Below are 288,358 nucleotides of genomic sequence, written 5' to 3'. Positions count from 1 at the left end.
TTCTACCCCGAAGATAAAGAGGAGGAGGATGGACCGTGCCACCGAGAAGCCCGTAGAGCAGCCTCGACAGTGAATGACAAGGGCCATAATGAACAGCATGACCCCCCATTCACTTTGGAGGAGCTCCAAGAGGTAGTGGACGGGTTCAATCCCAGGAAGGCACCGGGCGCCGATGGCCTTACGGCCGACATCTGCTCGCAGGCCGTCGCTGTGGACCCCGGATTTTTCCTAGCACTGGCAAATAAATGCCTCGAGTTGGGGTATTTCCCGGTTCTCTGGAAGGAGGCCATGGTGGTAATCCTCAGAAAACCGGGAAAGACTGACTACACAACTCCCAAATCCTACAGGCCGATAGGACTTTTGCCGGTGCTGGGAAAAATCTTGGAGAAACTGCTTGTCCGGAGGCTGAAATGGCACCTCCATTCGCGCATTAGTACTCGCCAGTACGGTTTTATGCCACAGAGGAGCACCGAAGACGCCCTCTATGACCTGTTACACCAAATACGTACTCATATTAAAAATAAAAAAATAGTAACGTTGGTGTCCCTGGATATAGAGGGCGCCTTCGATAACGCATGGTGGCCGGCGGTGAAACTGCGGCTGGCTGAGGAAAATTGCCCGATAAACATCAGGAGGACCATAGACAGTTATCTGGACAGCAGGAAAGTGACGGTCAATTATGGCGGAAGTAGAGCGGAGCGGGCTACCACAAAAGGCTGTGTGCAGGGTTCCATAGGTGGTCCCCTGCTCTGGAACCTCTTGCTTAATCCATTGCTGGTGGGACTGGAGCGGAGGGGTGAGTACTGCCAGGCATTTGCGGATGATGTGGTCATGCTCTTCGTGGGGGAAACAGCGCTTGACATCGAGAGACGTGCCAATGCCGCTCTCGCCTATGTCAGGGAGTGGGGTGCCCGAAACAAGTTGAGGTTTGCGCCACAAAAGACGAACGCAATGGTCTTGACGCGCAAACTGAAACATGACACCCCGCGCCTGAGCATGGGGGGGATAGACATTGGCATGTCCAAAGAGGTCAAGCTCTTGGGGCTCTGGATAGACGCAGCCCTGACCTTCAACGCCCATGTAGCATATACATGCAACAAGGCGTTGGCGATATATGGGCAGCTGTCCAGGGCCGCAAGAGTGAGCTGGGGTCTCCACGAGGACATTATCAGGTCCATATATACGGCAGTCATCGTCCCGATCATAACGTATGCCGCGGCTGCGTGGGCGCCTGCCGTCAATAAGCTTGGAGTGCAGAAGAGACTCAACATAGTGCAGAGGGGATTCGCTCAGAGGATGACCAGGTCATACCGCACTGTATCCCTCAACGCCGCTCTGGTGCTGGCTGGTATCCTCCCCCTCGACCTCAAGGTGCGGGAAGCCGCAGCTTTGTACGAGGCGAGGAGGGGTATGCCGGTTCCGGGGTTGGGCGGCAGAGAGGTTGAGCAAAGGGCAAAGTTCGCCGTACAACCGCATCCAGCGGAAACTATAGCGGTGCAGTTCCAATGCCTGGAAAGCCGGGCTGACGTGGACGCAAACAGTTCGTGGGAGGTTTGCGTCTACACCGACGGCAGTAAGATCGAAGACAAGGTGGGAGCGGCCCTATCCATCTGGGTAGGAGGCGTAGAAGCCAAAACCAAAAAACTGTCTCTGCCGTCGTACAGCACGGTTTACCAGGCGGAATTGTACGCTTTATGCGAGGCGGCGAGGTTTGCCCACAATAGCAGCAGGAGCACCTTTGGCGTCTTCAGCGACTCCCGCTCTGCACTTGAAACGGTAGCCGACAGCGGTTCCGCTCACCCTCTGGCCTTGGAGACCCGATCGCATATTAAAAATAGCCGGAATCAGGGCAAGATTATAAACCTTTATTGGGTTAAGGCTCATGCCGGGCTCCAAGGCAACGAGCGGGCGGACCAATTGGCAAGAGAGGCTGCTCTGCACTCCAAGCGTAAGCCGGACTATGACTTGTGCCCCGTTTCATTCGTGAAGCGACAGATAAGAGATCAGTCGCTCCGGGAGTGGAACGGGAGATACGTCAACGGCGAGGCGGCGGCGACCACTAAGGTATTCCTGCCGGATGCCATAGCGGCATATAAGATCGTTAAGGATTTGGGACCAAAGGCAGTGCTCACACAAGTCCTGACCGGGCACGGTGGATTCTCCGAATACTTGTACAGGTACAAGTGTAAGGGGAGTCCATCGTGTATATGTGACAGCACAACCGAGGAGACCCTCCTACATGTCATCCTGTCGTGTCCCGTGTACGAAAAGAATAGGTTTGACCTTGAGCAGCAGCTGGGGTGTAAGCTGGCTAAGGAGAGTATTAAGGAGATAATGGCGGATCTAGAAAAAAGAAATGTATTTTTAAAATTTTGTATAGAGGTAGTGGAAAAAGTTATAAAAAGAAACAAAACGTAATTTGGAATATAAAATTTTTTTATAATAAACAAAGTAAATAAAAATATAAAAGTGATAACTTAAATCAAGAAAAAACAAAGACTCTGTCCCATGACCGAGGTAAATGGAGTAATACAAAAAAAAAAAAAAAAAAAAAAAAACCTAACCTAACCTAACCTAACCTAACCTAACCTAACCTAACCTAACCTAACCTAACCTAACCTAACCTAACCTAACCTAACCACACTGAAATGTGAAGGGGTATTCACGGACAGCGCCCAAAACACAGCCTCTGCGCTCCTAAATCACTTTTACCCGGACGACACCCCCGACAGCTCGAATGAACAGCGGGAGATGCGGACTGCGATGCACGACGCACCTGGCACGGAGGACGACCTACCGTTTACGGTAGCCGAGGTCCGAGAGTGTCTCTCCCTCATCAGTCCCAAAAAAGCCCCCGGAGCTGACCATCTAACATCTGACATCTGCAGCGCGGTATTCGAGGCTCAACCGGACTTCCTCACAGCTATATACAACAGATGCCTACAAACCGGCCATTTCCCGAAGATCTGGAAACAAGCAACTGTCAAAATTTTGCCAAAACCAGGAAAAACCGACATGAACTCTTTGAGTTCATATAGACCCATCGGCCTCATTTGCGTATTCGGCAAAATCCTCGAAAAGCTGATAGTTAAAAGAATAATGTTCAAAGCAGAAACTGAAAACACTCTAAGCTCTAGACAGTATGGTTTCAGAGAGCAAACTTCCACAACGGATGCACTTGAAAAGGCCATACAAGTCGTGAAAGCAGCGAAATCCAATGGTCGACAAGTGGTCGCGGTTTCCTTGGACATCAAGGCTGCATTCGACAACGCATGGTGGCCTGCCCTATTCGCACGCCTGAAACATATGAAATGCCCGGACAATATCTACCGTCTCATCCAGAATTATGTTTCGGACAGAACCGTAACGCTGGACTATGCCAATAGCACAGCATCAAAAACGACGTCAAAAGGCTGTGTCCAAGGCTCCGCCTGCGGTCCAGTGTTCTGGAACCTAATCCTGGACGAATTGCTCACCCTGCCTTTACCACAGGGCGCCCACATACAAGCCTTCGCAGACGACGTCCTGCTGATAGTGGAGGGCTCGAAACGGGAGGACGTAGAAGCCGTCACCTCCACCTGCCTGGACGCTGTCAGCTCTTGGGGTCAGCGCGTAAAGCTCACGTTCGGCCCGGACAAAACTCAATCCATCTCATTCACATCACAAACCAAATTAGCTACCCTCAAAATGAAGAACACCACAATCCCACAGACCGACCACATCAAAATCTTAGGAGTCATCATAGACTCAAAGCTCAATTTCATACAGCATGTCAAGTACGCCATCAACAAAGCAACCAAAATATTTAAAAACCTTTGCAAATTTGTCCGGCCGACTTGGGGTGTTCACCCTGAGAACGTCGACTGTATATACCGCCAAGTTATTGTCCCTATTATCACGTATGCAGCAGGCATCTGGGGCTCGGCCACTAGATTTTACTCAGTGCGCCAAGCCCTAAGATCCTTTCAAAGGAACTTCGCTATTAGGGCAATACGGGGCTTCCACACCATCTCGGCAGTCGCAGCGTTGGCGTTGGCTCAGTTCCCTCCCCTACACTTAATCATAAATGAGACTTTCGAGATTCATCATATCAAACAGACTGGCACATGCAATGAATTGCCTGATGACATCATATTATACCCAAAATCGAAAGTCAGAGATCTCCTACATCCGGCCAACCGAGTCACCATAAATTACAACGAAGCCACCACGCAAGAAGATACCACAGCTCTAATCAATCCAGATGCGCCCAATATTTTCACCGACGGAAGCAAGAAAGAAGACGGACAAGCGGGGGCTTCGTTCGTGGTAATGCTAGAAGGACAGCCTCCGATCATCAGGAAATTCAAGCTGAGCCGCACAGCTTCTGTCTTTATGTGCGAGCTTTTCGCCATAGCCGAAGCCCTCAGATGGCTCATCAATAGTGATTCCGTAGAAGCTGTTATATTTTCTGACTCCCAATCTTCCCTGAAAGCCATCCAAAACCGGAGTAATACAGACCTATTAGTGAATCAAATCCACCATATGTTATCCCACCTTTCATCCCGGCACACCAAAGTACAGTTCGTGTGGGCCAAGGCCCACGTTGGAATCGTAGGCAACGAACTAGCGGATGCTGCGGCAAAAGAAGCGGCTGAGAGGAAAACAGCAACTTTGCACAATTTCTTCCCGCTCTCCCACGCCAAAAGGCTGCTTCGGCAGCGCACCCTCGATGCCTGGCAGGAGGAATATGTGTCGGCGCCACAAGGGGCCACCACAAAATCTTTCTTCACATCTATATCCGAAATAGCTGAGTTCAGAAAATACATAAAAATCTCCTTCTCCATCACACAAATTTTATCAACAATGGGTATATAGATTGAAAAATAATATTGTGTATACAATAGTCATAAATAGCAATAAGATAATTAAGAAGCAGAATATTATAGCATTAAATACTGTATTAATATGCCATGTAAAATATTGTGTCCAAAAATAACTCTGTCATTAAGTCAAGTTTATATTTTTTTTTTCTTATATTATGTATACAAAATAATTTAACAAGGAACTAATAATGTACAATAAAATAGTTGTAAGAGCAATAAATGGGAAGCAAACTAGGATAGTAATAAGTTTAGCACTAGTTTGTCATATATAATAGTAAAAAAACATGTTTAGAAATGACTTTGTCAAACTCACAAAGTGGTACTTGCAATAAACTCCCCCTGGGTGCGGTGTAACAACCAGGGGAAAACTTAAAAAAAAAAAAAAAAAAAAAAAAAAACCTAACCTAACCTAACCTAACCTAACCTAACCTAACCTAACCTAACCTAACCTAACCTAACCTAACCTTTTTTTTTTTTTTTTTTTTTTTTTTTTAACGTGTGGAAAGACCTTCGTCTACCCGGCCGGCTACGGGAAGTCGGACGGGTTATGTGGGGCTTGAACCCACTAAAACCACACGGTGCCATCGCCTACCGCTTCGTTGCCAGGAGTGTGAGCTGCCCTCGCTCATACTCCTGACGCGGCGGCCGCTTCCACGGCGGCCTCGGCTCGGCCGCTCTCCACGGAGCGGCCAGCGGGGTGACCCGTCGGCCTTCAATTCTACCCGCTAGGGGAGGGCGCGCCTGGCACAAGCGCGCCTTCGACCCAGGGCCGTTTCGACAGGCAGCGGAATCCCGTTTCCGCCGCCCGACCGGCCCTTATTGTGGGGGCAGCAGGTGCAAGGCGTATGCCCGCCTCCTGCGCCCAGTGCGCCGGCGGCGTATGGGGAGGTCGGACGTGTCCTCTCTCACCCTTTCCGCCGCCTCTTTGCGGAGCATGACGCTCTCCGCAAAGGTCTGCACTGCTGTCCACGACCTCTCGCTGTCGACCATCTGTCTCACGACAGCCGGCAGAGAAAGGTCGTCCCCCACGACCGCGCGAAGCTCCGCGCGGTCTTGGTCCCAGGCTGGGCAAACCTCCAAGGTGTGCTGGGCGTCCTCGTCAGCACATCCGTCACAGTGGTGGCAGACAGCAGACGGCTCCCGACCGATCAGACACAGATACCCTCCGAAACAACCATGTCCGGAGAGCATCTGGGTCAGACGGTAAGTCAGGCTACCGTGCTGCCTCGCCAACCACTGTCCCAACACCGGACGGACCGCCTCGACGGTTCTACGCCCAGCAGTCGGCTGCTCCAGCCTTTGGGACCACTCTTCAATGGAGCGCTGACACAGCTCATTGCGGCGTCCTGCGATCTCCCTCGGTGCCAACCGGTGACCCTGGGCCACGGCCTCCTCGCGCCAGAAGAACAGCGACGCGAGGGTTTTCGCCTCTAGGTCCCAGGGAATGGAACCGGCCAGCACAGACGCTGCCTCAAAGGAGATCGTGCGATATCCCCTTGCGGCTCTCGTCGCCATCAGCCTCTGTGGCCTCCGCACGGAAGCGAGGTTTTGGCGAGAGAGCGCATCCGCCCATACGGGGGCCCCGTAAAGGGCTATTGATCGCACGACCCCCATGTACAAGCGCCTGCAGGACGCTTCTGGACCTCCCAGATTCGGCATGAGCCGAGTCAGCGCTCCGGCCGCCGTCGTCACGCGCGGCGCTAATTCCGCGAAGTGGGCGCCGAAGTTCCATCTGCCATCAAGAACGATGCCCAGGTAGCGCATCGATTGCTTGATGGCAATTGAAACACCTCCAACCGTCAGACTGGCGTCTGCAGGCGGCTTCCTCCGAGGGCCATGGAAGCACAGCGCCTCGGATTTGTGGAGAGCCACCTCCAGACCCAGTCGACGGATCCGGCGCACCACTTCAGCGACTCCCGCAGTGGCGAGCAATGACGCCTCCCTATATGTGGCGCCGCGGGCGGTCACGAGTGTGTCGTCCGCGTAGCAGACGACCTCCACCCAGGGCAGAGTGACCGTCCGCAGCACCCAATCGTAACCGATGTTCCACAGGAGCGGTCCTAAGACAGAACCCTGTGGAACACCGCGCGTCATTGAACTCTTCGTCCAACCGTTTCGGTCAGGGAAGATTATCCATCTCTCTGAGAGGTAGTCCTGGATGACCCGACGCAGGTAGGTCGGCACCCCATGGTATCGGAGTGCCTCCACAATGCAAGACCAGGGGAGGGAGTTAAAGGCGTTGGCGATGTCCAAAGACACCGCCACGACCACCTCACCCTGGGCAACCGCATCCTGCGCCAAGGACTTCACCCTCAGCACGGCGTGAATCGTCGACCGCCTCCGGCGGAACCCGTATTGGCGATCCGCCAGGTCCGGCCCGACTCTCTCCAGGTGCTCGACGAGGCGGTCAGCAACGACCCTTTCCAGCAATTTGCCGGCCTCATCGAGCACGACGAGGGGACGGAACCCGGTCGGAGAATCCGCCGGACGTCCCTCCTTCTGCAGTAGGACTAGTCGGCCCACTTTCCACGCCGCGGGAAACCTTCCCTGCTCGAAACAGGCTGTGAACAGCCCCCTCAGCCGTTCCCCCAGAACGTCCAGAGCGAGGACGAGGGCACGACCCGGAACTCCATCAGGACCCGGGGCGACGTTCTTCGCACGCAGCCGTGTAACGGCTGCAGCAAACTCATCCCGGGTCACCTCCGGGATCGCCTCCACGCCCTCGCTTCTTTCCGCCAGTGGCGGTGCCATACTGGGGGGCTGAAAGGCCGCTCCCTGCGGGAACAGAGCGGCCACCACCTCACCGAGGAACTGCGGATCCAAGGTCCGCGTCAGGGGGGCCGCATACGGCCGGAGCTTATTCCGGACCAGCCGATATGGGCGCCCCCAAGGATCGCGGTCCAAGGTACCCAGCAGCTCCTCGCGTGCTGCCTCCTTGGCGGATGCTATCGCGGTCCTCAGCGATCTCTTCGCCTCCACTAGTGTCGCGCACAAGGCGGCCTCTTCGGACTCGTCCCTGCGCCTTCTCCTCCGGTATCGGGCGTACTGGCGTCTAGCCCTGAAACAGGCTTCTCGCAGACGCGAGAGCTCGGGCGACCACCAGTACACCCACCTTCTGGGAGGACGAGTACTGGCCCGGGGCATCGAGGCGTCGCAGATTTCTGCTAACGCGCCCCGGAACCACTCGGTCTCGTCCTCTACCACCACATTCACCGGCGCACGGGACCAACCTTTTACAATGGCCGCCTCGCGGAGAAACTCCTTGTCGAGGCGCTTCAGCTGCCACCTCGGGCCAGCCTCGTTCGGAGTTCGGCTTGGGCCGCTCGGAGCGACCGAGGACGCGGAGAGATCAAACCGTATGTAACGGTGATCAGAGAGCGTCTCCACGTCCTCCAACACGCTCCAGCCCTCGACACGGCGCGCTAGGTCTGGGCTCGCGAACGTAACGTCCGGTCGCGAGCTACCGTTCCATCGCACGCACGTGGGTGTCGTCCCCCGATTCACTACCGCTAGCCCGTTAGTGATGAGCCACTCCTCGATGAGTGCACCCCGCGCATCTGTTGCGGGGGATCCCCATGCCGTTGATTTGGCATTGAGATCTCCAGCAACCAGCACGGGGAGAGGGTGACTCCTCAGGACCAGCGCCTCGACCTGGGTCAGGAATGACTCGAACTCGTTGAGCGGACGGTTGGGCGAGAAATAAACTCCAACCACAACCAAGTCACCCAGACGAGCCGAGACCACTCCATGACCTCGCACGACACATGTAGGAGGCGAAGAGCTCGCCGAAGACACGATCGCCACCGCACTGTCTTCGTCCCGCACCCAGTTATCCCGGGGCGGGACAAAGTACGGCTCAGAGACCACCGCCACGTCTATCAACCACTGCGCCATGCTCTGACACAACAGGTCCTGTGCACTAGTGCAGTGGTTGATATTCGCCTGGAGAACTTTGAGGGCCATAATTATTCAGAGGCCCCCGTTTCCATCGCCTCGGCGCTCTGAGCCGCACGAGCAGGCTGCGTCTGGGCCGTAGCCGCGGACGCACCCCGCTTCCCACCTCTCCTTTTTTTATTTTGGCGCGTGCTGGAGCACGCCTTGCTCCCCACGCGGTGCCCCGTCGGCTTGCCTGCCCCCGCGCACAAGATGCACTTGGGGGCGGCGTTGCACGCCGCGGCCTTGTGACCCGGCTCGCCGCACCTGTAGCACAGCAGGCTCCTGTCGGACTCGGCAGTGCACCGCTGCGAGACATGACCCGTCTCTAGGCAGCGGAAGCACTGCATGGGCCTAGCCGGCAGCAGTTTTACCTGCGCCGAAACCCATCCGACTAGGAGTCTGGTGCCGTTGGCGGTCAGCCGTTTGGCCGCCGCGATGGGACACCTTACCCAGGCCGTGCGAACGCCCGAGCGGTCCTCCCGAATGTCCCCGACTCGGATTTCCGATTCGGGGCATTGACCCGCACGAGCGATTGCGCTACACACCAAGGCTGGTGTGGCGGAGTCGCACAGCTCCAGCACGCGCATATCCACACTCTTTAGAGGCCTGGATACCTCTGCTACCTGAGGATCCAGGACCTCCTTCAATTTGGACGCCAGGAGGTTGGCCTTGTCGTCCTTTTCAGTGCCCGCTATCCCTAAGATGCGGGCACCGGTTGCCGCCTTTCTAAACTTGACCCCGGGTATACCCAGGGCGCCGAGGTCCACTTTACCCATGGCCAGATCCATGACCTGACCATAGGTCGCTCCACGCTTTTCCGCGTCCGGCCGCAGCCTGATCACAACAGCAGCCGACCGCGGTGGGCGGAGTTTGAGCGGTTGTGGACCCTTCTCTTTTTTGGCTGCAGCCTGGTTACCCCGGGGTGGGGCAGCGGCAGCGGCGGCCTTCCTCCTGGAGCCCTTCTCCGGCACCTTCTTCCAAGGTACTTCTGATGGCCCAGAAGCCGGTGGCGGAGCGGGTGGCCGTGACGCCGGCGCAGCCGTTACGGCTGCGTAGGATGGAGAGTTGGCCGACCTCGGTGACGACAGTGGTGGAGTCGCCAACGGTACCGGCTCAGGCGCCGTAGGGGCAGAGTTCCCTTTCTTGCCCTTTCCCTTCCTACCCCGTTTGCCTTTGCCCTTTCTGGGCTTAGGTTCAGGGGTCGGTAGGGGGGGCGCCTTCCGCCATACGGCAGTACGGCTTGCCGGAGCCGGCACCGGCACCTCCTCCACATCGGCGTCTGACTCCGAGATCATGTCGGCCACCGAGGCAGCCAACCTCTCATCCGTCGTCTGGTTTGCCGGCGTACGGCGTTTATCGGCCGCCAGTGCGGGCCGCATACGTTTCTCCGGCAGGAGACGGTCCTGGAGGCCCTCAAAACGGGCGTCCAGCACAGGACCCATTGTGGTGAGAATGAGGCGCTGCAGCACCTCAGTCTTCTCCTGCCGGAATTCCGCCCGACGCTCCCTTTCTACGGCGGCTCTGAGCTCCGCCATTTCCTTCTCAAGTGAGGAGATCTTATTTTCCATGCGCTCGCAGATTTCGCGCAGGCGCTCAGTCTCCTCACCTGTCGACCCGGAGCTCAGAGCCGACATGACCTTCTCTAGGGACGCTGCAGCGTCCTTCAGGCCCTTTTGAAACGTACCCTTGAGGTTCCCTGAATGGGCCGCAATTTCCCGAATAATTTTTATATTCGTTGCGGCCTGGTCCCCAAGGGTGCCCTTGTCTGCGGGCGATGTCGCCTGCAGCGTCTCCGCCTTTTTGGCCATCTCGGCCACGATCTTTTCGGCCTCGTCGCGCTTTGCCGCCACTAACTCCCGACGGGCGTCAGCGGACAAAGTCGACTTCGGCCGACCACCTTTTTTGGCCGCTTTCACGGCCTTCATAGTTGGCGCCTTGGGCGCTTTCGGTGCCGGCATTTCTGCACTGGCACAATCATCCCCCTCACGGCCCCTTTTTGGAGCCCGCTGCCGGGGTTGCTCCTCGAACAGACTCTCTACGCTCACCCATTCCGCATCGGAAAGTGAGCCAGCCTCTGGCTGCGGCGTCAGAATTAAGGGACTTACGTCCCTATGTCGGTTCTTGCCCCCCCCAGATACGGTGGGGCAGCCCGCGCCCGAGGACGCGGGGAGGGATTCTCCGACCGCGGAGCGGCCGGTACCCTCCTGGGGTAGTGTAGTCTTCAGAAGCGACATTTCATTTTTGTCCTTTTTTACTAGGGTTTGGTCCCTGAAAGTGATGTTGGGCGCTCGGGACGGGGTTCCCCCCCCGCCATTCATCCCCTAGGCACGCCCGACCGTGGGATTGGGGTTATTTTTTATTGAGGTTTTCTTCCTCGCGGCGCTGGCCATGACAGCACAGCACCCTCGGCCCCATCAGTTGGGGTAACGAGTTGCCCGACGCCGGCCGAAACCGGAACGCCGCGCGAAGAGTTGCGCCACATCCACTCTCGTCTGAAAGCAGACAAGAGGGAGCGGCGCCCGACACGCGAGGGTCTAAAAAATAGACCTCGCCCACCAAAACACACGCGAAGGCCCCACAGGGACCCCGCTTTTGCGGGACATTGGCCAACAACAAACAAGACCCCGTCAATCGGGGAGTTATTTGCTGTCACCCGGGGTGCACCGTCCCGTGTCCCTAACCTAACCTAACCTAACCTAACCTAACCTAACCTAACCTAACCTAACCTAACCTAACCTAACCTAACCTAACCTAACCTAACCTAACCTAACCTAACCTAACCTAACCTAACCTAACCCCGCGATTGTCCACGACAAGAAGGGAGTGGAGACAGGTGACGAGGTATTGGAGAGAATCAAGGAAATAGCTGGAGAAGGTGGAGACTGGATCCGAATAGAAAGGGTTAGAAAAACCAGAGACAGGAAAGTAATTTTAAGTTTTGAAACAAAGGAGGGTAGGGAAAAATTAAAAAATAGAATAAACAAAAAAGATACCCTACAAATTAAGGAAATGGAAAATAAAAACCCTCTCCTTATTTTTAAAAATGTGATAAAAATAAACACAAACAAAGAAATCATAGAAAAGCTGGTTACCCAAAATACAAAAATCACAAGAGACCTAAAAGAAGAAGACAAAAACATAGAAATTAAATTCAGAAAACGATCCAGGAACCCCTTGTTGGAGCACGTGGTGGCAAGCGTCCCCCCCAGGATGTGGCGAGCAGTGGTCGGGGCCGGCTCAGTGCGCATCGACATGCAGCGGATCCAGGCGGAAGACTACTCTCCCCTGGTCCAGTGTTCGATGTGCCTGGGCTACGGCCACGGCAGGCGCAACTGCAGGGAGGTGGCTGAACGGTGCAGCCATTGCGGTGGCGAGCACCGTAGGGAGGCGTGTCAGGGCTGGATGGCGGGAGCCGTCCCATCGTGCCTGAACTGCCGGGCAGACAGAAGCGCGGTGAGTTACGACCACAATGTTTTTAGTTCTGCCTGCCAGGTCAGGCAAAGGTGGGAGGCTCTCGCCAGATCCAGAATCGCGTACGCGTAAACGTGAGTCTTTTGTTTCCCGGGCGTGCCGCGGCACTCCAATTGTAATGTTTATGAATAGCATCAATAAGCAGCACAATAATGCTAGGCATGCTGCGACACGACTGTGGAGACAGGGATGGCGTTCAGGTTTCGCGTTAAGATTGCGCAAACATGGCTACGTTGCAGCGGATGATAATCATTCGCTGACGCGAAGGCAAATAAAGTTTGTTGTAATGCAATGCGATAAATCTTGTTTTAAAATGTATGACTTAGTGATATATGTTTAAGATAGTAGGTATTAAGTAAATAGGATAATAATATATACATGTTTTAAAGAAATAACTAAATAAGTAATATTAAGACTAATATTGAAATTTTATTATCTCACTTGACAAATTACTGTGATAACTTGGTATGCAACAATACTAGAAAAATAAATATAACAATAATTTTATTATGTGATTAGCCACATATTTTATACAACAAGATGACTAATTATAACTGTATAAACCTGTTAAACTATGATACAGTTAATCCATAACAATGGCAAATAGCAAATCGTGCTAGGTATTGATAACAAATTTGAAATTGATCAAAAACATATTATTGACCAGTATCTACAAGACAATATAAAACAATAGACAGATTAAATTGGTATATAAAAAGATGAAAGAGGGATAGAAAATCTTAAAGAATAATACATTAAATAGATTATAAGATTGTAAATTTTACTAGAAGCAAAATGTTAGAAATAAGACTAAGGAATATAACTGTACAATAAACATTGTGAGTGCCAGATTTTATGAAGCAGACTATAAGATAAGCACAATGTAATGTAAAATTTTCTTTTTAATATGTCATATATTTTGTTAAAAATACTGTCTAAAAATGGCTCTGTTAAACACGCAGAGAGATGTTGGCAATAAACTCCCCCTGGGTGTGGTGTAACACCAAGGGGAAAAATTTAAAAAAAAAAAAAAAAAAAAAACCTAACCTAACCTAACCTAACCTAACCTAACCTAACCTAACCTAACCTAACCTAACCTAACCTAACCTAACCTAACCTAACCTAACCCGTCTGCTTCGAGCGCTCGTCGAGTACAGACGTGCTCCGATGCGCTCCGAAAAATAAAATTGCAAAAAAAATTCTTTAATTGAGTATAAATTTATTTTGTTGAAAAATTAGTGGTTCTTAGTGAAGGTGATATTTGTGCAACACCTGGACCCCAACAATATCTAGAAGCTGGACCAGGATTGCCAAGATTTATCCGGATTGTAGTGATCATACAAGGAACACGTGGACTTCCCGGTACTGTGACCACGCCCAAGTCGGGCCTTTGCATCTTACATAAGAACCCCATGTCTGAGTGTTTAAAGAATTGACTCCCATTTTAAATTTACTTCTATTCAGTAAACTGAATATATACCCTCCCATATTTGCAACTTTTACAAACTTATATTTTAAACCATAACTAACCGGCGTTTTTTGCCTTCCTTAGGTAGCTCCCTCCTTTTTTAATTTTATATTGTACTCTACTCTTTTATTTTACCACTTTTACAATTTTACTTTTAAATCATGACGCACAACCAAACGCCAAAGTCAGTGACATTTAAAAAGACACTCACCTGCCAAGAGGCTTTCCAAATATCGCCTTCAGAATTTAATAGCCGAAATAACTCACCGTCGGACTCCCCCGTCGGGCCATCCTCGGAGGAAGAATTCGCCACCCCCAATACGCGGAGCAGGTACATTTATCATTACCCCAAGACGCCGCTCCTGAAGGAAGAGTATAGGCGTAAGATCCTGACGGATGAGGATAAAAACACATTGTGTGGCGCCATCAGGGACATCCTCGAGGAGGTTATGGCAGATGTCGAGTCTGCACTGCGGTTGAAGAGGACAACCAAGGACTCTGTCATAAAAAAGATTAAAGAGGCCGACAACCTGATTTGCGACCTGGCTGCTTGTCAGGAACTAAAGAATATGACACCAGGTCAACGACCCAGCGTAAGGACGCAGACCTCTCCCCCCCCTCAAGATCAAGAGAAAACAGAAGACTTAAGTAAGTGTTTGAAAATATTGGCTGACAAAATAGAAGAGAATTCTAAGGTTTTACAGGAGCTCCAAGGGTCGATTAACAAACGGACCGATACATGTACAAACATAAGTACGCAGCCTCTTACCTACTCCCAGGTTGTAGCTAATATGAAGGAACCACCCGTCACCTTACACTCCGTCATTGTCAATGACAAAGCAGGAGTGGAAACAGGTGACGAGGTGCTGGATCAAATAAGAGAAGCGACGAAGGACAGTGGGGAGTGGATAAGAATAGAAAGAATTAGAAAAACAAGAGATAGGAAAGTTATTATAAGTTGTAATACAGAAGAGGGTAGGGAGAAATTAAAAAGAAAAATAAACAACATACCCAAACTACAGGTGAGAAACATGGAAAACAAAAACCCCCTCCTTATTTTAAAGAATGTTTTAATGAAGAACAAAAATGAAGAAATTACCGAAAAACTAGTGCAACAAAATTGTAAGTTGATAAAAGATCTAAAGGAGGAGGATGGACAAATTATAATTAAATTTAGAAAAAAGGCTAGGAACCCCCTCTTGGAACACGTGATCATGAGTGTTCCTCCCAAAATGTGGAAAACGCTGGTCGGGGCCGGCTCAGTGCGCATCGACATGCAGCGGATCCAGGTGGAGGACTATTCTCCACTGGTCCAATGCTCGATGTGCCTGGGTTACGGCCACGGCAGACGCCAGTGTAAGCAGACAGCGGAAAGGTGCAGCCACTGTGGAGGAGAGCACAAAAGGTCGGTGTGTCAAGGCTGGATGGCGGGAGCCGTCCCATCGTGCCTGAACTGCCGGGCAGACAGAAGTGAGGTGAGTTACGACCACAACGCTTTTAGCTCTGCCTGTCAGGTCAGGCAAAGGTGGGAGGCTCTCGCCAGATCCAGGATTACATACGTGTAAACATGGGCTAGGGGCTTCTCCGGGCGTGCAGGGCACCCCGATTGCCGAGTTAATGTCAAGCCATTAAGCAAAGCAATGATGTTAGGCATGCTGCTGCACGTGCGTGGAGACCAATCTGAACCCAGTTTGCACCGGAAATTATACATGTGGCTCCGAATCAGCTAATAATAATTATTCGCTGGAACGAAGGCACGCCAAGTTGCTATGTAATATAAATTTTATGCTATATTAACTATATTAAAACTGACTTGACGACATTAGGTTATAAGTAGCAAAAGTATAAATAAGACAAAAATTTAAGTATGTTTTAATAATAACTTTATAACGTTAAAATAAGAATAATTTAATGTGAGGTACTTTATAAGAATGACAAATTTTAAAGATAAACAAATAGTGATAACCTTTGGTTATAAGATATTGACGACACCATACGGTAGATAATAAAGAGAATCGTGGCAATTAGCGAATCGCGCTATTTGACGCAAAGTAATATTTCGATTTTATTGGTTTAGTTGCCAGCACTTATTAGTACAAAAATAATAAATAATATTGTAAAGAATAATAGTATACAGGTATAAAATAAAAAGCCATAAAAATGTTGTATAATATAATAGCTACTAATTTAATAGTAATAATAATGTTAAAAATAGAATTGTGTTAAAAACATTATACTGAAAATAATAATAACAAACTCTAACAGATATTGTAAAAGAAGCAGACTATGACAGTGTAATGTAATGTAATAGTTTATCATATACAATGCAAATAAAAATGTATAAAAATGTCTCTGTAACCCACACAGAGAGAGATTGGCAATAAACTCCCCCTGGGTGTGGAGTAACACCTGGGGGAAAACTTAAAAAAAAAAAAAAAAAAAAACCTAACCTAACCTAACCTAACCTAACCTAACCTAACCTTTTTTTTTTTTTTTTTTTTTTTTTTTTTTTTTTTTTTTTTTTTTTTTTGTTACGAAGGGGAAATCCATTTACGGACGACCCCCCGGGTCTTCACCCGGGAGAGTGTGGGACTCCTGGCACCGATTGTGCCAGACTACCGCACTAAAACCCCTCCGGCGCTTCCTTCCTGCCATTTCGAAGGCATCATGGGATCGGCTATGCATTCTACCATGATGCCCTCTGGCTCCTCGGTGCGGCTTTACCAAGGATCTTGCTTTATTGGGCGACTAGTAAGTTGCTAGTCGCCCATTCTTTCCAGGACTAGGCGTCCTATTGGGGGAGTAGGCGAGCGCGGTAACGCGCTCGCCTTCTACCACCCCGTCCACGTCTATGTGAGGGCGCGTTTGGATCTTCCTCCCGCGCCCTCTCAGCAGCCTCCTTCTGCGAGATGACGGTCTCACAGAAGGAAGCAACCGCCACCCAGTTCCTCTCGCTGCATAACATCCTGTCAACGACGTTATGCAGCGAGAGGTCGCCATCCCCCAAAACCTCTACCAGCTCTTGCCGCTGCGCCGACCACCTTGAGCAGTCTGCCAGAGTGTGTTGGGCCGTGTCGTCCGGCTCTCCACACTCATGGCAGACCTCGCTGCCCTCTTTCCCAATACGGTACAGGTAATGACCGAAGCAGCCATGCCCGGTCATTACCTGTGCCAACCTGTATGACACCTGGCCGTGGCGTCGATCCAGCCATTTGTCCAGCGATGGAAGGAGTGCCCCGATGGTGCGAACTCCGAATTCGGAGTTTTCGAGGTCACTCCTCCATCGCTCCCGTAACCTAGCCACGACCAGGTCCCACGTCTCCCTGCCTCTGCCGTCCACTTCTCTTTCGGCGGCAGGCAGAGCCCGCCACCTTGCCCTCTCCTTGTAGGCCTCCATATGGGCCAGCGCGTCCAGTTCCCACGGTGGGGTGCCAGCTAAGGCGCAGGCTGCCGCCCACGCCACCGTTATGTAGGCCCTGCATATTCGGATGGCTACCACTCTTTGTGGCCGCCGAAGCAGGGCCTTGTTGGCAGCGGAGAGCCTATCCGCCCATATCGGTGCCCCGTACAGTGCCATGCTACGAGTGACATTCGCGTACAGGCGACGGCACGGGGCACCCGGCCCTCCTACGTTGGGCAGCAGTCGGCTGAGTGCTGACGCTGCACCAACGATTCGGGGAGCCATTCGCCTAAAGTGCTCCCCGAAGTCCCACCGTGGGTCCAGTATGATGCCGAGATATTTGATGTTCGGCATCATCCGGACTCTTTCTCCATCTACTGGAATGGACGCGCCAGCCGGAGGCCTCCAACCTCTTCCGCCGAAGGCAATGGCCTCAGTTTTGTTGAGGGCCACCCTCAGTCCCAGCAGCCTGATGCGGTAAACCATCAGGTCTGCCGCGACTGCCGCTCTGCGTAGGGTCCCCTCCAATTCTTCGCCCCAGACAGCGACCATCGTGTCATCCGCATAACAGATGACCGCCATCCGGGGCAAGAGGACCCCGCGGATGGCCCAGTCATAGCCGATGTTCCACAGCAGGGGTCCTAGCACCGACCCCTGGGGAACACCGCAGACCATTGCCCTCGACGTTATTATGCCATCCTTATTCTCGTAGAGCACTACCCTCGCCGTGAGGTAGTGCTCCACGATCCTCCGTAGATAAAGGGGCACCCCGTGGAACCGAAGTGCCTCCTTTATCACCTCAAAGGGGATGGAGCCGAAGGCGTTGGCGATGTCAAGGGACACAGCCACGGCCCCACCCCCCCTCTCAGTTGCCCTCTCCGAGAAGTCCCTCAGTGCCCCGATCGCGTCGATGGTAGACCGCCCAGTCCGGAACCCGAACTGGCGGTCCGAGATGTCCGGCCCCGTGTTTTCAAGATGCCGGATGATCCGGGACGCTATTACTCGTTCGAGCATCTTTCCGGATTCATCCAGCATTACAAGGGGCCTCCATCCGCTGGGGGAGTCCTCTGGCCGACCCTCTTTCCTCAGAAGGCAGAGCCGGCCTTCCTTCCATACCCCTGGGAACCGCCCTGTTTGGAGGCAATCTTCAAATAAGTCCCTCAGGCGATCCCCAAGGTGTATAAGCGCCACCGGTATGACTCGGCCCGGGACCCCATCAGGACCCGGCGCCTTTTTGCTTCGATGGAGTCGGTCTATGACCCGCTCCATCTCAGCGTCAGTGACCGGCGGCACTTCCGTCATATCGGAGGACTCCCGCTCCGGGGCAGCCATTCTCGGAGGGGCAAACACTGGGACCTCGGGGAAGAGTCCCTCCACCACGTTTCGGAGGAGCTCCGGTTCGAGAGAGGCCATCGGGGCGGCACACTGCATCTTGTTCCGTACAAGTTTATACGGCCGCCCCCAAGGGTCCCGGTCCAAGGCGGCCAAGAACTCTTTGTAGGATTCGTCCTTGGCCTTGGCAATCGCCTTGGACAGGGCCTCCTTAGCCTCTCTGAGTGCCGTGCGCAGGAGCTCCTCCTCACCCTCCACGGTCGTCCGTCGCCGCCTACACCGGGTGTATGCCCGGCGGGCACTATTGCTGGTGCGTCGGAGTACGGCGATCTCCTCCGACCACCAGTGTACCCGTTTTTTATTAGGCGGCGGACCCGATCTCCTCATGGAGGCGTCGCAGACTGCGACAAGCGACGCCCGAAAGCGGCAGGCCCTCTCCTCCACGTCGAGGGACCGGTCTGGCGATGGTGTTCGCCAACGTTCTATCATGGCCGCCTCTTCAGCTGAGTCAGCGTCGAGGCTGGCCAGGTTCCACTTGCGGAACCGGTCCCTTGGGAGATTGCGACCTTGACTGGGCGGCCGCACCGAAGCCGGTCTGGAGACCGACATCCGAACATATAAATGGTCGGAGAGGGTCTCCACATCCCCCAGGACACGCCAACCTGTGACACGTGCAGCGGCGGAAGGGGTAGCAAACGAAACGTCCACTATAGAGCCCCCATTCCACCGTACACAAGTGTTGGCAGTGCCCTGGTTTAGGACACACAGACCCGATGCCACCATCCAGTCGGAGAGGATCCTGCCGCGCAGGTCAGTGACGGGGGAACCCCATACCAAAGACTTGGCATTAAAGTCCCCCGCCACTATTACAGGCATGGGCGCCGCTCCCGCAATAATCCGCCCCACCTCCAAGAGGAGGGACTCAAACTCCCGTCGCGGTCTAGATGGGGCGAAGTACACAGCGACAAGAACCATGTCGCCCCATCTGGCCGCAACGTAGCCCCGGCCTGCACTCTGCTTGACCAGAGGAGGCCGGTCTCCCAACCGGGGTATGGTCACCGCGACCTCTCCCTCCGTGTCCCTTACCCACGTAGGGAGTGGGGGAACAAGGTACGGCTCAGACACAATGGCAGCACTAATGCCCCACTCCGCCAGGTGTTGCATCAAGAGGTCTTGCGCGCGGGCGGAGTGGTTGACGTTGCACTGCAGCAGCTCAAGTGCTTGGTGTTGGTGTCTGGGCATTAGTGCTCCATTGTGTTGCCTACGCTTTTCAGCCCAGTGGGCTCCAGTCGTCCCTTGGTGCGCGGGGGGTTACACGCCTTCCCTCCCATTGTGTGCTTCGCCGGGAGTTTGGCATGATGGCACACCGCGCACCAGGGCTCCTTCTCCACACATTGCTGTGTGAGGTGCCCCGTTTTCCCGCATCTATGGCAGAGTTCCGACCTGTCCACCGGTGATGGGCACAACGCCCTCGTATGGCCCAAACCCATGCACCTGAAACAGCGCATGGGCAGGGGTTCCAGGCCAGTGATTTTGGCAGACGACCAACCAATTAATATACGGCCGTCTGCCACGAGGGCGTTGGCCACAGCTACAGGGCAGGTCACGATGACAGCCCCGGTGAAGTCCGGTGTCATGCGGATCTGCCCCACCTTTACGTGATCCGGTGGACATTTGCCGGCCAGGGACACCTCATTCCGCAAGGTCTCCGGGGTGACTGATTCGTCAAACCCGGAGATTTTGATTTGGGCCGTTTTGTACGGCCTCGTGACCTCAGCCACATCCCCCACCAGTTCCCGGATTTTGTCAGCAAGGTTGTCAGCGACAACGCTGCTGTCGTTTCCGGGAATCTCGATAATTCTGGCGCCCGTCGCCGTACTCCTCACCGCCACGTGTTCAACACCCACTGTCGCCAGTTTTATCGTGGTGACCCTTCCCATCACAGTTTTGTAGTCGACTGTGGCACCCGACTTGAGAGTTACCACCACAGCCGTTGATTTGGGAAGGGCATACTGCCGCTTGACCGGTGCGGGGGCCGTGGGGCGAGGAGCCGCACTATCCACCTCAGGAGGGGAGGATTTTTTCCCCTTCCCCTTATTTTTCCCCTTTTTAACCACCTCCGTCCAAGAGGAGGAGGGGGTGGGTTCTTCCTGGGGTGGGGCGCCAGAAGCATCCTGTGAGGGAGGTTGCTGGGCCTTTGCCGCTGTGGCTTTTGGCGCTTTGGGCGCCGGGCCAGGTCTTGCCGGGGGCATCAGGGTGGAGCCTGCAGCTGCCCCCACATTTCCGGGCTGTATCGGTGCCTCGGCTTTTTTGGCATCTTGTGCCTTCCCTGCCTCCTTGTTGCGACGGTCAGCCGCAAGCGGTGGACGCAGCACCTCCTCAGGGGCAACAATGGCCCTCTTCTCTAGCTCCTTTATGCGGTCGTTCATCATTCCCCCCAGAGAGAGGAAAAGGTCCCTGGTGAGGGACTCTCCGAACGACCGCATGGAGCGGTCAACCTGGGCCATAATGTCGGCCGTCGAGGCCAATGGCTCCGTATTGGGGGCCTTCCTCTCGGAGAATGCGGTTCGGAGGGCTTTGGTTTCTTGCCTAAGCAGAGCTAGTTCCTCCCGCATCCTCTTGTTGTCCGCCGCCATTTTGCGGATGACCTCGGACTCCTCGCCTCGGTCCGCGATTTTGTCCGCCGCTTCGAGGATTTCGGCGCAGGCGGACTTCATTTTGGCCCAGGTCGTCCCCTTTAGGTTGCCGGACTTCTTGGCCTCCTCTAATACGGTCCGAGCCGCCTTGCGCACCACCTCCAGCTGACCGTCCACTATTGAGGCCTCATCGATGTTAACTTGGGGAGTATCCCTCAAGTAACCCGCCGCTTTGTCAGCCTCGTCCTCGAAGTCGGCAAATTCCGACGCCATCAGTGACAGTTTAGCCTTTGCCTGGCTTAGTCCCGCACTGGTCGCCTTTGCAGGCGCACGCCCTCTTTTTGACATGCTAGTTTTAGCACCCTTTTCGGGGAGCATGTCCACCTCAGCATTTTCGGCCCTTCTCTTCAGAGAAGTAGGGCCCGCCACCATCGTCACCTCAGGAAGTAGTTCCCCCTCCGAGTCGGAGCAGTCCGTGGCATACAGTGACCCTCCCAGGCTGCTGTACGCCGACTTAGAGCCCTCCTTGGCGCCTCGGGGGGTTACCGACCGCCCTCGGCTGCATCTGGCCGAATTTCGGCCCGACATGTTGGGATTTTTGACCCAATAACTTGGAAACTATTGTTCCCACAACCACACGAAATAAGGCAAAGGGGGGCGAAACTCACCCCCTTTCACCCTCAAGCACAAAAACTCACCTAACCCAAAGGGTTGGGGAGTAGAAACAAAAGGAACACCTGCAAAACTTATTTGGCGCAAGCGTCTCCTGTGAGAAAAATAATAGCAATCCTGTTTTTGCACTATAACTTTGGAACCAACGGTCCAATGGTTACAGTGCAAAGGAAAGCTATATAGTGCTCACGAAGACCCAAACGACACACAAGATTGCAGATGAGAAAGAAAGAAAAGAAAAAAGATATGAATTTTACAAATAAAATTAAAAACACAGATACACAAAATAAATTTAAAAGTGAAGAGCACGTTTAGCCCCGTAACTTTTGAACGGAGAGTCCAAAAATTACGCGGTAAACGGCAGTCCCTGAGGACAAGCGAAGCCCTTCACAAGAAAAAAGAAAAACAAAAGAAAAGAAAAGAAAAGAAAAGATATAAACGAAAAAGTAAATACACTGTCAGAAATAAATAGCAAACAAAAACTAAAAAACGTCAAAATCCAATCCAAAAAGCGAAAATCAAGAACCATATGTATGCCAAAAATTGTGTGAGAATTTATTTTATCCGAATTGCAAATTATCGCACAAGTCCGACCAAAGATAAACCTCAACCTAACCTAACCTAACCTAACCTAACCTAACCTAACCTAACCTAACCTAACCTAACCTTTTTTTTTTTTTTTTTTTTTAACGTGTGGAAAGACCTTCGTCTACCCGGCCGGCTACGGGAAGTCGGTCGGGTTATGTGGGGCTTGAACCCACTAAAACCACACGGTGCCATCGCCTACCGCTTCGTTGCCAGGAGTGTGAGCTGCCCTCGCTCATACTCCTGACGCGGCGGCCGCTTCCACGGCGGCCTCGGCTCGGCCGCTCTCCACTGAGCGGCCAGCGGGGTGACCCGTCGGCCTTCAATTCTACCCGCTAGAGGAGGGCGCGCCTGGCACAAGCGCGCCTTCGACCCAGGGCCGTTTCGCCAGGCAGCGGAATCCCGTTTCCGCCGCCCGACCGGCCCTTATTGTGGGGGCAGCAGGTGCAGGGCGTATGCCCGCCTCCTGCGCCCAGTGCGCCGGCGGCGTATGGGGAGGTCGGACGTGTCCTCTCTCACCCTTTCCGCCGCCTCTTTGCGGAGCATGACGCTCTCCGCAAAGGTCTGCACTGCTGTCCACGACCTCTCGCTGTCGACCATCTGTCTCACGACAGCCGGCAGAGAAAGGTCGTCCCCCACGACCGCGCGAAGCTCCGCACGGTCTTGGTCCCAGGCTGGGCAAACCTCCAAGGTGTGCTGGGCGTCCTCGTCAGCACATCCGTCACAGTGGTGGCAGACAGCAGACGGCTCCCGACCGATCAGACACAGATACCCTCCGAAACAACCATGTCCGGAGAGCATCTGGGTCAGACGGTAAGTCAGGCTACCGTGCTGCCTCGCCAACCACTGTCCCAACACCGGACGGACCGCCTCGACGGTTCTACGCCCAGCAGTCGGCTGCTCCAGCCTTTGGGACCACTCTTCAATGGAGCGCTGACACAGCTCATTGCGGCGTCCTGCGATCTCCCTCGGTGCTAACCGGTGACCCTGGGCCACGGCCTCCTCGCGCCAGAAGAACAGCGACGCGAGGGTTTTCGCCTCTAGGTCCCAGGGAATGGAACCGGCCAGCACAGACGCTGCCTCAAAGGAGATCGTGCGATATCCCCTTGCGGCTCTCGTCGCCATCAGCCTCTGTGGCCTCCGCAGGGAGGCGAGGTTTTGGCGAGAGAGCGCATCCGCCCATACGGGGGCCCCGTAAAGGGCTATTGATCGCACGACCCCCATGTACAAGCGCCTGCAGGACGCTTCTGGACCTCCCAGATTCGGCATGAGCCGAGTCAGCGCTCCGGCCGCCGTCGTCACGCGCGGCGCTAATTCCGCGAAGTGGGCGCCGAAGTTCCATCTGCCATCAAGAACGATGCCCAGGTAGCGCATCGATTGCTTGATGGCAATTGAAACACCTCCAACCGTCAGACTGGCGTCTGCAGGCGGCTTCCTCCGAGGGCCATGGAAGAACCTAACCTAACCTAACCTAACCTAACCTAACCTAACCTAACCTAACCTAACCTAACCTAACCTAACCTAACCTAACCTAACCTAACCTAACCTAACCGTCTGCTTCGAGCCGTCGTGGAGTGCAGACGTGCTCCGACGCGCTCCGTGAATAAAAATAGTGAAAAATTGCGAAAAATAAAAAATTGTGTAAATTAAGTTGAAAATTAGTGATCATAAGTGCTCAGTGTCACGGTATAAATACCTGGTTTCCAAGGACTACTCCAAGCTGGACAGGATTGTGAAGATTTTCCTGGATTTATCTAGATCCAGATCTGCAGGCCTTGCGTAAAGGCATAAGAACACGTGCAATCCTAGAATAAGAAACTGTAAATAATTTTCTTTTTATTATTTTAAAATCGTGACCTTAGTTTTTTCTTTTATCATATTTTTATGATATACATAATCTCTTTTACAACTTATACAAATTTACTTTTTAAAAAATCATGACTCTTAACCCAATACCAAAGACCGTGTCTTTTAAAAAGACACTTTCCTACCACGATGACAACATTCTTTCTCCCACTCAACTGCCGAGTGACTCCTCCCTCACAGACTCCCCTCCCAGTGTACCTGCAGCGGAATGGGCTACTCCCATAACCAGGAGTAAATTTATACAACATTTCCCAAAAACCCCGCTCCTAAGAGAGGAAAACAGGAGGAAGATTTTGACAGATGACGATCGGGATAAGTTGGGCGGCAACATCAGAAGCCTCCTGGAAGCTGCCATTAACGAGGTCGAAACGGCGCTTCGATTAAAGCGAACGACCAAAGACTCAGTTATCCAAAAGTTAAAAGTGGTGGACGACCTGGTGTGTGATCTGGCCATTTATCAGGAATTGAAAAACTTCACACCAGGTCAAAATCCATGCGTGAGAACGCAGACTTCCCCTGCTCCTGAGGAAGAAGTGAAAATCGGGGACATCAAGAACCATCTGAAGATGTTGACCGACCGGATGGAAGAGAACTCAAAGACCTTACGGGATCTCAAGGAGGCTTTCAACAGTCGGACCGAGTCAGGAGCAGACACAGGTACGCAGCCCCGAACGTATTCGCAGGTCGTCGCCAATGTGAAGGAACCATCCGTCACCTACCACTCCGTTATTGTCAACGACAAGGCAGGAGTGGAAACAGGTGACGAGGTGCTGGACCAAATTAGAGAAGTGGCGGGAGAGGGCGGGGACTGGGTTAGGATAGAGAAGATACGGAAAACAAGGGACAGGAAGCTCATTATAAGCTGTAGGACAAAGGAAGGAAGGGAGAAGCTCAAGAACAGGATAAATGGCCTAGAGAAGTTGCAGGCAAGAGACGTGCATAACAAGAACCCCCTTATTGTCTTGAAAAATGTTATCATGAAAAACAAAAACGAGGAAATAATCGATAAATTAGTGCAACAAAATAGCAAGATATTTGAGAACCTTAAGGAGGAAGACATGGCCATCGAATTTAAGTTCAGGAAGAAGGCTCGAAACCCGCTGTTGGAGCACATTGTCCTGAGCGTGCCTCCCAAAATGTGGAAGACCTTGGTCGTGGCCGGCTCAGCGCGCATCGACATGCAGCGGGTCCAGGCGGAGGACTATTCTCCGCTGGTCCAGTGCTCGATGTGCCTGGGCTACGGCCACGGCAGGAGGCATTGCAGGGAGACAACCGAGAGGTGCAGTCACTGCGGCGGGGAGCATCGGAGGTCGGAGTGTCAAGGCTGGATGGCGGGAGCCGTCCCATCGTGCCTGAACTGCCGGGCAGACCGAAGAGCGGTAAGTGACAATCACAACGCCTTCAGCTCCGCCTGTCAGGTCAGGCAAAGGTGGGAGGCTCTCGCCAGGTCCAGAATTGCATACGCGTGAGTCAGGGTCTCAGGTTTGCCGGGCGTGCCGCGGCACACCAATTGCTAGATTAATAATGTGCAAATTAATAGAGCAATTAAGATGGGCATGCTGCGACATGAGCGCGTAGGCCGTGGGACGTGACCCTACGCAAACAATGGTGCATAGGTCTCTGCATCAGCAAATAATCATTATTCGCTGACGCAAAGACACTCGAAGTGCAATTTTATGCAATAATTTTATCCGTTTACATAATATAAGGACTTTACGAGGCTGTTATAGTGGTTAAGTAGAAATAGGTATACATTTTAAAAATTGACTCGTATTCGTTTTATTTAGAAGTAAGGTAATATACAAAATAGTAATAAGTATTGACATAAATTGGATTTTAACAAAATGACGGTATTTAAATAAAAGAAATACCATCAACAACGTACTAAAATGCAAAGATAATTAAGTCTTGACAACAATATGATTTTAATAAAATGACGGTACATAAATAAAAGAAATACCTTTAACAAGGTATCTAGCAGGTATTAAATTGTACACTTAAAATTAGCAAATCATGCAAAATAAACAAATGAAGAAAAATTATAAAGGAATATCAATATGTGATTTATAAAATTTTAAGCAGTATCTAAATATATTAAGAAAAGAGCAAAGACGCGACATAAAATTTAGTGAGTTAGTTAATTACAAAAATGACCAAAGATAGAAATAAATTGTCTGGTAACCAAATGTTAGAAATAAATAGTATATAAAACTACGTTATGTTATGTATAAGACTTAGAACCCATCAATTGTATAAATATAAAGCAGACTAGGTGAGGTAATAGGTTAAGTCATAGTTTTTATCATACAGAATGTATATAATCATGTCTGAAAATGTCTTTGTCATACAACAAAGAGATATTGCAATAAACTCCCCCTGGGTGTGGAGTAACACTCAGGGGAAAACTAAAAAAAAAAAAAAAAAAAAAAAAAAAAAAAAAACCTAACCTAACCTAACCTAACCTAACCTTTTTTTTTTTTTTTTTTTTTTTTTTTTTTTGTTACGAAGGGGAAATCCATTTACGGACGACCCCCCGGGTCTTCACCCGGGAGAGTGTGGGACTCCTGGCACCGAGTGTGCCAGACTACCGCACTAAAACCCCTCCGGCGCTTCCTTCCTGCCATTTCGAAGGCATCATGGGATCGGCTATGCATTCTACCATGATGCCCTCTGGCTCCTCGGTGCGGCTTTACCGAGGATCTTGCTTTATTGGGCGACTAGTAAGTTGCTAGTCGCCCATTCTTTCCAGGACTAGGCGTCCTATTGGGGGAGTAGGCGAGCGCGGTAACGCGCTCGCCTTCTACCACCCCGTCCACGTCTATGTGAGGGCGCGTTTGGGTCTTCCTCCCGCGCCCTCTCAGCAGCCTCCTTCTGCGAGATGACGGTCTCACAGAAGGAAGCAACCGCCACCCAGTTCCTCTCGCTGCATAACATCCTGTCAACGACGTTATGCAGCGAGAGGTCGCCATCCCCCAAAATTTCCGCCAGCTCTTGCCGCTGCGCCGACCACCTTGAGCAGTCCGCCAGAGTGTGTTGGGCCGTGTCGTCCGGCTCTCCACACTCATGGCAGACCTCGCTGCCCTCTTTCCCAATACGGTACAGGTAATGACCGAAGCAGCCATGCCCGGTCATTACCTGTGCCAACCTGTACGACACCTGGCCGTGGCGTCGATCCAGCCATTTGTCCAGCGATGGAAGGAGTGCCCCGATGGTGCGAACTCCGAATTCGGAGTTTTCGAGGTCACTCCTCCATCGCTCCCGCAATCTAGCCACGACCAGGTCCCGCGTCTCCCTACCTCTGCCGTCCGCTTCTCGCGCGGCGGCAGGCAAGGCTCGCCACCTTGCCCTCTCCTTATAGGCCTCCATTTGGGCCAGCGCGTCCAGTTCCCACGGTGGGGTGCCAGCCAAGGCGCAGGCTGCCGCCCACGCCACCGTTATGTAGGCCCTGCATATTCGGATGGCTACCACTCTTTGTGGTCGCCGAAGCAGGGCCTTGTTGGCAGCGGAGAGCCTGTCCGCCCATATCGGTGCCCCGTACAGTGCCATGCTGCGAGTGACATTCGCATACAGGCGACGGCACGGGGCACCGGGCCCTCCTACGTTGGGCAGCAGTCGGCTGAGTGCTGACGCTGCACCAACTATTCGGGGAGCCATTCGTCTAAAGTGCTCCCCGAAGTCCCACCGTGAGTCCAGTATGATGCCGAGATATTTGATATTCGGCATCATCCGGACTCTTTCTCCATTCACCAATAAGGACGCGCCAGCCGGAGGCCTCCAGCCTCTTCCGCCGAAGGCAATGGCCTCAGTTTTGTTGAGGGCCACCCTCAGTCCCAGCAGCCTGATGCGGTAAACCATCAGGTCTGCCGCGACCGCCGCTCTGCGTAGGGTCCCCTCCAATTCTTCGCCCCAGACAGCGACCAACGTGTCATCCGCGTAGCAGATGACCGCCATCCGGGGCAAAAGGACCCCGCGGATGGCCCAGTCATAGCCGATGTTCCACAGCAGGGGTCCAAGCACCGACCCCTGGGGAACACCGCAGACCATTGCCCTCGACGTTATCCTGCCATCTTTGTTCTTGTAGAGCACTACCCTCGCCGTAAGGTAGTGCTCCACGATCCTCCGTAGATAAAGGGGCACCCCGTGGAACCGAAGTGCCTCCTTTATCACCTCAAAGGGGATGGAGCCGAAGGCGTTGGCGATGTCAAGGGACACAGCCACGGCCCCACCCCCCCTCTCAGTTGCCCTCTCCGAGAAATCCCTCAATGCCCCGATCGCGTCGATGGTAGACCGCCCAGTCCGAAACCCGAACTGGCGGTCCGAGATGTCCGGCCCCCTGTTTTCAAGATGCTGGATGATCCGGGACGCTATTACTCGTTCGAGCATCTTTCCGGATTCATCCAGCATTACAAGGGGCCTCCATCCGCTGGGGGAGTCCTCTGGCCGACCCTCTTTCCTCAGAAGGCAGAGCCGGCCTTCCTTCCATACCCCTGGGAACCGCCCTGTTTGGAGGCAATCTTCAAATAAGTCCCTCAGGCGATCCCCAAGGTGTATGAGCGCCACCGGTATGACTCGGCCCGGGACCCCATCAGGACCCGGCGCCTTTTTGCTTCGATGGAGTCGGTCTATGACTCGCTCCATCTCAGCGTCAGTGACCGGCGGCACTTCCGTCATATCGGAGGACTCCCGCTCCGGGGCAGCCATTCTCGGAGGGGCAAACTCAGGGACCTCGGGGAAGAGTCCCTCCACCACGTTTCGGAGGAGCTCCGGTTCGAGAGAGGCCATCGGGGCGGCACACTGCATCTTGTTCCGTACAAGTTTATACGGCCGCCCCCAAGGGTCCCGGTCCAAGGCGGCCAAGAACTCTTTGTAGGATTCGTCCTTGGCCTTGGCAATCGCCTTGGACAGGGCCTCCTTAGCCTCTCTGAGTGCCGTGCGCAGGAGCTCCTCCTCACCCTCCACGGTCGTCCGTCGCCGCCTACACCGGGTGTATGCCCGGCGGGCACTATTGCTGGTGCGTCGGAGTACGGCGATCTCCTCCGACCACCAGTGTACCCGTTTTTTATTAGGCGGCGGACCCGATCTCCTCATGGAGGCGTCGCAGACTGCGACAAGCGACGCCCGAAAGCGGCAGGCCCTCTCCTCCACGTCCAGGGACCGGTCTGGCGATGGTGTTCGCCAACGTTCTATCATGGCCGCCTCTTCAGCTGAGTCAGCGTCGAGGCTGGCCAGGCTCCACTTGCGGAACCGGTCCCTTGGGAGATTGCGACCTTGACTGGGCGGCCGCACCGAAGCCGGTCTGGAGACCGACATCCGAACATATAAATGGTCGGAGAGGGTCTCCACATCCCCCAGGACACGCCAACCTGTGACACGTGCAGCGGCGGAAGGGGTAGCGAACGAAACGTCCACTATAGAGCCCCCATTCCACCGTACACAAGTGTCAGCAGTGCCCTGGTTTAGGACGCACAGCCCCGATGCCACCACCCAGTCAGAGAGGATCCTGCCGCGCAGGTCAGTGACAGGGGAACCCCATACCGGAGACTTGGCATTGAAGTCCCCCGCCACCACCACAGGCGTGGGCGCCGCTCCCGCAACGATCCGCCCCACCTCTAAAAGGAGACACTCGAATTCCCGCCGCGGTCTAGATGGGGCGAAGTACACGGCGACAAGAATTATGTCGCCCCATCTAGCCGCGACGTAGCCCCGGCCTGCGCTCTGTTTTACCAGAGGAGGCCGGTCTCCCATCCGGGGGATGGTCATACCGACCTCTCCCTCCGTGTCCCCCACCCATGTAGGAAGCGGGGGAACAAAATACGGCTCACTCACAATGGCAGCACTAATGCCCCACTCCGCCAGGTGTTGCAGCAAGAGGTCTTGCGCGCGGGCGGAGTGGTTGACGTTGCACTGCAGCAGCTCAAGTGCTTGGTGTTGGTGTCTGGGCATTAGTGCTCCATTGTGTTGCCTACGCTTTTCAGCCCGGTGGGCTCCAGTCGTCCCTTGGTGCGCGGGGGGTTACACGCCTTCCCTCCCATTGTGTGCTTCGCCGGGAGTTTGGCGTGATGGCACACCGCGCACCAGGGCTCCTTCTCCACACATTGCTGTGTGAGGTGCCCCGTTTTCCCGCACCTGTGGCAGAGTTCCGACCTGTCCACCGGTGATGGGCACAACGCCCTCGTATGGCCCAAACCCATGCATCTGAAACAGCGCATGGGCAGGGGTTCCAGGCCAGTGATTTTGGCAGACGACCAACCGATCAATATACGGCCGTCTGCCACGAGGGCGTTGGCCACAGCTACAGGGCAGGTCACGATGACAGCCCCGGTGAAGTCCGGTGTCATACGGATCTGCCCCACCTTTACGTGTTCCGGTGGACATTTGCCGGCCAGGGACACCTCATTCCGCAAGGTCTCCGGGGTGACTGATTCGTCAAACCCGGAGATTTTGATTTGGGCCGTTTTGTACGGCCTCGTGACCTCGGCCACATCCCCCACCAGTTCCCGGATTTTGTCAGCAAGGTTGTCAGCGACAACGCTGCTGTCATTTCCGGGAATCTCAATAATTCTGGCGCCCGTCGCCGTACTCCTCACCGCCACGTGATCCACACCCACGGTCGCCAGCTTTATCGTGGTGACCCTTCCCATCACCGTTTTGTAATCCACTGTGGCACCCGACTTGAGTGTCACTACCACAGCCGTCGATTTGGGAAGGGCATACTGCCGCTTGACCGGTGCAGGGGCCGTGGGGCGAGGAGCCGCACTATTCACCTCAGGAGGGGAGGATTTTTTCCCCTTCCCCTTATTTTTCCCCTTTTTAACCACCTCCGTCCAAGAGGAGGAGGGGGTGGGTTCCTCCTGGGGTGGGGCGCCAGAAGCATTTTGTGAGGGAGCTTGTTGGGCCTTTGCCGCTGTGGCTTTAGGCGCTTTTGGCGCCGGGCCAGGTCTTGCCGGGGGCATCAGGGTGGAACCTGTTGTTGCCCCCACTTTTTCCGTTGGTATAGGGGCCTCAGCTTTTTCGGCACTCTTGGCCTTTTCAGCCTCCTTGTTGCGGCGGTCAGCCGCGAGCGGTGGGCGCAGCACCTCCTGAGGGGCAATAATAGCCCTCTTTTCGAGCTCCTTTATGCGGTCGTTCATCATTCCTCCCAGAGAGAGGAATAGGTCCCTAGTGAGGGACTCTCCGAACGACCGCATGGAGCGGTCAACCTGGGCCATAATGTCAGCCGTTGAGGCCAAGGGTTCCGTATTGGGGGCCTTCCTCTCAGAGAATGCGGTTCTGAGGGCTTTGGTCTCTTGCCTTAGCAGAGCTAGCTCCTCCCGCATCCTCTTGTTGTCCGCCGCCATTTTGCGGATGACCTCAGACTCCTCGCCTCGGTCCGCGATTTTGTCCGCCGCTTCGAGGATCTCGGCGCAGGCGGACTTCATTTTGGCCCAGGTCGTCCCCTTTAGGTTCCCGGACTTCTTGGCCTCCTCTAGTACTGTCCGGGCCGCCTTGCGCACCACCTCCAGCTGACCGTCCACTATTGAGGCCTCATCGGTGATTACTTGGGGAGTATCCCTCAAGTAACCCGCCGCTTTGTCAGCCTCATCCTCGAAGTCGGCAAATTCCGACGCCATCAGTGACAGTTTAGCCTTTGCCTGGCTCAGTCCTGCACTGGTCGCCTTTGCAGGCGCACGCCCTCTCTTTGATATGCCAGTTTTAGTACCCTTTTCGGGAAGCATATCCACCTCGGCATTTTCGGCCTTTCTCTTCAGAGAAGTAGAGCCTGCCACCATCGTTACTTCAGGAAGTAGTTCCCCCTCCGAGTCGGAGCAGTCCGTGGCATACAGTGACCCTCCCAGGCTGCTGTACGCCGACTTAGAGCCCTCCTTGGCGCCTCGGGGGGTTACCGACCGCCCTCGGCTGCATCTGGCCGAATTTCGGCCCGACATGTTGGGGTTTTTGACCCAATAACTTGGGAACTATTGTTCCCACGACCACACGAAATAAGGCAAAGGGGGGCGAAACTCACCCCCTTTCACCCTCAAGCACAAAAACTCACCTAACCCAAAGGGTTGGGGAGTAAAAACGAAAGGAACACCTGCAAAACTTATTTGGCGCAAGCGTCTCCTGTGAGAAAAATAATAGCAATCCTGTTTTTGCACTATAACTTTGGAACCAACGGTCCAATGGTTACAGTGCAAAGGAAAGCTATATAGTGCTCACGAAGACCCAAACGACACACAAGATTGCAGATGAGAAGGAAGGAAAAGAAAAAAGATATGAATTTTACAAATAAAATTAAAAACACAGATACGCAAAATAAATTTAAAAGTGAAGAGCACGTTTAGCCCCGTAACTTTTGAACGGAGAGTCCAAAAATTACGCGGTAAACGGCAGTCCCTGAGGACAAGCGAAGCCCTTCACAAGGAAAAAGAAAAACAAAAGAAAAGAAAAGAAAAGAAAAGATATAAACGAAAAAATAAATACACTGTCAAAAATAAATAGCAAACAAAAACTAAAAAACGTCAAAATCCAATCCAAAAAGCGAAAATCAAGAACCAAATGTATGCCAAAAATTGTGTGAGAATTTATTTTATCCGAATTGCAAATTATCGCACAAGTCCGACCAACCTAACCTAACCTAACCTTTTTTTTTTTTTTTTTTTTTTTTGTTACGAAGGGGAAATCCATTTACGGACGACCCCCCGGGTCTTCACCCGGGAGAGTGTGGGACTCCTGGCACCGAGTGTGCCAGACTACCGCACTAAAACCCCTCCGGCGCTTCCTTCCTGCCATTTCGAAGGCATCATGGGATCGGCTATGCATTCTACCATGATGCCCTCTGGCTCCTCGGTGCGGCTTTACCGAGGATCTTGCTTTATTGGGCGACTAGTAAGTTGCTAGTCGCCCATTCTTTCCAGGACTAGGCGTCCTATTGGGGGAGTAGGCGAGCGCGGTAACGCGCTCGCCTTCTACCACCCCGTCCACGTCTATGTGAGGGCGCGTTTGGGTCTTCCTCCCGCGCCCTCTCAGCTGCCTCCTTCTGCGAGATGACGGTCTCACAGAAGGAAGCAACCGCCACCCAGTTCCTCTCGCTGCATAACATCCTGTCAACGACGTTATGCAGCGAGAGGTCGCCATCCCCCAAAATTTCCGCCAGCTCTTGCCGCTGCGCCGACCACCTTGAGCAGTCTGCCAGAGTGTGTTGGGCCGTGTCGTCCGGCTCTCCACACTCATGGCAGACCTCGCTGCCCTCTTTCCCAATACGGTACAGGTAATGACCGAAGCAGCCATGCCCGGTCATTACCTGTGCCAACCTGTATGACACCTGGCCGTGGCGTCGATCCAGCCATTTGTCCAGCGATGGAAGGAGTGCCCCGATGGTGCGAACTCCGAATTCGGAGTTTTCGAGGTCACTCCTCCATCGCTCCCGTAATCTAGCCACGACCAGGTCCCGCGTCTCCCTACCTCTGCCGTCCGCTTCTCGCGCGGCGGCAGGCAAGGCTCGCCACCTTGCCCTCTCCTTATAGGCCTCCATTTGGGCCAGCGCGTCCAGTTCCCACGGTGGGGTGCCAGCCAAGGCGCAGGCTGCCGCCCACGCCACCGTTATGTAGGCCCTGCATATTCGGATGGCTACCACTCTTTGTGGCCGCCGAAGCAGGGCCTTGTTGGCAGCGGAGAGCCTGTCCGCCCATATCGGTGCCCCGTACAGTGCCATGCTGCGAGTGACATTCGCATACAGGCGACGGCACGGGGCACCGGGCCCTCCTACGTTGGGCAGCAGTCGGCTGAGTGCTGACGCTGCACCAACTATTCGGGGAGCCATTCGTCTAAAGTGCTCCCCGAAGTCCCACCGTGAGTCCAGTATGATGCCGAGATATTTGATATTCGGCATCATCCGGACTCTTTCTCCATTCACCAATAAGGACGCGCCAGCCGGAGGCCTCCAGCCTCTTCCGCCGAAGGCAATGGCCTCAGTTTTGTTGAGGGCCACCCTCAGTCCCAGCAGCCTGATGCGGTAAACCATCAGGTCTGCCGCGACCGCCGCTCTGCGTAGGGTCCCCTCCAATTCTTCGCCCCAGACAGCGACCAACGTGTCATCCGCGTAGCAGATGACCGCCATCCGGGGCAAAAGGACCCCGCGGATGGCCCAGTCATAGCCGATGTTCCACAGCAGGGGTCCAAGCACCGACCCCTGGGGAACACCGCAGACCATTGCCCTCGACGTTATCCTGCCATCTTTATTCTCGTAGAGCACTACCCTCGCCGTAAGGTAGTGCTCCACGATCCTCCGTAGATAAAGGGGCACCCCGTGGAACCGAAGTGCCTCCTTTATCACCTCAAAGGGGATGGAGCCGAAGGCGTTGGCGATGTCAAGGGACACAGCCACGGCCCCACCCCCCCTCTCAGTTGCCCTCTCCGAGAAGTCCCTCAGTGCCCCGATCGCGTCGATGGTAGACCGCCCAGTCCGGAATCCGAACTGGCGGTCCGAGATGTCCGGCCCCGTGTTTTCAAGATGCCGGATGATCCGGGACGCTATTACTCGTTCGAGCATCTTTCCGGATTCATCCAGCATTACAAGGGGCCTCCATCCGCTGGGGGAGTCCTCTGGCCGACCCTCTTTCCTCAGAAGGCAGAGCCGGCCTTCCTTCCATACCCCTGGGAACCGCCCTGTTTGAAGGCAATCTTCAAATAAGTCCCTCAGGCGATCCCCAAGGTGTATAAGCGCCACCGGTATGACTCGGCCCGGGACCCCATCAGGACCCGGCGCCTTTTTGCTTCGATGGAGTCGGTCTATGACCCGCTCCATCTCAGCGTCAGTGACCGGCGGCACTTCCGTCATATCGGAGGACTCCCGCTCCGGGGCAGCCATTCTCGGAGGGGCAAACTCTGGGACCTCGGGGAAGAGTCCCTCCACCACGTTTCGGAGGAGCTCCGGTTCGAGAGAGGCCATCGGGGCGGCACACTGCATCTTGTTCCGTACAAGTTTGTACGGCCGCCCCCAAGGGTCCCGGTCCAAGGCGGCCAAGAACTCTTTGTAGGATTCGTCCTTGGCCTTGGCAATCGCCTTGGACAGGGCCTCCTTAGCCTCTCTGAGTGCCGTGCGCAGGAGCTCCTCCTCACCCTCCACGGTCGTCCGTCGCCGCCTACACCGGGTGTATGCCCGGCGGGCACTATTGCTGGTGCGTCGGAGTACGGCGATCTCCTCCGACCACCAGTGTACCCGTTTTTTGTTAGGCGGCGGGCCCGATCTCCTCATAGAGGCGTCGCAGACCGCGACAAGCGACGCCCGAAAGCGGCAGGCCCTCTCCTCCACGTCGAGGGACCGGTCTGGCGATGGTGTTCGCCAACGTTCTATCATGGCCGCCTCTTCAGCTGAGTCAGCGTCGAGGCTGGCCAGGCTCCACTTGCGGAACCGGTCCCTTGGGAACCTAACCCAACCTAACCTAACCTAACCTAACCTAACCTAACCTAACCTAACCTAACCTTTTTTTTTTTTTTTTTTTTTTTTTTTTTTTTTTTTTTTTTTTTTTTTTTTTTTTTTTTTTTTTTTTTTTTACGAAGGGGAAATCCATTTACGGACGACCCCCCGGGTCTTCACCCGGGAGAGTGTGGGACTCCTGGCACCGAGTGTGCCAGACTACCGCACTAAAACCCCTCCGGCGCTTCCTTCCTGCCATTTCGAAGGCATCATGGGATCGGCTATGCATTCTACCATGATGCCCTCTGGCTCCTCGGTGCGGCTTTACCGAGGATCTTGCTTTATTGGGCGACTAGTAAGTTGCTAGTCGCCCATACTGCCCAGGATTAGTGGTCCTGTTGGGGGAGTAGGTGAGCACGGTAACGAGCTCGCCTTCTGCCACCCCGTCCACGTCTATGTGAGGGCGCGTTTGGATCTTCCTCCCGCGCCCTCTCAGCAGCCTCCTTCTGCGAGATGACGGTCTCACAGAAGGAAGCAACCGCCACCCAGTTCCTCTCGCTGCATAACATCCTGTCAACGACGTTATGCAGCGAAAGGTCGCCATCCCCCAAAACCTCCACCAGCTCTTGCCGCTGCGCCGACCACCTTGAGCAGTCTGCCAGAGTGTGTTGGGCCGTGTCGTCCGGCTCTCCACACTCATGGCAGACCTCGCTGCCCTCTTTCCCAATACGGTACAGGTAATGACCGAAGCAACCATGCCCGGTCATTACCTGTGCCAGCCTGTACGACACCTGGCCGTGGCGTCGATCCAGCCATTTGTCCAGCGATGGAAGGAGTGCCCCGATGGTGCGAACTCCGAATTCGGAGTTTTCGAGGTCACTCCTCCATCGCTCCCGTAACCTAGCCACGACCAGGTCCCACGTCTCCCTGCCTCTGCCGTCCACTTCTCTTTCGGCGGCAGGCAGAGCCCGCCACCTTGCCCTCTCCTTGTAGGCCTCCATGTGGGCCAGCGCGTCCAGTTCCCACGGTGGGGTGCCAGCTAAGGCGCAGGCTGCCGCCCACGCCACCGTTATGTAGGCCCTGCATATTCGGATGGCTACCACTCTTTGTGGCCGCCGAAGCAGGGCCTTGTTGGCAGCTGAGAGCCTATCCGCCCATATCGGTGCCCCGTACAGTGCCATGCTGCGAGTGACATTCGCGTACAGGCGACGGCACGGGGCACCCGGCCCTCCTACGTTGGGCAGCAGTCGGCTGAGTGCTGACGCTGCACCAACGATTCGGGGAGCCATTCGCCTAAAGTGCTCCCCGAAGTCCCACCGTGGGTCCAGTATGATGCCGAGATATTTGATGTTCGGCATCATCCGGACTCTTTCTCCATCTACAAGAATGGACGCGCCAGCCGGAGGCCTCCAACCTCTTCCGCCGAAGGCAATGGCCTCAGTTTTGTTGAGGGCCACCCTCAGTCCCAGCAGCCTGATGCGGTAAACCATCAGGTCTGCCGCGACTGCCGCTCTGCGTAGGGTCCCCTCCAATTCTTCGCCCCAGACAGCGACCAACGTGTCATCCGCGTAGCAGATGACCGCCATCCGGGGCAAAAGGACCCCGCGGATGGCCCAGTCATAGCCGATGTTCCACAGCAGGGGTCCAAGCACCGACCCCTGGGGAACACCGCAGACCATTGCCCTCGACGTTATCCTGCCATCTTTATTCTCGTAGAGCACTACCCTCGCCGTAAGGTAGTGCTCCACGATCCTCCGTAGATAAAGGGGCACCCCGTGGAACCGAAGTGCCTCCTTTATCACCTCAAAGGGGATGGAGCCGAAGGCGTTGGCGATGTCAAGGGACACAGCCACGGCCCCACCCCCCCTCTCAGTTGCCCTCTCCGAGAAATCCCTCAATGCCCCGATCGCGTCGATGGTAGACCGCCCAGTCCGGAACCCGAACTGGCGGTCCGAGATGTCCGGCCCCCTGTTTTCAAGATGCCGGATGATCCGGGATGCTATTACTCGTTCGAGCATCTTTCCGGATTCATCCAGCATTACAAGGGGCCTCCATCCACTGGGGGAGTCCTCTGGCCGACCCTCTTTCCTCAGAAGGCAGAGCCGGCCTTCCTTCCATACCCCTGGGAACCGCCCTGTTTGGAGACAATCTTCAAATAAGTCCCTCAGGCGATCCCCAAGGTGTATAAGCGCCACCGGTATGACTCGGCCCGGGACCCCATCAGGACCCGGCGCCTTTTTGCTTCGATGGAGTCGGTCTATGACCCGCTCCATCTCTGCGTCAGTGACCGGCGGCACTTCCATCATATCGGAGGACTCCCGCTCCGGGGCAGCCATTCTCGGAGGGGCAAACTCTGGGACCTCGGGGAAGAGTCCCTCCACCACGTTTCGGAGGAGCTCCGGTTCAAGAGAGGCCATCGGGGCGGCACACTGCATTTTGTTCCGTACAAGTTTGTACGGCCGCCCCCACGGGTCCCGGTCCAAGGCGGCCAAGAACTCTTTGTAGGATTCGTCCTTGGCCTTGGCAATCGCCTTGGACAGGGCCTCCTTAGCCTCTCTAAGTGCCGTGCGCAGGAGCTCCTCCTCACCCTCCACGGTCGTCCGTCGCCGCCTACACCGGGTGTATGCCCGGCGGGCACTATTGCTGGTGCGTCGGAGTACGGCGATCTCCTCCGACCACCAGTGCACCCGTTTTTTATTAGGCGGCGGACCCGATCTCCTCATAGAGGCGTCACAGACAGCGACAAGCGACGCCCGAAAGCGGCAGGCCCTCTCCTCCACGTCGAGGGACCGGTCTGGCGATTGTGTTCGCCAACGCTCAATCATGGCCGCCTCTTCAGCTGAGTCAGCGTCGAGGCTGGCCAGGCTCCACTTGCGGAACCGGTCCCTCGGGAGATTGCGATCTTGACTGGACGGCCGCACCGAAGCCGGTCTGGAGACCGACATCCGAACATATAAATGGTCGGAGAGGGTCTCCACATCCCCCAGGACACGCCAACCTGTGACACGTGCAGCGGCGGAAGGGGTAGCGAACGAAACGTCCACTATGGAGCCCCCATTCCACCGTACACAGGTGTTGGCAGTGCCCTGGTTTAGGACACACAGCCCCGATGCCACCATCCAGTCGGAGAGGATCCTGCCGCGCAGGTCAGTGACGGGGGAACCCCATACCAAAGACTTGGCATTAAAGTCCCCCGCCACTATTACAGGCATGGGCGCCGCTCCCGCAATAATCCGCCCCACCTCTAAGAGGAGGGACTCAAACTCCCGTCGCGGTCTAGATGGGGCGAAGTACACAGCGACAAGAACCATGTCGCCCCATCTAGCCGCAACGTAGCCCCGGCCTGCACTCTGCTTGACCAGAGGAGGCCGGTCTCCCAACCGGGGTATGGTCACCGCGACCTCTCCCTCCGTGTCCCTTACCCACGTAGGGAGTGGGGGAACAAAGTACGGCTCAGACACAATGGCAGCACTAATGCCCCACTCCGCCAGGTGTTGCAGCAAGAGATCTTGCGCGCGGGCGGAGTGGTTGATGTTGCACTGCAGCAGCTCAAGTGCTTGGTGCTGACGTCTGGGCATTAGTGCTCCATTGTGTTGCCTACTCTTTTTAGCCCGGTGGGCTCCAGTCGTCCCCTGGTGCGCGGGGGGTTACACGCCTTCCCTCCCATTGTGTGCTTCGCCGGGAGTTTGGCATGATGGCACACCGCGCACCAGGGCTCCTTCTCAACACATTGCTGTGTGAGGTGCCCCGTTTTCCCGCATCTGTGGCAAAGTTCCGACCTGTCCACCGGTGATGGGCACAGCGCCCTCGTATGGCCCAAACCCATGCACCTGAAACAGCGCATGGGCAGGGGTTCCAGGCCAGTGATTTTGGCAGACGACCAACCGATCAATATACGGCCGTCTGCCACGAGGGCGTTGGCCACGGCTACTGGGCAGGTCACGATGACAGCCCCGGTAAAGTCCCGTGTCATTCGGATCTGCCCCACCTTTACATGTTCCGGTGGACATTTGCCAGCCAGGGACACCTCATTCCGCAAGGTCTCCGGGGTGATTGATTCATCAAACCCGGAGATTTTAATTTGGGCCGTTTTGTACGGCCTCGTGACCTCGGCCACATCCCCCACCAGGTCCCGGATTTTGTCAGCAAGGTTGTCAGCGACAACGCTGCTGTCGTTTCCGGGAATCTCGATGATTCTGGCGCCCGTCGCCGTACTCCTCACCGCCACGTGATCCACACCCACGGTCGCCAGTTTTATAGTGGTGACCCTTCCCATCACCGTTTTGTAGTCGACTGTGGCACCCGACTTGAGAGTCACCACCACAGCCGTCGATTTGGGAAGGGCATACTGCCGCTTGACCGGTGCGGGGGCCGTAGGGCGAGGAGCCGCACCATCCACCTCAGGGGGGGAGGATTTTTTCCCCTTCCCCTTATTTTTCCCTTTTTTCACTACCTCCGTCCAAGAGGAGGAGGGGGAGGGTTCCTCCTGGGGTGGGGCGCCAGAAGCATCCTGTGAGGGAGCTTGCTGGGCCTTTGCCGTTGTGGCTTTAGGCGCTTTGGGCGCCGGGCCAGGTCTTGCCGGGGGCATCAGGGTGGAACCTGCAACTGCCCCCACATTTCCGGGTTGTATGGGTGCCTTAACTTTTTTGGCATCATGGGCCTTTCCAGCCTCCTTATTGCGACGGTCAGCCGCAAGTGGTGGACGCAGCACCTCCTGAGGGGCAACAATAGCCCTCTTTTCTAGCTCCTTTATGCGGTCATTCATCATTCCCCCCAGAGAGAGGAAAAGGTCCCTGGTGAGGGACTCTCCGAACGACCGCATGGAGCGGTCAACTTGGGCCATAATATCGGCCGTCGAGTCTAGGGTCTCCGCATTGGGGGCCTTCCTCTCCGAGAATGCGGTACGGAGGGCTTTGGTCTCCTGCCTGAGCAGCGCCAACTCCTCCCGCATTCTCTTGTTGTCGGCCGCCATTTTGCGGATGGCCTCTGCCTCTTCGCCTCGGTCCGAGATTTTATCCGCCGCTGCGAGGATCTCGGCACAGGCGGCCTTCATTTTCGCCCAAGTTGTCCCCTTGAGGTTGCCCGACTTCTTGGCCTCCTCAAGTACGGTTCGAGCCGCCTTGCGCACCACCTCCAGTTGACCGTCCACTATTGAGGCCTCACTGGTGTTCTCTTGGGGATCTTTTAAATAACCCGCCGCTCTGTCCGCCTCATCTTCGAATTCGGCGAATTCCGACGCCATTTGTGATAGCCTGGCCTTAGCCTGGCTCAGCCCCGCACTGGTCGCCTTTGCCGGCGCACGCCCTCTTTTGGGCTCGCTAAATTTTGCACCCTTTTCAGGGAGCGTGTCCTCCTCAATGTTTTCGGCCCTCCTCTTTGGTGGCGAAGTTTGTGTGCGCCGACCAGCGTGACGGCCCCTCGTGGCTGTGTTGATTTTGGGGCCTCGCGATCTTAGTGTAGGCCCCTCCAGCGCCTTCCGTTTGCGGGGAACACTGCCCCTGCCGTCCTTGAGGTCTTCCATCATTGTGGCTTCCGGAAGGCTGTCGTAGTCCTCGTCGGATGTCGGCGCGAGGATTAGCGACCCTCGGCTCGTCGACCGTGTCGACAATTGGGAGGGACTTGCGTCCCTCTGGCGGTAAGTGCCCCCCCCAGATACGGTGGGGCAGCCCACGCCCGAAGGCGTGGGGAGGGATTCTCCGACTCCTTGGGAGTCGGTACCCTCCTGGGGTATTGTAGTTTTCTTAGACGCCATTTTCATTGATTTCCTTTTTTAACAGGGTGAGGTCCCTGATCTCCTCCACCTCTTCAGTGGGCGCTTGGGACGGGACTCCCCCCCCGCCATTCATCCCATCGGCACGCCCGACCTTGGGATTAGGGTTATTTTTTATTGAGGTTTTCTTCCTCGCGACGAAACGTCCTCGGCCCCATCAATTTGGGGTAACGAGTTGCCCGGCGCCGAGCCGAAACCTGACGCCGCGCGAGTCACATCCACTCACTGTCTGAGGGCAGACAAGAGGGAGCGACTGGTAGGCGGACCTGGACGCAAAAGCGTCTGCCCAGAAGCCAGTTAGGCTATTCAACCCGTCCATGTGTCAGGACATTTGCCGATGGATAACAAAACCCCTAATAGCGGAGAGTTATTAACCATCGCCCAGGGTGCACCAGCCCAGTGACTTGTCAGCCCGCCGCTATCACCGGATCAAAGATCAAGCAACAGAAGCAAAGCTTTCAAGGTACTGAGCCAACGTGGAGGTTTCCTGACCGTAGCACCCCAACCTAACCTAACCTAACCTAACCTAACCTAACCTAACCTTTTTTTTTTTTTTTTTTTTTTAACGTGTGGAAAGACCTTCGTCTACCCGGCCGGCTACGGGAAGTCGGACGGGTTATGTGGGGCTTGAACCCACTAAAACCACACGGTGCCATCGCCTACCGCTTCGTTGCCAGGAGTGTGAGCTGCCCTCGCTCATACTCCTGACGCGGCGGCCGCTTCCACGGCGGCCTCGGCTCGGCCGCTCTCCACGGAGCGGCCAGCGGGGTGACCCGTCGGCCTTCAATTCTACCCGCTAGGGGAGGGCGCGCCTGGCACAAGCGCGCCTTCGACCCAGGGCCGTTTCGCCAGGCAGCGGAATCCCGTTTCCGCCGCCCGACCGGCCCTTATTGTGGGGGCAGCAGGTGCAAGGCGTATGCCCGCCTCCTGCGCCCAGTGCGCCGGCGGCGTATGGGGAGGTCGGACGTGTCCTCTCTCACCCTTTCCGCCGCCTCTTTGCGGAGCATGACGCTCTCCGCAAAGGTCTGCACTGCTGTCCACGACCTCTCGCTGTCGACCATCTGTCTCACGACAGCCGGCAGGGAAAGGTCGTCCCCCACGACCGCGCGAAGCTCCGCGCGGTCTTGGTCCCAGGCTGGGCAAACCTCCAAGGTGTGCTGGGCGTCCTCGTCAGCACATCCGTCACAGTGGTGGCAGATAGCAGACGGCTCCCGACCGATCAGACACAGATACCCTCCGAAACAACCATGTCCGGAGAGCATCTGGGTCAGACGGTAAGTCAGGCTACCGTGCTGCCTCGCCAACCACTGTCCCAACACCGGACGGACCGCCTCGACGGTTCTACGCCCAGCAGTCGGCTGCTCCAGCCTTTGGGACCACTCTTCAATGGAGCGCTGACACAGCTCATTGCGGCGTCCTGCGATCTCCCTCGGTGCCAACCGGTGACCCTGGGCCACGGCCTCCTCGCGCCAGAAGAACAGCGACGCGAGGGTTTTCGCCTCTAGGTCCCAGGGAATGGAACCGGCCAGCACAGACGCTGCCTCAAAGGAGATCGTGCGATATCCCCTTGCGGCTCTCGTCGCCATCAGCCTCTGTGGCCTCCGCAGGGAAGCGAGGTTTTGGCGAGAGAGCGCATCCGCCCATACGGGGGCCCCGTAAAGGGCTATCGATCGCACGACCCCCATGTACAAGCGCCTGCAGGACGCTTCTGGACCTCCCAGATTCGGCATGAGCCGAGTCAGCGCTCCGGCCGCCGTCGTCACGCGCGGCGCTAATTCCGCGAAGTGGGCGCCGAAGTTCCATCTGCCATCAAGAACGATGCCCAGGTAGCGCATCGATTGCTTGATGGCAATTGAAACACCTCCAACCGTCAGACTGGCGTCTGCAGGCGGCTTCCTCCGAGGGCCATGGAAGCACAGCGCCTCGGATTTGTGGAGAGCCACCTCCAGACCCAGTCGACGGATCCGGCGCACCACTTCAGCGACTCCCGCAGTGGCGAGCAATGACGCCTCCCTATATGTGGCGCCGCGGGCGGTCACGAGTGTGTCGTCCGCGTAGCAGACGACCTCCACCCAGGGCAGAGTGACCGTCCGCAGCACCCAATCGTAACCGATGTTCCACAGGAGCGGTCCTAAGACAGAACCCTGTGGAACACCGCGCGTCATTGAACTCTTCGTCCAACCGTTTCGGTCAGGGAAGATTATCCATCTCTCTGAGAGGTAGTCCTGGATGACCCGACGCAGGTAGGTCGGCACCCCATGGTATCGGAGTGCCTCCACAATGCAAGACCAGGGGAGGGAGTTAAAGGCGTTGGCGATGTCCAAAGACACCGCCACGACCACCTCACCCTGGGCAACCGCATCCTGCGCCAAGGACTTCACCCTCAGCACGGCGTGAATCGTCGACCGCCTCCGGCGGAACCCGTATTGGCGATCCGCCAGGTCCGGCCCGACTCTCTCCAGGTGCTCGACGAGGCGGTCAGCAACGACCCTTTCCAGCAATTTGCCGGCCTCATCGAGCACGACGAGGGGACGGAACCCGGTCGGAGAATCCGCCGGACGTCCCTCCTTCTGCAGTAGGACTAGTCGGCCCACTTTCCACGCCGCGGGAAACCTTCCCTGCTCGAAACAGGCTGTGAACAGCCCCCTCAGCCGTTCCCCCAGAACGTCCAGAGCGAGGACGAGGGCACGACCCGGAACTCCATCAGGACCCGGGGCGACGTTCTTCGCACGCAGCCGTGTAACGGCTGCAGCAAACTCATCCCGGGTCACCTCCGGGATCGCCTCCACGCCCTCGCTTCTTTCCGCCAGTGGCGGTGCCATACTGGGGGGCTGAAAGGCCGCTCCCTGCGGGAACAGAGCGGCCACCACCTCACCGAGGAACTGCGGATCCAAGGTCCGCGTCAGGGGGGCCGCATACGGCCGGAGCTTATTCCGGACCAGCCGATATGGGCGCCCCCAAGGATCGCGGTCCAAGGTACCCAGCAGCTCCTCGCGTGCTGCCTCCTTGGCGGATGCTATCGCGGTCCTCAGCGATCTCTTCGCCTCCACTAGTGTCGCGCACAAGGCGGCCTCTTCGGACTCGTCCCTGCGCCTTCTCCTCCGGTATCGGGCGTACTGGCGTCTAGCCCTGAAACAGGCTTCTCGCAGACGCGAGAGCTCGGGCGACCACCAGTACACCCACCTTCTGGGAGGACGAGTACTGGCCCGGGGCATCGAGGCGTCGCAGATTTCTGCTAACGCGCCCCGGAACCACTCGGTCTCGTCCTCTACCACCACATTCACCGGCGCACGGGACCAACCTTTTACAATGGCCGCCTCGCGGAGAAACTCCTTGTCGAGGCGCTTCAGCTGCCACCTCGGGCCAGCCTCGTTCGGAGTTCGGCTTGGGCCGCTCGGAGCGACCGAGGACGCGGAGAGATCAAACCGTATGTAACGGTGATCAGAGAGCGTCTCCACGTCCTCCAACACGCTCCAGCCCTCGACACGGCGCGCTAGGTCTGGGCTCGCGAACGTAACGTCCGGTCGCGAGCTACCGTTCCATCGCACGCACGTGGGTGCCGTCCCCCGATTCACTACCGCTAGCCCGTTAGTGATGAGCCACTCCTCGATGAGTGCACCCCGCGCATCTGTTGCGGGGGATCCCCATGCCGTTGATTTGGCATTGAGATCTCCAGCAACCAGCACGGGGAGAGGGTGACTCCTCAGGACCAGCGCCTCGACCTGGGTCAGGAATGACTCGAACTCGTTGAGCGGACGGTTGGGCGAGAAATAAACTCCAACCACAACCAAGTCACCCAGACGAGCCGAGACCACTCCATGACCTCGCACGACACATGTAGGAGGCGAAGAGCTCGCCGATGACACGATCGCCACCGCACTGTCTTCGTCCCGCACCCAGTTTTCCCGGGGCGGGACAAAGTACGGCTCAGAGACCACCGCCACGTCTATCAACCACTGCGCCATGCTCTGACACAACAGGTCCTGTGCACTAGTGCAGTGGTTGATATTCGCCTGGAGAACTTTGAGGGCCATAATTATTCAGAGGCCCCCGTTTCCATCGCCTCGGCGCTCTGAGCCGCACGAGCAGGCTGCGTCTGGGCCGTAGCCGCGGACGCACCCCGCTTCCCACCTCTCCTTTTTTTATTTTGGCGCGTGCTGGAGCACGCCTTGCTCCCCACGCGGTGCCCCGTCGGCTTGCCTGCCCCCGCGCACAAGATGCACTTGGGGGCGGCGTTGCACGCCGCGGCCTTGTGACCCGGCTCGCCGCACCTGTAGCACAGCAGGCTCCTGTCGGACTCGGCAGTGCACCGCTGCGAGACATGACCCGTCTCTAGGCAGCGGAAGCACTGCATGGGCCTAGCCGGCAGCAGTTTTACCTGCGCCGAAACCCATCCGACTAGGAGTCTGGTGCCGTTGGCGGTCAGCCGTTTGGCCGCTGCGATGGGACACCTTACCCAGGCCGTGCGAACGCCCGAGCGGTCCTCCCGAATGTCCCCGACTCGGATTTCCGATTCGGGGCATTGACCCGCACGAGCGATTGCGCTACACACCAAGGCTGGTGTGGCGGAGTCGCACAGCTCCAGCACGCGCATATCCACACTCTTTAGAGGCCTGGATACCTCTGCTACCTGAGGATCCAGGACCTCCTTCAATTTGGACGCCAGGAGGTTGGCCTTGTCGTCCTTTTCAGTGCCCGCTATCCCTAAGATGCGGGCACCGGTTGCCGCCTTTCTAAACTTGACCCCGGGTATACCCAGGGCGCCGAGGTCCACTTTACCCATGGCCAGATCCATGACCTGACCATAGGTCGCTCCACGCTTTTCCGCGTCCGGCCGCAGCCTGATCACAACAGCAGCCGACCGCGGTGGGCGGAGTTTGAGCGGTTGTGGACCCTTCTCTTTTTTGGCTGCAGCCTGGTTACCCCGGGGTGGGGCAGCGGCAGCGGCGGCCTTCCTCCTGGAGCCCTTCTCCGGCACCTTCTTCCAAGGTACTTCTGATGGCCCAGAAGCCGGTGGCGGAGCGGGTGGCCGTGACGCCGGCGCAGCCGTTACGGCTGCGTAGGATGGAGAGTTGGCCGACCTCGGTGACGACAGTGGTGGAGTCGCCAACGGTACCGGCTCAGGCGCCGTAGGGGCAGAGTTCCCTTTCTTGCCCTTTCCCTTCCTACCCCGTTTGCCTTTGCCCTTTCTGGGCTTAGGTTCAGGGGTCGGTAGGGGGGGCGCCTTCCGCCATACGGCAGTACGGCTTGCCGGAGCCGGCACCGGCACCTCCTCCACATCGGCGTCTGACTCCGAGATCATGTCGGCCACCGAGGCAGCCAACCTCTCATCCGTCGTCTGGTTTGCCGGCGTACGGCGTTTATCGGCCGCCAGTGCGGGCCGCATACGTTTCTCCGGCAGGAGACGGTCCTGGAGGCCCTCAAAACGGGCGTCCAGCACAGGACCCATTGTGGTGAGAATGAGGCGCTGCAGCACCTCAGTCTTCTCCTGCCGGAATTCCGCCCGACGCTCCCTTTCTACGGCGGCTCTGAGCTCCGCCATTTCCTTCTCAAGTGAGGAGATCTTATTTTCCATGCGCTCGCAGATTTCGCGCAGGCGCTCAGTCTCCTCACCTGTCGACCCGGAGCTCAGAGCCGACATGACCTTCTCTAGGGACGCTGCAGCGTCCTTCAGGCCCTTTTGAAACGTACCCTTGAGGTTCCCTGAATGGGCCGCAATTTCCCGAATAATTTTTATATTCGTTGCGGCCTGGTCCCCAAGGGTGCCCTTGTCTGCGGGCGATGTCGCCTGCAGCGTCTCCGCCTTTTTGGCCATCTCGGCCACGATCTTTTCGGCCTCGTCGCGCTTTGCCGCCACTAACTCCCGACGGGCGTCAGCGGACAAAGTCGACTTCGGCCGACCACCTTTTTTGGCCGCTTTCACGGCCTTCATAGTTGGCGCCTTGGGCGCTTTCGGTGCCGGCATTTCTGCACTGGCACAATCATCCCCCTCACGGCCCCTTTTTGGAGCCCGCTGCCGGGGTTGCTCCTCGAACAGACTCTCTACGCTCACCCATTCCGCATCGGAAAGTGAGCCAGCCTCTGGCTGCGGCGTCAGAATTAAGGGACTTACGTCCCTATGTCGGTTCTTGCCCCCCCCAGATACGGTGGGGCAGCCCGCGCCCGAGGACGCGGGGAGGGATTCTCCGACCGCGGAGCGGCCGGTACCCTCCTGGGGTAGTGTAGTCTTCAGAAGCGACATTTCATTTTTGTCCTTTTTTACTAGGGTTTGGTCCCTGAAAGTGATGTTGGGCGCTCGGGACGGGGTTCCCCCCCCGCCATTCATCCCCTAGGCACGCCCGACCGTGGGATTGGGGTTATTTTTTATTGAGGTTTTCTTCCTCGCGGCGCTGGCCATGACAGCACAGCACCCTCGGCCCCATCAGTTGGGGTAACGAGTTGCCCGACGCCGGCCGAAACCGGAACGCCGCGCGAAGAGTTGCGCCACATCCACTCTCGTCTGAAAGCAGACAAGAGGGAGCGGCGCCCGACACGCGAGGGTCTAAAAAATAGACCTCGCCCACCAAAACACACGCGAAGGCCCCACAGGGACCCCGCTTTTGCGGGACATTGGCCAACAACAAACAAGACCCCGTCAATCGGGGAGTTATTTGCTGTCACCCGGGGTGCACCGTCCCGTGTCCCTCGTCAGCCCACCGCTGTCACCGGATTCATTGGAATCAAGCAACAGAAGCAAGACCTTCAAGAGACAGGGCACTCGAGGAGGTTTCCCGCACTTAGCACCCCAACCTAACCTAACCTAACCTAACCTAACCTAACCTAACCTAACCTAACCTAACCTAACCCAGTTGCGCTCTGTCCGCTGTACCGAGCGCCACGAAATTGAACCGCTCCGCGCTTAAAAATCGTAAAAATATTAATTATCAGCAAAATAAAAAAGTGACATATATTATAAGTTTCGCGGTGAAAGTATCAAGTGAAAAGTGAAAAAATTTTTGAAATTGGACCAAAAACGGACGAGATATAGGAAAATAAACATACTCGCGAAACGCCCCCGCGGCTTTCGTCGCTAATAAGTTACGTTTTGTATCGGAAAATTTTCGGACTAACACTGTGGAAGTGTCAATAGTGACCGTGACTTTGTCCTGACAAAGTCCCAAAATCATAAGACCACGAACACCAACACAGTGGGACTTTTCGTTCGCACTCATTACGTTACGGCCTTTTCCCCAACCAATAACTTGGCAGCTGTGAATCAAAAAAGGTGAAACCACACACAAGAAAAAAATTGACAAGTGAAGAACCAGTGGAACATTCACCAGTGTCCAGCTGGAACGGGGTACCAGGCTACGGACTTGGAAAGGCGAAGAGAATCGGAAGTCTTCCCGAAACATACGTGAACGGGCGTTTTTCGGCGGATTGGTGAACTGCGGTGAAGGACTGCGATTGCCGACAGGTGAGGGACCTGTCCAGGGTGCTGCCTGCCGAAAATCACCGGAATCCGAAAGCGGGCTAGGCGTCCAGGGGGCTTAGACAAAGTAACATTTTGAAAACGATGACGAAGTTCGGCAATAAAAAAATGTATGGGATGACATAAGCCTTCGCTAAATCACGTGATCGATCGAGATCGATAACAAAATTGGTAGACAATGTTTACATTCATGTCGAAAACGAAACGAAATCGTCAATTAGCGAATTGTTTATTCGCCTATTTCAATACAAATGCGTAGCCAAGCGGCACTTTTGACGTTCGCTTTCTCTTCGGGAGCGATCGTTCGATTCGACATGTGTTCGCCATAATAACGAAAGCTTGGGGGCTGTCGATATCGCTACAAAATGGCCGAAAATTACAGTCAGCTGTGATTTGTGTACAAGGGCTACGTTGCGTTAATACAGTTTTATTTATATAAAAATGCATTCTTTACGTTTATTGTGGGCTGCACATAATGAGAATACCTGGGTGAGGCGTCAAAGGCGATTTTCATCAAGAAGACATATGGAAACGATTGAAGATATGCCGGAATTGTTGTTTATACAACATTTCAGGCTTGATAAAAAAACTTTTCGACGATTATGCGACGAACTAAAAAGATATACTGGATTGAAAGGATCCAATGAAATTTCCCTGGAAGTGAAGGTAAGAACTTTCATAAGGATTAACCTCATAGGGAAATAAGTATACTTATCTCTAAACTTAGAATACTTATAGAAATTTCTATAGTCTAATCCTATAAAGAAAACCACACGAGTATGCAGAGACATTACTGTTTTTCAGGTGCTGTGTACTCTAAGCTTTTTAGCCACAGGGTCATACCAGACAATTGTAGGTGTGGGACAATATTTGACCTAGGCCTACAGCCAGTATTTGTTATAATTATAATTATAATTGTTAACATTTCCAGATTCCATATAAGACATAATTTGCCTGGAATTATTGGGTGCATTAATTGTACCCATATAGCTATTGTAAGACCAGAGGAGGATGAATATTCATTTTTTAATAGAAAAGGATATCATTCATTAAATGTTCAAATGGTAAGAAACTAGACTTAATTTTTATTATCAAAACACCTAAATATACTACTCTTTATATGTTGTGCAATAAAGTGTTAATTCAATTCAAATGGCCTGAATATACACAGGTATATTTTGACAGCAAAGGTATCACATGTAAATAAATATATAGGGACAAATCACACAGATTGAGTATTATATAACTTTTTATCAATTGTTATATCCCCAAAACAAATTGTTTTGTATATTTTTTCCCCAGATATGCGATTTCGATTTAAAAATAGTTAATGTCAATTCAAAATTTGGTGGTGCTACACATGACTCCCACATATGGTCCGCTAGTCATGTAGAGACTTTCATGCGAGGGCTTCATGAAAGTGGTGAACATGTTTGGTTATTAGGTATGTAAGACATTTTTTCTTATATTTCATTGCAAACCATAATAGATAAAAAACTTATATGGAATAAACATATGTAAAGTATTTCATTTAAATAATACATCTACTTCTAAAAACTATTGGAAATCAACTAAATTAAATTAGTATTCATTGTTTGCCACCCAAGTATACATTATAGTTCTTCAATTTATTTTGAACTAGAGGCCGCCCGCGACTTCGTCCGCATGGAAACCCTATCAATCCCGCGGGAATTCTGGGATAAAAAGTAGCCTATGTGTTATTCTGGGTCTTCAGCTACCTACATACCAAATTTCATGGTAATCGGTTAAGTAGTTTTTGCGTGAAAGAGTAACAAACATCCATACAAACTTTCGCCTTTATAATAGTAGTAGGATAATAGTAGTAGGATAAAATATTTATTGAGTATGTAATTTCAGGGGATTCTGGATATCCACAGCGACCTTGGTTGATGACGCTTATACTAGATGCTGAACAAGGGTCCCAAGAAGAAATATATACCAGACGTCATGTGCAAGCCAGATCTCGCATAGAACGATGTTTTGGATTACTGAAGGCTCGTTGGAGGTGTATGCTTTGACACCGTGTTCTTCACTATCAGCCTTACGTGGCTAGCAGAATTATTAACGCATGTTGTGTATTGCATAATATTGCAATACATGCTAAACTACCTGCTCCAACAGATATGCCAGCTGAGGCTCTTGATGGTAGTGAAGATCAAAGTATACAGCATAACACCTCTACAACCAACACTAATCAAAACGAGTTAATTCGAGGAAGGGCTATGTTAAATTATTTAGTCAGTAGAATGCAGCATTCTACTGAATAGATAATTCTGTCTGTATATAATTTATAGTTTCATTTTATTTAAGCTTAAGTATATTTTTTTAAGTTATTATCAAATGAAAAAGAAAATAATAATAATAATATAACAATTTTAATAAGTATCCAGTCTTTTAACTTATCAATATACTTATCTACTTATTTTAATATTTAACCACACCACCACCATAGTCCACATATACTGGATCATCTTCTTGGGCAACAACTGCAGATGATTGAGAGGGTGCAGGTGCAGAAGATTGAGGTCTCTGAAAAAGTTATTATGGTGATATTTATTGAATATGTAGATACTTAATTAAATAGTATACTGTTTTATCTAATTATATATGTGTAATGGCTAAAATTTTTAATTTCTAATATTCAAGTACAATATTTATTCAACAAGATTTACCTAGTTAGTATTGATTTTTAGCTAATAATTTTGTTACATGAGGTACTGGAAAATAAGGTTAATACATACACTAAATCCAAGCTCTTGTATAGAGTCTTGTCCTTCCACTGCTGTTGGGCCGATAATAGCCAGAACCCTTTCCTCCAAATGCGACAAGGATTTCTGGCTAGCCGGTCCACCTCCAGTCCCTCTGGCATGTTGCCGCAAGGTCAGACCTTTTTTCTTAGTCTTGGATTTTAAATCGGCCCATACCTTTTTGGAATTATCAGTCATAAGTATGCATACAACCACATAAGTTGAAAATTGGTAACTCCACTGGACCAAAAAATTCCTAACATCCCTGTTACCTCTTCTTGCACATATGTGATAATAATATATGATATTCTAGGTGCTTGATTTGCACATCAAAGCAGATTGTAACTTGTGACTTTATCTATACCAGATCCACATCCAAATTGCTTGGCATGTAATATGTAGAAAAGATTATTAAATATAACTAAATATCTGAGTAATTTCCATAGAAAGAACTTATAATCACAAAGACTCTTCAAATACGGCTATTGGAATAGAATTGCTAGTCATTACTTACTTTTTTCCACTTGTCTGTTGTTTTGTTGACACCACCACCAACGGAATTTAATACGAGTATATTAGTAAGATCAGACCATAATTGGTCTGACCGTACTCAACCTTGTGCCCCTGCAACAGGCCTAGCCAGGTCCCCATGACTGTAACATAAGCAACGGTTCAATACACAAATGCTTCATTGTTATTATCGCGTCATTGTTTACATTAGCGATTGAAGTGGTACCAAAGTTTTGTACGATTGAATTTAAAAGAAATGGAAAATAACTTGGATTTACCTACCTTTCCATATACTCCAGTAGAGTTGAGAGTTGTTCGGGACTTGCCCTTACCCTAGAATCCATTCTTTAACACTAAAAATAAAAAAAATAACTATATTTATTTTGAACAGTTACAATCACAATGATTCTATTTAATTTTGAAGAAATCTACGTAAAAACTATGTAAAAACACTCTAATAATTTAACACTATCAAAGTTTTGCTATAAGATTATTAAAAAGCGTCAAGAATTAATAATATCAATTAAAAACGACTCACCACACTCACAGTAAACACTCACTTAAACTTTAGAATAATCCCGCTTTGTTTGTTCCAATTTGAAACTGACAGCTAAATTTTCGTTACCATAGCCAATATTCGTTTGTTTATCGAACGATCCGTTCGACACAACGATCGCGACAATTGCGTTACATTGGCTAGGAAATGTTTATCGTTATCTCTAAGACGAAAAAGAACTTCGACATCGTTTCGTTAAGAAGCGATACTACATTGTCTAAGCCTCCAGGACGGAAAATCCGGCTGGCCAATCAGCGGTTTTTCCCAGATTGCCGCTAAACTCCGGGGACCAACGTGACCGACCCACCGAAACCCGACGCCTTGGCTGAAAACAAGTCCATCGAGGCCCTGACCATCTTCCTGGGACAAGCCAACATCAGACAGTATCGAATTTTCTTCTGGAAATCGACATACTCCAACTTCGCGGAAGTAAATAGTAGATTAGAATAAAAAACTAATTGTTAAAAACATATGTCCCTGAGGGCTTGCTTACTCCCCTATCATATATAAAAAATCCAAACAGATTGGTGCAGTAAATCTTAAAATATAAAATAATTAAGCGGTTAGCTCCTAAAGCTAACCGCAAGTTACGTAAATAAAATTCAAAAATTGACTTTTTTAATTGAGACTTTTTCCAAATTTAAACTATTACACCATATCAAGGCATACATAAAAATAAGTACCAATCTGTTTCCAACCCCCAAAACCCCGTTTAAACCCCTATTTCAGGAATTTAAAAAATTAGAACAGAAAAGCTTATTATTTTGGAAACTATTAGCGTTAGCGTTGAACAAAATTAACAATCTTTATATTAACACCCCCCTAAATTAACGGGAATAAACAACCCCTCAAATCTTCCCTTATTGTGTAGAAACAGCGGATATTGCGGTCGGCAAAGTTGCAACTAAGGAAGAAACCGATCTGCACTAAATTAAATACGTATAAATATATATTAAAATTATCAAATATAGTAAGATCAGTAAAAAATCTAGGTTATTGCAAAGTATAACAACGGTAGAGTGTATAATATCTGATATATTTAAAAAATTGTCAAAGCAGAAAATAGGCCTAGACCGCATCAATAAGTTGGCAGTGGCGAGCGCTGTGCGGTCGGAGTGGGGAAGTGCCGGGCTATTACATATCGCGGTGCGTATCGCGGTGCGCATCGACCCAACTGGGAAGACCACACACACGCGAACGGCCCATATTAAACTGCAGCGAATCTTAGAAAAAATTTAACTAAACCACACAACAATACACATAACAATACACGTAATTCCAAGAGAACACAATTAAGTCTAAAAATAAATACACACATAAATAATTAAGCTCATAAAACCTTACATATATTGAAAAATAATAGTTACTTGGCTTCCCCCCTTTAAACTTATTAGTAAATGTTAAATTCTATCCATATTGATTATATAGACATTGAATATATATAAAATCATTCATATACATATATATAGTTACTCACACGCATTTATTGTTATTCTATTTATATCAAAAAATATATAAGCTAGGACAATATATATAAAAACAATCTGTTCACTCCAACATTCCGGTGCCTATCAAACAAATACTTAATAGGTCGAGTGCGGCCGTCGTCCGCTCGGAAAGTAGGTCACGAGCCTATTGTTCTCTCGGCTCGCCTTGGAATGTCAAGGTCGAGATTGTTGTGTTGTTGCGTGAGCTCGTTGCGGGTTAGACAGTGTCTAACAAGCTAAAATTAAACTTTGACTTTTTGCTTTTTATTGAGCGGAATATTGTTCAACATATAATCTTATATACTACAAAAATAGTTATAAAATTACAAGAAGTATATAGACATCAAAACTAGACGATTTAGTTAAAACATAGGACTGCTTTTTTACCTATTTGAATTGTTATAACTTGCAGCAGTACCTATTAGTTAAGTGTTTACATTAGAAATATAAAAGCTTGTAGTATTTTAGTATTTATTACACACCTACACATTGCAGCCCCCATATACAGGGCTGCAACTAGTATTGACGTTAACTGGCATCCATCAACTTTTATATTTACCTTCTATTCTCTCTCGGAGTTGTTTACGGTGCTGCTTCCTTGCGGGGTAGACAGAGCCTGGAAGCCGATTAAAGTTTTGTGTTGTCAATTTATGAATATTATTTAAATTTGTTTAATAGTGACATTAGTGACATTATTGTATTAAAACATACATATATATATATAGGAACAAGACGGCACCCTACTAAAGTGGTATAAAGACTTAGTAACCTAATATAAGGATAAATATAACTAAGATATATAAAGGTTGACTTAGAAAAAATTAGTTTTAAGTATTTACATTAAGATATTATTTTTATACAACTTATACAATATTACTGTGATTGTTTAGATTAAGAATAGACATATAGGTGCATTTACACACTTATAAATATAAAAGTAAAAGAAAATAAAAGAAAAGTAATAATAATAATAATAAGAACTAAAAAATAACTTAAGGGAAAAAGAAAAATCCTTTTCAAAAAAAAAAAAAAAAAAAAAAAAAAAAGTTAACAGACTAAAACAAAAGAGAAAACCGACAAGTACCTACAGTACTAAAGAATTGAGTAGCTTGTAAGTGACTTATTTATTTATAAGAATTAATCTGAATTATCAAAAAATTTTTAATTTTATTTATTGTTATATTTAATTACTGTTTAAAACTTATACAAACTTAATTTTAATTTTAACATTGACTTCCCCACTTTTACAATGTATTGCCCATACTCCCCCCCGAATGCGCCGAAGGTTCCAGCGAGGAAAAGCGCTGAGAACCTCGAGGCTATTATCGCAAGCGGTAGTCCACCAAGTAGTTCAGGTATCGCTAAACAACCAGCTCCGAAACCAAAAACCAAACCTATGGCACAAACCAAAACAGTAATTACACCAAAACCGGTACAGCAAACCGTGCCCAAAACAAAACTAGGAAGAGCAAACGCGATTAAGGACATGGCAATAGGCCTGCTGAACGAAACCAGGAATACAAGGTCGGACATAAAAGCTAACGTAAAAACAGCCCTGGAGGACTTATTCCAGATTATTCTGGAATACGAGGAAGTCCTAGCAGAGGGAAGGAGAGAAGACAAAGGTGGGGATAATAAAACTGAGAAAGAGGTCTACAGTGACAATGGAAACGAAATAATAAAACACTTAATAGAAAATAAACAAATAATAAAGGAAAACGGTATAAAATTACAAGAAATTACAGAACTAATCAATAAGCAAAAGGAAAATGAAAAATTTTTAGAAAAAATTCAGGAGAATATGGAGAAGCAAGAAGAGAATATATTAATAATAAAAGAAAATAGTAATATACTCCTGCAAAATAACAAATTAACATATGCCACTGTAGCCGCAGCAGGAGGGAACCACACAAGACCCGGAGTTCCGGAGCATCCTACGTTGCACTCCGTTGTGGTCGCGTCGACTGTGGAGGAGGAGACCGGGGATGAAGTGTTGGAGAAAGTAAGAAAGGCAGTCAATGCAAAAGAAGGCTGGATTACAATAGGAAAGGTTAGGAAGGCACGGGACAGGAAGGTGGTACTGGGCTGCGAAACAGAGCAGGACAGGGCAAGGCTCAAGGAAAGGTTGCAGGCGGCCGGAACTCACCTCGTTGTCGAGGAGGTGAGAAACAAGGACCCGCTTCTGGTTCTGAGGGGCGTTCTCAACGTAAACTCGGACGAGGATATTTTGGGGGCGTTCCGGAACCAGAACCGGGGTGTTTTTCAGGGCCTCGGCGAGGGGGAGGACCGGCTCACGGTGCGCTACCGTAGGAAGGTGAGAAACCCTCACTGCAGCAACGTGGTGCTCAGCGCGGCGCCCGTGGTGTGGCGGCGGGTCGTGGATGCGGGCCGCATTCGCATTGACCTCCAGACGGTGCGAGCCGAAGACCAGTCTCCACTGGTCCAGTGCACGCGCTGCCTGGGGTATGGACATGGTCGGCGACTCTGTAAGGAGCCTGTCGACCTGTGCTGTCACTGCGGGGGTCCGCATCTGGGAGCCGACTGCCCCGCCAGGGTTGCGGGTGACCCGCCGACTTGCAGGAACTGTAGGTTGGCCAAGGTCACTAGCGGGCAGCATGTTGCTTTCAGTGAGGCCTGCCCTGTCAGAAAAAGGTGGGAGGAATTAGCGAGAGCCACTGTGGCTTATTGCTAAGGGCAGCCCAGTACAGAAGCTATATAAAAGTGTCCAGGCAAACCTCCAGCGGAGTAAGCTAGCAACTAGCGAACTCCTGCTGGAGGCAGATAAGCAGAGGATGGCCTTCGCCATGGTCCAAGAGCCCTACACCGGGAACACGGGAAGAATGAAGGTTGAACCCGGAACTCGGGTGGTACAATGTGCTGCGGCCGGCCCACAGTCTGTGAACAAGGCCGCCATTGTACTGCTCGACGGGGGCATCGACATCACCCCGTTTCCGGCGCTCACGACCCCAAACTTCGCTGTTGCGAGGCTGAGGACGAGTGCGTGGGAGATTGGGGTGGTGTCGATGTACTTCGACGGGGACGGCCCCATCGACCCGTGTATCCGGTGGATGGAGCGGATCATGGCGGAGATTGGGACGGACATGGTCGTGATGGGGGGAGACGTCAACGCATGGAACCCGTGGTGGGGAAGTGTGCGAACGGATCACAGGGGGGAGGACTTGGCGGCGGCGCTAGGAGAGATGGACCTGCACATTCTCAACAGGGGGTCCGAGCCTACTTTCGACACGTACAGAGCTGGGAAACGCTTTCAGAGCTGCGTCGACATCACGGTGTGTACGGAGGGTATGCTCGGCCACGTCGACGGCTGGCGAGTGGACACGGGCATAACCAGCTCTGACCACAACGCTCTTCTATTCGAGGTAAATCTGGTGAAGGCGAGGGGGACGGACATCAAGCGCACGACTCGCAAATATAACACAAAAAAAGCTAATTGGGACCAATTTCGTGAGAAATTGGCCCAATTATGGTTGGAAAACAACATAAACCATTCGGAAATTGTCAAAATTAACAATACAACACATTTGGATTTAAAATTATCAAAATTGAACTGCACAATAGAGCGAGCGTGCGAGATGTCAATCCCCAAACTCGCCTCCACCGGAGGGCGACTGAAGATGCCTTGGTGGAATGATGAGCTGGCCGAAATGCGGAAAGCCGTGACCACTAAGAAGCATAGGGTGGCGAGCGCCGGGCCGACCCGCCGTGCATGGGTGGTCGAGCAGTATCTGAAAGCCAAAGAAGAGTACCGCCTGGCGTCGGAGCAGGCTCGAACCGCCAGTTGGAAGCGGTTCTGCGAGAAGCAGGACCGCGAGACGATGTGGGAGGGGATCTACAGGGTGATCGGCCGCACCGCAAGCAGGGAGGAGGACACACCTCTCGTGCAAAACGGGAGGGTCCTTAGCGGGGAAGAGTCGTCGGGTCTACTGGCTAAAACCTTTTTCCCAAAAGATGATCCGGGGGGAGACGACGCGGGGCATAAACTCACGAGAGAGAGCTCCAAAATTGTGAATGAGGGGAAGCAGGGTGAGACTTGCGACCCACCATTCACAATGGAGGAGCTGGAGAGCGCCGCGTCGAGCTTCAACCCGAAAAAGGCGCCGGGACCCGACGGCTTTACCGCCGATGTCTGTGGTGCGGCCATCGCGCTGGGCCCCGACATCTTCCTGGCGCTGTACAACAAGTGCTTGAAACTCGGGCACTTCCCCGCTGCGTGGAAGGAGGCGGTGGTCGCCGTCCTGCGAAAGCCGGGAAAGGATGACTACGCGAATCCAAAGTCTTACCGACCCATCGGATTATTACCGGTGCTCGGTAAGATTTTGGAGAAGATGCTGGTGGCGAGGATTCGCTGGCACGTCCTCCCCGGCATGAGCCGCCGTCAGTACGGCTTTATGCCGCAGCGCTGTACCGAGGACTCCCTCTATGTCCTGGTGGATCACATCAGGCAGAGGATTAAGGATAAAAAACTCGTCCTGATGGTATCCTTGGATATAGAGGGAGCCTTCGATAACGCGTGGTGGCCGGCCATTAAGTGCAGACTGGCGGAGACGCAGTGCCCTCCTAATCTACGCCGAATGGTTGATAGTTATTTGGGGGATAGGAGGGTTCGCGTTAGATATGCCGGAGCGGAGAGTGTCAGCGAAACCTCGAAGGGATGTGTCCAAGGGTCAATAGGGGGCCCGACCTTCTGGAATTTGCTTCTGGACCCGCTGCTCGTGGGGCTGGATGGCCGGGGCGACTACTGTCAAGCGTTCGCTGACGACGTGGTCCTCGTATTCTCCGGGGACACGGCCCAGGAAGTCCAGGGACGTGCCAATGGAGCCCTCGAATATGTTCGGAGGTGGGGAGTCGAAAATAAGTTGAGGTTTGCACCATTGAAAACAAAGGCAATGGTGCTGACCAATAAACTTAAATACGACACCCCAATTCTGAGCATGGGCGGGGTATCCATTGAAATGTCCCAGGAAATCAAAATCCTTGGCCTCACCTTGGACAGCAAGCTCACGTTTAACGCCCATGTGGCGAACATATGCCGAAAGGCGTTAAACTTATATAAGCAGCTGTCCAGGGCGGCCAGGATTGGCTGGGGCTTGAACTCGGAGGTGATAAGGACCATATACGTGGCGGTGGTCGAGCCGGTCATTATGTACGCATCTAGCGTGTGGGCAGCGGCCACGCACAAGCTGGGGGTGCAGAAGCAACTAAACGTGGTGCAGCGAGGCTTCGCACAGAAGATCGTCAGAGCGTATCGCACCGTCTCTCTGAACGCGGCGCTGCTACTCGCCGGACTGCTTCCCCTGGACATGAGGATCAGGGAGGCAGCCCTTCTTTACGAAGTGAAGAAGGGTATATCTCGGCGAGTGGTAGGAGACCGGGAGATAGAGAGGCCCGTCGATTTTCTGGAAGCGCCTCACCCGGCCGGAAGATTGGGACTCAAATTTTCGTGCCTGGAAGACCGTGCGCAGGTTGACGAGCAGCAGCACGCGCAGCTCCACATCTACACAGATGGGAGCAAGCACGATGGGAAAGTCGGCGCGGCGCTGACCGTATGGGAAGGCGCTGCGGAGACCAGTACCAAGAAACTGAAGCTCGACAACATGTGCACGGTGTATCAGGCCGAACTGTTGGCCCTTTCTGTGGCGACCGAGCGGGCCCTTCGGAGCTCAGCGCTTAGCTGCAATATATATTGTGACTCCAGGTCGGCTCTCGAAACTGTCTCTGACAGCAGTTCCCTGCACAACCTGGCGTTAACTGCGAGAGCCAACATAAAAGAGGCCATGATGTTGGGCAAAATAATAAACTTATTTTGGATTAAGGCTCACGCCGGGTTGGAGGGGAACGAAAGGGCTGACGACCTGGCCAAGAGCGCTGCGCTCGGCAGGGTTCGACCCCACTACGACAGATGTCCGGTCTCGTTCGTCAAGCGGCAGATCCGGATGGATACCATTGACGAATGGAACCGGCGCTACGTGGAGGGGGAAACGGCATCCACCACTAAGCTGTTCTTTCCCGACGCAGGAGAGGCGTACAAAACAATAAGGAAGATTGCGTTGACCCCCGTGCTTGTGCAGGTGTTCACGGGACACGGCGGGTTCTCGCAATATTTGAACAGGTTCAAATGCAAGGAGAGCCCTACCTGTGCCTGTGACCCTGCAAACGAGGAAAGTATCGACCATGTCCTTACCGAATGCGCTGTACATGACAAAGACAGGAATGACCTGGAGATTGAGATCGAAGAAAAAGTCACAAAAGAAAATCTGGCAATAATCATAAGAGACAAAAAAATAAGAGAAAAATTTTTAAACTACTGCACAAAATTGGCCTTAAGAACAATAAAAAGAAATAAGAAATAAAGAATTGAAAGTTAAAAAAAAAAAAAAAATAAAAGAATAGAATAATAAATGAAGAACAATAATTTTAAATACAAAATTTACAAAAATAATATTTAACACAACAATAATAATTAGGAATAAAAAATCAAGAAGAATAGATAGAAAAGACCCCTGTCCTCCCACGCAGGGTCCCTCCTGATGGAGTTTCCATGAGCAGGTGGTGTTTTAGCACGGTAAGAGTCCGGCACTACCTGGGTCCTCCTTCCCAGGCTGTCCATGATGGATTTCACCACCTGCTCATGTAAATAAAAAAAAAAAAAAAAAAAAAAAAAAAAAAAAAAAAAAAAAAACCTAACCTAACCTAACCTAACCTAACCTAACCTAACCGATCCCATCTTTAGTGTGTCCACCCCTGATTGTGATACCTTGATCTCTTCGTCTTGTTGCCGCCATCAGTTCTGCATACCAGCTTTCTCCATCCCGCCGAATTTTTCATACTATTTTGTCATTTTTCTTCTTTAACGGTTTTTCTTCCATCCAAATACTCATTTTTGTCCATAGACCAAATTTTTCTTCCGAACCTACCCCTAATTACTTCTGATTAGTGTTCCGGCTGCCTACCCCGTCATTTTAAGCCATTCCCGGACAAAATACGCGAAAAATTCGCCCCCCCGCCCACCCTAGTTTCATCAGCTAGGTAAATTCTGCTCGCCGACGTAAGTCGAAACCAAAAATCCACTTTTTTCCCTCGTATTTTTTCTTTCTTCCGATTAGTTCATAGTGTTCTTCTGGTCCCAAAAATAGTATTTCAATAGATAACACCCTCTTAGAAGCAATAGTTTAATTATATAGTTGGATTTTGATTGACATATTTTATTAAAGTTCAATAGTTTACTGACGAGACCATGGGGCTCACCCGGTCTCCGACTCGTAAGGAGGCGACCACTCGACCTCCTCCTGCACCCCCCAACCGCCCTTCGCGGTCTTCCTCACCAGTGGCAGGCAATTCCAGGGCCTCCCCAACTACGGCTAGCCCCCCCGAACGCACTCGACCGTACATAGCGCCCATAAGTGAGATGGATGAGGAGGATCTCTTAACTCCTAGTGTAGACCTCCAATTTTTTCCCGAATCAGACATGCCCCAACTTCGGTACATGTCTGACACCGAAACACCCGAAGTGAGCGACGCTACTGCCTCCTCACAAGCTCCCGCCAAAGTTGTGCCCGCTCGTAAAACTGCAACCAAGTCCAGCAAATCTTCTAGCGCAATGATTATTGAACTACCTGCCCGTTCTGAAGATGTGAAGAGTATCGACACCTTCATGGCGGTAGTTACAAAACTAACGTACACAATCAACAAAGCTGTTAACGAAGGAAAGAGCGTCACTGCTACCAACAAGCGGCTCATTGCGGCGGCGGCGCAGGAGATACAAAGATCTGCGCAGGCGTTGGTGAAGGTCAAGGAGACCGGGCCAACGGTCGCGATTGCGCCGACTCCTCCGACTCCGGAGATCCTCCCGGACCAGAGCACACTGCTCTCTATTATTCGGGAGAGTATCCGTGAGGAACTTAAGGCCATGACGCCGACGACGCCGGCGCCCTCTCCACCAGCGCCTGCAAAATCCTTCGCCGCGGCCGTGGCGACGCCCTCCCCCCCTAAGAGCATTCCTCCTCCCTCGCGCACCTTGCCCTCCATCATCATCAAAGCTAAGGAGACTAGCGATAAACAAAAACAGCAGCCAGTCGTACTTGACGAGTTCAAAAAGAACATCTCATTCCGGAGAACAACATTTGCTCCCTCGAAAGTAAAGCCCTTGCGTCAAAACATGCTCAAAGTAGAGTTCGATACCAATGAGCAGCGCGACCAAATCCTCCGAAAAGTGAACACCATCCCCGGCATTGCAGCTGAAGAGTCGAAGCTCCGTCGCCCTCTCATCATCTTGAAGGGGATTAGCAAAGAGGTCCAGAGGGAGGAACTGGTGGACATCATAAGCCACCAGAACCAAATCCCCAGCGAAGAAATCCGCCTTTGCTTCCTCTTGAACAATAGAAATGAGCGCTTTTACAACGCGGTGTTGGAGGTGGCCCCGGCGATCCGGCGCAGGCTGGTCGAAGGGGAGCGCGCGAACGTGGAGCACCAGCGGGTGCACGTGGCGGACTTCAGCCGCTTCGTGCAATGTTATAAGTGCCTACAGTTCGGGCACACTAATAACAAGTGCACCGCTGAGTCCCACCCGTGCGCCCACTGTGGCTCCACTGAGCACCAAATCAACTCGTGCCCCGTTCGCGCCGATCCGAATAAGACGTGCTGTTATAACTGCAAGTCAGTTCGTAGCGCCAACACTAGCCATTCAGCCACCGACAACAAAGCATGCCCGCGCATAGTCAATGCCATGAAAGCTCTTCAGGATAGCACTGACTATGGCTATTAGCAGCACGTTGGCCGCCCTTGAAGCAAAGATGCGCCTTAAGAAGAAGGAAGAGCCTTGTAATTTAAAATTGTAACTGTAATTCTAATTCTAGCGCCTTGTCGAAATGCGAAATCGACTCGCAAAATTCAATATTACATTTAATCATAACAGTCACAAATGCAAATCAAAAAAAGCAGATCTATGGCACCTCAACATAAAAACATCGCTCAAGATAAATAGCGACGGTGGGTATCTGTATCAAATAGCAGAGACCCACCAACGCTACACTTATCATACAACAATACAGCATACCCATTTAATAAAAATTAATTACCAAACAAATCACTTAGCATCTTAAAAAAAAAAAAAAAAAAAAAACCTAACCTAACCTAACCTAACCTAACCTAACCTAACCTAACCTAACCTAACCTAACCTAACCTAACCTAACCTAACCTAACCTAACCTAACCTAACCTAACCTAACCTAACCTAACCTAACCTAACCAGTCTGCTTCGAGCCGTCGTAGAGTGCAGACGTGCTCCGATGCGCTCCGCAAAATATTAAAAGCAAAAAATTTTTTAAGTGTGTACAAAGTTAGTGAAAGTGGAAATAAGTGCTCCCTTGTGTTCAGATCGTAATAAAAAATACCTGGACTCCATCTACGTCTACGGTTGGACGAGGATTGAGAGGATTTTGCTGGATTCGGCCACGAGTCTGTCTTCACTTCGAGATTGGGGGACGGCTCGGTGCCTGAAACTAACTACACACAAGACGGAACAACAAGACTAAGTGGATGTGCTTGGACGTTGTGACAAAGCCGCTCTGGCCCATAAAATAAGTGCAGTGCAATATTGGGAGACCCACTCTTAGGTATAAGTACACTATTTACCTCGTGTCTAGTCCATAGTTAAGATTTTAAGAAATTGACTGGCGTTTTGCCTCCTTCCATATTTTAGTTCCCTTAAATATACAGTATTGTATTTATTTCTGTCCTTTTTCTTTACAACTTATACAAATTTATATTTTAACCTTGACAATGATGATTCGCACACCAAAGTCTGTGTCATTTAAAGACACACCTACAGACCAAAATGCATTCCAAATATCACCCACCCAATTCAGTAGCCAGGGTGACTCCCCGTCGGACTCCCCCGTCAGATTGTCTTCAGAGGAGGAATGGGCGACCCCTAACAAGAGGAGCAGGTTCATTCAGTGCTTCCCAAAAACTCCCCTCCTAAAGGAAGAAAACAGACGTAAAATCCTGACGGACGACGATAGAATTGATCTATGTGTTAGCATTAGAAATCTCCTGGACGCAATTAACGAAGAGGTCGAGTCTGCACTGAGACTAAAAAGAATAACTAAAGACTCAGTCAAAAGCAAGATCAGACAGGTAGACGACCTCGTGTGCGACCTGGCTGCGTGCCAGGAGCCAAAGAACATGACGCCGGGACAACGACCGAGTATAAGAACCCAGACCTCCCCTATCCCACAGCATGAGACCCAATTCGGAGAACTTAAAACGTACCTAAAACCGCTGGTGGATAAACTAGAAGAAAACGCAAGAAGTATACGGGAGATGAAGGAAACAATGGACCGCCAGAATCAAGCTGATGGAAGAACATCCACAATAGCCTCACATACCCCGACATACGCACAGGCCGTGGCTACTTCTCAGGAAAAGCCCGTCACCCTCCATTCCGTTATTGTCGACGACAAGACAGGAATGGAAACGGGTGACGTGGTCATGGAGCGGATAAGGGAAGTGGCAGGAGAAGGCGGGGATTGGGTGAGGATAGAAAGGGTGAGAAAGACGCGGGATAGGAAATTAATAATAAGTTGCGAATCAAAAGAGGGTAGACAGAAATTAAAAACCAGAATAGAAAAAATAAAAAATTTGCGGGTAAAAGAAGTTGAGAATAAAAACCCCCTACTCATCCTCAAAAACATGTTAAAAAACACCAACGAACAAGTTATATCAAAATTAACGGGGCAAAATTGCAAATTACTTAAGGACTTCAAAGATGAGGAAAAAACTATCGAAGTGAAATTTAGAAAAAAGGCAAGAAACCCGCTGCTAGAACATACCGTAATTAGTGTCCCCCCCAAGCTGTGGCGCGCAGTGGTCGAGGCCGGCTCAGTGCGCATCGACATGCAGCGGATCCAGGCGGAGGATTACTCTCCGCTGGTCCAGTGTTCGATGTGCCTGGGCTACGGCCACGGCAGGCGCCACTGCAAAGAGAAGGTGGAGAGGTGCTGCCACTGTGGTGGCGAGCACCAGAGGGCTGTGTGCCAGGCCTGGATGGCGGGAGCCATCCCATCGTGCCTGAACTGCCGCGCGGACGGAAACGAGGTGAGTAATCACAACGCTTTTAGTTCCGCGTGTCAGGTCAGGCAAAGGTGGGAGGCTCTCGCCAGATCCAGGATAGCATATGTGTTCAATCTTATGAAACCTTAATTTTGTTTTTGGCCTAATTTTTATTTAAAAAAAAAAGAAAAAGAAATATTTGACAACCATCATTATACCATTGACATAAGTCTGTAATATCAATAAAAAATGCATCATCAAATACAATAATTGTTTCCTTTTTATATGTAATACAATATTATTTTAATGCAAAGAAAATCACAACAAATTATTGAATAGCCCCAAACCATGGCGATATTTGAAACGTCTTTGTGTTTTTTACAATCAGCCGATTGTACATGTTCCTTCTGAGCGGGATGCTTGGTTGGTACTGTGTATATGAGGTTCTCGTTTGCACCCACGGGCAGTAGTTTGCTGTCAAGGGCGAACACTGTGCGACTTTCACAAAGTTTCAGCAGGAAATGCTTAAGTGGTGTCCATGTGATTCAATCGAAGTTTATTATCGATTGCGTTGTGAAGAGAGCATTGTAAACAGTAAGCGCATACTCGCCCAGCAGTGGATGAGAAGTCAACAGTGAACGAGAAAGTAAGCGGATACACCTACTACGCATGTGCGAGTGTAAGTGACGTGCCGGACAATTGTGAGTACTTTTTCATTCGATTCAGTGGTAGCAAAATTGAACTTTAAAGACAAGAAGAAATTTACTTAGAAAATATTTGGAAATTAGTGTAGTACTGTATGGACTTAGAATAGTTTTAAGAAAAGTGTTCAGTCGAGGAATCTATGCCCAATTTCCTAGCGGTTTTATTGTGACAAGGTTCTAAACACTTGTAAAATTTTCATCTTTGATTTAGGACTTAGAAAATTTTTCGACTTTAAAAAAAAAAAAAAAAAATTTGGCTTCAATTTCAAACTATTGTAACTTAAACATAAACCATGAATGCTCTAATTAAGGTTCAGATTAACACTAACAAAACAATCGGTAGAGCTTTTAGTAATTTCAAAAAATCTCCTAAAGAGCGGTTGACTGAATCTTATATTGAAACAAGACTTGAAGCATTGGAGTCACAATGGTCTATGTTTTTGGATACTCACACCAAACTCATAGCTGAGTACGATAGTGAGGATTTAGAAAAAGCCAAATATGATGAATGTGCTGTTTATGAAGTCACAGAAGAATTGTATTTTGACTACAAAGCGGTACTGAAAGAAAAATTAAGTCAAATTAAACCTGTCATACCAACTACTTCTAATGTCTGCGAAAACGATTCTAAAATAAATTCATACAGTAGTGTGAAACTTCCAAAAATTACAATTCCCACATTTTACGGTAACTATGCTGAGTGGACAAGTTTTAGAGATTTGTTTATGTCTCTTGTGCATACTAATCGATCTTTAGACAATGTACAAAAATTACATTATTTAAAATCTTATTTGTCTGGTGAGGCTGAACAATTATTGCGACATGTGCCCATTACTAGTGATAATTATGTAGTTTGCTGGGATCAGTTAGAAAACAGATACAATAATAAACGCTTCATTGCAAACTCAGTCCTAAAACGATTTATGAGCCAAAGAAATGTTACAACTGAGTCTGCAAGTGCATTAAAAGAGTTATTAGATACCAGCAACGAATGTATGAATGCCCTCAAAAATCTAGGTTTACAAACTGATTCATGGGACATGATCGTAATTTACATATTGTGTTTGAAGTTAGATACTGAGTCTCGTAAATTGTGGGAATCGAAGTTAAGTGAATTGCAGGATAATTTACCAAGTTATAATCAATTCACAGAATTTCTACAGCAAAGGTTTAGGTCACTTGAATTTCTTGATAATAAGGTTTCAAAAAATGTTCCGAAAACTAAGGTATTACATGTTACAGAATCGAATAAATGTCCGTTTTGCTCCGAAAGCCATAAGTTGTTTAACTGTAAGAAATTCTCTAAGGAGGAGCCAGTAACACGTTGTAATTTCGTACAATCTCGGAAACTATGTTTCAATTGTTTTAATTCAAACCATGCGGTGTATTCGTGTCGTGTACCAACCAAGTGCAGAATCTGTCATAAGAAACATCACTCGCTTCTTCATTTGAATACTATTTTATCGCAAGCGAGTAATGTTCCTAGTTCGGTACCAACTGAAAATAATTCATCTGAAGTTATTGTTAAACAAGACGAATCGTGTAAGAATATTACTTCATGTCACATTAATATACAAAGCCATGTTTTGCTTGCAACGGCTTTGGTAGATGCTATATCGCAATCAGGCACACGCATAACTCTTCGGTCTCTTATTGACCAAGGATCACAAGCTTCGTTTTTGACGGAGTCCGCAGCTCAGCTTCTTGGGCTGCCGAAGAAACAATGCAAGAGTTATGTGTCGGGGTTGGGTGGTGATAAGGATCCATTGATGATGTCAAAATATATCGTATATTTTAAAATTCAATCCCTCATCAACCCAGACTTCGTTATTCAAGTTAGAGCTCACGTTATTAAAACTATCACCACATTGCTGCCTGACAAGGAAATTGCAGTGCAGAGGTGGTCAAACCTGCCCAAAATCAGGTTAGCAGATCCAACATTCAACTCTCCTAATAAAGTAGACATACTTCTAGGTGCGGAAGTGTATTGTCAAATAATAGAAGAAGGATTTATTAGGAGTGGTCCAGAAATGCCAATTGCCCAAAATACAAAGTTGGGGTGGATATTATCTGGTAGGGTATCTGTTGATGTAGAAGAATGTAATAAAAATTTTCATACCTTTGTCCAGTGCATGCATGCCGTAGAAGATAATAATCTGCTGCAGAAATTTTGGGAGCTGGAAGAAGAGCTCAAGTTATGTCAAGAAAAAAGATGGACAGAGGAAGAAGAGAAGTGTGAAAAGATATTTGCGAGTACTACAACAAGGGATTCCGAAGGTAGATACATTGTCAAACTTCCCTTCCGTAATGAAGATCCGCAATGTCAATATGGAGATACATTGGCGATTGCTACAAAACGATTTGAATATCTGGAAAAAAGATTAATTAGAAATCCTGAATTAAAAATACAGTATGCAAATGTAATAAATGAATATGTAGAATTAGGTCATATGGAGGTAATTCCTGAAAATGAAATTAAATCAACATTTGTATACTTACCTCATCATGCCGTAGTGAAAGAGGACAGAACAACAACTAAAGTTAGGGTTGTATTTGATGCTTCTTGTCCTGGAAAAAATGGAGTCTCCCTTAACAGTGAGTTAATGCTAGGTCCCAAATTGCAACTTGACTTACGTCATATTATTATGCGTTGGCGTGTTCATCCAATTTGTCTGTGTACTGACATTGTCAAAATGTACAGGCAAATTAAGGTGACTGATGAAGATACCTACTTTCAGTGCATAGTATGGCGTGACAATCCAAATGACAAGTTGAAGCATTTACGTAATTTAAGAGTAACGTTTGGTACTGCATCAGCTCCATATTTAGCTGTTAAGGCCCTGCAACAAAATGCAAAAGATGAGGCAGCTGATTTTCCTGTTGCATCACAGAAAATCTTGACGGACTTCTATATGGATGATTTCTTGTCGGGCTGTGAAAAAGTTGAAGACGGCAAGAAGTTATATCTGGAATCAAAGGAATTATTAAAAAGAGGAGGATTTGAGCTCCAGAAATGGACAAGCAATAGTGAAGATTTATTAAAAGCAATAAATGAAAAACAAGCGGAAGAGAAAGTAAGTTTGAAAATAGATAATGTTCTAAAAATATTAGGATTAACTTGGAACCAGAGTACGGATAATTTTGAATATTCTGTGAATCCTCTTCCCGCAGATAAACCTGTAACAAAACGAAAAGTTATATCAGAAATCGCGAAGTTATACGATCCATTGGGATGGCTGGCACCAGCTATTATAGTTGCTAAAATATTCATACAAAAGCTGTGGATATCAGGGATCGGCTGGGATGATATGCTACCTGAAAAGCTATTAAAGGATTGGTCCACTTACCGCAATGATCTTCTACTGCTTCGTGATATCACAATACCTAGATGGATAAATACTTATCGTAACAGTTGTATTCAGGAACTTCACGGGTTTTGTGATGCCTCCAATGATGCTTATGCTGCAGTTGTTTACATTCGTGTAATAGACAAAGATGGGAATAGTGCGGTTCATTTGATAACATCCAAAACAAAAGTGGCACCTATAAAACAGGTAAGAATTCCGCGACTAGAACTGTGTGGAGCAGTACTACTTTCTAAACTATTGCAAGAAGTGTCAGGAGTTTTGGACATAAGCAAAGAAAATATTTATGCATACACGGACTCTACAGTAGTTTTGGCGTGGTTGAGTTGTCATCCTGGAAAATGGAAAACATTTATAGCAAATCGCGTATCACATATCTTAACTAATATGGACAGAAATCAATGGACTCACGTTAGGTCTGAGGATAATCCAGCAGATGTCGCGTCACGAGGTATTAAACCTTCAAAGTTGAAGAATGCATCCATCTGGTTTACTGGTCCAAACTGGCTGAAAGAAAGGCAAATTAAAAAAGAAACAAATCGAATATATGAAACAGATTTAGAAAAGAAGGTTTGTCATGTTGGAGTATGTAATCAACAGATAAATGAGCAAAATAATAATGAAATAATTATCAAATTTTCATCACTACGTAAGCTAATAAGAGTTGTTAGTTATTGCAAAAGATTTAGAAAGGTTAAAATCGTTAAAGAAAATTGGCTTACCAGTGAAGAGCTAAGAGAGGCTTTAAATACATGCATTAAAATAGTACAAAAAGAAAGTTTTAATGAAGAATTAAGTGATGTAAATAAAAAAGGATATGTAAATAGAAAGAGTAAACTTACCTCGTTGAACCCGTTCCTCGATGATGCTGGAATACTTAGAGTTGGAGGACGTTTAGAGAGAGCAAACATAGATATGTCTGCAAAGCATCCTATTATCTTACCTGATAAATCACATTTTTCTTCATTAATTATTGCAGATGCTCATGAAAAAACAATGCACGGCGGACCTCAGCTCACACTTAATTATCTAAGGTCACGATATTGGATTCTGAATGCTAAAACGAATGTGAAGTTATATATCAGAAAATGTGTCACTTGTGTACGGTATGCAGTAAACACCAGAGATCAGCTAATGGGACAGCTACCTAATGCAAGAGTAGAATTTTCTAGGCCATTCTATCACACTGGAGTGGATTATGCTGGTCCTATAAACATGCGGGTGTCAAAAGGAAGAGGCACTAAGTCTTATAAAGGCTATATATGTCTGTTTGTATGCATGTCAACACGAGCTGTACATTTGGAAGCAGTAAGTGACATGACAACTAGTGCATTCTTAGCTGCTTTTCGACGCTTTGTAGCAAGACGTGGTCATTGTGCACATTTGCATAGTGACAATGGGACTAATTTCGTAGGAGCTGCAAAAGAATTAAAAACTTTATTTCATAATGAAAAATCCTATTTTGTAAAAGAAATAGCTGAATCTCTGGCCGTAGAAAATACGAGTTGGCACTTTATACCTCCTCATGCGCCTAATTTCGGTGGTTTGTGGGAGGCAGGCATAAAATCAACCAAGCATCACTTGAAAAGAGTGATTGGTGATGCTACACTAACGTATGAAGAACTGAGCACGGTTCTCACTCAAATTGAAGCGTGTCTCAATTCAAGGCCAATTTCACAATTGAGCACTAATCCACATGATCCGACTCCTTTAACACCTGGTCACTTTTTGATAGGAGAACCGTTAGTGCTTGTGCCTGATGTGAATTATGAAAACTCTAATGTCAGTAGTTTAAAGAGATGGCAGTTAACACAGAGGATGGTACAAGGATTTTGGAAAAGATGGTCGCAGGAATACCTGACGCAATTTCACAACCGGTATCGATGGTCATATCAAAAAGCTGAACCAAATGTAGGAGATATTGTTCTCGTTAAAGAAGATGGTTTGCCGCCCGGAAAATGGTTATTAGGTTTAATTTTACAAAAGTTTCCGGGATTGGATGGAATTACACGTGTGGTAAATATAAAATGTAAAGGCTCAATTATAAAAAGGCCTGTTAATAAACTCTGTGTTTTGCCTGTTTTAAAGTAAATGTTAGCATTTTGTTTTATTTGTTTATTCAAATACTGATTTAATTTTGAAATTTATGACGAGTCAGTGTCAAGCAATTTTTGTGTCATGAATTCAAGTTTAAGGAGATTATATGAATTTAATTATTTAAATTTTACTCACCATGAAATCAATTTCTTTTTACTTAAGTTATGTATACAGTCCACTTTATTTATCACCTTTATCTTCATGGTGGGCGGTTTCTGTTGTTGATTTTTTGTTATTAGATAATGGTGTTAATATGCACATACATAATGTTATGGACATTCTGTCCATGGTGGGCGGAATGTTCAATCTTATGAAACCTTAATTTTGTTTTTGGCCTAATTTTTATTTAAAAAAAAAAGAAAAAGAAATATTTGACAACCATCATTATACCATTGACATAAGTCTGTAATATCAATAAAAAATGCATCATCAAATACAATAATTGTTTCCTTTTTATATGTAATACAATATTATTTTAATGCAAAGAAAATCACAACAAATTATTGAATAGCCCCAAACCATGGCGATATTTGAAACGTCTTTGTGTTTTTTACAATCAGCCGATTGTACAATATGCGTAAGCATAAATTTTGCGGATCTTACCGGCGTGTCGTGGCTATTCCACATTGTTATATTGATGAAATGTGTCATTAATTAGAGCAATATTTTAGGCATGCTACGGCACGTTGGTGGATACCCATTGTTATGTTTGCGCAACAAACACATGGGTGGCTCCGCACCAACGGATAATAATTATCCGTTGGAGCGAAGACACACATGGTTTGTTTATATGTTCATATGCTTCTACTATGTTTTATCATTTTACAAGTGTAACAAGATTTTAACAAAATGACAAAAGAAAATAGATATAGATATATAAGGGACATGTTTGTGTATATGACAATTGACCTGGATGGGTAAATAGTTAAGAGTAAGGCAATAAAAAATTACTATGTATACAAACATTTAAATACGTAATTTAATGTAAGTTTTAATAACAAAACAGATTTATTTTAATTATGACTCGTATACAATACAATGTATAATTTATTTTAAACATAATGACAATTCATTTTTGATGTACCCTACAGTAAACTATTAACTATGTAGCAAATCAAGCGTATCATAGATAAAACAAGTAAATAATTATGATTCACAATTGACCAGTGTCAGCGTATGCTTCGTATTATAAGTATGTAATGCTTCGTATTATAAGTATGTAATAAGATAGACAATGTAAAAATTAAGAAATAAACAATCAAAAAACATAATAATGACAAGGAAACTTACAAAGTAATACTGCTCTGACCAATCCAACAAACAAGTTGTTGAATTAGTTAAAATAAGATAATGACAACATAAAAAAGGCAATAAGAATAAACTAGTTTTAAAATTAGATTAAAGATATTAGGTAAAATAAAAAGTTGCACGATAAAAAGTTATAATATAAAAAACTAACAAGCATAAAAGAAGCAGACTCTAAGAGTAGTATTAAGTTAAGTATAGTTTTTCATACATAATGTAAATAAAATTGTTAAGCAATGGCTCTGTTTACGATAGAGGATACTGGCAATAAACTCCCCCTGGGTGTGGTGTAACACCCGGGGGAAAACTAAAAAAAAAAAAAAAAAAACCTAACCTAACCCGCCGTTAACCTAACCCGCCGTTAACCTAACCCGCCGTTAACCTAACCCGCCGTTAACCTAACCCGCCGTTAACCTAACCCGCCGTTAACCTAACCCGCCGTTAACCTAACCCGCCGTTAACCTAACCCGCCGTTAACCTAACCCGCCGTTAACCTAACCCGCCGTTAACCTAACCCGCCGTTAACCTAACCCGCCGTTAACCTAACCCGCCGTTAACCTAACCCGCCGTTAACCTAACCCGCCGTTAACCTAACCCGCCGTTAACCTAACCCGCCGTTAACCTAACCCGCCGTTAACCTAACCCGCCGTTAACCTAACCCGCCGTTAACCTAACCCGCCGTTAACCTAACCCGCCGTTAACCTAACCCGCCGTTAACCTAACCCGCCGTTAACCTAACCCGCCGTTAACCTAACCCGCCGTTAACCTAACCCGCCGTTAACCTAACCCGCCGTTAACCTAACCCGCCGTTAACCTAACCCGCCGTTAACCTAACCCGCCGTTAACCTAACCCGCCGTTAACCTAACCCGCCGTTAACCTAACCCGCCGTTAACCTAACCCGCCGTTAACCTAACCCGCCGTTAACCTAACCCGCCGTTAACCTAACCCGCCGTTAACCTAACCCGCCGTTAACCTAACCCGCCGTTAACCTAACCCGCCGTTAACCTAACCCGCCGTTAACCTAACCCGCCGTTAACCTAACCCGCCGTTAACCTAACCCGCCGTTAACCTAACCCGCCGTTAACCTAACCCGCCGTTAACCTAACCCGCCGTTAACCTAACCCGCCGTTAACCTAACCCGCCGTTATTTCATATCATTAGATTCTATTGAACGTAAAACTACACCGCGTGTTACTTTGGTTACAGTGCCATCTAGTATCGAATGGTCGTAAACTTTTTTTCTATGTTTCATTAGTTTTGCCGATTTATTGCCTATAGTGTTTTCGTCCTCTGTGTTCTGGCTGGGTGCGCTATTTGCCTTTTCCTTTTATTAAATTTCAATATCGATGACTTACATAGTTAACAAAATATAATATTTGTAGTTGATAATAATATTTTTTATCATCGGACTAAAAAAGAGGCGTTGGTTTTAGTTTGCGTCGAACGCTCCTTTAGTTGTCATTTATACTTTCAATATTATAAGTAATTCTGTCTCCTAAAATTACTTAAACATTGAACTCTTGCATGTGATATATCTTCTCCGTGAGGAACTGGGAAATAAGTTGCGCAAAGTAAATGTGAGTCGTACGTAGTAAGGGGGTGAAGTACTCAAATTCAGTTCAGTTTTGGGTTCTTTACCTTTTGTCTCTTTCGCATTTCGAATAGTGCAACTTTCGTGTACAGTGTTCCTCGTAGGATAGCAACCTGTCACTATTTGCATTTCATTTCTTTCATTAAGCCAAACAGCTGAACGTTGCCTATTAGTCTGTTTAAGACTGTCGGCTCTGGCTACCCCGCAAGGGATTTAGATGATGATTATGTATTTGTATGTATGTATGATTTGCTAAATATGTTTATTCAATTTTTGAAGGGGTTTTCGGTTGCCTTCATAATCATAATCATTTATTCCTTGAATATGGTGAGGTAATCGAAATAAAAACGTGACAATCAAAAATTAACAATATTTTATTTACACGTAAAGTACAAATCTACACATTGTTCTAAATCATAAGTAATGCATCTGAATTACAATCATAAAAAATGAAATTTGGTCGCCCCATGCTCGAGGAGGACGATGACTTCGATACCATTTTACGTAAAGAGAATATACTATTTACAATTATTTTTAAATATGAAAAAAAGATTTGAAATATCAATTACTTTGGCTCAAAATTGTTTTTATGTTGGAAAAGACATTAGTAGAATAAAATGTAAACAGTAAATAAATAAGATAAAATTAGAGTAATATTATTAGAGCTTTTTCCTACTACTTTAAAATTATATTTACAAAAACTATATAAGTAGTAACTCTATCACGAACACACAACAAACAGACAGGCAGACTATATATTCGGCGGCAGGCTCGTATAGTGAAATAAATACCACATAATTACGTATCTGTTTTCTTTTAATCTAACAAATAATGTTTGTTTAAGGCTTTCTAATAACTCAAAAAAAAAAAAAGACAAATGCGAGTATTTTCCATTTCATAGAATGGCCGACCGAATTTCATCGCCTCTTGAATCATAATAACAAAGTTCGTAAATGTAAGTAATGGATAATGAAATGTATACGAATTTTATAGGATATAAAAATAAAGACAGAATTACAAAAAAGATATGAAATAAAAAAGATACATTAGTTGCATGTACCGACTTTGAACATTATACATCCTTGCACAGTATATACAAATGAATGATCGGAAACACTGCCTCCTTACAATCAATATCCCTGTACCGTCGCGGCGCGCCTGGATTACTAGGTACTTTTATTTGACATGTTTTAGTTTATCACGAGGGAAGAGACTGGAGGCGGTTGCTAGTCTATGGCTCGTTGGCTATTTTGTAACGTAATTCCTCTTTCTCGTAGCGGGCCTGGCTCGTTTCGATTCCGTCGTTTTAACCAAGCAAGGTATTATTGCTGGCGCGCAGTGCGAGGAAAAGTATTACACTTTGAATATAACCGACAATCAAAGTTAACTTAACTGTATTCATAATTTTGCTGTAAATTTTATTGAAATTTGTATGAAAAAAATAATATTGAAACCATATTAATGAGTCACGTAGCCAACATACATATATATATATAGTCACGCCTACATCCCTTGCGGGGTAGATAGAACCAACAGTTCTGAAATGACTGAATGACCACGTAGCCTAACTTAAGAATATTATTACATTATAATAAATTCATACCATTCTATATCCGGAATATTATACAGTCTTTTGGTACTTCTTATACTTACATACGAGAGGTGTGAATTATTTCATTAATGACGAAAATTAATCTTATGAAAATATTTTATCACTCTTTGCTGGTACTCTATGTACATGTTTTCTAAAATAAGCTATAAGTTTTCAATAAGATTGACATATTAAATTATGATAAACAAGTCATGGCTGGTAATTACAAAGATAGAACGAGGTACTCCTTCATTGAAAATATACGTCATATAAGTTATTATCATCGTAGAATAATGATAGATTTAAAAGAACCCGTTAAAATTAATGACTACAATAATAAACAACCCAATTAGTAGATATTATGCCTAATTTCAACAATAAGTTTTAGAACGCTAACGGGCAAGCTTAGAACTAAAACTAGTGATTTATAACTTGTCATCTATTTGTTTCAAGTTGTGCAACGCTTGGACTTCAGTAGCCGGCAGGAGTGACTCCAGCCGCTGGCTGAGGCCGCGCCCGCGTCACGCCGGCAGGTCGTTGTCGACGTCGAGCCGCCGCCGCACCCACGCCAGCACCGCCTCCTGCAACGCACGCGGTGTTATGGTAGCCCTGTGATACTTGTGTTGACATCTTGTCCACGCCCAGCGTTTTCTACTTCAGGGGAGACTTTGAGAGAGCAAATCAGATAACGGCGGGGTTGTGTGCGTTAACATATGAATACTTTGGTTCAGCTACGAAGTTGATTTGATAACAATCATTGTCGCGTCGGTAGAATGCTTCAAGTAAAACTCGATGTGGTAGGAAAGATAATTTATTTGAATCGTCACGATATATAAGTGTTTTACACAAGCGTAACCATAGCGCGATGTATTTTGCATACAACGCCATCTAGTAGGCGGCCAAGGAACTACATCACTGTATTGACTTAAAATTTCTTAACAATTTAGACATTCCGCCCACCAAAGGACCTCGTCCTTTAAAACACAACAGCTTTACTACTTACATTACAAGTACTTCAATAATACTACAATTTTATTTTATTTAGTTACACAAACTTTAAGTAATCCAGGCAAACAGTCAGTTTACAAATGAATTGGAAACAAACCAAAATAAAATAAGACATAAAATCCGCCCACCGTGATACCTTTGGCTTAAAAGTAGTGTGCGGTGCAAAAAATAAAAATAAACTACATATCTAACTAGCTCTGAACAATACATTTAGCAATATTTAGGATAGATCATCTGATTTAGGTAAGACGTACAGCTTATTATAAGGTCGCTTACAACAACCATTTACAGTCTTTAATGTCACGACTCTCGTAACATTATCCTTACCAGGATGCTTCTCTATGATTTTTCCTAGCAACCACTTTGCTGGGGGTAAATTATGGTCCTTAATTATCACAACATCATTTATTTCGGGTTCAGACCTTTTATTGACCCACTTGTACCGTTGATTTAAAGATACTAAATATTCATCAGACCACTTTCGCCAAAAATCATTGACCAATTTCTGGCCAAGTTTCCATCTTTGTAAACCCGAAATATTTGACTTTGTGTAATCTTCATCTGGTATCATAATTAAAGGTTCACCTACTAAAATGTGTCCTGGCGTAAGAGGTAAGGGGTCACTGGCATTGTCGCTTAAATAGGACAGAGGGCGCGAATTCAAGCACGCTTCAATTTGAGCGAGTATAGTTGACAGCTCTTCAAAAGTAGCTGTGGAGTTACCTAAAATTCTTTTTAAGTGTGCCTTCGCGGACCGCACGCCGGCTTCCCACAAGCCGCCAAAATTTGGGGCGTGAGGAGGGATAAAGTGCCAATTCGTTCCTTCCTCTGCTAAGAGTTGAGCAATATTTGTTGGGAGTTGTGAAATTGCCTTATTAAACATGGATCTTAATTCTTTATCGGCACCAATGAAATTAGTGCCGTTGTCACTGTAAAGTTCTTTGCAATGGCCTCTCCTCGATACGAAACGTCGAAATGCTGCTATAAAGCCTTGTGCCGTTAAATCGGATACTGCTTCCAGATGAATCGCCTTCGATGCCATGCAAATGAAAAGGCAAATATAGCCCTTGTAAGTTTTTGAGCCTCGTCCTGGTGAAAAGCGTATGTTAATATAGCCTGTAAAATCAACACCAGATACCTCAAAAGCTCTGGCTGGTTTGACTCTAATAGGAGGAAGTTGGCCCATCAAGGTATTATTATTTTGACGAGAATATCTTAAACACACTGTACAACTACGATAGCATTGTTTAGCCAAATCTCTAGCACGAATTATCCAGTATTTTGAGCGTAGAAAGTTTAACATAATCTGAGGTCCCCCATGAAGCGTTCTTATATGGGCGTCACGGACTATTAACTTAGTGAGATGACTCTCACTAGGCAATATTATAGGATGACGCTTGTCGTAACCAACAGATGCTTCATGAATTCGACCGCCTACTCTTAAGACCCTATTTCCATCGAAAATAGGGCAAAGAGTGTACAACGGACTTCTCTTTGCTACATTTCCCTGGGTATTTTTCGTGAGTTGCTTAATTTCGTCAGAAAAGTAAGCCTTTTGAGTCTCCTTTATACATATTTGCAGCACTTCATTCATTTCAGCAACCGTGATAAAAGTAGGTATGTTTTGCCTTTGATCTTTTGGCGTCTTCAACTTCAAAATTCTTCTACAGTAAGATAAAACTCGTAATGCTCTAGATAATGACGAAAACCGATTCCACTCAAACTCTTCATTAGGTTTAATGACTGTGTTAAATGACTTAGTTGGTTTCAACTCTTCTTCAGTATCAAAATCATCATTGGCTAATCCAACTGTGTATTGTGCTTGTTCTTCTAACCAATGTGGACCATGCCACCACAACTTACTATCTGCGAGATCTAAAATTCGTGTACCTCTGGATGCACAATCCGCTGGATTTTGATCAGTGCTGACGTGTCCCCATTGATCCCTTTCTAACATGGTCAGGATTTCTGAAACCCGATTACTAACAAATGTGTTCCATCTACTTGGCTCTCCTCGAAGCCATGCCAATACCACTGTGGAATCTGACCAGCAAAACAGACGAGTTTTGGGAACTGACATGATTTCTGCAACTTCGGTTATCAATTTGGCAGCCAACACCGCAGCACATAATTCCAATCGCGGGATTGAGATGAGCTTTTCAACTGGGGCAACTTTTGTCTTAGCTGTGATTAGATTCACGAAAATGTTTCCATCCTTGTCGACAGCTTTGATGTATACCACCGCAGCATAAGCTGCTTGTGATGCGTCAGCAAATGAATGTAGCTCTACATCTCCATCCTTGTTAGTATTTAACCACCTTGGAACTACGATACTTTTTATATTACAGAGATCATTTTTAAAGGCGTTCCATTCTGCTAGTAGATCTGATGGTAATGGTTCATCCCATGAAAGTCCCGACTTCCATAAACTCTGTATGTATATCTTTGCTTTGACAACAACGGGTGCTATCCATCCCATGGGATCATATAACCTTGCCACGTCTGACAAAACCCTTCTTTTAGTTACTGATTCTTCATCTGTGTTTGGCAAGTTTAGTGCGTATTCAAAGTTATCTGTAGATTTGTTCCATTGTATACCAAGAACCTTGACAGTCTCATTAATTTTGAAAGTGAAACCTTGACTTTTATCACGTATCTCTTCCTTGATATGGTTTATCAGTGATTTACTGTTGCTACACCATTTCTGCAATGAAAAACCACCTGCTTCCATCAATTTCGTCATTTCCTCGAATATCTCTACTGCTTCTTCCTCTCTTTGACAACCTGTAAGCATATCGTCCATATAGTAGTCATTAAGCGTAATTTCAGACGCTCTAGGGTAATTTGATCTCTCATCCTTCGCTAACTGTTGCAGGGTCTTTACCGCCAAATATGGCGCACAAGCAGTTCCAAACGTCAGCCGCAATAACCTGTAATGTTGTATCGGTTGATTAGGATCCGATCTCCAAAGGATTCTTTGAAAATCTGTATCCCTTTGATCTACACGGATTTGACGATACATCTGTGACAAATCTGCCACAATACATATGCGGTGACATCTCCATCTCATTAATATATGACGTAAGTCTTGTTGCAACTTGGGACCCACTAAGAGATTGTCGTTTAACGAGACATTATTGACTCCTTTACATGACGCGTCGAATACTGGCCTCATCTTACTCGTCTCTTTGTCTTCTCTGACTACCGCATGATGCGGCAGGTATACCACCAATTCATCATCGATCTGCCTTTTATCTGTGATATGCTCCATGTGGTTCTGTTCTAGATAATTTTCTATAGCCTTTTTGTAGCCTTCATAAAACGAAGGTTGTTTAACGAACTTTCTCTCTAAGAATTGAAATCTTCGTTGAGCTATAGTTTTGGTTTTACCATGTAGACATTCAGGGTTTGGACCTTTAAACGGTAATCTCACAATATAACGCCCATCATTGTCTCTCACGGTTGTCTCCTCATAGATTTGCTCACATCTAAGTTCCTCCCTTGTAAGTTTCTTACTAATGCCATCAGGCTCCCTTTCAATTTCCCAAAATTGCTTCAACAGTTGATCTGTATCCAATTGAATGTGTAAGCTAATCAATCTATTATTGACAAGATCTTCCTCCTTTTGTAATCTACCTGAAAAAACCCAACCAAATTGAGTATTTTGCGCAATCAAACAATTTTCTGTCGGATGTCTTAGAAGTCCTTCTCTCAAGATCTCACCATGTACATCAACTCCTAAAATCATGTCAATTCTACCTGGTGATCCATACTTTGGATCAGCTAGTGGCAAATTATCTATATCTGTCCAATTTGGGATTGAAAACTTAGCAGAAGGAAGGAATGAAGTTAACGTACTTAAAATAAAAGCTTTTACCTGCACAGAGAATTTTGGATCATGAAGTGACTCTAAACTTAACAAGACCATGCCTTTTGTTCTTGTTTGACCTTCCCCTACACCTGACACCAGACCACTAACCGGACTTCGTTTAAGGCCTAATGCTTGCACTGTCGCTTCAGTGATGAAGGAAGCTTCAGATCCTTGATCCACTAATACACGAATATTTTGGGAGTAGCCATTTGTTGATTTTGCTCTGACTATAGCAGTAGCCAGAAGCACTGTTTGTTGACTCTCTTTTGCAAAATGCGCTACCACTTTGGTCTCAGAACCGTTGATTGCTGGAACATCCTTTTGTTCGTCTAACTCAGATTTAGGTTCTTGAGATCTGTTCATATGCAACAACGTATGATGACGCCTACCACATCGTCGACAACACGTCGATTGATGACAGCTCCTTACTCCATGTGTTGGTGCTAAGCAATTATAGCACAATCTCTCCGATTGAACATATTGTGATCTCTCTTCAGGAGATTGTTGGGCAAATTGCTTGCATTGATATAAAAAATGCTGTCCTTTACACATTCTACACTCATTAGACGCACTCTTATTTTGTACTGCAGCATGAAATGATTTTTGTTTTGAAACTTGTGTAACGTTACCTTTTGTTGGGTTCGATTTGTGAACAACAGCCGACTTACTGACTTCTGTCATTTCCAATGTGCGAAATCGACTCTCTAGAAAACTGGTTAATTGTTGCCATGATGGTAAGTCATCCGATTCGCTTTTCCCGATATCCATCTCCCATAGTTTACGCGATTCTTGATCGAGCTTCGAGATCACTAGATAATTAACAATAGTATCCCAGTTCTCAGTATCAACTCCAATATTTTTTAAGGATTTCAAGCAACCATTAGTTGTGTCAAGAAGTTGCTTTACTCCTAAAGCAGATTCTGAACTTAATATTTTTTGACCAAACAAGCGTTTCATAATCTCATTACAATTATAGCGTTTATTGTTGTACCGATGAGACAGTTGTGCAAAAGCTTCCGCGTAGTTCGCATCTGTAGTAGCCAAATTTTTTAAGAGATTTGCTGGTTCACCTGTCAAGCTGCCCTTTAAATAGTGAAGTTTTTGAACCGCTGACAGACTTGCATTATTATGAATAACCGATGTAAACATGTCGTAGTAAGATTGCCACTCTTCATAATTTCCCGAAAATGTAGGTAGTTGAATGCGGGGCAATTTCACTTCACAGCTTGGCTTGGATGGTGACGATGAGCGGTTAGCTTGTTGTTTTGGCGAACGACTATTTAAATCCTCCTTCAGTTTTGATTTATACTCGGTGTAAGTATCTTCAACAACAGACATTTTATCATTAAGAAAATAATCATGTGTAGACTTGAGTTCAGTAGTAGCATCAGAGTATACATCCAGATGTTGTTCAAAATATTCCAGCCATAACTTTTCAAGGCTCTCCAGTCTTGATTCAATGTAACTCACAGTTAGTCTCTCTTTTGGTGATTTTCGATAGTTTGAATAAGATTTAAGCAGCCTCTCAAAACGTGCCTCTTGTCTGGCTAGTAACTTATCCATCTTGTTCATCAGCTGTAGTTAGCACTCAGAAAAAGGTTAATATACTTTGCAAGCACAAGCTACAAACAGGCAATTTAAATTATTAAGTCCCAGCATCAGCGCAAACGAAAAAACCAAGCGACGAATACAATGTTCAAAACACAAAAATTTTACAAGTCCAAGATGCCAACGATTTTCCTAAGTCCCAAAATCGCAAATATTTCTAAGTCGATAATGATCACAAAACGACTAAGTCCTGAGACACGTAATTTTTCTAAGTCAATATTTCACTCCAGAGACTATGTTTAAATTCAAACACTTGCGAATTTTCTAAGTCCGGCACAACACTTGTAATTTTTCATTCACTGATCACTGTTAGTTCACTTTACTCACAATTTTCTAAAGTCCTTTTCTTCCCGGGTTTCGGCACCAGATGTCGCGTCGGTAGAATGCTTCAAGTAAAACTCGATGTGGTAGGAAAGATAATTTATTTGAATCGTCACGATATATAAGTGTTTTACACAAGCGTAACCATAGCGCGATGTATTTTGCATACAACGCCATCTAGTAGGCGGCCAAGGAACTACATCACTGTATTGACTTAAAATTTCTTAACAATTTAGACAATCATTATAAATTTCACTATCAACTCATAGTGTTTCCAGTTACCTTTTTTAGGAGCTCGCTTTAATAATTTACAATAAATAATTTTTCATAAATTTTATAATATTACAGTAGTCTGATACTATTAAGGTGAAGAAGTTAGTTTTCCATAGATCTCTGTACATTATATAAGCTACAATCAACATGCATCATAATCTACGTTAATCTTACCAGATATTTGCGGTAATAACACCAAACACCACTACCAAGTTGAGAAGTAGAAGACGATGTAACAAAAGTAGAAAAATAAATATGATAGAAGGTGAGGCAAGAGTGAGACGGCAACACAGGAGAGACGACAGTGAGGCTAGGAAAGGAATCGCATCGGCGTCAGCGTCAGTCGTGGTGGCGCGAGTGGTGCGCGTTGTCGGTGTAGTCGTCGTAGTCGCGCGGCGGCTCCAGCTCGTCCTCGCGGTCGTACTCCTCCCCGCCCTCCCCGTCCCCCTCGGGCTCCTCCTCCTCCTCGTCCCCGTCCCCGCCCGCGCCCGTCTCCGACTCCCGTGGAGACACCACACCCAGCTCCTGTGCCCAGGCGTTAGCGGAAACCGGGTTAAGCTCAACAAACACAACAGCTATGATTATCTAATGTCAGTGTCACAAAACCCGTTGTTATTTTATCCATCTATAATAAGCATGCAATGTAGCGTATATTAAAAAAAAAGTGGAGTTGAGGGAGCTTTGCAAATTATTCAGTCGTGAATAATACGTTAAAAATCAATTGACTCTCGATCGTGCGCAACTGAGAATGGCGGAAGGGCCGGGGTGTACCTTGCTGGGCCGCCAGCCGCAGCCGGGCAGCGGCAGGCCGTCGGGCCCGAGCGGGCAGGGCGCGTCCAGCCCGGGCACGCCCTGCTCGCCCTTGTCGCCCTTGTCGCCCTTGCGGCCGCGCTTGCCCACCGGGCCCTGGAAGAATCACCCTTACAGTTCATATCAAATAAATTATTACGATCCCACCTACCGTTGCATGCGTGATGCATGAATTACAACTTATTAAAATATATACCTACATATTTATATTTCTGACATATGCAAATGTTAGTTTCTACTACATGCTGTTGCTGTATGGTATTCATGACGGGAAAGTTAGAATAATGCAAAAAGCAAAGTACAGGCGCGTCATCGTCTCCGGTCACTTACAGGCTCTCCTTTGTATCCTTTATCGCCCTTGGGGCCCTGGACAAGGAAATTATTACGAAATTTATATTCAAAATCAGATAAATAAAAAATGTACATGAGTAATATACCAACCTCTTGCCCGGGTATGCCGTCGGTTCCCTGTAACGGTGTAAAGGTTAGTTGTTAGTACAGTTATTGTTTAAGTACAAGCTGAGGACCGTGGCAGGCTCTATACTCACAGGCAATCCGGGGTCGCCTCGTTCCCCTTTCGAGCCCGGCTCTCCTTGCGCTCCCTGGCAAGCCAAGCCATTAATATACACACTTTAAATAAAATCGTTATTGATACGTACTCCGTTATAAATGGAATTTATAATGACAACTTCGAGGTTGCCTTGAATTTAATTCAATCCCTAATGATAACAATTTGATATTCAAGAAGTGTTAAAAAATTCTGCTATTAAATTCTTAATTTATTATACATATTTACATCTGTGAAAAATATATTATTCATGATATATGTAAATTAAACGACAAAATTGCTACCGCAATAGTACGTATAACCCTAAAATTAATTGTTATATATACTAAACGTCCCTTATCAAAAAAAAAGATCGTTTGAATTGAATGAGACTAGGAGAGGCCCTGGGTCCCGTGTAAGGCGGGGATCGTCTGCTCACCTTCATGCCGTCGAGTCCGGGCGGGCCCTGCGGAACAACAGACAAGTCAGCCGCGCCTCGCCCCGCGCCGCCGCGTGTCGCCGGCGGCGGGCGACACGCGGCGACACGCGGCGCGCGGCGGCCGGTCCATGCAGCGGCAGACAGTGGCGTGCGATGTGGCGCTCTCGGCTACTCTCACTGCATGCAGCGGTCTCTCGACAAGAAGGCTCATCCGCAGAACAAGGTTCACGAGGCTCGGGAAAGAAGATCAAGAGAAAGACGGGTTGCACTGCATGCAATTATTTATTTTCATCCAAAATAATTTATAAACAACAATATCTTACGCTCTCGACGTATAGTACAAATGACAACTTTTGTATCTCATAAAAATTAAGTTCTTAACGGTAAACTTATTAACTAAGTAAAGGGCAAAAAGCGCGCAATTATGATTGTGGGAACATGTAACTGTAATTTATTTAATTTACAAATAAAAACGGTAAGAAATATGAATTAAGGCAGCACACAAAGCTTATATGATTGCGAAATACTAAAATGAAAATAAAACCTTGGCATTCAAATATTTTTGGACAAAAGGATGGAACAAGTATAATTATATGTAGATAGAATGATTAAGGGACGTTGAGTAACTTATCTAGAAGTGCTTAACCTAATGTGACAATAGTATTTTGTACATTCTGTGATGTGGAGTCGATTGAGGCATTACGAGAATGGTGTGATACTAAATCACAATTTGATTAAATCTAATTATTTACTTTTTTATGTTTTTAGAAACTTTACACCTGTGTCGATTAATATATGAGGAAAGTATTTTGCAATTATCGTGATGCCTCAAAGGAATGCACTTTTGTTTCCCTCTCATCAATTACATTAGAGATAGATACGATAGTTATGACTACATAATAATAAGTATAGTACACCAAGAGAACGAACAATAAGAGAGTGATGAAAAGGTCAATACGCACAAGTCAACATTAAGGTAGGTACATTAAGTTATACGATGAGGCGGGCGCGACGCTCTGCCGCGCCCCCTCGGGACGGTCGCTCCGGGCACCGCGCGACGCGACGCGACACCTCGCAGCACGCGGCTACTCCGCGGGGTCGCGTCGCGTCGCGTCGCACACAGACACGAGGCGGCCGGCCGCGACGACCGGGCGACGCGCGGCCGACCGACTGCTGCCTGCGTCGGCTATACATTACGCTTACTATACTATACAGGAATAAGGGGAAAGTTAATATAATCACAATAATAATTACAAACAGGCAATTAGCGTAGAATGTAACAACGTGGACAATATTATACTTACAAATCGATACAATATGAAAGATATGATGAGACGTATTCGTTAATGACAAGAGTAATTTTACATCATAATTCTAGCATATCACATACGAGGACCTATACGAGGTGTATGATAATCATTTCATATGTTCATTCGTACCTACTGAGGTATCACTTATTTTACTTGGCACCCGAACTATACGCTGAACTTTAATTCGCCAAATATACAAATATTATCATATTCTTATTAAATTATTTAAAAATAGTCACTCTGGTGTTGGATTTATTTATTTTAATCTTTAAAGTACAAAATGTTTATGATACAGGGTCCGCAACCTTAACATTATCCAAGCTATTTTGTTTTCGTAACTTAGCATTATGATGCATTATTGTATGCAATGCAAGATAATTTCTTAATAATAGATTAGACGTTCTACAAATACTGGTATATTGTCTTTCTTTTTGACAAAAAGTAGACTCTCAGACGACATACCACGCGGGACACATAATGGCACAATTTTGTGTTTTACTTACGCCAAACCTCACTATGATTGCCTCAGCAACTGTCTTATCTTTGCGTTTCCTCAGTCTTCCCCATCGCCGTTATACTTTGGACCTGGGGCCCGCAAACATACATACATATAATTACGTCTATATCCCTTGAGGGGAAGACAGAGCCAACAGACTCGAAGAAAACTAATGGGCCATGTTCAGCTGTTTGGCTTATTGAGCTTCAAATAGTGACAGGATGCCAGCCCATCGACTAAAAGCAGAATTCCAAGTTTATAAGCGTATCTTTTAGTTGCCTTTTACGACATCCATGGGAAAGAGATGGAGTGGTCCTTTTTTAATGCCAGGAACCACACGGCAAATATTTTATTTATTTATATACCTTTTATACATTGTAAACATGTTATTTACTGGCAGTAGTACTAGTTGGGGTATTATTTAGAGTAGTGTGAGCGCGTTCCGATGGGCCCTGGTGAGCTTAACAAAACAACAAAATAATAAAACGATTTATCATACCAATTTATGGCTAAATTAATAAAAATATCATCTTTACATGATCTGTAACACTTAGCCTAGGTTTGGTAACGTCTCACTGTTAACTACGCAGTAGTAACAAACATTTACACCTAGCGAGTTACGTACAAACATTACAATCGCAGGGAGCGGCTCTGGCCAGGCGGCGACGGCGCGCGGCGAGCTCGCGCGCGCGTCACTACGTCAGCGCGAACTCCGGCGGCCAGCGGTTCTCCTGCGCGCACGCACACCCCCACCAGGGTTAGTATCTCAACACTACGACTACGACACTACAGCCTTGGTTTATACATATATTGGCATTTATAATTATATCAAGTATTATTTACAAGGCATTATATTTCACGCAATTCCATGCACTTGTTATTTACTGATCTGACTTTTTATACTTAATATGGGTAGAACTTAGTAGTATGTTCCAGGTATCTACTGTTCGTTATTTTGTTAGTAGTTTAAGATTTTAGTTTGATTAAGATATCAAAAGGCTCTGAGACAAACTTACTCGTGATCCGATTTCGCCCGGCCGGCCCTGTTCGCCCGGCAAGCCTACGGGACCCTGCGACCAAGCCAATCAAACAGGTTCACTATACAGAGTCATATCAACAATTAGTTACATTAGTAAGTAGTAAAGCATTTTTTTCTACTTACCGGAAGACCCATGGGTCCAGCGTCTCCCTTCTCCCCTCTTTCACCCTGAAAATAAATAATATAAATATAATTGTATTTAATGAAATCAGTTTGGTCCAAATAAAGAAAACATTCACAACTTTATCAGATGCCTCATAAAAGTCGTTATTTAATTTAGAGATATCAAATATCATGTAACTACATATTTGAAAGCCGAACAGCAAAATAGATGGAGTGGTGTTGGCTATATTTGGATATAGTTATATATTTTTTATTAGTTAAAAAATATGAAAGATACGTACCGCTTTCCCGCGCACCCCGGGCTCGCCCTTGTCGCCCTTGATGCCGGGCGGGCCCGCCACGCCCGGCGCGCCCGCCGGCCCCGGCGCGCCCGGCGGACCCATCATCTGCACACACCACAACACTGTTACTGTATGCGCTCTTAAACCATTCCGAGGTTCAGAAACTTGAGGCACCTTATTCAAGTTTTATCTTTACCTACTTTTATGTGGCATAGTAGGTTCCGGGTTTAAATCCTGGCCAGGGTATGATGAAGAACAATTTTTTTCTGATTGGCGTGGGCCTTGAAGTTTATTTATATAATTATTTATTATAAAATATAGTATCGTTGAGATAGCATTTCGTAACACAAGTCTCAATCAAAAATGTAATGAGAAATTGTATTTTGAATTCTGGTCTCAAAAGATCAACGAGAGATGCCATTTGAAATATTATAAACACGTAGAGCAGAGAATTATTACATTGTCTTCGTTGCAAGGAAGTATTTTTTCGCTATCCCTGACCATGGCTGAATATCTGCCAGAAAAAAATATCCCGTCTGATTGAATTTCGAGTGTCCGGCATTGGCTGATGAGCACTCTCAAACTCTCCACAACATACTTAGAGCGGTGCAGGTGTACGTGCTGGCTGCAACAGCTGCCGGGACAACCCAGTAGATTGGGAATTATCTGTTACAACAAGTGATTGTTGCGGTCTTACCTCACCTCAAAGCTTCCAACGTCTTGCTCAAAAAAAGATCCAAACAAGCCCCGTGTGGTAGCCGCTCATATTTTGAAAAAACTGATATACACCTAAAGCTTTTGACTAATTATTATTACGACGCGAAAAAAAAAAACTGTGAAGGAAATAAATTACTAACGAAGAACGAGACTTAACTAGATTTTTCGGTCTGCGCGAGTGTCCTCTAGTCATTTGATATGCTTGAAAGCTTTATTTCAATAATCTTTTCATTTTATTCATTATATTTTGGACTTTTTCATATTATTACTCTGCTCGTCTTGAGTATTGTTGCAGAGAAATTGCACACTGTGTTATCATAAAATATTTTTTTCTTTGAAAAAAGCTATTATTAATAAAAATTAATACCTAAACGTTACAGGAAGTTAGTTCGACGTTGTCTGAGCATGCAGTATCATGGAAGAAGGAGGCTGAAGTGAACTTACAATTTCGTGTCCGTACAGCTCGTACCCGGTGCCGTCTCCCTGCAAATTCAACAGTGGGCATAAAGATTAACAGTTCACTACACATATTGTTCAAAAGAAAACCATTTTACCGTGAGGTGACTGTGATCTAACAGTGAGCAGGACTTAACAGTAGCTCAGTAGATCACGCAGGTCGGAAGGGATTGTATTGTGGACTAGTGTGTTATTAAGTGTCTCATTAAGCCAGTCGGGACAAACGCCAGTAAACACTCTCCTGATAAAATTGGAAATCCGATTGAAGCGTTTAAGATTGTCTGATTGATGATAATAATGTTGGCAGTAGATAGTCACCTGTCTTCTCCTCAGCTTCCTGTACTTCTGGAACCGCCGCCGCCGCGCATGGAACAATACCACGATAAGTTACTACCACATTTTGTAAGGAATATTTATTTACTTTATTTTACATGGAAATTTATATAGATTTGATGGTCCTAAAATAATTTCTTATGAATTAATAAACAACGCATAATAAATAGATATAATTATTTTAGAGCACATCTGTATCTATTTTGAATAATCGTGTGCAGTAGGGCTCACCGAGTCCCCTTTGTCCCCCTTCTCCCCCTTGAGCCCCGGGTAGCCCGGCGGCCCCGGCAGCCCCGGCGCGCCCAGCATGCCCGGCGAGCCCATGTCTCCGTACTCGCCCTTAGATCCCTTTGGACCCATTTCACCCTGGAACGTATTAAAATTTAAATATTAAACGATTTATTTGTACTGAACTTGCTTGTATCATAAACACTGGACTCTGTACCGTATTTTAAATCTTGAGAGTCAATCTAATCTATTTGGAATGAAGGGGTAATTTTTAAACGATTAATAACTTTGACTTACGAATATCATTCTTTCGCAGTTGCACATTGCAAACATTTGTTTAGTAGTATTAAATTTTCATAAATGTACGATATTTTATGATAAGAAAATTCGCATAGACAATAGTATAGTAATCAAAACTGTACTGACCGGCTTCCCCGGTGGGCCCTGCAGCCCGGGCGTCCCCGGAGCCCCGTCCAACCCCGGGGGACCTCGCGGTCCTGCTTCTCCTAATTTGCCTGTAACATAACCAATTAATTGATAAATAAAATGAGCAAATAATTGTAATATAAATTAAAAACACTTTAAATACTAAAATCAATAATTACCTGGAAACGGTGCGTAGGCGCAGTCATGTTGAAGCTTATTTTATAAATTATGGCTGCTACTAATTAATATTATTAACAAAGCTCAGCGTGTAAAGCACTGCACCGGTAAATTATCATTTGTACCATCATCGTCTACAAGTAAAAAATAAATTAACCCGTGACGCGTCCGCATTTCCTAAAGTCTACACTCCGGTAACGTCCCGTACAATGAAAATTTTGCCGACTTTCCGCAGAAAAGTTAACTTTGTGCTTCAACCGTATAATTATATTCAATGAACTGTATACCTAAAAAAAGATAACGAAACGAGCATCAAGATAAAAGTAAAATTAAATACTAATAAATACCTCAAGTATCATCTGTAGCCCCGAACATTTTAAAGATGACATTTTTTTGGCCGCCATTTACACTTTACACGTTAATTGCACGAAATTCATTCCCATTTCATTAAAATATTTTCCAATAACACAAAGCTAAGTAAATTCCGCTACGAATGAGTATAATCACAACACTTGAACACAGACAATCACTCTTCAATTGTTTATTAATTATATACTATGCAAATGACACACGATAAACAATTGCCGTCGGACACTGTCAATTTCGACCGTTGGCGAAGAAGGGGTGCGGGCGGGGTGCGTAGCCACGAATCGAGCAACATACCGTTAGCAACAAAAATGTAATTCAATCGTAATGTGTCATTTTTACGCAAGTTTTTTGTGTGTATTTTTTTTAATAAAATCCATAACGTGTTTTAGTGAATGAATCGACCATATTTATTGCTAAGTATCGAATAATTTATGTGGGTCCATTCAGTATAAATGTTGTAATACACCAGAATTCGGGTGTCGTATTTTAACTCCTAAATCTAATTAAAATACCACACAATAAATTGACTATTAAAAACATATTCAGATAGCTTAACTAACGAATAAATAATATATATTTTTTACACTAGTATTCATAAAAAATTAAGGTCTCCTTGTTTTCCGTCTAGCCGAATAACGCTTCTCCGCGATAGATTTGTTTTATTTTTTGTTTGTAATGAATAAACCCAGAAACTACTGCACAGATTTTGATGAAATTGTCACAGAGACAAATTAAACCTTCAGGAGCTCCTTTTTTACCACGGGCGGAGCCGTGGGCTATAATAAAAAAAGAACAAATCACATAGATCGAACGTGAGTTTGAGATTTGTGTAGCGATAGGTAGGTACTACTTACATTTATATAACAACATCCTCTTGGATATTCTTATATTCCAGATCCATCCTACTAATATTATATTATAAATGCAACTTTGTAAGGATGGATGTTCGTTACTCTTTTACGTAAAATATACTGGATGGATTTTGATGAAATTTAATATATAGGTAGAATATTACCTGGAAATATAGGTTAATTTTTATCCCGAAATTCTCACGACCACGGACCAAAGCCCAGGAGCGCAGCTAGTAATAGATAATTTGTACTTTATCGCACCATTTTGCTATCACAGTTTGGTCTGATGGTAAGTCAGTCATCAGACTAGTCAGTAGAGAATGCCATATGGCATGAAGTCCACCTTTGTACATATTTTTTGTTAATTTGTGCAATAAAGTTTTAAATAAATAAATAAATCAGGGAGTAATGATAATTTCAATCATTTAATAATACACATTATAGCCATTCCACATTTTTTTTATGAAAAATACAGATCACTTGAGAACCCTGGTCAATGTCTAAGTGCAGAACCCTAAATTAAAATTTACAACTTCCGCCACATAAACGTAATCCTACCACTAAACACACACTCGATAAAATAATAAGACCTATTTTTAAAGTGGTTTAAATTTTATTTTAAGAAACATTTTGACTATAAACAAAGTGAAAATAATATTTTTTTTTTTTTTTTTTTTTTTTTTTTTTTTTTTTTTTTTTTTTTAATCTTTATTTAAATTAAGGACTTTTGTCTTAAAGACACGTCAGTCCCATTGTAACAAATCTTAAATTTAACACAAGGTGCTAATAGAATCGTAAATTACATTACATACCTACAGGTTTGATACTTGTGTGGATTATTATCAAAAGTCCAATAACCCACACAAGCACAAGGAAGCATCAGAAGCAGGTTTGCTCAGAATACATTGTATGCTACCTACATCAAGCCTATTAATCTTAAATTTATCCATAAAAATCTTCCTTGCAGTTTGGTTCTGTTCACATTCCATCAAGAGATGAAATATGTCCTCCACAATACCACAATTTTCACAATTAGGCGAGTTGGTTTTTTTAATTAAGTAAGTAAATTTTCTTGATGGGATATGACCAGATCTTACTCTAATTATTAATTTGACTATCCTTCTAGGTAAATTACTTTTTATGAACCATGGTATACGGGGAGGCTCACTCTGTATAGTTTTGTACCATATGCCTTTTGTTTTTGACCGTTCATTAAAGTGTTCTTTCCACCGATCCTGACACACTAATTTAAATTCTCCTAGATATTCCGAATAGCATGGATGGATATTATATTCTATTCCGTCTGAAAGAGCAGCATTTGCAAGTTTGTCTGCCTCCTCGTTACCACGTATTCCTATATGGGCAGGAACCCATTGCAATTTGACTTTTATATTCCGCGACCTAAATTGTAGAATCTGTGCAAGTACACGAAAGGCTGTCGAGACACCTCTGTTGCCAGAGGCGCATCGAGCCACATGTTGTATCGCGCTTTTACTATCTGAGCAAATAAGAATTTTATCCCAACTGTAGCTTTCCGCATAAGTGAGTGCATTAGAAATTGCAATGAGTTCAAGCGTCATTATACATATTCTATCTTTTACATTAACACTTCCACTGTTATTTAAGGACGGATCGTAATAAGCTGCTCCCTGTTTATCTTGTTTTTTTGAACCATCTGTAAATATCACATGCCAGTCATTGTATTTTATCTGCAGCTCACCAATGACACAACATCTCAGTGTATAGTCTAAATAGGAGCGTTTGGAACCCATAAGACAGTCCAATTCACTTATAGCAATATCCTTAATATCTATACAAGAAAGCCACGTGTCTGCTGAAAATATGTCCAGAACAGTGGAGGAGTACACATTAATATCTTTAGTCTTATTGTATACTTCGATTGTTAATGGTTTCTTTTTATTGAACCAATATCTAGTCAGACTACCAGCAACCAGTTGTTTCAATAACTCGATTGTGATATTATTTGTCCACGAACGAGCTTTTAATATATATTTATAGCACAGATATAATCTTCTAATAAATAAAGGCAGTATGCAGAGTTCAGCTTCCATTACATGGATCGGAGTAGTTCTAATAAAACCTCCTACAATTCGCAAAGCCTGATTTTGAATTTTGTCTAGTTTTGAAATATGCGATTTGGCACTATTATCGAAGAGAAAACTGCCGTAATCTATCCTACTTCTTATAAGTGATATATACAAACGACGCATATGTTGAATATGAACCCCCCAAGATGGCCCTGATAAAACTTTTATAATATTAAGGTATCTTGAGCAATTTTGCGCTATTTCACTAATGTGTCTACACCATGTGAGACTTCTGTCTAACCATAGACCTAAATATTTGACAGAATCTGAATAAACCAAAGCTGAGTCATCAATCTTCACAACAGGCAAAACTGTTCTCTTTCCTCGGCTAAAAAGACAGAGTTTAGTTTTTTTACTGGACAATTGTAAGCCTAATTCATCTAAGATTTTAATTATGCAGTTTATTGCAGTCTGAACATTTGATTCACTCAAATTAATGTTTTTATCCTTCGCATAGATTACAAAATCATCAGCATATTGTGCGATACATACTTTTTGTGCTTGAAGACGACAAATTTTGTAAGTAGCTATATTGAAGAGAAATGGTGAAATTGGATCTCCTTGAGCAAGTCCTGTATTAGCCCTTCTGCTGATTATTTTCTCCCCGTCTTCAGATCTCACCATTAAATATCTTTCGCTTAAGAATGACCAAAAATATTTACAGTACCTACTTCCAACCTGTAGTTCATCCAGAATACATAAAACCCTATCAACAGCCACATTATTGTAGGCATTTTCAATATCTAGGAAGCAAGCCAGTGTTGGTTCATTATCTGTAAAACCTATTTGTATATATGTAACCAAACGGGTCAAACAATCCATACATGACTGTGATTTCCTGAATCCCACGGTGTTCGGAGAGAATATTTCATTTTTTTCTACATACCACTCCAACCGACGCAGCATCATATTGTGGAAAACTTTGCAAATACATGACATCAAAGATATAGGTCTAAGTTTAGGGTCTGTAACTCCATGATCAGAAGCCTTTGGTATTGGTATGATTAAAATATTGCGCCATTGAACTGGAATTTTACCAGAGCGAAAGATTAGGTTGTATAACTTGAGCAAATATCTCTTAGCGTCTAGCGGTAAGTTGTATAACATACTATAAGTAATTTCATCGTCACCTGGCGCAGTATCCTTCTTCTTCAAACAGCACTCTAATTCTGCAATTGTAAAATCTGACTCAAGATTATCATTTCGAGATGTAAAGATTTGTGGTTCTTTTGTTACTGAGTCTGGCGTAAGAGATGATAATAGGCTCTCCTGCTTATCCAGTGGAACAAACTGTCTACTTCTTTTATCACCTTTCATCCATCTCATTCGTCGCCACATTTCAGATGCTGAAGTGTTTTCGTCAATTGAGTCACAGAAGTTATACCAGTGCGCCGTCTTAGCTTCCCTTATTAATTTGTAAGCTTCTTTCGTCTTTGATTCCAACAAAGTGAGATTGTACGGGGTAGGATTTCGCCGAAATGAACTAAGGGCCAATCTTCTCTCAGCCACCGCTTTTGACAAGGACTGGTTCCAATAACTCCGGGGTTTAAATTCAGACTCTGGATCCGCACAAATTTTAACCATCGGTATACTTGCATCCGCCGCTGTTTTAAGATGAGATATTAAAAAGTCATACATTTCCTGTATATGTGACTCATCCAATGAATTAAAGTTTTGAATGTTGTCCTGACTGAACGAATCCTCCATACTTTCGATAAAAACCGACCAATTAGTTTTCTTGTAATTACGTTTAGGTAACCTATTACCATGTTTGGGAATACTTGTACTTAATTTAATCATCAAATGATCACTGCCTAAATTTTCGTTAATAACATGCCAGTCAAAGGTTAATACAATGTCATTAGAAATAAATGATATGTCTGGTGATGTCTGTTGTAGGTTCCCATTAACTAATTTAACTCGAGTTTGTGAGCCATTGTTCAAAAAACTATAATCATTTTCCAAAGAAGAGTCTAAAAGTTGACTACCCCTAGAGTCTGATCTAGACGACCAGTTCCTAGAATGGCCATTAAAGTCACCACATATCAGCGTATTTTTTGGGAAAAGGGCGAAAAGTTCATCCCAGTCAGATGACTGTGTACAAGTTGATGATGGACAATACACTGAGATAATGTTTTTTACATACTGACAATTATATAGAAAAACGCCTATAATTTCTATGTCTGAGTTATGCAAGTGTAGCGTTTTAAGTTCACTTCTAATAGACTTATGTACTATTATTGCTACCCCACCATAGGAATCATTCCTATCTTTCCTGTATATATTATAATCTCTTATACGTACATTATCTTCTGAATTTAACCAAGTCTCACTTAATACAGCTACATGAATATTTTCCTTTAGGAGGAGTTCTTGAAAACTAACTAATTTTGGTTTTAAACTCTGCGCATTCCATTGCAAAATATTTATGCGAATATTATTTGTACTAGGTTTAACCATTACTAATGTTAAAGACTTCTAAAATTGTCTCTAAAATTTTTCTTCCCGAAAAGAAATCACTCACAAATACTTTCACTTCTTCAAAAATTGCCACAATCACTGCACTTATTTTCTTCTCAATAGAACTATTCATTGACCTCCATATATTAAATACATTGGCTAACAGTTTCTTCAAATCAAATCTTCTTTTTTTATGTTCTTCAATATCAGATGAACTGTGTTCCTCTTCTTCCATTGTATTTTCTCCGAGACTCTCAACTTGGTTTTCATTGATTTTATATTTCCTCGATTTCTTTGTTTTTGCCTTTTTCTGACTATTTTCTATGTTTCTATCTAGTTTGTTTCCCATATTTTCCTCTCTATGGATGTGTGCACGCGCCACAACTTGACTATATGTCGGCTGATAAGTAGCTTCAGTTAGATTGGATGTTATCTCTAATGGTTGAGTGGGTCTTAGCGAATTTTCTTTTTGACTATTATCCATGACTAACTCAAGAGCTATTTTATATGGAACATTATCTTTGCTCATAACAAGACGTATTTCTTTTTCTTTACGATAAATTGGGCAAGATCTATCTAAAACCAGATGTAGACCTTTGCAGTTAAGGCATTTGAAAGTTTTTAAGTCGCAATTATTGTGTTCTGTACTTCCACACTTTGGACATAATATTTTCTTAATCGGGCATACTTTGATCATATGACCAAATTTCCAGCACCCCGAGCATTGCGTTACAGGAAAAATATAATTTTCAACATTGAAATTGCAATCAAATGCGGTCACATATATGGGTAGTGATTTGCCTTCAAAACATATCCTGACACTTTCACTTTCTACCCATTTCCCGCTATAGTCTAAACGTTTAAGTCTTTTAACAGCTAATATTTTAATATCGCTTCGCAAAATTCCAAATATTTCTTCTTCTGAAAATTCTAAGTCTACACCCCTTATTATTCCATATACTATATTGGATTCTAAAGTTTTCCGACAATTATACTCGAGTTTTTTAAAATTTTCATTTTCGATCAACTTCGTAGCGTCTGTATCTTTCTCAAAGCAAATAAAAACTTTAAAAGGTGATTTATATTTTATCCGGTTGACATTACATATATTTTCATTACGTAATAATTTCGCTAAAGCCATTTGTTTTGGTAATTCTTTTTTGGAGGTTATACAAACTTCAAATTTCGTTATCTCGTCAGATCTAGTTAAATTTCCCCCTGCTATATTATTGGAAAAACTTCTCAGCAGACGTTTTTTCCTCCTACTGACTTCAACAAATCCTTCTTCACTATTTGTATCATCGTCACATTTTTTCCTTTTTTCTAACCTAATTTCATTTTTTTCCAACTCCGAAAATTTTTCTAATCTGCTGTCAAGAATTTGGTTCATTTGTATTTCGCACTCCTTTATTATGTCTGAATCACTTTTGTCACTCTCATCTACAGAATTATCATCGTCCATGATGAGGGTAGACCGAGAACAAAGTCAACGGCAATGCGAGCAAATTTGTCTAACTCAGTACGTGTGCGAACTTACCGACCGCTCACGCGACACTGAAAAAAATAATATTTAAAAGAAAAAATAATTAAACAAATTTGCAAAACTTTTTGCGAACGGTACTTTCTAACCGACTTCAATCGCCATCGCAATATTACAAGGTCAATGCCATGCAATGAACAATATGGACGATCGAAATCACATAATTACGAATTATTGTTTATATTATAACTAGTTCAACAGAATTAATTAAAAACCCAGAGAGCTGAGTAAATTTACGTTAAACTTTATATAGTTTATATGGTACTTAGTTTGATAGAATAAATATGAAAACGAATGAAAACATTGTCGATCGTAGTTCGATTTCAGTTCGTAAAAGTAATGTCGATTTCTCGACATTAAATCATAAATTTAGGCCAGAACAAATATTGTTAATAAATAGGTTATTTAATAAGCTGTAATTTGATATGTAATACATTAAACAAACACTTTCCTTCTAAAAGATTTTGACATAATTCCGTTAATAAATTTTACACACCGCTCAATAAAAATAATAATGGCGGAAGGCACTTGTCTTGTCGCGTACTTCACTCACGAATATGTTCTTATTTACAAAATTTTTGTTGATTGTCATTGGTTTAAAAAATAAAAAACGAAGGACAAAGACTTTCTGTTGGTTGTTACACAAGTTTTGGGCGGACCAATGATATTTAAATGATTGAAAAAAAATACCAAAGACAACAGACTGCGTTATTGCCTCGGTTAGGAACTAGGACGCTTCGTGCCGTTTTACGTTAGTGCCTCGGTTAGGAACTAGGACGCGTTATGGGTTAACTGAAACAAAGTAACATGCGATCATGCTCATGCCACTGGTGCTGAAGTGGTTGACAAATTCATATGAAAATGTGAGGTACGAGTATTTATGGGCAGATAAAAGGTATAAAGATTAATTCCCCAATGAAATTGATAGTAGAAACATAATAACAGACGTTCATTGACAAAGAATTCACGGTTCCAAAAAGATAGTTAACCGTGATAGTTAAGATCATAACTTCATAACATCAAGAGAGATCTGTATCTGAGTTGGAAGAGAAGGCGAGAGAACCATGCGCGGAGCATGAAGTGGGTAGCGCTGGTGCGCGGGTAGTTACCCGCTTGCCCCGCTTGCCGCGCGCGCCCTTGTCCCCGGGCGGGCCGGCGGGCCCCGCGCCGCCCGGCTCCCCGCGCTCCCCGCGCGCTCCCTCCGTGCCTTCAACATCCCTCAACATCAACTGAGTCCACTACACTTCTCATTATCTACGCTGCACTATTTGGGCGTTTGGATGAAAGTTTTTCTAATTCAGGGAAGGAGGATTTACGATTTTGTGTGCTTGTGAAAATGCGCTATTGTATTATTTAGATAAACTATTTAACCAGATAACTAAACATTAAGATAATTAAAAACGAAAATTTGTGTTCCACTGCGCTCAGTTAGTATTTAATTTATTTGGTGCAAGAGAAACTAATGATACTTCTAAAATATTAACTTGTTAAATATTAGTACCCAGTGAAAGCAAAACGAAAAATAATTAATTTGTGCTCGCATCTATGTCTTTGCTTATAATCAAAACATAATTTGATTGAAATAACTATGTATAATCTACTGTGAGTCATTTCATGCCACAAAATGAATGGGGTCTCTTACCAGGCGGTCCGGGCGGGCCCGGGGGGCCCTCGATGATGCCGGTCGGGAACGCGTCGCCCTTCAGCGTCGTCGTGAACCCACGCTCGCCTTTGTCGCCTTTTTCACCCTGGAAAATTATGTTACCAATGGTTATTTTCAAAGTTTAACACAAATATATCATCATCAGTTCATCTCGTGGGGGGCCTTCCTACGTGTCTCCACTTGAGGACTTTTTGCTGCCTGAGTGACGAGTGCATGTGAGTGAGTCTATTTAAGAGGCCCACAGTTAGAGACCACGTCTCGGCACCGAATATCAAAACTGGTCAAATATAGCAAACTAAAATATAAAATGTATTAATTACATTATATAATAAGTGTGACCTTAAATTTATTTTTATTTAGAATCTTAATTAGTAGTATTAGTTTGCATAGAACTATTATATAATATATTTATTTATTTTTATAATACGTTTTAGATGTATTAATATTAGTAAGTTCTCTTTGAGTTAATAAAATGAAATTCTAATATTACCTTATGTCCTGCGGGGCCGACCGGTCCAATAGGTCCGATGGGTCCGGCGGGGCCCATGGGTCCCGCTGCGCCAGCCGGGCCCGCCGGCCCCGGGGGCCCTGTGCGCCCGTCGTGCCCCGGCAAGCCCTCGGGGCCCTGGGGCCCAGCAGGCCCTGGTGGACCTGGTTCTCCAGGCTCTCCCTATAAATTATTGGGAAATGTGTTAACATTTAGTTTATCTTGGTCACCTCTGATAGAGTAGCATATGATACAAAATAGCAACGAGTTCAATACATAAAATTCTGTAACAATTTTTTTTTCAATTTTATATTTATGTAATGTGTTACTTTTTGAACGTTCGGTAAAAGGTTAAAAATCGAAACTTTACTAATGTGACTAATATAACATAACTGGAGATGAAAATACACTAGACAAGAAATAAACAATTCTAAAATTATATAATGTCGAATCATGCACGAACTACTTATAAAAATAAGCGTAAATTAAATGAAATCAAAATCTCCACAATATGAAATTATAAATAATTAAAAATACTAGTTTCTTATCACAGTTATCAAAAGTACCTACTAAACGTTAATAGCAAGTAATGGATGAACTTGTATCGTAGCCATAAATACAAAATTAACCCGGTAGCAGTCGTTTTGCTACGACTCTGCTACGACGTAGCACGTAGGTAAGTTATATCGTTTTCTTCATAGTCTAAGATCCGGCTGCAAAATCACTACGTTCATCGCGTAGTTAATCAAACTCACATTTTAACATACATTTATGAATAGGATAATACATAGATAATAGGGTGCCAGTCAATAAGTGGCCGCAAGTAATTTTAATTAAATTAATGTTAATTAATTTTCCAAAAAAAAATTCGTTCACTTGTTTTTTAAATAAAATATCATCCACATCATAGAAATGTATGTAAAGAATTCGAAAATCAATGGGTGCCGTTACACACTCGGCCGCAACTACTACGCAGCCAGGTGTAAACAGGTAATATTTTGGTCTATTTATACGTTCATGTCGTACACGCATGTTTTTTATATCAAATTAAAGCTAATTTTTTTTTTAATATGATGATATATCGCTGCCTGTGAATAAATGGCCGCAAATTAAGGTTGCTAGCTGTTAAAAACTCGAGGTATCCGAGATAAAGTGAAAGAGAGTTAGCGCGTAACGCCACTTCTTAGACAAGGATGGCGAGTACCAGCTGTGCGAGTATTTGAAGCCATTGCGCACGCGTCAATAGATTGGGTTCTCAGCCAGCGATGCAAACAGTAATACGAACGACTTTACATTTACTCCAAAATTATAATTAAGTAATTAATATTCTGCAAAAAAAAAAATGAAAATAAGAAAATATTTATTTCATAATAAAACATTGTTTATTGATCAAGTAAAAATGAAAAAAGCGTACTTATAAAGAATAGAATTTTGAGTATGTTTTATTTTTTTACTCTGGTACTCGCCATCCTTGTCTAACAAGTGGCGTTACGCGCTAACTCTCTTTCACTTTATCTCGGATACCTCGAGTTTTTAACAGCTAGCAACCCTAATTTGCGGCCATTTATTCACAGGCAGCGATATATCATCATATTAAAAAAAAATTAGCTTTAATTTGATATAAAAACATGCGTGTACGACATGAACGTATAAATAGACCAAAATATTACCTGTTTACACCTGGCTGCGTAGTAGTTGCGGCCGAGTGTGTAACGGCACCCATTGATTTTCGAATTCTTTACATACATTTCTATGATGTGGATGATATTTTATTTAAAAAACAAGTGAACGAAATTTTTTTTGGTTAACATTAATTTAATTAAAATTACTTGCGGCCACTTATTGACTGGCACCCTATTATCTATGTATTATCCTATTCATAAATGTATGTTAAAATGTGAGTTTGATTAACTACGCGATGAACGTAGTGATTTTGCAGCCGGATCTCGTACTATCATGTTAGCTTGTTAATTTTTATATTATTTGACATATAATTAGCTTATGTATTTATATTAGCTGTTTTTTCTTTAAAAAATAGGTAGATTCTTTTTTCAAAGAATAAAAAGCAAGTAAATGTATTCCTATGTTCATTTTATGCGATTATGACATGTTCAGCCTGATTTATATTTATCAGTTCCCAGGTGCACCCTCTGCCATCAAACTTGGACCCGGGGCCGTTTTCCTACTTTCATCATAATTATAAATATGAATAATTTTTTGGAGTTTAGCTCTAAACTGATAGTCTCTTACTTAGCGCAACATTTTTGTTGCTCTTGCGGTATATTGAACTTGAAGGATTTGTAATTCATATTGTGAAGGTAATGAATAGTGAAATAAATAAAGAATTCCCACCTTGAGCTGTATGATGGTGTGCGCGGAGACGTTGTGGCCGGCGGCCTGCAGCCCCTACACGCACACGCTACGTTACACACGCTACGTCACACACACACAAAGCGCTGTCACGACCACGAAGCATAAACTATAATTAGTGATTGTTTAATGAACAGTTTGTAAACGCATACAGTTTTGCAGATTTTAATGTCAGACTTTAAAGAAACTATTGGAAAGAGATTTTTTTATTGTGTCATATGCTGCGTCATCGTGATGTGCAAACAAAAAACAGTAAAAAATACTTGAAGCGAAATTCGGTACAGTGTACGTAAATAAGACATAATAGAATAGACACCTCACGAAGTTTTTCCTTATACTACTAAAATGCGTACTTTATAAGCAGTTCGAAAAACAAATTTATAAAAATGGATAAATCATTTCATTCAACCTGTACGCTTCAATAGAAATATGTACATGTATAATTGAGTGTCTATTCCATTTTGTTCATTAAAATAAAAAATCAATGTAACAACGCTAAAAAAGCCGGTCGCAGCCTAACTACAGACAACACAGAGGCGAGCTGCGGGCATACAACCTTCACGGCAATGATCTCCGCCGTCGTGTACGGACTCATTTTAAAGTTGTCTACGGATCGCTTCACTCCCTGCAATGCCCATAATGTACCTGTGTTACTATATACACGCGATGGTCGGGCGACATTCATTGGCAATCGGTCTTTGTGCGTCTTTAGCACATGAAATTATAATGAAGTATGAAACGAAACTTTCAAGGAAATAATTATTTCTCTTTAAAAACTGATACAACTCTCATCTTAACGTATTTTGGTTCTTAATCGCCAGAAACTCTTTTAGTGGGTAGTTTTATAGAAAAAAGTTAAACACTGGTTCACTTTTGATTCGTAATCAGAGTCTTTTGTCATTGACATTGACAGAAGTTACATAAAAATAATATAAAATAGCGATAGAGAGCGGGTCACGTACCTTGACGGCCGAGAAGACGTCGAAGCCGGGGCTGCCGTGCTCGCCCTTCTGCCCCTTGTCTCCCGGTCGGCCCTGAAGCACATTGTAACACTTGAGTCACTACCAATTACTTTTCGCATGTCGCTACAGGAATGCTAACTTGTTAACATTGACAGCTGCAGGTTGCAACAACTACATGAATATATTATATTTTGTTAACAATTGAGCGGCTATTGAGCTGGTCAGATCGTATAGGTGTGATCGCGAAGTCTATAATAGTTGAAGTGAAAGTAAGAGTGTAAGTATTGGTGATTACTTTCATAAAATAGTTAAATATCACAGATATTGAAGTTCATTTAAAAAAATAGAAAACTTACCGGATCACCTTTGGGTCCATCCAATCCGATAGGTCCCTGAAATTGTACAAGTTTCTTCATTAATGAACAGCTTATGTTTCATGGTAGAAATTTACAATGATTTAGTATAGTAAACATGCAGAAATATCGATTAGTTGACAGTTCAAGCAAGAATTAAGTCAGTAAAAAGAATTAAGGAAAGGAGTCGTGAAACTTCAATTTAGATTTTAGCAAGTAAAAGTAAGTTTATTTATGTAAGTATAACTATTACATATATGACCGTTTCGTTTTATCACTTTGAAGATCGAAAATTGCGAATAAATAAAAATCTAAAAATATGACTTGCTATAATTCATCAGTTATTTAACATCGAAATTAATTGACAAAGATCAATGAAACTCTCTTCGTAAGCTACACGAACAAAGCAGCCGAGTCTACACGGCTAGGTTTGCGGGCTAGCGCTACACGCACGCGCACACGCACACGCACGCGCACGCGCACACGCACACGCAAACGGACTACGAAGCTCCGTGGCACTTTCCGATAAATGTTACAAGTAGGTACTGTCCAAAGAAATAAACGTACGTATTTAATTTTAATTAATAAGTATCATAGCCAAAACAAACTGTAAGTCGATGGGGGCTATAAAAGTGATTTAGATAATAGTTCACTTTTTTAATTAGGCATCTATGATATTTTGTATACTAATGCAATTTAAAAAATAAATCACTACTACCTTTAGCAATGAAATATATTTTTTAATTTATGTAAAAAAAAGAAAGCGCCACGGATCTGTTAGTAACTACAGTAGTTGCGGCGGCCGGCGGCGCTTACCATGAAACCTCGCTCGCCCTTCTCGCCCTTGCTTCCCTGAAACGTGACACCGGTACAGAACGAGGAAGTAGACAGAGACACACGAGTGACAGACAAAGTTCACAGAAATAAGAGAACTCGTGCTAATGCAGAGTAAAATTGAAGATTAGTGACTTTATTAATGTACAGAATAGAACTGATAAATTAATTAAAAAATAAGTACCGGGAATCCGTTCTTGCCAGGCGCCCCCGTTAAGCCCTGCAAAGAAGCGAACAAATGAAGCCAGTGCAAGTAACTGCTGAACTAAAATGATACAAAGCAAGCTCGTGGTATGATATAACACTAGTAAGGTGTTAAACTCAGGAACGTAAGCACACGAAGCACTCCTTAGATTATCGACCTCAAGATAGCACGAACTTGAGATTATGACTGTAAATGTAGTTGACCTTATCGGAACGTTCGAATTTTTGGTATTTGTTAAACTTAGAACAATGGCTGATGTTTGCCAAACGACGTTGACTTGAGAATTAATGATTTTGCATGATGAGTTCATGTAAACGGTCGGGAGCAGATAATGTACCGCCGACCGCGATTGATAATTTTTGAGTTTCAAACATTTAAAAGGTAAACTTATGTATTTGGTCGAAAAGAAAACGTACATCGATTATAATTACAAGTCATGATAAAATGCTATCTGTAATGACTTCGAGGTTAATAATGTAAGGTGCAAACAGCGCTTGACAATACAAAGGCGATAACGTAACCGATGTTTAATGAATCTGGTCGCAATGGTTTGAGAGCCGCCCACTCACCGGCGGGCCGGGCTCCCCGGAGTCGCCTTTCTTGCCCTTCTTGCCGCGCTTGCCGGGCGGCCCGGCCGGACCTGCAACCACAAAACAAAAAGTATAAGTTTTTTTATAAGCACGAAATTACTAGTATATGGTTATACTTAGCTCAAAGTATATTCTAATCATAAGATGGGATTCGTGAAAGAACGTCGAGATGGATTAGTTGTCATGATGTCATGTGTCTCCTAAACTTTCGCGGGGCATAATTAATATTGTAAATAACACTACTAATAATGTTATACTATAACTTTTATCTACCGTTACTAATAACTCTAAGAAGTATATTATTTTCTTTACCCAACCATTCAGGCTATGGAAGGGCCTAGGGCTTATTTTGATGAGGTGACAAGAAGCTATTTGTGATCAATACAATAATAATTCACCACAAGCGTCGTTGTCTCTGCTACTAATGGTTGCTATCTTGAGGTCACATTTACCGTCCTTTTGCCGGATGGAGCCGCAGATTTCTAGACAATGAGCCAGTTTGCCGCGCACGGGCATCGGATAATGACCGGACAGCTGGCGAAAATCTCGTTACCAGTGCGAAAGCTGACTGGGTCCAATGGCTTATCTCCTGGATATAATAACTACAAGTTTTCACTCAAATCCTATAAGAAACATCTATTTATATATAAAATATTTTAAGTCATGTATTGTTATAGTACGAGTATATGTAGTATTTATAGATGAAATAGTTATTGTATTTCAGTAGCAAACAATAAATTAAAATTTATTAAAGTGTAAATCAGAATATGTACTATCAGACGGGACTAATGGTCCATCGAGTGTTCACGTGAGGCTGCTTCAGTTCGAAGTGAGGCTCGACCCGGCGCTGACATTAATGGGTGCTTTGCTTAATCATCATGGTAAATCTAATAACTTAGCAATGGGAAAACTCGTACCAAATTTAGTTTTAACTGTAGAATGATGGACTTAAATAATAGCTTTGTACTAAAGTATAAGCGTTACGAAAATGACCGCACTCGGCTGTGGTGGATTACAGCGCAGTTTATTACCGCCATTGTGAGCGACCCGTGAAATATGACTGACAACGTTATCTCGCGGGCTCGAAGAGGAATATTCGTGAAATTCAGCGCGACCTCCGACCTCCGACCTCCGACCTCCGACCTCCGCGACGCCGGGACGCCGAACGCTCGTCTTTTGGAATAAATGAAAACGCGGCAGCGCCGGGCGCCGCGGGCCGGCTTTGATCCCGCGCTATTCAATTACGCGTGTAAACAGTTTTTATCAATTGGCGCGGAACCCTTGTTTGGGAAGCGGCGTTTGTATTTATCTTTACTCCCTTTAAAAGGTGATCCAGACGTCTTTATTCCTCATTTTATTACAATTTCCGTGTCTTCCCTTATTTTATAATGAAAGGAACTCAGGCTTATGTTCTTTTGATAAAAATAGTAGTCTTATGCAACGAACTATTCATGGTGAATAAATAGGCGATGAAGGTGTAGAGTAAAATATGCCTATTACTTAGAAAAATACCTTAGCACATAGTCTTTGATCATATTTTTTTGCATATGGAAATAATTAAGTGTTGAGTAAAAAGTTGAGTAGGAATTTGTGACTTTATTTCCGAGTTCCTAACAAAATATCAGTGTTTAAAGCAAAGGACAGAGATTAATTAAGGGAATCCTTTTTGCCGCGGCGGGAGCGGCGGGAGGCTTCCTCGCGCGGCGCAAAAACGCGGGCCCTGTCGCCGCCGCAGAGCGCAGTCCGCAAAAACTACTCACACGGCCGCGTTGTCGCACGACCACGCGAAAGCGATGTCGCACGGTACACGACACGCCTACCGCCCTTGTAGGATCGTTAGTTTAAATTTATTCTTTGTTATTATCTTGAATTTTGTTTATTGTGTTTCGTATTCTAAGTGAAATTAGCAAGGTACAGACCATAATGTAGGAGGTCTTATCCTAATTTATTTATCTTTATATTGCCGTGACAGATACTGTGTTGGCGCTGGCGTGGAGATTGGTTTAAATATATAAAAAAAAACATTGAAATGCGTCATGATGAATTTATTTCAGATGCCTCATATTGTATTATCATTATGCACTTAGTCTTAACAGACAAGAAAGAATACTACCCAATTATAGAGCTCCTGCTCATGCTAAGGAATTACCTGGATTCCTCCAGAAGTGGGGAGCGGGGAGTGCGGGGTGGGGAGAGCCCAAATCGCAATTTTAATTAAATATCGAACATTCCAAATAGGCCCGACTCGCGGCTGTTGGTAGGAGGCTGTAGTCGGGAGAGCGACGCGGATCGAAACGGGCACTTTTCTGTTCGAAGTGTGTAACATATAGGTAGGTACTCAATACTTTTAATTAACGCATAGACACATAACAATTTCATCCCTTACGGAGTAAACGGATCTAAAAGTTTGTTAAGACAACGAAATTGATAGTGCACATTTAGCAGGATGCCTTAAAGATGGCAGTAAAATTCTGATTAATGTAAGTTTGCTAACTTTTAAGAAGAATCCAAAGTTTACTAGCCTCTCCTCCGATTTGGGGTACAATTTCTATAAAAATAAATATTTTGAGAACATACCTTGTAGGCCTGGCCTACCTAAAAATACCAGCGTTGAAGTATTAATTTGCTCCAATATTGAACTCGACGGCGCAGTTCCAATGAACGTAATTCATTGAATTAGTTCGCAGCCTCCGGCCGGTGATAGCGCAATTTTTCAAAATCGCAATTCGGGCATTCTTATTGCGCTCATTAGTTACCGACACCGGCTTGGCAAAACAAACGGCACTGACATAAACATACCCATCTATACTAATATTATAAAAAGCTGAGTTTGTTTGTTAGTTTGTTTGAACGCGCTAATCTCAAGAACTACTGGTTCGAATTCATAATTTCTTCTTGCGTTGAATAGGCCATTTATCGAGGAAGGCTTAAGGCTATATAACATTACGCTGTAACTTTAGGGAGCAAAGAAATAATGGAAAATGTGAAAAAAACGTGAAAAATTATTCATCCTTGAGGGCTTCAACATACATACATACATACATATAATCACGTCTATATCCCTTGCGGGGTAGACAGAGCCAACAGTCCTGAGCGGACTGATAGGCCACGTTCAGCTATTTGGCTTTAAGATAGAATTGAGATTCGAATAGTGACAAGTTGCTAGCCTATCGCCTAAAAAAAGAATCTCAAGTTTGTAAGCCTATCCCTTAGTCGCCTTTTACGACATCCATGGGAAAGAGATGGAGTGGTCCTATTCTTTTTTGTATTGGTGCCGGGAACCACACGGCTTCAATGATGCCCAAAATAACTATACCAGGCGGACAAAGTCGCAGGCACAGCTTGTTTTTTATATACATATCTTAATGATTTATTTCATTGGGATGTGGAATAAATATTTAAAATAAAAAAATACGAATTTCAATTCCATCATTTAGCAATACAGCTGTGACGTACAGTTTCAGTCTTTTCTGACTGTGCATTGGCTACGTTTTATTTTATTACGTCTACCCCGCAAGGGATGACGTGATATGAGTATGTATGTTAAAAAAATTACCAGATGTGGCAAAATAACCAAATTAGGCGGTTTGCATTTTTTTTAAATTTGTATTCAATTTTATTATTAAAATCTAAGCATTTAGTTCTAGTATATTTAAATACATCATGAACAGTCGTCAAACGTCATATATATCATTGAAAACTGCAAAACAATGTTAAAAACGACTAAACTATTACTACGACGTAAACATTTCCAAAATATGGATAATTACAAGAAAATGAAACTTAACAGATTTACGATCATCTTCATAAGAATTACGTAGGTTTGGTGAAAATGGGCGAATGAAATATGCTTTTGTAAGTGAAAAGCCGTTCCTTGGTCTCGCACCCGCAGCCGAGGTCGCGGTGTGTGAGCCACTCATCGGCACCGCATTACGCGGCCATTACCGCAGTCTCTGAATTTTCATAATCGAGTTAATTCTCGGCGCTGGCGGCGCTGCGTGAGGGCGCGATCGCGATCCGCGCGCGCCCTTATTGGCAAATTGAGTTAGCGTCGTTTAGCGACGTTTCACGCCAACTTTGTAGTAATCTTAAAGTTATCGAAGGGGCTAATAATTATAAAAAATAAAAATATTGTTCACTACTCTACGGTTTGTCTATTTAGCTTCTGGTTATTGCACTGAAAGTATAGGATTAATTTAAATTATTCCAAGGATAAATCATACGGATTAAACTAACAATGTGTTAACATGAAACAGGACTAAAAATATAATAAAATATCATTAATACAATACAAAAATTATCATTGATGGCATTGTACGCAGAGACATTGAACAAGACCAGCTGTGAATCGTCTTCGATAATTTAATCTTCGTATCATTAGCCGCCCGCAGCCGGCACTTTACTTTCAACTAATTATCGCGAGATGCTAATAACGCTATAAAATGTAACGCAATTACGATAAAAGCTCCAAATGTTCTTGTAATTTTGTGGCGGCTCAAATTACATGTAATTTACGTTTTTACGGCGCCTGAGACCGGTGGTGTTGTTATTAAACGTTTATTGAGATTCATAGTTTTAAAAACCACTAATTTGGGGAAATAATGGAGGGGCGGGTGCCCTATCATCACCACGGAGGTATGCGGCTACCAAACAGACACGTCTCAATAATAGAATGAAGAATGCGATTGAAATTTAAGTCCATTATTAATAAATAAGGACATTTACGAAATTTTTCATATTTGGCTATAAATATATACCAAAAAAGTAAATACAAATGTTTAGATACATGTTTTGTGCACAACGAGAAATGATTGAATTACTATTTTTTCGGTTGTGATTGTCCTATGTTCGGCGGATTTGTCTATATTAGTTTATCTTAATTAGCATAGTAATAAATTTTACGACAATTTGAACTAAAAGTGAACGCGGCCCACAGTTCAGAGGGCCTGCGTGCTCTCACCGCGTGTCGCGGGAGCAGAGAGCCCTCCGCTGGAGTTCCCCGGCGCGGGGTCGCGGTAAATTTGTTACGTCACCACTCGCGGGTAATTGCTGCCAACTTCACTTCAAAGCTGTTTTTAGAGTGACTTGTTATGAGGAAACACAAGGAAAACAGAGTCATTTTAAATAAGCTTTACGTGTTCAGCAACATTAGACTATAGTATAAGTTGAGGGTGATACCAATACCCGATACCAATCACGATTAATATTATGAATGCGAAAGTAAATTTATATGTTTGCTGGCTCTTTACCTGGTATCTTCAAAATCAATATTTTATTCAGAAAGTAGGCTTTTACAGGCACTTTTCCACGTTATTTCACAAAAGGTGTTTCCCGCAACTCCGTTTGCGTGTTATTGAAAATACAAAGATTAAGGTTATTAAATTTACTCAAAATATTCTATGTCACCATAACCATACCTACAAATTAAAAAGTACTTCTTCTATGTAATGAACTAAGTATATCGTTTCTGAGACGCTTCTAAATCTTATTTACTTGTTCGATGTATTGAAAAGAGAAGACTTTCCTTATCGATTGTAAGTCCGAATAGCCATATATCCTCAATAAGTCTCCTGCCTCTTTGTGATCCCCCTCCGCGACCTTACCATCGGCTTTGTCCGAAATAAGAGGATAGTGCTGCGCACTGCCGCACCCTCGCAATTCTCCTCCGTGAGTGATGTCGTACCGCGGTGGAAACCAGACCACGGCCGGGAAATAACTTACGTTTATTATTTCCGTTCAGAAAATGTCAGGGTTTAATCCGACTCAATTATACATATGTATATCTTTAGGCCACACTGGTGGTGTCTCGACCCGTGGTAACATTTAGCATTTCTACGCCCTGGGTTGCTTGCGCATTGTATTTTATTTTCACGATATAGAGCTTTCAACGTCAATTTTTGGTCCGAGATTCAGTCAAATCATATTGCTGGCAACACTATATTTATTTCAGAGAAATGTCCGCGCTTCCCCATGTCCAATAAAACATTTTTCAGAGTATTCTATATTTTACATAAATAGGGATTGTTAGCTCTGTCTGCTCCGCAAGGGATATAGACGTGATTATATGTATGTATCTCCAGGTTACGAGACTTGGACTTTAACCACTAAACTATAGAAGAATTTATAAAGGTTTCATTGTTAACTATCTCGCTATACCTGCGCCATCAGCGAGCGCGCGGCTCGGATCAGCCCATTAGTGGCGTCGGGAGATCGCATCCGACGGGCGGGCGGCGGGCGGAGATCGAGCCCATTGCCGATATGATGGCCGTTGAGGCGGGTTGGTACTTTATCGGCGATGCCAGTACCAACCAAGAGTTAAAACTACTAAGACAATCACACTAGCACAATTAAGGGTTGTCGAAAAAAATTTTGTGCACATATTATAATTTTAAGAACAGCGCTGGTTTTGTAAGCAGAATATGTCTTAATTCATGAGCCCGTCTATATTATCCCGACCGTCTTCTACGTTTGCATGCTTGAAATACTTGTAGTACACAATATTATGTTAACCAATATGTGTGTGAATTTTGTGCAAAGAAATGTTGAATAATAATGTAAACCCTAAAACACACATCAGCATTATAGGCGGAAAATGTGCTGACGCGCGGTTTCCCGCGTTTTGTTTCTATCCCCTCCCCTCCCCTCCCCTCCGCACGTCGCCGGTGACGCGAGACACGGCGTTGATGAGCTCGTCCCACACCTGCCCTCATTTGTCACGCGTCACGCCGCGGGACGACGCCCCACCTGATAAATTGTCATAGTTATTAAACTATGAATAGCTAAAAATATTATCGAAGGTGCTGGACCTTTTGCTCGTAACACAGAGACCGGTAGCGCGATACTGTATCTTTTCAAATAACATTCAATTCCCAGAAAAAAGAAAATTGTTTCATCGCCTTAATATTTTCACTGTCGGTAATTTGAATATTTACTTTTTAATTAACTAAAAATGTTTTTGATATTTTAACCACCGACCTTCGTGACATTAATCCCGGTAGCTGTTACTGTCACTCCCCTCAATTCGAGAGATGAACTCACTTTGTTTTCACCTCTGGTCCCGATCTGCTCCATTCATTTGCAGTTCATCATCGTGTGACATAAACATGACGATTTGTTACCTGTTTTTAAAATGTTTAAATTTGAATTGACACGTGGTTTTATTTAGGTGAATCAATCATCTACTTAACCAATGCACTGAAAATCCGGAGTATAGAATCTATATTTTACATTATTATTTACCTCGTAACCTAATTGTATCAGCAATAGACGAAGCGTTTTTATGCAATCGCAAAAGATAACTTATCATTACAACTAAACGTGATATTGTTTGGTTTGAAAAAGAATAAATGTATTTATAAGTTTCATAAGCAACATAACACAATAACGAACAGTATTTGAACATAGCTCCACAGTGTAGCTGGTGATAGACAACAATCAGAAACGGGTAAATTGTATAGGAAGGAGGCAGACCCGCATCAGCGATAGGATTGTAGATTCTAGCTCGAACGCTGAGTGGATGCGGGCCCTAACTTGTTTCAAGTTACGGAGATCGAGGAGATAGGCGTCAGTCGGGAGCACATCAATGTATCAGATAAACGGTATTAAAAACCAGTTTTATTGGTGAAATTACTTTCAACAATGGATCAGTCGGGCCCAACAATGAAATAAATAATAGTCTATCTTTTAATACGTATCTATTATGCTGTAATCGCTACACAAAGGTACATTTCTGAATACAGCTTTTCTTCTAACATGGAATAGAAAAGTAAATGCTTGAATCATAAGTTTTTTTAAATCTCCATCTATACTTTAGGTAGAAGTGACGCTTATCAACTGAGATGCCAATGAAAATAATATCTGAATTTGGCTTCAACAAGTTAAATGCAAAGAGATGTCGAAACCATTAAATCTAATCTGACAGCAATTGGACACACGACTGTTAGAGGATCACGAACAGATGACACGAGGTCGTTACCGACAGCCAGGACCACGACGTGTGGACCGCGGAAGCTGCTCGGGGAAGAGTTCCACAATCAAATGACAATGTTATTAGTAAAATTTATTAAATGTATTGCTCCAATAATTTTTCAAATATTTTCAATGATAGGCACGAGATTGCTTGTCGTGGTTTTTTTTTAACAGCATAAGTCCAGGTATAGAAGTTGGATTATTATTTAAGCTTGTCGATGGATGTTTAATTTTATCAAAAGATAATTTTGAGTTTGTTGAAATGATTTTTTAATTTATTGAATATCCAATACATGAACGATGACTTTTGATAAATAAAAGAGATCGTCTTATAATACAGATTGATAATAATAAGTGCATTACGACCTCCCTGACTCATACGAATTCGACATTATTACATACAATTCTTACTGTAAGCTTATTAATTTTAAGACCACCCCGTGTGCTTGAACCTCGCTATCGGTACGTAGAACCTGCCGCTGCTATCAGATGCATCGGGATCGAAATAATGATGGACAGACAACAATAGCATACGTTACGGCCGATCACCTCCAACATTCCTTTTTTAAGATGTCTCGGATATCGAATGAGACCATCTCGTTGCGTTATGAGGAATGTGGGAACGGGGCCTACTTTTTATTTTCGTCATTTGTTCTATGACAAATGCTCTGACACTCGCATCTGGTTCTCATTACTCGCCGTCTAAATATAAGGATGCGTAATTTGTAGTTCTGCTCCGGCGCGGGGTGGCGCGATGAGGGATGGCCGCCGTCGGAGCCGCTCGTGATGACACTGAATCAGTCGTATCCGGCAATAAGTTTCCGATTGCCACCCAGCAGCAAGAACACTATTTTGTGAAATATCTACTGAGTTTCATAGCATTGTAAGCTCAAATTTTTTGCGGCTAGAAAAAAAAACTAAACGGCATTGTGCATGTTATATACGTTTGTATAAATTGGGATTAATTCAAATGGATCGCGTGAAATAACGAAAGTCCCGGCGGCAGGCGGTGCATCGTTACCGGGTCGGTCGGCGCGTCACCCGCGCGGCGCGTGACGTCACACACGCCAATCAACTCGATGCTAACATCGACGAATTGAGGCGAAGTACTGTGACATCCTGTTTCCTACTCACATAGTGTTAGTATTGAATAAAGTTCAACTATTCTTAGGCATGATCATATTGGTTAAATTTTTACAAATATTGTAAAAACATTGTAAGGTATGTTTTGACCAAAGAATAGTATGGAAAACAATATAGTGGTGTCGTATCTAGAGGGAGTAAGTACACATATAATTTCGCCTGGAGTATGAATGCCAGTGTCAGTTAATATGAGTAAATAGTAAGTTAGTAATGTAACAAAATGAATATATGTATGCAACTCTTTAATCTACACTAATATTATAAAGAGGAAAACTTTGTTTGTTTGGTTGTAATGAATAGGCTCAAAAACTACTGGACCGATTTTAAAAATTCTTTCACCATTCGAAAGCTACATTATCCACGAGTAACATTGACTATATTTTATTTTGGAAAAAAATAGGGTTCCGTAATATATTTGGATTTTTCGGACACAAACTGAAAAAAATCAACCAAAAAGTTACTTATTTTGCGTACGCTGTCTAAACTACAAAAGATAGAACCATAAAATGTTTTAATTAATTGTAGATCTTATAAATATCTACAAAAAAGTCCGCGACACACTATACCTATCTAGTTCGAGTGAGGCACAACAACCACATTTATATTTAAAAATCTTGAATTATTTTTGGTCTACATTTCAACGCATTTTTTTACTCATGCTATTAATCCTTATCAAAATAAATAATTTCATCACTAAGTACAGTTTATGTAGATAACATTTGGTCTTTGAATGATTAAAATTGGACGTTTGGTTTTAAAGTTGTGGTGAAATTAAAATATTACGATTTCTGCTGCACGGCCCGGGACTGCAGGCAGAAGTGACACTTATGCCGGGAGCAAGACTTAGTTAGCCGCTTTGCGGGCGGTCCTTTAGTTAGTTCTAATAGAGATATATTAGTATCGGCTGTGCATCCGTGCGCAGCCGGGGCGGGTCGCTAGTTTATTATAAAAAGGTAAGCCATGCAAATGATATATGGCAAAACAAAATCACTGAACTACTACATCTAGATTGTACGTGAACCACTCGCTCGCGTGAAACAGCAGAGATCGAACCCACCGCGTCAGATTTATCGCGCGCCGCCGATAAATCTCACGCGCGGTGAGCCGTGCCGCGTGTCACACCCCTACCCAGTACCTACAAAGTACCGAGTGTATTTTTTATTGAGACTAACGTAGGTTATCCCGTCATGTAGCTGGCAAAGTTTAACAACTTTCATTTAACTGACGTCAATGTTGCTATATTACAACTAATCAAACGTTACTCTTAATATTAAATGACCATTACATAGGAATCATTATTTTATATTTTGTGATTAGAATATTTTGAATCAGTGCTTTCGAAATTAAGAGTTGTTAATAAATACCTACGTTTTTCATAAATTGTAGATAATCTTCATTCTTCTTGTCAAAAGAGTCGAGATAGCTATATTGTTGAAGTATTAATGGCAAAGAAACATGTAACGTTTATAGATCTTACTCATGTTTCACAAACACACATACATATCACGTCTTCATCCCTCATGGTATAGACACAAGCAAAATGAGAAAACTTCACGTTTAGCGGCTGATGTTTCAATTTTAACAGAATAAACAATTTTATTGACACATCGCTTACTGATGCGTCGTGGGCAACTCGCCAGGCGTGACGTCGGCGTACCTGCAACAAAGACACGTTTATAAATCTTTGAACCGAACAATAGGCGGGAAGCGAGCCGCCACGTGAGCGACGGTGCAAGAAGATGCAGCGATAACATTAGAGAAGTATCCAGTAAGGACAGGAGACAGTCTTGGGAACTGGTCAAAGTAGAAGAATCTAAATTCTGACATGGTGACTAATAATCATTTACAATTTTAATAGCTGGCAATAGAGATTTTAAAGATGCTTCTGATTCTAACGCATCTTCAGTTAAACCCTTCATGACACCTACAGTCAAACATCTTAAACACCAGTAGTTCATCAGTGATGGTGGTGGCAGACGGCAGTAGATAAGTCAAGGTTAGCTCTTCTCAAAAGTTTAAACAGCAGTACAAGCTTAGCGAACTATAAGACTTCGTTTAGTAGAATTAAAATTGGATATTTTTTAGACATTCCCAAACAACGCACAAAACAGCCGCCACATGCGATAGTCCGACGCGACTCATTTCTATGTAAATCTGTTGCGATATCGCGTTGCCTGTCGAGGCGCTATCGGCGGCGAGTATCGCCATCGACATGGGAGCCGCGCGGTGTGGGCGCCCAACAAATGATGTCTCTATTATTGTGCTGCATTTTTCATACTTCGGATAAAAATGCAGAACTGAAAAGATAGGTGCTAAGTTGAGTTATCTGTAATATTATCTAATTAAGTATCTACGAGTATTTATTTTAACTGAGAATAATATTTTGTTGCAGGTCTGATTGAAATCTATACATATAATAAAACAGTAAAAATATTTTGTCTGTACATTTAGTATTTTTGACTGAAATGGATTGAGAATTTTTTTTTACATTTTTGTCTGTCTGCCTGTATCTGACTGTATGATCAAGATTCAACTCGAAATTTACGCGGATGAAGTCGCGGGCAACAGCTAGACAGATATAAGAGAATAGAAAAGTTCCACTTAATGGCCCAATCTTTGTCAATTTACGTTTACGAATATACAGAATACTTATATAAAAAGATTGTTAATGGCGAGAGGTGAGATCAACCAACAAGTTTACACGAAGAGAGTGATGAACGTAGATAAAGAGTATTAATAATATATAGAGATTCGTGGCAAGTGGAAAGATATTCAGTCTCTACCTACCCCTGGAGAAGCTTGGTTTTAATACGTTTGTACACAAAGATAATGTGAATGTAAAACATAGACGTGCGTGGTGACGCGTCATAAAGGGTGACATCAGTCCCGTCCGCATCGGATAGTGCAGGTGATGGCGAGCCACAAACAAACAGACAGAGTTACGATCGCGGGTAGACGCGATTTATTGACTCCGACCTTTGCCTTTGGGAACCCTTTACCCCTCAGTTTCGCTTGTAGTTTGATTATTGTTTGTTTGAACAAGACACCATTAAAATGCAAATTTAGCTATTTTGCTTGCGACTTCATAAATGTTCACTGAAAAATCAGACCCCCTGTATTGCCCCTTAGAGGGGTGGGGGGAGTCATTTATGTATTCCAGTTCTTAAGTTGGCCCAAGCCTAACACATCTCAAAAAACCGCACTCCAATAGGACACATCTGTAAAAACCGCATTCTAAACGGAGCAATAGGTTTCGCGTTTTGTGAATACAGACAGACTGAAATTCTTTAAATCATATTTCTTCTCTTTCTTTTGTTGGTCTTGATCCTGCATGGCAAATTTATATCGCGAACGAGAACATCAGGAAACATACATTTTGTAGGCATGTTTTTATTTCATTAAATAAACATATCTGTTTTTCTAATTGTATTAATACTCCGCATTGTTGTGGTCCAGTGCGAGTCGCCAATCGCTCTCTATATTTTATCGCCGGCGTCACTCCACATGACAGGGGCGTACAAAGTCCTTCACTGGAGAGCATCACATTCCGATCACTCTCATCTAAATAAATACCTCTCTTCAATCACTGACATGGTGCTTGCTGGACTGATCTGACCCCAAAAATTATCAATTGTTATTGTAAAGCTGCCAGGGGATGTAAAAAACAGGAGAAAAAGAGACTATTTTTTCTCTCTCTGGTATGATAGGAATACCAAATATTACAAGTATTTACTAAAACTCTGCGGCAAACATTATCAGCAATAGCAATATGTTTCTATCGGAATCACAAATGATGACCAAACAAAAAAGATTTCATCTAGCAATACTTGAAAATCAATGTTTATTTTGGATAAATCGGATAGCGGGGGATTGACCGCGAGTTTATCATATCCATGTTGGAGAATCGGCGCGGATTTCACACACGCCAATATTATTATCCAGCTTTGATTTTATGTCGGGTTGCCGACCGCGTGCTTGGTTGAGCGCTTGGATTGCCCCGCCACACCGCAACTGGTTCAGTTCTATATTTCTAACTTATTTTACTTCATTTTACTATGAAATATGAAGGTTATCACTTCTTAGATACTTAATGAAATAATCTCATGCGGTTATTATTTCCAATTTCCAGTTACATAATTAACGAAGTAAGCAAACAGGCACAACCCCAAAACTAAGTATGCGTTGTTCAGATGACTGTTGTCTTCTAGCGACTGTCGATTGCGACATTTGAAGGCCGCTGAAGTCTCCACCAGCACCTCACGGCCCGCATACTAATAACTAAAACTCGCACTAAGTCTTGTTCAACACTCGTTAAGGACGTGCGTCAAACTCACAGGCAGTAGGGCAACCTGTTTATTTCGTACACGTGGAAAACTTTTTCTTGTAAGACATGGTCTTTTTCTTAATCTTCTTGTTAGTATTTGTTGTATTATTAATGGGATACCGCTATAATATCGATTTCTTAAATTAACCAATTGTACTTCATCGAAAAGACAGGAAACAAAAATTCATAAAGTGCTTTTAAATTACAACTGTCGATTGCGAATCTTCAAGTACCTTTAGTAATTACATTGTAATGTAATTAAACTGTACTTCGACATTACTAGTTGCAATCAACCCGGAAATGTCATGAAATGTTATAAAAACAACAAGATATGTGTACAGCCCGCATGCACCGGAATGCTACGCGCATGTGCTAGTGCTAGTGTCGTCGGCGCGGAGCCGGCAGGCAGTGCGCACTGCTAATGGCCGCTAGTTAGTTTCGTGTTACAAACTATTAATTTTCACTTAATTAATAAGTAACGAGGAAAAAAACTTAAAAGGTACATAAATATAATGATTAATACCTGATGTACCTATTATGTGTTTGTTTTCTTTGTAAAAGTTTCTATTTAAAAATGGTTTTCGTATTAAGTTAATAAAGTTTTAATAAACATTTCATCATAAGAATAATTAATTGATTCTAGTTATTTTAAATTTAAAAGAAATATCTAAGATTTTGGATTAGGCTACAGCATTCGGTATAGTATTAAAAGCTTTTTAGCCGCGATAAAATACCAGAATACGGAAAGCGTTTCTGCGATTTTTCCGCACAATAGCGGCGGGATCGAATTCACCTGTCAATGTCACGCTCCGAACCGAAAGAGCCGAGTTTGAGCTTTATCGCAATACCAATGAGTTGATTTTCATGTGTACCGCGGGCGCGTCGCGGTAAGTGTTAGCACTCTCGCGTCTGCATACATTTGCATCGCGGATTCAACTTAATTTAGGAGATTTGAGCCGAGGGTTGAGGTTTATGACGCTTTGTTCTGGAGATCTCCTCAGAGAAAGCGTTATTATGAGCAATTCTCTTTATGACGACGTGGCTTTGTTTAGATCTCTAGTCTCAACGTCGAAAGCTTTCGATGTAATAAGAGGTTATAAGTCCTGAAGCTTATCTATAAAGTCCTGAACAAAGAACTTGGACAGAATATTTTAGCAGAAATTATAACTAAGCTAAATTACCATTTCAAAGGAAGTCAAGTGGTCATAAAGCACGTAGTTTTGTCATATTTTATACGTACTTTACTACTAAAGTATTTATCAAAATGTAAGGTTTGAAGCTCTTTGGGTACCAATAGCAAACGGTATAGGAGTATTTGAGTACCCGTCTTATTAATTTCTTAAAAGTGATTGATGAACAAAAAAAAACCAATTGAATATTCGATACCTACTGTTTATTAGTGTAAAAACTAACGAACTCCAAAAACTGCGATCATAGAACAAATTTTGATATAAGAACTGTCATAGAATAGAAGAATAGAATAGATTTATTTTCAAAATTGGATACAATAAATAAATATAAATAAAATAATACAAGGTACCTATCACTTATTGACGTCACATCACTTAAATCTAATTATAACTAGGTACTACCGCTTCTACCGCTTCCATATTATTTTTATGTGGTGTCGCCATTTCGCAATAACGTTAACCTGGAATAGAATAGCGTAAAGAAGTAGAATCTCTACTGTGCATCGCACAAATAAAGAAAGCTTTAGTGAAATATCTTCTTTTTATACCTTTTCAATTTTCCAATAATTTTGTCCAACCGCACAATTTTTTACTGGCAATATGCTTCTGAGGGATTAGTGCGAGTTTGACTCGATCAAACGCGTCGAGCAAGTAAACGCGAATTTGTATGTGATTTCAATACATACAGATTCGCGAGGGGTTGCGTTTATTTGCAATCAGCTGCGGCACCCGCGGGGGACGCAGGTATTAGAATAGAATAGAATAGAATAGAATAGATTTATTTTCAAAATTGGATACAAGGTATCACTTATTGACGTCACATAACTTAAATCTAATTATAACTACTACCGCTTCCAAAGCGCATGTGTAGAAGAAGCGGCGGAACAAACTACACTGCAGCATTTTCATAGGACGTCAATTTACAAATATAGATCTCTTAAATCTAAATCGTGGACGAATGCACATTGTCTACATTAAAAAACATGTATGAATGTAGAACTGATTATGTCAATACGAATATTTCGTCAAATAAAATAATAATAAAATAAAATAAAATATGTACATACTGTACAAATTATGTCCAGATCATGTCAAAAATACACAAGCATTTAAGAGGCCATTATGTCCAGCTCGGGCCACACATGTTTATCATTAATATAATCATCCGTGCTGTAATAGGCTTTCCTACAAAGCTCAACTTTAATATACTGTTTGAATTTTCTATCATTCATTTCAAGAACACTTTTTGGTAATTTATTATAAAATCTTATACAATTAATAAGAAATGATTTCCCTACCTTAGCCAGCCGATGTGCTGGGATCGACAACTTGTAATTGTTCCGCAGTGATCTACTAGTACATTCACCTACTTTTTTGAAAGAGTCTAAGTTTTTCCTAACATGCATGATGTTATCGAATATGTATTGGGAGGCCAAAGTTAAAATATTTAGGTTTTTGAAAAAATCTCTAAGGGAATCTCTTTGTTTAAGACCGTAGATATATCGAATTGCCCTTTTTTGTAAAATGAAAATAGTTTGTATGTCTGCTGCTGATCCCCAAAGCAGTAGACCATATGACATTAAACTATGAAAATAACTAAAATATACTAGCTTAGCAGTTGCCACATCTGTCAAATGCCTAATACGACGAATAGCGTATGCTGCAGAACTAAGCCTTTTAGAAAGTTTTAAAATGTGAGCATGCCATTTCAAATTTGAATCTAATGTTATTCCTAAGAAAGTAGTACTATCAACAAAATCTAATCTTTTACTACTTATACTAATATCCACATTTGACTGCCGCACATTGGGAAGTGTAAACTTAATGCATTGGGTCTTATTTGCATTTAACAGTAAGTTATTGATTGTAAACCAGTTAGAGATGGCGGCTAAAGTGCTATTCACATCATCACAGATTTCGCTACGGCGGTTCATTTTAAAAATTAGTGACGTATCATCTGCAAACAACACGATGCCAGTCTGTTTCTCAATCATGCAAGGCAGGTCGTTGATATATATCAGAAAGAGAAAAGGTCCCAAAATGGAACCTTGCGGTACCCCAATTTTTACCGTCGCTCCTTTCGATTTTGTATTATTTAAATCTACCGTCTGTAATCTATCACTAAGATATGATTTAATTAGTTCAACGGCAGCAGTATCGAACCCGTAATGAGCGAGCTTGAGCAGAAGAGTTCTATGATCTACGCAATCAAATGCTTTGGTCAGATCGCAAAACACTCCGATGGCATCCTGTGAGTCTTCCCATGCATTGAGAATATGAGTGACAAGAGCCACACCTGCATCTGTTGTACATTTCCCCTCAGTAAAGCCGTATTGCTGACTATGAAATAATTTATTAGACTTAAAGTAACGCTGCATTTGATTAAGCATGATTCTCTCGAACACCTTGCTCAAAATTGGTAAAATTGAGATTGGTCTATAATTACCAGGATCTGATTTTTCACCTTTCTTGAATAATGGAATTAGTTTACTATACTTCATTAAATTTGGAAATATCCCTTGGTCAACACAATTATTGAATATATAAGCTAAGTCCCCAGCTATAATATTTATAATATGACATATCACAACAGCCGACATACCCCAATAATCCTCAGACTTTTTCAGATTAAGTTCTTTAAAGGTATTAATAATGTCAGTAGGGTCAATATTTAAGAATTTAAATTTGGAACTGCAAATGCTGACATTATTTTTAAGTAGAATTTCAGCTTCATTAGGGCATGAGTCAATATTAGAAGTTAATTCCAACGGTATATTTGTAAAAAAATGTTCAAATAAATTTACTATTTCTGTTGTAGAGGTAATTTTCCTATCATTAAATTTAATTTCATTAATATTTTCTTTAAAATTACTTCTACCAGTTTCCTTGTTTATAACACTCCAGGTTTCCTTTGTTTTGTTAGGAGCATTACTTATTTTGTTTTTAATGAACAAAGATTTTGCATGTAGACATACTTTTTTGAAAATTTTTGAATAATTCCTAACATGGTCTACGAAGCCGCTTTCAAATCGATACTGTTTTTGGGCATATAAATCGTACAAAGTCTTTCTACTTTTGTAGATGCCAACAGTAGCCCATTCATTGAATTTAAAGTTATTATTGCATTTCCGTTTCTTTTGTATAAATGTTTTAGAGTACGCGTCTGAAATGGTAGTAAATAACTTATTATAATGACCATTAGGATCGCTGCCCGTGTAAGTTACTGCGCAAATTTTATTTTCTAAAGAACTTGTAAATTTATTGATTTTATGGGCTGTGATAGGTCTGCACATAATTAATCCATCACGTGTACTACGTTTAGTGGAAAAGGTAACTAATTGACCGCAGTGATCAGAGGGTAATTTACTAAATACATTTTTATTATTTGGTTTTTGTTCACTAAAAACATTATCAATACATTTAGCAGATGTGGCAGTGAAGCGGGTTGGTTCCAAGAAGGCATTATCTAAGTTAAAACATTTAAATAGGTTAAGAAACTGTATTGTCACTGTGGAGCTAACTAATATGTCAATGTTAAAATCACCGCAAACAATTACTTTCTTATTACTTTTTGTCGCTACTATTAGAACTTCCTCCATTACATTCAGGAAATCCATAATACTACTGTTGGGTGGACTATAAATACAAATAACAATGTGTTCCTCAAGCTCGGCACAAGATACCTCAACACAGCGCTCAAGAGAAAGTCTGACTATGTCATGGCGCTCCTTACAGCGATGACCATTTTTAACATATATTACAGAACCGCCTCTGATTGCAGACCCTCTCCTGAAGCAGCTCACCGCATTAAAATTGTTAAGACTGGGCATCAGCTCACCCTCCAAGATCCAATGCTCAGTCAAACACACCATATTAACATCCATTTTTTCATTAAATAGATCAATAATAAGTTCTTTGCCAGGAAGGCCCTGTATATTTTGGTGTACAATTTTTAATTCATTTGTCCTTCCTTTTGTCCTGTGGTTTAGTTTAAACCACATGTAGCGTCCACAGAATCATCATTACAAAAATTTGATGATTCTGTCGATTTTGTCAGATTTTGTAAACAATGTAGTTTACCACAATGTAAACTCGTCCATTCTTTTATGTTATTTGCTATCAAAGTAGCAATTCTTTTTTTATAAAGTCGAGAAAGATAAATATTATCTTTAGTCAAAAAACAATTTTTTATGAACAAATTTGTATCAAAAAATACAAACTTGTCATGACGACATGACATATTATGAACAATATTGTTCATCAAATGAATAAATTTATTCTTCTTTGGCGTCTGACAACTTATATAGGGAAAAGCACAAAAAATTATTTTACCTACATTTAAATTATTCAGAGTTCCTAGACCCTGAATAAGGTCTTGTTTACTAATATTTAAACTGTTTCCAACCATTATAACAATTGTAGATGTGTTGCTCAATTGTGTGTTTTTTATACAATTAATAATTTGTGAGTAGTTGGAATTGGGTAGACAATAATTTATTATATTTGATAAATTCTCACTAAACAGTTTACCCATGTTGCGTCCTATGCTGTCTGAAAAAATGACTGTGTTCTGGGGGCTACACATATCAACACCGACACTCTCCGGCATACTATCAGACAAGCCCCCAAGACATGGGGAGGGAACTACGGTACTACTGATACTTGACCCGTTAAATATTCCACAGGTACATAAGTCTCCTGCGGATTTAATCATTTCCTCAATGTAATTAGCATCTTTAATTAATGATTCTGTAGCCATGACATGATCGGAGATTTGTCTGAGAGATTCAGTATTTTTTTCCAAAAGATTGGATACATTTTCCTCAAGCTGTGAGATTTGTTCCGTTAAGGTCTTGGTGTCAACACTATATAACTCCTGACTTTCCAGCAATTTACTTTCAGTTAATTCCAAACAAGAACACATATTTGTATATATTTTGATCCCAGATTTAATTATATGGGACTTTTTCTTATTAATGTTCATTTGGATTTTATTCTTTTTAATAATTTTATTTAATTTTCTGATTTTTCTGCATTTGTTGTGACTTAACCGAATAGCTGTAGACTGTTTATTAATTTCACATAGTGAGGTCTCACTTGTGAGATCAATTACTGAGTCTAAGAGAGGAGCGGAGGTAACTGAAATAATCTGGTCAAACATATTATTGACCTCTAAGGACTGCCGTGATTGTTCATAAAGCTCTATTCGTCTTCGTGCCTCTCCTAGCTCTTTTTCTAATTTAATATTATGTCTAAGGACATCTTCATAAGAATCACTACATTGCTGGAAATATCCTAACTCTAACTTAAGCTGGTTTAACCGCTCAACTAAGTCATCACATTGTAATTTACTTTCTGTTAAACTTAAATTTAATTTTGTGTTACGATCAAGTAAACATTGAAATTCCTGTTCGTTCTGTTCCCTTTCCAAAAGTAATCTTTCCTTTTCTTCTCTCTCCGTTTTGAGGTTGAGAAGTGCTGTCTTCAGCTTGAGTTCAACTTGGCGAACAGTTACAGCACGGCTTGAGGTAGACATATTTAACAAATGTGGGACTTATGTACAATACAGGGAACAGGACGAATATAGTTTTTGATTTAAAAGTGCTTGTTAAGTTTATAAACCAACTTACCTAACCTTTCAAGATCTACCTACTTAATAAACATTAATTATTAATTATGGCTACCGTCTGGATGTGTGGCAACAGAAGAGTCTATAAAGTATACCTGATGGTGTACACTACGATAAACGATAGGATTAACTACAAAAACAGGTGAACTAACCTTTGTTTACGTTATAAACCAGCAACTTCTTGACTACAACTTTCACCACAAATTACCCATACAAAACTATATATTTCTTAACAAAAAAACACTATAACACATTTATTATTATATTTTCTTATTTAACATTTAAATTATAGTAAGTTTTAGTGCTTTTAAACATTTATTTCATTAAATTTATTGCGGAGCTATAAAAATGACAAGTGAGCTCCAGTGTTGCCAGAGGCCAAAAAAAAAAAAAAAAAAAAAAAAAGAAAAAAAAAAAAAAAAAAAAAAAAAAAAAAAAAAAAAAAAAAAAAACTATTGTGCGGGGATCCCCCGATTCCTTGTGCCAGCATCTTTTGACGCCCCTGGCCAATTTCTCAGGAGTCGCCCTTCATCACATGACAAATACACACACGTGTGACCAATAATGAAAACATATTTTCGGACCCTCAAGTTCAAGAACGACAATGGCTTGAGGCTCAATGTGTAGCGCCGACGAAGCGTAGGAAAGCTGCGGTTTGTTAACGTCAACTTTATTTTACTTAACACCACAGTTTTGTTTGACCGTATTTATAAGTGTGACGGTGGTCAATCGTAGATGTAAAATGGTCTTGAATTCGTTGCCTCCACGAGTCAAAATCTTTTTTTTTTGTTTTCATATTACTTTTTTATTTTTATCTACAGCTTTATCGTCCTCATGAAAATCGTAAAGGAAAGCTTAAACAAGTTAAAACAGTTTCTCCATCGAGTGGGATGATGGCTGAACTGTTTATTATTCCGCAGAAGCCCAGCTCGCTCACTGCCCGCGGCCGCTGCGGGCGGAGTTCCCAAGCGCGTGCCTTCCGCTCTTCACACCTCTTAACCTTCTATTGTGCCACTTTTCAAACTCTTTCCAACTTTTATAACAGGACAATAAAAAGTACATACAATTTTGTATTGTACGTATATGCAAATTTTAATCGTGACTCTTGTAAATTGCATCAACTTTATAAAAGCTACAACATTTAATTATAATATGCCTGTTAGAACTTATATTCTTCAATAATAAAAAGCGATACGATTGGATATTACTAAGAGGCGAGACTATGTCTGCCGGATGCTGGTACTGCGGAGGTATGATGTAAGTGCTCGAAGCGCGGAGCCCCGCGGGGTCGTCCTCCGCCGACAAAGTTTCCGTAACGCGGTAAACTTTCCTCTCGTGATCAGGCGCAGACAGCCGCGAGACATCCACAAAAACAACCGACAAAAACTACGTCCACCGTCCTCAAGCGAAAGCTAGACAGCAACTTGCTGGGCTAATACAATTTTACAAGTACCATTAGGACGCAATGGAAAGATTTTCTTCAAAGATACCATCTATGTATTTCTCAACATTTAATCTTAAAAACTTAACTTGAACAAATATTCAGTTTAAAAATTTAAACTTGATAATTTTCATATTTGGGGACTACGAATCATGTAATAAAGTTATCTACAAAAAATTTAACAAAGAAACAGTCACAGTCGGATCAACAAATGGAAATTGCTCTCCAAAAGTTGTTGAAATAGAATGGAGATTGAAGAAAATTACGTAACATTAACATCGGTTCCGCCGGCAGGTGTCGCTGTCGAGGGCGCTGGGAGCGGTTCAATCGACGAACTTTTCAAATAACCGCCGCTTGTCTATTAGCGGGGAAACGTTTTGTTTGCAGACTGTGGCCGCGGATTCAGAGAGAGCGTGCAGCAGATGTGACAGTTATTTAATTGTTTCTATTCCATTCTGGTGGTGAGGGTTGATCACAAATAAAACCATTGTCACAAATTGAAGCCTCGGCCATAAACAGAACAGCGACGAGCTAATTTTCTCCTCTCTTCCTTCTATTAATTGTTCAAAATCTGGATCTAAAAGAGACATAGTCGTTTCGAGATAATTTTTTACAATAATGCAAACTTGCAACTTGACTATCCCCGACGACCCAAATGGCGAAAGATCAGTATAAAGTTAAGGATTATTCTTGACTCTCCTTAGTTTGTCGTTGCCGCGGGCGAAGGCAATTGATTCGATTCCCCCGGGGAGGGGGTGAGAGGCCACAGCGAACAAACTCAAAAATTTGCAACAAACTCGTGGCGGACTGCTTCATTGTGATCGTAGTTGATGCAATAACACTTTGACAGCCTGTTGTGTAAACTGAAAAAAGTACAGCAGTTGCTTATACTTGAATCAGTCACTTTCTCTTTACTCTGATTGGCGCGGTCGCCGCCTAACAAGCGGGTGTCGCAGTTAACACAATCTGCACGGCAGCGGCAGTGCTTATGAAGCACTCGTCAACTTTCATGAGATTACAACAGTTCAAGTGATATTTATACGAGGATAGCGGGGACTCGTCAATAAATAAACATTTCAAAATATTTATTGTTACATTTTGTCATTGAGCGATAGAAAGTGATACAATGATTTTTTTTTTTTGACTTGTTTACGTATTACATTATTTTGCAATGGTCTTCTACCGTTTTATTTATTTTTCTTGTAATGAACGTTGTGTCAGTAAACCGCCGACTGTTTGTTTGAGCCGCGCTGAAGCCGGGTCGGTCGCGGTATTATTTTATGCAAATTAGAGCGCGCCCTGAACTTCTCAATTTGTCCAAACAGATTGTTTTCGGCACAAAATTCTATTGAAATTTATCTGAGCGTCGCGGCGCGCACATAATGAAAGGGGCTTAATACGGTATCGGTAAACATTAGCATAAAGTATTCGCAAAAATTGCGTTCCGGGTCGCTGGTACCCGAGGAATCTTAATATTACCTCCCCCCCCCCCCCTCTGCGCCCTGCACGGCGATGTAGGCTCGATTTGTCTTACAAACTGCTTATATGATTTTGCTGTAGGAAGTACACAACAGGTTCCCTTCCAATTTGAAATCACAATGAAAAAGGATTCTCCCTTGAATAATATACCTATGTACATTTCGATCAAATCCTAATATTTATGCAAATTTATCAAATTACTAGGAATACACAAATGAACCTACAAAGTGTGAGTTCGTTGAAATATTGGTAGATTTAATTTATTCTTAAGTAGGATACAGCCATAAATCTGGACAAGTTACCTCGTTAAAATATGAGTAGCGTTAATTAGAAGAGATCAGAGACATTCAATAGAAGTTCCCGCGAGCGTTCCAAAGCGTTCCGTTCTAAATAAATTCAGCGGCGCGCGACGATTCCGCTCATTTACATCAAAATATGAAGCTAACGTTAATCCGAGTTAAGTTCCTTGTGGATACGTTTCCAAAGGGGCTGAAGTTTCCCCAGAACGGGGAGAACTCGCAACAAACAGGTCTATTAGCATATATTTACATTTTCTTAAACTGCGGAGACGCGCTGCTCTGTAAAGATGATTGCAGTAAGCTCTGCACGCGTTCCGATGTTATTTACGGCTGTTGCGGCATCCACGACAATCGGAATATTAAATAGGCCGTAAACGGCGGCCTCGCTCCTCGCTCCGTAAGTCCCGGTGATCCACGGGAACACTTTAATCCCAGCTCTTGCCAGTGGATCGCGCGCTCTCTTCCCTCGGTGCGGGGTTCAAACGACTTGATAATTTTCTACCCTAAAGTTATGTCGTATTTATTGCTCGAAAATTTACATATTTATGCTCATTGCCTGGAAGAAGATGAAAGTCTTGTCTTGGAAAAAGGGCTGTCTTGTTATTGGATTTATTACTATTTTTAAACATCTTTAAAATACATATTTACAAATGCTGAAGTTCTAGTGAATGCGTTCCTGTTAAATTAGGTAAGATGAACACTGGCCATTAACTATTTGTTGCACCGCCCAGTAAATCTCCGCTGAATGTCGCCTGCGATTCCCGGTAAAGCAAGCTATAATTAAGCCGCGATTGATTCGAACAAGCGACGGCCGTCGCAGGTAATTACTCGTGCGCCACATCTCCGGGCGCCGCAGATCGCAGCCGAATAAATCCGCAGTTCGTTAGCGAGCGCAATCCTTCGGGACGCAGCGCTAAATGCGAGCCAATTGAATGAAACTATTTTACACGAAACCGCTGCGATGCAACCAAATAAATTATGGTTTGAACGAATCGAGCAGTTACCCGGTGGGCACGCTGTCATGTCGTTTTAATTCCGCTTAGTGTAATTCAAAAATAAAAGGTCTGACTTCTCCATATTTTAGCCGACGCGAGCACACAAATCATTTGCGGGATGAGACAGTGATAATTAATGTCTGGTTACACAAACACAAATCAAGTTGAGCTAGAATCGTCGCAACGTGATCGCTATCTCGGCGGCGGCGACGCCTGCGGCATTTCATTATGGAATAACACGTTAGAGGAACTATAAGGCGGTGGCTACGGATATGATTTCTGGGGCTGTACACAGATCTACAAATTCATGTAATTAGCACTACGCTTACTCGTTACGTCAGATTCAAGGTCATTGAGAAATCTGTCTTAATGACTTATTAGAATAAATTAATGTCAGACAAAAATAATATATAACATATCAAATGAATATATTATTTTTTTCTTTTTATTGATTGAGAAACTGTAATTCCAGGCACATTCAGTGGAATATCCGTAAGCCGAAACTAATATTCATAGCCTTTGTGTAAGATTTAATTTACTTTAGGTACTGTGTTCATGTTACGTAGCTAGTTCTAAAAAGTTGCATTCTCTGCCTGTAAGTTACAGAACACGCGTACTAATCCTTTAAGCGAGCATAGGCTTGCTGCAATCTATATGTCGAAACAGAAACGATATTGATGACTGCCGAAAATTATATTTAAGGAATACCGGGGTAGGCGCGGCGACGGAAAGATAGCGGTGAAGGAGAGACATGGCGCGGCGCCAGCAGACGCGGGGCCACAGGGGCGCTCGCGAGGCACCGGTAACAACAATATCCGCCTCGGAATGTATGCTGCGTGCTCATGATTTATACAGTTTTGCCACCTCTTTAATAAATACGCGATGAGATCAATTATTTAATAAACGATTCTGTGATGGAGCAACAGATGAGTTCAAGTTTTTATTTTTAAAACATGAATTTTTAAAACACACAAATGAAGGAATGACATCTTTATAGGAAAATAATGTCACGTGTAAAGCTAGTTAGGCGTATTTTAATAGCTTTTTAAGTTATTTTACGTCTAAAACTCTAATGTATTAAGATACCATAAATATTTGAGCGCATGTTGAAGGTATTCGGCCGCTGCAAAACAGTGGAAATGCAGAATGCAGGTTATTTATCTCCGCGCCGAGCCGAAACGCGCCGCGCTGCGCTGCGGAAAAACTCGCAGTAATGCGGTATTAAAATATATAGTGGTCAGGATAAGCGCTCGGATTCCCGGTCGAGAAGAGGCGCGCGCAGATATTGCATTGAGGAATACGAGTAAGGTTATATAATAAAATAATTATGTCATTTACAATACTATTGCATGCTTCTAAAAGAGAGCAACAATTTTGGCTCAGATGCAAAAAAAATAACAACAACAATAGGGTTATTAATGGTGTCCATACGTTAAAAGTTTTGATAGAATCTACAGCCAATCGGTAAAAATATACAAATAATGGTTATTTTTGTTGCAACATAATTAAGAAAAATGATTATTGCAAAACTAACATTATAATGGAAACGAATACCGAGATACTGCGACTCGTCACCGCACTGGCTGCGGCACGTGTCTCATACAAGCGCCGCGTGGCGAGCTCTCTCAACAAGTTGCTTTCAGACGATTGCACGGCTGCATTTCCTCGGAGTTCTAACGTGGCGGAATTGAATTTATCGGAGAAGAATTTAAACTAACCGTCTAGTCGTTACACTCCATTTGAAACTCTTTTTCAGTCACGAATTTGATCGGCAAAGCCAGTAGAATGTGCAATGCAGAGTCTACTAAATTCTTTATCAACGTATCCGATTTATTTACCTTAAGTTTAAGAGCAAAACCATAGTAACGAAATTATCTTTCGTTCGTCTATAGTTGCCACTGTAATTGACAAATTCAAATACAACATCTGGAGACATATCCACCAAGAGGTTGCCTGCTGCCGCATGTTTGTATTTGCCTAGCCGTGAACTTGTATGCGGGTGTTTACTACTCACCTAAACAACAACGGTTAATAACAATACATTCACAAGCAATCAGCTAGGAAGGTATTTATCTTATTTATTAGCTAGTTATATGTGAGTCTGTGGTCCGCTACGACAACGATCGAGGCGAGTCCAATAACCTCTCACAATGCGTCGCCGACAAAAACTTTTTCAATTAAATGACCCTCCACTCCGCCCGACTCGGCCCAATCCACTTTTATTTCCCAAATTAAATTAGTTGTCTGTAACACCTACGTATTGAATCAAACTGTTTGATCTCCCAAACGATTAAACTTTTGCCTCACGGTGATAACTTTACTATTCACTACTGTTTCTCTTAAATGAAAACCAGGACTTTGTCATTTGCGGAAAGCAATTGGATTTTAAAGTTTCCAGGAGTAATACATCTTTGATGGTACATTGTATACTCATGTGAACTTAGAAACAAATACTGACACAAATCAAAGATCTTCGTCATTGAAATGCACGGCAGATGTTTGACTTAACATTTGTAGAACAAAGCCCGGGGTTGCCTCACCGCGCCGAACACAAGATAAAACAACTTTTCAATATAGCTTCATTTCTCTGCTATTACGATGATAATCGGTGTAATGCGTCAATTTGTATGCGCGTGTGATTACTTCTTTATAGATAAGGTCGCCCACACACCGCCGCCGCAGGTAACAGATATGATATATTATGATGAAGTACATGACACCAGTGTTTAGGGGAAAGTTTGATATTGCTCCTAAGGGAAGAATCCTATTGTCACTTACATTGACTTTCTAAATTATCTGACAACTATTTGTTGATATTTGGTAGCGTATATCTCTGAAATACTTTAAATAATTAAAATCATATCAATATAGTATTAAAATGCGTGTGGTTTAGACATATATGTATAGTTTCTGGCAGAATATAATATTAACTTTACATCTGCATATAAATAATGTAATAAATTATAAATATTTATCAGCTAATGATATTAGGCTGCCCTAAAGAGAGCTAATAACAATGTGTGATAAATATTTGCATTCTGATTTTAAGAAATTAAAAATTTGGACACACACATTTGGTAATACAGACAGGAATGCTACCACACAAAAGAGGGAACATTGCATGATTTAACATTGCCGCCAGTCGTTTCCATCGGCAGCGCTCAAAGTTCGTCCGTCACCCGTCACGTCGCATCACCGCACGATTATTATTCATTACGGTATAAACAGCCGGGCGTGCGGTTACCGAGACATCGCACTGACTGCGGTCGGCCCACGCCCGGGCGTTCAGCGCACACGGCCGCCACTCATACCACCTGATGACGTAGCGTGGGTTCTTACATGTGTCGGTGAACAACAGAAACACGCACAGAGGTATTATACTTTTAAAGATTATATATTTACATAAACACGCCTCTTTCTCGATATTCATTGATAGGCTTATTGAATGTTACAATACTAATGGAAGGTCTGAAGTGACATGAAGGTAGTTCGATTCTTAATTTTCTAAATGTTTTCTGTTTAGTCGCCTTGTAGCCTTAGATAAAATTAACTCAAACGAAAAAAATAAAGTTCTATTCTTTCACCAAGTTGATATTCGGATTTCAAGACTAACACAAAACAATTGATCACCAAAATTATTTCATTATGCTGATCACAATGTAGTAATATTTTATCCTACAGTCATTATGTGTGGAACACGCATTGCTTACTGATATTGTCGCTACTCCATCTTGTAGAAGCAGATTGAATATCGAGTTTAATCTATTCATGAGAAAGATAATGACGACGGGTTTACATTAGATTCTACTCAACTTCGGATGAATAGAAAATCATTGTTGTCTTCATTCAGATAAGTTTGATACGAGTTTAAGTTGAAATGTGATGCAGTAACTTCATATTCCTGATAGAATGAAATCGTCATCCAATCGAGAAACCAGTGAGCTCATCATTGTTTTTCCATTAAAACTTGAAATATTTGTACACTATTTTCGAACACATTTACCAACTATTTGAACAAATGATTTAATTGTTTTGATTGTTGTTTAGAAAATTGATTTACAAAACGACCAAAGCATTTTCCAGTAAAGGCATGTTACACATGGTGTTTGCATTGGCTGCAGTTCCCGACATTGGCGAGAATTAGTTGCGATTCAGTAATAGCAGTAGACCAAACAGTCTGAGCTAACAAGAAATGTATTTGGACGATGTTGTTAGTAGTTTCTATACAAAATTGAAAGAGAAGGTCATCTTGAGAATAATTTAATTAAAATTAAGCAATGCAAGATTCACACATGTAGATAAAACATGAGGTAACTGTTTTTGTCCAATTTAATAGATTCCATTCAGCAATATTCTCTTTTTTGTAGCTAAATGTATTTATATTTTGTTCCATTAAAAAAATATAGCAATCTGAATGATACTTTCAAGTGAGATTATTATAAATAAAAAGTATTAAACGTAAACAATGATGAACTTCAATAAAAATTATGTTAAAAGATGTAAGATTAGGTACGAGCCTCGCTAATATTTCTTTAAATCGTCAATAATGACCTTCTGTTGGTTCAATTTACCTCCTGTGGACTCTGCTCACGCTGCGTGATTGATGCGGATTTCGTTTTATTGCGCAGTCGCCGGATTTAGATCGCGACTTGAGTCTCGAACCAGGCTGCAGTGCATCAGGTCGTCTGAACGCTTTGTTGTTGTTCTAAATACTCACTTAAGACATGTCATTGTCTTGTTGCTACAGAGCTAGACAATGTGCTAAATTATTTTAATTATTTACCTAATTATCTACACAAGGATAGAAATAAAAACACAGATACAGAGTACAAAGATACAGCTTATTCTGTTCTGAACGAAAACTCATTGTAAGGTCCTGAGTGGAAAATGTTTTTCTTCATTGTGTCACACGAGTATTGCTTTTGTAATAGCATTTTTATATATATTAGTGATATTTATGATAATGAAGTACATATATGTATATATATGTACTTCATTATCATAAAAATCACATAATTACTTAACGTTATTGTACTCAACTGAAAAATTGTATGATATTGCAAACAGTGACATTCGTGGGTCTGATTGTGCAATGTAACAGTAATTCCCTGGAGTCCTCCCATCAATCGAGCGCTCCTCTCCGGGAGCCCACGCCTCACGACCACTTGAGTATTCGCAGTCTGTGGGAGGCGGCCCGCCAGATAGCGCACCAGCAGGCTCTCGTGGACCACACGCGAATATCAAAGTGATGCTTTGCAATCATTTGAATTTAAGTCATCATCAGACTATCGAAAAAATGCATGTCAGTGAAAATGTAAAAACAGAGAAGGTTCCACTATCAAACATTCAGCCACTTAAACTGTTAATCGAAGATGCAAAGTGAGAAAAAGAAAAAAAAAATAAGAGTCATGATTTTTTATCAAAATCTTGTATCATACCTCATTGTAATAGGTACATTTATTATTTTTGTATCCGTCCAGTTACATTGAGAGCGAAAATAGAAATGGATACAATGATATGATATCGATATCAACACGCAGCTACCCGATCCGCGAGAGTAATGTGATTTCATTCACGTAATAACCTTACTGTAACCAGTCGAGAATTTTCGCGTAGAAATATATAATACACGCTAGAGTTATTGAAATAATAGAATGGATTTAATTTATTTTTTGCATATGATACAGAAAATAGAATAATCACGTGTATTGTAAATGTTTAAAATAAACAAATTTGTGTTCGTCGTAAGTATTTCTTGAGCGTTGTATTCCAAAATTACGTCATTAATTTTTAATTTTTGCATTGATACACAAAGAAAACCTTGATGACAAAAGATATTCCATTACGAGTACAAATATCGCCGGATGTTTTAAGATTAATCGCATGTTAAAAAGAGAGAGTCAAAGGCGGTGCTGGTAAAATAACAATAAATTAAAAAAAAAAACAATAAAGCATTCCTAGCCACTTCCTAACAGTCCGCCGTTTCTAGAAGACCAGGTAACAGAAACCGTATTTCCGAAGCTCGAACTCCCCGATACATTACCGACTTTGAAAGATAATCCTCGCCACTTAAAGATAGCACATACTTACTACTGACTAATGTGTATTGTATTTCATTATTACTGTTAAGGCGGGGTTACACGTGCCCATATTCATTCATGTCATAATAAATGTCATCGAAAAGACTTCATACGTTTCTATGCTAAGCTAATAATAATCATACGTCAAGAGAATACAAGCTATCTGTATAAATTTAGTTAAGCCTCAAATATTACGACTCGATTTTGTTGAGATTTATGTCACAAGAAGTAAGAGTCGCGGGAAATGTTATACAAGAGTCATAAAATTGAACCCGTTCGTAAGGAATGTCTGCTATAATTAGTGAACCAACTATCGCAGAACCAGAGAGTCTGTTAAATAATTTCGACTGCGAACTGCACTCGACGTGAAGCACGACCGTTTTAATGTATGCTGGAAGTTTTAAAAGTTGTCATAAACAGAAATCTTTATTGCTCTGTTGCAAGTTCTGGCATAATTTCAGAAAGTTATTAGATTTACAAGTAAAATTTGTAATATTTCGCTTTACTTTTGATGGGATCCTTTATGAGTAGGACTGCAAAATTATTATAGACTTAACAATGTTCCGAAAACATTTCCTACGCTGTGTGTTCATTTTCAAACTTCGACACATTATCTAAGAGCAACCAGACGAGCCGGGGGTTGCGCATGATGCGGGTACATGTCGGCACATGTAGCTAGCGCTAATGATCCAGTAATCGCATCTGGCATGTCTGAGTTCTCGCTAACAGCGTTACGAGTTCGCAGGGTTAATGCAGCCAGACGTTCTCACCCCGATCACTTCAATACAGGTACTTTCATAGGTTGCTCCGAAAATTTCTTCTCATTTATACGAAAAATAGATAACTTACTTACAAAGTTAAGACCAGCAAAGATTTTTTAACTTCGAATTACCTGTAACAAAAATAGAGATGTAAATAAATAACCAAGAAATGTGAAAAACTTTATTCTCTTAATTTCTTTTTGTTAATATTATTCATATTTCCATCGTTGTCTATAATAATATCCAGTGTATCCCAGTATTGTTAAAATATGATTATTGAACTTTATGGTCCATTCAGAGAACTGGTAGTAATCTGTCGCTAAATCCAGGTATTTGCGAGTTCCTTGCACGTTACTTGTGACCCGTGACCCCAGATGAATATTCATGGAATAGAATGTAACGTCCCATACACTTGGCATTATTTATGTCGGGTCTAACTTAATCGAGCCGGGAATTCAGTAGAGGTTTTTATACAGTGAATAATCTGCAAACTATGTAACCAGGAGTAAGTGTCACGCGCCCCGTTCCGCAGCAAAGTGAAAGTGATTGATGAAGTGCGAGTGTGCGACGAGCCCGCCGCGAGTGACCGGCGTGATGTCTGCTTGGGGGCGAACTTACTTTTCGATAATTTCCGTAAAATGTTTTAGTACATTAGAATATTTCAATTAGAGTCGGTATTATAGTAATTACTTCCTCCGTGTTCCATCTCAGTTTGTATCCATAATGATCATGGCGGTTTTCCAGTTCTAACAGTTTTCTCTATAAAGTAGATGTTGGTATACCTAGGTTGATTCTTGGTATTTCTTCATCAATTTTCAGGTCGACTTTTAATAAATGGTGGTTCCATGCCGCATTTTTAAGCATGCGAACGCGATTTAGGTTTCAAATTTAACATGTTTTTTCAGAAATTCAGCTCTACCGATAGTCACTGTCGAGACTGCGACATAGATACTAAAAAGATATTCCAAAAAAATTCAATCACTCTCCGGGCGAGCGCGGGTGCGCCGGGCCAGGCGAGCACACCGACCAGGTGTCCGGCTCCGGGTAATGGTGACAAATTGAGCAGCCGACGGCGGACGGCGCTAATCCGTCGGCGGATTAGTGCCAGGCCAGGGCTGCAGACTTACTGCTTGTTTTTTGACATAGTACCTAAATAGGCAGACGGCCTATGTGTGTATGAATACAGGTTGAGAGGAAACTTTTTACACCTTTTTTAAAACATTATATTTTCAAGTAATAATTTTAGTTGAGCTCCTCTTGATCCTCATCATTTTTATTGCAATATTTGGCAAGGTGCATGCGTATTGGACTCATTTAATCAAACCATTACTAGGTTACTATAAAAATATATATGAGAATCTTAACATCGAGAAGTTATATAACTGCGAGATACAATCCTGATGATCATACGCCAATCGGTGACAAATGAAATCAGTTAATTAGTAACTGGCAGCCCTGGCAACCCTGGTTGTGGCTCCTGCAGGCCCCATGTGCGTCGTGTGCCCTGTGACACGCGACGCGGCGGACCACCACTCTCCGCGATGTAATCCCGCACCAAAACCTGTCCCCCCATGTTCCGTCGCACCCGACACCGGCAGGTATGTGCGTGCGTCGCCATTCATGACGCAAATGTCTGCACTTCAATTGACTATTAGTTCCATAATTAATGTTAGCAATGCTGTGGAGGCTGCAAAATATAGTCTTAACATTATAATAAAATATCCCGAACGTCAAATATCTCACAGATACCGGCATTGCGAGCAGGCGACATGGGTGGAAAGCTTTTAGCGTGCCTGTCACATTAATCATGTAATGACGTCGCAATTTCTCTTTATCGTATCGATTTTGTCACAAACGCAAAGCAACTAGAAAGATAGTGGATTTATGCAAATAGTCTATTCTACCAAACTTTCCTACAAAAGATAACTGGAGACAAAATGGAATGCGGTGGAAATGAGAGCGCTAAGGAGTATGACCGGTGTGAAACTGAGTGACCGGATAAGGAACAGCGTGATAAGGGAATGTGATGTGAAAGAGGATGTAGTTACAGGAATAGATTTTCGGTCATGTGGAGAGGATGAATAAAAGCAGGTTAACTAAGCAGATATACAAGGAGACTGTGGAGGGAAAGGTCGGAGTGGGAAGGCCAAGACGAACGTATCTTGATCAAATTAAGGACGTCTTGGCAAAGGGTCAGGTCAAGAGTACCCGAAATAGCCGAGCTTGTATAAAGAGTTGTGAATATGGATGAAGCGAAGATATGTATGTATGTGAGATCGTATGCAGAGATCGTGGCAAGTGGAAAGATGTAGTCTCGTGCGTGATTTTATGTAATGTAACTGGACAAAGTTAATACAAAAATGTTTATTATAGAATTTAAAGTTATTTCCAAGGGAGATAAAACGAGCAGATTCAAAAATTAACAACTGTGATTAAAATACAAGATAAACTTCAATGTCGAATTGAAGTCTTAATTGGAGTCACTACCGAACACAAACATTCTCAAGATTATGTATAAATTAATAAACAATAAGGATCGGGCTCATTTGTCATCACACTGTAACAATTAATTCAGAAACGGTGCTCATTCAACAAACAGTAAACTCGAGAGTATCGCATTTATCATAGCAGCCGTAACTCATAACAGTGGAAAAATAGGTAGTCGTCTCACGCTGTGAGCATGACCAACTCCTATGAACAATCACAATGGAGCTGTAAACGTAGTTGTGACCCTCATTATAAATACAGCCGTGACTGTAGACAGTGCAGCCGGGCTCGCGAATGGCCGCTCCGTAATAATACTCTAATATTGCAGCCTGGACCTCTAATGTAAAGACTAGATACAGTCATAAATGGATTTGAAGTGCTTATATTCATACACGCTTTATTTATTTGTATACATTAAGCGAGCATATATTGTAAGTGAAACTATGTGGTAAGAAAAGAAAAAGAACTTCCACTGTCAGAATAGTATAAACTTATGTCAACTGAAGTTTGCTGTAAGATCCGTCCAACTTTAGTCAGAAACAGCGTACTTGGCTATTAGTTTTTATATGTAAAAACTAAAAATGCATATTGCAAAAATGTATGTATGCAACCAGAAAAACCAACACAAAGGCAAGAATGTTTTTTGATCGTTGAAAATATCAAATTTATTAGACGAGTTTAAACGTTACTGCAGATAATGCATTCAATTAGCAAGACTTTTTACTATGAAAACGTTTTTAGAGGTCTATGTATGGATTCGGGGCTCTCGTCGCGGCAAACAACAGGGATTATAATGTAAATGTATGTAAATGAAGGGCAGTAAGCGGTGGACAATATTTCGCGACGCACGCTGAGCCAGAAAAATGGCCACCGCTCCGTCCCGCGCTCCCGCCTCCCGCGACAGATAACGACAGCTTATGTCGCGAAAACGTGAGGCTTTATGCTAAATTGTGGAAACATGACTTGTTTCAGAAATTTCGGGAGATTTGCGCCGCGACGCAGACGGAATATCGCGGTTCAGAGATGGTGCGCCGCTTGTTGCTAACGATGCATAATTACGAGCACTCAAAATTTTTACAATTGAACTTTTGACATTATGAGTGATATTCATTCAGAATTAAAATTTTGATTGTCTTGATTATGTATTTAGAACTAAAAAATGAAAAATCATATCATTAGGGACTCGAAAAAACAATGGTTGTAAAAATAAACCCTAGTGCTGGATCTTTAAAGTATAGCATAGTCGGGACGCAAATGCTTTGGACCACATCCAATCGACGCGTCGCGTTGCAGACTCAGTTATGTTAGATTTGCCGGATCCGGGGTTAAATCCGGTACCGTGCCATTTATAAGGACAATTTGCCGCTTCACTACCACCCCCTTCCCCTACCATTTTCATCCCCCGGCATTATTAAAATAAGATTATCTGTCCTCAGGAGTGCACCAAGGAGAGTACTCTTTCGGAAACACTCCGCATAATGCCGGAGGTATTGCAAAACGTTGTAAAATGGAAACAAAAACTTGTAAACGTCTTTGCGAAATTTGATTTGCAAATTTTTGGGGAGCGTAAAGTTTTAAACAAGATGTAGAAAGAACATGTTATTTAAAGGCATTGCATACTTTTACTTAAGTATATACTCAAGTATGGCTAAAATTATAATATAGATGTTAACATTTTTTTATTCTCTTAAGTTCAAAATATTAAGGCTATAGAATATTTCATGTAACAAAGTTCAATTCAGGGTTATGTTAGTCCAATATCAGGCAATGCCCTCTTTTATATATCTAAACTATGAGTGCTGGCCGTTTATTCTGGAAAAAACAAATGTAGCGTTCTATTATTTTTAGTATAACAAGAAAATAAAATCTTCTGATCGACCTATTGGGCACACCATCCGTCCATTTTCTTTTCAGAATGAATCGCATCTCCTCAAGACGGTCGTTGAGCTTGACAGTGACCGCGCTCGACGCAGCTTGGCGCGCAGCCAGACGCACGTGCTGTGGTATTGCGAGGAGTAGTGGTATCACTTACGTTTAACAAAGCAATGAAAACTTGCGTATAATCCTAAAATATAGAATCGTTCAGTAAGCATCTTGTAACACAAGTCTAGACAATATGTGTTATAAAAAAATTAGGTTACATTAAAAGGCAAGCACTAAGTAAAGTTTAAAATAGTTTTCTTCTTTTTCGTGACATCTACCAAAGACTTCACAAACAGTAAGAAAAGTGACCCGCAGCCTGCGAGAATATTAATTTCCACGAAGCGTTATCTTCGCCACCGTCGTTCGCATTCGGACCGCATTTGTGAAGTCACCCTTGAAATTGAGATCCTAAGAGCCTCTCATCTTAATTGTTGTTTACACTTTCTTACACATTGCTTAAGAAACCTGTTTCATCAAATAAATGATCAAGAGAAAATGGAGATACGTGTCTAATTAAAAATGACTTTCTGACAAAATCTTTATCGGTATGAGTCACAAGAAAACGCTTTCACCAAGTCTCGATTGATTCGTCAGCGCTGGAAAGGGTATTCAAGTCGGAGTATTTTCGTTACAAATAATTTGGGTCGACAAACTCGACAAGAAGACTAATGGATTGCATTCAGAGCGATTATATATCACCGCGTTCTAACGAATTCATCGCTCAAGCTCTTTTACTTATTTTGTGAAACCTTTACGACTATACTTAATCTCTAAACTTATGCAGACATGCTACTGTTTTATTATTACATTCTTGGAAAACATGTGGTCACTATCAATACACGCGAGATTATATATCGATATTAATATTATTATGAATATTAATTAAATTTATTATATTATTAAATTAATAATTTGTATAATGATACAACATTTGTAACCTCTTCTAGTAGAAAAAGATAATAATTTTATATTTTCCTTAAATAAAATTGTGATATTTTTATAACTACTAATTTTGGTAAACGCTGATAGTCCAAAGGTATAATTGGCCTCCCGGCCTATGAATAGGGACACCGGGGAGACAAAGAAAGGGGAGGAAAAGAAATGGAGTGGCCCTATTCTTTTTTCTATTAGTGCCGGGAACCACACGGCACACTGCAGTTAATAGAGTTGTAAAATCTGTGATCGTTGATACTGAAAGCATCATGTCTGCTCGGAGCTGTGTTCTCGGCCAGCTGAGCCACACGCCCGTCAAATATATTGGCCATCGCGCGTGACAGACGGACTCGGAGAATAATTGCAATAAATTATATGAGCAAAACAAAGGGTACGCCTTCTTTTACGATTGAATTTCTGAAAACATTCCTCATAAAGCCGGCGCCCGTTGTGTGCTGATGAATGACTTCGGTGCTGTCTGCGGAGATAAAACATAAGACAATGATCCTTTTAGTGTTATTACGGCGCGAAGGGCGCGCTGTAAATCAGCCCGTTGGAAACTTTGCAATAAAAATGCAACGAGAGCCCGTAGCATGTTGAAAATAATGCGATTAGGTGAATCTTTTCATCCTGATGCAACATTATATTCCATTTTGAAATAAATTTAGTTTGGTCAAGGATATTTCAGGATAAAAAATTTTACTCATAAAGATTGAAGTAGACCAAAACTTAGTCCAGACTTTCAAACTTCATAATACGAAACGACGTTTTTCTAAAATTCATGCGTACCTATTTCTAATTGCTTATAAACTTGCATAGAAGTTCGAAGTGGTTATCAATTTCAAGAAAAAGATATGCTGTAAACAGAAAGTTCTAAGTACATGGGAATAGGAAACCGAAGACAGCTTTCAATTTATTGACGGTAGCGATGAAATTAGTGAGTATGGGCGGAGGGCTGCTAACGCGCATCCCTCGATAGCGAAAGCCGGCGCCATGTTATTTAATGACGTTACGTGCATGGAAACACTGAAACTAAATTAAATGACATGTTAAATATTCACAGTCCAGTCTAGAAGCAGGAGGAGGGAGGGGGCGGACGTGCCCCGACTGGGAGCCGAGCGGCCCGAAATGAAGACGCGTTATTTACCCGAGTGACCCTATAAAAAGAAACGTTCTTCAGGATTGTGCGGCTGATCCTTGAATTTTAAACACGACGCTGCTCTTTTACTGATTTCGGAAATCTTTCCGGAGAATACTAATACGACGGAGTATAAACGTAGGGTCCTGCGGGTTTTTTGCGTTTTCCATGTGTGTCACTTTGGTGACCCTCGTCGCTCGGTCTTTTGTAGTAGTCACTTACCTACCTATATTAATCTTCTTACTTCTTGTTCATTGCCTTAGGCTCTTCGGCATGTATGTAAGTTTTGTTACCATGTGTTCTGTCTTCCACTGTAAAACTCCTTTCCTTAACATGCTCTCCGTTCCTTCCATTCGATGTTAAAAACTTTATCTACAACTATTACCTAATTCGGGAATTACAGATTACCAAAGGAGTCACTTTCGTTAATAATGTTACACATATAGGTAGCGCACCGTTCTACATAAATCAGATTTTCAATTACAATAAATTGTAGTCACTAACTTATAGATTTCGCCGTTTGCGTAATATTGAAAATTATACCCTCTCTATGGCAATAACGTAAAGTAATGTGGACGTTAACTGGCCGTAAATTAGTAGTAAAATCGATAGATATGGCGACAAACAGACAGCCCTGAATGTCATGAGTAACGGTAATGAGTCCAGTCGCGGGGAAGCGAAAGGGCCGCGTATGCTAATTATATTTTACGAGAGAGCATGTTGGACAATACCGCATAGGGGGTCCCTTAAAACTAGACAGTATTTCAAAAATAACAATTTAAACGATTCCCATAAAACGTGACATTGTTTACCTATAAAAGTTCATTTGTTCATAGATATGATTCGTCGTATGGGAAAATGTTGTTAAGTAACAAAATCTCACTGTAAACCAATGCCGTTTTGCAGATATATCTTTTTTAATTTCTCTATACATGTGCTCATATATATTGAAAAATTGTGTCGATTAGCAATTAGCAAGCCATTAAAATGCAAGAAAGCTGGCGACGGAACTGGCTGCGCGGGTGATAGGTTATCTGCGTTTTCATTCAAATCACCCATTGCTTTATCAATAAATCTTCGACTAAGTAAACATTTACACTGCGACTGTAATTATACTGGCTGAGTTACTGCCGTGCACTGGCAGCCCCGCTCCCGGCCACTGATCGCACATCGCTGACATAGCAAAGCTTGAGGAATCGCGCAAGAGGTTGAATGTTAGGCGTGACTGCATCATTATTAGCTCGCTTATTGGGTTCTTAATACTGAATTATTGGATACTAATGTATTAACATAATTTCTGTAAATTTAAATATATTTATTATTGTAACATATATATATACAGCTCCGACTAACGTATGCAAAATTTGCCGAAATATATAAATAATACAAGAAATGTAACTTTATCTTTATTATAAAAAAACATAACAGATGTAAAGCGAAAAAGAAAAAGATGCCCTTTTATGTACTACATACAGTTTGGCGAAAAAGTTCTGAATTTAGATATAGCTGAAAGATCAATTTATGCTCAACTGAAAACATTGAATACTAGAAGCATTTTTAATTGAGTAAAGGATCGATTTTGTACAACCAGTCACATTTGATTTTGAATATGTCTAAGACCAAGGAGCTATAACAACATTGAACAACAATATAGCTTGCATATCTGCACTACGTATTTATTAGAAATCGTGAGTCTGTTTTGTAATGGTTGGCATTCGACGTCCAGCGCTGTGTTAATTGCTTGGTTAATGGCTGTTATCGGCTCCCAGCAATAAGCATTAGCAAGCTAACTGCTGCTTTACCACGAAGCACATGTGCAAGATTGTACTATGACCTTTAGTTCAATATTTAATGCCTTCGTTGATTTAAATTGAAGCGAAAGTGAACCAAAGCATGCTATATTAAACGCTTCAGATTCTGCTTCGGTACAGTGAACTATAAATAAAAGTAAACCATTTCGATACCCGATGTTATATACAAATCTACGTATTTCATAGGAAAGTGGCCCTCTGCAGATCTTAATAGATGCCTACACATATTACAGCCGAAATTGCTCAACATAGTTGTTTTTAATCTGAATATGTTCGTTACTCGAAGAAGATTTCTGATAGAAGAAATATTTTTCTTAAAATTTGTTTTCAATATTATGTACGGTCGTATCACAGTGTAATATTTTACAGTACAGCTAAGCCTAATGGAGTTTCGTATAACTGTGAGTTCGTCTAGACTGCAATTGACCTATTAATCAAATTGTTTGCAGGTCGGGCGAAAGTGACTCTCAACAATTACAATGTAGTTGAATTACCAACAAGTACTAAACGGAATGGCAGGAATGTTAAAAAGAATGTGACTTGAAGGTACGTTTAGTAATATGTTCTGAATTTACAAAGATAGATGATAAAATTGGGTTAGATCATTATGATTATATAATTTTTTCACAAAGCCAATAGTCTGCATGATGAAATTAAAATTTCCTGACAGGTTGCTAGGCAAATCAGCTATCCCTGAATGCCTTCAAAACTAAATTAAAACTGTGGCTTATCGGAAAATCTTTTTATACTGTTGACGAATATTTCGATAAAAAATACATTTTGACAAGAACATTTAATATGACATAATTTTAATTCATAATCATTTAATTTAAATTGTCTGTATTTTTGCATGCCATGACTGGTTAAATGCGCGAAATATACATATATGCTTTGTAACAACTATAATTGTACCGCATTTATAGCAAATAAAGTATTTGTATTTATTTGTATTTGTAAAATATAACCTGAAATCGCCGAACTTACATGAACAGAGTTAAGAATGTGGATGAAACGAAAGATGTATGCAGAGATCGTGAAAGGGGAAAGATGTAATCTCATTCCCAAACCTTCAGGGAAGGAATCGTGATTTTATGTATGTATATATGTATGATAGCCTACCGCATTATTATATTTTGGGCAGTTATGAACCTCATTTTTTTGATTATATAGTAAATATACATAATAGTAAAATAAACTTTCATTTTATATTAGATTGCTTTCAGACTTCACATTGAGGAGCCTATTAAAAAAAACGACTATGTAGTTCTCAAGATTACCACATAGAGATCATCCATATAATACATGACCTTACAAGCATTCCGAGTTACACAACGCGGGGTGTCAGACACCAATAACACAATTAGTGCGAGTTAAATGCATTACCCGAACGCGACGCCGACTCTCGTCCCACCTGCCGCCCCGGACTTCATATTACTATCGTCTATGATTTGCATGGAAAATTATTTAATTTATAGGTAAGTTAAATCATTGAAGAAAAAACACTTAACATTATTACAACGACATTTCCCTCTACTTACCTTACTCTTATTTTAATATTTTTTGTAGGCATCTATTACGGATTTTGACTTGATTAATTTGTCTACTTACTTTTTCTACGGCCATTACGTTTTTTAGTGCGGACTCTACGATTATAGATGCTTCTTCTAAGAACATTTATTATCTGAATACATTATATATTTTATTGACTTTACAATCCTGGCGAAATGTCAGGTCAGGAACACTACTACATAACCAACGACACGAGAGATTGAATGAATGTTGATGACACGAAAAAGTGTGCGGAATTGGTAGCAAGTAGACAGACATGGTCTGGTCACCCCTCCGGGAAAGATGCGTCATATTATGTACGTACAACATTATATTCTACAACATATACTTCAAAATAACTGTATCTTTAGCGTAGCTAACCTCCGGTTCACCCGCTGTATTATTAAGTTGCCGTCGCCTCCCGCCGCGTGTATAATCCGCAAACGCTCATTTCAACATCGTTCAGGGATAGGGTCTCAGTATGAACCCATTCAAGCGGGAATGTGCTTAGAAGACACAACCTCAGTGTAAATAACGCACATGAAAGAGAAAATCTGAGCACGGAGCAAAACTAATCCCGCGGGTACAGGAGGCTCACACTTTATGATTAAGAATTTTGATATTTTCAATAGCAATATTAGTACACGTATCGTTAATACTACTTTGATGTTTCATATTTTAGTACTATCTTGATGTTTAACATAAATAAATACATACAATCATGTATCTTTCCCAAAGGGCAGACAGAGACTTCATCTTTGGACTTGCTCTGATTATATTCATACTCTACAAAGGTAGGGATCATTATCTGCACTTTTTTCTGAGTTTTAATTTTATTTTGATAATTGTATTAACTTACTTAGAGGAGGAAACTAATGAATATAGTTTTAATATCTACATTCTGCAGCTTACTGGGTACCGTAACGGGCGTTCTTCGAATTTAATAAAACTAAGCCATTTTGAAGCGGGAGCATCTCGCTTATGAGCGGGATGTGTCGGAATGCGAATTGCACCAATTATTATCGGCTAGCTTCCTCCGCCCACCTCCCGCTCTCTTGTATCACAACAGACTTCAACTACGATAAATGTACTTAAAACAGACAGATTGGTAGAAACCCTTAAATATTCGTTTCGTGATAAATGTTTAGCTATGCTAGCTAAAATCTATAATAAATTGCCAAATTATTATAAAATGTTAGATTTAAAAATGTTTAAACAAAAATTGTATACATTCCTTGCTGACAAATGTTACTATTGTATTAATGACTTTTTAAATGATACATTTTAATAGAATTGACATGTGTAAAAATATATTTTAGTTTGACTTTTTTAAAATTTTGATTAATGTAATGAATTATTATATTATATTTGTATGCTGTATTGCAACGGCAAAACATGGTGTTTCAAATTTTATTTAACATCAATTTTATGTACCCATGTTTTACAAATAAACGATTTCTTTTCTTTTCTTTTCTTTTCTTAGCTAGTCATATTACTTAGCTACTTTTTAATAACATTATTGATAATAATGATAACTTAAAATAATATGATATAAATTTGTCTAAATTTATTGAAAATAAACACCTTGTGGACTTTTCGATCATATAAGAAATAATACAATTTGGTATAATTCGACAGAAGCTGGTTATACTAATAAAAAAATTATAATATTTTATATAGAGTGCCATTAATGTAAAATTCATAAATTTATTTATCTCTGATTTTGTTCTCTGTCAATAAGGATCTTCAGAAGTTTATGACACAGGTAACTAAAAGTATTTAAAGTGTTTAGTCTGTTCTTTTAGTAGTCTATGCTAGACAATGCTCCAGCCGTAATAGAACCTAGAATTGTCTAATTGAGAGCGCAGACACCTAGGCAATCTAGGAAACCGTATTACACACTCCGTGAGACACGGCATCCATTGCTGCTTAGAGACGGGAGCTCACGAGACTGCGTGACGTGTGCCGGCATCGCACAGCGAAGTCGAGGTGCATTTGTGTTATAGGTACAGACGGGCGGTAATTGAAATAGCACGGTGAGCGGCGCAGGGCTGGCAGATTCTTACTCTTATTTTCTAAGGCCTACAGGGCACTAAATATTTTGGAAATGGTGTAGAATTTTGAACTGGTAAGAATTAAGAGCGTGAAAAGAAGAATTAAGAGAATGTTATAGATCCAAAATTAAGAAATATTCCAAGTTTTTACAACCAGGACTGCTGCACAAAGTTTAATTGGGAAATACTAAAGAGTTGTTAATTGATTAATGATTTGTAATAGTTTTCGCGAACCGCAAAATTTAAATTGTTGACATGATTCTTATTACATTTCAAATGACTTTGAGATGTAAGAAATTTACACATTCTTTGCTATAAAATAGCAACCCTGAACTAGCGCAGAATTCATTGGCGATGGTGTCAACGTCTCCGTAATCAGAGGGTGTTCCATTTAGCTCGAGATCACGCTCGGGTGTTGCTGGTTATACATCATTGATAACTATATTAGGTGTTCTAGATACTACTTAACTTGAATACTCGGCGGCATGCTCCCTTTTTTATTACAAAGTTCTTCGACAAACTTCGATTAAAAAGTTAAAAATCCTATTGTATTCTAAGCTTACCATCGCACCTTCTGTAGCTTGTAGCTTTATATTTAATAACTGTACTAGATGTATTAGACCACTCGACGGTAATAGGCTCAATCGTTGTAAAAATTCTTTGACTAAGATTCCTAAATTTTTTGTTTGCTTTCCTGTAAATTGTTTCATCTTGTTAATGAAATAATTTACAGGTCACTCTTAGACAATATCCACTTTATTTTTTCATGCTTTGTTAGATAACTGTGACTGATGTGAATTTCTTTTAATCCAGGAAGTGTTGCACGGTTTTCTCAAGAGCTTCCGTGTCATAATTCGTGCGGTTCCATGTCATGCATTATTTATGGCCGGGTCTAAACCGAATCGCCGGTTCAGATTTCCGCGCATGCAACTCTTCACTTAGCTCTAGGGTTGCTTGTATTACATTTTCACGTATATTCAGCTAATTTAATGGAATTTAAGTTACTATACGCTATTTTTTTGTAATAAATATATTTAATATGAGGACTGTTTTTCATTTTACTTCATCACAAAACATGTTAAAGAGAATGATAAGATAAATTATGTTTAGATGCTACAAACTTAATAGGATAAACACAATTGGTTTGGTTTCTTAAAATAACAATCAATGTTTAAAAATATATATATGTAAGAAAACTTAGATATATAATATTAAAAAAGATATTCTCAGCTTCTTTCTTGAACTTCTAATAGCATTACGATTAGTAAGTAGAAGACCTAACAACTCATTAATTTTGACAACCCTACCAAAACGTAAGGTCCCGTCATAAATTTTAAAAGGTTTATTTGTAAAACATCAAAAGTAAATTCTTTTAAACGATATAATAAAATAACCGCACTCGCATACACGACAAACATATTGAATGAAAAGCAGCGCTCAGTTTAAAGAGTCCCCGACATAATGAGCTGTTACATGGAAAACACCGTGTTAATCCGCGATTAAAATCAGATAAAGTGCAATTGCCAGTGAGTGTGATTGAGGATGCGAGGGCTGCGTTAATTGGAGGCATAATGGTGGACACCTCGGACGCCGGCCGCGGAGGACTCGAGGTAATCAAATACGAATTAGTAGTGCATCGTAGCCAGAGGGGAGAGACCGATGCACTATTATATTTCAACAAAGATCTTGTCATTTCTAGGTTTCACTTGCTGACCAGTGACAGTAGAAGCAGTTCTGGTACTATTAACAAAGTTATGATGGTCCCGCCTAAATTTTCTGAAAACAACGTTTTCTTAGTCACATTAGACTAGATTTGCCGGATTCATTGCTTCGTAAGAATTAACTAGTACCTAGTTAAAATTTAGTCTAACTCTATACCAAATTTTGTCTTGATTTGCAAAGAAGTTTTAAGGTAAATAATATTATATACAATCAACCTCTGCTCTCAAGGGATCTCAATGTAAGTAGTTGTAGCAAATTTTGAGAAGATCAATAGTTCAGCGAAGCTTAATTAACGTGCAACGAGGTTGAACATGACATGATTTGCAATTAGTCGAATATAGGCTTATCGTGAGGGCAATGTTGAAGACGTTTAAACATTTCCGAATAAATAACAGTATGAGTTTCAATCCCCATATTTTATATTCATGAAATCACGCCTTTTTTTCTAAGACCGTCACAGTCGTGTCTAACCAAATTTCGTGTTTAATCTAGTAATACAACAATACACATAGTAACAGCCTGTTAGCGTTACAGCATAACCCCTATAATTCAAAATCCTGCAAACGGGAATACAGCTGTATCCTAACGCTATCAACTGGGAGGTGGCGGCTATCCATAACTTGCCACGCGTCGTGCAACCGGTGGAAATTCAATTGTGCACGCAACGGCCACTACTGCCGGAGGCATGCAAACGTTTGTTAGTAATATAATGTATAATAAAGTCATTGCAACTATAAAGTGTCCATTTCATAGACTACTCTAGCGAATTGTATCTCATCAAAATATAAACTTCTCTGCAATTATTAATTTCACATTGACTTATAGCATCTATTTGATTGTGATGGGAGCATAGGTAAAAACCTTTGGGTATTTTTACAAGGCCTGCGTACACGTAATTTTAGAAGAATAATAATGAATAGTGAGAAATACCTATCACGATTTATCGACACAAGTTTGTAAATGTGATAAGATACAGACTATAATATTATACATAAGCTTGCCTTACTATTCCTAAAGTATGAGTCTAACATCCTGTCTGTTAAAGTTTTCTCCAAAACAAGGTAATATTTCTATATTTGTTATTTTAAAACAGTCAAAGAAGTAACACAAGATCAGAGATCAAACTCAGTACTAACCAGCTAAGTAGTAAAGTTTACAGCCGTCGTTAGCGAACCAGCTGTGGAGCAGACAGAACCTGCTGCAAGCGTGATAACGCTCGCTACAAATTAATTGGAGTTTATTAGAGCAAGCCCGGGAGCCGATAAACAGCTTTTAGCTTCATTCTATCTCTTTGAAGAAACGCCGCGGCTTGAGGTGAACTGAGATATGAATATTAAGTATCGGTATAACCAGTAGGAGAGCCGCCAAACTTGATTAATTAAATTTAATTCCACAACAATTTGACTATAAATATAATAAATGTTTTCATGTTTCTACACCTGTAAGGTCGATAGCGTTAATATTGAAAATTTCAACAACTTTGTTAAAATTGTCTCATTACGTATTTCCGTCAATAAACCAATGAATTTCCATGTGAGTAACGCGGACGGGGGGAGGGGGGAGGGGGTGCCCGTGTAATTGCCTCGTAAATCACGGAAAGTATTAAAATCGTCGCCGACCAAAATTGCTTCAGCCGCGTGTGGAGTGTCATTAATCGCAGAGATTAAATTTATAAGCGGTTACGAGGTGATAACGAGTCTGTCTGCGAATAGATCAACACGTCACTCTTATTTTGCGACTGAACATTATGTATTTCTTCTTTTTAAACATATTCTTGCGGTATGCTAAAACCTTTACGATCGTTATTGTAACGCCTATAACTTTCTTAGAGTTGACTCAATGTCATTATTGAAAGAATGATCAACGTTAATAGGTAATAACTGCATCTCTTCTTTCCCGTGGTGTTAATCACGATCAAATCCTCACCTGTCTGGAGAGGAGCCAGGGGAGTACCTTTGATCATGATTCTAAATTCGGTAAGTCAGGTTTTTACACGGTGCGACTCTCATCTAAACCGAGATACACAGAAGTCTAGTTGCTAAGTACTAGGTAAGTACTCAAAAAGTATTTTGTTTCATCTATTTTCATGCAAGTACGTCAGCCCGCGATATACCTCACTTCCCATGGAAATGTTAACCTTATCATAAAATAATAATTGAGTTTTATTTTATCGATTTATCGATAAATAGCTTACGAGCGCTCGACATACGCGTGTCATGCCTTCGGCGATACCTCGTGCACGAGTTGGCGATCTCTCACAGCGACTTGTTTCAGCCGCGAGTGGCCGAGGGTGTTCACTGTGGAGTGCGTCATTATAGAAACGAAATGCGTCCCTGATTGCCGGCTGTCCGACTGTTTACTTATTTACTGCTAAATTACAGTGTCCAGTCGGGTGATTGCAGTGTGCTGTGTTAAATTGTGTCTATGGCAAAATAGTGAAGTTTTTTAATTGCTTCAGCAAAATTATTTTCCTTTTTTGCTAGCCTGCTTGAAATTATTCCTAGAAATTAATAGACAAATTACAAAATTCTCAAAAATAAAATTAAAATAATTATATTCATCTAATTCGGCTGGTGAATTTAAACATAACTAGTTGCGACTAAAAGTTCTTATATAAACTTGCTTTCTCGAATTGACTAAAATATTTTTATCAGAAAACGAAGTGAACCAGCATATTAAATAGGAGGAGTATTTTCTTTGATTGTTCACCAAATTAAAAAATAAAATAAAAAAATAATCAACAAAACAAGAGGACATTTCCCTGTTTATCTACCCTTCGCAATCACAGATTTTGGGATTTAACGTCACTCGCCAGTGTTCCCCCCGCCCGCGGCGCTGCCTGTGGGTTGCTAGCTTGTTACATTGCTTTGATGTCTGTTTGTCTGTGCTGTCTGTCGGCTAGTCCGCAACCACTCCACGACACTGACATTGAAGCTCAAAGAGTTACGGGATGAGATTATGTAGGTGGTGCCCAAATACGCCAATATTTAGAAAACATCTATATATTGTAAAATTGGAAATCTTTATACCACACAAATTTAAAACCCCGCTATTCAAGTGTCTTGCCGTAGCTACGCTTAAAAAGCACATCAAAATCCATCAATAATATCGTTTCGTTAAATTCAAAACTCTTTCATTCAATAACCCAATAATGCATATTGATGTTTGAGTTTTCCACCCTCAAATTGATCTTTCAAAACTTTTAAAACACATTACTGATTTCTGTCAATAGGAAAAGCAATTACAACGTATAGGGCGAAATCGCATCAAGTCTCTTGCATAACAAAAGCTAAACTTGTGTGAAATAACCAAGGTGTGTGGGGTCACTGCTAATTGTACCGCTAATAGTGCGGAAGCGAGCCATCAGCGCGTAAGAATGTTTTACATCAGTCAAGCAGGGTCGGTCGGGGTAAATTCTTTAGTATGAACTTGACTTAACATTCAGTGTCTTATTCAACAAATTTGAAATTGTCATTACTTGGCGAATCTCCATGTATTGCAAACCATAAAGATTGTATAATTGATTAGAAATCTCAGTTTAAAAGTAGAGTATTGTGTCCCAATCAGTCTAGGAAATTGTGAAAGCTCCCTAATCCCGGTGATTGCACCGCCGCGCCCGGGACATGCAGTCGTTTGTAATTTGTCACGCGGAGACCCGTGATTACCCTTCAGCGACAAAGTCTCCTTGCTGCCTGACGAGTGATTCTGATACTGTTTATTGTACCCTACATTAAAATTTCTTTGACTTTTGTATCCATTTTTACCTAGGAGAGGACGCAGTTCGGTCAAACGCTAGGAAGACGATGATAATAACTAATATCTATTTTAAATAAATAATACATACATATGGTCACGTCTATATCCAGGTAGACAGAGCCAACAGTCTTGAAAAGACTGAATGGCCACGTTCAGCTATTTGGCTTAATGATAGAATTGAGATTCAAATAGTGACAGGTAAATAATAAATAAATAATATAATAACAATTCTAGAGGGTCAAGACATGTTTAAAAACTTCGTGCTCTTTTTCACCCTTTGTCTCCGCTAGTCCCTGATACATTCGTTTTGTTTTATCTCGCCCTACAGTCATCTGTTAGAGAGGATCCGCTATCTTTAGTACTCCAAAGATCACATCAGCAATTATACTCTTTCTGAATGGCTCACCCCTTATGAAACCGGACCCTCGGGTCACACCTCGAGTTATTAGGGCCGTAACTCACGCATAAATTATTGAGGTCATTAAAATTATATGTGCGGCGAGAGAGAATCCAAACGATCTCGGACGCCGCACTAATTTCATGAATTGCGGATCTCTTGCGGACTTGCTGCGGCTAACAAAGTAACTGCATTTGAATACGCACTGCAATTAATTCAATAGATTCCTTCTTTCAAAAATAAATGTGATAACAATTACTAGAAAAGTATGATTGAATATAACTTACAAATTGTGAAACAGGCGGAATATTTTATAGCTAATTAAAATAATCCAGCCCTAAATTTTCAGATATACCAAATTTGTTAAATTGTCTAACAATTACTGTAATATGTCTCTTGATGAAGGTGAATTAAAAGTAAATAATGGGGAAGCTTCTATTTTGGTGATATGACTTGTTTCATAACAAGAGAGGTAGTTAGTTAAATCTATGTAACCAGCAAGAGCTTTTTGTAATTGGAAAATTGTGAAATTAACTATACCACTACAAATTTGACCAATTACTGACGTAGCTATTTGGCTTGCATATTTAAATTAACCTAACGGCCAATAAGCGTATAATGAAGGGTAACAAATTGTTTTCGTTCTTGTTATAAATTCAATAAATCAACAAATAAATAATAATTTATTTTAAAGGTTTTTTTATCGATAAGTTGTAGGTAACTACGAGATATACATCTGCTTTCACTTTTATCTTTATGTTTCTAATACAAGTACAAACTCATGACATTAATTGAATTCAGCGAATTTCAAATGTACCAAATTAACTACATGCTTTGGTAGTTTCAGGTACTAATTCCCTTAATTAGTCGTATGAATAATTAATAGAATTGGACACGAGAGCTAATTCAGTAGTTAGTACTGGACCCGAATTAATTTTCTTTCAATCATTAAAATTCCTTATTCCAAATGAAACCGTTATGAATAAACAAGTTAATTTGTAAGATATTAAAATGACATGAAAGAAAAATAAGTCAATATCTTCAAACGTTATCACTTAGTTTTCTTTGAAATTGTTTTTTGTCTTAAAAAATTATCTGAATAATATAAATTACTAAAGTTAGCTTTGTAGTTAATGTAAGTTTTGTAGCTTTTGCACAAAAGCAACAAAAGGGAAAGGACGGATGGGTCATATTCTTTTCCCTCGAAAAACATGACTTGAATCATACTGAAACTAATATAGGTCACAAACATTTTATTCGGTGATAACTAATGTATCCTTTACGACATTCTCACTCCGCGCTGATGTATCGCGCGCGGCGGCGATTGCGCTCGGAGTGCGATTTTATTAAAAAGTAAATAGATTACCCCGCCCCCCGCCCCCCGCCCGCGAGATAAATCGCAACTACCCGCCGTCGTGTGCCGCTGCAGAATGTGTAGCGTAAAATGTGCAGCTAAAGTAATCCCTCCAAGTGAAATTGCTTAGCAGTAAGACGTATTATCAAAGACTTTATTCCCGTGCGGTTACACTATTAAATTAGCATAATAGAGACATTTGTATAAACATCACATTCCAGTACATGACAGATTTGGTATTAATCAGTCACAAAATTTGCCTCAGCATTTCTTTTAATAAAATCATACCAAAATAACATTTACTTAGAAAAACTGAATTTTATTTCGCAAATAACTCATTTAACTAATTATTCTAAACCATATCTGTATGAAGACAAACATTGGCACTAGAATAATATATCTAGGGCTCAATTTATTCTTATTAATTCTTATACCCTGTTTGCCCTGCTAAGTATTTTTTGTAGCAATTCTCGACGACCTACAACTATTTCTGCAAACGACCTACAACAATGATATATAACTGCAATAAAGCGCACTAAATTCCGCCTTAAGCGTCTCAAACACTCCAAGTTCTTGCGACTTGTGACAAATGAAAACAATTAGCGGCGTACGAGAGCGTCACGAGTCCAGTGTCCCTCCGACGTCATTTGTCTTCCCCCGCTCCTCTCCCCGCTCCTCACCCCGCTACCACTACCGCACTGTGTGGCGACGGCCACTGACCACAGCTGAGCAATCTTGAAGCAAACAGAAAAAGAATACATACTCTCATTAATTGTGGAGAACTGAGCTTACCTGGAGCAAAAAGAATGAAAAAATTAGTGATTTTGTGTAAAAATCTGCTACATTTACCAGGACAATAGGCAACGTTTTCGAAATTTAAATTTATAGGTTATTCTGGAATTTCAATTCAAAAAATATTCTATTGCAATATTATGCCTGCATCAAATTTCGTCTGCTATGATTGATAATCTCTTAGAGACTTTATATTCCATAGTCAACTTGTAATAATATTACTTATTGTTATCATCTCGGTAGTAACAACTCTGAAACTTATCTCAGTATTTTCTAAAACCAACAAGACTATCGCTTATGAATGCCGAGTCGCTGTTAACAAGAAGATGATAGGTACAATAAAATGAAACAAAGCAGACGAGCCTCGTACTAAGGGCAGCAAAGCTCGTCGGCATTTTACAGATCGGAACAAAGGCCAGCCGACAGGCGGTGATCTCGTTACACGTATCACAGTGCGCGAAATTGTTTAATCTCATCTGACACGACGCTTGGCTACCTCTACAACTTGACGCCTCTTTTCAGAAGTAAACACATTTGCCCTTTCATGGTTACCGCTAGAACGATACTTTGAGATTTATCTTGATTAATGTAACTTGATAAGTGAATATGTGTAATTATTCGTTAATCATTAGTTAAAAAACTACTTACTCGTATATAACACAAAAAATTAAGGTCAGAATCTTGAAACGAATTTGAAATTCTGACCTGGATGTACTAGTACCTACAGTTTCGAAAGAGTTTCAGTGCAAGTATAAGTACAAGTGTATTGATATATTGACGGCTTGAAGGATACCTTAGACCGAATGTACTTACAAGGAGTGGATAATTGAGGAGGTAATTTACCGCAAAGTGTAAAGTGTCCAAGATCGGGAGCATCTCGTAAAATACGTGGTGTACGAGGCTACAACCGCGATTCAAACTTGGCGGGTTGGCGCTCACTGCAACTTAGCAACTAACAAGAAAACCGGGAAAGTGGCCAACTTTTGCGACAACGAGCTTCATCAACAACTTGAACTCGGAAGTAGCTAGCTGATGAAATTATACTGTTTATGGTGCGGAACTTAAACGAAATTAAAACTTGTAGGATCATCTGCAAAGCCACAAGAATGCGAGCCATGTGACTCTGATACATTGAATAATTACATTATTGTTTATAATTTTGTTCAACAAGACACCAATCAAATAGCTTCCTACTTTTAAAAACTAATAAATATTTTAAATTCAGTGAAAACAAATGCAGACGTGGTAAAATTTAGTAAATTGTTCGTCCGAAAACGAATAAATATGAATGGAAAAAATTAATCCTTCTCGTTCATTGATCAGAAGTTTTCTCAATAAAGGCAACTTTGCATAACGCAATACAGTATAAAAAAATTTCACTCTTACAAGACTAGAATAATATTATTTATTCTACAGATAAATATATTATTTGTACGGGGATTATTGTCATCATGCTCATCACGTTCTCTCGGTGTAACTTTAAGTTACTTATATTGTAGATCGAACTTTTTGTTTCTAGAATATTATAGCATTATCTCGAGAAACCTAGGATAATCTCAATGTTTCGTTGCTCAGTCATATTATGCTACCTCAAAGGGCCCGGCCGAGAGACGGCGCGCTTTACAGCTTTCCGGCGCGGAATACATTTCAGCGACCATTAAACTTCACGGCATCGACTCCACGACAATAAAATCATTCGCGATAATTTATGGCTCTTCCCCGTCGTGCGCTCAACCCCTTGTAAACCAGACTTTTCTGTTACAGAGCGCATGTCACCGAATTTTTACGAACATTTTATGACATATCCCGTTTTACTTATAGCCAGATAATTAACGAAGTACCGACCTCAGGAGCAAGTGCTGAGAGAAGACAAAAGAGTATCTTAAATTAAAATTAATTCTTCACGAAGTCTCTATATTCATTTGTACTGCTTTCAAAATAACTTAAATATTTTATACAACGTTGGGTCGTGAACAAGAGTTTCTGGTCATAAAATGCTCAGTTCCTATTCAGGCTAATTTATGAAACAATTTAGAAGACGCTACCTTATGCTAGTTTGCAGTAAAACTGAAGGTTGGTAGTAAAAAATAAATGTTAAAATGCGGGTAACCCTATTTCTTCTCCTGCGTAACCATAGACAAGAACTAATTTTCCAGCTCGTCTGCTAAATGCAACGGAGATATTTTTAATGTCTGCCGGGATATGACCTCTTCTAATTGCAGTCCGCATTAAGAAGCCTTCCGCCGATGGAAAATATGCCGTCTTGCCTTGTTTTTAAGACAGATATTCTGTTGTTTGGTAAGAAACGTAGACCTAAAAGAAAATAAATACTAATATGATACTAATTGCAGAGTATTTTATCCATTACTCAGCTAAATTCAAATAAAATTCATTTCGAGAACAAGGCGGGCATCGTTAAAAGATTTAGTTTCTGCTGCTTTTCTAAACCTGATTGACTTTATTTAAATAGAATTGTCTTCAAAATCGGATAAAAGGTACCACTTCATATCAAAGATAGGTATCAAATTGTCGAAAAAACTCATTGAGGTATTTCAGGGCCAGCGGGCTGGAAATTATCTAGCTTAGAGAATCAGTATTCCTGCCAGTTTTCTGGGCACGCTCGCAGAGGTTTATGCTATGCAGAGACTGAACAACAAATTAATTTTAGTTTTTAATAATCAATTTTTTATAAGTAGTTTTATTACTCATAAGGTTAATAACAATTGTAGAATAAACGGTAATAATAAATGTATCACGCCTTCAAATGTCAATTATGTTTTTTTTCATTAGATATTCCCTAAAAGCCAAACTAAGCCAAAATTTTCGATTAATTGTTGAAAACATGCTCTGGAAAGTCTAGTATATTACAAGTCGATGCTAGAACGGACAGACACGAATTTTAATCTAGAGTTTTTGCCGGCGCAATTAGGGCTGTGACAAAGGCGACTGAGATGCGAAAGGATTAAATGTTGCCATTACGAGCGGCCGCCGAGACGCTTTGCGGCGCGACCGGCCTGGTTTCAACAACAGATTTTTGGTGCAAACTAAAAATTAAAGAATGTTTCTATTGTAAGGTATTAACTCTTGGTTAGGTCTTTAGAAAGTGGAGTAAGTATTGTTTACTTTAAAAAAAAAACTTGTCAAACGAGTAGTTACAATTTCAGGTGGGTATAAGTCACTGGTGTTTTAATTTTTACATCCAAACCAAGTTTATTATAAAAACATCCTTATGAAACAGTATTAATAACAACCAGAAAAACAATAAATACTTAAGAGATTACATATTGCTTTAAAATTTTGACCAAAATATATGTATTTGATTCCAGTTTATTGATATCATAAATATTTTATATTTATTATTACTTAAGAACCAGTGCGACATTAATTTCGTTATTTTTAAACTCATAAACTCTGATTTGATTAAAGTTATGACACGAGTGGCTTTGGAGAGATTACTCATAACATTTATCACGTCAACTGCAGTCTTATGGGATTAGTGATGTGACAAAGTAGCCGCTCGATCATCTGTTATAAAAATATCGATAAAAATCATCTTGTGCTATCGACTTTACCATCTCAAAATATGGTACTCTATTAAAAACATTCCTACATTATTTTACTATAAAAAACTTTTAAAAACGTTAACATTATTTTTATCACCCATTGTATCGTATGACCTTTCATTTTCTAAGAATTAGAAAAAAAATACCATAATAATTATAAAACTTGGAAGACCTGCTTATTTATTACTTATCATGGAAATTTATTTGTTCCAAAAAATAAACTTAATATCATTTGAAATTAATAAAAAATAAATATCAATGCTTACTTTATATCGATCATAGCGGAACAACCCTAATTCTGTTCATAAAAAACGTGATAATTTAAAATTGTTTAGTTCTGCAGTGTATCATTATGAGATCCCCGTCACAACAGGCGTAAATTCGTCGAGGATAAAAATATGAGGGGCTAACAAGCTAGCTAGCTAATGTGCCGCGGCCCCGCTCGCGACGTAATCCCACGATTAGCGTTATTTATCGCCGGAGCTAGTTAGTTGTGTTTGTCTCGAGACACATTTTACTCAATTAGGGGGAGGTTATTACGAATTGAGTCTGTGTCGAAGTAAATGATTTAGTTAAAGCTTTATTATAAGTAAAAAATATAGTCTAAAAAAATACAAAACAAGGGTTCTAAGATTACGAAAGTCAATCTACTGGATTTTATTGCCATCTTAACAACTACTGGAAATTCCTGTAAACAGAAATCTACAAATTACAGAATATTACATTAATTAAATTTAAATTCAGTTCGCTCACATTTTCTTAAATCAACATTTTTCATAACATATTGTTAGTACAATGCATACAGCAGAGTTGCCATTTACTTATTATTAGATTATGTCAAATATCTGATTCTAACCATATTTTGTATCAAACAGAACTTAAGTTAGCGAGCGGCTTTTTCTTTGTCCACGACATCATTTAATGGAGTCTATCGGGGGACGGCGAGGCACCCGCGTATTTATAACCCTTGTGAAAGCAAATCGCTTGTATTTTATGGCTAATGGAATAAACTTTAACTATTGCTGCTTTATTGTCGGAGTCAAAGTACTTGAGCGTTTTGATGCGGGCCGTAAGGCATCGCGTTAAATTACGAGAAACTTTTGACGCTGTTTGTTTTTTAATTGAATAAAGTAACAGATTATTTGACAATTTATTAAAATCAAATTATTACGCTTATCACGACATTAGAAACAGCTAGAATCTATATTATTTCCAAAGAGCAATTGTAGAAGAAACGGCAGAACGAACTACACTGCAATGTTTTCATCAAAAACATCACAAATATAGGTACCTAGCTCATAAATTTTAACCGTGATAAAATGTACATTGGCCCGAGTATAAAAAGAGACGTGAAAATCTTCCTCCCTTCGACCGTATTAAATATTCATATTTATTTTTAATATTGTCAATAGTTAGTGCAATAGTTTGCGGTTTCAAGACCTTTGCTCAGTACTCTCTCCCTCGCACAGCCGACGTCCCCCGTGTTGGTCATATCACCGCCACCGAGCCACGGCCAATGCCGAGGAGCCGGGGCTAATCGCCGCGCTCTTCAAAAATTTATTGCATAATAATATGACATGCTTATAGAGCAGAGTAGATGTGTACAGGGAGACTACGAGCGGTAGTTGGAGCTTTTAGAAGCTTACAACTATGAAAATCCAATGTAGGTACATATAGTCGTATAATCGCTAATGGGATAGACCATGTTTTACGTAGATTAATGGTCTTGTCGTGAGTTTCTCTGCTTTGCTATAATATTTCTTAAAATATATACGAGTTTTTATAATAATATATACTTCTTTCATAATTTTTGAGGTATTCCATATTTTTTAGAACTAACGGAAGGTTTGTACTTTACTTTTAACAAAATATAGGAAACTTGTCGTTTTTTTGGAAAACAGCTTGATCTCTGTATTTAATCGAATCAGTGTTGAAATTTGACAGATTTATTGCTTAACTTCAGAATTAATAATGATAGGCACTACAGCACAACATGTCGGCCGGCCGGCCTCATGCCAGCTTATGCCCGCGACTCTTACCGCTGTCTCCTTTTTCTCCAGTTATTTAAATGGTCTATTACTCTTGTTAAATGCGACAATTTATTTGAGTACTGTTTAGGAAGCTTTATGAGTATTGAATAAATTATTGTTGAATTGCCATCATTTATATCAGTTAAAATTTTATTTATTCTGACAGAATATGAATTAACTTTAAATAAACAGATTTAAGAAAAAATCCTTTAACCTCATATCGAAAAAACTTTTGAAAAGGTGGAGGTTTATGACAATAAAGAAAAACATTGCGATAATGTGATCGCTATCGCTAATGTGACAGATATATTGAAAGTATTTCGCAGCTACATACTTAATTAACTTGAAAATGATTGAACCTTGAAAGAATATTGTTTTACGACGATACGTGAATCTTTTGTTATTTAATCAATGTATTTACTAACAAAAGGAAGTACAAGAGACTTAATAAGATAAGGCATTGCCGTCAACGTCGTTCTCCATCAAGGCAAGGTAAAGACGTTGTAATGAATACAATCGCGCCGCTCATCCCCACCCCGCCCCTCCACCGCGTCTGCAGTTAATTGTTGAAGCGCCACTTTATAATAAGCCGCGGCAGACAAAAGACGCGTCTTCCGCGCGATTATGACACTTACTGATAGACTTTTGGCATAAGTGGGGAGCGAAAATGTTTAAATCTTCATCAATAATAACATTTTTTAAGCTACTTAAATAGTTTTGTGAATAAAATGTATTTGGTAATGAATAACATGCTTATTCCGAACCTCTATAGTAAATCGGTTTTAACATTGAAGTAGTATTTCTTTAAAGTTTATTAAAGAAATACTACTTAGTTTGTTTAAGTTACATTTTTAAAGTTAATGATATCAAATCTAAAACAATAAAGTAATATTTTTATTTTTATCTATTGTATAGCATCAATCCATATCCCTTACAAAGTTTCCAATACATAGACACGTCCAAAGACCGAGTACATATTTCATCGACCATGCCCGCTAGCTTGTATTACTTAAGCCACTCACCAACTCTGGCTCGCGTTACGTCGCCTTCCATTGTAGACTCACGTCGGTTTTGCGAGGATTTAATTATTAAATTATTTACTGTACTTTCTCACAATACTCGCGACGAAACTCCTTAACTTCGCAATTATCCCGAATATCGTGCCATTACGCGGATTTCCCGCAATCCCGCTGATTTCAAGTAATCCTGCGCGTCGCATCACATGCGTGGGAGCCCGACAAAGCGCTTGAACATTTGAGACACCTTATTATGAGTCGCGAATTCTAATAATTAAACAATAAACAGTTATGGCTTGGAGTAGGGTAGATATAGAACTAATCGTTCCGAATAATTTGTCAAAAATAAGAGCTAGATATTATTGAAAATGTGATGTACTTAATATGAACTTATTGTAAGTTTTCAATGTAGGTGTAATAGTAGGCAATCTAATGAGATCATAAAATAACTTGATTAAGTGACAGGTGTACAGTTACGATGCTATGAATTCAAAGTAAAAAACAAAACGAGGTAAGAAAGAATTTTGGTACTTTACTTTTTGGTACCCTTTATTTATATATATTATACATGTATTCTATTTATTTTTCCATTCAAATTTATTCCAGTCTAATAATACAAAAGCATTTTAGCTATTTTGGAAATCAAATTCAAATAATGTATGTTAAGAAACAACGTTACTCAGAAATGTGTGAGTAAAGTATAAAAAATGTGTGTATATAAATAATGCTAATTATTTAATTCAATCTTATTTTAAGGTTGAATAAACATAAAATAAAAGTCAACATTAGGGAAGATTTCTTAACTCAACTAATGAAAGGGTTAAAACTCATATTTCTAAAGTAAGTAAGTAACTTTAGAAACACAAGTTTGTATGCTGACCTTTTAGCGGTATTTTGAAAATCAAATCTTTTGGGAGTGAGTCCCGACGTACACAAATCTTACCCTTAAACATAAGCCTACCATTATTTCTCTGCCGCCGGCTGTGATAAGGTGTTATCAAAAGTAAGCCTGGATATTATTACCAAGTAAAAATATGCCTACATAAAATATTTTTGAGATAGCAATAATATTCCTGGTGAATTTCTAATTTGATTGTGTTCACGTTAAACCTTAAGGAACATTAAAATTCATGTTAATTATTAATAATTTAGATCATCTTAGTTACCGTTTGCTCTATTGCCAGTATTTTTTTAAAATTTAATAAAGATGAAACGCGTATAAGTAAGTGGATTTTTGAGACGAAAAAGAGAACCAATAATAAATATTCGATGCGTCTTCTAATTTAAACTGAGTACCGCATTCCACCAGTATTGAAAACCGACGACATATCGCCGACATCTCCGCGAAATCGTTCACCCCGCCCTCGCCATAAAAAGTTATATTTATTCGGAGCGTGTAGACAATCAGGCGAGGAAGCAATGCCAATAGTCCAGGAATTATGGGGGGGCTCGTGATTCCACACTTTATTTACACATTTGTATTCCCGGGGCGTCGCTGTCGCCGGAATCGTTCGGGTTTTCAAAAGTCTTTCATCTGAGGTAACTGCGGAGGATGATCTTAATGCAATAGATAATGCGCAGTTAAATGAGATGAGCGTCAATAAAACAAAACAGTCTTTGTTGCTAATACAAAAATGAATTAACGTCAAACAAAATTAATAATAGAATATATTATATTACTGGTGAAAATATGTCAACATATTGAAAAGTACAGAAAGATCATTACCATAACAAGTCTTAAAATCTACTTATTTTTTCTGAAAATAAGTCCTGAAAAGGAAAAGAAATCTGTGACATTTGATATTAAATCACATATCAGCATCCACCTCGCCTCGCACGGTGTTTGCTCCCGAGGCACGTAAGCCGATTAACATCAATATCGAATATTCTCGAATAACGATCTCTGCTTACATTCACTTCATCTACATGTCTTTGCTGACTCGATATTTGAAGAGATACATAAGTGACTTCTTTTTTATTCCGCAAAGAAAATATATTTTCGCAGGGTTAAGCGCTTTCGTACTCACATGTTGAGATTGTTAAACAGTATTTTTTCAATATATCACTGGTAGGCAAAATTTTGTCCTAAATAAATTGAAAAATTAAAATATTTGAAAATATTTTTATCATTCGACGATCTTGCCATAAATTTCAGCCATATGGTTTCGTGTTTCAAATTTAAAGCGAGTTTGAATTATTGTTTTATTCCTTTTCTTAATAATTTCATCTAGAGATACTCGTATATAAAATCACGGTCCAATTTTGTCTCATTCATAAAATAATGAACAAATTTTAAAGTAATATCAATATGTTTTACATGTTGATATTACTTTACGTAGAACCAGCGCTACGTCAAACACGTATTATAACATACCATAACATATAATCACGTCTTTATTCCCTGCGTGGTAGACAGAGCCAACAGTCATAAAAAGGCTGAACAAGTTGAGCTGTTCAGATTAATTTGATTATAGTCTCAGTAGAGTAACATGGATTCTTACTATGGTACTAGATGGACAGAGCTTGAATGTTGCTACACAATCATGCCAAATACATTCCGTGTGAGGTGCTAGTGCAGCAGAAAACGAGATTACCATCTTTTCAAAACACATTGTTTTCAGATTCTCATTGGAATTGAAAGGAAAACCTTGTAACCTTGTTACAAAATCATAAAATGGCAAAAGGTGAATTTATCTTCAGATAGTTCAAACCTGACAATCCCTTCCGGGTTAGGGTCGATTTCAACATAATGAAAAAGGAAAACAGATTCTGTGACTTCAAAAATTGTAAAGTAAATTGAGTATACCTATGTTGCTAAGTAGTAAGTAACAAGAAATAAATTTATCGTCACGGTTTCCTCCGAATTCTTCCGAATCGTTATCACTCAAAATGATACATTTCCTAGAGCATTGGGTGCGCATCTAAAAAACGTTTTTGGCAACTCACCCGAGCGTTGGACCCAAATTGATACATCGGTAACAAAAGTTTGATTCGCGTCGCTCGCCGGGTGATGGACGACGTAGGTGCGACCACGCGACACTCAGTATCAAACGTAGACCAAGCCAGAGGTCAATATATTTTTTTTAAAGAAATGGTGTCGAACCAGTAAACTTTATTTTCGTGAACTAAATTGTATACGTTTTAATGTCTTTCTCGCTACAGGCTTTGTAACATATACTTTAACAGCAGATCAGCAGCAACAAAAAGTCAAGAAAAGGCAAAACCATACTGATAATAATTTGTGAAGTTTACTTATCATACAATTTCTATAAAGCTTGGACTCTGTAGAGTTCACATTATCTTTCTTAGCGGTGAGAAAGCAATGTCGTCGATAGGTGTCACGTCATAGGTCTCGTACCTGTGATGTGACACCTGTCGCTTTATAATTTAAGAAAAGATGGTCAAGGTATTTTATAAAATTAGTCGGACGGCAACAAAAAGCTTGTTTATTTTGCTCTTCTAAATGTGTCATTGAACCGCCTATGAGACTTGAAATTATGGAAGGTAAATTATTATGCTTTTTACTAACAACAACGAATTTTAAAATAATTACAATATACGATCAAGCTTTTTTTTTTAGTATGAATCAAGTTTGCGCCACATGGAAAACAGTGAAGAGATTTATGTGGAATCCGAATAGTTTGCCGACTGGATTCCAATTATACGCCGGTAATATTCGGGCGGTTGTAAAACTTTATCTGGCCGATTTGTCAACGCTCGCGGACAAATATTTCAGTTTTTATCTCCCGCGTTATTTATTGGCTATGATAAATGTTTAATACGAAACCGCGGATTATTTCCTCAGTCTTTATGTGGGACTATAAAAGAAAATAGGGCGGATTCACAGCTGCCAGTCGGCTCCGTTGTGGTGACACTGTTATGAAACAGAGGATGTTATGTCGCTTCGATATTCCTGGAATGCACTGCATGCACAAGTCTAATTAATTCCTGTGAAATTAGCTTTATTTATTATCAGGCTGTTCTTACAAACTCGTATTTAATAAGTTCTTTTCCTACATGTCTCGTGACCGGCTGAATAACTTGTATGATGCTTTTTAAGACCCGCTCAGAGTCGACTTTCTAAGAAAATATAATACTATTTAATAGATATAACAGTGTAACATATAAAGCACTACCATTAACTGAAATAGGTGAGAGAGCGACGATATACGACAAAGTTTCAGGCGCTGTAATCCGCAATATTACGGGACCGGCTCTATTGAGGCTGAGATTTTGTTCCTTGTAGCGGTCATTGAGATTGCGTAAGACGACGTTAGCCGTCTGAATGTGGTAGGTGAGAAACAAAACTAATCAACAGAATGACAGCTTTTTGTAGTTTAAGCACGTAAAGGAGTTAATACACAAAATAGCGGAATAGCATAGAAAAAGACCCTTTCCTAGTTTAGGAAAGGGTCTTAAGGGTCAATACACTAGGTATGACTTGCTTCCATTTCTGTTAGTTGATATAGAAATAGATTGGTTTTCAAAATTGGATACAAAACATCGCTTATTGACGTCAACATCACTTAAGTCTAATTATATCTACTACCACTTCCGAAGCGCGCGTGTAGATGAAGTCGATATCACTTAACTAGATTAGACTTTGACTTGATTTAACTTGTAAAAATTTATTACATTAATGTTCACAAGTTTTTAAGTTATTTACAGAAATCACAGCCTGTTGGCCCGGGGAAGTAACTCTTATTAATCTGCGGGTCGTAAATCACCGGCGACGAGGCAGCGGCCGCGCTATCAGCCGGCGATCGCTCCAATTCCACAGCGAGCACACGCAAGGACGTGGGCTAGAACTGTCACAGGATGTTTGGAACTCATAAACAATAACCTGGTATTGCTGAGAAGGTAAGTGCTTACTGAGTGTCCAGTTTAATTGACTTCAGTTGCTCTGGTTTAAAAACCATCTTGTTGTCATTATATAATGTTTACTAGGAATAAACTGATTTGGTTTATTAAAAATAACTAACATTGGTAGTACGAATGACATAGCATTGCAGCATCCGAGTCGATCGCTTAATTGAGAGGACTGAGAGCCGAGGGCTGCGCCGAGACGTGATCGGAAAGCGGATCGAGCTCGCGTCAATCAATATCGGTCGCTTCCCGATGCTGACGGGCGACGGATGTGGGGCAAGCCCTTCGGTGTCTTAACTGACTCCTGAGATACACAACAAAATAGTTTCTACTTTACAAAGATCAGTGTTGCTTTTGCAGATACTATTCTTAGTGTCAGCGTCATAATCATAATACGATATTTATAAATTTATACAGCTATATCCATCAAATAAACATTTTATTTGTAAAATCAACATAACTATAGTAATTTCATACTGCAGCAATACTAAGACTAGCCATAAATCCTACGATTCATGAATGAATGTTCTGGACAGTTGACTGAGTTCACCGTAATTCAAGATAGCGGCACACATCTGCAATTCAGAATTGCATATCAGTGCTCCCGCGGCGGTGACAGCTATCGCCCATCAATTCTACAAGCGAATTCGAATTCCACGCAAGTGGCTTACTAGAAATTAATAATGCCTGCGTTACACGAAGACATTGTGTAAAATATTCCACATGACCACCCCGACCTCCGCTTAACTGTTAAGAAATTTGAACAATATCTCTTAAAAACATGAGCGTCAGCTTGAACTGTGTAATAAATTGATTGAGAAAATAACTAGTTAAAGGTAAACTCTCCGATGACGTAAAAATAACGTAGAAGAGAAAAGATGATACAAGGAATAAAACAGGCAGCTGTGACTTGAAGTAGCTAGTATAATTAGATTCTATCAAGATCATGTCTAAAACAAATAGCAACCAATGACAATGTGACCAAGTATACATAGCATACGATCTCTGCAGCGATGAATCAGTGGCCGTCGCATCGCACCGAGATCGCCGTAGCTGATGACCGGAAGCGTGGCTGTGGTCTAGGTCAGAAACGCGGGCGGAGTATAAATGTACACTAAAATGATAATATACAGAAGTAACTTGTCTTGATGTAATGCCAACTTTATCTGCAATCGTCAGTTGGGTTTTTATAGCACAACAAAGGTTTTGGTCAGAAACTTTCACATGCAGTTAATATGATACTTAGAAAAAGAAGATTTAATAGGGAATTAAAACACAACCTGATTAAGACAAAGATTATGCGATGGGGTTAGATCTAACCGAACGTACAATGTACATTCAGATAAAAGGGTAGGAAGAGTACCGACTAGTTTGCGTCAAAAGATTGATGGAATAAGATGAAGCAAAAGATGTACGTAAGATTCGTGGCAAGTGAAATGATGTTCATAATCAAAACAAAGAGAACTTGGGAAAATTTGGGATATCTGTCATACTAGAAAATACTTATCTTTTTACAAACAATTTGATTGTATTTGTATGTTTGTTAATAAAGAGTAGATATGCTTTCCAAAGTTACCAAATCCTGCGATGTGGTGAACGTATTGGAGAAGATGCAATCGAGACAAATGGCAGGAGAAGAATGATACCGTATCTTCTTTATGGTTCATAGATAGGTGCCAATTTTTATACCTCCGAGACTTGCTCAGAATCCGCTGTTCCCAGCTCCCGTAACGTTGCCGGCGGCCGTAACTCGTGGCTCGCGTATCTGCGGCGTGAAATATAGCACGCGGCTAATTACGGAGCTATCGCGATGGGAGGGTGATTAAGGGATCTAGATAGCGGGAAGCTAATAATTTCCTCCAGGAGCTACATGCTCGCGAAATTTAATTTTCGTTTAGCTTCTAGTACTTCTCCCAAAATAATTGTATTCTTTGTGTAGCATTCAGTTTATTTTTGGGCGAAGTAACATTCTTCTTCATTTAGTGTATCGATTGGCTAATTCATTTTACTGGATTATCTTTCTATAGTTAGGTAATTGATTTTACTAAATTGTTTTAGGGCTCGCTCATATTAAATTTATTACTCCACGTTACCATGTATTTTTGCTTCTAAAACGGGCCAGATTTCAAATCTAGTTTTGAATCAACTGAAGTGAAGATGACATAAAGTTACAATTAATATCTTCATATAAATAAATGAGACAAGACTATTGTATAATCAAAGTTTTTCTCCATTCTCGTGCCCTAAGGAAGTTTCGTAGGTATTGCCGAGTATATTAATTAGGAGCGAAGTCGTTCACCGCCGCGCCCGCCCCGTACAATTTGTTCTTTCGGCTATTTGATTTGCGACGCACTCGTTTCATTATCCGGGGCCGTGGGGAAATGTTCCGGGACTAATTCAGAACTGTTATTATATTGCTGTAACGAAATTGTGAGACAATTTCGTACTATATAAATGAAGATGGCAAAAATAAACTTCAGTATATATTAGTACGCAAAATAATAAACAAGTATGTGTTGTCTATATTTATTCTAAAGCAATTTTTACAAATGCTTTTAGTATCAACTTTGGTAATTTCGTCTTTACTTTATTTTATAAAAAAGATGAAATAAACACTAAAAATAATATAAGTATAAAAGTATAGGTGAATCAATATTTTCTTTGAGAAACACGATAATCCAGCCAAATATGGCAAAGATCGTAAAAACGGCGACAGACAGACGTTAGACCACCACAACATAAAATATTGAGAATAAACAAATAGAACTCTTTATGTCATAAAATAAATATTTAACGTCTCGAGGTAAACATTAAAGTTGATTATCAGTCTCTCAGAAATAAAAATTTGCAATTTGTACATATAATAAAGATGCAGGATGTTGCGCACAGCCTTCTATATTGTACTCTCATAAAACATCAGGGCAATCAGCAAACCAATTCCCCCTGGATAATAACATCACACGCTGGTTTCATAATATGTTCAAAGGAGTCTACTACTATACATTTTAAAATCACTCGAAGGATAAAATGCTATACGAATAAATAAGAAGTGATTATTTGAAAGAGTAAAATTAAGAACAACGATTCATCTAACAGATAAATATATAATCTTAAGAAAACTCGAATCTCTGGAATTCTTTAAAGATAGAAAACTCTTAGTCGACTTCTGTACTCTCTTCGTTTTGAGAGGGCTCGGAGTCTGGTTAAAGAATATGAGATCAAACCATAAAGCCGGGTTTGGTTACAAAATGTTTAACGAGCGCAACGGCGGATGGTGGAGGTGGTTTAAAATTTTATGTCTTTGGAAATCGGATTGCGGATGCAGACATATTTTTATGAACAAAGTAAACTGTGGCTATAAACCATTGTCATTCACAAATGGTAGGTAGTGGCAGTTCGTGATAGTTGACTCATTATCTTTAGACCTTGCATTGTACCTTCTAATGTAGAATTTTGATTTTGATATCAACCATAAACAAATATGAGACATTTATAGTCAGGATTTTATACGACTCCAATCAGGCATCCCCAACCTTTGCAGGGGATTCTAACCGATATTGGATCATTATTGTTTGTATATTCACTGCAGTTTTAACCATGATAATACGTCATGGTTAAAACTGCAGTAGGTACATGAATGTGCCTTTTTCCTTAGTCACTTTTTACACCTTAGACATCTATAGGGAAGAGATGAAGCGGTTCTTTTCTAAAGAGTCGAGAACCACACTGTACATAATAAAATTTATAAATTATACCTTATATTTTATGAGTAATGAATATTATCCATTATTCACCACCGCATTTTTAAAATTGCAACGTATTATATGAAAATGTATCTACAAAATTTAGCGATCAGCTGTTTTCCCAGCTGCGCGTTTCTCGGGAATATTACTTGACTTTCCGACCTAAACCAACAGAGCTTTAACCCCGTAATCAGTTTGAACACCGGAACTATTTTACCAAAACATACTAAATGTGTTACTCGATTGAACAAAATTTACACTCCCAGTTTCCTCTACGAACAATATGTAATTTTCAAGTTCCTGTTTACTAATCGACAATGTTCTGGTAAAATAATGGCTGCGTTTATACTTATTCTTGAATATCTTATTCAATCTTAATAAGGTGTTTTTAGGATATGTTAATTTCGTCAACTTCATTAATAATTTTTATCCTACTTGTTGCTATTTACTCAGTTAACCAAATTCATTGTTGTATGTATCATTGTGTGAAAACCCTCTAAAAATATTTAAATCAAGGGCCTATAATGAAAACATCTAAATGCAAAGCCAATACCTCTAAAAGCTGCTAAGTAATCGGAAAGTGAGCTTGCTGAGCATGTAATACTTTGTATTATACACAAAGGCTGTTTGCATGTTTGTCTGTTTGCCCGGAGCTCGCAAACAGGCAAAGTGGCTGCAACCAAGCCAGCGGTATGTGCTTCGCTAATTGAATCGTCGGACAAATATTTGGTAGCTGTCTCGTCTGAATCGTATAATGTTGCCAGCGAATCTGCTAAGTGCTTGGAAGTATTCCCTAATTGATTTGTTAATTTGATAGTGGTTACACAGCGAGCAATATTTTTTACCGGCTAAAAAGTTAGGCCACGTCATGTTGGTGACTCAAATTTAAAAGTAATTTAAGATTTGCAAACAAAGTGGAGAAGAAAGTCAGAGTTATATAATTGGTAGTTTATTTGTTGTCCTCATCATGGTTCATCTATTTCAGACACATTCTGAATAAAAGTTCCTACCCGTAGAATTTGCGATAAAAAACTATGTATTCGGACATAGCTCTGGGAAAATTCTACAGCTTATTATACAACAGTGCTGTCTACTGTCACACATGGAGAGAAAAAAGTGAAAAGATGTTCGTACCACGGCGAGGCGACGTTTCGCCATATAACGGTCGTGTATGACCGACCAGTGCAATAAATAACTCATTCCGTCTGACCGTCAATCAAGTGAGAAATTTGCTCTTGAATAATTCAATTAGGACATTGCTCCGTCTTTTGCTGTATTTTGAGAAACATTACTGTGCTGCACAAAATGATAGTGTTATCCTTTCATATAAAACAAAAACACTTAAGTCGATATACTCCGAAACAACACCTACAACTCCATCTCTTTCCCATCGATGTCGTTAAGGCGACTAAGAGGTAGGTTTAAAACTTGGGATTCTTCTTTTAGGCGATGGGCTTGCATCCTATCAGTATTTGAAGCTCAATTCTATAATTAAGCCAGCGGCTGAGCGTGGCCTGCTGGTCTTTTCTAGATTGTTGGCTCTGTCTAACCCGCAAGGGATATGTGTGTGCGAGTAATACTAAAATCCTTGTTAAATACATCGATCTGTTCAACTCGTGAACAAATATATTCTCATCCTATAAACAAACAATTCCCGATTTGACACCACAAAAATAAAAATAGCTGATATTGTTAAACACTTCTCAGAGCAGATCGTCGACCCAATGACACCCGATATAGAAACAACATCGAGGGAAACGGAGCTCAATCAATGTTTTTGAGGAAATGAAAAACATTGTGACTCATGGGGAGTTGCTATAGGGAATGCGTCACGGGGGTGACTATGTTATTCGTTTTTCTAGTCGTGAAAAATGATATGATCTTGATATTTTGGGTCATTTTAAAGTGAACTTTAAGTCAATTCACATGTTGTGACGAAAGCAATACATAAAATTGATTTTTATTAAAATAAAGAAGAAAAATATAACAGCTGTGTTGTGTGGGGCTATTGTCACCAAGTGAATAGACGAACTTAATGTCATTTACTTCAAAGATAGAGATTGGTTTGGGAACGCAACGTTAACGAAATATAAATATTAAATAACGTCACACGCCGACATTTCTTTTCTCGAGTTGACAGGCAGCTACAATACTAAGGTATTTGTGACATAAAACAGTAACAGTGTCCAGATGTAAGTCGTTTGTCGCCTTGCGTCAACGCTCACGACATTTGTCATGCGTGCATTGCTTGTAACTTTGTAAGTTATGTTCTAAATGTTTGAAGTTACTATCTAGGATAACATGCTTTTCAATAATACAAGTAGTGTGTCTTTGTGTGTTTTTGTATATCATAAAAATATCGTCAATGTAGAACGTAACAGATGCAATAATTGTAAAAGTTTATTATGGGACCTGTTGTCTTTTCGCGTCGTAACGTCGCGGTTTTTGTGGTTGTTGCAAATCGTGGTCACTCAATTCGTAACGAGCTTAGGAAACATACACACACAAAATTACGCCCGGAGGGGTAGGCAGAGATATATGCATACTTCTTTCGCTTCATCCACATTCATAACTCTCTTCATGCAAGCTCGGAGATTTCGGGCACTCTAGACCTGAGCTTTTGCCGTCAGCTTAAAAAGTTGTATTGATATCACAAAACTTATCCTCAAGCATACAATGTTATTTTCATACAAAATCTACCTTACTTTAGTTCCTCAAGTCGCCTCTGGGGAAATCTATATGCCTCTAATGTTGCAAAACACGTTACACTAGTACTATATGGGGTACTGGGAAATTTATTCAGTAACTTGTTACTTTTATTACAAACAATGCTCCTTTATTACGTATTGATATTGATTAAAAATCTGGAGTTTCTTTTACATACATAATTTATGTGCTCAACAATCGCGTTTGCTAATCATCATTTTATTATAAAATACATAAATTAATTAAAACATGATTAACAACATGTTAACAAAAATGAAATAAATATATACGGCACAAATAACACAGATTAAGTTAGTATCGAGGAAAGTTCGAAACTTGTGTCACGAGATACTGACTCAACGATTACTATATTTTGATTATATTTATAACAAATACTTATATAGATTGACATCCAAGACCCAGGATAATAAGAGAAAGTTCGTTTCTCATCATGCCCCGGCCGGGATATAAGCCCGGGACCTCCGGTGTCACAGAAAAGTGTACTATCGCTGCGCCACAGAGGCTGTCAAACTATTATTTTTATAGTTTGTTCTTCAAGACTATTCTTAGATGGTTCTCAACAAAATCTGTTGGATGGTTTCGACTATGTTTTGATAAAATCCAATATGTGATGTGATTAAACTTTCGAAATATATATGACATTGATGAAATAATACAAAATATAGAGTAACAGTGAATAAACAAAAACAAAGACAGTTCCTTCTGAATGGTAAACGCTGAGACAGTGAAACAGCGTAATTTATAACAATTACAGAAGTCACTCGCGTCGACAACTAAATATAGTGGACGGATGCTAATAACTCACTCTCAATCGAGTTTCACGCTCCATACAACTACCAATTTGTTTATCAACATGCCCCGCCTCTTTCCACTGGGAGGCAAAAATTGTTAGGCATCCCACAGACTTTGTAATGGGTCAGAATAATAGGTATATGAACGAAGCTGCAGTCGAAAATGATTTGGGATTTCTTGAATAATTGACGACTTTGTTTTTAAATGATGAGCAAAAGTTAGCGGACATCCTTAATCACTGTGCATTTTCAATTGAATGCTCTCACATTATCAGACCATTTTATCTACGAATTTATTTTTTAAGGCCTATTCAAGTCAAAAACGCATAATTTTTGTGGTTCCCCATCTTTTTATCTCTCTTTTCATCATTTTCGGGTTTTCTTTGTGTTTCGAATAGTCGTCAGTTAGTTATAGAACCATTATTGTTTGTTGTTAGGTCGCGCGATCCGACACATAGTTGCCGCGTCTGAGGGCAGCCTTAGCAAACATCCGTACGTCTCAATCCTGTGTGTTTGTCTGCACCCTGTGTTTACGTCTGCTGGTATTAGCCGGCAGTAATAATCAGTCCGGTGGGAGTAATTACGGCGCGAGAGATGCGGTGTGAAAGTCTTTGGCCTTTCACCTCGGCCTCGGCGTTTTGATCCACTAATATATGCGATGTCAATAGCAATAATATAATAAACAATATGTTTTTCTCCTCACGCACGACAAAGCATTTGAGCAAATTATTTTACATTTCTTCAGAAAAAAACATCTAGAGAATCCCGAAAGAAATAACAGTTGTTTTGAATCAAGTTTAAACTTGGAACCGCAAAGTTTAAGTCGTATTGCAATTCCGTTAGTAGATATAAAGATATGAACTTTACTCGCTGCATTCCAACACGAGTAACAACAGGAATACATCATTCTAGCCAGGGAAAGCAATATGTTATTAAATTATTATAGAATGGGATGCCGGCCCGCCCCGCGCCGCGCCGTCTATTCTACCTGGATTATAATAGTTCCTGTGCTTCCTGGACTCTCGTGGTAGGATCCTGTGAGAAACATTAAATTTAATAGCACTTGAGATAAGCGAAGGGTGTGCCGGAATAATTTATAATAACGTAGCTGCAAATGATTTTGTTCATTGCATTGCATATATTATGTTGTCTAAAATTTTTAGTACTTTCTAAGAAATCCGAAATATAATTGAAAACTATGTTTTCACATTTAAAAACATAGTAAGTTATGGTAATTTCCAATGTTAAAAGCAAAAAATACTTGTAAAATTTATTATTCTTATAATGAAATTTACAAGTTATACTTTTCGCGTGTGAGATGACGATGATACCTAGTATGAGTTAATTTACTAAAGAGAAAACCAATAAAGAAACTTTCCTATCAGCAACTCCGCAAATCTAGCGCTAAGCCGAAACGTTAGCAGGTGATCAGCATTTGTTTTTCCGAGCGCCGCCTGCGCTGGCGTCGCGCCAGCACCAGCGTGGGCTCAGTGGGATCGCGAGCCAACTGCTTATTGCAGTTTTTTTGGGGTATTGCTAAGTGCAGAGCCTTGCAGAAAGACAACTCAATTAGATGGAAAAGTTATGTTTTCATATTTTCCGAAATGTTTGCACTTTCTCGAGGAAAATACAGCTTTGTTAAGTCAACATTTTAGATGAACCGATAAATATTATTTTCAATAACTCACAAATTTAATGTCGGGCTTAACCGTGTGCAGTAATAGAAACTCCATTTGACAGCAAAATTAGTTGTTTACCTGTAAAAGGAAAAAAATATATTAATAAATTATCGATTAATTAATAAGCTATTTTAATTAATCGATATTGAATCTTAACAATATGTTTTTTAATAAATAAACTAACTGCGTGGAATAATAGTCAAGAATAAATAAAATACAATTGAGAACTCCTTAGAATCCTTTGTTTTTGTATATATCAACAAAAATATGGTATTCTGCAAACAGCCAGTAAGACAGCAATCACAATCCGTACAAAACACCATTTAAAACTTGAGATTAGGGCCGATCCCAGTTCAGGGAAACGCGATCTTTTGTAGAAGATACGTTTTCTAAATTGCCAAATATATTACAATCAAATGTATTTATAGCTTATGTAGAACTACAAGCATTGAAAATAATGTAAACTTTATTTTGAACAATTTCTGGAATACTACCCTCATAACAAAGATTTACAAAATCTTTAAAACAATGAAAAATTAAAACAAGTTCTCTAGAATATCTTAACAAATAGAAATCATATGAACTTTATAACATGTGCACATAACACGTCACAAAAGTCTTATAAATATATAAAAGTCATAACGACTGCATATTCCGAAAACGTTTCACTTTTAGCCCTGCATTACCGCCCCTCTTCCGAGGGTCCCTAATCAGGTTAACTACTAGTTACGGACAGACGAACGTGCATTCACTCTCTATGCGTTGCTAAATCGTCCTATTCATTTTTGTAATGATGTGGAGTTGAGGACTATTAGGGGGTGATTTATTTGCAATGAAATATTAAGGTAACGGTTTAGAAGATTCCTAACAAGTTCTTCATGATTGATGGATTTATATATTATCATATACAAACGATTATTTTGATTTTTAAAGTTCAGAACTCAATTCAGCAGCCAGTAATATCAAGTTATCTAAAACACCAAAAAGTTTTATACTCATTTCATAACATGTTCACTTAACATAACAAAAAGTATTGTCATAGTTTCAACTTAATATGTTCCTTAAGTTTCAAAGAGAACAAGAAGAGATTCAGTCGTAGATTATTAAAGCTTTTTTTGTAAAAGCTATGTGCCTTTATTAATAAAATCGGGACCATAACTCTTACATGTCTTCTTCATGGATCAAGAGTCTCTCAATTGCCGACCTCTGCAATATCGGTGAAGTACTCGAAACAATATTTCATCCCTTGGAGAGGCTCCTCTCTCTTCGGTTATTGTGCAGATTACCCGGCCCCGGGGGATCCCCGGGCGCCCGGGGAATACTAACGCGACCGTTAGGGAATGCTGTCGTCCACGCTTGGAGGCAGGATCAACACTGCAAGAACTTATCAGAGTCGAAAGGTAGAACATTAGTGCCTATAAGTTATTTATGAACAGGAACAGCCAATTCAATATTTTTTTTATATCATTAAAATTTGAATGAAATCCGTAATGTCTTTTTATTACTTTTGCAGTGTCCGAAATTGACATATTGATTATTTACGGAATATACTCTTTTCATGCGTATATCAGCAAAATTCATTTTCTTCTCTTTATATTTAATTGTAACTGAAATCCTTTGAATCCGAAAACTTTGTTCTTATTTTTTATTACTAGTCGAATTCAACATGTTTACTTAATTAAATTAAGATTATTCATGTTCATAGTTTGCGTAATTCCTCAACATATTTCATTCGAATTTAAGCTGCATCATCTGGATTTGAATTTGCATCACAATGCTCGTTGCATTTTAGTCACGAATAGTCACAAGCATACTATTCGTCATCCCGTCGACGACGCGGTGGGTAGGGGGTTGAGGAAATTGCATTATACCGAGTGTGTAATACTCTACAGTCATTTGTCATTTTTCCACTTCTTACTTTCCATACCTATTCAAATGTTCTGATCTAAGGGAGAAAATTAATGTCTGATCCAAGAAAAACACTTCTTTTGTATTTTAAAAACGTTAATAATCAATTCCAATGTCTTGTAAATAGCTTGTTTGGCTTACTGCTAATTTGATAAAAATTGAAACGAAATATATTTTCTGCTAAAAACAATTTTACAATATAATAGAGGTTGACTCAAAAGACTAAATCTGATCATTATTAGAAGTTTCTTAATCGAGAAAATTATCTGGAGATTATGCATGTTTGTCAGAATAACTACCTCGTAATCAAAGCTGCCCACTGCTGCAAGATATCTTTTATGAAATACGGGTACTGCTTGGCGATAAGACTGTTTTACGCCCCCGGCTTCGGCCGCCAATCATATATCAAGTAGATAATGGACATCTAAAAAGCTTTTAAAAGGTTTAATAAGTATTTGTAACATTTAATTTTGTTATAAGTCTTAGAGTTGAACTGAGCACGTATTTATGCCTATAAATATATACAACTTTACAAAAAGTTACAAATTCTTAAAACACGTATGTTTACTGCCTGCAATTGTTTGTTCTGATGCTAAAGGTGGACGTCGAATCTTCTGACTATTCGCTGTCTACTCCATATGAAATAAAAATGAGGTTTATGTGCGTATGTGTGTATTCATTTACATATTATATGATATAAAATTAACATTTTTTTTTTTCTTTTAACGAAACCTAAGACACAAAGACATAATAATAATTCTTTTTCTAATACTCATGTACAACGATGAATGTATTCGTAGTCAAATGTTGATTTTGATTGTTGCCAACATTTGTACGTTTATCATTACAATTTCAATGCCACTTAACCACGACACAACACTAGTCATCACATTACTTTATGTTACATTGAATTAATGAAACAGCTCGCAATCCCAAAGCCTGTTTAATGCGAGCGAGTGTGAACCCGCGGGTGTAATCCGTTCCGTCGCATTATGAAATGGTCCGATTGACCGGCTGTCGCTTCAACAAGTTCAATGTAGACCTCTCACGCTGGTAGAACTGTCACGGCAAGATGTTTCTGTCAAATGTTTCTTTACACACCACCAAGTTAAATGGTGTTTCATGATATAATTTTATAGGTAACTTCTAAAAACGAAAGCTTTTAAGGCCCTTCTCTTAATAAGCTTTTACAATTTGTGCGGAAAGTGAAGCAGCAGCAGTTAAATTATAACAAAATCTGCTTCGTGCAATATAAATTTATGTGACTTTTCTTAATTTTTGGATTTTCATCTCTCTCATTTTTGTGTACTCCCGTTGCTTCCGATGCTGTGCTTCGGGGCCTGGTGTCTATTTTACAATATTTATTTATATTATTGGCTCAAATATCTTCTTTTTAGATGTCAATACTGTTATTTTAGTTAAATCTATTTTATTTTTAAAAATACTTGTTTGATTTTAAAAATATTTTGCGTCGCCAAGTCCACATCATTCATTAGTAAGTCTATATTCGCAGTAGGCTGTTAATCTGTTTGTGTCGCGTTACAGCGGTAATCCGCGATCAGTGCAATGCGGCGGCCGCAGGTTATGGTAAACGTTTTGCAATTATTATTCCAATCGTGGCATCAGTTCCATTTCATTATTTTACAAAAACATCTCCAGAGTTGACGTTTAGACCATATGATATTAACTGGTTGATTGGTTATCGTAATACTTGGATGTTCGTTATTTAAAATTGCACTGCCCCCAATGAAACTCAAACCCGTCTTCTCTCAATTTTATTATAGAACTGATACTTTTAAATATTATTAGATTTGAAGTTAGGGCGATTTTCTTGATTTATGTCGCTAGCTTTATTGAAATCTTCAGGTACTATGATTTTCTAATATATTTTCAGCTTTAAAATGTTTTATAGGTAGGCATAAAATAAAGGGTTTTTTTTTCTAAAATTCGCATAGGACTAAATCTCCGAGGCGCAGCAAATTAAAAATAGTTCCGTCCCAGTTTGCGACTTTAATAAACTTTTTGATTTAGGTAGGTAACTTAGGTAGGTAGTGCAATTAAAGAAGAGTCAATGAAACTTCCATTAACATCGAATTTAGAAGTGACTCAAGACATGATTATTTGACTTGAAATGTTCATGAAAGTAGAAACCACTTCTATACAGAGTTACGACGCGGCGGAACAATTCAGGACATTAAGTTTCCATTTCAAAACACTCTGAAACAGAGACGGAAGGGTTTCGCATCGGTCTCATTTAAATGGACACTTACAGTTAATGAGAATGGAATTAATACGACTTTGAGTCCAGGAAAATGGGAGAAAGGGTTGCTGGAACATTGCTAGCAAGAATTGGTGAATGCATAGACGAATAAAATATCTATTTCAAACAAAAATCTGGCGATAATCCCGGTTACATCTAAACCGTTTTGTAAAGGAACCCGGGGCGCGCCTTTTGACTTTGATTCTTGATTGGGTAAGTCAGGTTTTTACACGAAACGATTCCCGTCTGATCTTCCCAAAAAAGTTAGTCTGTATATCCTTAGTCGCCTTTTACGACATCCATGGAAAAGACGACAAACTTAAGAATATTTTTACAATGTCTTCGACTCTCTCCATAAAACCAAACGAGACACAATAAAGGGAGCTCGGCGGACGAAAGCTGAAACAATTAAGGCTGGAACAACAAAAAGGCGGTCAATAATGTGAGATGTACTAATACCCATTTATTACGAGGATCAAGCGAGATAAGTCACAATATTGACGATACAGAAGTTAAACTAATGTTTACATGATTTTCGCGGATATTGAAATTTTTCACTAACAGTGTTATGATCACGCAGTTTTCCCGAAGAGGTAGGTAAAAACTATATCTTTCCACTTGACACAATCCTTGCATATTTTTTTGCTGCAACTTTTAACGTAGGCATGACGGATAAGGCGCTTTTGACTCGACCAGTCTTCAAATCCCCTCAGATAGTTCAACAGTCTAGGCTTTTCGCTTCCAACTTTCCCAATTACACAAGAATTGTGTTTCTGTTAAATTAACTTCATTATCTGATTTCTTTTGACAGACATCTACTTTTCTGTGTTCTCCTTATTTTTTGTTTTGTGGACAAAGTATTATGGAGGCAGACTATAGTCGGAGAGGCAGACCCTTAATTGACATATAATAAAAGCCAGGCTAACTCTGGGTTGGGATGCCGTAATGGAGTAATAGGCTACGGGAATATTATTTATTAGATTTTCAGTCACTGGGGATAGTCTTTTGTTTTTATATGTGAAATTATTTTTTTGGAAATAATATAGATCACGCAGTTTTCAGAAAAAGTCGTTACGAATGTTACATTTTAGTCATAATTTTAACATTAATATTTCCAACATCCTATTTGTCTAATCGTGTACCTAGTGTGGGTGTCGTTATATAATTCAGAACTGATACAGTTTCCTCGTCGATATAAAATAATTAATTTTTATTCATCCCCCGCGATTTTTTTTTATTTTGTTTCAACGAGACGCCCACGTTGCCCTGGATATGTATGTTAAAATATATAAAAGAGCAATAGCTCTAGGCCAAATCACCAGGATTGCTCACGAAATGAACCGGAACACTCCAAACGTTCCGCAGACAACACATGCGAGGATCATTTAATGAGAGAACAAAGCGACGGCAACAGATTGTAAACAGCTACGCCGGCATTTTCTTTTCATTACGCCACGGCCGGCGGCGTTGCGGATAAACGCGGCATTAAATAAACCGACAGCGAGGTGGAACTGAGTTGTGGGCTTGCATGCTGGATGAGACGTGGTTTGAACACACTTTCTTTAATACAAGCACGTCTCTTTACTGTAAGGGTAGAAACAGCTCTGCGCTAGCGGCGTTGCCGCTAATTACTTTTGCTTAAAAGTTTAATAAGCAATAGAGAAAGTTTACAATTAATAATATTGTTATAAAGATCTTTGTCTCTCTCTTTTTCTCTCAATGTCGTATTTTTAAGAATGTGAATACCTGTGCTTTATTAATAATATATTTGATTTATTATGTGTTGATCCGATAAATTTATTGCAATTAAATTAATAAATATATAACAACAAAGTATCGTAGTAGATAATTTATTATAATGCTGTCTAGCAAACATTTGTATTAAATGTCAGTGACCGCCAATGAAATGAGACGCTCGAAAGAGAAGGCTCTTAACTAGGATCAGGCGTCGGGTTACAATGGCGGCTTAACTGCAGTCACACTATACGGTTATTGTCAGATTTCTTTCATATCGCAAGGCTAACGGAGACGTTACAAGTATTCATTCGTACTTTGCCTTAAGCCGGGATTGTGGTGAAGTAACATCTGCCAGACAGGGCCACTAAAATTGGTTTTTATATGTTTCCTTTTTCATTATTTTGTAGAATCATTTTCTTTTTAATAGAAAATACAAAATGTTGTTTTAAAAAGAATGGAATATTGACCGCAAAAAAATAAATTACTACTTGCGGATATATTAGGAATTAGGTACATCCAAAACTTGCAAGGAGTTTTAGGGCACAGTAAACAGCCAACCGTAAAAAATGGCAAACGTTTACACATTACCCTGCAGAATTATCCTCATGTATACTGCATCCAGTGACTCAAACTCTATCAGCTAAAACCATCACGTTTTCCTCCAAAATATGTGATAGCGAATGCTAAAATTCCTCACATTTCCGAGTTCCGACAAACAAACCACGCGTGTCTGCGGAGGCAGCCAGGAGTCTATCGGAATAAACTGCATTACTTGAATGCAGTTCTACTGAACTTTCTTCACTTAGTTCTTTACTTCACACAAAAAATTTATTCAACCTTATTTTAATTTTTGCTAAATGTTACAAAAGTCTAGTCATTAATGTTTACTTAAAATATATTTTTTTCAGGAATTAATTTACTATTTGTTTTATACATGGTGTATACAAAGTGCCGTGTGGTTCCTGGCACCAGTGCAAAAAAATAGAACCACTCCATTTCACATAGATGTCGTAAAAGGCGACTCGAAGGCGAAGAAATAGGCTTATAAACTTGGGATTATTTTTAAGGTGATGGGCTAGCAACCTGTCACTATTTGAATCTCAATTCTTTCATTAAGCCAAATAGCTGAACGTGGCTTATCAGTCTTTTCAAGACTGTTGGCTCTGTTTACCCCACAAGGGATATAGACGTGACCGTGTATGTATGTATACAATGTCTTCTACACAAGGTATAAATAAAACTTCATGTTATTATGAGTGTATACTTTAAATTCCTCCCAATGAGTGTACAGTATTCAGTCTATTAAAATGAATCCTTACCAAGTGAATCTCACTGATTTCCACAAATTCAACAAATCTTAAGGCACACGTTACAAACAAAAAAGAAATTAAATTATTGAGTTTGGGAGCTGCGTGAGAATTGAAAAGCATTAGATAAGGAAGAAGTTTGGGCAAGTCCGCAGATTAATGAGCAAAAGTTAGCGTCATGTACTCCATAATGAGCCCGCCCCTCGGAGACTCAGGGTTAAGCCTCTTGCGAGAGGATTAGCTGATACTATGTTCCAGACTGTTCCAATGGAGGCAGATTCGAAACCAGTCCAATACTGGCTTGTGTGTGAATGACATAAGAATTTACCTTTACTATTAAATTCACGCTTAAAAATATCTAGGAAATGTTTAATAATAATGATAACGGTGATTTGACATTGAAATTTATTAGTTTTGTTATAGACCTCTACCAAATTGCTGAGTATTGGTAAAAGTTTATGGTTCAGTTGTGCAGGAACCTAAATTTACTTTAAAATTACTTTTTGCTATTACTTGTCTCAATGTGAAAGGTTTAGATTCGTTTTATTTTATTTAACTGATACATAACTAAAGATGTAGAGTCAAAACTGATAAGTTTCAGGTCCTATCATGGCTACTCGTTTCACTTTCAGCAATCACCTGGTTTACATAGCAGCTCATGTAAATGATAGACAACCACCCTTAAAATGTTTGGAGTCAGTTATTTAGTCGTATTTAGTCAGAATACTCAAGTTCAGATGACGATTAGTTTTAAAGCTCCTAGGATTTCTAGGCATGAGCTATATTTTCATCTGTGAATTGTGATTTATCATATTAAAGTGCTATATTAGCATGCACTTCTCACAGTTCTCGAATAATAACCAATCTTGTTCCTTTCTTAGGTTGGTACTTTACAAATTTCGGTAAATAATCAATGTACTGTAAAAGCTGACTTCGATGAAAGGGCATCTAAGCCTCCATTGTTTAGCCCCAGCTGTTTGCTCCTAAGTGGGAACTATGTAAATTCGTTAAGTAATCCTTCAAGACTGAAGCCTTGAGTATCGTCACGCTAGCCTTTATCAGCCTTCACAAAGGCCAGCCGTCGGAAGCCAAACTTCTGAGTCCGCCGATATTGGTAAATTTGCATAAGGCGAAGCGTATTTGACGAGCGAAGAAAGGGTAGCGCCGAAATGGAAATAAGTTTTAGCGCTGTTCTTTGAATATCAATGGTAAATTAGTTTTTTTATAAATAAATATTTATAAATACTTTAATTAGATAAATAAAAGCTTTTTCATCGCAAATGAGTTTTCCTTATTATGTCAATAATAATTACAAACGAATGAAAATAGTAAAACTAAACGTGAAGAAAATTTTATCACCAGAAAACCAATAATAAAAGAAAAAGAAAGACGTTTTCAAAAACGACTTTATTAAACCTTATATCTTCACTATAATAGAGAAGGATAATAAGGGATATAGTTGTCTCATATTTCCGGAGCTCATATCTCATATCCTCCGAGAGCTTGCGTCGCCATACAGCACCCAACAAAAGGGCCGTCGGGTCGGATTACTCTGCCTTAGCACCGAATGGTCCGCAATATGTTTACCCTCCCCCCACCTCTGCTAAAACCCCAAATTGTCTGAGTCTTGAGCCGTAATTGAATTTATAATGGGTTAGTTTAAGAGGTATTTAGTGTTTAGTTGATAACGACAAATGCCGGGTCATAAACTTTGGTAATTCGATTCATGGCGCTTAGAAACATTTGAATAACAAAGCCGCGTTTATAGTAAAAAAACACGAGTAAGCGTTGGAGATAATTCCCAATTTAAATTAACTATAAACAGTCCGGAGCTCATATTTCATATCCCATGGAATCACTCGGATCTTCGTTCTAGGTGTTTATGCACCTTGGGATGTGGGTTCGAGGGGTACAACATCAGCAAAAAGCGAAAACGAGGAGTTCTGGAATAGTGTAAGAGAAGTATTGAAAGTTACCAAGCCAAATGAGAAGATTATTATGTTAGGTGATTTTAATGGATGGGTGGGTGTAAAGCGTGATGGATATGAAAAGGTGCTTGGTGCGTTTGGTGACGAAAAGGTGAATGATAATGGAAGAAGTGTATTAGAAATTTGTCTAGAGTGGGATCTTTTTGTGTCGAACTCAATGTTTCAACATAAAGAGATCCACACCTACACAAGAGTGGAAGGTATTTTAAAAAGTATGATAGACTTTGTGATTGTAGATGAAAGATTGAAGAACAAAGTGCTGGATACCCGTGCATATCGCGGTGCTGGCATTGAATCGGACCATTTACTGGTGATATCCCGGATAAGGGGTATCTTCAATCGCTGGCGGCACAGGGTAAGGGAGCAAACCAGCGCTTTGGAAAGAGTAAAAGTAGAAAATTTGCAAGATATGGATGTAGGTAAGAAGTATATTAATAGACTGAAGGATGAATTTGAAGATTTAGATGAAATGAGCGATATTGAAGATGGATGGAAGGAATTTAAAGAAAGAATTGTGAAAGTAGCTGTTGAAGTGTGTGGTGTAAGTAGAAGAAGGAAAGGAAAAAATCACAAAAATGCGTGGATGAGTAAAGATGTGCAAGAACTTGTGCGATTAAAGAAGAAAGCATGGCTGGATTTGTTAGCAGCAAAAGCTAACTTAAGAATGCAAGATGTTATAGATGAAGATGTGAATGAAGCACGTAAGGAATATAAGAAAATGAAAGATTTGGTTAAGAAAGCTGTGATTAGAAAGAAAGAAGAGTATAAAGAGGATTTTGATAAAAGGCTATCAGAAGACTTTCAGTCAAATCTGAAAGTATTCTGGAAATCCGTAAGGTCAGCCCGAGGAAATACTATAACCAGAGCTGACTAGGATCAGATGCCTGGATGGTAGCGTTGTGAAAGGAGAAGAATGTGTACTAAAGATATGGAAGGACTATTTTGAAAGCTTATTTGAAAAAAAGGAAGGAAATAAGAAAGATTTCTGCTATAGCGAAGAAAAAGAGAATGAGATGGAAGGCGAAATTGAAATGTTCGAAATTGTGGAAGCACTTAAGAGTATGAAAGCGGGAAAGGCTGCTGGGTGTGATAGAGTGTCGGTCGAGATGCTTAAAGCAGGAAAAGGCGTAGTAGCTAGTCAGTTGTACTGCCTTTTCAATTTGTGTTGGAGAAGCGGCCGAGTACCAAAAGATTGGTGTAAGGCTGTTATCGTGCCACTTTACAAAGGAAAAGGGTCACAGCTGGACTGCAAAAATTATCGTGGTATAAGCCTGCTTAGCGTCGTCGGCAAATTGTATGCTAAGGTATTGATTAATAGAGTCAGGAATGAAACTGATGACAAAATATGGGATGCTCAAGCGGGATTTCGAAAGGGAATGGGATGTACTGATCAGGTCTTTTCCTTGCGGTGCATAGCCGAAAAGTTTTTGGCCAAGAGTCAAAAAGTCTATTGCACATTCGTAGATCTGGAAAAGGCCTATGACAGAGTTGAGAGGAATGAATTGTGGTCAGCACTTTCTATGCATGGGGTGAGCAGTCTCTTAATACGAGCACTGAAATCCTTATATGAGGATTCGAGTGCTTGTGTCAGGATAAACGGAGCGCACACTGAGTGGTTTAAGATTGAGAAAGGCGTTAGGCAAGGATGTGTTGCGTCACCGTGGCTGTTCAACCTATTTATGGATAGCTGTTTGACAGATTTGAAAGAGTCTAAAAGTGGATTAAGGATGAATGAGTTACTCGTCAAATGTCTGCTCTATGCCGACGATCAGGTTATACTGGCGTCATCAGCGGAGGAGTTACAGGAGATGGTAAACTGTATGCATGAAGCTTTAAAAGAGAAAGGAATGAAAGTGAACGTAAGTAAAACTAAAACACTGGTTTTTGAAATGGAGAAAGAAATGACAGCATGTAATATTTTGATTGGAGGAGAAAAAGTGGAGCAAGTGAAAGAGTTTGTATATCTAGGATCAAAGTTTACATCAGATGGCAAGTATGATAGTGATATTGAAAGGAGAGTGAACGCGGGGAACATGGTGAATGGAGCTTTGCATGCCTTTATGAGCAGTCAGAAACTATCCAAAAAGGCTCGACTGGCTGTGCACAGGGGCGTGTTGGTCCCGACATTAATGTATGGGAGTGAAAGTTGGGTATGGCAAAAGAAGCATGAAAGCAGAATAAATGCAGTGGAAATGAGAGCGTTAAGGAGTATGATGGGTGTGAAATTGAGTGACAGGATAAGGAACAGCGTGATAAGGGAATGTTGTGATGTGAAAGAAGATGTAGTTACAGGAATAGAAAAGGGTATGTTAAGATGGTTCGGTCATGTGGAGAGGATGAATGAAAGCAGGTTGACTAAGCAGATATACAAGGAGAGTGTGGAGGGAAAGGTCGGAGTGGGAAGACCTAGACGAACGTATCTTGATCAAATTAAGGACGTCCTGGTAAAGGGTCAGGTCAAAAGTACCCGAAACCGCCGAGCTTGTATGAAGAGAGTTATGAATGTGGACGAAGCGAAAGAAGTATGCAGAGATCGTGGCAAGTGGAAAGAGGTAGTCTCTGCCTACCCCTCCGGGAAAGAGGCGTGATTTTATGTATGTATGTATGTATGTATAAACAGTCCAAATAAAGTTAACCGGATGGAAAGGAAAAGATCGTTATTCTATAGTCTGCATATTTCAAACTGGTATAAAAGCAGTATTAAATTCGATATTTTATACTGCGATACCTTGAGAATTCAAAAATTGCCAAAAAAATGTGTTGATATAGAGATAAAAATATATTGTTGTCACCACTTGCACAAAGAAAGATAAATAATGTACGATAGCTCTTGTAATACTGTAGTACCTGAAGAAAAGGTAGTTGTCAGTTTTGCAGCTAGTAAGTTATTTAGTTGCGAAGAAGATACTAGTCTGTTCATTGTTAATGAAGTAAGAAATGTGAGATAATACTGGCTCCCCCGTCCACCTGAGACAATTAAAACCTTAGATAATGCGATTAATTATGTTACAGAGGTGGCAATAAAACTTATACCTATTAGGGAATCGCATACGACTTTCAAAGAGGAAAACACCAATAAAGAATTTAGTGCAATGAATTCTTTTTTAATACCTATGCCAATTGTAATCCTTCATTCTACAATCTGTAATAGTAAATTTAGTAAATTTTGTAATAGTAAATGATACGCAAGTTTAATATCCGTCTATATGTTCAACAAACCTGACATCTGGATATCATGACATTAACGAGTTAAGCAGGCCCCGTAATGGATTGACCGGCGCGAGAGTGACGTCACCGACAGAGTGACGTCACACATGTCGCGAGATCGCTCCAATCAGAATAATGGCGATGCAGTAATACAATTATTAGTATATTTATTCGTCGCATTTAATGTGCTTTGTAATTGAACCTGTGCCAAGTATATTATATTTTTTTTATACCGCTGTTTAATGCATGTCGTTACACTACGGAATCTTTTATATATATGTATGTATATTAAAATATAAAACAGAGTTTAGTATATCTTTATTCCAGTAGCTACATTTGTTAAGCTAGCCATTTTGTCCTATTTTACACGACCGAATATAATGTCTTACATTAGTAAAGGATTTTTCTTATGCTTCCTGCTTCCTGTCACTATTTGGATCTGAAATCCATCAGGCCTTCAGGGGCCTATCAGTCATTTCAGAACTGTAAACGTGATAATGTGTATGTAAGGTAACATTACTGTTAATTGATTTTCTTCAACCACAGAAAAAACAGTGTCGACAATCAGATCGCATCTATTCTCAAGTATAATTGAAGTTAGCGTGCGTCGTTTTAAAACTCATTCTCCTTTTCTCGCGTGCGTCCAATTTGCAGTATATTATAGCCGCAGGCTCGTTGTGAGGCAGAAAGTATTTTACACAGTGTTAACTGAAATAGCTCGCAGTTAAAAATAAACAATGGGAACTATTTTATCGTAAACTTATGTGCTTAGCCTTTTGTTAAGGAATGGTAATTTTGCATTCGCAGCATGTCTGGATAAATCCTTGTCCTGAGATTTTGTTAAGATCAAAACATTTCGAAATGTAATGGAGCAAAGAACATGTCGTATAAAGGCAATTGAATTTTTTAAAAATCAGATTTTGCATGTAGAGGACTGATATACGTAAAACTCCCTTGTTTGATGGTATCCTCGTCAATAAATTTTGTTAGTATACGTAATTTCGAAATTATCTAAACTGAAAATAAAACTGCATTTACATACAATACAATTAAGGCAGACAAAAACTTTTAGTTAAAATTACCAATTAAGGTGATATTACCAAGTAGGTACGAACGATCTCCGGCGGTCAAGCTGAATCGGGCTTAGGACTTTAGAGCCACAAAGCAAGGGCAGGGCCAGTTATAGGGTAAGTTTTCGGTTAATTCGTGGAACAATGTTTTATGTTATGAATAATCCCATTTTCGTTGTAAAATAATTCGTCGTGTTTCTTACCGGCTGTATTGCTATATATGGATACGATCGTCTACTGAGCCAAACGCTTCATCATCATTTTCATCCTCAGATATTTTGAGGCCCAATCATTTTTGGCTTGGAAATATTTTTTATAAAAAGGATAATTTGCGGAAAAGAATGACGACGAAAGTACCGGATGAGCAAGACAAGTTGACGTAGACTATTGAACTTATTATAATTAATATTTATTTGAATATCTCAGAAACATATAATTTTTTAAAATCGTTTCATGAAAGCTAAAAATAACTTGATAAGGTTTACGCAGTCGACGAGATCTCCCTAGACGGCTCAAACTCCGAAGGCTGAATAATTTATTGCTCTTAACGAGGATTAAATACGTCGGGAAATATCCGCGCTGAATGAAGCTGTTTTTGCGATAGACGTGGCCCGGGTAGTCAAGGTCGGTTTGAAAATGTTTCATTTAGCATTAGACATTTATGTGTTACAATGTTACCCGAAACACAACACAATGGTGCAGTGCAGCGTGCCACCGTCCGCTAGTAGCTACTCGTCGACCGTTGGGACCGGGACCAGCTGAACTGCACCGGCTAATTACACTAAACATGTTAAAGACCAAATTTGAAATTTGACTAAGGACCATTTATCAGAGAATCGCAAAGTTTAAATTATAGCGGAAGTACTTGTAGAAGACTGCGTAGATCTAGGTCCAAAAGCAGTAATCAGTAATTTTCAAGGTTGAAACCCAAGGCGCCACAGACGGCTTGGCGCTGCTGACGACGGGAGAAATTAATGAGGCGCGCTCCGATTTCGTCGGTTGATGTCGATCCTTCATCGTAAGTTTATTTTCTGAAGATCTCTATTGAATTGGATCTAATATGTGACGTTTTGTTTAAATAAGAACTAATTAGGGCTTAGAATACTGTCTGAGAATGTCCAGAAAACGTAACTATAAAAATCTATTTTAAGTGAAGAATATGGAGTTATAGACATACTTTTGTTCAAAGCAATTTTTATACCAAACTTTATTACGATAACTTTTGGACATTTTTTCGTACAAATAAAAATATTTTCTTTTCTCTGTATATGTTTAGTTTTGGCACCATGCGGAAATATCGTCCTAGGTGTCGCGGGCGGAATTCCGTCGCAGTATCGAGTTTCGGGGCCTGACGCGTTCGGAAATCGGGGAATCGTCGGGAATATGCCATCTAGAGTACATTTTTGTCTACTTTGAAGTAACGTTCTAGGATATTTTTTCAAAGAAATATATATGATCTCATACTGAAAAGTAATTATCATTTTGTCTCTTTCTGATAACTGCGGTAGTACCTGGTAACAGCTAGAATGAGAAGTTTGTGTTGATTTTATAATTATATTCCATTGAAAATTATTTTTATTCTAACAATCATACGAGTATTCTTAACTCATTAAAGGTTCTCCTTTAGATTGTCGAATAAAATATTTAATTTTAATCAAACTTAAAGTCTGTGTCACAAATGGCTTAAACCAAACCATTTCAATTCCAGCAAACGATAGATTTTATCAATCATAACATTGGAAAAGTACTCCTTCATTTTGTATTGAGAGGTTATTCTCGTTTGTGGGATTACGCTGAAAGAAGCGAACTGCGAGAGCTGGCGTTATAGGCTCAGTTGCTTATTTTAATGCTTTGTTGTTAAAATTAGCAGACAATTATATCGACCAAGCCATATTTTTAAAGTAGTTACTAGAATCATTTAAAATCTTTAATCAAGTAAATGGGGCGTTAGGTATAGATGATATTCTAAAATATTTCAATTTTATGGGAACAATCTTCAAAGTGAAGAACCAGTTCTATACAAAATGTTTGATTGTTGAAATATTTAATGATGAACGAAAGAATGCGAGTTTATTTGACTCCTTTGGTATTTTAGAATACAAATGAGGTGACGGTTTATACAAAATGCACCATGAAAGTGGACACAAGTGTCAAATTCCTCTTCTCTTATTGTCTAGTCGCCATTTGAATTTGAGTTGAAAGATACAGTAAGAATAGAGGAGATTATTTTAGAGAGTATTTAAAAGGTAGTAAGTAAAATAAAAAAAAATTGCGATGAGAAGTGATGATGTAAATCACAATTCTCTGAATACTCAGGTTTTCTTAAGATGGTTTTGCTCACCGTACAATAAGATGGTCAACATTTTTACAGAAAATTATCTATCAATCGTCAATATCAATCAGTACCTTCCTTATTCTCTTATCAAAACAATTACATTCCCCATTTTAATATCTTCCAACTTTTTATATTTGCTACAACTGCATTCAAAGTGTAAACTCCACTTGCCTCACACTCAACCTCCCATGCCACTCAGAGCATTGAACGACATGTGTAGCGTGTAGTGTCATGTGTCGACAGATTGTAAAGCGACACGTGCTTTTGTTTACGTTTTGTTTACCTTATGTTTCCCGCCCGAAATGTCTTTGTGAGTGTAAACAATACCGGAATTTTGTTACCTTCCCAAACTATTGTGTAGGTGTAAATATTTAGTGTTAAAAAACAGGCGTGAATTATTTTAAAACGTGGATCATATTTCTATGGAACATTAGAGCAGGAACTCACCGATGTTCTTATGGTAGAAGGAAAAGAAGATTCTTTTTCTTCCTCTTGACGTCAGTCCTGATTACATCCTCACTTCTTTGCTGATGAGCCCGAGGTGCTGCTTGTGACCATGACCCTGGATCTTTATGGTAACCACGGTGAGGAAACCTGCATATCCAAAACTGGATATGTCACTATGGTTCAATATGGGTTAAGTCAGACGGACTCTGCCCGTGAAGCCCAAATTCCCACGCGTTTTAGGCTCCTCTCCAGAGAGGTGATGATGCAATCAAGACTTACTATTTACTAAGAGAGTAGCCGCTTAGTTGTGATGCACAGTAGTTACCTGAAACAATGACAAAAGAATATTGAGTTGCTTAGTTTAAAACATATCTTAGATATATTAGACACATAAATCAAATTGGTTATTTGTATACATGTAATACGATTATTTATAAAAAGAAAAATTGTAATTTCTACAGTTTTATGTCAGACAAAAATATATTTTTTTACACAGTCAAAAATCAAGTCAACAGTAGTAATGTGGTCATGGAATTGTCTATATTAACGTTTAGTGAAAATAATGATAACTGAGTTTTGTGCTTTCACATCCCAAAAAGCTAGATAGACCTCCTTACATGAATTGTTGAATTCTTAAAAAAAATATTCCAATAAAATCAGCTTGTAAATAACACTAAAACATAACAAAGTATGCCACAGCAATAATTTGGAATACCAGAATATCTTATAACAATAAACACGCGACGATGCAAAAATCCTGTGGCATCCAATCCGCGTATCGATAAGCCACTCACAAAATGTGAAAGGAACGCTAAACATGGATATTTGGACAGCCCTAAACCGATTGCCCATTCGCTTTTACGAGCCGCCAACCCTGTTTGCGTATCATGCGTGCCCGGCCCTATATCTATCAGGATTTAAACAAATACGGTGCATGAATAGAACTGTAAAAAAACGGACAAAAAAGTATATTGAAAATATGTAAATCGAAATCTAGCAACACACAATTTTAGCAAAATGTAACACAATATAGGACGGACAGACGCAGACCATAAGAGGTAATCATCAATTTTCAACAAAGAGGACGATTAAGTCAGAATGAATATAGAAAAGGCGCAGATTCTTATATTTAAATTTAGTTTAGTTATTGCGTTTGTGTCTATAGTGCTAGGATAAAATGGCCAGCAAAAAGGCACAATTTTCCAACAACATTTTACAACATTGTCTGGTCTATCGTTTTTATAACTCTGTATCCGAATGGAGCTCGGAAAATTGCTGACTTAAATCGGCAGCCAAATAAAAGATACGTTATTTAGCCGGAAAAATAGATTCGGTTTTATTTAATTTGCGCTTAAACGGCCCGATTCTGGATTTAACCGGTTTTAACCGGCTTGTTCGTAGTTTCCGACTCCTAAATAAACTCGCAAATGTACAGAACAAACTGTGTCGGTTATTGCTTTGCGGAATTTACGGAGTTTGGGAAATTAATTTAAACAAAAATTACGGCTTCGCATATTTCTGACCTTGAAAGTTTATTCTACTTTTTTATATAAACTAACTCACCAGAAACAATACTTTAATAAGAAAGGTATTAAGCATAAAATAAAACATCTCATTATTAATAGGCTATTCCTCTACACCCCATTTTCTTAAAGCAATAGTTATATAAATAAATTTGAGTGAAAATGCAATCATATAATTGAAACTTTCATGAAACCCATGCCCATTATTCAAACTAAAATAATTTCTGCACCTTGTTCAAAAGCAAAGCGCTTTAAATTTATGACAGTAAATATTTATTTGCAAATTGGATTTTCCATACACAATTTTATCGATAACCATGGATGATGTTTAGTGGTTTTAAAATTGGAACGTTGCATTTTTTATGAATAAAACTGCCAGTGCCTATAGAATCTCATTTTTATGTGGCCATAAACATTTTAGGTGGAAGCCGGTCGTTCACTGACGTGTTTTAATATTCGCGGAGATTGCTTCGTAAGTGATCTTGTAATATGAGAAGGTGGCGCAGCCTGCTATCTGCATAATGTGTAAGACATTGCAGTTTGTCGCTTGTTATTTATCACTCTTCAGGCCAAAAATAGTAGGATAGTTTAAAGGTGGAATATCTGACCAAATAGATGTTTTTAAGTTTAATATTTGAAGTCTAATCAAATAGTTACCGGATGTACTCGTAATAAGAATCATCATCATATTAAGATGTAACGCCGCTTTTTAAAATAAATTAGGCTGCACTTTCCTCTTTTCAATTTAACAAAAATAAAAAACTTATTTTATCTATAGTAATGCGAAACTTGGTAAACACCAAGTTATTCTAGAACTTCTTTATTATTTTTAACTCATGATTTAAGAACGAAGAAAGCTAAGGGCCGGTATTGGTATACCGACTGCACTATTCGTAGCCTGTGAAATATAGACAATCAAAGCTGTACAAGCGGTTGCCGCATCTTGATTCCCGCCGTGTCACACCATGTGCGTCTTCCGTACATTTCCCTCAGGACGCCTTATAAAGCATCCTTTACCTTGTAAGGGACATAGCAGGTGTTTATCTCGAATCTGATTGAAAAATTTCCGCGTTGTAAATTTTTCAATCAGTTTGGGTTTTTTTATGAAACTTATTTGCGCTAAATGTGTAGACAAGATATTTTCGTTAGTAATGTCTTTTTATGAGTTTCTCAAGTGAAATTGTATCTACATAATAGCCCAAATCAATTTATGAGTAATTTAGACTACGACATTTGCTTAGAATTTAACCTGTATAGCATAAATCCATTTAAAATAGTATTATGCATTTTTAGTAATTGCAGTTCATACGCATTCCGAGTTATACGAAACGGCGACACCACGACATATGTTAAATAATTCAAATTAGGTGCCCAAATCTTAGAAACATTTTAAAATCACACCTTTAAATAAATCTGTCATGAGTAAAACCGTCCACGCAAAGTAGACGGCCGATGATGACAGCTGTTTGGGTCGCGACCCGCCGCGCTGTCACGCTGTCACGCTAATTTAAGAGGCGACGTGACGCGTGACGTCTGACGCGAGCCGATGGCGTGTCAGTGTCAATGCGAGTGGACTTTTTGAACCTCTGATCGCAGCGTAGACTGGTATTGTTTTGTTGGACTCGGATTGATCAAAATGTTGTTTTGTATTATATGTTTTAGTTTCTTATTCACACTGTAAAACTAGTATTAATTCATTTGTTCTCGTGAAGAAGATTATTTATTAATGTTTCTTTTATTTTTGATGTGCAATTTCTGTAGCCATATTGAAATTTTACTCAAAGTTGACTAACAAAATAATAATACACTGATCGTGAAATTGGAACATTTTCTCCAATAAAACTGCGCAACAATATTCATTTCTCTTTGCTAAGCAAACAAAACTGTGTGTCATGTATTCCAATTTTAGTTTAAATTGCATTGTGTTGCCAACAAGCGGAGAGGTTGCAAGTTTCGATATTGTGGTCCCGAGGACAAAATCTTGTACAGATTTAGTTTAAAATATTGTATATTGTATTACGAATGTTTTTGTTATACTAGAATTGGAGTGAGAGGAGTGAAGTCCAAATCAATTAAGAACTGAAATTTCAAATACCAAAAATGAAAATAAAATATAATTAAAACTAAGTGCTCATGGACAAATGAAATCAGAATAATGTATGCCCACAATTTTCTGCGTAATTATAAAGCTGTCAAATCTCGCTTGCGACATCACGTTCACTTGTACTACTAGTTCTATAGTCATAAATTGTTCTGAATTCCATGGCATGTAACCAACAGAAAGATAATTGGTTAAAAAAAAAACGGACGCTGTCTTTTTCCAGCCAGACTTCACAAAACCGTAGCGACTTATAGTTAGTCAGTGCAAATACAGAGTAGTACAATTCTACTAGTGGCACCCCACTTCAGTTAGTTACACGGTCGAACGCTCCCGCCGGCAGGATAGACATCGTAAATATCTTTTGTAAGTAGCTGGCACAAAAATAAAGTTATAAATAAAGATTTAAAAATGTCGTTATTTATATTCTTTAATTAAAATCAAAAACGCGTAAAGGGATTGATGAATATGGATAAAGCGAAGGAAATGTGCAGAAATCGTAGCACTACTACAGCTACTGGTGTTTCCATTGCAGAACTAAGGTAGTATTGTAGAGGTAGGCGAAACTATTTTACGTTACATTGTTATATACTCAATTTCAAATCTCACCGAAGCTTTACTCATATAGGTGTAGCTATAGTAATATTTTTACGCTTCCTTTCATCCCATGTATTTTTTTTCCTTTTTTGAATTTCAATAAATCAGCAGTCAGAAGTGAAATGTGGTCTAAAATTAGCCCCATCCCGGTCGCCCCGCGCGGCAGTCACTCCGCGCAATCTGTCAGCTGTTAAAACGGCCGTGTGCGTCAACGCGGCGGCGCGGCGTGCGGCAGGGCTACCAGTTACTACACCTAGTAAGAATACTTATATATTGGTAGAATATTATAATGCCCAACAGTTTTTCGTCAAATGCCAAACATAATTTTGATTTGCTTTAAATTGCATTTTCTTCCAGTCATGCCGACACTGAAATGCCACCTGTACGTAACGGGTGGTGCGGTGTCAGTTAAAAGAGGAACTTTTTTTAGTCGCTCGTGTGACTAAAGGTGACTCGGTGAATAAAGTCCGATCAACTTAATTAGGTTCTCCCCGTAGCTTCGTCTGCAAACTAACTTAATCTAATCTTAATCCCGATCCCATGAGAATTTTTTGTGAAAAATAGCTGAACTTTGACATCGGATGATTAATATTATGCAAACAAAATTTCATGACAATTAGTCCAGAGGTTTAGCCGTAAAAAGAAAAACACAGACAGAGATTTTTGCATTTGTAACGTATAGATTCTCAAAATAAAAAGATACTTGGGCTACAATTAATCGCGGATTCAACATATCGACGGCAATTTTAACCGTCATAAAACTATTCTATTATATTCTAATTTATAAATAAATAAATTCAATAAGACTATCGTAAAGTCGGCAACCCTGTATCCCTAAGGACGTGCTATCTGTCCGCGCCCGGGATTATCCGATGCTGTCTGGAGAGCGTTTTTTGCAGGTGAGTCCCGCTGCCAGGGGTGATAATGTTCCGGGAAAAATAGGATAATTCCACAATGACTTTGTTTATTTTTTTTTACGGGCGGATTTCGAAACTTTAATTGTACTAGCATTTTTCAATTGCATTGTAAAAAATGAAAAAAATAATAGTGGGTAATAGCCCTGTTAATGTGTGAAGAATTCTGGTGCATTTTCAGGTTATTTTTAATTTTTTACATATTTTGTAGGCCATCCCTGGGCTTTGCCTTTATAATGAGATTCTGAGAATTTGGTTATATGTATAAAGACACTTTTTTTTTTACATTTTACTGCTAAAAAATAATCAGCTTTCCATTTATACACAACGAGTAGATAGTAATTAGTTGAAAAAAGAAAAAAAAAACTGAAATCTCTGTCACATCAGCGGCAAGGTGTCACAAATAGCTGGAACTGCACACGTGGCGTCAAAAGCTTTTAAAGCCATTGATCTTCCTTTCACGTCTAAAAATAACGCACTTGATCCTTATCTCTCTACATTTAAGTACACGCTTAATATTGAGGTGTGATGTTGAAGTCTAAAAATAGAACATAAAACCTTTTAGTGATAGATTTATGGTCCATCCCCACACATTAGGGTTTGTGTCCGGGACGTGTGACGTCCGGAGACTAAAACAAATCTTATCATTCATTCATTCATTCAAATACTCACGTCTACTTATATCCCTTGCAGGGTAGACAGAGCCAGCAGTCTTGAAAGACTTACAGGCGTTCAGCTGTTAGGCTAAGTGATAGAATTGAGATTCAAACAGTGACAGGTTGTTAGCCCATCGCCTATAAGAAGAATCCCAAGTTATAAGCCTATCCCTCAGTCGCCTTTTACGACATCCACGAAAAAGAAACGGAGTGGACCTGTTCTTTTTAATGTTGGTGCCAAGAACCACACGGCACAAATGTCATTGCACACATTATCTATGGTTTTGATCAAACACGCCCGTCCCCGCGCCGGCAACTGAGCTTAACAGTCTTCTTCTCCTGGCGTAAAACCCGTTAAAGTTACTCGCCCGTTAACCATGATCCTAAACTGGGAAAGTCAGGTTTTTACACGAAGCGCCTCCTGTCTGACCTCACGCAACCTTTGCAGGGAAACCTGATCATAACTGGATCATGTTAAAAAACTGCACTCAATGAATGTGCATATTCCTTTAGTTGCCTTTTAGGACAGTCATGGGAAAGAGATACATTCTTCATTCTACAACTTGGGGATTTTCAAGGCATTATTAGAGCTTGCATGCACCACCTGACATATACGTGGGGATAGGAGAGTGTAATATTTTTAGTAGTGAAACGTGAGAAGGTAACACAAAGCGTGCTATTTGATGGCATAGGTGCATTATGCGATGAATAGCTAATAATGGTGTTTGTGAAGTGTCAAGTTGCTGGGGCGTTGAAAGCAGGGTGGGAATGCTATTGTTATTTTCTGAAATTGTGTACTATCAGATCCAAGTTTTGAAAGGATCTGTTTGGCAAGAATTAAGTAGGATTTAAAAGCAATGAATGGATAGTATTGCGATAAATTATGTTGAATTTATCCCAACTGTAATCTGAGGAATAAGTGATGCTGTTCAAATAATGCCATCTTAATACCGTTAACACAAATATATTACGTTACATTGTAATTATTATTTTATAAAGGTGTGAATATCAAACTTCGTGAAAGAAAATTTATGTTTAATTTTAAAAGAAAATATTAAAAGAATTATCGTAATAGTACCTAATACACTTTTGTACAATGTATTAAATTCATAAAATTTCTAAAATGGAACGAAAGACCCTTTTATGATTATTCGAATCTCATATTAAAATTCACATATTTTCAGTCGCGGGCGTCATCGATATTTTTCCAACGAGTATTAGCATACGCGGCTGAATGACACATTTTACGATGCACGTAACATGCATTCGAATAGCATTCAATAATAAGCAGCCTGTGAGTGAGAGAGTGTGATACGATTTTGTGTCGGCGCATGCAGATGGACTTGTTATTAAATAAATTATTACTGAAATAATTAGGGAAAAGATTTAGATTTCCTTCGAATAAATCGGGGACTTTCTTATGTCAGGTTAATTCTTAAATATGTTATTTCTGTATTTTATATCCTAAACCGACGGAATTACGGAATTATTATTATTATAAGTAATGAATATGGACATAATTAGATACATAGGTACGAGTATGCAGAGATCACGGCAAGTGAAGCAAAATAAAAAAGGATAAATTTATTTAAGAGCTGACATTAGTTTTGAACCGATTTTATTAGCAAACACACATTGAATCCTAAGGTAAGGTCCTATAGGGTTTGCAATAACCGATATATTTATAAAACTGCCTGTATAAACGTGCATGATATTACATCGAAAAATTAAACTAGAAAATTTAAAGACAAATTTACAAACGAAACCATTAAAATACCGACCATTAACATAGTACATTTTCGTGATAATAAAAAGCGCATACATTATCAAGCGTTTCTAAAAGCTTGACAAATAAACGGATACACTCGTGCTTTTATTTAGCAGCCGCTTCTGTCCGTGCTCGAATCTACATAAAGACTGGTTGGCGGGCGTTTAAAAATATTTATTCGCAGTTGGCCAGCGCGTCCTCCGCATTGCGGGCCGCGGCGGGGATGATACGAGCAGTCTGCTCCTCCGACCTTGCACCAGACTGTATGGAGGAAATATTGTATAGAGTCTAAGCTATGTACTGCAGATATTTTTGTGTAGCAAAAGCTGAACTTTAAGTGTGTTATAACTGGATTTTATGAGCAAGGTAAGCTAAATGTAGTTTTTCAGTCTTGACAAGACTGTTAAGTCTGTCTACCCCGTAAGGGATAAAGAGTAATACATATTCTATATGTTTAGATTTTTTATGAGTGAGTTGGAAATAACTTTGTGTGATGATTACTGAAACTGCAGTAGTAACAAAATTAAGACATTTTTAGACATTGACATAAGGATTTCGAAAACTCGGGGATTGATCATATAAGTAAGAATCAGATCGATCCATTTTTTGTCTTCAAAATAACTTATATATTGTACTCTTTGTCATGCATTTCCTCTGCCAAAAAGGCGGCCTTTGCACACATCGGCCGGTCGCAAGGGAAAGGGGAATAAAGGCTGAAACGTTCTCGTGTTATCGCGAGACAAGCGGCTCCCGCGCCGGCTGATTGCCGAGCTCGGGATTCCTCAGCGGATACACTTTATTGTACAAATTCAAGGCGACTTTGTTGCAAGAGACTGGATGATGATATTTTGTCTTTTGGATAAAAGAACGAAAGCCGTGTGGTTCCTGGATAATATAAGACCAATTTCTATAAATGAAAATATCTATGAATGCAAAATTTAATATAAATCGATTCAGTGAATTGTGTTCAAATGGTTTAAGAGAAAAAAAAACAAACTTTCAAAGGTTTAACGTTTGTCTGATGTTAATTTTATTTAAAGTTATCCATTTACACAGTACATTTGGAATTGAATAACTAACCGCAACCTGCTTCGGCATGAAAAATTATTACATGCGCTTAAATAAATTCTTCTAAAAACATAGTCATTATTCTCACAACATTCTTGCTATTTACTCGCTCCCAGGTAAATCAAAGCTGAATTACACGCCTGGCGGGCTAGAGGGTGCGTTTGCGCAATTCTCCACGGTACTACCATAATAGTCGATAATGCGTCGTCATTCCCTTGTCGTGCGGGAAATGACGCGCCGGCCACCGTGAAACAACCTGAGGAATCTGGAAATTAATAGATTTACATACTTACAAGATTTACGTCGCGACATAAAAGGCCTGATTGGATGAGGCTTGGGAGTCTTAAGTGGCTATTAAAATCTGTATCAATTTGCACAAATTAACTTTATGGGTGTGAGATTAAAAATCAATTTGAATTAAAAACTCATATATATAATCATATACGTTCGCTTAATTTTTAAGATTTAAAGTATTTAAGAAGCCAGCTAGGCTTTTATTGCATATTTATAGGTCCTTAGTCCAGATGAAGCTATCATATTACAATAACATACAACTGGCACGCAAGAATTTAAGAAAAGTAGACTAGAGAAGTACTACCATTCGATCGTATTTATATTACGATATATTATATTTGCACCGAACTTAGATTTAATAGTGTGGTTCAAAAATAAAAACGAAGAGCTATGTAATTTGATCCTAAAACTTAAGTCTCAATGAATTTTAAAGGAGTCGACTACCTATCGAAACTTATCGAAAGTCCCGGCTTTGAATAAGGGCTAAAAGAATAACAGTTATCCAAAACTATGTAGGTATGTGAGGAAAAGGGCGCTTGTGGTGCGGCAAATAAATGTCAATCAGGGCCCGTGACGTCACGGGTTCTAATGAAACTCTTGTTAATTGGTAAGTATTGTTCGTTTCGTTTGCTTAAATTAATTGTAGTCAATGTGATATACAGAATTTTAAGTTACTATTGTGGGCCAGCCCACTAACTGCAGTGCAGCAGGATGACTTCGAGTAGAGAAAAATGGGGAACATCGTGTGGAGTGTTCCATCCGCCCCCTCCACTTCCACGACTGTACGACGACCACGACCACTCTATTAAGGGTGTGTTGATGAAGAAGAAGAATTATGACAGAAATCTGTTGATTATTCTGTTAAATTTCGGACGAAAGCAAATATTTATTGTAAGAATTATTACCGGTTTCTGCAAAGTTCAATGTTATTTGTCCTATAAAAACTCATTTTCAAATTACGTGATTGGCACATAAGTAACATAAAATTGGCGTTCCCACATTGGTTATCACTGTGTACTTAAAAAAAGGTCATTCAGTCTTGTGGTTGAAATAAAGGTAGTTATCCATAGCAAAGATATATAAGATAGTTTTATAATTTAGATCGCATTGATTCTCTACGGAATCATTATCAAACAATAAGTTAAAGTTGCCAAAAAGTTTTCAACTATGCATACATAACGTCTTTATCCTTAACACAGTCGAAAGAGCCAAAAGTCTTGAAAAGAGTTTTAGAAGACTAGATTTAACTAAAAAGTAACAGGTAAGCAACCTGTTACCCGACTAAAACAGAATTTCAAGTTAAGTAGCTTTTCCTTTACATAGTTTTTCAAACATGGCGTAGCGTTGATATCATACAGAGCTATGGAATCATACCTCACGTCTCCTGAATGTTTGATGTGCGTAACAGCGTGATTATACGCGGCTGCCTTGTATGCACCCTTTGCATCGACGGTTTCAAATTACATGCTAGTTGCATAAACTATGACGAAGACTGAACGCCGTTTCTTGACTAAAAATAAACAGAGTATATTTAACCAATTTAAAATTGTATTGGTAACTTTATTCATTTGCTAAAAATTTCTTGTGAGTAATTGGTTGAATTGTAAGGTGATCTTATATTGCAAACGTGGCGTCTGTCTTTCTAATTATATAATTATTCATTTTTATTTCACTCTTAGTTCCCAGCACCAATACAAAAAAGAATAGGATCACTCCATCTCTTTCCCATGGATTTCGTAAAAGGCGACTATTGAATAGGCTTACAAACTTGGGATTTTTTTTAGGTGTTGGGTTAGCAACCTGTCACTATTTAAATCTCAATTCTATCATTAAGCCAAATAGCTGAACGTGGCCATTCAGTCTTTTCAAGGCTGTCGGCTCTGTATACCCCGCAAGGGATATAGACGTGACCATATGTATGCATGTATGTAATAATCTTACCATTAAAAGATTAAGTCAACGGTTTGTACATCCGAAGCCCTGCATCATCTTCCTTCTCCTATCAATCTTTTCTGGTCTAAGTCCCTATGGCGTCCTCTCTGGAGAGAAGCCCGAGATCTGCCGGCTATGATATATATATTATCTTAATCCAGATCTAAATCTATAATCCAGGTTGGATTGGGAAACTGCGGTTTTTCACGAAAACCTGACCCCCGCATCATCCTTTTTTATATTCAGGTCCCTAACTTTTTCTAATTCAGATTACGATCATTATAAATTTGGCTTTATATAGAAACCTATTTTGAACCGGAAATAAAGTAGTTAGTAGCTAGTAATCTAGTATCGTCAGCAAGTTGATGGGAAAACTGCGTGCGTGACGTCATCACAGAGTATAAATAGGCTTCTGGCAATCGATACTAAGGAGTTGACTGAAGGAATATTGATCTTTCTATTTTTACTGAGAATCACGAAAACGGTAAGAACATTAAACATAAAAATACTGCAAAACATACAATGAAAAAAATTGTTGACTTTTACTTAACAATTATACAAACATGCATATAATCACGCCTTTATTCCTTGCGAGATAGACAGAGCCAACAGTCTCGAGAAAACCAAAGGCCACATTCAGCTATTTGCCTTAATGATAGAATTGAGCTTCAAAAATGACAGGTTGCTACCCTATTGCCTAAAAGAGGAATTCCAAGTTTATTAGCCTATCCCTTTGTTGCCTTTTACGATTATTTACGGGAAAGAAATGAGGTGGTCCTATTCTTTTTTTTTATTGGTCGATAAGCACACGACACTCTTCAAAACAAATATCAGTGTAATAAAGTTGATCATTCTGAAATAGTAGCAAGATATTAAATGAACTGAAATAGGTAAGTACTTAACAATTTTATCAAAATTAAATCATCTGTTTTATACTTATCGCGTCACAAACATTCGCTGTGATTTTACTTCATTCAAACATAGCAAACCTAAATTAAGAATTCTCCAGCATTCGAATGCCATCTGCGGACAATTCCCGTAGGAACCGTCCACTTTGTCCCGATTTACTGAAACAATTGGCATAAGTAGAATCAACGCCAATCCCGCGCCGTCTCCTTGTCGACCCCGGTCGCCGGTTTCCACTCCGAAGACCTCTATTGCAGACTAGATAAAAGACCTTTGATGTGTCTGAATTGGTTCTATCAGAAACAATTGCTTTTATAGTTTAATTCTTTAAAAATTCCATTCAGTGGTTGCATTTTCAGTTGTTTCAAGAGTGTAATTGATAAGTACTCGTATAGAAGTTTTATTTTTATTTGTTTGAAGAAATAGATAGATAAAATACTCTTTATCTATACATACCTACATATAATAAAATAGTAAAAATATTTTGTCTGTACATTTAGTATTTTTCACTGAAATGGATAGAAGGACACTTAGAATGAATAACAGAAAGCAAAAATATTTTTTTTAATTTCTTGTCTGTCTGTATGTCTGTCTGTATGTATGATCACGATTATCTCCGAAAGTACTGAACCGATTTACTTCAAACTTTCACCAATTGCTTTGTTTTAACTCAGATAAACATTTAAAGTTTGTTTCATAAAAATCCGTTTACTAAAAAAAAGTTATCGACATTTAAATGAACTCAAGGCATGAGTTTGCCTGCAAATAAGTTACGAAATTTAAAATTCAAAATCTTTTATCATTATACGACAGCATTATACCTATAACACATAAATATAAGTGAAAGGCGACTACGGGATAGGCTTACAAATTGGGGTTCTTTTTTAGGCGATGGGCGAGCAACCTATCACTATTTTAATCTCAATTCTATCATTAAGCCAAATAGCTGAACGTGGCCATTCAGTCTTTTCAAGCCCGTTGGTTGTCTGAAATGCTGCAGTGCAGTTTTTTACCGCTTCTTCTGCACTGACGCCTTGGAAGCGGCAGTAAACTTAGTTTTAAGTAATTTATTTGACGTAACCAATGTTGTGAAACCAAAAGTTTTGACAATTATTAAGCGATATGAAGTATAGTAATATTAAATAAAAATATTTAAATTTTTGAATTAACCTTTTTAATTCCACATCTATTTATACCAATGATAAGAGCTTCTAATTGAATACCAGTTTGCACTAGATGAATGTGCACCTAGTCTTATAGTCGTCTTTTACGACATCCATGGGAAAGAGATGGAGTGGTCCTATTCTAAATTGGAGGGCACTGTTATCATTTATGGCAACTATTACGAATATTAAAAAAAAAAATCTGTTTTCTATATTCTATTTTTGTCAATGTAAGTCTATGGTCACATTTGGCGTCGCTGCGCCCCGACATATCCCGCGGGACTTTCCTCCCTTCGGCCGGTCGTGACCAAAATTTAACAACTTCATATTTTGACTCCGCATCGCTGTATAGTGGATGTACATTCAGTGGAAAAAGTGTTATGGAAGTTTAGACCACTTTAGACTATAACTTGCTTGTGGAACTGTCAGATTTATAAGTTTGACTGTCATAGATATCATGATATTTGAGAACTACATCATCAAGACTGTCAGCTCTGTCTACCCCGCAAGGGTGATGTATGTACATCACCGGGTGACTTAATTCCTTACGGTGTGAATAGGGCCAACAACAAAACAAACGATTCGGGTGGTTAATAAAGGCATTGAAATTTACACTAAGCTCATTAGATTATAATACATAATGCAAGTGTCATAAGAACGAATAAGACAAAACAATTTATTTACCATCATAATAAAGAATATCTTACTGCAAAGAGCCAGAAGATTTTTCCAGAATTTTATATTGAAAGACAGAAATAAAGAGCAAATAGTGATGGAGACTGCAGATCACGCGATGCTTCACAAGTGACCAATAAAACAGCGGATCGATCGCGGAAGTTTTATTTTTATTACCACCATTATCTCAAGAACACATCAGCATTGCAGTATCCGAAGACAATAGTCGAGGAAAATGTATCCCTGATGGACTTTCCCGCCGCACTGTACGGCGAGTAACGGCAATTCGGTGTGTTATAAAAACTTTTTCTTTGTTTCATTCCGAGCGCCCGTCTGGACTCCAAATCGTTTTCCGATAGTATTTGTATGTGATAACACATCCCGCTTCTGTCTTATTGACGATCCTATATCGCTTTCCAGTGTACGATTTGAATTATGATTTTCTAATGCATACGACGATTTGCCCCTCGCTCGTAAACTTGAAGGGGTTCCCTTCATGTGCATTTTAAAATTCCGTAGCTATTATGAACGTTGACTGACTGTTAAGAAATTAGTCTGTCCATCAGACGAGTATTTTTAGACGCGTGTTAGTGGCTAATATAATATTAACGTTGAATTTCTTGAAAATGAAATTCTTTGTTTAATCGGGCTGTTTTCAAGTGATTTATGTTCACGAAAGTCGTTTATTCGTCAAGATTCTGTGGTTTGGAATGTTTGAGTTCTAGGGATTGGTTAATGTCACGTGATCGGGTTTCGTTAAGGTAATACTGAAAATTCCGACGCTAGAGGCGCCACGCGATGCTTGCAGTTTTGACATTAATGGCTTTGAAAAATTGATAGCTGGTGTTAGTGTTACGCCGATTTTATTCTCTTCTGATCGTAGAAACAATAAATGTCCAGAAAACGTTGTTTATAGTTTGCTATTTATGTTTCTGTTATAAACTTGGGATAAGACAGCGCAAATATAACTGTATCTCGTGATTTTCCATCTACTTACTTGATATAAATTATGTTCTATTGTAAAGTGATCTTTATTATTTTTAAAGATAGAAATTTTTTTTATGCATTATAAAAATAAAACATGCATAACAGCACAAAAGAGAATGATGGTACAAAGACGGACTTTGCTAAAGAAATCTCTTTCAGTCAAAGCTAAGTCAGTGGGTGAAAAGAAACCCAACAAAAGATTGGCGAACTATGATCATGGGTACGTAAATTTTTGTAGCGTTTCTTACTATGTTTAAAATCATACTTCTGAAACGATTTCTGAAGTGTTAAATAGTGGAAAAAGCTAATGACATGATATCACTTACAATCATCGAAATCGGAATGCGACAAACTCATTCTGATTTCGAAGCTTGATATTGAACGTGCACGTAGGTGGATAATCCGAAGATTTTAGCACATATAAATTTGTACGCGCTTTGAGTAGGCGCTATCCAAATTCATGATTGACATTTACGAGATTGGCCGTAAACATAAGTTTACGTGTGTTCAACTGAAACTGTCACCTGACTCTGTGTACCGTTGTTCGAGTTTTATTACGAATATTTGATTTTTAGTGACTAATGGCTCCGTTGTTCTAATGCAAATATAATTTGGCCATCAAGCATTTTTATTTTCAAACATGTGCTACAAATTAAAGAATGAATGTTCTCTTCTAGGGTATGACATTGTGATGTTATATTTTTAAATCTGTCTAAAGGCAGTAAGTATATTTTGAAACACCATCCTCTGTGCGCGATCCAATCTTGATTGACAAAATTGCAACCAAATTGATGGCTTATAGACAGAAGAACATAAAACTGATGCTTTCTAAGCCATTCGATCAGTGCTGTCCTCTGTCGAATTCCCTCATTAAATCCCATAAAACGTGTGTCATTAGCAGTTGGCGGGCGGCCAGCTCTCCACACTCCTGGCAATTACTTCAGAACACTCCGTGACATTCGGTAATTGTGGGACGGGACCGCTGGTTTTAAAGCGGTTTGGGATTCGGAAGCGCGTCGTAAAAACCGGAGATGTACTGTGGAAAACTTGGCACCGCAATTAGGTACGCTTTTATGTACGGGGAATATTTCGGTTATTTGGGAGTTCAATTTTGAAGGTTCATTAGGCAAGGGCCTACTTTGCAAAAAAAATTGGTAGATATGTATATCATTGTTATAAGAATGATTAACTCTTTTTCAGAAGGTTTACCAGTTGCAGTTCAACTGGTTTTGTATTTTGATCATCTTTATATACAATACTATTATTGTTTAACTCTTAATGCCTCTCCCAAACAATAGTTTAGGTATATTACGAGTACTATTGTATTATTTGCTTCTGTCTACACATTTTTCACCAATGATGCTTTTAGTATTTACAAAAATTTAAGCAAGCACAAGAAATCCCAGCCTGATGACGATCTATCTTCGGAAGCAGGACAGATAATTAACGTACAAAAATCAGATCAGGGCCCGGCTCCGTCCCACGACGCGGCGCGATCGATCGCGATTCCCACGGGACGAGCAGGGAGAGATCGAGTAGATGTAGTGTTAGCTGGTAGATGAGAGATAAGGGCCGGACGATGTTAATTGAGATATTTCAGAAGTGGTACGTATGAAATGAGAGATTTGATAATTTTCCTGTCAGTTGTAGAGCTTTCTCTTAACCTCATTAACTTCGTCTACTCTAGTATTTAAATCTGAATCAACTTTTAGTTTAACCTAAACTTTAAAATAAACATTTTTATGTAGTAGCTTTTACTCGTATGATTGAATCTGTGTAATAAATTCCAGTAAAATTAATTTGCCAGTATAATTTGCGATACTCTATATAGCTAAAATTCATTGAGATTCTATAGTCTTCATATCGACATTTACCTTTTCCCGATTGTTTTGTTTTCTCTGTAAGTATGTGTGAAATTTTATCCTTACCTCTTATTCTTATAAGTAATTTAATCATTTATTTTCAATTACAATATATTACCCTTTCTTAGGTTGTAACCAACCTAGACGGTTATCATAACAAAGACCAAATAAAATATATTTTCATGAAATTGCTATCTTGGGACTGCGTAAAACATCCTTCATATGATGTCACTGCGTATTAAAGTTAATACGATATTTTTGTGTCGCAAGAGGGGTCAATTTACAAATATACATAGAGAGTAAAGAAATACAGTAAATACATCTTCTGTACGAAAAGTGCCGAAGTGCTTCTAAAATTAATGTTGTCTTTAATTATCTGCAATGTAAACAAGATTATATCAAAGTCATAGATGCGTTTAATATTTATATAACGCATCTATAACTTTGATTAGTCTAACTGAGCATTGCCTTTGGAATAGACGACTGTAGTCCCTATTATAAGACTTTAATTATTATATTATTATCTTCCTGGCGTTACTCCTGCTTGTATCCTGTCAGCGTGCGCATAAAACTATGAACCTGAAATGGGTAAATTGTGCTTTTAGAAGAAGCAACTCCCGTCTGGCCTCCACAACCTTTGAAGGAGACCCGTAGCAGATCGTGGTGACGCTACTAAAGCTTTATTTCTCTACGAAACTGTTCCATTCCTCTATGTAAATGTAACTCGCAAGTAAATCATTCACGGCGCGTGGCCACATCACAATGTAATAACTGTTATAACGTAAGAATATCTTTTATATCGTTGTAATAACTTCCATAATGATGCCATTACGCTCGTAGACATTATTCAAACTACGCGGAGGTCGTAAACGGTACGTGTATTGTATGGCTGAGTCTTGTGGAAACCAGATTTTAAAAGTTTAAGTAAGTTGATAATCACTGGAATTTCAACTTTTACTCATTGGCTTTCAGATTTTGCTTGTTGATCTATAAAATTAGTAGAAAACGCTCTTGGTTTCGCCTGTGTCATTTTTGCCTTCGATTGGATTCCTAAGAGCCATCGTAGTATTTCTATTTACATATTTGAAGAACTTCGGTAGCAAAGTCTAAAGCAAAGCTAGTTTTCATCTAATAAATTCCAACAAAAAGAACGTAATTACACACTTCGTTAACTCAATCATAATTTTAATTAAATACGACTGGTGTTTAAAAAATCCCGGGCAATAACTCCGGGCGCCAGGTCCCGGTCGTAAAGCTCATTGCCGTCTTATCGACGATTCCACCACTATATGACATTTAACACTACCATAACTCTGGATTGAATGCAGCAGTAAAAATTTGTTGTGTTCCGTCTTGGTCTGACAGTTTGGAGCGTTTTACGCTTTACCAATTTTTTGGGTTTGTTGGTTGGTTTGTTCTTGAAAGCGTAATAAACATCCATATTTTTTTTTTAAGATTCTTTCATAAAATACATTGATATTATTTCCCAAATTGATAAAAAAAATAAGCTACATTAATAAAAGACATTAAAATATCAGCAAAAATATAGCAAGAGTCCACGATATTTTATATATATTCATATTACACGCAAACTTTCGTTTTAAAAAAAATAACATTAATAAGTATTAAAATTTACTAAGCTAATGTTTACTGTTAAAAAGGGTAAAAATAAAATTTGTTATTGTTACAACAGCGAGCAAGAAATATAATTTAAATACAATTATAGTATGTTTCTCAGATATTAAATTGCAATTTTCTAATGAATATCTTCTGGACTAGAATATTATATATAATCAGCTGCAATTAAAAAATATATTGGGACAACTCAGCAGACGCAAAAGGAGCATACTACTCTGATTAACCAAATGTACAGTTACTTGTCCGTCTCGATATCTGTTTCATTCGTTATTTCACGAACTATCTTTATTATGGAGCCCATGTAGATATTTAATAGATCATAAATGTTTGGAATCGTGTAGTTATTAGGAGAAAGTAAAAAGTAATTCCAGGCGACTTGATACATGGACAGTCCCCATGGGAACTTTACTTGTCAACTGTCAATCTCAATGGTGTGTGCAACACTTTTTTCTAATATTAACAAAAGTGGAAATTTTATAAATTTTATACCAGCAACTGTTAGATAGGTACTTAGTAAATGAGTGAATGCTTTATTGTTCATTAAAAAAGTACATTACAAATATAATACAGTAGTATAGTATAGGCTTATCCCTAAGATCGCATACAAAATTGAGGCAAGGGTGAACAACAGTTCATTTACAAGGTATGATGTACTTATTGACTTTAAAATAATGCTTCGGCATATAGTGTCATAACATTTAACGTCATGCTACAAAAATATATTGCTGTATCCTCCTAAGAGTATTAGATAACAAAGCGCTAAATTGCCTTCTCCGGTATAACGAACCCTCATGAAATTATAAGACTCCAGAGAATAAAAGTTTATTCGCTGTAAAGCACGCCACTCGATAAACTCCAGGAATTATAAACCCCTACCACAACCCTTTAAAATTTCACTCGTAAACGTCTGCAGTCATGATTGACGACCTATAAATACGTGATGGTAAGAGCCGGTCTTGTGGAATGTGTAGGTACGCGTATTATGATAACATTTTGTTTATTTGTGAGGCTAAATTATTATTTTAATATAGACTTCTTATAGCCATTTCTTTCAATGTTGTATTCCATAAATGAGAAATGATGTTTAATTTTTCATTGACAACGTGTCCAGATATTTCTAAGGCCTTAGTATTTAAAGCAACAGTAATACAGTGCGAGCGACGGCAGAGGCAAATTTTCAATGGACGTCCGCAAATATTGACTTACACGCTACTGACGCTACGCCGAACCTTTATCGTTGTCAATGTTTAAAATTTAAATTATTTTTTATCAAAACAGCTTGAAAATGTCAAACAATTTTATGATCGTAAAAATGTAACTACGCGATGTAAGGCTAAGGCTTATCAAAATTAATAAAGATTTTTGAAGTTTGAAGATTTAAAAATGTGGCCGTAATTTTATCGTACAGCCGTTGACAAATAAACCTGAAGACTCTTGGTACACTATAATGGTATTGGCATATTATATGGACAGGGTGTCAAGTTTATCTGCGCCTAACTGTACACGCGGCTTATATCCGCGTGAACACACAGCAGTAAATTACCGCGTGATCGCGTGCGGTCGTAATTCAATTATTTGGCACATGCTGTAAACATCGCTTGTAAACCAATAGTCCAATTCTCGCGATAACAGTTTGTTTGGAAAATACATGGATGATCAACATAAATGTGTCCGCCTGTGAGACACAAGGGTACAGGTTAGAATCCCGGCCAAGAAATGAAAAAAATAAAACAATATTTTCCTACAAACTGGGTGTGAAACGAAATATCTATCAGACGAATATCGAAACATTGATCTTAAAATATATGTCTTATTGGTTTGGCTCTGTCTATCCCGTACATACCTGTATATGTTCGCTCTTTCGTTCACTACTTCCAATGAATATTAAAGCTTTAAATTTCAAATCTCCAAAAATAAAATGTATGAAATAAAAATACCAATAAACCTACCATTGTTTTAGAGTCAAACTAAAACAAATACAACACTATCCTCCAAATCCGACACATTGAGTACAAAATAACACGTCAACACGTTTCACAAACGCAATAAGATGCCCCGAAACAACCTTCTAACTTATTCATGCACCAGACCCGCGCCAGATTTCTGCAACTCTGATCCCTAACCCCTGGTAATAAGGGTGTTTGTGAACCGTTATTTAGCACCTGGGTTCACGGATGGTTATCACGAGGTAAGAGTGTTGCTGAACAGTGTGTCTGGTTCCGTAGTGGATGGGAATTGCTTTCGCTATCGACGTTATTGTCGGAAATCTTAGAACAGAAATGATAACAGTATATTAAAAGGTCCATAAAACTTTTTGGCATTAAGATGAAATTCTTTGTAGTTCAGTATAATTATTCCTAGTATTGTCATGGTTATACCGTTCATGACCACGATCCTAGGTTGAAAAAACCAGGTTTTTACACAAAGCGACTCCCATCAGAGTTATGCAATATTTCCGCTTATTAGCAAGTACTTAAATATAAATTAAAATAAAACATTAAAAACACAGTGCTTGTATTGAGGTTTAAAGATTGTTTTGGTTTAAAAAAATTTAAACTGAGCAAAGCAAGCCCGTTTTGGGATTCATCCAGTTGCTGCCAGCTGCAATGTACAATCGTTAAAACTTTGCTTCTATATAAAGGCTCTTTTCTTATCTAGTAGAAAAAAGTTACTACTGGGGTTTTCTCATTTTTATTAATACTTATATCTTCATCATTTGTTGAATATTTAAAGTTTTATAAGTTTTTCAACCAGTTTGTAGCAATTTGAGTTTGTACATTCTGGTCATTCCACAAAGAAAACAGCGGAGTGCGTATTTTCCCGATTCTTACAGAACCCTAAATATGCGAAGGATTCCTGTTCTAATGCAGTCAGGATAGGGGAACATGTGCGCTGAGCTCACGATAAAAATGCTACGTGACCGATGCCTGATTTGAATAACTTCTGATTTACAAGATTTTATAACGTTATGCACATAACTTATGTGGCCACGGGAATCAAGAAAAAATTAGATGTTGATTTAACAAACAAAATTCCTGATTCCAAATCAAATAAAAGATTTGTGACTAAATTGGTCGAAATAGCAATTTTATTAAAACAAATGGAATTTCTGGAAATAGAGAAGCCAGCGTTACTCCCACAATAAAACTAACAACTGCTGCGACAAACATAGTAATTGGTTGAGTTGATTATAAGTAACATACGAAAAAAAAAACAATAATTTAAATAGATTTCTAATGTTCCTGATTGTCATCTGTCAAAATAAATATACTGTAGATATAACGAAATACCTGCTGTAACAAATAGATTTGATCAAAGAAAAAACGTTTCTCGATACAAAATTTAAATTATTCTAAATCTTCAAAATACTTTAGCGCTAAGAAACTATTTTACCGTGTACTCTTTACAAAACATCGATAGGCTTTTAAATAAACAACACTACATCGTCTTAACACAATAAGTAACTCTAGATTCTTTCGACAAAGGTGTAATTAACTGGCTCTTAAAAATAGCCAGTGAAGCGATGTCCATGCGTAGGCGCAGCGTGGGATGCGTTTGTCGGCCGTCTAGGATCATAAGGATATGTTCAGTTGTTAAATCTGTAGAAAAAGTATATCATTTTAAGAAGAACGCGCAGTTTTAGTAGAATGACAGTTCGATACTGAAAATTCTCAAATAATAGAACCTTTTTGGAAAGTTATGAAAAGCCTAATATTTTTTCTTTTGAGACATTTAGTCCTGGCCAAGGAGCGAGTACCTCTGTCCTGGCTGTTATCACTAAGCTGTTGGTTTGTTTGTTTATAATATCTTTATTGCATAGAAATATACACAGTAACAATAAAATAGTACATAGTTATAAAAGAAACAAATAACTTGCAATGGCGGACTTATCCCATGAAGGGATCTCTTCCAGTGTAGCAATCATAATGCCAAATCAGATACATTTTAGTTGGCTTGATAATGTGACACCAAAGTTGGCCACTTTTACTTTATAGTTAAAAATGCAATGATTTCATTTGTTTGTTGTGTAAACAATTCTTGCGTTAATATTAAGGTAAATATTTTTTGTGTCCTACTGAATGAGTTTAAAGAGGTGTAATACTAGCAGGTGTTGAAATAATGAGGTCAACCTATTAATTTCAGCTCTTTATAGTTAAAATCATATGAGGCCAGTCTTAAAATTCTGAATACGCGCTCTGCAAGTATTACACTCAGGTTAATCCTATTTCACGGTATTTATATTATTGTGAACTATCTTTATTGCGGCGATAGAGTTGACTTTATTGATACGATCACTCGGAGTTCAGTCTGATCAAATTGAATTGAATTGGCTATTGCAATATTTGGGCTACAAATATTATCACTATCACACATTAAAAGTATTGATAAAAATGATGTGTTTTATCTTACGTGTTAAACAAAGCTTGATACGGATAAGTCAGATTCGGAGCTGGTAAAAGATTGTCACCTGATGCGCTAAAAAAAGGATTTCAAGCTCATAAGCTTTTTTCCTTAACTTTTACAATTTGCACGGAAAAAGAAGCAAGTGGCACGTACTGTGTTTTCTGCGCTCTCAGTCTAATATAGTAGTTAATAACTATAATCGTGATTTCAGACTTTTGAACTGAATTAAATTTCGTTTCTATAAAAAGCAATAGCTTTGTAATTTGATTTGTAAATGTCCTACAAAAAATGTCAACAGTTTATATTTCACTTTTAGAAGTTGTTGATGAAAGCATCAAGAGACTATATTGCGAATAAAATATTGCCAAAAAGGTCGGGAAAAGGGTCACAAAAATAAACCGGACGAAATATTATTTCACGAGCGCAAATGTTTGTCTAACCTGCCGACTCACATCTGACAACAACAAAAGGTGACTGAGTGATCATAAAAAATATCTGCGAAGGACCATTGTTTTTATTTGAGGTAAACCCTTTTTGGTTACTTTTTTCTTGAATTTTTATTTTCATGAGTTTAAATACAGCAGAATTAATTTGTGTAGCCATTTGAAGTTTTCGTTTTTTTTGCCGTCTCTGTTCCTAATTCATATTTGTATTGCAGGTATCATAAAGTTAATTAAATTAGACAAAAACACATGATCGATTGACTGAAAATCACCCAAAAGGAAAACTCCCAAGGTTATTTCACTTTACAACATCGTAAACCGCAACACCAACTTAAGTTAAAATTCTACTTCACGTTATGTCGCCCATCTGCCAAAGCAATTCCATCTTTATTGCAGTACATTAAGGTTCATGGCGTGATAGAGCCTTCGTCACGCGACGTCGTTCCGTTTATACTGCGGCGATTCATCTTCTTCATTTGGTAACATTTTCTTTGAGTGTTTGCGGAGCTCTCCTGCATAGTATCTAGTAGTCACAGTATGTAACGTACAAAAAAAAATATATGAAAAGAACGCAAAATTGTATTCAAGTAACATTCTCAGTGACGCTTCTAAATTGTGCATGTAAGTATAATATCTGTAATCACTTGGTTCTTTGAATCGTGCATGTAAAAAAAAATTACTTTGTTACAAACACTAAATAAATGAATTTGACTTTAATGAAACCGTTACATGAACTTCATATTAAAAGCACATTACGAGTAATACGTAACACGGGAGACAAATAAAAAAAAATTAACAAGAAATATTTTTATCGTAGATACAGGTCATCATAAATACAAAAAACTATGTTACAAAGCAAGTTAATTACAGTTCTTTTTTGTTCTTACATACATACATAATAACCACGTCTTTATATCCGACGGGGTAGACACTCGTATAATCAACAGTTTTTAAATGTCTGAAAGGTCACTTTAGCTGTATGGCTTAAGAATCGAATTAAAAAATTAATTCGATTCATTCTTCCGATTCTTCCGATCTTCTTTCTTTCGATTTGACTAAAATTTGGACAAAATTTAGATTTCTATTAAAATACAATATAGCAGTTAACGTACTATCAATTATCATATACTACATCCGCAGTTGTGCCACAGTATTGTATAGAGAAGTGTGGAGCATTACGAGCTAGGTAAACTTTGAGTTGTCTGCAAACAACTCGCGGCCGGGCGCTCGTGTCCACTTCATATTCATGGCGGGAAATGAAATGACTGTCACTTTGTGCAGTGGCGGACAAACAGATGTTACTTTACGCTTTTTGTGTGTGAGGTCCTTCCATACTGAATAAAATGTTGATTAATGATAAAACAATTGAGAAATTACATTAAATTAATAGATTTTTATTTTTTTCAGAAAGCATAGTGTATTTACCATTCTTCTGATATATTCCTTTTTTAAAGCTACGCTATCAAAGTTGTGTTTTGATATGTGGCAACCTGCAGTTAAAAATATGAAGTAGTCTTATAACTTAACAGAAACTTTTAACTTAAAAATCATAAAAAATTGCGAAAAAGTAGAAAATACATACATATCAATGTCTATATCCCTTGCGGGGTAGACAGAGCCAACCGTCCTGAAAAGTAGACAGTAACTAGTAAAACATTTATAAAATGATCTATATACTTCTTATACTATTCCAATACCTAACAGGGCTTTCATCACTACATTAAATTAAAATAGACATGAACAACTCCATACAGAGCTCGAGGTTTACAAGCTAAACAATAATGTCTCAATCCAAGGAGCTTGCATAAACAGAGCTTTCAAAACAACCGGGTCAATGTGTGCCATACTCGGCGGCTTTCAATTAAGTTCCACGCAAGCAATGGCCGTAAACGGACTCTCCCAGAGGAGCTTTTGAGCTTTTGTAATAACACTTTAGGTACTAGTGCGTTCTAACTAAACTTGTTGGTTTCGTCCACGAGACATAAAATGGAATGAGTGTTTATGGTCGTCATCAAACTTTAATAGTTTTTATTTATGTTCTGCTCATTTATTTGATGACCTTTTGGCAACATTCTTGCCTCGGAACCAAATGTCCCCGATTTGATGCTTGTTCCGGTCAAAATTGAATATTATTTTTAAAGAGCGGTTTTCGATTGTTATTTTTAAGTTTGTTATCCATAACATAAGTCTCAGTCAATGATTTCCCCATAAAATATTTTTATACACAAGCTGTTTAGACTTCTGTTTTCAACTATTTATTTTCATAAGAACAAAAAATGGGTTACCGCAGCTAATATACACGATTAACTTACGCACGCAACGCAATAGCTACATATTAAATTTTTATTATGTTTCTTCAGTTATATTTCTGAAGGTCTAATTGAAATTTGACGCACATTTTATAAGATACTAGACGTATTACAACCAAAGACATAAAAAGTTATAAATTCCGTAAAATATGCGAGCAAAAACTAGATGTTAGTGAAATGGAAAAAGTTTTAACACGGACGGTAAGTCTCAAGATGACTTGAAAGCCAAGTGGCTAGACAAGACGAGAGTGGATGTTTGTCAAACACGCAGACAAACTGCACAACAAACACGACGGTGGAGACTCGATGTTGGTACGGAGAATAGCAACATAAACATTTGTTTTATGGTAAATCGTAGACTTAAAATGGTAAGGGATTAGAAATAGCAATAAACAATTATGTAAATTTTTTCATAATTTTGTTTCAACCCGTGTACTTACTGAACTTTGAATAAAAGTGAATTTTTTTGATCAATGTGTAATCATTTAGATTAGAGCTACAACGTTTCCTTTTTTCTAATGTATTTGTGTTCGAGGTTGAAGCCTTTTAGTTTGAGCTTATTGTAATTTATTGTAAAAACAGGTTGCAGCCTGAGGCTCTCTCCCGTAGGAATTTCGTGATAAAAACGTACCTGACATGTTATTTCAGGTTATATTTTACGAGTGTACTAAATTCCATCAGATGTGGCAGTAATTTTTGCGTGAAAGAGTAACAGACACACACACATACTTGAAAACTTTCGCGTTTTAATATATTATTAGGAAATTGTAAGGATATTTTGCTCTTTTAAACTTTGTTATCAAAATATAACGTAATATAGTCTCACATTACAACCAAACAATACAATGTTAGCCCGATTCATAATATTGTCGCTGTCGCCCCTAGAGCACTCCAAATTACTTCAACCACAACCGGCATCTCTAAAGCAGTGAGGATGAAATAGTTCTGTTTATTATGCAATGCCGTACTAGACAATACAATACCCTTGCACGCTCTATAGTTGCAGCAAGCTTACCTGAAAACAAAAGAAAAACGGATATTTAGAATACAAATCGAGTCCAAAATTTTTAATAAATAGTTATAAAACAACTTAGAACATCTTCTTGAATAAAGGATGAATGCAGGAATCGTGGAAAGTCTCTGCATAGCCCTGTGGTAAATTGGCGTTTTAATATGTACATATACTTACTACCCATCTTGAGAGTTAATGTTCAAATTACGTAATTAATATAAATTACAAAAACTATACCCGGCAGAAGCAACACAATAACGACAACAACAAAATCTTTTTCGCTCACACAAAAACTGAAATTGAAACAAGAGTCCGCGAGTAATTTACTTAGCCAAAGTACTAGGACAACATAGACGGTAGAAAGTTTATCTCTCGAGCTGTAGACAGTGGCGCGGCGGGCGGCGGGAAGCGGAACTTTTCTAAATGAATGAGATCACAGAGTACACTCCGTCAAGTGTCAGGTGTCGCGCGACAGTCGACGTGGAGTGTAGAATCTTGTGGAGGAGGTGGTATTTGGCGTTGGTGATGTAGAGTAGATTGTTGTTTACAAATTCATAACGGCTCCCCTTTAAAATGTAATGCAATTCTAAATTTTGAGCTTTAGTAGTACTAACGTAGTACACTATCATTCTTGTACATAGTAAGGATAATGTCGGCCAATATTTATTTACCTGCAAACCTGCTCTCCAAATTGACTTATCTTTATTTCAAACTTTACTGGTATAATAACGGTTAACATTAGTGAGATCACTGTCTAGTAATAAAGCCGTATTTTAACTTCATAATTTTTATACAAATTTTTATTGTAATTTTGTATGTAGTCTATACTGAGACTGTAGTATAATCATAAATTTCCTTAAAATTTTTAAATATTTTTTTTTTTTTAATTTTAGTACAAATGTTAAACGAAACTACTATTAAAACTATCTTCTCCATGTTTTTCAAGAGCCTTGTCGTCCTCATATCTAAGACGTTGAATAATTCACACGGACTTATCAGGAGAGTGACAGTCACTCTCTCGCCAATACCTACCGAATCGAATCAAGAATGGTCCGAATTAGGAGTGGAAAGATTTTTCAAGTTCTGGAGCAAAAAAATTTTTGCTTCAAACAATATGTGTTTAGTTTTTATCTGTTACACACGGATTCATAGATGATTGTTATAATAAGCTGATGGACCTTTTATATAACATATAATTTAGTTAATACCTAAGTCCGTTTCTTTTTAGAATATTCAGACCATTTCATTTTAGATTTTCAAAACCAAATTATTTAAAAATGTATTAAACAGCCTTCATATTGATTTTTAGCTTAGCAAATACAAGCATATAACAGGGAGCTAAAATAACTAAAGATATCTAAGTTATTTCAATAGAACTTATAATAAATTTTTCTTGTCAACAATTCTAACTCATTGCGCCACATTTGTAGTCTGGTAGACACAGCCCTAAAAGTTGACAGAACCAGTTAAAGCTATTAAACGCAGCTCGCACGCCTATCGCCGGATACCACGGATTTATGAATCACTCGCTCCTGAGATAATTTGTATCGGTCGCAATGAATTACATTGATACCATTTGTAAATGGAGTCTTAACTATATGAGGCACATGTTTATATTGTCAGTAAATAATTTATTTGACGTTCAAATGATAAAGTAAGCGTTTTTAATATAAGTACGCATGTCTGAAATAAGAAAGGATCTTACAATACTTTAGTATGTCGATTGGAATAAAGTCCATTTGGTAAGCACATAGGTAGACAAAAACACATGCAGATTCATCAAACTATTAATTATACTTAGTCAGGTCAGGAGTTAAACAGAATTTCTCAATTTTGAATTGAGACGAGCCAATTTTTTCACTTCACATAACACATATCAATTCAGCGAAATTGAGACTGACATTTGCGTTAAGGGATTTCGGGGAACCAAAATATTCCAAATTCAAAATTTGTGTGTCGTGTTCGTCATTGATAGACAGACATCAATTGATGGTGAGTGAACGAGACAAAAAGTCGTGTTGACTCTCACTGGTTGCTTCGAAGCAAACATTCGACAATCAATTTAGCCACAGTGCTGGCTTCATATTGCATGCATAGAAAAATCGATGTGATGCATTTTGTGTGTATGTGTATGTCTTTGAACTGGTAATTTTTTTTTTTTCACAAAATTTTCTCTAACATTTTTAAATTATGTTCTCAATTTGAAGCATCTGAAATAAGTATCCTAATTTTATAACATGAAATTGATCTGAAATGTAGAAATTATATTATTTGTTTTTGTAATTTTCTGAACAAAACTTGTAATTTTACTTCTAATACATATTAAAAGAACCGTGTGGTTCCCGGCACCAATAGAAAAAAGAATAGGACCACTCCATCTCTTTCCCATGGATGTAGTAAAAGGCGACTAAGGGGCAGGCTTATAAAACTTGCGATTCTTCTTTTAGGCGATGGGCTAGCAACTTGTCACTATTTGAATCTCAATTATATCTTAAAGCCAAACAGCTGAACGTGGCCTATTAGTCTTTACAAGACTGTTGGCTCTGTCTACCCTGCAAGGGATATATACGTGATTATATGTATGTATTAAAAGAACTGAAAAGACTACCTTTTCAGTTGTGTTTCGTAGTGTTCACGTGGATTTTAAAAATAAACAATACTAAACGCAGGTAGAGTTGTTGGTAAAAATATAATTTTAAGTTACAAAAGAAGGAAATTTACCTAAGTAACATTTCTAAGAAATGCGAGAGCCATTACATTCGTTCAATTTCGGAAAATGTATTAAAAAGGAATGCGAGGAACTAACAAGACGAATCGTGCCTTCCTAAAGCTGCGTCTATACTGGGCGATATCCCGATATAAATTAAATAAATACAAATGGTAGGTTTTAAGAGTTAATTCTCTAATCTTATTGAGGATCATCATCATTCAAGCAGTATAGTTTTATAATGTAGAATAGTGTCCCTACGCTACGTAAGCTAAGGGTTGGCCATTCTGAGACCTTTTTACCTCAGCTATTGTGCACTCTGCGTACTATTTCAGTTAGTATTTCGCCCGCCGTTGCAATCGATCTCGGTCACTAATTCCGATACACCAAACCGATCACCACTTTATTGCGTCTTTGCAACAAATCGAAAGGCTAAATAAGCTTATTAAAGAAAACATACGCAGCTGGGAAACCTACTTTAATATTTTCTTCGTTTTCAGACTACCATGAAAGTCCCCAAGTGACGTAGGAATTATTCATGCGGCAGGGACGCTATCCATCTCGCTGGCGGCTCCGGCGGAATGATTTATCAATCAGCGTTTGTCAATCTGCGGCGAGGCTCTAATCTTTAAAGAGGATTGATTGAAACTTTATGACAATGAACTGGAGTACATTTATAGCGCTAACGCCATTTTGAAATTAAGAAGTATTGATTATGGAATTTTGTTTAATTTTAACTAGCTTTCAGCGGTGCCAAGGAAATTATTTATAATTTGGCAAGAACAAATAATTTATTGTGTCTAAATTTATTATTTTCATTTTATGTTTACACGAGAGGAAATAACATTACCACTATTATTTGGCATGCTTTAAAATAATTTAATATTACATGTTTTTACACTTGCAATTTTAATTGATAAACTCAAACCTGAATGAAAACGTTTTTCTTCAATCAATTCAAAGTGAAACTTAAGATATTTAAATGAATTAAACACTCGAGACATTAATGTAAATCTTCCTCGATACAAAAAGCTCTCTAAGTGACGTCGAGATTGTAAAAACTGAGAGACGCGAGGAGGACTGTTTATATTGTCGTCAAGTTTTTATTGAAATCAGGCTTGTCTCGAGACGTTGACTGAATAAAATAAATAACAGAGTGGATTTACAGGATGATCCCGGGTGATTGATGTGCCGTGCCGAGGCGGCAGTGTGCGCGCGCCCTTACACACACGGCTCGCGTTTTAGACGACTCTTTTTATAATGAAATCACAATATTTGCCCCGTGAAATTGATGCTCGTATTTGGTCTTGTAATTGTATGGAATATTCTGTGTCCTCGTTTTGGAAGAAATGTCGCATGAATTCGGTTGTATCTGCGACTGACGTAGATTCTGTGATTTTTGACGAAGGTTCGAAATTCGGACGCTGGCGGAATATCTAAATCAATCAAAGAGTTAGTCAGAGTAAGATTTCTGTAGTTTGATAATGTGAAAGAACAAACGATTTGTTAGAAAAACCGATTATTAATCTATTCATCAAGTAGGAAACATTTTTGTAAGTGAAATATATATAATTTTTTCACTACAATCAATACTACCCAGACTAAGAAAGCAAAAAGGTGGTATACAATGCCCCCATTTATGTGTACATAAACCCTTAAAAGAATTGAATTAAAATGGCGACGAAGTAGTAGTATAAATTAAGAACATCCTTGCAAAAGGTGAGGTCAAGAGTAACTAAAACCGTCGAGCTTGCGTGAAGACTTTATGGGGATGAAGCGATAGTCTCTGCCTTCTCTGGTAAAATTGCGTGATTTTATGTAGTCACAGTATCTAGTAGTAACTCAGCTCAAATATGTTTGATTTTATTCCCTTGCTGTTTCTAAACCTCACAACAGTCAAGTTATCTGGGCGAAGAAAGTCGATCGAAGCCAATCAAGTAATTGAGAGAGCTCGTCTAATAACCCGCTAATTGCCGGCGGGTGACGGTCGGCGACCGGGTGACGGCCGCCATTAGGGATATGGGCCCATTTGTAGCATGTCACGCAAGGATTAGATACTATTTTTTACTCAAATGTCAAAGTATTAAATGAGGAAATATTTTGCTGTTTGAAACTCGAGGCCAAGTGTCAAATGAGAGACTTTCCATCGTTGGAATCGGAAGGCTTAGACGGACATACCTTAATTTAATGGCGGACGGCGAAAAGTCAGGTGCAGAGTACCTACCCTAAACCGATGAGCTTGCATGAAGAAAGTTATTAATATGGATCGTGCAAAAAAGGATATCAGGATTGAGGCAAGTGAAAAGAGAAAAAGTATGAGGCTAAAATCAGGGAATCCTATGGTCAAAGTGAGAAATAGTGTAATTAGGCTGTGATATATCCCTTCACTATAGAATCTGCTTGCTGTTTGAATGCAACTATCCCTTCAAATATACAAACAGAGGTCAAGTGTACCTTCTCCCGATTATACTGACTTTACTATTCTGCAGTTTTACGTAACATCATTTATTCCACGCTTAGTTAAGGTCACAGCTTGTTAAGGCTAATTGCTCTTGACACTGCATCCACTTTACAACATGTCACCGTGTTACATGCGTTTCTAATAGCCTTAGAGCATGTTTCATATTTTCAACTTTATGCCACTGGTTTGGAGTCTATAATTCCTTAAAATATTGTATACGTGTGGCGGATCTAGTAGTCATACAGTCCATAATGGATTTCATACTTCAAAGTATAGAGTTAACACTCTATCATACAGATTGTAACCAATTCGCAAAATCTTATAGTGGTTAAGTTGTACCACGATGCGTCATGAAAAATTAGTCTCATATACGTTCCGGCTCTTTAGAATAGGACCAATCGTTTTCTTCATATGAATGTCCTAAAAAGCGTCTAGTAAAAGATATATTTATCTATTGCAGCTTTTATCATGATCCAATTTGGGTAAGGTGCCTGCAAAGGTTGCGGAGGTCAGATAGGAGTCACTTTGTGTAAAAACCTGACTTATGCATTCCAAGATCATTGTCAAAAAATGTACCCTGGGTCCCTCAGAGAGGCGAGGATGTACTAATTGCTTAGTTGACTCGCCTTTTCAACTCGCCCAATGTGGACTTCCCGGGTCAACTCTCCGGAATGCAGTAATTAGAGAAGCAATAGATGCAATAATTGCTGTAATGAAGGAGCCTTTCATTGCGCTCTGAATGGCAGTAAATTGGTGATGAAGATATTAGACTAATTAATGAGATAAGATGCACTGTAGTTTGGATTGGGCGAAGGGTAATTGTGAATAATTATCTCGATAAACAAATATTAATATTTGTGCTGGTCTCGCTAAGTAAAAATATAATTCAACAGCTGACACTGTAAATTCCACAGGTATATTTTTAAATATGGCGTAATAATCCAAACTTATTACCCCATTGACAACTAATATATACATATAGTACGGAAAACGGAACTGAACATAGGAAACTAACACTATTTCTGCATCTCAGCCATCCAGCTAATGCGGGCTTCGATTTTTTACGACTGTTGTAAGGTATAATAATAATTAGAACCTCTGATTCCAAACACAATTCAAAGCTAGTTTTAATAATCATGCCTCTATCAAAAAATGAATAAAAATCTTAAGGTCAACCACACACATTGGGCACATTTCAATAAATAATATCCCATATTTCGTGGCTATTGTGACTATGGCAACATTACGAGCCCGCACAGCGCCCCCGCGGCTCGACCACCGGCCACGTTGGGCTCGAGACTGCCACAGCATTTTCCAAAACTGCTGACAAGACCCATACTCATATTATATCTACTGTTTCAAATTATTTTATACACACTACAAATATTTCTTAGGTAGTTATAATAAAACGCTTCCAAATGGCAAGTGTAAATTTAAACTATCAGCGTTTTCATCAACGAAAATTTGCAAATAAAGATCACAAGATGTCAGGTTTAGTAGATGAATTTAGATTTAGTGATTGATAAGAATAAAGTGTTCAAAAAACCACGTACATGTAAAACTAGTTAATGAAGATTATATCAATATGTAATATCATACTGAAATCTGCATTGTTGTAGAAACTCAATATTATAAGAAACTTGGTTAGTTTCCAATTAACTTAAAAAAAGTAAATGGTTACAAAAATTTTAAGTAAACAATTTTAAAATCTAACTTGATGGCCAATTACAAACAAGACTTTGACCTCTGAACCTTCATAGAAAACAAAGTTAAAGAGGCAAATGAGCTTCAATGAAGACAAGAAACGTTTTGATGCGAACAAACAGCTGAGAGCTTCGGAAAGCTGCTTTGGGAGCTTCCGAAAAGACGTAAAGTAAAAATATCCTATTCAAAGTAAAGGTGCCATGTAAATTTCTTTATAAAAGTTAATACATTTCTGTACGTGAGTGAGATAATTTTCAGATAATGAAATACTGTTGACAATATCTTTTGGTATTTTTATAATAATAAGTAAAAACCAAAGAGGAAAATCCGATGTGTTTTTTATTGTGAAGTATCAGTAGACTAGGTTCGTAATAAAAAATTTAAAAAATTAGTTTACACTTAAGAACCTTTTCCCATTTGAATCTCAATTTTATTATAAAGTAGTATGTTGAGAAGAAAAGACGCTTTTTCAGTTGGGAATTTCATAAAACAATACTTAAAAATAAGACCTGTAATTTGAAGACTCTGAAACGGGAATATTTTAGAAAAGATAAAGACTAGACAAATAGAGAACAAAAAAGAAGGAAGATAACAACAAACGCCTATAATTATTATTTATAATCCTTGTCGTATTCGCCTTAACTTCATTCGCACATTCAAATCGCGATAACATTGTTTTGGAAACGCGTTCTCGCCGCGGGACGCCACGTCCTAGCAAAAAGCGGACGTATCTTCATACTCCACTGACATGTTAATCCTAGACAGTACATTATTAACTTTGACGTGAGAACGAATATTTTGTTTGCATTATCTTTAGTTTTTGCACATAAAAAAAACATACCTTTTTAATGAAGTAAAGAATTATTTGAAGTTGAAACCTGTCAGATTTAGATGCCGAAATAAAATTAACCCCAGGTAAATAAATAAAACTTGATTAGCGTATTGTAAATAATAGTTCTCGAAACAGCAATGCAGCAGTAGAAGTATCATGGGAATATAAATATGAATAAAATCGGAATTCTTATTGAAGATAACGACGACGTGATTATTATTTTACTACCCTTTGCGCACTCCTCTAATAAGAAAGATATACATATTTTTTTAAAAGAAAGAAAGACTATTCTAAATAGCTTTAATCTAGTGTTAGTATTTACAGATCAGTGACCCCATACAAGGTGATTTATGTGATTTTTTGTCACCAGTTCCGGGAGTCAATACAGTTTTTATTAGCTCCGGCCGCGAGGGTGCGCCATTGTGTTTGTCTGTACACTTTTTGTATCTATCCGTCATCTTTCCACACAATGCAGTTATTTATTTATTCGTGGAGTGTTTGAGTGAGAAATATTTGTGACACGATCCTTAATCGATTGGGTTTTGTTAATCGATGTTGATGTGGGTTTGGCGACACTAGACCTTTGTAGCATCCATTTTGCGGTCGAATTCAATATTATTTACTTATTTGTTTAATCTTTGTCGAATAGATTTCAAGGGGTTTGTAAAGTACAAAAAATCTGGACCACTGAATGAAAATGATAGGATCAAATAAAAATCTTAATTTTCATGAAATAAAGGTGACAAATACCTACGTTATGTTAAATAGTGCTTTGTTGATCAAGAGACTTTTCGCTTCAAATATTATCTTCGAAAAAACAGAATTTCTATTTGTAATTTTCAATTTTTTAAAACAAGTTAGCTCTGTCACAAAACGTGTACTTCACTATTTTTGTCAAATTAAAAATCTTTGTGAGAGAAACCAACACGTGCAACTTTATTATAACCCCGTGAACTCTCAACCCAACAAATTGTAAAGACAATGGTAATTGCGCATAAATCACAAGGAGGATAATTTGAGACTCAGATGTAATAAATCCACTTCAATCGTGAAGCTGAAACACAAAATTACATGATGCAGGTCAATTGTCGCCCACACGGGTTGCAGGTAAAGTTTATCAAGTCTCAATTTTCAAGATAACCTCCATTTGATTGACATCGCAGACGATTTATTGTACTACATTACACTTATCTATAGGCTTTTCTTTATATAAATATTTAATTCATTCCAATTGTCTAGCTTCCATCTAGTCTGGTAGCGAATAAAAAACGTAGTTAGTGCCCGGTATTTCTCTTCTCGTGCTCATTGTACAATCGATCAATCAACACTTTTAATTAATGGACTTTTTCATTATTCAGCAATACAGCTCGTTGGCTCTGTCAAACCCGTAAGAAATAAAGACTTGATAATATGGTCAACATATATAAATTCAACTTGTAATATTTGTTTCTGAACTCTCAAGTCACAAAGCACAGCAGTAATTTGTTTTATTTGTAAATTAAACATTATATTAGTTAATTAATTTGACTCATTTTGTAATTTCGTACGTATGTCTTTAAAAATCCCTAATATTGATAACAAATACTGAAATAAATCGTATAATTGAGTAACATGTGACCCTAACGAAGGTATTACAAGAAAAAAACAATGAGATATGTCGTGGTGTGTGGATGGTCCGACAAAAACCAAAAGATTTGTTACAAAACTTTGTTTTTATTTTCCGTTTCTCCGCTCCGATCGTTGTCTTCATAAAGTTTTTGTTTTCTTGATTTATTGTTTCCTTTTATTTTGACGTTTTGTTTGTAAACATCTTGATAAAGAATATGTTCATATTATTTGAGTAGGTAGTTAAGTAGTCATAAGGTCTTAATAGTCAAATGAATATCGAATGATTTTTAATTTTAAATATTCTGATTAACGAACCATGCCAAAACTTTGTATACATTTGTCTTTTGCAATGATTTGTCACTTATATTTAGTAAAATTTAATAAACCAGTAGAAATTGAGCCTTGATGTACCAAATAACTTTGTATAATGGTACACATTGCGACTTCATTCGGGCATTGGGCCAACTGTCGATCAGACGCATTCCAGACGAGCAGACCGGGTCGTCCGACCGACCGACGCGTCTTGCAGGATTATGTGCCTTGTGATTTATACGCCCAAAATTTGTTTTATTTCTACTACTGGTGGCTCCTCAGCTCTCCTGAAGAAGAGGACTGTCCCCGTAGCAAAAACTAGTATCGCGTTTCGCTTTTTATTATGACGTGAAACGTAGACCATATTGTTATTTATTTTAAACCTTACACATATTTAGGCGTGATTTTACATACAGATCCCTGAATGTACAGATTTACATATCATGCGAAATAAAAATCAAGCCTCTTTCTAAGAGAGGTAATCTAATTAAATTTTATCTTGCCACGATCCTTGCATACTTCTTTTGTTTCATGAGTTCGTGTCGGATTAGCCTTTCGAATACCATAAAAAATTTAATTGTTTTCATTGGCACCTAATATAGATATGCTTACAAGGTTTTCAATAAGACAAATTTTGCCTTTTATATTAGTATGCAACTAGCATTGACATTTCCGGTAATACAATAAATTAGTGTTAGAAGTTTTTCACATCACTAGGGCTTACAATTAAGGTTCTTTTTTAACAATCTTAATCAAAATTAATCCAAAGAGAATTTTTCATAACAGTGCTAGCCATACAACTTACTCATATGCTTCGAAACTGTAATAGGCTACAATAAGAATCTTATAGAAGAGAATTTAATATCTCGCTCGCTAAACACAATAATTAAACGGGTCATAAATATTCATGCGGCGAGTCAAAGTCGGGAACTATTAACATTTTCATTATCCGAGAGATGCGGGAGCTGGTAAGAATTTGATGCAATATGGATCAAGGTGAATATTGCATTCAGAGTTACTAGTATTTTCCTAATTGGGGTGGAAAGGCTAGACGAAAGTATCTTGATCGTATTAAGGACATCCTGGCAAAGAGTCAGGTCAAGAGTACCCGAAACCGCCGAGCTTGCATGAAGAGAGTTACGAATGTGGATGAAGCGAAGGAAGTATGCAGAGATCGTGGCAACGAAAGATGAAGTCTCTGCCTACCCCACCGGGAAAAAGGCGTCATTTTATGTATGCATGTATGTAAACTAATTTTCTAACATATACCTAGTACTGTCAAGTATTGTGAACGTTGCAAGAGGAAGGTCAACAAATTTAATGAAAGTCGAGAAAATCCTGAGAATGGTCAGATCAATAGATGAAGTCCATGCGTATCCGTCCGAGAGAGATATAAATAAATAAATAAATAAATATATACGGGACAAATTACACAGATTGAGTTAGCCTCGAAGTAAGTTCGAGACTTGTGTTACGAGATACTAACTCAACGATACCTACTATATTTTATAATAAATACTTATATAGATAAACATCCAAGACCCAGGCCAATCAGAAAAAGTTCGTTTCTCATCATGCCCTGGCCGGGATTCGAACCCGGGACCTCCTGTGCCACAGACAAGCGTTCTACCGCTGCGCCACAGAGGCCGTAAGAGATGTATTAAATGTACTATTGTCAGAAACAAGAAGATGGCAACTAATTTGTAAACATTCCTGGCCACGAACGTACCTTACACAAACATAAAAGCCATATCGGATTGAATCGTAACATGTACATTAGTCCTCGCCTGAAGGGCTATTGTACCGTTCCTACATATCATTCAAGAAGTCAATATAGCATTCCTCTTAACGGGTCAGGGGAGATTAATACCCTCATATATTAGGAGCTTGGAGACCAGGCGAGCCATTATGTTCTTGAATAACGAGTTCTAAGATTCAATGCGTAGTAGCGAATTGGAATTTCTGATGTTCAATATGATTTTGGTGAATATTTCTCAATATTCCAAAATTTCTAAGTCGACAGCGTTGTGATAAAAAAAGCCACACCTTTTCAATCACGTAAATTTTAGCAATTTAATCCTACATAATAAGCCTATGAGTAGATTGGTCAAACGGATTGTATTATTCTTTTTTTATCTTTTTGTTTCGTTCTGTTTTCAAAGAGATGCAATTAAGTTCTTCTTATGTACAATCTTATACATAATTGTTTTTCCGATTATGTTACATTACTCTGTTTTCCTTTGGTGTCTGTCCACTCTTGAGAGGAAGCCGGGATCTTCCATTACCACTATCTCATATGTCTAAGTTAGAATTTCACGGAATGTCTCCTATTTTACTTTCATCACCCTGTTTAGATTGGAACCTAATTTGGGTCACATTGTCTGGTTATCTGTCTCATTAGCCTGCAAATGATAGATCTCTTCACAATGTTTTCCAGCATCATAAGCTTAGATTCTGTGCCAAATTAATACTATCAACTTCTGTTTGATGTCAGCGGCGACAGTTCGTCTCGGGTTATAAACTGCGCAAATGTGATGTGATGATATTCCACAGAACTATATTGGTATTTGTCGCGCGCTGTGGCTACCAGCCAAGCGCCACACAGGCTGTCTACACATGAGCGACTTTATTTATATAGTTTACTTCTCAGTTAAGCGGCGTGAAAGTTTAATTAAAATGTTTCTTTTTAAGCATTTATCTGTGGTCGTTGCCTTAGTAAGTTTTTCGAAAAGGGCCCATTAATTATTCTCTAGTTTTTCTTAATACATAATAAAGATAATTTATTAATTTAGAAGACGAGTCTGAAGGACACGTTATATTGTAAGTACATGATTTTTGTAATAAATATTATCATTATCTTCCTTGTTTTCAGTTGCACTTTTGCCTTTTCTATTACTTAACTCACTTAAATATAAATCAAAATTATATATTCCACAAACGGCCAATGAATTTTGTGCTATTAATATTTGAATATTTGAAATTGGAACGGTCGGGAACAAAGCAGGAGCGTCGAGGCGTGTGTCCGGTCCACTGGCGGGGCGCCAACTGCGGGCACGCGTCAAACGACACATGCCGGCGATTCGGGAATTACGAGCGAAAATGGCGGTGAATAAACTTTATTTCCCTATTGGTGCATTTCTAAAACTGAGATGCCTAAAAACCATATTAACTGAAATGTTTTAAATCGGTGCCGTGTGGTTCGGTGCCGTGTGGTTCCCGGCTGTGCCGTGTGGTTCCCGGCACCAATTCAAAAAAGAATAGGACCACTCCATCTCTTTCCCATGGATGTCGTAAAAGGCGACTAAGGGATAGGCTTACAAACTCGAGATTCTTTTTTAGGCGATAGGCTAGCAACTTGTCACTATTCGAATCTCAATTCTATCTTAAAGCCAAATAGCTGAACGTGGCCTATCAGTCCGCTCAGGACTGTTGGCTCTGTCTACCCCGCAAGGGATATAGACGTGATTATATGTATGTATGTATGTTTTAAATCGTTAGTATAATTTTGGTTATAGTATCAACCTCAATACTATCAATAAGCAATACCGCTGAACGTGGCCTTTTAGTTTTTTCAAGACTGTTGGCTCTGTATACCCCGCAGGGTGGGTATATAGACGTGACTTTATGTATGTATGTACAATTTGATTACGATTTACACGGTGATAATTAACAATTACTCATAATATTAACTATATGAGTATTACAACATGTTACTAAAAGTTATACAAATTACATTAAAAACTGACTGATAGGTAATTTGTCTATCGACTTTAATACAGCCGACCCTGAACGAAATGCGTTTTGAATTGAAATTTTTTGTATAGAGAACCTGATATTGCAGACATTTCGCTCTGGAATCCCAATGAGAGCGGGGCGACTTAACGGATACACTGAGTAAAATAAAATGCATAAAAAGCAAAATAAACGCGATTTCATTTTCAGTCGACAGAGTGCGGTTGCCCTTACACCATCCTCGTTACGATCACATAAGAGAGGATTTCCGACAGCGCCACCGCTATGGCGGCCATTTTTATTTTATCCCCTTTATCGTCGCAAGCGCGACGCGATTAAGCGTGTGAAATGGTCGCGCGATCGCAATACTTTTGCGTTTGGAACGAAAGCGCGCAATATCGGGATGGTTTCATAACTTTTAATGCACTGCACATATTATTCTTTTACACCGTTCGAATGCAAAGTTATGCTGTGTAGTTCTCAGCTATAGAACTTTATAATAAGTTATTCTGTTTCTTTCCTGTAGTTGTCGTTAAAGTAAAGTGAGCACTCTCACTAAATGTTACAATTTTGATTCAAACGGCAATGGAATCGAAATTTTTCAGTTTGACGACCCACCAAAGATTGGCGATTGCATATGATGATTCAAACTATGTTGTTCTGGTAAATGGATTACCGACGATGAATGGGAGTTACTTTGTTTTATTAAGAATTCAGACTTACCTATATTTCTTATGCAATTTCTGGATCGGAATCATATGCTGACTCCAGGCTAAGTTCCCAGAGGGGATAAAATGGCAGGTAAATGATGAAGCTTAAAAAAATCTATCAATCCACTCACAATTTCAGTTAATTAGAATGGTATTTATTTTTATAAGCCACATTAATCTCAAAGAGTTTCAATCTGTATATATTCCGTTAAATCATAAAAGCCGCCAACAAACAATTAACCGGCGGGTTTAAATGTCACCCTTGACAATGACACTCCTACTCGACAGCTGAACTTTTAATTAAGTCGCTTCACATTTACGACCAAATCTGAAGGCGCAATAAAACTTGAGATAAATGTACAAAAGCGATCACAGTTTCTTGTTTTATTTTAAATCTTTCAGTAATGTTTTCAACATTTCAAATGTCTATTTTAAAATGTATCTTTTCAACATCCCACTTGTCGTCTTGGTTTGTCTTAATCCAATCAAGATACAGACTTACTTTAATTTCATGAATGGTTTAGTTGAAATGATCTTTGATTGAATGAATTTCATTTAGAAGAAAGTGATCATAAAAGCCTTGCTATAAACAACGTAGCTTTCTATTCGATCCGTGAATTCCTATGGTCCTATATACATATGTTTTCCTGCTAATGTTCCTATTTTACAGTTGATAAAATGTAATCAATAGAAGAATATAAAAGCATGGTCATCAGTCTCATCTTCTTCTTTGCCTTTACCTTATTCCACTTTTTACGTGGGGTTTTCATACTACGTTGATTGTTTTTAATTGGTTCTTTCACTTCATGATGTCATATTTCCATTGCCTTTTCTACTTATTGGTATATATTCCTTTGCGCTCAGTCCAGTTAGTTTCCTCTTCGTTTGTTCGTTTTTCTCGTCATTTTTTGTCTTTCTAGATCATGACCTTGTCATCAGAGGAATCTTACCCAGCTTGGATCACCGTGACTGAAATAGGTACACAATCAGTATTCAAGCAATTTTACCTGTCCACTTTACAATCACTGGCATAATAAGCGTGCATAATATTGAACTAACACACCCCAAATAAGGCATACTGTTTGTATTTATTTTGTAAGAACACACTTATTAGAATATTGGTTACATACAATATTTTGTGACTTTATGGGTATAACCTTTGACAAAAGAATACTTCCGAAAACGCATTTCAGTGCTATTATTACCAGTCTAGACTCTTGACGAGAAATGCAGGCAGATGGCAGCACTTGCGATGGCAGTAACGAAGTTATCACACCTCTCTTTGTCGCTGTAAGCCTTTGCTGAGCTAATGGCATTTGGTAGCGATGGGAATTCCAGTAGCTTCATGACTTTTCAAAGGTCATTCGTGTTTAAACATTGTGATCGGGAAATGATACAAAATAGCATAATGTACAGGTTCTTCGCTAACTTTGAAATGTTAAGAAATTTCTTCAGTAAATCATTGATCTTTTCGAAAGTTTTGATGAAGATAATAGTGTTTTATTTATTATCTCTTTCCCAAAAGGGTAGGCATAGACTATATCTTTCCACTTACTCAGGATACCTGCATAGTTCTTTCTTTTCATCTGCATTTATTGCTCTTATGTTTGTTATTATATATTTTTTTGCACAATACGATAATTTATTTGCAGAAATATCATTCACTTATAACCTAACAAAACTAACTTACTAAATAATACTTTAAATGCATACAGATCTCTTTAAATCCTTAACTTTAATAATGATATTTGAAGATTAAATTCGTTATTCTAATTAAAATAGTCTTTGTTTGAGACAACACACACGTATCGCTAATTTGTCAAGCGCGTGCGAGCAGTTTCTGCGCAAATTGGATAAGTGAAAATGGCGGACACGCTCATTTATATTCCGCATTGAACATAGAACTAAATGCAACTTCAGACTACTACAAGTAGATTTGTAAATTATAATTACCTTAATGATATTTGAAATAAGCGAGCTAAACTTAATAATTGAAATGATAATCAAGTTGAAATTTTTGGTAAGTGGTTGTTTGTTGAAGTAAGTCAGGCAACTAGTTTTTTGCATTAATCCAGATTTCACAAACCTTAAAGTATAATGACATTACGATTTGAAGTAAAAAACGTGATAAATTCAGGTAATTCATTTGATGAATAGTCCCTTCTTATAACAAATATCAAACATTCACAAAAATTATGGAATTGATTCAAACAAAATATAGTATATCAACAGTAATCCTATCCTTAAAATCCGACAAATCAACTAATAACAGCCTATTCAAATTATAGTTCTATAGTAAAGACATTTATTTCCTTGATCAAAATGAAATATTCCAGAGCAACAAAACATTAAGTATGAAACTAGATCAAAATGTAACCAATAATTTGATAGAGAGACAGACGGCGATTTCTACTTGAATTAATTACAGACAACGTAATTAAGTCATTGGACCTTTAACATACATACATACATACATAAAATCACGCCTCTTTCCCGGAGGGGTAGGCAGAGACTACCTCTTTCCACTTGCCACGATCTCTGCATACTTCTTTCGCTTCGTCCACATTCATAACTCTCTTCATACAAGCTCGGCGGTTTCGGGTACTTTTGACCTGACCCTTTACCAGGACCTTTAACTCGGTGATAAATAATATCCGACTAAATAGAAGTGGGTGTTTTCTGCCTGATTGGATCATATTTAATACCGACTTCTTACATTTAATAACTTTATAGACTGTAATGTTTGATGGGCGGGGCGGTCGTGTGTATCAACAGGATTGGCCATAGCTATTAAAATGTAACACATTTTATTTGATAAAAAAGATAATTTAATAAACACTCTTCGTGATAAAATCAAACATACTTACATTATACGATGAGAACGAAGAGCTCGAAGCTAGATAATGTTATTACCTGGAAATAAAAACAATTCTTTATTAGAATTTGATCAGTATTATTTATATGTAATAACTATTTTATCAGTTAACTGCACTCGATAAGGTTTATAATAGTGGTTTCGTCATTGTTTCACCAATACATTAGAAAATTACAAATTTCTAAGAAAATAGAATGCCTCCCAACGCTCACTTGCAACTTGCATATATTAAACTTGATGTATCATCATGATAAAACATTGTTTCAGATAAATTACTGAGTAAAGTCTATGCTCCCAGTTATTACAGCTATATTGCGTCCCCCAGGCATTGTAATCCATCAGGTAGGTTCCCAGATAAACATAGATTTAGACTTGCTATTATTATAGTTCTACATTCATTCATGTTTTTTAATGTAGACAATGTGCATTCGTCCATGATTTAGATTTAGGAGATCTATATTTGTATATTTGCTGTGTGGTTCCCGGCACCAATACGAAAAAGATAGGACCACTCCATCTCTTTCCCATGGATGTCGTAAAAGGCGACTAAGGGATAGGCTTACAAACTTGGGATTCTTTTTTAGGCGACAGGCTAGCAACCTGTCACTATTTGAATCTCAATTCTATCATTAAGCCATATAGCTGAACGTGGCCTTTCAGTCTTTTCAAGACTGTTGGCTCTGTCTACCCCGTAAGGGATATAGACGTGATGATATGTATGTATGTATATTTGTATATTGACGTCCGGTGAAAATGCTGCAGTGTGGTTTGTTCCGCCGCTTCTTCTACACATGCGCTTTGGAAGCGGTAGTAGTTATAATTAGATTTAAGTGATTTGACGTCAATAAGTGATACCTTGTATCCTCTTTTGAAAATAAATTATTAAATTAGTAACAGGGGTTCGTTTTTACGTTTAAGCGGAGCCCTAATAACAGCAAGTGTAATTGTTTATCCGTGCTTCACGCTTAATATACTTGACCGCTTGTACAGGAAAGTTTAATGACCATGTATACGCGATGAAATTACTCTCTATTCAATTGTTTCCGAGATTTTGTAGTCGATGTCATTGTAAACAATATCAACATCTTTTAAGTAACATTAATATACTTATTTAAAAAAAATGAAATTTTATACAGAGTTTAGGTTGGCATGTCATGCTAAAGGTGATTCGTACAAGAATAACTGTTTCATCTATCTTGATAAATGTCTATGCGAAATACCCATGCTCTGCAGATTGATCTTGACTAGACGCAGTGTAAACATACCTTACCATCTAGCATTCGTCCAGTGTAAATACACCTTAATAACAGGAATCAATTCAGAACTGCATTTAGTGTCGCAATTTGGAATTTACTTCAAGTTCATTTAATTTTTTTTTGTGTACTGCTTGAGCATGGGATGCGTCTTTTAGCGCGACCATGAACCTGGAATATCAGGTCAAGTTTTATACGAAGTAACTCCCCTTGGATTTCTGAAAGGGAACCTGCCCCTTATTATATCAATGTCGGGAACCACACGGCAATACAAATTTTTGGTCTATACATACATAGAAGATTTTATTTATGTATGTTTTATACTTGTTCCATCCACAAAAATCCTCTATATTTTCATTTTCAGCTACAATATCTTGCTATAGTCTGCTATTATGATAAGACAGTAGTTGTTCCTGCAAACAAGCGTTCTCGAGCGATAACAGCTGTTTTGTTGTTGTTGTAAACTTGGGAAAAACAGGTGGCACAGCATTCCACGCTGGAGAGAATATCAAATCAGTGTTGATCATTAAAATATTTGGTAAGATGTTACTTTAACTCCATTTTTTCCGGTTAAAAGAATAATTTTAGAAATTAATTACAAATTTTGTGCAGTTTGGTTCTCATGCACTTAAAAATAGGATCACTCCATCTTTTTACCATGGATGACGTAAAAGACGACTAAGACATACGTTAATAGTTCTGATTCATCTTATAGGTGATGAGCTAGCAACCAGTCACTATTTGAGTCTCAATTCCATCTTTGTTCCTTCCAGCAAAGGCGGGGAGGGCCTCTGGTTCTACATAAAGCACTTGTACTGCCTATCTGCAATCAGGATCGGCTGTTTCTTCATATAATACACCATCCTCACAGATCCCACTCGCTGTCCACAATTTCAAAAACATACATCATGTCTTTTTCCCGAAGAATTAAGCAGAAACCACATCTTTCTACTTACCACGATCCCTGCGTATTTCGCAAGTTATCGGGGTTTTCCCGATTTTACCAATACTTTACTCTGGGCTATCTCCTTTTAAACTTCCTGTTCAAAATTTGATAAAAAATAACCATTGCCTTAAAGCATTAAATCTCAAATTACACTTCCCGGCAAAACCATGCGATTTCGGGAACGAACCCGTCAAACTTCACCCTTCCAGTGCAGGTGGACGGAAATTACGGAGCCCTTATCATATCGCCGAATTACTGCTTCCGCCGGAAACAGTCGGAGGGGCACTGTCCGCCCCGCTATTAATTGGGAAGGTAGTAAATATGAACTGATAGTGATCGGGTTAATTATATCAAAGGGTTTTTTTTTCATTTCCAAATTTTTGGTCATTTGGTTTGCCTTATATCTTGATTTATAATAATCTTTGCATTAATTATTTGAATTCTGCTAAAACATCACAACTAAGGTCTAATTTATTTTCTCATACGACAAATAAATAAAACTTCATTCAAATTTATCTGCTGTTAATCTCTGAAGGCGGAACAAACAAAGACAATGAATACTGCATGTTTAAACATATAGATTTTTTGCTTCACATCTGGTTATCAACTGATAAAATCGTAAACTTAACAATATAATTTCATATTCAAATAAATCATTGAATATTAATAGCAGAAATCCATCAATAGTTGCCAGGTGGTAATCATATCTGATCGTATCGGGCGACCGGTCACGCAACAGCTCGCGCAACTCAGCATATCGGCTTGCCTCAGAGCATACAGGATGTTTTCAATACGACTCACATTTTTCATGAATCTGTTCTAAACTGCTGAACAGAATCTGTAATGAAAATTATTTTTTGCCATTCTACCTCTATAGAGATTGAGTGATCAGTTTACCACTATGTATGGTAAATTTGAATATTGTGTTATTGTTCGATCTTGTATAGAGTACTTAACACATTATACAATTAAGAGTTTAAATGGAAATTTAACATAACGCTTAATTAGTTAATCAGGATCAAGGAGTATAATTAAGGGTTCCTCACAGATAAAGGAAGCCTCAGCGCTGACGACGTTATCAGGTCGACGTGGACCCGAAAGGTCCAAGGTTGAAATCCTCAATGAAGGTCACAATCAAGGCCACACATGACACATCGAAAAATGGAATCCCTGACGAATGTACCTTGATCCTGGCAAAAGGTCAGGCCAAGGATTCCCTAACCCGACTAGCTTGCATGAAAAATAATAAATTTGGATGAAACAAAAGAAGTAAGTATTCGTGAAAAGTTAGAAGATGAAGTCCCCAAGAATGACCTGTCATGTCAAGTATGTTAATGTTGTAATTTAAAAACGAATAATTAATGTTGCTTTTTCTAAACAACACTACACTTTTACGAGTTGTATCGATATAGTTTGACAGTTGACGATTAAGAGTTATGCTATACGGAATGTCAGTTTTTGTTTGTTTCGTTAAAATGACGATTGAATACTGAATTTGTCAGCGAATTTAATATTGATTGAGTTACGTAACCGCTATATTACATGATGTGTGAACCACAAAACAATTGTCTGTCTGTCTGTACGCGCGCCGCGGGTCATTGCACAAAGCCGCCGCAGCTGCAGCCTCGTCTTACATTTGCATCATAAAAACACCGTGTTGTTGAGTAAGTGTGCATAGAGTGCGCGATAGCTGACGAAATTACAAATGAATGAACGAAAGTCAAAATTACATAATTTTTGTTACGGTTTTAGTAAATTTCGTATAAAAAATAAATCATTTGTGCCATGTGGTTCCCGGCACCATTACAAAAAGAATAGGACCACTCCATCTCTTTCCCATGGATGTCGTAAAAGGCGACTAAGGGATAGGCTTATAAACTTGGGATTCCTCTTTTAGGCGATGGGCTAGCAACCTGTCACTATTTGAATCTCAATTCTATCATTCAGCCAAATAGCTGAACGTGGCCATTCAGTCTTTTCAAGACTGTCGGCTCTGTCTACCCCGCAAGGGATATAGACGTGACCATATGTATGTAAATAAATCATTTAAAGAAAAGTTTTCAACTGATCTGATTTTCAAAAAATGCGTTTGATAAAAATGGCCACGCTTTACTTTCACCACTTGTGGTGCTCATTTATTTTGTTACAAAATAACCTAACAAGCCTACAATCATTACTTCGTCCCTACAAAAATACCCAAACAAAAAGAAAAAAAAATTCTTAAATAAATATATTACTTACAACGTCTGAATAATTCGATTCCTTATTTTAATGAGTTCAAATAGTTACGCCCCGTGGTCTGAATCGACCCATTCCCAATATAACTTGTCCATTCACACCGCTCCTGCTATTGGTTGAGGAAAAGCCCACAAAAAGCTCTTTGGCGATTAAGACCGCGGTTCGAATCACTTGCTGTGTGAAACGACTAAATATCGATTTCATGTATGCGCACTCTTCGATAACATTTACTCTAAGTCGCGAGTTTACCAAACACAGTTGCTTTTAAAATGTATGCATTTTCCGTCAAAACCCGTTTCCATTCAGTTTACGAAGCGGAACAGAATAAACTGCGCTTATTGTACTTTACGAGATATGAAGTATTTGTTTGACGCATTCTCTCTGTAGGCGGCCCCGTCCGTGCGACTGCCGACTTTTACATCGAAATATGTTTTTTTTTGCTGCAACTTACTTATTTTTCTTGCGTTTTATATACAGACCTGACTAAGTGTGGGTTGCCCTTAATTACACAAAGATAACCAAATCGTGAAACAAGCCGTGAAATCTCCGATTAAGAAAAATGTGTTGCATCACTTTTATTTTTTAAACTACTGGTCACCGTTATTGTTGTCAGTTAACTTACTTACTAATATTAAAACTATTAGACTAGATATTTTTTTACGAAATTTACTTTACTAGAGTATGATTGGGGCTCAGCCCGCGTTATACGAAAGTCTTCCACAGAATTTTCAGGAAATTCTTTTAGTGCATATTTTTACCACTTAAAAAAGCTGCATACCAAATTTCAAATCTCTAGATCCAGCGTTTTGGCTGTAGATTGATTATATCAATCAATCATTAAGTCACTGTCTTTTTATATACTTAGATAATATGAAATCATCAAGTTAACAAACAGCCTTCCTTATAGTTTACACTGGTATCTAGACTTTCAAAGAACTCGATTGTTACCTAGAATCGGAGCTAGGCGTTTGAAAGCTGTGGACATTCCTCGAAGGCCCGAGGCTCCGATCATAAATACTGTTGTAGTGTAGACTGAAACTGAACTAACGAACCTTAATGAATAACTATTGAACAAAACATAAGTAAAATAACTTCATTAGGACATAAACGAGAAACAAATTTATCGACAACTAGTTCTTGCGTTAAACTGAAATTACTGTTTTTTCCATTTATATAAAATTTTCTAAAAGAGTAAGAAAAAAATTATAACGTAATTTCATTAATAAGCCGTGAATATAATTTCAGATATACAGACAGATTTTTGCATGTTTGATAGACGTTTACTGATGATCGATGTATCTAAAATTCTAAACAGTGTTTGAATTTGTCTCTTTAGGCCTAGGCTCTATTGGACTAAGGAAACTGTTCAGATAAATTTGAACAGTCAAATTTATATAATTAAAACAAAAAATAGTTTTTATTTCGCAAAGAGATATTACCCAATCACGTGTTTTAAACAAAACTAATTAAATATCCAGTTTGTTCGTTGCTATCACTCACTTCGCCCACTGCCTGTCCGTCCGTAGCGCAGTCGTGGTACAGTCAAACAAAAAACGTTTAATTTTGACATTAACTTGACGACCGCCGACATTTGTGTAATCAACATTTCATATTCATCAAATTTGGACACACTTGCGTCATTGTATATATTTCACAGGACATGCAAAATTGGTACTCATATTAGTTTTTATATGAAAAAAAAAGAAATTTAAACTGAGTAAATTAATAAAATTGTCATTCTCTACTTAGATGGGTTTTATCTATCAATATTAGTTCAGGCGAAATTATGACATAGTATGCTCTCCCTACTATGTCAAAAATCCACGCGGATGCATTCGCGGGTAAAATAATTACTTCATGGGACCCTTTGTTATATTACGACCCTATTCAAAATAAGGAGGCGAGAAGAATCGAGATTAATATCCATTCGTAACTTAATAACTCGTTACTAACATGAGTTTAACGATTTTAATTAGACTCATGTGTCTTTATTATCTTCATCCAGTTGGTAATTTGTAGTCAGTAAAATTAAATAATATTCATGCTAACGAATATTGAAACGTTACATTGGAAAAATACAAGATTTCGCGGAAAATTTTGTATACAGCTATTTCTGGCTTACTCGGAACTAAGACAAAATTATTTACAAAATCAACGCGTAAAATTATAACAATATCTACACAGTCAAACAAAAACACCAAAAAACGACCCCGTGTCTAAACGATTCGACATACGAACTTACAAGAGACATTCACAAATTGACATGCTCTGCCTGAAAAGTTTTGTTAATTTGTCCATGTTTTATTTTTTTTTTACAATATTTTTACACATGTCTGAAATTATAACTATTTTTTTTTTCAAAATTAATTGGTTTAATAAATTTTAGGTCCGATAAATCTTATTGCTAGATAATGCAGCACGAGTTTATTAATGGCAAAATTTCAATAGGTAAGCAGTTATGAAAACACACAATTCTGGTTTAATGCCAAAATTCTTGAAACAAGATTACTAAATAAATTTCATTCACATAATCTTTTCCATAAATGTATTATACATAGTTTGCTTTGATACAAAAAATTAAGTTAACACACTGCGACTTTATTTATTAGATAAGAAGATGTTTTCATTAAAAACGCTCAATTTTGTCGCGTGTCGAAACGATTTGTCGCGCGCGTCAAATGACGTGTGGCTTTCCCGTTCCGTGTTCTTGCATCATCAAATCCGTGGATAATCAGAAAAAAGAGCCACCCACGAGGATGACCTGAGGGACCTTAGTCTATTAAGTGATGAAACTTTACGTTCCATTTCATTCTACAGTTGGTCCTTAGACATATTCTTTTATAAACTTCAGATACTACATACATACATATAATCCCAATTTTATTATAAGCTGCCGTGTGGTTCCCGGCACCAATACAAAAAAGAATAGGACCACTCCATCTCTTTCCCATGGATGTAGTAAAAGGCGACTAAGGGATAGGCTAACAAACTTGGGATTCTATTTTAGGCGATGGGCTAGCAACCTGTCACAAGTTGAATCTCAATTCTATCGTTAAGCCAAATAGCTGAACGTGGCCATTTAGTCTTTTCAAGACTTTTGTAGGATGTAGACGTGACCATGTGTATGTGTATGTGTTATTATAAGCTTTAACTTGATTGACTTTAACATTGACATCGAAGTCTTTCCACAACCCTTACATACTTCATTCATCGTCTCTTCATGTAACTACTCGTTAAAGTCATAATAATTCTTAATTTGAACGCAAAAAGGTGACTCTACAAAACTACAAACGTTCAGAACTTGAATACAATAAAAAGGTAATTGTACAAAACTAAAAAACATTAGGATGTTCTTAAGTTTTGCAGTAAAAGTTTCGAATACCAAGACTCAGTATCATCCACACATAACTCTGGCTCGACAATGGCCGCCCACGCGTCCCATTGTTGGGCAACATGCCCACTCTGGCCAAGCGACTTCACTTCTTACTGTTGGATTACCACTAGTGTTGTCTAACTATACATACATACATACATAAAATCACGCCTCTTTCCCGGAGGGGTAGGCAGAGACTACCTCTTTCCACTTGCCACGATCTCTGCATACTTCTTTCGCTTCGTCCACATTCATAACTCTCTTCATACAAGCTCGGCGGTTTCGGGTACTTTTGACCTGACCCTTTACCAGGACGTCCTTAATTTGATCAAGATACGTCTAACTATCGATAGTTTTAATCGAAAGAAGTGTAGAAGGCCTGTGATTCCTCGAATTTAAGTTTACTTTCACAACCTTCTAACAAAATGAAACTGAAAATATAAATAAATGTTTAATATAGAAACGCGACAATATGCGATATGAACAAGAGCTATATGTAGAGTAAGGGATCGGCTCGGCGATGTTCTCTGAAGCGGCGTCTTGCGCACGCAGATATCGTTCTTCGTTTTCTTAATTCAAACGGCACGCCACATAAGCAATACTGCTGATATGTTTTGGTTAGTATCGATAGTTTTTGTGGAGCTTTATTATCGATAGGATTGAAACGTACCTACTGACGAGATGATTAACACTTTCGATAGGTAAATACCTTAACAAAATCTGACAAATCGTGTCGCACATTGAAAAGGGAAATCTTTATTTGAATCTCGTTCCAAATAATTAGAAAAACTGGGGGTTCAAATTTAAACAAGAAGTAAATTCACTCAAACTTCGCGACTTTAAATGACAAGTCGATTTGATATTTTATAAACTATCGATAGTCTATGAAACCACTATCGATAGTTGATTATCGAGCAGCAACACTAATTCCCACTAAAGCGGGCTATTCACGGCTTTCGGATTCGGCCATTGTTTGCGGGTAGTTGTGAATCATTTTTATAGTCCCTAGGTATGCAATGCTAGAGTTAAACAATTAAATTGTTACATTTTCTAGTTGAAAATGTAGTATCGAGTGTCCTTTACAAATGCAAAATAATTTTCTGGTTTAGAATGTAATTTTCACGGAATAAGTAAAACCGAAAAGAAATTATTATTAAATAAAATAAATTGATTTGATAGGGAATATAAATAAATCTGGAAAAATGCCTGATGTAGGTAATGTTATTTTATAGGCGTATGTATTAATTAAACCCGAAACTTATTATTTAACTTAAATTAAACCACTTTAATGACAAAAGAAGTCAGTTCATTAATATTCATTTCATTATATGAACACTTGTAATTACTTAGAAAGAACAAAATTAAACTGCAAAAAATTGTCGTAAAACTAATCTATAAAGTTTCAATGGCTGCTTACAACAGCGACTTTTGTTACTCGTTTAAAAAATTACAAAAATCTGTTGAAAATACACCGCCAGATGTTACACTATTATAACAACTTGTCCTGACATAAGGGCCAAAAGGGTCAAAGCTATCAGTATACACGCCCCTGGAAATCATTTCGAAGCCATCAAGACTGAATCAAATTAAGATATCGTTTTCCATTTTAATAGTGTTAAAAGCTCGTTAGGAGTCGCGACATTTGTGCCGGCAGATGGCGCGCGCGTCGTCACTTTGTTTTTGTTTCTGTCTGTTATTAACTTTGGCCAGTCGCGCATTGTTTGGCGAACATAGACTTTTAGTATTGAACAGATTAAACATAAGAAATGTTTAATAAAAGTGCAACTAAAAATTTTGTACTTATTTTTAAATTATTCTCATGTTTTAGAGTTCGATGTAAGAGGTTTTTTGGAACTTAAATTAAGCAGCGAATTTTTTTACTATCACGCAAAGATAGATAGACGCAAATATAAACGTCAGCAGATAAAATTCAATTCTGAGCGGCTATTTTAAAATGTCGCAAAAAATCTCTGGTTGTAACAAAAGTAAAAAATATATATATGTATAAAGGCAATATAAGTTTTTATAACAATTACTTTATCAATGTAGAAAAATCATACATCAGGCATGACTAAGATGCTGCCAAATTCACAGGGGACACTAGTAATCATAATGATTCGGGAATGTTTGATTTGTTAACCGATAATCTGTAATCTCGAACAAGTACTTCCCATTTTGACAAAACATTTTTTTATCAATGATGTCTCTAGGTTATAGGAGTAGTAGTCTATGGTCTAGAAATATTACAAATTGGCCCATTCCGCTGAGTTACTGAAGGTCGGCGCGAAATTATGTTTTCTATTATCTTCGGATCGCTGCGATCTGTAAGAGTTTCGTTTCTATTTATAACTTTAAGTTTGAGATGAGATAGGAGCTTTTTTTTTTGTAAAGAATTTTTTACCTCTTACCTCTTTTATTTTCATGGACATGTAATAGGTACTTTTAATATTAAAAACTAGAAAATTATTTAAAAAGTTTTAGAAGAGTAAAGTTTTATATCGATATTTTTTTCATTTTTTTTTCTTTCATTACTACTATCATTATTACTATTCTGTCTAAGGCAGATGAGGTCTCAAGTAGATTAATTGAAAATATGATCCGCTATGAAAGCTGTACACATATTTATTTACTTCAAATAAACAAATGAGCAATTTCACGTTACTCACACAGCCACATAAAATAAATTCATCCAACAAAACGACACAAATGAGGAAGGTCCTAATTTGTATGCCGTCGTGACGCCTAAAATAATAGTAGAGTGTATTACAGATAAGAGCACTTCATTCAATGCGGGGTTCCTATCGCGTTAACTGCCCCGGGCTCATGACAAACGGCAATGTATGCTCATTGCGCCCGAGGATTCCTAAAATAAATATACACTACAATAAGGTTGTTAAAACTTTATAAATGTTAGTGAAACTAGGGTACTCGAAGATGTGCGTAAATTATCCATTTTTTGACGAGAAATTAGTTCAGGCCTAACTAACGAGCTAGCATGAGGAGAATGATGAATGTGGATAAATCAAGAAGTATGCAAAAGTAAAGAGATTGAGTCCCAGCCTATCTCTCTTTAGAAGAGGTGTAATTATATATATGTACGTATGTATGTAGGTATGTAATAAGATTATATCAAAGAAAATTTAATAAGAATAAAATAAAGAATAACAAATGTAACGGTAAGTTGCTCACTGAGGAAAAATTTGGAATACCAATTTTTTTTCAAAATGTATTAGTTATATTTGTAATAAATACAAGAGCTACTATAAAAGTTACAAGAGGAAAACATAGATTCCCGGATAAAATCACGCATTGTTTGACTATCTGAATGGTGCATGGTGAATAAATCTCCTTTTGTTTCGGCGCACTATCGCGACGGGATTATTTCGGAGATATAATGAAATAGGAAGCCAGTTAATAACTGTAGCTTAATTGTCACTGAATGTTCGTGATCTTCAGGAACGGAATCTTAATTAGAACGATCATCTTTTTTATCTATGTAAATATTATTAGCAAGAATGTAAGTCATAGAAAAATACTCTATAATGCTCGGGTCAACTGATAAAAACTCTGTTTTAATAATACCTAGTAGTACATTGGCATATATCGTAAATACGAGTAGCCTATAACACCAGCCAATAAGGTATCTTTAAAGAGTGAAAGAAAATCATGGTTGGTTCAGTATATCCGAAGATTGGCCCTTACAAACAAATAACTAAAACAACAAATTTTACTTTTACTCTAATATTACTTTAATACTTAGTACCTATAGATAAACCTTTAATTCATAATTTGGGACATCTTCTGATTTACCATTTGTACATTGAAATATAATTTCGCTACATTTTCTCTTATTACTCCTACAAGAATCTGATACTGCCAATTTTTCTGAATCTAATCTTAGACTAGATAGACTTTCCATGTCATTGCGAGATAATCTCAGGATAGGCGGGTCTCAATCAAACTTACAATTATGAGTTATGTCTAGATGAAGACTAGCTTATCTGCCCTATCTAGTATATATTAGAAAATGAAGTCTAGGTCACCGCTGTATTCAAGGAGAATTGGTGCTGCCATGCTGGCATATACGAAGGAAAAACATAGCTGCACATGAATAACTTTTTTTTAAATTAATTAATAGTCTAAAAACTTGGAATTCTTTTTTTAAAGCGATAGGCTTTCAACTTCTCTCTATTTTGTTAACTATCTTTAATTTTAATTTATTTAAGGATTATATACAATAGGCGGACTTACTGCTTATATCATTATCTAACAGTCTACCACTGGATCTTTAAATCTTGTCTTTGAATAATTGATCTAGTTTATAAATCTGACTTCACCACCAAGCCATCCAATTACAATCTTGTGTTTATTAGTTATTATCTATCTCTCCTAAGGTGTTTAACATACATACATAAAATCACGCCTTTTTCCCGGAGGGTAAAAAAGATTTTCACAAAAAATACTTGAAATATCTAATAATAATGACAATGGGCCTTAAAATCGATACGGTTCAGTAACCGATTCAGTATTCAATCAGCCTGGCCCACAAATTGGCGATATCGGCCCAACCTGCGCATTCATGACGTTTGTCCAGGACAATGCTCCACTCGGCTTTGTCCGGGGATGTCGACCTCAGGAGTCTAAATATTAGATACAGATTAAAAATACTTATGACTAGGTATATCTAAATATACGTGTAAGACTCTTAGGCACGGCCAATAAAATAGCATACACTTAAAAAATAATTAAGGGGCACAAAGATCTGTTTTTAAGATTTTTCAAATGAACACAATTTTATACAGTTTGCCTGCAGCTTCTCTTTTCGAACAAATTGTCCGAGTAAATCATGGGATATTTATAAAAATGAATTTTACGTATTTGACCGTAAGTAACTCACGGTAGCTTACGGTCTCCGTCTTAATCTACATTGCATCACTAAGTCATCCAGATAAATTAATAGTTCGAGTTTTGTGACTATTGTCTTTGTTAACCCTCTATGTTTGAGTTTAAAACTCTATTCTATCATGTGAATCTGACCACAGTGGTAATATCGAACAGGGCATGATGAGAAAAGAACTTTTTCTGATTGGCCTGGGTCTTGGATGTTTATCTATATAAGTATTTATTATAAAATATAGTATCGTTGAGTTAGTATCTCGTAACACAAGTCTCGAACTTACTTCGAGGCTAATTCAATCAGTGTAATTTGTCCCGTATATATTTATTTATATTTATTTCAATTAAACTAAATGCGCATGGAACACCAAAAGTTGAAACTTTACTCGTATTGTTGTTAAATGTGCATCAATTTCATTCTTCAATTCACGAAATGGCGACCCCTTCGAAAGGGTGTGAGCCCTTGTTTGTGTTTCATTACTACTGTCAATGTGAAGTACAATGAGGGCTTTATTTGTTTATTGTTTCTGAGCGTTTTCTTTGTAATTATAGTTTATACGGTTCTAATGATCTGTGGGAACTGTAAGTTATAACTTGGTGATACAAAACCGCAGACACAACCGATTTAAACTTGATGAACTTTAATATTACCTTGTCTAGAAATACTAAGTCGTTAATTATATATAAAATAAGTCTGACAAGACTCATCTTACCAAGACTTACTATTGACAGTTGATAATACCACTTATACTAAGAGTGGGTGTGATGAAAGTTACATGAATTCAGGAGCAAGATCTTTTACTAAAATTAAAAGAGGAAGCTATTTAATTATATAAAATATTTAATTCTTCTACAATTTTTTTTACAGAATTCAATCATAATTTTTAATCACATTTATTATTCATTTTAAAGCACTTTTGAATTATTACTAGATATATACTTATATGTAGATAGAGATACAGTATAAAATTAAAATATACATACGGAGGTACCTAATTCTATTGGTGAATTTATATAGGTACGTAATTAGTACAAAAACCTTCCTGGCATAAATTTAACAAAATCGCCCAAGTTTTCTTGATAAAAGGGACTTAGTAGAACATTTTTAAATGACCTTTAACATGCCAAAACTTGGCTCCAAGGCTGGAGTAACTTAGAGAGTTTAGTTTGTTCCTCAGAATTGGCTCGGAGAATTTTTTAATTGGTCTTTGTTGATACCTACGTATAATGTCGTGGGCTTTCTGAAAGATTTTCCTAAAAAATGAAGTGCCCTTGTACTAAATTTCTCCTTAGTCTTAAGTGCTTATTGTATTTTTTCCTTGATGTACATAAATATAAAAAAAAAGTAAGTGGTAATACTATAACGCGTGGTAGACAGAGCACTCTTGAAAAAACTGAAAGACCACGTTCAGCTTTCTGGCTTTGAGATTCAAATAGTAACAGAGTGTAAGCAAAGCAAACGTATCTTGATCAAATTAAGGATGTCCTGGTAAAGGGTCAGATCAAAAATACCCGAAACCGCCGAGCTCGCATGAAGAGAGTTAAGAATGTGGACGAAGCGAAGGAAGTATGCAGAGATCGCGGCAAGTGAAAAGAGGTAGTCTCTGCCTACCCCTCCGGGAAAGAGGCGTGATTTTATGTATGTATGTATGTAAGCAAATCTCTTATAAGAAGAATCCCAAGTTTATTAGACTTGTTTGAGACGAACAGATGTGTTCGATATTTATGTGTCGAGTCTGCAGTGTTGACGGACTCAGTGGACGGCTTGGGAAACTCTCATGAGTTATGTTGTTGTTATAAAGTTAAATGCTGTTAAGTGATAGCAGCAGACATTCTGTTTATATTTGAACGAAGACACAATTATTTTATTACAATCATACAAAGTAGCTGTATTCTTGGTATAATTCAGAGACTTAACAGTATTTTGGTCGGCCAATAAGAACCTCGCAAAAGTATGTTCAACTCACTCTTTGTTATTTTTTTCCTGTTTTGTGAAACATTGACAACTATGTTTTTTTATTCTTTAAAAAAAGAACGAATATACGGAAAATAACATTAAAACTAGTATTTCCTTAGTGTTTCTAGTATACAATAATAATAATTTTAGATTGGCCATTCCGACAATAATAAGCTGACGAGTCGTCTCGGTTTGCTCCGCGGTAAGCTGTCTTCAACTCAGCGATTTTGCCCCACTCAGCTATTTTCCAACCCAATGCCAGAGTAATTTGTCGGGAATAAATTGAAAGAATTCATTTTTATGCGGATTTAGACAAGACTATGGAATTACTGTGGCGTTTAGAGATTGAAATTATTATCTTAAAAGAATGATTCGGAAATAATTTTCAAAGCATCTAAAGCTATAAAGCTCAATAAATAAAAATACTCTGTCTAAAACTCTACTATCTATTGATTCTAAATAGAGATATCAATATTATGACTACTGCATAAACAAAGATCTTAAAATGTGATATTTTATTTATTGAAATAGTTGTATCGCATTCAAATTTTTAGGGACGTCTACTGAGATCAATTTCATTATCTTTAAATTCATCAAATTCCTATATCATATCAAATATCTAACAAACCAACGATTTATATACTGTTTTTGAACAGCTACTGATTGTATCGGGAATATATTTTAAAACAACCGTCTATAGAGCGCGCTCATTACAAACAGTAATTTAGTAATAGTAAGTGAGTAATACACAAAAGAAGCATTTTTATTTAAGATAGACTAAGATTAACATAGAATTTGCGATATTTATTGGCTATATGAGACAATTTTTTTTACAGTCTGGTTTACCCATCGCAGATGTTTACTTTATTTTAATTAACAAATCAATTAAGATTATGAAGATCTTCACAAGAATAATGACAATTTATCATTTAATATACTCTTGTTAAATTCATGCATTGTAAGGTTGTTCTATGTTTGTAATAGCTACGCTAAGATAAAATTATAAAAGAAAGCAATAAAATGCATTAACTGGGCACCTCTCGTAGATATGACCACAAATTAATAGATCACGGATTACCCCCGGGTTTCGAACCCACGGCCCACGCGGAGCATTCCTTAATTAACATACCGCTCCGATGAGCTCTCAATCAGAACTGTAAAACCACGGAAATTGATTGAGTCAACACTCCCTTAAGTGTAGTCCCGTTGTGACCATGCAGTTTTATGAATTAGGGACAATACTTCAATTTATTTTTATTCAACTCGACTATTGATTCATAATTTTTATGTATTAATTATTATCATACAATAATGTAAATAAATAGGTACTGCGCAATGTGGCATTTGTCTTTTCGATACTGTTGGCTCTGTCCACCTAGTAAGGAATAAAGTCGTGATTATTAAATATATCTTTCCTTATAGAAAAATTCTTTCTGGTAATAATACCATCTACTTTTTGGAGCGTCTAATGATTTTCAAATTGCACTGTAACAATAAGATATTTCCTTAATTTTTTACGTCTACTTTAATTATTCAATGACATCTCAATTACTTTTTGATTGTGTTTAAATATGTAGCAAATTTTTAAATATTTTTGACAACTCTCATAAAAACGACTTTTTACATTTCTATCTAAAAAAAAAAAAAGAAAACAGAAGAGTTCTAAGAGACAAACAGTTGCAATGCATTTTCATAAAACTCGGTTATAAGAGGAGTGCACTTCTCGAGAACTGGCACTTAAGAGTGGAGTTTATTTTCCAACCGTTGATACGTTTACTATGGAGGCAAGATCAGATGTTAATGCTCTGATGAAAGTATAATGCTCTTAAGTGAATTGGTTGCAAATGGAAGCACGATTGTTGAGAATATTAATAATTATCTTGGTCGTTTTAATTGGTTTTTGAACCATTGCTTATTGGAGAAGTATCTTATTTGGTTTAGTAAATACTTGTTAAAACAATACATAGTTAATAATATTACAATGAAGACGAGTGCAAATAATAGAAATTTCTTAAATAATCTGATGAAAAGATGTCTTTAGGGAGTCATAGTTAAAAAAATAAAAAAAAGCAGGCAAGTTTAATTCAGCTGTCAGCATAAATCTTGAACTTCCAAGTTATTTTCTCTAGTCTCAATTTAAAGAGGCAACTGAAATGTCAATGCACAGTTTAAACTGCTAGATCTAGATATTCAACATTAGCATTTAGATTATATTATATTATGCAAATCAGAGCAGCGTACATATTTACTTAAGATATAAATCAGTGAATCTGAAAATAATTAAAAGATTTGCATATAATCCAACTATTTCTTTTTTAGTTGCCTCTAAAGGTAATCAAACATGAATGGAAATCGCTAGGAACTGTCTTGTTTATTTTGTGATTGCTTGGTGTTGACGGATTTATTGGAGCCATTGAAAGGATCGCATCGGATCATAATGGCGTGATGACAGTATAATAACGGTTTGGTCGCGAGAGAACAGCTTTGGATTGTCTTAATGAAATGCTTTGATGAAGGGTATTGCTTTAATTATAGACGCCTTGACTTCAACCCTGGGTGACAACACAACTTATCCAGTGAAATGTGAATGAGATAGCTTTGCATAAGTAGATGGTATCATTGAACAGAGAAGTTTAACATTGAGTTTATCAAGAGCTAAAGTTGGGTGTGGTTCATTTTATTTTTCGTACGTCAGGACGCGGAATGTAAGAATAAAATAAAAAGTTGGCATAATACAACTCATTTCTTAAAAAACACCTCCAAGTAGATCTATAAACTTTACCTCTATAAATTACCAACCGCTATTTGATGAACTCTAACAGATCTCTTCAATATCTTTGATAAAAGCAGATAGTTTACTTTTTACAATACTGACTTCTATACAAATACTATCGTTATCAGACATATTGCATTGAATAGCATTAACATGTGTTGTATCATTAAGCAATCATCTATAGATTTGAAATTATAATGAATAGTTTGTTATACTTCTTGGATGACAATTTTGAGCACACGTTTTCTCGTGTCATCGCATTCAGCACTTGCATTCTTGTGTGACGATGAATGAAGTTGAATGAAGCGTGAGTGCGTCGGAGGATGCTTCCTGTGTTCAGGGTGATACACTTAATATAAAACAGGTAAAAGCATATCATCCTGTATGTTATGGCAAGTCACTTTGTGGAGAACCATATTCAAATTATATAAATCTGGATTGTTTTGAAGATGTTGATATTTTTATGATTTATTCCTTTTAAAAATAAATATAGATTTTAGATTTAAATGAACCGGTATTTTTAATTTGCATAGATAAATCATACTCGACACAAATATAAAATTTTCACTTTAATTCATTAGTTCTGCTATATCAAAATCGTCATTAAGATGTGAAATATTAAATACATGCTATTAATAATTTATTCACCCTAAACTTTGACGAAACATCTTTCATTATAACGGATGTTAATCCCCAAAATCTAAATCAACGAAATTAGTGGTAATTTGTCGAATGGCTGGAGAAATTCCGCGAGTCTGAGAACCCGGGTCCCATTACCTCGAGACACGGGCGCGGAATCAATTAGCTCGACACCGCGGCTTTACGTGGCACAAGTTGGAAGAGAAACTTGCGAACACATGAGACCACCTTCAAATTGATTTTAATCAAAAAAGGGTGATATTGAATTCGACATTTATGCCGGTTTGATGGTTCTGTGTGTTGTTGTTGATGTTGTGTGGCCGTGTGTTTCCCGGTACCAATAGAGAATAGGACCACTCCATCTCTTTCCCATGGATGTCGTAAAAGGTGACTAAGAGATAGGCTTATAAACTTGGGTTTCTTCTTTTAAGCGACGGACTAGCAACCTGTCACTTTATATGAATCTCAATTCAATCAGTAAGCCAAACAGCTGGACGTGGCCTATCAGTATTTTCAAGACTGTTGGCTCTGTCTAACCCGCAAGGAATATAGACGTGATTATATGTATGTCTGTATGTTGATAGAAACAGATGATATATCTCTATTGATACTTGGGACTATTAGCTTTGTATGCGTCGAAGTGATAAATAAATGATATTTAAACTCGTTTAAAATGTAGTACCTAAATAAATTGAGGACGGATGAAATTATCAAAGAGAATAGTTCTATCTACAGTTTGTTGAAAAACATTATTCGCTTCAGCTCATCCCCTACACATGGCTGTGATCCATAGCGGCATAACTTGGAGCAAACGGCGCGTAGATTCCTCCGGGATCTGCGGTTCCACGCGAACCTAATGAATAACCTTCATTTGTTCTGTCAGCATCTCGTCCCGAGTCGAGAACGTCGACTATCGATTCGAAACATCGAAGATTAAGAAGTTAAACATTTTCACATTTTACCTTTAGAACAAATTTTGAACCGGATTCATTATGTCTTGATTATTTTTTTTTATCACATATCACATATAATCACGTCTATATCCCTTGCGGGGTAGACAGAGTCAACAGTCTTAAAAAAACTGATAGGCCACGTTCAGCTATTTGGGTTAATGATAGAATTTAGGTTAATTTTTTTTTTATGTTATTTTTAATTGGTTGTAGTTTCAATTTTTCCAACATTGAATTTTTAATTATAAACATAAGCTGTGTTCCTTAGTTTAAATATTTTGTATCTTCGACGACTACCTAATAGGCGTTAGATTATTTTTGTATCTAAATCCGGAGATACGTTCCGGCTATCTTCACGAGCAGGATCACTGATTCTATGCCTTTGTGCTTTATGTGGTGTGACAATAGTGATGTGCTTACAATTAGATTGTGAAAAATAATTGTGACATTTATTAACTTAATAACTGTAACAATTTGTATCCTTAATAACCATAATGTGATTCTTCTCCTTTTCAAGTCAGAATGCAATTTTAGCAAATAAAATAAATCGTTGAAATATTTAAAGCAGACAAATTGAAAACAAATACAGGTCTCCGAATTGTCTGCAAACGACGCTGATCAAAGAAATGCAAATGAAACGAAAAGAAAATAAATCTGTTTGAATGTGACGTCGAAACGCCTCAATTTACTCAATTTGTCTTAAATATTTAGGAGTGTGTTTCAGATTCGCCCGTATTTCTTTGATCAATAGACGTTAATTTCCTTTGGGTATGCAGATGGGGGTCCGAAAGAGCAAACATTTAGAGGGTCTACCAGCCTGTTAGGAGTTCACACACGGTGCGCAAACACAGAACTGATGAGCTGAGTTTTGGAGATTTAACCGTGAGATTGATAATTGACAAACACACTACTGTAGATCCGTGAGAATTTATTCTCGTCAGTCAACTATTGGCTCATGATTGATCGATTAGAATTGAAAATGTGAACACAATATTGTTTGAACAATAGCTATTTATTTATTTTTGTGTATTTAAAGGTATAAGAAGTTATTATTGGTTTTGTATTCTTAAATTCTGAGCATAAACCAGAACAAAATAAATATCTTAAACGAAATTGGTAGTAAGTTATTGTAATATGACTGAGACCTTCAAATAAAGTTAATGGGTACCTAACAAACTAAGGTCGTTAATACCCATTATTAACAAAGTTGTGCTAAAAGCTTTTTATAACTATCGAAGCTGTTCGTTGGATTTTGTTGGGAAAATTATTGAATTCTATGAATACTTAGGTTGGTTGTTCTCGGAGTAATTACAAGTTAAATTGGTTTTGCCAGTAACTGTTAATCAATATACTAGTAAACTTTCTATTTCCTTTATAATAATTAGTTTCTGAAATGATTGTTTTGTGTTGTCATTTATAACTAAATAGTATTACTGTATTATATAACTTATTGACTTCCGTCCTCGGCTTTTCTTACGTGTAAGCTTTTAAGTTTACTATTTATAATGGTGCATATTTTGCCTTTTCTTTATATGAAAAATGATATGTCTAAGCACATGGACCATTAGCATAAACTTTTTTATCATTAAAACGAGACGTTTATGTGCATTGTTTATATAAAGAGTAAAATTGCTTACATAAATTTGGTTACATAGCTTTATTTTTATCTCTTTACTCGATTCTATTTACATCCTTTTTACTTTTGAAAACAAAAAGTTTGAAATGTGTCATTACTCCATCGAATGTTAGAGTTTGCTCCAGTTGGCCGGCGCCCAGCGCTCGCAAGATTTCGCAAGTTTCCTCAAATTTGCGAATTTCGTTTGTCTTCATAGTTCTGATTGAACGAGTTGTTTGCGTTCAGGCGGCGTGCCCGGTTAGATAACGGCCTGGTATAACCTTCGGCAAACATAATTTTACTTCGCAAATACTTGCTCGGGGTATCGTCTTAAGTATCGCTAGCCTTTTGCCCCGCGGTTTGTCAAGATTTTGGAGTTCAAGTTTATCTATGCCCATTGTCGTTCTTCTTTTGTTATGAATGTAGCTGTGAAACAAAAGTTTAATACGTGCTCTTCTTAAATTGTTTGAAAGACCATCATGTAATAATATTTTTATGTGAGTGACTTGATTGACTCTCTGTATTTCCTAATATCACAATTCTCTATCTATTTAGCCGCTTTTGGTAAAATATATTAACTAGAATATTTATCAATCAAATGATTTGATGACTGCATGGTACCAGTTTGACTTTAGGATTACAAAACATAAGAATCGTTTCTACTGTTTTCATAGCCGTCAATGACTTTACGTTTAGATTGGATCTTTACCGCTTCAGAACTAAACAAATTACGCAAAGCTTGTTTAATTTAAAAAGTTCTAATAGTTAATTTAGAAAACAAAATGCAGAAATAGCCGAACATACTTGAGACTTATTAAACGAAAACAAAGCAGTAAAAGAAGAAACCTTTCTAGGTAATATTGACTTAGCCCCTAATCATAGTTCGGCTCGGTTTGAACAACAGATTGGAGCGCAAACATTCTAAATTAAGGCGAAACAGAGACGGCTGAGGTAAACAGACTTTGTAAACAAGATGCTGGAGTTAGCCTGAAATTACAACTAACACTAACATTGTTACCACTGACCTTTTACACATTTGAACCGAGAAAGTAATCTTACGTTCATACTGTGGAGTCAAAGCTTTAAAATTTTTGAAATTATTCTCGAACCGAATGTAATATTGTTAAAATTCATACTAGCATTGTACCTTTTAAAGATATTCGTTAATTGTATGACAATTTTTCATATGACAAAGCCGAGGGGCACCATGGGAAATGATTTAATAAATAGAGTAAGCGATATCCGTATATCATTATAACATGAAAAAAGTAGAAAACAATAATTTTACGCATAAAACTTTTTAATTATACATACACACTCGTAGAATCAAAACCTTTTCCGACCGAACGAAAAACTTTGTAAACCGACGGTCTTTGGAAAAGGCAATGTGGCGATTATAAATGGAGTGAAGTGAATTTATCATGACATCGACACCATGATTCTGAAAGTAGCTATAAATAAGATGACACAATGTGGCGTTACATCATTCCGATACAATAACATAATTCGGAGTATCATCAGAGCATTACTCGCTGTGTGGTCCCGATCGGGATTAACGTCCCTAATAATGATTAATACCCCTTGATTACATCGAGAACGGACGCCAAATTTGACTAATGGGCTGTAACCAACTATGCCACATATCGCTTTTGTTTCCTTGTTTGGTAACGGTAACTTGACGTCTTTTGAAACTGTTTATCTTGTAATTACAATGGTATAACCGCTTGTAATGTTGTCGTATACTAGATGTTGCTGTTATTGTTTGTGTACTTACAATAGTTTTTGGTCCTTTATTAGAAACGGAGCTATAAATAGCAGTTGTGGAAATTTTGTAAAACTTTCTATCATAATAGTCATTCAAAAGTTTTAACTTTATTGAGCCATTGAAGCAACTACATACATTTATACTAAAATCACAAGTATGTATTGGCTTTGTGTAAAGGATTAACCCACAAATACCATGACGATTACTAGCAATAGCAGTGCAAAGCCGCAATATCATTGACGAGCCGATGAACATAATTATCCCAAATCTGTGAAAAGCGGCGGCCATAATAGAGCCCAACTATTGAAAGCGTGTTCCATTGCTAAATGTCCACTTATCAATGGGTGGCCAATCGACCGGCAAATCCTTCGCCCCTACAACACAAGGTCTATTTTAAACATCTGAAACTACACGAGCGTTTCCAATAATCCGAATAAACAGTGAGGGTGCCGTCATATGCACACGCCACTTTTATCGCCTCCGACAACCATTGGCATTGATTGGACAGTTCCCACGTTACTTCCCCTAATTTACTGGAATAGCTTTGTTTCTAAATACAAAAAGAGATTATCAAACAAACGTGATTTTTCTAAGAAGTCATCCAAGTAATTTCAGATCTAAATTTAGCTATTTCATCTCGCATTCAGACCCTTAAATAAAAGTGTCACCCTCAGAGTGTATTCGCACCACCGGCGTTTATCATTTTTTCGATCAGCACCGCCTGATAACCATGGGGTTAGTGACAGCTTTCAACCCCGGATTAACTTGGAATTGCGGCGGAGCGAGAAAAAATTTAATAGCTTTTTAGAGACCGCCTCTGGGGCTACTTTGATTTAAACTCGTATTAGTCGACTACTTTGATGCTGTCAAAGGAATTTTAACGGAATGAAAGAAAATGTAATTTTATCTGTCGGCAAAGCTATCTCATTCATTAAAATAGCCAATGAAATGATTGCAATTGAAAAAATACGATGTGCTGCGTGGCAAAATTTCCAAATTGTCCGTCGCGCGACAATGTGCGAACAATTCAAATATGTGCATTATTTATTACCTTTTGTTATTTCAGCGAATAGCAATTGGCGAGCAATTTAACACGAGCATTAATAACCAAAGAATAATAAACAATAATGTCATCAAACGCGTCGAATACGAAATGTGTCGATCAAACATTCATGATTGAATTAAGGAAATAAAGACAGTGTAACGCAACGGTTGAAATGCTGAGTCTGTGGTAAATATTGATAAAAGTCAATCAGCTTGGATTGAACAATGACTACAATATTGTCAGTTGATAATCGAATTTTGTTTTTAACAATTAGTGCTTTATTCAACGATTTGTTTTAATTTATAAACTTGTTACTGCATACACATAGACAGAGTCAAAAGTTTTGAAAAGGCCACGTTCAGCTCCTATGGCTTAATGATGGAATTAGGATTCTAGTTAGAAGTAACAAGAAAATTGATATATCTTCCTGAGTCTTAATTTACTCGTATCACAACTAATCATACCACATTTTATATACTAAGGCATTAATTTAAAAAAAAAACCTATTCTGGTAATTATTGCAGAAAATCAACTAAAGTTTTTTTGACACATCTTTAATCCCTTGAAATTTATTAGATTCACGCATTACCAATAAATTACTCCTATAATAAATCTATCTACACCTATTTCTCACAAAAAATGAAAAGACATACCTGGTGGACATCCGCAATCACCATAATCCCTGATGCTCCTCCGCGCTCTCCACACGTCCGGCGGCGGCCGCGACAACACTTCTCTCCTCAACCTCTCCACCAGCGGCTGCTGAGGCTCCAGAACTGCGCTCCTCAGCGCCAAGTGCTGCTCTTCCAGCAAAAACAACCTATCTTGCAACCCTTGCTGTTTGTACAAGCTATACCCGCTAGAGATCAGACTCATCGCGCACGCACACCACAACACAACGCAATACGTCCACGGATCTGCTGGACATCTGTCGTCACATCTCTCTTGCTTCTTCTTAGGCTCTTTCTTCTCCTCTTTAGGTTTCTCCGCCTTCGCCGGCGGCGACTTCCCTCCCATTTTCAAAATCATCTTAAGAATCTAAAGTAACAACAATGTCAATAATATCATCTTCAGATTTCCTGTTTATTGCTGTTTTGGATCCATGTGGCAGTGATACATCACATAATAAAAATGATATTTTCACCCGTGAAAATGAAACACAACACGAAAACACAAAAGAAAACCAACTAAAATTAAGTAAATTAAATTGAAATGAAGGTAAGATAAAATTTTTCGAGTTTTTACAGATCGCGTCGTTCGGCTATCGTGTTGGAATACGTTAGGTCGCGGAGAAAAGGCGTCGCACACACCCGCTCAGATCGGCGTCTCGCCAGTGACTGAATGTGTACAGAATGGGACCCAAGTCTTGCCTCGCGCCACGGGGCATGGGAGAGCGTGCGCCCTAACTTTGATATGGGGCTTCTTCGTTCGGGAGTTGTTTAGCGATACTCGTTTTATTTGTATGTGTTTGAGGAAACACGTTTTTCTTTGATAGAATAATCGAAAATTGGTAATGCTTCGGCGAAAATTACATTTTAAATGGAAAACATTGATATTCTTGAACTAGAATACTTTAAGTAAAATTTTACCATATTTACATAAAATTAAATCGTAGATTATTTTCATTGTAATTAACTTTATCTTCTTCTTTAAAATATTCTAGATCTAAAAGACTGTTTGCATAGAAATAATTCCGTGCCCCGCGGGAAGAATTTGACATGTTGAAAAAAGCAATTTTACAGGGCGGCCATTTTAAACTTTGGCTTCCTCTGGAAAATGCATATGTTTGTTACATTTATAACTTATACTTTATCTAAGGTAAACTTTTTACGATGATTCGAATAACGTACAGTAATTTGCATAATTTTTCTTAGTTTTTGAAATAATCGACATGTCAATATGCGTACCGACGACTTATCAAGTGACTTATCCACTTATCAATATATTTTCCAGAATGTAAAGATGAGTTATCAAGTTTTTCACCTATTATATTTCGTCTTTTATGTAGTAAACAACAATTTTAAACCAAAACTGTTATTAAAATCCTTGGTGGATGGGTAGCAACTTCATCTGCATACATTGCTACCTTGACTTGCTTGCGAAAACTGGGCCGCTGTTATTAAAAATGTACCCCCAGAACATTATTTTCTATTACTATCATCATATTTCTATTACTACATATGTACATACATAAAATCACGCCTCTTTCCCGGAGGGGTAGGCATAGACTACCTCTTTCCATTTGCCACGATCTCCGCATACTTCCATCGCTTCATCCACATTCATAACTCTCTTCATGCAAGCTCGGCGGTTTCGGGTACTTTTGACCTGGCCCTTTACCAGGACGTCCTTAATTTGATCAAGATACGTTCGTTTAGGTCTTCCCACTCCGACCTTTCCCTCCACACTCTCCTTGTATATCTGCTTAGTCCACCTGCTTTAATTCATCCTCTCCACATGACCGAACCATCTTAACATACCCTTTTCTATTCCTGTAACTACATCTTCTTTCACATCACAACATTCCCTTATCACGCTGTTCCTTATCCGGTCACTCAATTTCACACCCATCATACTCCTTAACGCTCTCATTTCCACTGCATTTATTCTGCTTTCGTGCTTCTTTTGCCATACCCAACTTTCACTCCCATACATTAATGTCGGGACCAACACGCCATGCACACCCAGTCGAGCCTTTTTGGATAGTTTCTGACTGCTCATAAAGGCATGCAAAGCTCCATTTACCATGTTCCCCGTGTTCACTCTCCTTTCAATATCACTATCACACTTGCCATCTGATGTAAACTTTGATCCTAGATATACAAACTCTTTCACTTGCTCAACTTTTTCTCCTCGAATCAAAATATTATATGCTGTCATTTCTTTCTCCAAATCAAAAACCAGTGTTTTAGTTTTACTTACGTTCACTTTCATTCCTTTCTCCTTTAAAGCTTCATGCATACAGTTTACCATCTCCACTAACTCTTCTGCTGATGACGCCAGTATAACCTGATCGTCGGCATAGAGCAGACATTTGACGAGTAACTCATTCATCCTTAATCCACTTTCAGAGTCTTTCAAATCTGTCAAACAACTATCCATAAATAGGTGGAACAGCCACGGTGACGCAACACATCCTTGCCTAACGTCTTTCTCAATCTTAACCACTCAGTGTGCGCTCCGTTTATCCTAAAACAAGCACTCGAATCCTCATATAAGGATTTTAGTGCTCGTATTGAGAGACTGCTCACCCCATGCATAGAAAGTGCTGACCACAATTCATTCCTCACAACTCTGTCATAGGCCTTTTCCAGATCTACGAATGTGCAATAGACTTTTTGACTCTTGGCCAAAAACTTTTCGGCTATGCACCGCAAAGAAAAGACCTGATCAGTACATCCCATTCCCGTTCGAAATCCCGCTTGAGCATCCCATATTTTATCATCAGTTTCATTCCTGACTATTAATCAATACCTTAGCATACAATTTGCCGACGACGCTAAGCAGGCTTATACCACGATAATTTTTGCAGTCCAGTTGTGACCCTTTTCCTTTGTAAAGTGGTACGATAACAGCCTTACACCAATCTTTTGGTAGGTACTCGGCCGCTTCTCCAACACAAATTGAAAAGGCAGGACAACTGACTAGCTACTACGCCTTTTCCTGCTTTTAGCATCTCGACCCACACTATCATACCCAGCAGCCTTGGCCGCTTTCATACTCTTAAGTGCTTCCACAATTTCGAAAATTTCAATTTGGCCTTTCATCTCATTCTCTTTTTCTTCGCTATAGCAGAAATCGTTATTATGTCCTTTTTTTTTCAAATAAACTTTTAAAATATTCCTTCCATATCTTTAGCACACATTCTTCTCCTTTCACAACGCTACCATCCTGGCATCGGATCCTAGTCAGCTCTCTGGTTATAGTTTTTCCTCGGGCTGACCTTACGGATTTCCAGAATACTTTTAGATTTGACTGAAAGTCTTCTGATAGCCTTTTATCAAATTCCTCTTTATACTCTTTTTTCTTTCTAATCACAGCTTTCTTAACCAAATCTTTCCTTTTTTTATATTCCTTAAAAATAAAAGCTAGTGACAAAAATGCTTACAAATGTAAAAACCTTTTTATTGTATTCGATGGAGCCTGATGTGAGTTACTTTTTACGCAGGCGAAGCTTTGGACAACAACTAGTACGAAAGTCAATATTTATTAAAATATTGTGAGATTGATCAAAGTTATGTACCTACCAAACTAGAAAACAATTATACTTGCGTTAGATTAACTAATTATCTGAATATATCAATTTACTATGTAAAAAAATAAATAAATTTTAAATGTATTAATCAAAATATTAAGTAACGTACGTATGATATAAATCGAGTATAACCGATTAATTCGTTTTATCAGTTTACATCGGGGAAGGAGGTACAATTTCTAAAGGAACAAATTCACATATCAGGTTAGGAACCTCATTTGTTTTCAGATCGTAAGTTGATAAAACAACTTGTAATAATTTTCGCAAAAATTCTGAGAATTCGAAAATTGATATATAGTCTTGTCAAGAAAAAAACCCTAATTATCGAGTTATCCACATACTACCAAATGCAATATCTCCGCAATTATTCTACCAATCTGGCTGTTTTTTTTTGACAAGGTAAATAATAGGCTTAGAAAGCGTTTGGACCAATAAAAAAAAAATCATGTAGGTCTAGTTGTCAAGATCTTCCCGCGCGCCACGGAATTACAGTACGCTACCAAATTGGAAGCTCTTTTTACAAGTTCTTTTATTCAATTTAGAGTCTGCAGCTTGGACACAAAATACAAACAAATAATTTATACATTTATAATACTAATATGTAATATTTACTTATTACAATTCTAAATTTAAATTCAACATTTTTTATTCATTATTATGGGTTATTTCAAACCCAATCACTTAAGAATATCTCTTATATCTATCTTTTGAAACAATGATATATTTTTTGTAATGATTATTTTAAATACTGGGTTATTTTTAAAATACAAACGGTTTAGATGCCTGTAATCTTAAGAAATCAGGTACACTGATATACTTATTACGATTAAATATTTCAAAAATGAACAGAAGCTGATTTTTAACCAACAATTCCATGCATACGAAGTTTTATACAAAATTTTACACAGCAGTAGTAACTGCAACATTACACTAACCGGCTCACGGCATTGCAAGAGCTACAGAATTCCGATGCGTTGCAATGCGCATTTTATTAACAGTGGGCGAGCATCCCGGGGTGCGCAAAAAGCTGAACCTGGCCAAATTGGGAGCGGATCCTGTTAGCCTGAGATGGGTTAATGCTACTGAGCGTGAACAAGTTTCTTTGGGTGATTTTTTGATGATTTTCACTTTAGGTTTGGAATTGCAGTATTATCTGCATACCAAGTAGTTTTTAAAATGTTTGGTAAGAAATCCAATTTCGTTCGATTTGTCCCAAAATTTTTTAGCATGTTTAATTCCTACTTACGGGTAAGCATCATGTTGTTTCTACAAAATATTGGTTATGAATCAAAAAGTACTACTAAAAATAAATGTTCGTTGTTTTATTGAATGACAACCCAATATTTTTCCCAATTTCATTTAATAGTTTAAACGGAATTTCTGCAACCTTAAAAAGTTGAAAATGTAATCTCACATCTTAGCTTACAATTAATTCTTTACAACCTACTGTACTCTTATTGGTCCGACATTTCCTTGGCTGAATTTTCGTCACTTTTTTTGTACTTTAATATCGTAAATCTATGCGAAACGCGATATAAAGTTGTACCGGGGGCTGTAAACGGCGACAGTAAATCGGAAGTTTTGCAACTTTTCGGATTTACGACCGGAGCCGGGCCCGGACTGGTCAGGGGGCAGAGAATTCTTTGGGGAATAAAATTATATATTAACAATAAGAACAGAAAATGAATAATTTTGGGAATTAAAGTATTAAGCGTGTTTAACTTTATGATTATAAGTCAGAAAATTAAAAATTTGCTACTTATATTTTATTTGTAGTAGTTGTCATTATAAAAGGTTAGGTTAGGTCTATATATATCTCTTGCTTAGTAGACAGAGCCAAAAGTCTTGAAAAGATATGGGCCACGTTCAGCTGTTTGGCTGAATAATAGAATGAAATTCGAATAGTGACAGGTTACAAGCCCATCTCCGTAAAAGAAGAATCCCAAGCCTATCCCTTAGTCGCCTTTTACTACATCTACGGGAACGTGATGGAGTAGTCCTATTCTTATTTTTTATTGGTGCCGAGAATCGCACGGCATATATATCGAAATTTAAGTAACTTAACTATTTTTTTAATTTTTAATGTTACTAGGAGTAGCATAATTATATGCGTGTACCTTCTTAAATAGGTTATCGTCTAGAAAACTTACCTACTCACAAACTACAGTGTTATAAATATAAGTAGGTCTGATTGGAACAATTAATGAAAATGATTTAAAAAGGCAACCCTTCTCGCCCCCGCCCCTCGTCGATTCATAAAACAGAGGAAGTGGCTCAATTTGCGCCACGAGTTTGTTTGTTGCTCAATACACCCTAACTACAATGCGCCAATTTCTATATATTACTTGTAATGATTGTGATCAACGGTTGTAACATTTTTGTGAGTTAAATTTTAAGTCAATATTTATTCAGCTGTTTGCCTTAATGATAGAATTGAGATTCAAAAAGTGACAGGTTGCTAGCCGGTCGCCTATAAGAAGAATCCCAAGTTTATAAGCCTATCCCTTAGTCGCCTTTTACGACATCCATTGAAAGAGATGGAGTGGACTTAATCTTTTTCATATTGGTGCCGGGAACCACACGGCTTCTTTATATTATGAAATTGAAAACTAGATACTAATTGCATCATTGTAGGACGCATCCGCTATCCATGGGGAAGAGATGGACCTATTCTTTTTTATATTATTGCCAGGAACCACACGGCACGAAAGTTTATATAATAATAGCATTTTTGTAACCACTATCCCGCAATGGACAAAGTTTAACGGCACTTTGAGTGTAACCGGCGAGCAAATAGATGTTAGGACGCAAACTTTCTCAAATCCCCGGGCACAGAGTCGCTATAATCATTATCCAAACTAACTTTTTCAAGTACAACTTCTTGCGGGTCGGTCAATTATTTAAAAGACTGCATGAGATTAAATTTAAAAAAGCTGAGCTGTCAGCGGCGGTGCAAAATATGGAGCGGGCAGAAAGTTATTTAGAGGAGAAGAATCTGGGAGCACGGTAGTGCCCCCGCCAATACGAGCCAAGCGAAGCGCAAGGGCACTACCTACCTTTTCTCGAAGTGGTTCGTCGTATTTTTGAACCTTCATAACTTGAGTTTGGGTTATACCAGATAAACAAAATTTACGGCCAACTCGCCAGTTACGTCCACGGTTTGCCTACGACATTATGGTGGCAAAACTCTGCTACGCGCTACGAACTACGCAGTACGAGCTATGGCTGTAGTATTTCCCCGTAACTTGAGTGTAAAATTAGGGCTTATCGATTAAGGGCTGGGCATGTGGGGTTAGAAATTTGGCTCTACACGAGATCTGATTACTTTTTGACAGTGCGAGCTATATGGTCTCGTATTGGCAACATTTAACATGAAATGTTTTTGTGGGATCAAATTTACACCGCTGAGATGTTATATGGGTTAAGACATAATGTAACGCCGTTTTGAATTTGGTCATTGCTTATGAAAATAATGATTTATATCTTATATTCCGCCAAGAAATTATTTCTGCCTTATCCTCCAAGAGTTATAAAAAAATTCAGAAACGTTTTCATACATTTATTAAACCGTAACGCGTCCTTTGTTCTTACTTAGGTGTAAGGCCATTTTCGGACTTGGAATTCTCCTCGGTTTAATTGGCAAAAAACACGTGAAAGGCAAACGTATTATATACATTCATCCCAAACGGGGTAGACAAACTTAATAATCTCGAAAAGATATAACTCAACAGGATTATACTGTACCTTTTTTATAAGCAGTGACTAATTATAACTAATGTACATAAGATGTGATAATAATGATTTGAAATAAATTGAACGACTTAGTCGTTCACTGTCGCCACGTTCAACCTGAATGTCTTACAGAAAAAGAAAATTAAGTTCTATCTTTTCCATACTTTGCAGCAGAGGGGTGTCTAAACTCTGCGTTTGACGAAGGAGGAAAGTTTAAATTAAATTTATAGACGCGGCGCGGTGACGGAACGCCCGGCGCGTCCGCTCGCGAGCCCGCGTACATTTAGGGCGGCCATTTTTTATTTGAGATCTGCGGATGTCTCACTTTTTGCAAGCGGATGTGATAGTCTTCAGGCGTGATTTGATTTAATTGGTGTATTTTTTAAAGAAAGAAAACAACATTTTTTTCTCACTTTTTCTAGCGAAAGAAAGCTTCTTGAGAGAGCCTCAATTGCATTAAATCCTTTTTTAATATTGTTTCACAGTATGTAGTTTCAGTTGTGTGCTGTCATTTCCTCGCTATATATTGCGTTTTTTTTATATAATTATATTTAAAAAACTGCATATGCAATTTATGTCTTAGTTTCTTCTTTTATATTGTATTCATATTTAAAATGGTATTATATTTTCATGTTGACTTAAACTGAAACATTGAAAAAATATTGAAGAAATTTCCAAATCGAGGAAGACAATCTTAAATGGCCATAGTTGTAAACAATATAAGTACTCAGAAACCTTTGATTTCCAATTAAGAGGTCGTAACACGAACCGGGTGAGACCGCTAGTCGTAAATAACGTTAATAACGTTTTGGACTGACCATTTAGATCCAATGCGGTTTGATAAGAGGTGGAGAGTATTAAAATATTTAGAATTGTAGGTGGGTATTGAGTATCATTTGGTTTTAAGACATGTATACAATAACAGTAATTTGTTAGGCTTTAGTAAATATTGAAATCTTTCATACGAAAATTTATGGTTTACAGTAAATTTTAGATTATTAGGTGGCAACCGCCTACATTCCGGTTCATGTTTAATTGACTGTTATAGTCTTAAAATGTTTCTATTCTTTTTTAATTACACAATTTTGTCTCTGAAATAGGGCTGTTTAAGTTCAACCCTCTGACAAATCTTTTATCTGAGATAATAACGAAAACATATTTATAACAACATAAAAAAGAACCCATACATTAATTTAAGTAACATGGCAAATCTGCATAAAGTTTAACCAATCACAGTATTTCGAAAACAGATTTAAAATGTCGTGTGCTATGTTTTACAAGATCGATGTATGCCTGAAAAATATTTCAGGGGCACAATGTTACAAGTTTTGGATTTGCTCAGGCTAAAATTAGAAAATATATTTTTAAAAACCTGTCGTCCTCTAAAACTTCACACACATTGCAATGACATTAAACTACACTTGTGTCCCAAGCTTTTTATATTATGACCAGTTCATAAAGAGCGATGCATTTTTTACGCGGCGCCCTCGGCCTCTCTTAATGACTCTATTAAAGTGATTAATTGGGCTATCGTTTAAAAAAGATGTGTTCCCGCTCTGCCCACTGATATCCCGTAGGGGCCATTCCCGATATCTTTTGCAAGTTCAGCCGCCTACACTGCCTGCGTTTCTATCTTAGTAACGAAATGGTGGATGTATTTTTTTTTATAATTGTTTGATAAAAAGTAAATGAAACTGCACCTAGCTTAATTTAGTTAATTTCATTTTTGTTAGGTTTTTTGATTTAATAATTATTTTCATTATTGCTGTTTATTATGATATCATTTAAAACAGTTAACAAAATACATCGTTCGCTCGGTCACCCAGGTACTATTATTAAAAAGGTAACAAACGCATCATTATTTACTGCGTTATCTTATGAAATGATTTTGAAAATAGAACTGTAGTTTATTTTTGAGAGCAACACAACTAAGAATAAAACCGGGAACGAAATCAAACGATGATAACATTCCATTTACAAATATATGTAAATGTAAGAGCTACAAACTGGTAGATCAAAGAGAAATAAACCAAAACTATCTGTTTTTTGTTGCATACAAATTTAATTAATTCCGATACGCATCTCCGAGCGAGTGCTTAGGTTACATCGCGTCTGTTTGGCCTTTTAAGTCGGTGCTTAATCAACTTAATCGACAGATACCAATGGGATACATAGCTAATAGTATCATTATTCGTGTTTTAATATTATTTAACCTCAGCTATTTGAGTAGTCATAACTATTAGCTTTAATCATAATTTACTTGTATTTTCTGTGTACAATTTAATTTGAGCTCCTGTGGAGATCTTGGACCAGCTAAAACTGCGGCTCGTAAGAATATAGATATTTTATAAATTTTACCTTGAAAAATGTAAAATAGGACTAAAGGAATATTCATATGATCATGTTTCTTTTCCGAAAGGGTAGGGTGAGTGTATATCTTTCCACTTGCCCAATTCATCAACCATTTTTATAAAGACTTGTAGAACAAGTCTTTACAAAAATGGTTGATGTACTCCTGACCAAAACTAAGGAATAAGTTCGTCTAGCCTTTTTTCTTTAAAATCTTCATAGTCGTATACTGACGAGAAAGTTTCTTTGAAATCAACATGTAAGCGGTGCAGTTGCGGGCTGGAACTCTATCGCGACATGTTGCTAGTCCACCACCTAAAATATTAGCTCATCAAGCTTTTTATAGGTTTCATGTAAAATATTTCTGGAATACTGTTTTGAAGTTGTTTATTTTAAAGTTAACTTTCCTATATTAGTACATGAGATGAGACTTCACACCCACTTCGTTATCACGTGGGCGGAAATATAAAGCCGTTTGTGTTTTTATTATGGCGTTGTTTTATAACATTTTGAGTTCTTTATTTTTATTACTCTTGATATTATGGAAGTCGTTATTTTGTTAATGATTTACCTATAGTTCTTATTTATGCAAAGGTGGCCGTGGGCTTAAGCCTTGTAGGAAGGTAACTATTTTTAGATGTTTTCGATTTTGATACAGACAAGTAAGATTATTATCTTAAATCTAGATTGTAATAAGATTCTGATCATTATTTGTATGGCATAAAAGTAACGGGGCTTTAAAAATAAAATTTACATCTGTATCTATGTGCAGAAGCAATTGATTTTCCGAGCATATTTATTTTTTTACATCAATACGTACGTACAAGGTTTTTTTATCGCTCTAGAGGAATTAAAGAAGAATTTATATGTATAAATTCTTTGATATCTTGATGTTTTGTGTGTATAGGTGGCCTTGTGGTATTGTGATATCAGATTTTTCAGACCGCCCGAAGTTATATGAATATACATAATGCTTTTACAAGTGCCAACTAATTAAGAAAGAAAATCCCATACATGTAGTAGAGCTATACATACATGCGTAACATACATAAAATCACGCCTCTTTCGCGGAGGGGCAGACACTACGTCTTTCCACTTGCTACGATCTCTGCATACTTCCTTCGCTTCATCCACATTCATAACTCTCTTCATGCAAGCTCGGCGGTTTCGGGTACTTTTGACCTGACCCTTTACCAGGACGTCATTAATTTGATCAAGATACGTTCGTCTAGGTCTTATAAGAGCTATAACCATTTCAAAATGCGTATCCTTGAGTTTTAATTACCCTGATTCTAAAATCTGTTTCTGTCACCAAAGCACACACATACCCATTAACCCTACAACGGGCATTAGTATGCAACCGGGCCAACAATTAGGACTTCTGAATTTCAAACGCCAATGGGACAAATGGTGCCCTTCGGCGGCGAACCGTGACGTTTTAATCGAGGTTCCCGGGGGATCGGCTTCGGTAATTGTTTCCGGCATGGCTGGATTGAGAACTTAGATCACAGATAAGCAGTAGATGACGTTTATTGAACGACTGCTTAAAATGGAGAATCCATTGACAGAAACGGTTGTAAGAAATGGTGGGGTTCTATTTCTAGACTGAGAAGTGGCACACATATCAACTTAAAGTATTTTATTATTAAAAAGATAAGATGAAGATTTCTAGGAAAACTTTGAGAAATCTGTGATAAATCGATCTGCGTGGTGCATACTCGAATAATACGAATCTCGTACCTGGTTGCGAAGGTCAGATGAGAGTCGCTTCGTGTAAAAACCTGACTCACCCAATCCAGGATCCATAGTCAAAGGCATACCCCGAGCTCCTCTCCAGAGTGGTGAGGAGGTAACTGGGACTAAGGCTATGAGGAGAGGCTTGTACCAGGTACTGTATGGCTGTATCTCCTGATTTCTTTTATCTAAGTTTTCCACGTATATCGGTGTAAAGATTGAAGGTAGAAGTAATGGTGGGTACTGTTTGATTACGGTGCTGGGTGCCGGCAATTACCCACTCGAAAAGTCAGTACATTTCAGTAAAAATTTAGCGATTGTCGATTTATTCTTCTTTCGAATAGCTAATTTGAATTGTGGGTATCTGATTGAGCGATTCAATTTACATACATACATATAATCACGTCTATATCCCTTGCGGGGTACACAGAGTCAACAGACTTGAAAATACTGATACGTTCAGCTGTTTGGCTAAATGATAAAATTGAGGTTCAAATACGTTACTAGCCGATTTCACTCACAATGAATTATTAGTTACTATCGACCCGCCCCGGCTTCGCACGGGTGCAAAATTCGGAAAAAATTATACATAAAAACCTTCCTCTTGAATCACTCTACCTGTTACAAAAAACCGCATCAAAATCCGTTGCGTAACTTTAAAGATTTAAGCATACAGACAAACAGACTAAAATAGCGACTTTGTTTTATACTATGTAGTGAAGTACTCGATACAACTACTTGATATCCTTACACATTTTCTAGAGAAAAAAGATCTTAACTAACTGGTAACGAAATCCCACAATCTTTGTGAGGTACATAACCCTAGAAAGACCAACCAAAACTTAGAAATAATAAATCCAGTTCCTACTATCGCATTCATATCTCACGTATTAAGATCTCGGATAAACATGGGATATATTGATCCAAATAAGGGATAAAGTCATTAAAGAAGAAAAAAAGGGTTAACATTGGACCGCATCTCACAAGGGCTGTAGATTAAGGAATAGTTCACATTGATACTCAAAATTAAATTTTATCTACAAAACAAACGTCTCTGCATCTTGATACGTCACGCGGCGCAGTGTTAAAATTTGTAGTAAAAATTTCGTCCGCCTAAAACAAAAAACATCTACTTATATTACTTCCGTTCCTCTTTAAAACAATGTCGCGTCGCGTCGCGTCTCATCTTGGTGTGAACTGACCCTAAAAACTTTTGGTTTTTTGTTCTTACCTCCCAGACTAACTTTGTGTGTGGCTTTTAATTGAGTTACCCTGTTTCTGAATCCCTATTGTGTTTTAATTTAAATGGGAACGATTGTTTTTAACTATGAATAAAAATGAGAAACAAATTCTTGACAAAAAAAAATATTTATGCAACTTGTGAGCCGAGGCCGAAATATTGGATTCCTCGGTAATATTATGGAGATACATCTATCAAGACAATAGCACCTAGAAGTTCTTCAGAATCTAACTTTTTTAAACTAGAATGTTTAAATAAAGAAAAAAGACGGACGTCAAATGAAACAGGCACCATGCTCCTCTTTTCTGAGTTTTATAAATTAGTTTGATTACCAACCGATGCTCTTACGACGAGGGAAAACATTTTGAGAAAACCTGCACCTTCTAGTAACTGAATATATGTAAGCTAGATCCAATGTGAGTTAGGTTCCTCAGCGATGGTTGCGGAGGTCAGAAAAACGTGACGTCACACAATTTATGATCCTGAACGCAAGGAGCCCTCAGGAAGTCCAGGAAAGAAGTCACAGGAAGTCAAGAGATATAAGAATGCAACGGGACAAGATTCAGAAGGATGACAGTCCAACAAGGTCGGTAGTACCAGGGTACAGGGAGCACAACACAAGTATGTTTGGAAACGGTATCAAAATGTGGAGTTTAAGTTTTCTCTATACACTTATCACGACCAACTGTATCAATACTTGCAGTACCGACAGCAGAACAAAACGTTTCTGTTTTTTATTTTAATGTTGTACTTTTGTGACTGTTTTTGTTAATTACTTACTTTATTAAGAAAATTTATAAAAGAGCTTAAAAATTTTACAGAAAGATGCTGGACGGAGGCTTTTTTAACTATTAAAGGTTCAACGATCATAAATTCTTTATTCAAAATTAATAAAGGAAAAGCGTCATAGTTTACCAATAATAATCAATAATATATTATGTCTGTTAATGTACAAATGTTGCGTACGAATGTAATTTCTATAAACATCTGAGTATCTCATTTGCTGTCGCTACCATCTGCGACTACACTTGAGGTACCGTCGGCAGAAACTCGACAGTCAGCTGTTTGATTTACAGCACTTACCCTGTTTGTATACTGTCGGTATCCCCTTTGGCGGCGATCTGCAATATCTCTGTTAGTACTTCGGAAATTACAATTATATATCTATATATCTTTCAAGAATATACTTACCTTAAACTGTACTTAAAGCTGAACGTGGTCTTTCTGTCATTTCGAGACTATTGGCTCTGTCTACTCAAAAAGCGCTAAAGACGTACATACTAATATAACTGCACTTATTCTCGTGTGGCATCCGGGTCATTAGATCTTATCTAAAAGGAATCAATAAATTGACCTATTCTGATTGTACTCGAACAATTAAAGTGCCCGAATAAAAGCATGATACACAGGGAAGCAGAGGTTTTAATCCTACCGTGGCTACAAATTAATGACTCGTTTCTGTAAATTACTTTGATTATAAAACGATGCTATTAATGTGAGAGAGAACACCATGCAGAAATTTTTACTGCAAATTCAGGCAACTGGATGTGTAACCATGGTCAAATATGGGTCAAGTTTTGCAAAGATTTGATCAAGATATATTCTATAAAAGAACAATCTTTTTCCTAAAGCCAGGAGGAAGAAGATGTTCTCTTAGCCTTCCCTTTTAAACGTTCTGTTTTTGTTAAAAATTAAGATATATAAACTCACCATAATGCAAAACAGCATAATGTGAGCAATCGTTAACGCCTTACCTACAAACAACGAGACATTTATTAAAACTTATGGAACCAGTTAAATAACTCAAAAGTGAAGTTTATACGAAACTCGAAACAGGCCATTAGCATGGCAACACAAAAAGTAAATCGAGTAAAGGGCTCAACTTGTACAGGGTGTAGAAATAATGCTATTCTTAGCAATATTTAAGCTCTAAAGTTGACCAGTATAAAAAGAATATCGATACTTTATCGCTTACAAATTACCTCGGTTTTTTGTTACAAAATAATTTTATGAACTGTATGATGAAGCCATTGTAGGTCAATAAAATCATTTTTATAAACTTTATTATGATTTTTTATAAAAAGGTAGTTTGTCTACAAAAGCAATCTGAAAAATAGGGTAAGGTTGGGTAAATAATAATGTAAGGTAATTAAATTCGTTAGCATTGATGAATGAAATATTATTAGTTTCATAGAAAGCATTAACTATATTATTAAAATTTAAACGTTAGATTTTCAAAAGATTTAACATTAAGAAACACATTATAAAATAAAAGTTAATCTCGGCAATAAAAAAAAGTCAACAATGATTATTTGCATACCAATAAAAGATCTGTATAGCAGTAACTTCTCTCTCTCTCTCTCTCTCTCTCTCTCTCCCTCTCAATAATTCTCAGTAACAGTCTCTTCCTTAATTTGAAGGTTGTTTAATCTGCTTATTTTTTTCCTTGGTATAATTACATGATCACAAGGGTTTTAAGGACAGAAGTGTTTTAGCACCCTGTAAAGACAATAAGTTAGGTCGTTACAACACAAACTGATAAAGAAACTACGGGAGCGGAAAGTTTCCCAAAGTTGGGACAAATTACCCGACCACGAAAGGGAGTGTGTGTTTAGGGTCGGCCGCATTGGGCTGTTAAGAAAATTTACCCTAACCAGCCAACCCAAACCTGTGGCAAGTCATTAGAGTCCACCCAAATGTATAGAAAAGTTAATACGGCTTCAGAATAGAAGGTTCAAGTTACGCTGGTGGTTGTGGAGTCAGCTTTAATTTTGCTTGGTTATTGTTGCAATACGTGTGAGCTGAGGTTGCTTAAGATTTTTAATTAACAAATATATTTTTCCTTTTTCTAGATTCACAATTTGCTAGTGATAATATTTGCTTTGTGAAGTGTAAAAGTCTACTTCTTTTTTTTTCTTTTTTAAATTAACCTTTTTTTTCTCTTATTCTTCTTTTGACACCTTCTCAGTTGCACTTTCGATCACTCTTACTTCAAGACCTAGGACCCACTCGCCGCCTTTTCTCTTCCCACTTTATACACCATAGTTAGTTGAATTACCAGAAAGAAACTCAAAGATTAAAGTAACCCAAAATAATATTCTACTGCTTGTTACAAATAAAGTTAGTTAACATTTAAATGCTATTTCTATTCAAACAAAAATGGAAACAGTTAAAATAGATTTCAATTAACTAGAAGTCCAATATATAACCGAAAGCGAGATAAATTTGCAGTGATCAGAGGAGCCGACTATCCGTAATTTGCGGACCCAACTCGTCGACAAACAACTAATCGATAATTTGCTATAACCGATTATCGATGCTGTCGTAGTAATCGATTGGCTTTATTACAGTATGGTTTAAGATGTATCTTTTTTTATTTTATTGTTATTTGGGACAGACTCATGTTTGAAATATCAAATAATTCCATGGACATAAATAGTATTTATTAATTTGATCTCTTTTCAATAAAACACATAAACATCGGAGATGAAAATTAAATATTCCACTACCAATTAGCGCTAGGTTTATATCCCTAAACACGGACATTTATAATTTGCTTTTTAAAAAGATATTACAACGCCCTTTCGTTAGTAGAAACATATAATTTCTCCCCTCATACAATATTAATGTTGTAACGAGCGATTACTTGAGCGTTCCTGTTTATATACAAACAGATCAAAGTGAAAACAAAATTGCTGTTGAAATGAAACTAATTCTGAAAACAAACGAATGAATGCGAGGGGCCTGTATCTTTTTACACGCATGAATGAACGGCCACAAAGATGTGTGGACGCCCTTGCGCTTGCCCTTCTTATCATGATTAATTTTCGTCCTAATATTTTTAGGGTCTTTCAGTCTAGGACCAAGGGTAAGGATCTAATTTTGGTTGGTGATGAAATTGCCAACGCAAATGAAATAAATCGAGCGGCGACAGAATTGATTGGAAGTTTAAGGGCTTTTGTCAGTGTTGGATAAAGTCGAGACTTATGGTTCAGGAGCAGCGTGATGAATCTATTCTATTTCGTGATAAATTTGATCATTAGAATGACCCGTCAGCGAGATAATTCGGCAACGTTGAAAAAATGGTTAAATATTTGTTTATTTTTGATATTTTTACTTTTATTTGACGATAAGCTTTTGCTCGGGGCGTAAGTTCAATGGAAAATTTTAGAAAAAAAAAATTGCATAAGTTCCTTCTGAAGGTCTGACTTTAAATTATTTTATTAACTAGACGGTTTGTTCAGCAGTTTTGCAGTTTATTCGCCACAAACTGAAATATCATTTTTTTCTTGAAAATTCAAAAGCGTACTAAAGCAAAGATAGTATGATTAGGATAGTTCCAAAATTATGCGTTAGTATTTCCTTCATAATGCTGATTTTCTTTACTTGAAAAATTATCATTAACTTTGATACAATAACCATAAAGCTCGCCAGATCAACAAAAGTATTTTAATCTATCTACTGAATCTAACCTTCGTAATGAAAGCACAAAAAACTACCCGCAATTACTATAATGAACAAACTAATGAGGTGAAACCAAGATTAGAAAATCAGTGCGCTGACTCGATTCAGTGTGACCTGGTAAACACAATCGCCGCATGTCACCCGATTGCTGAATTCGATTTAGCAATCGATATCTACCATTTGTATCCCTCGCAAATGCTTTATCTGCACCCTCGGATTCTCCACGATTTATTATGTAGCTCAAAAGCAAAAACGTTTATGGATGGTGCCTCATCGTATCTTTTATGCTCGTTACTGTCAATAAAATCTTAGGTTTCAGGAAAATCGTTTGCAGTTTTTCAGGACTGTTTTTGAGAAAGATTACCTTAGCTAAGATTAACATAGGAATTGATATCGTTGCAAAAATATTGCCATCAAAACATTAGTCTTTATTTCCTGTTTCCGGCATTTTAGAATCGTACCACTTTATTTGTTTTTCATGGGTACCGTAAAAGGCGGCAAAGGGAATAAGTATTTCTATGCTGATCAGCAAAAATGAATTGTTTGCTAGCTGCTTCTCTACCCGCGCAGATTTCTAAAGTCAATAAAAAAATCTGAATCTAAATTCTATCATTAATCCAATCACTATCTGAACATTGCCTTTGAGTTTTATCGACGCTGTTGTCTCAAACTTCTCAGTACCGGCCAAACACGTCTACATATAAATATAATAAACATCCATTTAGCTAGTCCTCAAACAATATGTGGCTATCATTAAACTGATCCGGTCGGAATTCCGAGATGCTCTCAATTTCCTCCCGACCCGGGGGTGAGGGGTGTGGGGCCAGGCCAATGTTTGCATGTTTACCCAAACGTAGGGACCGTATGCTAACGCAGTGAATTATTAAGACGTTTCCCTGTTGACACCAGATGCTATTTAGATGTGCTTGGGTGTTTCGTTGATTTATAAACTACTACCATACTCGGAACATAACCGCGCGAATTTAGTGCCACCGACCAAAAGTAACGTGGACTTAGTTTTACCAAAAATAAATCTTAGCACATCCTTTTCAAACTCTAAATTATATATACGCAAAATTTCAAGATTAGTTCAGATGATAACGCGTGAAATGAAGACAAACTTACTTTCGCATTTCTAAATGTAAAAAGTCAAAATAGTGTACAATGATTTATGAAATTCAGTGCTAATAGATTAACATGGAAAATGTAATAATGTACGTAAAATACACAATACAATAATTCTTTCCCAAAGATAGAAATATTTGCTCATGAATTGAGCTGAGCTTGAGCATTAGAGCAACTTAGGTCACCTGCGCAGAATAAGTCTGAATGTAAAATTTATGAAAAACATATCTTCTTTCTCCATATTCCAATTCATCCCTTTTCCATCTCACACAGAGCAAATAGTCACAAGGATCAAGTTGAACTGGGTTAAGGGATAGTTAAAGGTTTTTATCCCACTACAGCCTAAAGGAAGAAAAGCTATGACATGTGTGTCCAAAAATTTTTTGATCAATCTTTTACACCTTATAAGCCAACGAGGCTCCAATTTGTCATCCGATGCGTTGATGGCGCAATTTAATGCACAAACCCTGCATTGTGATAGATTTATGAGGCAGATAGGTGCCTTAATGGAGGCAGTGGCACCATTAAACTTGACTCTAATGAAGATACGGGAAACGTATTTGTTGCGTAATAAAACAGTGTCGTATGACCCCGAGGGTCGGCTGGTGACGTCATTAACACCGAATGAGTTACTATGGGAAATGAAGAATGGGATGGTTCACAAGTTGACAAATTGTGTGTTGTAAGAAAATTTGTTGTACATAAACATCTCTGTTTTACTTTCAATTTTGTTACAAATTACAAAAGCGAAAGTGACCAAACGTTTGAAACTAGTAAACCTGCACATTTAGGTCACAAGTTGTGTTACTGTGATGGTGGTTTCTAAGCCATATTGGATATGGGTTAAAAACCACCACAAAGATTAAAAAATATACTTTTTTATATTTCACTTTCATAGACGACTTTTCATTTATGAGTTAAATAATGAATAAGTAATACAGATATTAAAGGCGAACGCAACTAACCATTTTTTAATCTCTGACTTTGGAAACCGTGTTACAATTATCCGTGGTCACCGAGCGACTAAATGGTATAAGACCGAGTTAAACGGTTGCATTATACAAAGTTTGTTTATCATTGACTCTAGAATCCTTCACGCTAGCGTTTCAGCCGCACAAAAAGGTGGCGATTAGTCGCAGACACCACTGAATTATACGGACGTCTGACGTGGCTCGTAAACCACAGGCGTTGGAACAACATCGGTTTAGATCACTGAATTTTCATATGACACAGGATTTACAAGTGATTGTTGAGTCAGCTTTTTAGATAAAAGAGCGCGTACTTAGATTGTGTATGCTGTTCAGTTTTGCTGTTAGATTTTTTTTCATGTATTTCTAAAAGTATCTCGTTATTCGATGATGATAATATAATAATTAAGTTTGTACATAAGAATGAAGTTCATAAAATCTAAGTTTGTTAAAAATTGTGGCAGCGAAAGTATTTGAAAAATGCTTTGGAATGAAAAAAGAAAAACATTACAGATAACGTTGTTTTCCCTTACAAGGTAGACAGAGCCATCACCAACAAGACTCGAAGGCTAGCTGTGTTATTATAAGCCTTCCTTTTGATTAACTTTTACAATCTGCGGGTGAATAAAAGTAGCTGGCGCAAATTATAACTGGTTGTTGTTTTTTTTGAGCATTATTAGCGTGGAAAATGGAATGATACTCGTAAAAGCATAGTTTACATAACAACATGCCCGTTCAACGCCGGGTCGATGTAACAACAACCCTTTCTCAAAGTTTACACAACACATTAATCTAGAAAGTCAATATCTCCCATCACTAACAGGTACGGAGCCCTTATAATTCGATAAACCGTCATCAAACCCATTACTAAATTATCTCCCCCGAACGCTGTCCCAATTCTTGACGAAACTAATACAATTTCTGCAACGATGATAGCGACGCAATATTACACGTGGCCGATTGGTCGTGAACCCCTCTTGAGCAAGTTAGACCCCATAACAGGGAGGCAGGAATATTCTGAACAATAATGAAGGATAGAAGTGTAAGTTCTGGTGAAAGGTTTAGATATGCAGAAGAATGCAGATATAGCAATTGGTGTATGCAATGATTATAGTCTTTGTAACAATCTCAAGTTAAGATGTTTAAATAGAAAAATATACAAATGGATCATTTATGCATCATATTTTAATAAAATGTTTACATAATGAAAACTTGATGTGCTATGCACAACAAGACCCACAATCCTGCCGCAAAAGTGTTCGTAACAAACAAATTCATCCATCCTTCAAATTAGCCTGCACATTGACAATGAGCAGAATGTTATATTTAAGGATTGTGTTCTTTATTACAAAACACCAAGGTCTATTTTTAATGGTATACATCTGTAATGGCGTAAATAAGACCTTTTTTTTGTTTAAATTTATGAATTAAGTTTATAGTTAATTGAGGATAAGAATAAAATAAAAAAGACTGCCCGCAAGGAATACGTCAACATAGTCGTCAGTACCTTTAACTACATCTAGAATTTTATTTTTGATACTTCGTACTTCTTCTTCTTCTTCTTCGTACAGAAAGTTATACTTCTGTCTTATTTTATACTTTGGCTGAACTGTTTGCCTTAGAATGTGCACTAAAGCAAATATAAGATGATCTGATAGCTCAGCATATTTATAATTGGGTAAGCATAAATCAATCTTGCTACTGTCCATGTATTTCTATTTCCTTGAGAATAACTATTTACTTTCTTACTAAGTTATTCATTATGTATTGTATTTACTCTATTATTCTGTTCATATTGTTTTTCTTATACTGTTTTTATCTGTAAAGACCTCGAATTGGCTCACAAATGTTTATTTTAAAGCTATCATTATATAGTTTTCTGTTCGTCATTTAAATGTTTAATATAAAATTATTCTGTAGACATTATAAATGAGCCGTGTGGTTCCCGGCTTTAACGAATAGGCTTATAAACTATATTGGTATTCTTCTTGTAGGCGATGGACTGGCAACCTCTCACTATTTGCATCTCAATTCCATTATTAAGCTGAACGTGGCCTTTTAGTTTTTTCAAGACTGTTGTCTCAGTCTGCCCCGCAATAGACGTGAACATATGTACATATAATAAATAGAATCAAATAATAGGTTTATGACACAATGCTACTTAATTACTGCATGCTATAACCACAATAACCGAACCCAGTCATATCCGAGAGTATTACACCGCCAGTGTTAATATACCTTGTGGTTTGATATTGCGAATACATTGCTAACAATGTAATTCACCTCGCAGGATTAACTACTGGAATATTATCATGAGAATAATAAAGAAAATTAATCTATCAGCTTATCTGAGAAACAATGAGTCCATCTTTTTTCCTAACAAGTTTACAATGTGGCATTGAAAATTCCCAAAATGATATTATATAGACTGTATTTTTAAATTTAACCATTAAAAATCACATATGCTTAAGGCGAAAGACTAGCCATGTATAACTATTCTACTTAGCTTGATCTTAATTCCAAGTGATCCAGCTAAATGTGGACATAGAGTTTTTTATGTATCCTCTGTGTCTACTCCGCTATGGACCAAGGCATTAATGTATGTGCAGAAGTGAAATTTAAACAGTTTAACAATTTTAAGCATGAGTTTATACAAAATTAATGTAGTCGCGATGAGAAAAATAAATCAATCTATCCCTTAGTCGCCTTTGACGACATCAATTGGAACAAGATGGAGTGGTCCTATTCTTTTGTCCTATTGGTGCCAGTAACCACACGGTGCACTTGAAAAAAATCTGCTTTTTTAAAATCGGTTAAAACATGATTGATGTGACCAATCCTTCTAAATGTTGTAATAGTAACCTACCGTGTGACAGATTGTTATAACTGACGAGTCATCCAACCCTTTTCGGATGAAAGCGGACTAGAGGGCAAAGGTTATAGTTATACGAGTAGAATATTTATTAGAAAATGTGACACATCATGGAAAGAAACATTATTGAGGGTAGTCGGAGCAAGTTTTAAGTAAGTTACTGTCAGTTTGTCTGCTCACAGATTTATCCACACTAATAATAAAGAGGAAAGATTTGTATTTTTGTATGTTTGTGTGGAATAAACTCAAAAACTACTGGTCCGATTTTGATAAAATTTGGCACAAATATAGAATAGACCTTCAAAAGTGACATAGGCATAAAATTGTTTTTACTCTTTGTTTATTTCAAAATATAAAACACAAAAATATGTCCACCCGTGCGAAGCCGGGGCGGGCCGCTAGTATGATTTATTTATTTATTAGGCAACACAACAGACACTAACTAATAAGATACAAGGTTTCTTAATAACTAAAATTGTTCAAACAGCATTCTAAATTGGAACAATTTTAGTTATTAAGAATGAATGTTTGTGTACAATAAGTAAAACTTAGAATATGACGCTTCAGTTTTGATGAAATTTGGAACAGGGATGATAGACTAGATGCTAAAATATACATAGTTAAGTATGTAAATAAGTACAAATATATATCTTTTAACATCTAAATGATGTTAATAAAATAATGATTCATTTTGAATAGACACTTTTGTTTTGTATAATTCTATACTTTACCTACAAATTTCTATACTTTACCTACAAATAGTAACTTGAGATCCAGGATACCATAAGTAATTCGTGGTTCTAGCTCAATCACAAACTATTGAACAACTAAATCAATTGAAACTTGCGAAAGTAAATCATGTCGTTATACTTAATCTGAGGCGATTGATCGAAAGCTCCGGAAAGCTCGGAAACTTCCGATAATATAATGAAGTTCCAGCGGGGCCGACAGAGCTTTTAATGAAAAGGTATTTATTATTTGATGGGGAAAGCTTGTTTTAACATCTTTTGAAATTTAATCACTTTTGTAGTAACGTTGACATTTTTAGAAGAAGAAAAGAAAGTTTGACATTTTTACACTTTGTTTTACGAGTTTTGAACTCAAACCAGCCTTTTTATCAGGTCAGCAGAATAAGACTCAACCATATCTTGATGTGAATGATGTAAGCAACTTATGATTAAAATACTAAGTATGGGTGTACAATAAATTATCTCAAAGTAAAATTAACTATTGACTTTGGAGCCAGCCTTGTAGGCATTGGTATCGACAACCATAACAGCTTCAGCTACAGGCTCCCAAATTCGTTGCAATGAAAAATCTCTCATAATACTTTCAAGGGTTTAAAGATTTCACTTATGTTTTCCTTATAAATATAAAGATATCTCTCTATATAAGTATATTTGCAGTCTAGGAATGGTTTTATCACCACTAGCCATTGTATATATATATATATATATATATTGCAATAATAAATTTATAAACAAACAAACTAGATAATATAGTGCCGTGTGGTTCCCGGCACCAATACAAAAAAGAATAGGACCACTCCATCTCTTTTCCATGGATGTCGTAAAACGCGACTAAGGGATAGGCTTACAAACTTGGGATTATTTTTTAGGCGATGGGCTAGCAACCTGTCAATATTTGAATCTCAATTCTATCATTAAGCCAAATAGCTGAACGTGGCCATTCAGTTCTTTCAAGACTGTTGGCTCTGTCTACCCCGCAAGGGATATAGACGTGAACATATGTATGTATGTAGATAATATAGTTATCATGGGTAATGCCATGCATTCGTGCCATCTGAATTTTCCAGTTTACAGAATGTAAGACATACAACAACATTAGATGTTCTACACACTACCGAAAAAGACGCCAAGAAGGCAGGCGACTTTCAAGATCTTCATAGATTTTATTGATTTCCCATTTATTAATTTACCTCCAGGTCAAAGTTTTAATTGCAAAATCGAAGTCACTCTCGGCTCATTACCGTCCTGATGGGATCACTTCGCTTCCATATTGAATTCATCAATTACATTTCGCGATCAAAGCTAATTAATTAATTGGTGTCATTTCACCTCATTAACGGCTCATTTAAGTCGACAATTCACCTTTACAACTTGCACTCAAGACCCTGTAGATTAATTAGAATTTACCGTTTAATGCATAATTTGATTAGGTTACGAGTAATAACATAGGTAGGTACATATAGTCAAGTATATATTCCGCGTAAAGTAGACAAAGCCTTGGCCACATTCAGCTGTATAATTTTAGCTTGATGGTGGAATTGAGATTGAAATAGTGATTCTACTGTAACATACATAGTCACAATTGTTGCGGGGTAGACAGAACCAACAGTCTTGAAAGACTGATAGGTCAGGTTCCGCTGTTATTGAGATTCAAATAGTGATAGGTTGCTAGTCCATCTCCTAAAAAAAGAATCTTATATTAATAAGTCCATTCCTTAGTCGTCTTTTACGACATTTATTAGAAAGAGATGGAGTGGTCCTATTCTTTTTTGTAAAAGTGCCGAGTACCACACGGCACTCCACTATAATATTAAAACATTAACCTACTTAAAACCGTCGTAATAAAATAGTATAAATGAACTTTGCCAAAAGTCAGAGGTAAGTTACTTGGCCAAGTTTGAGAAGATCTCTGCCAAACGATACGCGGTTTTAAATTTTTTTGTTTTGTCATTGCTTATTCCTGTTCTTTTAGATCATGAACCTCATAATGAAATTAAGTTTTTCAATTTCGTTTGATTTTATTGCATCACCAACTTTATTTAGGTAGTGACAATTATTTTTTAAACTTTATTGCATCTATAATAATGTACATAGGTGGACTTCGCTAAAATGCATTCTCTACTATATAAAAAATTTAATGATACCGAAGAAATAAATTTTTGATATTATCATTACGTTTTGCAGAAAGATTAAAAACGTCGCGGTTTTGTAGGCTATACTTGCGTAGTTACAAGGCCGTGTGGTTCCCAGCAACAATAAAAAAAGAATAGGACCACTCCATCTCGTTCTCATTGATGTTGTAGAAGGCGACTAAGGGATAGGCTTATAATCTTGGGATTCTTCTTTTAGGCGACGGGCTAGCAACCTGTCACTATTTGAGTCTCAATTCTATCATTAAGTCAAATAGCTCAATGTGGCCTATTAGTCTTTTCAAGAATGTTGGCTCTGTCTACCCCGCAAGGGATATAGACGTGATTATATGTATTTATGTTACTAGGCTTACCAAGGCTACATAACAGACCAGTGGTAAATAAACATCTATCGTCAAAAACTGATATCGATCGCGGACCAAAGACACCATACTCTCTCGGCAGTATAAAGCTATCAAGCGTTGCGTGCCTGATCTGATTATTAGAACGGTTGTTAATGAAGACTATCGTCACATCTGAGAGACTAATTAAAGCCTCTTTGTAACACCTGCAACCAGTACAAGATTATTTGTAAAATGGTGTGTTTGGAAAGAGTATAGAACTTGAAGCTGATAAATAATAATGTGAAGCACGGCTGCTTATGATAAATCTTGTTGAGGACTGTGTAAAAGTTAGAATAACACTCTGATATCAACGCTATCAATCTGATCATTGATCTATTCGAGATTATAATAATTATAGAGAAATAATTGTGTAAAATTAAAAGCGTAAATGAACCAATTCTTGAGATTTAATTAAGGAATTAAATCTTAACATTGTTTTAAATTATTTTCGAGACTATTGGCTCTGTCCAACCTGTTAAAGATAAAGACATATTTTCGTCTTTTTATTTAACCACCACTGGTGTTTGAAATACATATAAGAATAACTAACTCACATATTTTTTTAATTAGTAACAGTATTATTACCTATCCATCACTTAATCACACAGCTGGACATGTTTTTAAGACTATTCACTATGTCTACCCCGTAAGAGACAAACACGTGATTGTATGCATTAAAACATATCTTGGGAATAACAAAACTATACACTATTTTTTCCCCCTTTTTTCACATTTCTTTCCCATGGATGTCGTAAAAGGCGGCTAAGGGATAGGCTCACAAATTTAGGATTCTTTTTTAGGCGATAGGCTAGCAACCTGTCACTATTCGAATCTCTATCTCTCTATCTATCATTAAGCCAAATAGCTGAACGTGGCCATTCAGTCTTTTCCAGACTGTTGGCTCTGTCTACCCCGCAATGGATATAGACGTGACCATATGTATGTATGTATGTATACACTAATTAAATCGTAGAACAGCATCAGTCCGTCATTACATACTGCAAATAACTCAGGGCGGATTCCGCGCATCTCTAACGAAGCTTCGGCAAGCCGCGTCATGTGCACAAATTACGTACAATTACATACTCCAGAACCAGAAACATTAGACCTACCCACCCTCCTCTGTCAAGAACAAATCTAGAACATTAAAGAGATACGCTTAAACTAGATAAAGGTCTTGTTAAATTGGTTGGATAGTCACCCTTCAGATTATTGTGACTTTGGATTGCGATCGCAAAATAAACGATGAGATTTGAACTCTAAATGAAGAAGATTTAGATTGTAAATTGAATGGCGGAATAGCAGAGGTGGTACAAATTGATCTCATCAACATTGGATCTGATCGTATAAGAACATTCCAGTTGGAATCTCCATTCGTTAGAGTAATTAAGGAGTCAACCACACAGTTATTTATTAGGGGAATTTTGAAATGATACTAGAATCCAACTAGTAGAAACTCTAAAAGATTCTTTCTACATTAGCCACACGAATTACAGTCTGTAATCGATTAATCGGTAAACAAACATAATGTCCATTAACCCTGCGGCACTCGATGAGTTACGGGGAGTCCAGGAGTGCTTGCCAAAATTGGAGGCTGCGGCCGAGCCAACAATGTTGTTCAATGATATCAATTGTTATTACTAAATACATTGTACAATTTCGGTTATCAACGATATGAAATAAATTTATACTTTTAAGGCTTGCATAATTCACTTGCTTCATTCACGCTTTATCCATAAATATTTTATGCAAGTCTCGTCAGTTAAAGATATCAACCCTGAGTCGATCAAGGTACGGCTAGGCCTTAAAAAGATTTGAACATAATAAAATAAGTCTGTTTCCATGAAGTAAGCATTTATTTTCAATTTAAATTAATTGTTAGTTACTTTTCGCTTTTGTCAATGTAGAGTATACGTGCTTGTTTAATCAGTTATTTGTTTTAAACTTTTAACTATAACATAAGTTGTGCCGCGTGGTTCCCGGCACCATTACAAAAAAGAATAGGACCATTCCATCTCTTTCCCACGATATCGTAAAAGGCGACTAACGGATAGGCTTATAAACTTGGGATTCCGCTTTTAGGCGGTGGGCTAGCAACCTGTCACTATTTGAATCTCAATTCTATCACAAAGCCAAACAGCTGAGCGTGGCCTATCAGTCTTTTCAAGACTGGTGGCTCTGTCTACCTCGCTAGGGATATAGACGTGATCATATGTATGTATGTATTGTTAACATGGTTATTTATAATTTTGTAATTTATCACATGTAAAGAGATTGAATCTGAATTTGAAATGTCAGTGTCAACAAATTGTTATCGGTGTTGCAAATTTAATAAAACGTGAGTCTCATAAAATTGTGCGGTCGGATGGACTCATCCTACCATCAAACCATATTGCCCGACATGGTCTAGTTCCGACCATCAAACCATATTACCCGACTTGGTGGAACGAACGATGGAATGATTAAGCTGGCAACACTGTTGATTGAAATGGATTGAATGTAAGACCGTTATTATAAAAACCACATCAGAGTGTGGCTCGGATCATTCTGATATCAACTGTCTACGAATAAAGGTGTAAATCATTGTGGACATTTTATTTTTAATAGTATGTAATACCTTTTCCTACAG

At 39.7% G+C, this 288,358-nt stretch overlaps 5 protein-coding genes and 1 pseudogene across 7 annotated transcripts; all 6 read right to left on the bottom strand.

The window, feature by feature from the left end:
* Positions 1–19,713: 19,713 nt before the first annotated feature.
* LOC132902191 (tropomyosin-1, isoforms 33/34-like) lies at positions 19,714–21,696 on the bottom strand. The gene has a single exon (XM_060946295.1). It carries the CDS (start codon positions 21,694–21,696, stop codon positions 19,714–19,716), a length of 1,983 nt encoding a protein of 660 aa, XP_060802278.1.
* Positions 21,697–22,791: 1,095 nt separating this feature from the next.
* Positions 22,792–23,802, bottom strand: LOC132902190 (uncharacterized; the record flags this gene model as incomplete). The annotated part of the gene is made up of 1 exon (XM_060946294.1): positions 22,792–23,802. A coding segment is annotated over one exon (1,011 nt), but the record flags the coding sequence as incomplete, so codon positions are not given.
* Positions 23,803–30,173: 6,371 nt separating this feature from the next.
* Positions 30,174–32,156, bottom strand: LOC132902189 (uncharacterized). Its single transcript, XM_060946293.1, has one exon. It carries the CDS (start codon positions 32,154–32,156, stop codon positions 30,174–30,176), a length of 1,983 nt encoding a protein of 660 aa, XP_060802276.1.
* A 7,050-nt stretch (positions 32,157–39,206) lies between these two features.
* Positions 39,207–41,381, bottom strand: LOC132902188 (uncharacterized). The gene has a single exon (XM_060946287.1). It carries the CDS (start codon positions 41,379–41,381, stop codon positions 39,207–39,209), a length of 2,175 nt encoding a protein of 724 aa, XP_060802270.1.
* Positions 41,382–51,244: 9,863 nt separating this feature from the next.
* Positions 51,245–52,921, bottom strand: LOC132902211 (uncharacterized; annotated as a pseudogene).
* A 21,759-nt stretch (positions 52,922–74,680) lies between these two features.
* Positions 74,681–261,027, bottom strand: LOC106135408 (collagen alpha chain CG42342). Of its 3 annotated transcripts, XM_060946002.1 has the most exons (23): positions 260,362–261,027; positions 105,150–105,220; positions 104,560–104,595; positions 104,358–104,393; positions 103,545–103,580; positions 103,189–103,260; positions 102,783–102,851; positions 102,209–102,262; positions 99,860–100,039; positions 99,349–99,454; positions 90,202–90,290; positions 89,779–89,913; positions 89,533–89,559; positions 89,203–89,241; positions 88,042–88,146; positions 87,761–87,805; positions 87,615–87,668; positions 84,793–84,819; positions 84,355–84,408; positions 84,248–84,274; positions 84,137–84,172; positions 83,768–83,902; positions 83,336–83,521 (listed from the first exon to the last, which is right to left on the bottom strand). In XM_060946002.1, exons 1-23 carry the CDS (start codon positions 260,735–260,737, stop codon positions 83,336–83,338), a joined length of 1,995 nt encoding a protein of 664 aa, XP_060801985.1. In that variant the 5' UTR covers positions 260,738–261,027. The 3 variants fall into 3 exon arrangements, with proteins under 3 accessions (XP_060801986.1, XP_060801987.1, XP_060801985.1); XM_060946003.1 differs by lacking the exons at positions 83,336–83,521; positions 84,248–84,274; positions 84,355–84,408; positions 84,793–84,819 and adding an exon at positions 74,681–76,496 and having other exon boundaries at positions 89,203–89,251; positions 89,534–89,559; XM_060946004.1 differs by lacking the exons at positions 83,336–83,521; positions 84,137–84,172; positions 84,248–84,274; positions 84,355–84,408; positions 84,793–84,819 and adding an exon at positions 74,681–76,496 and having other exon boundaries at positions 89,203–89,251; positions 89,534–89,559.
* Between the last annotated feature and the right edge of the window lie 27,331 nt (positions 261,028–288,358).

The sequence above is a fragment of the Amyelois transitella genome, chromosome 10, assembly GCF_032362555.1.
Source record: "Amyelois transitella isolate CPQ chromosome 10, ilAmyTran1.1, whole genome shotgun sequence".
Lineage (NCBI taxonomy): Eukaryota > Metazoa > Arthropoda > Insecta > Lepidoptera > Pyralidae > Amyelois > Amyelois transitella.
Note: the sequence above shows the minus strand (reverse complement) of the source record. Positions and strands in the feature narration are given on the sequence as shown.

Excerpts from the sequence above, each read along its gene's own strand:
- LOC132902188 (XM_060946287.1), bottom strand. The coding sequence starts at position 41,381 with ATGGCGTCTAAGAAAACTACAATACCCCAGGAGGGTACCGACTCCCAA.
- LOC132902191 (XM_060946295.1), bottom strand. The coding sequence starts at position 21,696 with ATGTCGGGCCGAAATTCGGCCAGATGCAGCCGAGGGCGGTCGGTAACC.
- LOC106135408 (XM_060946002.1), bottom strand. The coding sequence starts at position 260,737 with ATGATTTTGAAAATGGGAGGGAAGTCGCCGCCGGCGAAGGCGGAGAAA. Across the intron at positions 87,669-87,760 it reads CTGGACCCATGGGTCTTCCG|GGTCCCGTAGGCTTGCCGGG; the intron begins GTAAGTAGAAAA and ends GCTTGGTCGCAG. Across the intron at positions 84,275-84,354 it reads GAGGCGACCCCGGATTGCCT|GGAACCGACGGCATACCCGG; the intron begins GTGAGTATAGAG and ends ACACCGTTACAG.
- LOC132902189 (XM_060946293.1), bottom strand. The coding sequence starts at position 32,156 with ATGTCGGGCCGAAATTCGGCCAGATGCAGCCGAGGGCGGTCGGTAACC.